At 34.2% G+C, this 272,315-nt stretch overlaps 10 protein-coding genes and 2 long non-coding RNA genes across 17 annotated transcripts; 6 read left to right on the top strand and 6 right to left on the bottom strand.

Moving 5' to 3' along the window:
* The first annotated feature begins 14,107 nt into the window (after positions 1-14,107).
* LOC126808620 (high affinity copper uptake protein 1) lies at positions 14,108-40,279 on the top strand. Its single transcript, XM_050533501.2, has 5 exons — positions 14,108-14,123; positions 34,343-34,582; positions 34,992-35,058; positions 35,625-35,799; positions 37,500-40,279. Exons 1-5 carry the CDS (start codon positions 14,121-14,123, stop codon positions 37,699-37,701), a joined length of 687 nt encoding a protein of 228 aa, XP_050389458.1. The 5' UTR covers positions 14,108-14,120; the 3' UTR covers positions 37,702-40,279.
* A 2,416-nt stretch (positions 40,280-42,695) lies between these two features.
* Positions 42,696-46,272, top strand: LOC126822850 (SNARE-associated protein Snapin). The gene is made up of 4 exons (XM_050551833.2): positions 42,696-42,868; positions 43,515-43,561; positions 44,248-44,366; positions 44,852-46,272. The coding sequence occupies exons 1-4, from the start codon at positions 42,726-42,728 to the stop codon at positions 44,936-44,938; spliced, it is 396 nt and encodes a 131-aa protein (XP_050407790.1). The 5' UTR covers positions 42,696-42,725; the 3' UTR covers positions 44,939-46,272.
* Positions 46,273-48,219: 1,947 nt separating this feature from the next.
* Positions 48,220-58,705, bottom strand: LOC126808404 (phospholipid phosphatase 1). The gene is made up of 6 exons (XM_050533094.2): positions 58,469-58,705; positions 54,519-54,670; positions 53,699-53,994; positions 53,235-53,292; positions 52,567-52,743; positions 48,220-48,697 (listed from the first exon to the last, which is right to left on the bottom strand). Exons 1-6 carry the CDS (start codon positions 58,527-58,529, stop codon positions 48,608-48,610), a joined length of 834 nt encoding a protein of 277 aa, XP_050389051.1. The 5' UTR covers positions 58,530-58,705; the 3' UTR covers positions 48,220-48,607.
* A 3,168-nt stretch (positions 58,706-61,873) lies between these two features.
* On the bottom strand, positions 61,874-63,129 carry LOC126808423 (uncharacterized). The gene is made up of 3 exons (XR_007674632.1): positions 62,835-63,129; positions 62,570-62,637; positions 61,874-61,931 (listed from the first exon to the last, which is right to left on the bottom strand). It is a non-coding gene; the product is annotated as an uncharacterized LOC126808423 (long non-coding RNA).
* On the top strand, positions 63,120-71,455 carry LOC126808414 (proteasome subunit beta type-1). Its single transcript, XM_050533115.2, has 6 exons — positions 63,120-63,315; positions 65,273-65,380; positions 66,067-66,148; positions 66,654-66,783; positions 67,430-67,536; positions 71,151-71,455. The coding sequence occupies exons 1-6, from the start codon at positions 63,236-63,238 to the stop codon at positions 71,334-71,336; spliced, it is 693 nt and encodes a 230-aa protein (XP_050389072.1). The 5' UTR covers positions 63,120-63,235; the 3' UTR covers positions 71,337-71,455.
* An 8,256-nt stretch (positions 71,456-79,711) lies between these two features.
* On the bottom strand, positions 79,712-85,612 carry LOC126828014 (endothelial differentiation-related factor 1 homolog). The gene is made up of 5 exons (XM_050557632.2): positions 85,405-85,612; positions 84,022-84,073; positions 83,372-83,532; positions 80,853-80,946; positions 79,712-80,144 (listed from the first exon to the last, which is right to left on the bottom strand). The coding sequence occupies exons 1-5, from the start codon at positions 85,474-85,476 to the stop codon at positions 80,083-80,085; spliced, it is 441 nt and encodes a 146-aa protein (XP_050413589.1). The 5' UTR covers positions 85,477-85,612; the 3' UTR covers positions 79,712-80,082.
* Positions 85,613-86,083: 471 nt separating this feature from the next.
* On the top strand, positions 86,084-112,967 carry LOC126828123 (large proline-rich protein BAG6). 2 transcript variants are annotated; one of them, XM_050557745.1, is made up of 24 exons: positions 86,084-86,223; positions 88,117-88,189; positions 89,922-89,963; positions 91,497-91,572; positions 91,773-91,945; positions 92,531-92,602; positions 92,778-92,912; positions 93,707-93,861; positions 94,217-94,334; positions 94,548-94,718; positions 95,609-95,782; positions 96,093-96,261; positions 97,112-97,321; positions 97,578-97,996; positions 98,948-99,038; positions 99,390-99,619; positions 100,048-100,291; positions 101,458-101,681; positions 102,354-102,456; positions 103,398-103,528; positions 104,375-104,632; positions 106,455-106,640; positions 107,354-107,461; positions 108,312-112,967. In XM_050557745.1, the coding sequence occupies exons 2-24, from the start codon at positions 88,130-88,132 to the stop codon at positions 108,585-108,587; spliced, it is 3,825 nt and encodes a 1,274-aa protein (XP_050413702.1). In that variant the 5' UTR covers positions 86,084-86,223; positions 88,117-88,129; the 3' UTR covers positions 108,588-112,967. The 2 variants fall into 2 exon arrangements, with proteins under 2 accessions (XP_050413702.1, XP_050413773.1); XM_050557816.2 differs by having other exon boundaries at positions 86,117-86,192.
* Positions 112,968-113,602: 635 nt separating this feature from the next.
* On the bottom strand, positions 113,603-164,130 carry LOC126811421 (neural proliferation differentiation and control protein 1). The gene is made up of 7 exons (XM_056101526.1): positions 163,965-164,130; positions 131,954-131,998; positions 130,195-130,419; positions 128,625-128,691; positions 120,248-120,412; positions 119,888-119,987; positions 113,603-118,006 (listed from the first exon to the last, which is right to left on the bottom strand). The coding sequence occupies exons 1-7, from the start codon at positions 164,050-164,052 to the stop codon at positions 117,920-117,922; spliced, it is 777 nt and encodes a 258-aa protein (XP_055957501.1). The 5' UTR covers positions 164,053-164,130; the 3' UTR covers positions 113,603-117,919.
* Positions 164,131-164,174: 44 nt separating this feature from the next.
* Positions 164,175-190,562, top strand: LOC126808816 (uncharacterized). The gene is made up of 8 exons (XM_050533791.1): positions 164,175-164,214; positions 170,728-170,881; positions 176,082-176,264; positions 182,994-183,106; positions 183,381-183,584; positions 184,042-184,195; positions 184,902-184,989; positions 185,627-190,562. Exons 1-8 carry the CDS (start codon positions 164,185-164,187, stop codon positions 186,993-186,995), a joined length of 2,295 nt encoding a protein of 764 aa, XP_050389748.1. The 5' UTR covers positions 164,175-164,184; the 3' UTR covers positions 186,996-190,562.
* Positions 190,563-197,021: 6,459 nt separating this feature from the next.
* On the bottom strand, positions 197,022-242,840 carry LOC126808821 (tyramine beta-hydroxylase). Of its 5 annotated transcripts, XM_050533803.1 has the most exons (10): positions 242,706-242,840; positions 236,372-236,458; positions 212,023-212,223; positions 211,173-211,305; positions 209,711-209,809; positions 208,278-208,460; positions 201,613-201,776; positions 200,634-200,886; positions 199,891-199,987; positions 197,022-199,125 (listed from the first exon to the last, which is right to left on the bottom strand). In XM_050533803.1, the coding sequence occupies exons 3-10, from the start codon at positions 212,215-212,217 to the stop codon at positions 198,420-198,422; spliced, it is 1,830 nt and encodes a 609-aa protein (XP_050389760.1). In that variant the 5' UTR covers positions 212,218-212,223; positions 236,372-236,458; positions 242,706-242,840; the 3' UTR covers positions 197,022-198,419. The 5 variants fall into 5 exon arrangements, with proteins under 5 accessions (XP_050389760.1, XP_050389758.1, XP_050389759.1 ...); XM_050533801.1 differs by lacking the exon at positions 236,372-236,458 and having other exon boundaries at positions 242,706-242,833; XM_050533802.2 differs by lacking the exon at positions 242,706-242,840 and having other exon boundaries at positions 236,372-236,688.
* Positions 242,841-247,262: 4,422 nt separating this feature from the next.
* On the top strand, positions 247,263-250,494 carry LOC130010564 (uncharacterized). Its single transcript, XR_008785876.1, has 2 exons — positions 247,263-247,550; positions 248,639-250,494. It is a non-coding gene; the product is annotated as an uncharacterized LOC130010564 (long non-coding RNA).
* Positions 250,495-256,805: 6,311 nt separating this feature from the next.
* Positions 256,806-270,393, bottom strand: LOC126808812 (dedicator of cytokinesis protein 1). Its single transcript, XM_050533785.2, has one exon. The coding sequence runs from the start codon at positions 270,302-270,304 to the stop codon at positions 264,794-264,796; it is 5,511 nt and encodes a 1,836-aa protein (XP_050389742.1). The 5' UTR covers positions 270,305-270,393; the 3' UTR covers positions 256,806-264,793.
* Positions 270,394-272,315: the final 1,922 nt, after the last annotated feature.

The raw sequence follows: 272,315 nt of genomic DNA, 5'->3' as shown, positions 1-272,315 counted from the left end.
ATCTGCTTAGGCCTACATCTGTTTCATTTTAAATTTGTTTATTTATCTCAATTTATCACAAACAACGTTTTATTGGGAAAAAATAAATCAGATATTTGTCTGTGAAACATATTACGGTACGGTACATTACTACATTACAAAACAGACGACAAAAATCAGACCCAGAGATGTCTTGTTGTAAATAGCCATAGGCCTAGTTCTTCTTGTTCTTAATTCTGTAGAATCGAATCACTGACTTTAAAAACAGAATTAACCAGGAGAATATTGCTAAGCGGATAGAGGAGACTATATCAAAAGGTGAGTTCCTTATAATTGCATTTAATTATTATGATGGAAGTGCAAGACGAACTTAGAAAAGGCCAAGTGGAGAGGGGGCGAAACAAACAAGAACTTGAAGAAGTTCTTCTGAGAAGAGTGTCAGGTTAAACCAATACAAATAAGAATTGTTTCTGAAACGGTCAGATATCAACTCAAGGATCCCATAACAAGGGTAAGCAATCATTGTCAAATGTATGTGGCTAGATATAAACTTCCATACTAAAATCTGTCTAACATATTGCTTGTGCGACAAAGAGAAAAATTAATAAGGATTAGAGATCACGACAATAAACATAAAACAGGGTTAAATTAAAATATTCAGTTGCTAAAGTGGGCGTGTTGAAATATGGTGGGACAGCAGATCCCCTAGCTATGACCCTCACCAATTAACCATTTCAAATTTACTCTCATGATGTATTTGCTTGTCACTTGACACAGTGGCTTTGTGAATAGGACACTGATTTGATCCTAATGTTGGGTTATGTCTAAATATTAAGGCCAAATGCAGGTTTCATCAAGGTCACGAGATGTACAGTGTTAGGGCATGTGATTGTTGATGAGATTGTGGTTTATTGGCTAGATTAACCAGTCTTTTACATTATCATAAACAAAGTCTAAGGGGCGTAACTAGTCTTAAAACAAGATGTTGGCACCCATGAAATTAATTAAAGAATGCCATTTCAGAAAATCCATTTGATTGCATTGGCAGTTCAATATCCAACACCCTTAATTTTTTGATTTTAAAATTTCTCTCTTCATGGGCCATATCTATGTTTTTGTTTTTTTTAATTAATCCTAATTCGGCGCCACGATTCATGTTTGTTTATATACTATTCAAAAAAAGTAGGGGATATTTGATTTTTAAGTGTTATTAAAGTCACCTAATGAAACTGACGTAGAAACAAATGACAAAATGAAATGAAGTTCACATTCATCGATTTATTCCAAATGATCGTTAGACTAAGTAAGGCACAGACTGACCATTATAAGGGTAAAATGATACCCGGGGTCAAACAGCAAAGTTACCACAGCATCACAACCAAGCCAGTAACAGGTAAATCCTCCTCTGTTTGCCAAACAAGCATTGATCCGACGTGGCATACTCCTAATGAGACGTCTAAGGTCATTTTGGTCCAGATTGTCCCATTCCTGTTGCAACGCAGCAGCAAGTTCTTGGACATTGGCAGGACGTTGTTGACGTTGACGTAAGCTCTGTCCAAGCATGTCCCAGACATGCTCGATGGGGGAGAGGTCGGGACTCAGTGCTGGCCAAGGTAATGTGATGATGTTCTGTTGTTGGAGGTAACCTGTAACGATCCTGGCCCTGTGACATCTTGCGTTGTCATCCTGGAAGATGAAACGGCGGCCATGACGTCGTGCGAACGGCACAACATGAACTGCCAAGATGTTGTCCCGGTAGTACTGGCCTGTAACACGCCCTGCAACAACATGTAAAGCCGTTCTTCCAGCAACAGTGATGCCTCCCCACACCATAACAGAACCACCCCCAAATCGATCATGTCTGATGACGTTAACGTCTTGGAAACGCTCGTTTCGACGACGCCACACCCTCCTACGTCTGTCCAAAAAATCAACAGTGAACCTTGAATCATCTGAAAACATCACATTGCTCCAGCGTCGATTATCCCAGTGTTGACGATCCCTACACCAACGATGTCTTGCCTGAATGTGATGATCTCTCAAACAAGGGATCACGCGAGGACGTCGGGCGCGAAGGTGACCCCTATGCAGTCGATTCCGAATCGTCTGGCCACTCACTCTCACACCAGTGTCTGTTTGAAGACGAGCGCTGATCTGATTTGCTGTGATGACACGATTTCTCAAGGCCAAGGTACGGATAAATCGATCCTGGGCTTGAGTTGTCGCCCTTGGTCGACCTAAGCGTGGTCTGTCCTGTACAGATTGTGTATCACTGTATCTGGACCATAGCCTGCTTATGACAGACTGAGAAACATTCATCGTCCGCGCCACAACCGCCTGTGTTGTGCCGATCTGTAGCATGCCAAGGGCACGTAACCTTTCATTTTGGGTAAGCCGACGCATATCAAAATTTGTTTTCTGGTCACTAAAACAATTAAACTGATGTTTCCACCCTGGAATTCAATGCCACAATGACTGTAACATTCAAAGTCAGAGTCGTGCAAATCTTGGGTTGGACCCCCATGATGATCCCAAGCATCACCTGCATTCCATGCGGTAGCTATTGGTGCGTTTGGGCGTCACATGTAACTGGAAATGTTTCTTCTGTTAGGTTCTATAGTAACTTTTTTTGTAGTCATTTGCATATTTTAGTATTATGCCCCCAAAATCAAATATCCCCTACTTTTTTTGAATAGTATATTAATGCAAGAATTGTTGGATTTATTGCATGAAGGGGTGCAACCCTTACTTGACTTGGCCAAAGATACTGGATAATCAACCACATAAAAAAACAAACTCCCAGCTACGCATGGGCAATGGAACTTTTTGTCAAATATTGCCGACAATCCCAGACCCTGTGTACGTTGAAGACTAGGGGGTTCTGGGTGACCAAGACTAATGTTGTGTTTGAAAAAGGAATGTATGTGTTCTTCATACATGTAACACCATACGACCTTCAGGGAATGTAGTTGGCCGACATATGTTCTCTAAGTATCAGAAATGAATACAGATTCTTGGAATGGATCTTCAACACCTTATTTCAGGAGCAAATAACAGCAACAATTAAACAACTTATAATTTCCTAAAAATAGGACCTCCAACTAGTATATAGGTTCCCTAAGCTGACCTCTCCAACTAATGAATCATCTGAAATACATTTTTCTTTTTATATGAATTAGTTACTATAAAAGGTAATGACATACTTGTAAACATATAACTATTGAAGGATTAAGTCTTAAGGCATTAAAAATAATAGTTAGGAGAAACTTAACAGATCAACCACTTTAGTTGCCAGCCTATAATATACTCTTAAAAAAAAAAGTAGGGGATATTCAGAAACAATACAAAACTGCGGAAATGCGCTGCTGTTTTTATTAGAGGTAACCAGTGTATGTTAATAACAGGCCAGTTATTATCTACACATGAACATAAACAGTTCATATGGGCGGCCCCATTTCACTCGCAAAGAGATACACTGTCAAAAGTGAAAATGGACGTTTTTGGTTTTAATGTTTGCCATGTGCTTGCGGGTTAATGGAGGCACAACACGCAGTCGTTGCGCATGCAAATGGGCTGCATGTAGCCGATTTCTAATCGTTTGGGGTGTAACTCGAATTCCTGTAACTTGGTACAAGTTTACAGAAAGCTGATTGGCCGTTTGTCCTCGATTTCGCAGGACTTGTGTACGAATCTATGGATCCTGGGCTTGTGTAGTGGCTCTAGGACGACCAGAACGAGGTCTATCATCAACATTGTGTGTTTGTTGGCACCAGTTCCAGGCTGCTGATCACAGACTGTGACACATTAAGCATGTTGGCTACTGCTCACTCGGGATCACGGTGGCTAAGTGGGTAAGACGTTGGCTCGCCAGCTGGAGGTCAGGTGTTTGATCCTTGCATTTGTCGAGAAAGTTCATCCAGATTTTCCGCTGTGCTTCCCCCTTGTCAGTGATGCAGGACGGAGGGCCTGACAAGAACAGCTGTCTAGTCGTTCGGATGGGATGAAAAACCGAGGTTCTGTGTACACATTGGCGTGCACGTAAAAGATCCCTCGACAGTTGGAATTTGATATAAGAGTAGGCTGCAGTGCCGCTGTCCGGGCAAAATTTCCCTCATAGCACACTGTAGGGCATATGCCCGTCTTCATTAGCCCAGTTCGTAGCAGAAAAGTTGGACGTTAAACCCCATTTCATTTCATTTCTACTGCTCGATGTGTAGAACCCATCTGAAGCATGCCAATAGCACGTAGACGTTCATCATGTTGAAGACGTCTCATTGCAAATTAAACGTAACACACCAAAGCAAAGATACGCTAAACAGTAAATCTTATGCAAGAACCGATAGGAAAGTAAACATGGATAGGATAAACCAGCACACAGCAGTTTTCATCAACCCTTTCTTGAAGTGTCAAATTTGACAATGAACCCTCCCACGTGTATGGCGCTATTGCGTGTCGCAGGTGCAGCTCAGTGGTTCTGTTGGGGCGATAAGTTCTTCATCTGTGAACATGCTCTCAAAGCATGTCAAGTGTCCATGACTATTTATCATATCACAATCTGCATAGGTATTTGCATTTCAATATCCCCTACTTTTTTTGAAGAGTATAATTTAAATTGACTGACAGGGCAAATCCACGGTAACTCTCATTACAATTTAGAATGCTTTTCTTTGAAAATGTTGCTCTCCGCTGACAGCTTTTTGTATTAGAAACCCAAATTTCTGTACATTTGCAGTCATTTGCAAGTATTTAACTGGTATGTAATAAAAAAAAAAAAAAATTCAAATTCAGAGAAGGTGAGGTGCAAAAATGTGGCGGTAACTCACATTAAATTTTTCGGACATACAATTCAGATCGTTAGCTACATTTGAAAAAAATTCCTATATGCATTATTTGAATTAAATGATTATAATGCCAGGTAAATACAGGAATAATCAAAGGTTCTTTTTTATCATTTAGATCTTTACCTCTTAAATTTGTATTTTGCACAGAATCCTTGATTTCAGAACTCACATTACACTTTGTCCACCTTAATGTTCTTCAGCAAATTTCAGCTCCAAATCATATGGTTAAGATAGAGAGAAACACAAGCAATATATCAATGAGTATTTTCTTTATTTCAAAGAAAGCAAGAAGAATTTAACAGTAAAAGTCGTAACAAAAAATAACATTCTGGTGTAAAATTAAAAAATAATAATTTGGCATTAAAACACGATAAAAGTTTAAAAATTGAATAATTTAACAAAAAATAAATGCATTTAACAAACCTAGTTGAACAGTAAAAATGCCAACCAACTGTAACTCTAAAACACATAAATTGACAGCTCTTTAGAAGCATGCTGGAAATTTAAAGTGTCCTCTACTATTAGCCACTTCTGGTTTATCAATTTTTTTTACAATATTTTCTCTTCGATAGAAGATCACATCTAGGGGCTGTGGCCATTTCCAGTTTGCATCAGCCGGTTCCATTACGGAGACTTGGTAGTCTCCCTGATCACCATAGGCAATTACTTCACCAGGGAAAAACAGACCATCATAGTTAACAACATACCAATCCCCAATTTCAATATTGTTGGAAGAACTTGTGGCTGAACTAGATGTTGATGCTGATGAAGAAGAAACTTGAAAATTATCATCTTTAGTGATTGTATAAGTACACAGGCCTAATTGTTGATCAAACTTGATGTGATGCATAGCTGCTATGCCAGAAACCACTGTTGCTTCTGCAAAAATACTTTCTAAATTGAGTCTTTTATTTCTTCTTTGTATGTCATCAGATGTCAGTTCAGTAACAGTAACATTCTGCATTCCATGGGCTGCTTTAGTGAATGTGGAAGCATTAACGACAACTGCTTTTCTTGACAATACTTGTTGCCAAACATGACGCTTAACAGCACCTCCCATGCCATCAACGGGTTCTTTCCCGTGTGATGTAGCAAAATAGTTCCAGTCAATACTAATGTGGTGTTCTTCTTGTAGCCGTTTTAATGCAGCACATATGAAACGATTTTTAAACCGTGGCCCATCAGACCATATGGAGACTGACTTTATGGTTGCTGGAAGGCTTTCAAAAATGTTGTCTAAATAAGCAATGATTGTGTCTTTTGAATTAGTCAAATTGTCCGACACAATAGCACCAGAATGAAGCTGTGCAGAGTGCCACAATGCATAAGTGAATATACTGACTTGCCCTTGGTGCCAATGGGCACTCTGGATTTCATCTTGTGATGCACATGTGTAATTTTCTGAAAAATCAACTTGTAATAATGCCTTTGTTTCATCATAATTCAGCACATCATTGTGTTGTAAATTATATGCTCTTGCTTGTTCCCTCTTGTAAAAGCAGTGTTCTAGAAATGGTGGCAGAATGTCACAAAAGTATGCTATAAACTCTGTGGTGAGACTTTCTTCAGAGACTTTTAACATCCTACCATTTTGTTCTGTCCAGTGGGTCCATTTAATCAATTCTTGATTTTCGATGTTCTCCACAAATGTTTCTTCTTGTACTCATCATATTTTCCACAGGCTTTCAATTTCTCTCTGTATCTTCTTTGTTTTTCTGCTTTAGTTAAAGGCATTTTATAAACCTGAAAAATAAAAGAAATTTTTGTCAAGTTCATTAAATTTGGTTTAAAAATGAAAGAAATGTCACCCTAGAAATACTTGTTATCAATATTAAATTTCTTCAAATATCATAGCTTTCCATAATTGCCATAAAATTATAATTATAATAATGTATACTTTAAATATTGTGAACTGAATGTTATCAAATTACCTAGTTTTAAAACACATATTATAGCCCGTTCAGACGCTTATTTTTAAACCAGTTCATAATCGCTGGGGTTTTTAAGACAGCATCGTGTTGCGTTCACACGTACTATAAGCCAAACCAGTTTAACTATTCTGACCTCTTCGATCGGAGGATAGAATTAACTGCGCATGGGTAGCTTCACATTCTTTATTCGGTTCTCGCACGCTTTTGATAACATTGGCACTGTCTGACCCCAATATTTTCACAGGAATGTAACTAACTGTGTACTGCGCATGCTCGAAGCAAGCAAGCAAGCTGGAGCTGGGGTTTTTAAGCCAACCCGTTCAGACGGCTAAGATGAACCAGTTTGAAATAAAAAGCCTTCTCGAAGACAGGTCGCAAGCAGGGGTTTTTAAACTGGTTTATTTGCCCCACATTTGCGTTCAGATGCTTAAGTTAAACTGGTTTAACGATCCCCGGGGTTTTTAAACTAGTTCAACTTAAGCGTCTGAACGGGCTATTACACTTAAATGTGTCAATAATACTACTCAATATTTCACAGTAACCCAGAAAAATAAACATTGTTGAAACTTACTCAGTAAAAACAATAATATTCTTTATAGTTTCTTGTTGATTCATCTGATTGCTGTTGGATTTAAATTGGACCCTCCATAAAACTTTTCTTGAAACAGGAAGTTTTGATGCATTCTGGGAAATTTCCTGGTAACTCACATTACACGGTAACTCGCATTACAGAGTTTAACGGCAAATAAATGATTTTTGAGAATAGTTGAAAATTTTTTAAGGGTATTCAAATATTTCTTATGTACCTGAGAGGGAATTAATAGATAATCAAGATAAAGGGTTGCTTGGTTTTAGTAATATCAAAATATTTGTCTCTGGTGGTAACTCACATTACAGTAATCACGGTACTTAACTTTGATCAGCTATGTAATACAGGGAAAATGATATAAGAGTGGATGACGCTGATTTTTGTATTTATTACATGTAGAACATTACAGTAAATTATAAATGGTTTGAAATATTACACAACTGTGTGAACAAGTTACATGTAAATATGTACATAAATTTTCCAATTTTTTTGCTGGAAAAATTGAAATAGTTCAAATCTGTAGTTTTGACGAAAATAAAATTATTTGAGAAGAAATAAAAAGTGGTGTAATAAACTTCAACTTATTATATTTGATAAAATATATTCAGTTTTACAGTAAATAACAAATTTATTTTTGAATGTCATGTCCACTTTTTGTGGAATTGCCCGACAGATTAATTGTTGTCTGCCTATAATGACTAACCAAGCATTAATGAATATTAATATATAGATCCGAAATTAAAAACAGAATTAAAAAATGATTAAATAACATATGACCTAAACATTTGTCATACATGTAACAATGTCACAATTATCGGCATAATTATATATGTTGTTAGGTTGTTTGTGCACTTTGAATTTCTTATTAAAGTATTTTGAATTATCTATTTGGTAGTGAAATACAATACAGTACAATTCAACAATTCATTCGTAAACATTTTTTCAAATTAATTAAATTCCAATTTAATTTATATCTGTTAATTAAACCAGTAATCAGTTTTTTATATGAATTTAAAGTACATGTACATGTACACTACAAGTTTTGGATTACCAGTAGACTACTGCTCCTTGGATTTAGGCTATTGAATCGTCTAATGAAATTTATTAGCCAGGGCGGTCAATACATGATCCCCCCCCCCCCCGCACTGCAAATCAATCATTAAATACATGTACATGACAAATCAATGACCAGTATCTGATTGGTTTATTTGATGGGAATTAGAAATATATGTAAAGAACATTTTGATATTTATATGCCTACATTTTCATGTGTAAATTATTATGACGTTGCGCCTGTTTGTGGGCACTCTACAGGTCACAATTTTATCCGATTTTGACAAAATTTAAAATTGGCATATGCATTATGGCCCTAATTGTTCTGAAATTTCCCATCAAACTAGCTTTCTTCTTTACGCATATAGTGTAAAAGCATTTTATACCAAGGTTGTGGACCCTCTATATACATGTAGGTCAAAATCTTTAATCGATGTTGATGAAACTTAAAATATATACATTGTATGTTAGTTATGGATAAAAAGATCTTGGATGAGTGCGCTTCAGGTCTTCGTGCTGGCGTTGTGCTAGCTACGAGAACATAGCTAAAAACGTTGAGATATACTGATGTGTTTGTTTTTAGCTACGATTGGATGCCTTTAGTTCCAAGTGGCAAACTCAATTTCTTTATTAATGCATGTATCATCTTTAAAATAGATAAGTTTATGATATTCTGATTAATTAAACTTACAGAGGCCAATGTAGTGGCACAACTGACGCCTAACTCCAAATATTCACGTTTAAATTAATGAAGCGTTGTTTTTGTCTGACATTTCACCGCCATCGAAATCCATTCATAGTTACTGTGCTTTCGATTGTCCTTTTGATTGGCTGTTATAAAAGCCTTATATTTAGCCCCGCCTTCATGATGACAGCGTATCGTTTAAAAAGATGGCGGTCTTAGTAACGGCTTAACGCCTCGATTTTTAAAACGACGATTTGTACCCGTTTCAGGTAGGATTATATGATTAATTGTAGTTGGGTGTTGTAGAAATATTATAAATAACAATAATCAATCGTTGTTTTGATTAAAACTATTGTCGATTTTGTTTAAAAATGCCGGGTGTGAATCACTCCCGCAGCTGCAATGTTATAGGTAATGGGCTCATGTCTTATCTCGAAACACGGAGGGTTGAGAGATTAAGGTTTGTTATCTAGCGTTGTGCATGCCCCATGCCTTTTTATCTAAAATGTGAAATATGTATAAAATTTGTGGACCCTCCAGGGGCAACATCTTTTGTCTGATTTAAGGGGGGCTTTTGTCAACCTTACAACTGAGAGCAACTGGCATTTTGACGACTGGGAGCAAATGGCTTTTCGACGACTGTGAGCAACTGACTTCAACTGACTGCAACTGAAAAAGGTTGACTTTGTGATAATTAGCTGGGGTTTTTTACCTTCAGCAGGTAGGGTTGGTCTGTTGTTCAGACTATATAGCAATATACTCAATAATAATATAGGCCTAGGATTCATAAATGGTAATTAGAACTAGCGTTGTTTTTTCCGTACATGTAACGAGAATGCAGAGGGTAACAACTGATCAGTCTCCTGGCCTTATTCAATTGGTTGTTTGTTTGGTAATGAGAGGACTAATTATATTTAGGATATTTCTGAGCTCATCCTCATGTAGCCTATTTTCTGTACATACAAGAGTCACTCAATTTGAGCTATTTAAGACAACTACGCCACTGACTCATCATCATTGACAAAAACAATATTAATTGAAGTATTCTCCACGCTGACAACCAAATGCATTTTGAAGTGTCACATCACAAAACATGTGACAATTTGTATATTGTGTGATTGTCAAAATCGTGTGTAGTGGGCTCACTCCACTTCATTTGCAGCGATATTTGTCATCAAACCTGTTCTTTAAAAGTTTAAGTTATTGCGTAATGTGCACCAGGCTAAAGGACACTATTTTTAAAACCGATCCTTTGTCAGCATGTGTATGACATACCGGTACTAAATTATAACAATAAATTTTTTTCAAATTTGATGTGAAGTATAGGGAGATTGAGAGTGTGAGTCCTGTTGACTTTCTCTGTTCATCTTTTGCAAAATCTTGATTGTCAAGTACCATTGCTACGATAATAAAGTCTCATTTATCCAATTTATCATTAGATTATTAAATGATGATGATGTTCTAATCCATTCAGTATCTAAGCCATCCAAGAGTTAAAGATGGGCTTGTCATATGAAGATTATATATCTCGCATAATTTCTCTTTAAGGACCCTTTTGACTTGCAAAACTTAATGAGTAGCCAAATTGAAAGATATTTTGAATTGATGTGTCTAAATGTTAAATGTACGAAGTGTCATGGTCAGAGTTTATCAGTAGCCTACCATGACTACCTAAACAAAAATACCAAGAAAACATAGTTATGACCCATTGAAGGAGGTATGTTATCATAAACTGATGTCATATATCAGTTGCAGTATATATGTACACATTTAAACATACATTATGCAAGAGCTAAATCTGTCTATTGCAGGTCTTTCTTTAAGTCTGAATTATTAATTAGACATTAATTAACCTATCCAGACCATAATCAACTCTAGATGGCATAGCTAGCCTGTGATCTTAAGTGGATTATGAGCCGATTTACTGCATAACTTTCCTTCACGATTTAACGATTAAATGGATAATTGAGACTGTGCTATTTATCGTACTGACTTTAGTAATGATGATAGAGGCTAGGCGAAAATTTCAAATGCTTAGTTCTTGGTTCATAGTGGATCAATTTGAATGAAGTTTTCCGCAAATTGCCTTTACATTATCTAGTTTTTAACTATTATAGCGAGAACTGCCAACTCGTTATCGAATATGCCTTAATGTATCTTTAAAGATACATTATGGCAGATTAGATAAAGAGTTGACTGTTCTCGCTATAATAGTTAAAAAATAGATAACGTAAATAGAATATGTTTAAAATTTCAGTCAGATTGCTCCACTCTGAACCAAGATATTAGCTTTTGAATTTTAAGCCTAGCCTCGATCATCATTACTAAAGTCGGTACGATAAAAAACATATTCTAGATTATCCATTTTTTAATTTTTTCATCTGTCAGCATTGAGCAGCAGATCGGATTCAAATCCAGTGAAAATCTGACACTTAATATGACATCGAGAGTTGATTATGGTTTGGATAAGTTAAAGAGGAAGACCAAGGATTTTCAACAAGATTTCCATAAATCTTAAATATATATTCATAAATGATACTTCTGTAACACAAGAAAAAAAAGTTTTTGTAAGCGAGAAATTAATTTTTATTGGTTCAACACACCCACTGGTCTCTATAGTGAGCATGCAGATTTGGCATAACTTTGCTGTTGTATTTTATTAACACACCACGATATTAGCGACCTATCATTTTGGTTTGCTGTCTTGTTGTCGACTTTTCGAGTTTTGCCTCTGAAGTTGTTGTAGTCTCTATATTCCAAGTCACTTTTGAATATTTGCAATTCACGTTAACAAAATCGTCTGTGTGATAAGGCTAGATAGTGGTCATTTACGAGATTGTTAATAATAATATCATATTTATACAAAAATATGACTAATTAAGCCAAAATGCAAGTTGAAAAGTAGAAGTAACAATAAAACAAGGGGCATTCCCCATTTGAGTTGATTTTGCTTATGTTCTAAAGGGGTGAAAAGTAGAAATTACAAATGGTAGGTATAGGCTTCCATACGTAAGCCTGTTCTTTTAACATTGTGGAGCTTGATGTATATTGTAATTATGTAAGAAAAGACCTGATTGAGAAAGGAATTTGAATTTTATTTTTCCTTCTTTTTTTCTTTTTTTTTTATTTGTTTGTGGGGGTGATAAAGATGCAATATGTTACTCATTGTTTGCATTGTACATCTCTATGTTAAAACATGTTTTTCCTTCATTTTCTTTGACCTTTAACCCACTGAAGTCTGAACACATACTTAGGAAGTTAAATTTTTACTCTCATCATTACCAATGAAAATGTCGCTCACCTGTAATGTTTCTATGACAGTGCGACTTCCCCAAAATTGTTTTTTAAGCCAAAAGAGATTATTTTCTGACATGTCTAATTGTATGATTTTCATTCGCCAGATTTTTGACGTGTTTCAGATAATTTGTTAAGTCAAATGTTACATGTGACAGTATAAAGAGAAATATCACATGCTGTGAGAACATTTGTCGCATGGATCAACTTATTGTATTGTAGTTGATTTTTCCCTGTCAAAAATCTGTTAGACATGTAAGCAGATACATATGCACAGGATTTTACTGACCACTGAAGTAAGTACGACTGTGATTCACTTTATGTGAATTCAAGGATTTTAGTATGTACAGTTATCTTAGACTCTTATTTTGCATAAATTTTTACAGTTACATGAATATTTGTAATCTGTTGAATAATGTGTCTTAACTCTAAACTACATGTATTGACAAAATACTGTTTATTGTCGTATTGTCATTTTGCTCGTCATTGATGTTCTGCAGAAGAGTAGCACGTTAAAGTTAAACCCCATTTCATTTCATTTGTCAGATCGCTGTTATATTCATTGGCTTCTACTTTAATCTTGTAACATTTCAATGTTTTACTGGTTTTATAAACACCTTAGAGGATTCATTACATGTTTTGGTACCTTTGGTACGAAACACGTATTGTTTTCGTAAGAGTTTTTATTTATTTAATTTTTTTTGTGGATTTTAGTCAGAAGTTGCAGCCAAAGCTGTGCATTGTGTTAACATTCTGCCAACGTAGATATTGTTGGCCTCCGTGGAACTATTTGTTAAATATAAATTGGGTCATTTTTGACAAACATGAAGTGTTTTGCGAATGGTACAAAAAATAATCTCAGATTGCCCATATCTCCGTTATTTCTCAACGGATCTTAATAGGTATTAGATGTTACTATACTCAATAGTTCATGGTGTAACTTGATTGTTGACGTGACAGGGCGTGACCTGACGTACCGAAACACGTCAGTACTGTTTTTACGCAGTTCTAGTTTTATTTTTTACTGCTCATTAGAAGCATGATGATATTTTGAGATAAAAATAAGTTGCGGTGATGAATGGGTGTTAAGTTTTATGATATAAACATTGTTACAATGTACATGTCATACATATGCTATGGTTAAAGATACATTATGGGAGATTAGATAAAGAGCTGGCAGTTCTCAATAGTTAAAAACTAGATAATGTAAATGGAATTCGCTGAAAATTTAAGTCCATTTGATCCACTCTGAACCGAGAATTTAGTGATTGAATTTTGGGCCTATCCTCTATCATCATTACTAAAGTTGTTACGATAAAAAACATAGTCTTGATTATCGATTTCTTGATTTAATCACGAATGAGCATTGAGCAGCAGGTCGGATCCTAATCCAGTAAATATCGCAGGGTAGCGATGACATCGAGAGTTGATTATGGTCTGAATAAGTTAATTAATGTCTTATTAGTAATTTAGATAACATTTCAGACCTAAAGAAAGACCTGTAATAATAGGCAGATTTAGCTCTTGCATAATGTATGTTTAAGATAAGCTGTGTGACACATAATCAGAAATAAGCTTACATCAGATAATTTATCAGGTTTGTGTTAAATTGTAGGCCTATGAAATTGATATATTTCTAACTGATTTAATGCTCAAAACATAATCATAAATATTCATTCATTAAATAAATTATTCAGTGAAATTTAATTGTGTTTAAACTTTATTTTACAAGCAGACTTTACAAGACTATGGTAAGTGAATAATTTTATTGATTGGTGTTTGTGTCATAGCATGCTGGTATATTGAGCTTGAAATGTATAAATAGTGCAGGTGGATAGTGATATCAGTGTTGTAGTTGTTTTATTTGCATGTTATTTATTGGATAAACATTTATTAAATGTTCATGTAGATCAGATTTAAAGGGAAATACTGTCATAACTGTATGACAGAATTCATTAGTCTGAAATTTGACGATGTAAAATAATTGAGTAGCCATAATTTATGTAAAGTATGTCTGTATTTAGAAGGCAAACCAAACAATCAATATTTATTTGGCATTGGGCCTTTAAGTTTAATTAACGCGTTGATTAGATTATTAATAAGGTGTAGAAATTGTAATTATTATGCATGCATGCACAAGATATGTAATGATTTTTTAAATACCCACCTTCCAGATTTATGTCCCTTTGTTACTAGAGCTTTATAGGCTGCAATTTATATTAAGCTACCTTTCTGAAATTTTTGTCCCTTTGTTACTAAGTCATTAAAGGCTGAAATTGTTAAAGATACATTCTCACAAATATATTTATCAGGTGGTTATTTCCAATAATACTTAAATACTGGATTACCCCAAAAACACCCATGGGGTAAGCACTGGGTAAAAATGTCAGAGTATCACTAATTGGCAACCCGATGGCTTATTGTCAGCCAGCTTGACAAAGGGAGCAGTTGTTATTTCTTAATCGAACATTGAGCATTTGGAACATTAAATGGTTTAAACGTACAACAGACATGGCTTCTAAAAATAGATTTTTTACAGCTTGGGGTATCTCCTCACGAATACAATATTTTGAGAGGAATCTGAAGCAAATTTTTGATAGATTAATCAGTTTGAATATGTTTTTGTCCAAATATATCATCAAATCACACAGTTTGTATGCAGGAAAGTATCTTTAAGCTATCTATTTGAAATTGTTACTTATAGACTGCAATTTTGAATTATTAAGCTACCTTTCTGAAATTTATATTGGTAGTCTATTATGAGATATTCCCCATATGAAATCTTGTTAGTACCTTAGTGGATTTAATTTAATCTGTTAAAATTTGTATATATAGATATATATGTTGTTGCCAGTTAAAAAAATTTACGCCAACATTTTTATGTGGTGGTATTAAGCTGTTGCTGCTCTCCATCCATCAGGTCCCAATTTTTATCTGATTTTGACGAAACTTGAAATATAGGTCCATTTTTTTTTCCTTTCGATATTGACATGTATCAGACCATAACTGCATAGATTATGGCTCCTAATTGTTTGAAAAATCACATTTTTAGCTTGTAGACACTCTAGAGGTCACAATTTTCATCTGATTTTGATGAAACTTGAAATGCATGTTTATAACCCAAAGATCTTGGTTCCAGTCGATATTTACTCATGTTGGATCGTAACTTTCTAAATTATGACCCTCGTTTGTACGAAAAATCACGTTTTTAGCTTGTGGTCCCCTCTAGAGTTCACATTTATTTTCCGTTTTAAGAAACGTTAGAATATATCACCGTTACACCGTAATGTCGGTTGAGTTCGAATTTCGTGAAATCGGACCAAAACTCCTTGTACACAAATAGTGTAAAAGTATGTAATACCAAGGTTGTGGACCCTCTAGAAGTCATAATTTTTATCCGATTTTGATGAAATTAAAAAAAAACCTTTATACCCCAAATATCTCAGTTCCTATCAATATTTGAGCATTTCAGACCATAAGTTCCTGGATTATGGCCCCTACTTGTAGAAAAATCGCTTTTTTCTTGCAAAATGTGGGTGTATCTTGCCTGGCAACCGCTGTTTTTTTTGTTGATTAACCAGATGTTCAGATGTTTTATTATACATGCACTAGATATTAGCTGTATATTTACATATGAATCATTATAAAGCACACACTTGAGGTAGGGCTGTCATATTATATTTACTGTATATCTGTGACTGTTTAGACTTTGTTTTGAGATTTGATATGCTCTGTCAGTATCTTATTGTAGCTTCTTGGTAAATGGTGGGGGCAGAGGGCATGAACGCTGACCTCAGGAGAGGTAGTTTTATTCTTCTAGTCATGATTGTTAAGACTTCGGTATATGCTCGAGCTTCACTATAATGAGTTCCCTGCATCATCTTCGGGGTGTCACTGAAAAACTGTTGGGTTCCATGGCAACGCTCTGTCTGAAAGTGAGGTCCCATGGTACATGTAGTATAATATATGAAACTTACCTGTCGGTCTACTATTAGCTTCACATTAGAACAGACACAAGCTGGTTGACCAACGCTTTAATTCCCATGTGGAAAATTTTAGTGAAAAACACTAAGTCTATTTCGAGAAGTTTGAGAAGTTCTGATTCCACTTCCATTTTCTTATTTAATAAAATTGAAAATGTTTATTTAGTCTTTGTGTGTATAAAAGATGTAAAACTTAGTTAACGAAATAGTACACAAATTTTTCACATTTTTTTTATCTGTCGTTCTGACCACAGAGACAGCACAGATTACATGTTGCTTTTATGGGTGTAGTAAACATTTTCCTTCATAAATGTACCGTCAGACATTTGTTGAAATAAACCATGTGCTTAAAGATAGAATATGTAAGAATTAGATAAAGAGCTGGCCGTTCTTGCTATAATAGTTCAAAAACAGATAATACAAAATGAATATATTGAAAATTACTTTATTTTGAGCCAAGTTATCACTTTAGTTTTGACAAGATGTGTTTATTAATTATGTATTATCGAAACCATGGTACTGGTATATCTGAGGCTTAGCCTTGCTTTAAATTAAATCAATAAATGACTGAACTGTTCTAATCTAGTTAAAATCTCGAGTATTGGGAGTTGATTATGGTTTTGTCATTATAATGAATATCTAATTAACAATTTATATAACATTAAAAGGCCTAAAGAAAGGCCTAAAGAAAGGCCTAAAGAAAGACCTGCAATAGGCAAATTTAGCTTTTCCATAATGTATCTTTATGGAAAGTACCGGGTAGTACAGTTGAAAAAACCATACCCACAAATGATTATAATAAGCTTTTTTAATTGACGCCATTCAGGACAGAGATCTATACTCAAAGTAGTAAGTTGTCTGTGTGCAGAATGGTATTGTCAAGTCCACACACCACACCATTTTAATTTTGAGCTCTTCAGAGTCTTGATAAATAGCCTACAGGGAACGATGGTTTGTTACTTCAATTTTCATGGTTATAAATTTGGTACCAGAAGATGGTGCGAAGAGCAATCAAATGTTTTTTGTATAACGATTCCTACTTTTTATTCCATAACCGAGCATGGTTGGAATGGCATCTGGTTTTAAACGTTTAAAACTAAGTGTAGCCCTAACAATTCACCACGCAAGTCCCACACACACTATGAAAATGATCAGAAAATGACGCTGAATTTAAATTGTCGATTTTGTGACCAGTACCAATTTAATGTTCCGCAAACAGAGAATTACTCTGTGCCTTATATCTGGATTTCTGGGTGGGATGGGGAATTTAAAAATAGGTCACTTATCGATTTTGTTGTCTTACTTTTAAACACCGAAACGCACATTCAAGTATGTCAACTATGAAGTTAATGCACTCTGACATCAGCAGTTTGTCGACGTAACTATTAATCTTAGTTATGATTGGTTGATAATTATAGATGATCCGGCACATGGCGCTGTCCATTGGTGACATTTATTAAATAAAATATGCCTTTTTGGTCTTTAAAATTAAATAGTTGATGCCAGTTGTGAGAGTGCTTATGTGGAGTTGCAGAAAGTTGCACATAGGCAAATGGCTTCAACTGACAATCGGGTCGATCCTTTTCAGTTGCATTCAGTTGAAACCAATTACTCCAAGTTTCTGAAATGCCAGTTGCTCAGCGTTATTAGGTTGGCATAAGCCTCGCTTTAGAGACAAACCTTTGGAATATTCTAGAGTAAAAAAGAACCACATTTTATATTTAATATCATTTATTATAAGATATTTATTTATTAACAGATGTTCATCAGAACAATCAATATATATATTTATTTCAGTGCTAAAAAGATGTTATTAATCAAATAAAACCTTAGTTAATACTAGTCAAAAGTATTTTAATGATATATCGTAATCAATGTGAACCAATATACATTGAAGGTGTGCAATATAATGGATAATATTGATTTTCTCACTACATATACTAATTTAATCAAGTTTTTAATGTCTTTTTACCAAAAGACCAAACTGAAGGAACAGAAATCAGATCTTGGGGGCTGCATTTTATATAATTATTGACATCCCGCATGTGTTATCCCTACAAATAACCTTATCTACTGTTTCAAGTAGACTTATGTTTTACATTGAGCATTAGCAATTTGAGCAGGTCGTCTGTCAGTAATCTAAAATCAACCAACAACATAATTTTTGACCAAATCTGGAGGCTAAAACCCACAACTGCAGAAAAGGTTAAGAGAGGAAATAACACAAAATGAAATTAAGAAAAAAAAGAATGGTATTAATAATTTGGAAGGACATATCTTTAAAAATATTTTAGTGTTAATACCAGTACCTTTAAACTTAGTTAGACGGCCAGTCAAATGCCTTGTCACTATCACTAAATACACCCAAAAAAGAAATTTTACTTCTGGAGGTGACCAGGTGGTAATTTGCCATGCAAATCATTTTACTGGATTAGAGACTGTCATGATTAATCAATAACATTTAATTAAAAATTCATATTGGAATAAATGACATTGATTTTTATACATCTACAAATGTAGATGATATTAATTTGATTGATATCTTTTTTATTGAAATATTAGTGAACATTTAAATAAGAGAAGCATTATTTCAAGTATATACCCATAAAATTCATATTAGTTTTTTTTTTCCTTTTCCATCGAGAAAGAACTAGGGTTGAAACTACTTGAAACATCCATACTTCTCACTGGGTCAATTTGGGACGAACATGTGAGTACTTGGAAAAAACCTTTGCAACCTTACTCTCCTTGTCATGGGCAAGCGTGGGATCAAACCCATGACTTGCATTAGATCTTTTGGCCACGCATTACACTAAATGTTATCGACTAACATCATCAGGAAAAAAAATGTTTGGTGCTAAACAGCTATTAAACAGAAAAGACAACGAAAGTATGACAATAAATATTAGCTATATCAACTGGCCAAATAAATGAGCACTCAGCACTACATTTATTATTATTATACATATAATACCATAGGGTGATGAATTGGACTTGGATTTCAGAAGCCAGCTAGCTGCTATATTTCATTGATATTTAACATTTAGTTTGTGTCATGAAGGTGAAAATGAGGTCAAGAATCCTACTATTTTATCCTACATTCTTTTTATAACCCGAACTAAGAAATTGAGTGAACCAGGATGTGCGGCTAACCCATATACCAGTATTTATTTATGTCCTTTATGTTACTTATCGCTTCTAATTTTCATTTTAAGAGTTGCTCTGTCTTTGTCAGTCTACCCTATCATTGAATTCTTGTCTTACATGACCTGCGTTTTATGCTCCCTCATGTAAAAAACCATGTATAGGCCTACATGTACACGTACATAATATTTCTGCCCGTCTGCTCACAATTTCTTATGAACAATCAGCAATCAAAAACTTTACAGGGATCTATGATTTGGTCTAGAAAAATGATATGAAATTATTTTAAAAGAACAATCCACACCTTTCTAAAAATGCTTGTCGGCAGAATGGGTTCTTTGAAGTTGAACTCCAAGCTATATGTTAACTAAACTTTAAAGGACAATATTGGTGTCAGTCATTATTACATATTTTTTGAATTGTCAGATATCCTCTCATCGTCTCATATAACAACTTTTCATCTTCAAGTGAAGTATCAGTGAAATGAAATTCAATCGTTTGTCTGTTATCGCTCGTTACTTCAGGCAGTTATATAGAAGGACAACTTGTGTTTGTCATGTTTGACGTCACTTCCCGTTTCTTCACGTGCTTGTTACAAATCTCCCGTAGCAATGATCTCTGTGTTAAAATTATATTTGGGATGTATTTAACTAGTTCTATCACATATGTAATAATGACTGACACCAATATTGTCCTTTAAAGTTTAGTTAACATATAGCTTGGAGTTCAACTTCAAAGAACCCATTCTGCCGACAAGCTCTATCACATATTTTATAATGACTGACACAATATTGTCCTTCAATCATTTCATTTAGTAGGTAATTTGCCTAATACCAGGCATTTTTTTTATGGCCCCAGCTCAACAAACTATTAGTCATCATATTTTATAGGATTAAATATTACCTACGCAATCTTTATCCTTCACATACATTTCCCCTTGTGAGAGGATATTTTAACTTTAAACCACAGATTTTAAATAAAACCCTGACATTGTTTTGTTAAGATGGGTTGTTTTGTTTTTTTTAAAGTCTGGAGTTTCTAATGGGCACATAGGTAAATTGTCGTTTCTTGAAAGATTTTTAGCCAGTGTTATAATACAAAACATGAAATATAAATATGAAGTCTAAAGCCCACCACAGACCGACCAACATTTGTTGGCATCTAACAAAACAAATGTTTTATACCGTTTTTAAACTTTCCACAAACAAAGGATTTATAACCCAAACATTACATGGTCACAAAATGGTGACTACAGCCAATTCTGCACCACATGATTCCAACAAATGTTAGTCGGTCTGCGATGGGCTTAAGCTTATACATTTTAATTAGCTTTAAAATGTTGTAAAATTAAGGTTAGCTTTTACTGTGTAAAGTTTTTAGTGGGCTCTCATTACATCATTAAAACTAAACTAAAACATTTATATTGACTGAAATACAAACAGTTAAACATGTATGGCTTAATCAGCTTATAAATCCTGTTGTCCTTTTCTGTTATTTTGTATTATAAAGTTACCAGGTATCTTGATTTGTTAAGTTAAATGACATGAAATTGACAGCTCTTGTTTACAGTGTGAATGAAAATGTCAAATATGCTTTTAAAATAGGACTTCCATGCTAGGTATTATCACCATCATGTTCTTTCCTGTTTCTAGTCCCAAATTTTCCTCATTTCACCATTTCTTTCCTGTTCCATGTTAGTTACAATTACCATGGCAAATGTGGTATTAGGGGTGCTGTCAGGGATTGCAGCAAATCTGTCAAGTCTACAATACTTGCCATTTAAGTTATGCATTTTGTTAAGCTGTTTCCTGTGAGTTAAGGGGAGGCCTATTATTAAGTTTACATAAAGTAAAATTTCAAGGAATAGTTAATTTTTGAAAGATGCACTACCATGAAGATCATTTCATATATCAATTTTATATGCTTTCCTTTTGTAAAACGACAAGCACATTTATATATATATCAATTTAAATGATGGTTTGGTGAACCAGTGTACCACGATTTTTTCCATAAGAAAATCGATAACCAGAATTTTTTTTTCAATTTGCGGTTCACTGTATTATATTTTATACTGTATCGCAATATTTATTCAATTAATTAGACGGTAGGACATATAGAAATTACCTATCGGTTCAGTGTAAAGAAAAATCCCACTAGAATAATATCAGGGCCATCCAGGCTTAATTCATATCATTACAAAAACTGACCTACTAATTTTGTGGGGGCGGAGTTGGATGGCCGAATGGTTAGCACGCACACGCAGTATCATAAGGCCTGTCATTGAGTCAACTGGCGTGGTTTCGAATCCCTGGTTGTACGTGACAAGAAGTAGGCTCTCCTGTCCAACCTCGTGGGTTTTCTCTGGGTCCTCCAGTTTCCTCCCACTGCTAAAGACCCCTACGCGCAAGCGAATTATTGAAATAAAATTAAACCATGTGTTAGTCCCAAAATGACCTAGTTTGTGTCAAGTGTACGTTAAACCCCATTTCTCTCTCTCTCTCTCTCACTAATTTTGTGAAAAAACTGACCTACTAATCTTGTGCAAAATACGACCCAGAAATTTGATAGTACAATATTTTCCATTGGACAAAATACCAGAAGCTATCAAATTTACACCAATTAAATCACATTAAATGGCCCTTACAAAAAGTGTTAAAATTTACCTTTTGGCGGTATTTTTCTTTTGACTATTATTATGTCAACGTACAGTAGTAATTACAGTGTGTGAAGCTGAGATCAAAAAACTACCTGCATCTTACCGATCAAAAGTGTGGAACCATTTGGGTTTTTCTGTTACCTGCTACGTAACAGCAACAGGAAAGTCAATAAAAAAATTTCAGTCTGCAAAATATATCATACCCAGTTACGGTATACAAGATTGTATTCATGTATGTGTACCTGACTTTTGTTTGACTTGACTTGTTTGCCTATGTGACCGTATGATTGAATACTTAATTTTGTATCAGAGATTGTGTATTTTGATTCAATTTGAGTAAAAAAAAGTGCCAAAAATATGGGCTAGATATTCATTTTATTTTATCTATTAATGAACAATATAACTATGAATCAATTTGGTCAATTTACATAGTAAAAGCGTGTATCGTTGTGCTAGTAAAATTGACGCCTGGTCAAAGCCGCAGATCACGGGGGGGGGGGGGGGGGGGGGGGGGGGCGCGTCCCCCCCTGGATTTTCACTGGGGGGGGATTTCATATGCCTCGTCCCCCCCCCCAGAAAAATGCATCGATAAAATTTCAAAAGTCTTATTTTCAGCCCGGGAAATGTAGCCTATATTTCCGAACATGCCGATGTACAATGCCCAGAAATGGTCTCAGATAGCATTTTGAGGCATCCTAATTTTAAAAAATCTTCCGGGGGAGGCACCAAGACCCCCGCTAAATGCGCGCCTGTAGCGCACGTGGCGTATGCCTTTGCCTGCCGTACTCTGTCATCGTCTCCCAAAACTTGAGTCCTATTTTCAGGGTGAGGATATTTCCCCTTGGTTCAAAAATGCCCGGTCTTTGATGTAACCCAGATCTAAGAATGATCTCTTCATGACCTCAGCATAAATTGAAACGAACGATTATAGAAATTTAATATTTTTAGAATTACACTCAACGAGTTTAAACTAAATATTTTATTGATAATTATATTATAATATGTTGGTATTTGATGACGGCCTGTCGGCGGAAATTATTCATTATGATGAAATAAAGAATATTCCTCATCCCTTATTTGTGTAGTTATTGATTATTCTAGCTCAAAAACGACAATTTATTCTCGGTACTTTCATCTCTGCAGAATGCTCAGAAATGGTCTCAGATAGCGTTTTCAGGCATCCTGCTTTCAAAATTTTCTGGGGGAGGACCCCCAAACCCCTCGCAGAACGGTTCGAGCCTGCGGCGCGTGATGTTTGTCAGGCTCCGCCCGCCACCTCCGTTCCCCCCCTAAAATTTAATAAGATCTGTGGCCATGCACGGGGCTGAAATTCGACAAGGTTTCAGTAGGGCGGTTCCTGAGCGTACAGGGCAAGTTAGTGTAACGAGACCTACGTTCAGAGCTGAACTAATAGACAAGTATCATTTAATCTCTATTAATATTACTTATTTCTGGCTAATTGTCTCTTTAAGTCTGTTGTATATGATGACCTACATGTAATGTATGGATTGTATATTGTATGTACATGTATGTATATGTTTGCTCTATAATTATTGTAGTAATATTTAAACAACATTTAACTTACTTACTTATATTATGACTACCATGTCTTTATTAAAGAGATTACTTTTTAAGTGTACCTGACATATTATGTACCTAACAGTATTATCCTATTTCTTTTTTACTACCAGTAAATATCATTCATAATATACTATTACTTATAAATATCTATTGATGATGACACACTATTGTCATATGACATGTACCAAGGATGACAATGTTTATTTGACCCTAAAGGAAAGGTCAGTTTGTTTATCTCTTTTTATGAGCTCTGTAAGCTCACTTTTTAATGTTTCCTTTTTGTTGTAATATTTTTCTATTATTCATTAATTTGGTGATAATTAGTTTTAACTGGTATTTTTGTATAGATCTGTTAAATACTTTTTAGGATTTGATATTTGACCTGATTGCAAGAGGGAAAAAACCCTTTAACCTGAGTACGCTTAAAGTTAAAGAGACATTATCAGTTATCACACTTCCCAAGGATTATTGATGATGTTTTCACATTTCATGAGTATTGTGTTGTGTTATATAATGGGATTAAATAGTCTTTGGTCAACACAACTTAGGTCATTTTAAGATTAAAGAGCCTAGTAATGCAAATTTTGAATAGTGATTAACCATATGTTAGTCCCATAATGACTTACTTTGAGTGGATGTCAAACCCTGGTTTAGCCAACACTAGAGCTTGAATCTGGGATATATAGTTAACTGTCTCTTTGTAATATTTACATTTTAATTGTATGTTTGTGTATACGATGTGGTCAGTTTATAGTGTCATTATAAATAAGTAGATTGTAAAATACATTGTTTACAGGCCGGAGATAAAATTGTAACTTTTTGATTTACATGTACTTAACCAACCTACATTGATAGAAATGATTACACTAATGACTTGTTGCCTCACGTCTCAAGATGAACACTGTTTCAACTTGAGCAGATCCAAAATTTCATATTAATGGGTGTTAAAGGCATCCTTCAATTCAAGGACTAAATCTTCATTAGAACAAGAGGAGGCCCTGTCATCTTTCAGAGTGTGTGGAGTCAGAGGATATTTCGAAGGTGGTTTATAGCTCATTTTTCTTCTTTTGTAATTTTCATGGGTTAATGTTTTTCAGGTAATGTTTTTATAATTTCACCCCTCAATTCCCTCTTAATCTGTTCAGAATTCAAGATAGAAGGTCCATCGGCCTTTTGAATATTAATAGCTACATATATTTAAAGAAAACCGGTAATTGACTCTATTTAAGGTTTGGTCTGTGTTTAAAGATTTTTATTTGGTTATTTTCTTGAGGTATGTGGTACTTTTTTCAATGAATTTTTAAGTGTTGTATTTATTTTTAACTATAATTCACATTTTGGGTGTGATTTTTTGGAACAAACCTTAAAATTGTTTAGCAATCACAAGAGATAGTTACAAAAAAATTTCAGTCCGATATTTTATTTATATGAGATTAAATAAGTAGGCCTACATTCTTTTTGGGTGGGGAAAGTCACAATGGTTTCTAGCCAAGGCAGAAGATTGAAATTATTCAACTACTACGATGTCTGTTTGGGATTAAAGAAAGGATATTCTTTTCTATTTTGTAAAGTCACAATGGTTTTTATATGCCCACATTTTCATGTGGACGTACATTGTCGTCGCCCCTGTCCATCCATGTGTCCGTCCGTTCACATTTTGTTTGTGGACACTCTCTACAGGTCACAATTTTTATCCAATTTTAACAAAACTTGAAATATAGGTATATCTCCCAAAGCTCTCGGTTTCTTTCGAAATAGGCATGTATCGGACTGTAACTTAATGGATTTTGACCCCTGTTTGTATTAAAAATCACATTTTTAGCTCCTGGACACTCTAGAGGTCACAATTGTTATCAGATTTTGATGAAACTTGAAAAGAGTAGTCTGTAGCACCGCTGTTCGGACAAAATTTACCTCATAGCACACTGTATGGCATATGCCTATCTTCATTAGCAGGGTCGGCGCAGAACAGTAGGACGTTAAACCCCATTTCATTTCATTTCAGTTCATTTCTGTTTTAAAGGTAAACAACTTTCAAATCGTTATTTTGTTCAAGATAAGAATTTCAGATCCGCGGAAAATAAATTGAATTTGTTCAGAGTTAAACCTTAAAATTTACTTAGTGTTGTTCAGGAATGTTGTTAGTAGGTTAACTATATTTGATTTCTAGTTCATATACCGGTAAGCTTGTCTAAATAGCACACACCTCTTCCCTTTTCGCTGTTCACTGTCAAGGCTTATTGTATGTAATGTTATCTGTTATAGAATTCTTGTTCATACTAGTCAGTGACTGATGTAATTTTTTAAAACAGACAATGTTCACATACTTGTGTGCAACGTCACTGAAGTAAGGGTCTGTAGAGAATGTTCACATTGTGAATTTGATCGCTGTACGTGTACCCTCATGTATGAACATTTTATTCAGTGAGATTGAGTTAAACTGTTATGATTATTTAAATAGTGGCCGATGATTTAAACTATACATTTTGTGTAAACTTGTGTAAAGTTTCATAATGGTGTATGCTCATGTATGAACAATTTATTCAGTGAGAGTCAAACTGTTATGATTATTTGAACAGTGACTGATGATTTAAACTGCATATATTTTGTGTCAACTTGAAGTTGTCAAGTCTCCAGAAAGTGTAGGGTGTCTTGCTGTATGATATTGAGTTAAAGATTAACTGTCTTGAAACAAGAAGAAACATGGTAATATGTTATTTGTTTATGTGGCTTGGGTATTTTTGACTCATTTGGGAATAATGTTGTTTTGAGACAGGACAAATGTTGTTTAATGTTCCCTTACACACTTAATTTTGGCTCTTTTGAAACTGTATTTCAATCCATAATTCTACCAAAATTGAAAATTAGGATAATATATGTACATGTACTTCTTTTATTTTCAGAAGTTAAGAATTAACTTTGGCAAATTTGAAACTCGAGAGTAGTCTAGAGTGTTTCAATTCATCATTCCTACAAACATGAAACATTTGGGATAATATGTAGCCTAATTTTTATACGCCCACATTTTCATGTGGACGTATATTGTCATCGCCCCTGTCCATCCGTATGTTTGTCCATTCACATTGTGTTTGTGGACATTAAACATTTTATCCGATTTTGATTAAACTTGAGATATAGGTTTATATCCCAAAGATCTCGGTCCTTTCAATATTGGCGTGTAACTTAATGGATTATGGCCCCGGATTGTACGAAAAGTCACATTTTTAGCTTGTGAACACTATTGATGTCACAATTTTTAACCGATTTTGATGAAATTTGCAATGTATGTTTATAACCCAAAGATCATATCATTATGATATCAATGCAAAGTAATACTATATGCCTCATTTTAAATGAGTTGAGTATTCATCAACATTTTATGCCAGCTGTTGACTCTAGTTGTATTGTCTTCCTTTAATATAAAGTTATAGTTATCTATAATTTTTTGGTTGAATAACTGAACTTAATAAATCTTATCTTCAAAAATACTAACATTTGGTTTTACACTAGTTGAATTCTTAATCTTAATTATTATTCCTCAAAACTGGGTTACTTCACATGACACATAAATAAATCATGAGTGTTAGCACAGGTTTTGTTGAATATTCATGATTTGGGGGAGGAGGGATCAGGGAGTAAACAGTAATTTCGGGCATACAAAAAAATCGACATGATTAAACCCCTTCAATTCTTACTGATGATTGTGACATGTAGTACTCTTATATGGTTATAAAAATTAAGGAAATCAGAATTTTCAAAAAAATGTTACAGGCGAAGGGATGCATGGCATAGATTATATTATTGGATTCAATAGCGAGATAGGATTACTATGTCTAACACTTTATCAACAGGATTTTGCATGAATTAAAAAAAACGATCTCCCATTATGACCACACATTGGTTCAATGTAGTATGTACATATATATCTTTAACATGCTTGAGTGAACAAATTTTGCTTGGAGCAAAATTTTATTGGTAGTCAACAAAGGGACGGGGATTTTATATCTTGATGATTGTCACAATAAATCTCGAAATTTATGAACACAAATCATTTATTTTCTAACTTTTGGATGTGTTAACCCTCAAGTAAGTATAATTAGGATTTGGTCAGAATTGTTTTGATGTGTAAACCCTCAATTAAGTATTAGAATTAGATCTGAATTTTCTTTTATTTCTTGTTGAATTTAAGATATCATATGTCATTTATTTCATACCTTTAACTTAAGCCTACTAGTATAGTGTAAGTAGGTTACTCTCTGACTTCAGTCCTATTTTGAATTTAGATTTCATGTAAATTGTGAACAAAAACACTGAAAGACACAGACAATCTAAAATGTCTCTAACTCGATATCATCCAAAGTTTTTGACATTGAAAACACAAATTATTTGTCAATTTACATCAACATTGATGTTGTGATCTTACCAAGAAAAGATGGGCTTCTGATATCCAATATTTAAGACAAAAAAAACATTTTACCATTGGTACACAAATCATGCACCATAAGCGCTATTTGTAACAAGGGACTCGAAGAACAAGACTAGACATATTCCACAAATTGTGTCAAACAGTGACTTCATATTCTTATCTTGACAGTATGTGCAATAAATATTATCGGTGTAGACTGGAATAACCAGACGCTATAGATTGCCATTTGATTGAGTCCTCTGGCATATTTCGCCGAACATAAATGATACGAAATTTCTAGGTCCCAAATATGAAAGATTTAGCTCCTTTAAAGTGAGTTTCAAAGCCCTTCATGATGACTTAAACATACAGTTTACAAAGTACCAGAATAAAACATTTTCCTGGTTTAAAGGCTCAATACCACTCTTGTTGTAACTGAATAATATATCCCAATCTTTATTCTGGTCAACAAATTGTACTATTTTACAATATTCCAATTAATTGATGATACAAATTTCATTTTAACACACCTTATTTAAAAATTTTGAAAAATTCAACATAATGGTTTGAAACGTCTAACGTAAACCTTTTCAAATGAAACTTCGATTTAAAAATATTTTCGAACCCTCTGGACAAGTAAAATAGGATGTAATGGATAATTTACACAACAGGTAGGACACTTAAACATCTAGTACTTAGATAGAGATATCATTTATTTTCTGGAGCTTTCAAGCCAGCAAGAGTGTTATTGTCCCTTTAAGTTCTTGTAGGATATCCATAAAAATAAAAAATATAGATTCTGATTTAAAAGTAGTAGTTTTTCTTTTACTTTGTGCAGGAGAACCACACCACAGAAAGCAACCATACAATAAACCTAAAGACACATGATGCGCATAGCAAATATGGCCGGCTGACTGTTTACAAAAAATGTCAATATTAGAACATTAAAGAAATTAATTTAGATCTCTTCAATTTGTAGAAATGAGGTAATCCATAATGCAAAGCCAAGAAACCTAGGGAAATAATCAATGGGGTTAGAAATATACAAGAAAAATTTTTACGACAAAATGAATCAATTACAATTCTATAATAGAGGGAAAACACACACAAAGTTAAAGATGTGTTCCATTATCTAAGAACAATCATGGGACCACTGAATAGGGTAATACAGCACTGAAAAATGATATGTTTTATAAAATCTGACTACCATTATTAATTATTAGGTAAAGTGTTTCATAACCCTGAATTGAATTGGACAAAATTATGAATAAGCTAATAATAATAATACAGGTGTATATGGTATGATCAACTTGATATGTGTTTTTATAGATGTTTTGTATTTGTTCATCTTGCTATGATAGTTCAAAAATAGATAATAAAAATGGAATATATTGAAAAGTTCATTAAAATTCCTTCATTCTGAGCGAAGTTATGAATATTTGGAGAAAAGCGCACCGGTAGTCTCAATTTTCATTGCTATAGTTATGATGATGAACAAAGTCTTGATTATCCATTTTTAAAATGAATTATTAAATGGCATTCATGTTTCAATCTGTTCAAAATCACCACCATCCAATGATCTAAAGAGTTGACGAAAGGTTTGTCATGTGAATAGATGTTTAATTAATAATTTATATAACATTTAATACTAAAAGAAAGATCTGCAATTAGCAGATTTAGCTCTTACATAATGGATCTTTAGTTAAAGGACTTCCTTTTTCATAATTTTTATTCAGTAAAGCACATTTCAGTATAAAAAAACCTTCTGATCTGGAAGGATCCGTTTCTTTTTCTTGGGAAGGCTAATGGCATGACAATGCCTGGCCTGGTGAATGTTTGCTCTATACGGCAAGAGTCTAAGTCAGGCACTCTGTAGAGTGGTTACAAGTACTATAAAGTATGTTTATCAACAACCGGATCATTCTGTAGAGTGATTGCAAGTACCGTAGAGTATGTTTATCAACAACCATATTGGTCTATAGTAATTACATGTACTGTAGTGTAAGTTTATCAACAATTGTATTAGATAGAGGCCTCAGCAAGCATCTTTACCCCAATGCTACCTTTTCCTGAAAATAAAAATCGAACAAGAATTAAACATTGTAGAGTGAGTGCAAGTACTGTAACACACATTTATCAGTCAGGGGCAAAAACTCTGTTACCACTTTTGTGAAAACACTCAAAGTCGAAGTCAAAAGGGACAATCTTTACAATCTATTAACTGTTCCTTAAAAAATTCATCGAAATAAGTTGAGTACTAAGTGTGGACCAATAACAGGGGCGATGACAATATACAACCACATTAATACGTGGGTCTATAAAAACAAGTGAAATAGGATTTTCCTGCTTCTTGACAGGATCATGCATTTCTTAAACTTGTTGTACCTGGTACTGTCATAGTTTCATGTAAAGGAATAAAAATCATTAGATATGAACATATTTTTCTTTTGTATTCGTGACATATTTTTATGCGTCCCACTTAAAGTGCTATTATTAAATTCTACATCAAATTGGAGTAGCAAATTGTCATAATTTGTCAGATTGCTATCCATTTTTAGCTATCGTGATTTGTCCTGTTGGGATCTTGTTATTAGTCACGATTAACAACATCTAGACAAGACAGCATTTATGCAACATCATATCAACAATATTTATTATCAGTGTTTTTAATCTATATTTTGACAGCACACAAAGTAAAGAATGAGGAAGATATATGATATGTACTCTTGGTTCTTTTTTGTTTCATTATTTGTTTGTCGGACATTTATTAGTTAAATGGACAATAAATTCATAAAATATAATATATTTTGTAATAAATCTGCCAAGTGTATATCTGTCTTACAAGACCCAACTACCAAAGGGGTCTGTATTTATGTAAAGGTAAAAACAAATAATTTAGTTATATTTTCATCAGGATTGAATTGAAAGTTGTTCCCTGACCCTTAGAGAAAAATGTTATTCTGTAATAATATATTGTGAAATATAAGTGCCATATACTAGTTATTATATGCGCACATTTTCATGTGGACATTCATGTTGACGTATATTGTCATCGCCCCTGAGGTCACAATTTTTGTCCAATTTTAATGAAATTTAAAATGTATGTTTATATTCCAAAGATCTGAGTTCCTTTCAATATTCGCGCACTTTTTGTACCCCGCCTTTTGAAGAAAGTAGCGGATTATCAAAATGGATCTTCTGTCTCTCCGTCCTTCTGTCGCTGTCTGTCGATCCGTCACACTCTTTGGGACACAATAATTGAGCTAGAATGTTCAAACTTGGTGTAGGTGTTTTTTAGGTGAAGACCTTGATTGAGTTCGAAGATGAGCATTTTCTGCTAAAGGTAAGCAGAGATAAGCAATAACTTTAGTTCTAATTAAGTGAGAGTGATGAAACTTGGTGTATAGTTTCATTACATCAATACCTTGAATAAGTTTGATAATGAGCAATTTTTGCTCAGGGTAAGCAGAGCGTTAAGAAATTTGATTGGTCAAGACTTTGGAACACAATAACTCTCCCTCAAATTGAGGTAAAATGTTCAAACTTGTTGTAGGCGTTCATTAGGTGAATGCCTTGATGGAGTTTGAAGATGAGCATTTTCTGCTTAGGCTAAGCAGAGATATGCAATTTGATTGGTTGATGCTTTGGGACACGATAACCTTTGTCATAATTTTAAGTGAGAGTGATGAAACTTGGTGTATAGTTTCATCACATCTATACCTTGACTAAGTTTGATAATGAGCATTTTCGGCTCAGGGTAAGCAAAGCGATAAGTAATTTGATTGGTAGAGACTTCGAAGCTTGACAACTTTAATTGAGTGATAGTGGTGAAACTTCGCGTATAGTTTCATTACATCAATACCTTAACAAAGTTTGATGCTGAGCATTTTCTGCTTAGACAAAGTAGAGACTTTATTCTGATTGGTCAAGACATCGGAACACAATTACTCTCCATATAATTGTGGTAGAATGTTCAATTTAGTGTAGGTATCTCACTGTCTATTATGTGAATGCCTTGACAGAGTTCAATCATGTGCATTTTCCACTAAAACGAAGCTGAAATAAGCAATTTGATTAGTTGAGACTTTGGAACACGATAACGTTGGAACTAATTCAGTAATTGGGTGAGAGCGATGAAACTCTTGAGTATAGATTCATTATATCAATACATTGACAAAGTAGCGATAAGCAATTTGATTGGTCAAGACTTTGATTACTCAATACTTTTGAAAATGATAAATGTGCAATTAATTAATATTTGTCATCTGTTTATTTTGGGATTTCGGCGGGGACATCAGCCTCACTGTTGGCTTTTGTAGCTTGTTCTGAAAACCTTGATTCTGCTTAGACTAAGTAAAGACAATCAGTTTGATTACTCAATACTTTTAAAACTGATACATGTGCAATTAATTAAAATTTGTCATCTGTTTATTTTGGGATTTCGGTGGGGGGACATCAGCCTCACTGTTAGCTTGTTTAACTTGTTCTCTTTCCATTTCTTGAAAAATTTGGGCATATCTTGCATGGCAACCACTGGATATTTTGGAATTGAGGCAGGAATATCAACCTCACCATTGGATTTTTTTTTTATTAGGCATTAGGATTTGCATAAGCAGTTTTAATTTGCATCCAACTTATGCAAATTAAATTTTATTTTCCATATATTTATGATATCTTATATAGAATTACTTTAAAAGTTTTTTATCTACGTATAGTAGAGGTCAAATGTGTATAAACCTATAAACTTTTATGGTTTCTATCTAGACTTTGAAAATGAAATAAAAAGGGGTTTAACGTTAATGTCCTACTTTTCTGCACCGACAAAGTTAGTGAACAAAGAATACTATTGAATTTCAGCAATTTCTGTCAATTACTTCTAGAATTATGATTCTTGTTTTACTTTGTTTAACCTTGTAAATGTGCGAACGACAAAAATTATCATCCGATCTGTTTGAATTTTATATGCATTATTTAAATTAGTAAAACGAAAAAGCCTACCAATTTCTGTAAATTACTTCAGAATTAAGGCCATTGTTTCAGTTTGTAGAACCTTGTAAACCTTTAAATTTCAAAAATTGTAATCTGATCAGTATGAAATTGTCTTAATGCCCCTCATTACCTACAAAAAAATAAATGTGCGACAACCCTTGTCGACTGCTCAAACGATTTAGGTGCTGTGGGCGTATGTTTTGTTGTCTGGCAACCTGTTTTGTTGTCTGGCAACCTATCTTTAAAATATTGCCGTTCTCTCTCCCATATTTTTTAACATTTTGGTAATCAAATTTTTTGCCTGTGAATAAGTGTATGTACATCTTCATCTATGCAAGTTTTGTTGTCTGGCAACCTATCTTTAAAATATTGCCGTTCTCTCTCCCATATTTTTTAACATTTTGGTAATCAAATTTTTTGCCTGTGAATAAGTGTATGTACATCTTCATCTATGCAAGTTTCAAATTAATTTAGTGTTGATATGCCATCATAAAAATATTAGCTTTGAACTTTTTGGTTATTAAATTTTTGTCTGTGAATAAGTTTATCTTATATGTATACTTTACTTCTGTCTGTATCTATCTCAGTTTCAGTTTAATAGTGTGTTTAATTGATTTGTATATATGTGACAGATGATTACCCATGATATATTATATAGGTATATTATATCTCCTCTGTCAGTCACGGGATATTGTTGTCGCATGTCAACCCACAGGTAGTTAGTAATAGATCAATGGGTCACACAGTTAAATAGGCAAGGATATATTCTTTACACACATAGGTGAATGCTCGCTCTCACTATACTAAAATATGAAGTGATAATAAGTATAAATTATAAAAGCCCTAGTATTTATAATAGATAACATCAACCAAATTGATCACACATATAAAGGTCGTGGTTTATAGCTATCTGCTATGGAAACTGAGATTACAAGTATCATGTTTTGCAAGCCTGATTCCCAGTTTTTAGGAGTAGCACCTGCAGGACCAACAGTGGAATTTGATGAAGAGTAGACAGAAACACTGCTATACCAGCAAAATTCTCCTCCCTATCACATTTGACCATATAAAAAATAAGTTTACTAAAATAAGTTTACTAGTAGTAGTATCAAAATGACAGAAATATTGTGGTGATCAAATGTTAATGCCAATCGTTTGATATTCTATCCCCAGTATCATCTAATAGACTTTTATCCTTTTGTATATTTTCAGGATCATCATCACCACCATCATTCTGTACCAGCAGTAATACCAGCTATGAACATGTCTAATATGAGCATGACCACAATGGCCAATATGGTGATGAATCATTCTGGTCATATGAATATGAACACAAGTATGAGTGACATGGGTGGTATGGATATGGGTCATGGTGGTATGGATATGGGTCATGGTGACCATGGTGACCATGGTATGCAACATGGCAATGTTTCCTGTAGTGGAGGAATGATGGTAAGTTGTCTCCTTTGTTTTGAGTTTTTAAAAATCTTAATTTGACAAGCTGGACTGTAATTATTTTTTTAAAGACTATATCAAGTTATCATTTCAAGCTGCATTGCCAGCATACCATCATAACAGAAAAAATTAGCCCACAGTTTGAGATATTGCATAAGATCTCAAACCAATAAGTTGTCTTTAGCAGTGGGATGAAACTGAAGGACACGTGACCCTACTCATTGTCATGTACAAGCAGGGAATCAAAACCACGCCACTTGACTGAATAATAGACCTTCTAATGCAAGGCGCACGTTACCCATTTGCCCCCCCCTCTAAAGGTTCATATGAGAAAAAGTAGTACTCATAAAATGGATTTGTACACAAGATGCGACGGAACTGTATATAACTTTATATTTCATTTCAGATGTTCTTTCATACAGGGAAATGTGAATATATCCTGTTTGAATCGTTGTACACACAAACAACTGGTCGTAAGTACAAAAATTATTTCTTTGGATCTTAATATCTTATTACATATTATCTTTTACATGCACACCATTGTGTACATGGGACCTCTCCTTTTTTGTACCATCCAAAAGACTTGACACTGTCCTTGTCAGGCCCTCCGTCCTGCACCAAATAGGAACAGCGCAGAAAATCCTGAGTAACTTTCTCTGCAAACATGGAGAGCAAACCCGGGACCTCCTGGTTAAACCCCATTTCCCTGTCTCACTGTGGATGAGGAAAATAATAAAATGTTGATGTTGTATACAGTATATTAGTCTCAAAAATATATACACATATATCACATAATCATACAATCTTCCCATGAATTGTATAAAAAATACATAATGTTACAACAAGCTTCAGGGAATTACCGGAATGCTAATTAAAATTTAAGACAGACGTAAGAGGGTTTCCTATCTAAATATATCGATAATGGAATGACTGATTTAGGAGTTTTAGCATTTCCTATTCAATAAATTTAATTTAAGGAAAAAATTCTCGTCTCAGTTTTATCTTCAATATTAACCTTTCCTTTTTTTTTTCTTAACAGATATCGTAGGTGCTGCCATTGCTGTGTTTTTTCTTGCAATTATATACGAAGGTTTAAAGTACGGTCGTGAAGTGTTAGTCCAGAGAACCACTTCCAAGAATAAATACATTACAACCACACTACCTAATGGTACCTCACAGGAAAATATTATTGTTGGTGGAACACAGACAGTTTCGTAAGTCTTTTATTTCCCCAGATTTCAACACACCAGAAATACAGTCTCTTATCTTTGTGAACTCATCAAATGAGAACTGGTATAAGGTGTTCTAGAAATGAAAACATGGGATTGGTCCCAAAAGAATACGAAAAAGCTTTTGTTGAAAAGATGCCATTTTTTTCAAATGAGCTCATAGGGAGTTCTCTCCCCTCTCACTAGCGACTGGTTTGGACCTGGCCCCTTGCTCATTCCAATCAGTCATATGTGGTTGATACCAAAGATCCATATTAGGCCGAATTCTCATCTTTGCTTGGGCTAAAACGGTCTATAAAATCAGACAATTGATAATCCTGCAATTAACATGTCAACAAAGTCTCCAATAAAATTTTTTAATTTTATAGTTCAGGCTCGAAACAGGCCAGAAACTGATAACTTATTTCTTTATGGTGCGGACTGCGAAGCCATATTTGCATATGTGTGAGTTGGATCCTGCACTGCGCAGCACAGCTATTTAAAATTTGGCCAATCAGCAGTCGCGCTTGCAGGGTTGCGATCAAGTGCTGTTTTTGTTTCGCACTGGACTAAATTGTCCCTCTTTTGTGTGGCCCCATCTCGAACATACTTGGATTTTTTCTTGAAAATTATACAGATCTCTGATAAAACTGACTTCCTTAACTCTTTTGAACTTTTGAAGTAGTAACAAGTAATGCACCATGATGTGATTTCTTTGGTGAGATCAATGAAGGACTAGGTGGTGAATGAGACAGAATAAGTACTAGGCTTAGTAGTAGGGGTTATGGACATAAAAGCCCTAAACCAAAACGGCTAAAGTATTTGGTCATTACGGTCAAACATTTTGGTCATAACTACATAACGGCCAAAAAATTTTAGTCATAATGGCCAAAAACAACATTTGTTATATTATATAGCATAATGTAAATATCCACATTTCGTAATAGATAATATTTACATACATTTATTTAACACATAAATTTAAATACACTGTAGACATTTATACTTAATACATTGTATAACATACATAATTTACATAGACATCTATTTAATATGGAGAACGGGGGAGTCCTCCAGTTTCCTCCCTCTGCTAAAGACCCTTACGCACAAGCGCATTCTTTAAATAGAAATGAACCATATGTTAGTCCCAAAATTACCTACTTTGTGTCAAGTGGTGTGAAGTACTTAATTAGGGATTATCCAATCGGTTGATTAATTAGTACTCCCCTCTTTCCTTTGAATGACAGCATGTAATTTTCTGGGTTGCAATGTGTTCCGTGGAGCTCGCCATTTTGTTTATCAACAATACAAGTGTATGTAGACAATAGTGTGATTGGTCGATAGTTGAAAAAACGATTGTGTGGCGCTGCGAACAACTTTGAATTCTGTCCAGTGACCTCATGTACTATGAATTTTACTATCAATAAATATCATCGCAGAACTATTAGATTTTTTGTTGAACATCACAGAAAATGATTATCACTATATTAACTAAACACTGATAAAATTTCTTCTAGACTTGAAGGAACGTAAAAAATTTTGCAACAAGAATTTGTGCACATGGAAAGCGGCCTGTATGTATTTTAGTTCTGTTGCGCAGCCATGTCAAAATTCCCCAGTGCATTCTGTAAATCTCTAAATAAATGATGTATTGTGTTTTTGAGAACTAGTTTTTGATTAATAATAACTTTCCTTTTTGATTTCAGAGCTCGGATGTTAAGTTGCAGTCATTTTGTCCAGACGCTTCTACACATGTTACAAGTATTCATAAGTTACTGCTTAATGTTGATTTTTATGACATATAATGCCTGGTTGTGCATAGCTATTATTTTAGGGGCTGGAGCAGGTTATTTCATATTTGGATGGAGAAGAGCTGTCATTGTTGACGTCAATGAACATTGTCACTGATCTGTACAAAATTATAAAATGTTAATTAATACCAGAAAAATCTTCATATTAATGAATATAATTTCCAAATTTATTATATTTACGTAATACAAATAGTACACAAATTAATTTATAATGCAAATACATATTTATACAGTGTTCAAACTTGAGTTAAATTTGTATATACTGCAAATACTTACTTATTGTTAAATATTTTGATACTAAAATATTTACAAACAATAATTAAACCGGTAAATTAAGAAAATTAGTGCTTCGAACTGATTTTTTAGTATTTATTATTCAGTGTCAATTTAGACTTATTTTTTGTACTGGTATACATTATTCGATGTCATGTAAACATAATGGTCCTTTATTAGTTTTCAGTGATATTGACCAATACATTGATTATTTAAACATTTGAATAGTAATTTGAATAGTAAAATCAGCGATGTTTCCACTGTAAATTAAGACTACTACAAAGTAGTACATACACCTAAGGCCTCAACAAGTACCTGTGAAAATGTAACTAGCATTAAAGCAATTCATGGTATATAGTTATATACGATTCAAGTGTATTTGATGGTCTGTGATATCACCTCGGTGAAAGCGGACCTTAAATAAACTAATTTCACACATAATGGTCCCACTCATTGATCCGATCCACTTAGATTCCATTTTCATCACCATTTTATCCACGGCACCAGCATGTGTATATATCTCTATTGGATAGTTCTTTATTAAAATGTTCAGCACAAAAACTTATATATCAGTGTCCATTGAAAAATATGAATATCAATCTGTGATTTATAAGTAGAAAGATATAGATATAAAAATAGTGTGTATATATATATATGTCACAGGCCTAGGAGATATTGCACAATATTGCCCCCAAGGCAATCGGTGAAAGATGAAGGCTTCTACAGTTGTTCTCCTTTCTGCTTATTCTATATGTCACAGTGTGATTTTAAGAGTTGCCTCTCAAATTTCTTACCAGCATTGTTATTGTACATAATTATATACTCATAATAAAAAGCCTTATGCTTACTACGTATGCATCATATAATTCATAAGATACTGTAAGACAAGAAATGTATTTGTTATGACATTAATGCACCCTGGGATTCAACATAATGCAGAAATTAATATGTCCAGCTGCGCTTTCCCTACTCATGTCTAAAATGGATGGCTTCTTGTAGTTTTAACATATAAATTATATTCCATTTAGAATTACCCGATCACTTTTGAGGAATGTTATGGTTGATGTAGTTATATATTTACATGATAACTACTCAGTATTTTATGTTTGAAAACAGAAATTAATGCAACTAGCACTAGGTTGCCTTTTAACGCTTTCATTTCTGGCTTACATAAATTTCTTGTTTTACAGTACATGTATTTAGATATATTTTAATAATAGTGTACAAACAATGGGAATTAAATAATATTGTAACAGGAATCATTTGGTTGTAATTTCTTTCTTTAAATGTACATAATTAAATACTCCATTGCTGTACACTGACATAATTATGCACCAATTGGACATATTATAAAGTGAGAACTATTTGTTGAATGATACTATTCTAATGATCTTTGATGGCTAAAAAGTGTTAATGTTTACTTGGTATATATATATTTAAACCAGGGCTTCTGACCAAAATTACCATGAAATAAATGAGTCGAAATGTCATTATCATTTTAATTTTTTGTTTTATCTTTATTTAAATTACTGTATATTATTAATGTAATTAGTAGATACATCTTGTTAGTTACAAGGAGTTGAAATGATATATAAGCATCATATAAAACTGTTGTTAATGTTTATTTAAGAAATTATATTTTAAAATCAAAACTATATTTATATCATTTTACTGATGAGTAAAAACATAATGATTTAATTTAGATATTGTATATATTCAGGTTTTAAAATTATCTGCTATTTGCTTCTATGAAGGACTATACTGGAATATTAATTATGACTGTCATGGGATATTTATGAATGACTGCCATGGATTTGATGACAGTCACTGATAATTTTTTAATGGCCATTGTTGGATATTCATTGAGGAAATGTCAATCAATTATGAAAATGCATGCCATAAGATAATAGATAGTGCCCCCACTAAATATCCATCAAACTATAAAGTATAATTATATCTTAAAACTTATCTGTAATTTTATTTACAAGAAAAGATAATAATGGTTCATCAATTGAAATTGTGATCAGGTTACTCATATTTGCAACTGAAAACAAAGTGGCCAATCTGTGATACAAATAAAAACACTGCAAAGACATATCTTCCAGGATTAGTACTATGTCCTTTAAAAATGTATGTCACTAGTTTATGAATGAGGGTGTAGATATTATTATTAATCGTAATAATGGTTCATGTTATTCATTTGTTATCAACTATTTTGTTTTAATTCAAATACCAGAACAGTAATCTTTCATCAACAAATAAAATTGTTTTAATTATCGGCAAATTGGTGAAAATACTGTTCAACTTTTTTGTGATAATTTCAAACTGATGATGTTGTATAGTGTAAAAGTCAGAAGGAAAAAAAAAATATGAAATGAAATTGTAATCTAATTTAGTTAGAATATTAGAATTGGTGTAGAGGGGTACAGATGTAACTACTCCCATTATTCTCCTAGATTTTGATTAAGATTTTTGACACAAATAAGCATCTATTAATCCAAGTGGAAAAAAGCCTAATACTTTAAATAAAACCTGGAATTATTGCATATTTGAAATTCATTTCCAACAACTTTCCTCATGCATTAAGATGTAGCTCAATCAATAGATTTGAGCATTTTAAAACAGCTGCTATGTCTTGAATGGATTTGCAATAATTTCATGTTTTGTTTTATAAGTGAATTACTGTACACCATTGTGGATAGTAAAATACTATAGAGAATGACAACGAGCAAAAGGAATATTACAACGATTAGTTAGTTACTGGAAATACATTGAATACCTTCTGCAAATATTCTCAACAAACACAACTCTGAATTTATTCTTACTAAAAAAGGCTATATGTATCATATCAATTAATGCATATTATAGATAAGCTTACTGTACATGTATAATAGAATATATGCATTATTGTAATAACCAAAAATAAATGTAATACATATTTTACTCATGTATAAAAACCTAATGAATATAATTATTTTCAGTATAAAATAGACAAAAAGTTTGTTTTTCATTTACTGTTATAAGTTCGAACCATCGATAAATCTTTGACTCTTGAAAGTAGCTGATTTAGTGTTGATGATAAATGCCCCCTGAAGCACTCTACACTTAAGGTCAAAAAGACTTGATGATCATGAAACAAGGATATGGATCAATCAAGTCCCAAGTTCCCACCCCTTTGAATACCGTAACCATTTTACCATGACAATAATTCTCCTTAGTAGTCCTTAGTTTGAGCCAGTGTCCGATATGTCTGACTCTTTCCCTATTATACATCATGGCTGTTTTGAATATTGATTGAGTGTGTGAGGGGGAAGGGATTGGAAAATTAGAACAGGTAGTTGTTTTTGTGTTATTTGTGAATGTGTATATTTCATTCACTACCCAAACGCCTATGATACATGACTGGCAGATAAATCTTTGGAAATGTAAATAATACAGATTATTTAATACATCAGAGTGTATTATTTAAGGTATTTCTGGCAAAAATTTCTCAAAAATACCGTACTTACTTTAGTACATGTGCATGTGTATTAATAGTTAATCAAAAAGGCACCACTTTTAATAGTAAGTGCAGCGGGGCTGCATACACATAATTTACACAAAAACAAATCCACGGACAAGACACAATACAGAAATCACAAACAAACAAACATATCAAATTAAGTAAATGGATCGGGGGGCTAGCCATAAGCATCCACTGCACCGAACAGTCCCGGGCCTGTAGTGATACAGACTTCACTCAAATTTGAAAACAATCAGGAATATAACCCAGAGAAACCATTAAGTAATGCCAGCATGAGTCATGATCTGCTATATGTTACAAGAAATATGAATGTAAGCATATTGAAGTAAAAATTACCTATACAAGTAACCACATCGGGGAAATGTATAAAAAAAAACAAGTTGTCGAAAACTAAATGTTCTAATTAAGTCAAGTGAGAAACATTTTTAGTATTCAATCGAATTTAGGTAAATTGAATATAGTTAGTGCATATGTTCCATTTACCACAAAAACAGAGTAAAAAAAAATGGATCGGGGGGCTAGCCATAAGCATCCACTGCACCGAACAGTCCCGGGCCTGTAGTGATACAGACTTCACTCAAATTTGAAAACAATCAGGAATATAACCCAGAGAAACCATTAAGTAATGCCAGCATGAGTCATGATCTGCTATATGTTACAAGAAATATGAATGTAAGCATATTGAAGTAAAAATTACCTATACAAGTAACCACATCGGGGAAATGTATAAAAAAAACCAAGTTGTCGAAAACTAAATGTTCTAATTAAGTCAAGTGAGAAACATTTTTAGTATTCAATCGAATTTAGGTAAATTGAATATAGTTAGTGCATATGTTCCATTTACCACAAAAACAGAGTAAAAAAAAAAAAAAACTGAATACAAAGAAGCAAATGAGAAAATGTAAACCGTCTGCTGACTGAACGACCTGACGTAAAAGGTAGGTTGCCAATGACGTCACAGTTTGAAAATGCAATAAAAACCACAATAAAAAGGGGCAATAATCCAGATAAGATAACCCCAAAAGGTTAATAAAACATTGTTTAAGGAGTCGAAGAAGCAATTTTGCTTAAAATAAAAGAAGGCAGCAGTTGCAGTTAAGGTTAAGTATATTGGCTTGCGAAAAGATCAGAAAATCTCAGACTACACACGCAAGTAAATTATGACATTTTTGGGGGGTGGGAATTATTGTTATAAGTGTACATTTTAAGAAAGTACATTAAAACTATTGAACTATTTCACATGCATTTAAAAACTAAATCGTTTTGGTGAAAAGGCCCCTTGTCCTTTTGTACATTTGAGTTATCCCCCTTCGATCAACTGCAAAATGGCTGACCAAAGTAAAGTGTACAATTCTCCCCTTGATGAAGGGCCTTTAGACGACGGAACCAGAGATGCTTTGACAGAAGGTTTAGTAGATTTATTACGACCAGCAGTGGAAGAGATAGATGACAGAGTAAAATGTGTTCGGTAAGATGCTTAATAGATAAAATACACCATGTAAACAATGCCACGCCCCTTTAATTCACAATTGACATTGTCAAAATTAATTGGTACAGGGGTAATTGTATTTGTTTGATGGGGTGCCAGTTAACACGTCCACAAGCAAAGTCGTCCACAGTTATTCTATATTCTGTTTTTCAAATACCAGACTGGTTTTATTACCAATGTTTAGACAAGTGTCATCTGTTGTTGAATGAAGTTCCCAATGTATAGATTTTTAATTTTCACTGCCATGGAGTGTATCCGTAGTAGGGCCTATTCAAGAAGTCACGGCACTGACTGAACTGACTGACCACTCTCGTGAAGAGTACGGTAGTCAGAAATGCTACTATCCAGTGAAAATTCACCAACTCTGTATCTCACATTACACACAATCAATCTCGAGGCAGATAATGTCCTGAATTTCATTTAAAATCAATTATGAATCCTAGTTAATCATTAGCACAGAAAATAATGGAAGCAATATTTTAAAAACATATGATATTAGATACGAGGAGCGATTTTAAATTGATGATGTCCTGCATAGCGTTTAAATCATTATTTCTGTGGTATTGAGCACATTAATATACAAAATACAAGAATTATACACAATATTTTGTTTCATATGTTACAGAGAAAGTCAAATGGAATTAAGACAACAAATTGATAGTGTCGCAGATGGTTAGTATTGATACATATATATATACATGTATATATTATATGTATTTAAAAGTCGTTTGCAATCTCTGAGTTTTGAATAAAATATGGGATACAATGATTACAATGTAAACTTTTGAGCGAAGCACAATTCATATCATGCCTATCTGTACTTGCATTAAGATATAATTGTGAAAGTATAGCAATGTTTCCTCGCTTGATTGCATGGGATTGAGCTGTTACTGTAAGTGTAACAATGAACTGAGACTTTAAAATGGATGTCAGAAGAATCTAGAATAAAAGTAGTAGGTTGATTGATCAGTAAGTGTGGTTTAATAGTCTCAAGTAAGACATTGCGTAATGTATTGATACAGCACTCAAGCAAGCAACTTAAAATACAGACACTATCCCACGTGCGCATTCCAACGGAATCGTCACACAAGTCCTACAATTCATTTAGTATAAATGTAATGTGCATATGGCATGTTGCATACATTATTTGAAATAATAGTACGCCAACATCAAATGATGATATGACATTTGTATTTTAATAATGGTGATATAAAGCTAATTAACAGAAACAGTCTGGTGTGCTGTGTGATTGGTTTTAGTAAAATAAAAACATTTTACACATAACCCAATAATTTGTTTATAACTTTTCAAGTACAAGTAACTAAATGTACACTTATATTATTATTTTTTTTATTAAGATTTGAAAAAGGTCAATGAGATTGAAGCAGTACCTGTAGATTTAGAACCATATGTCAAGAAATTAAATAATTCACGTAGAAGAGTTATGCTAGTTAATAATATACTACAAAATGTTCAGGTAAAGTTTGTTTATTGTAAATGGAATTGAATGGGGTTTAGAGGCTTGTCAACAAAACACTTCGGTTGTTTTTGAGATTGAGATGCAAATTTTTATTCAGTGGTTTTGTGTGCAATGCAAGGAAGGAGAGTTTTACCCAGACAGCAGTGTTTACACCTGATATTTTTCAATTTAAAACAGTCAGTTGTTCTTTCACATGCACAATGAGCTTTAAATCAGCATTGATTAAAGGAGCTGGCCCAGATATATTTTAGTGAATCAAAAAGGTTAGTTCTGTGTGGAAGACTTTTCGAAACCTGTATCCTATCTGAAACTCTGTGGTATTTTTTTCAAAATATTCCTACAAAATACAGATATCCAATTACACATTACTCTTAAAGCACGACAAATGTTGTATGAAATTATACTAAATTGGTGCATTTTGATACCAAATGCTTTCTTTGTATTATTGTTATCAATTTAACATCTTTCTGTTTCTCTTTCAGGACCGATTAAATAAACTACATACAAATGTATCCAAAGAAACAGCCAGAAAGAAGACATTGTTAGATCCAGGTGCAAGTTTTAAATAATGTGTGATTTTAGAAACAGTCTTTTTAAGTGACATTTGTGAACTATTGTGAAATACAAATCAAATTTTGTTATTATTGATTGGGGATTCCAGTTTGAAAAAAAATACTACATTACCAAAAATATATATGTAAATTAAAGAAATGTACATCTTCTCCATATAGCCAGGATTTTAATATTCATATGGTAGTACTTGCAGTTGTATGATGAGAGAGAGAGGGGGAGAGAGTGAGTGAGCGATAGACCCTTTTCCCTGTCATGTACAAGCGGGGAATTGAAACTACACCATTTGACTCCATGACAGACCTTGTGATCTAATGAGCACTCATTATGTCATTAGGTCATCCAACCACCCTGTAAGATGAGTAACCTTAGGACTGGATGATGATCAATTCATAAAACAAGGGAACAACATAATACATCACTCGACAAACCTCGGCAGACTCCCGTACCCTACATCTAGCCTTGGCTGTATGATGGTAAGTGATATGTCCCTATACCTATACAATTTCGATGCAACTACCGGTTTACTTAAAAGGAAAACTTGGCGCTTTTAGAAAGAAGTTCTCAAAATTGTGTTGTTCGAAGAGTGTGTAGAGTTTTCATTGCAAAGTTGTCCAATATTTAAAGAAAATCGGATAAACTTGAAAGAAAAACAGCTTCAGATATAGAAAGCTTTGTATGATAAAACACTCTTCACAGGCATCTTCATGGGTGAGGCCATTTTGTAATCCGGGAACTTGTAAGTAGTTCTAATGGTGGAATTTGTCATACAGCTGAGGCTAGATGTAGGATATTGGAGTCTGCTGAGGTTGGCAGAGTGCATAATACATATCTTGCCTGTGATCTTGTGATAAATAATAGTCTTGATTGCTCCAGTTCAAATTGTCTCCAATATTCGTTAAAAGTCAAAGTGGAGTCAATTTGGCTAGAGTATACAAGACTAATAAAATATTCCTTCAATGTAATGCTTTTAGCAATTCCCAATGTAGTACTTCATATTTTTTAAAGGCCAGCATATATTTCAAGCAATTGCAATAGAAGTCTCAAACATAGGCACATTTGAAAGATATAAATCTCAGTTCAGTCACAATAATTCATGTATGATCATGGGATGTGGTTGATTTGCTTATGACTAGCCGTATAAGGTGCATGTTCCTCAGACTAATGCTTGTTTATATGCTATTGTGTTTTTTTCTAAAATATGTTTTATTCACCATATATAAATGGGAGATCTACAGACAGGTAAAATACCTGTCAGACCCCTTTGGCTATTCTGTTATGCTGAGGTAATATATACGTAATTTTATTAATGACAATAAATATTATTATGTTATTTGTGTCTTTTTTTCATTCTTACTTGCAAATTTTGTCTTGTCAATCGGAAGGGATGAAAAAATCGAGGTCCTGTGTGCATGTAAAAGAACCCATGACAGTTGGAATTCAATTGCTGCCTGGGAAAAATTTCCCTTGTAACGCACTGTATGCCTGTCTACATTAGCCGGGTTAGTGTAGACGGATGCGGGTCAGTTCATCCCACAACCGTTTCACCCCGGGCTATTTCATCCCAACTTAATATTTTATGGGGCTGTTTCATCCCGGACTGTTTCATCCCCCTTGTTATTATAATAGCAGTCAATTAACTGAGTTGTACTTTTTGTTGATTACCGATCGCGACCGATTAGGTCAGTTCACCGATGTTTTTTGTAATAAAGTATACTCGTATTGTTTGTTAGTTTATGATGTCTAACATCATTTATCTTCTTTATAAAGGTGTGCCTTTTAAATAAGACAAATTAGATTGATATTATTTCGAAACCATAATTAATTTTAAAACTGATCGTTGATTTAATTTCCGTACACGAAATGGAACTAAACAACTCCAAATTAAGAATTCCGAATAAGAATCAATTTAGAATATCAGTGGGATGAAACGACCCGTGTAAATTTGGGATGAAACAGCCCGGGATGAAGCGGTCGTGGGATGAAACGACCTGCTCCCAGTGTAGACAAGTAGAACGTTAATCAGGGTTAAACCTGATTTCATTCATTTATAACCTGCAAATTCCCAACATAATTTTATTGTGTGCAATAATCCAGACATGCAGGGATGAGGGAATTTTATCAACCAGAGAGTATCAGGCAGTCTATTTTCATGACATAAAGGTATGTATTTGATAGTATTTAACCTTAAAGCACAAGAAATACAGTTAAATTTATAGTATTTATTAATTGAGATAATGCCAAATTTGGTATAAATTTCTTGGCAAATCTGATAATAAATAAAATATGCAAAAAAGTGAGTGGCTTGGTGCCAGGGCATTATTCATTTGGAGAATTAAGACTTTGTCATTGTTTGTAGTCATCTACGTACAGTTAGACCCTGGGTTGAAGCAGATTATGTTAAGCTCGACTTTAAGTCAAGGTGATAGTTGGAGGACAATTGTATTTGGCTACAACTGATTGATTAGTTGTTAGAAATGCAATATGTAAGAGCTAATTCTGCCTGTTGCTGGTCTTCTTTTTTTTTTGTGGGTGTGGGGGGGGCGCTTAAAATGTTATATAAATTATTATTCAGGCATTTATTCACATGACCATTGAATTGCTGAGATATTGAGACCTTTAGATCTTCTTAAATGTTTAAATGGAAAATAAATACTTCTTTGATTATTGTAGCAAAGGTACAATCAACACTATTGACCCATAGGCTAGGAATATTTGCTTATGTTTTGAAGAGAAATCTCTGTAAAATAAGATTTATTACAAAAATACCATTGAACAATGTCTTTATATCAGTTTATGAAAATCTATTGTGTATTATAGAAATACATTATGGATGGGTTTCTGAAACCAAACTGGGTGATTTTACACTTTATTTAGAAGATATAATAGTAATTAGTATTGTCAAAAAGTAATGTATTTGTACAAACAAATTTATTATACATTAAATATTAAATATATTAAAAATATTATACAATTATTATGGCACATAAATAGATCAATTCTGCTGTCACAATATAGATATTGTGAACTATATAGTTAGATATGTTAAAATATATATATATGTGTAGTATACAAAACTGAAAAGATCAGTTATACTGGGAAATACATCTTACCAGCACCAAAAATTTGATGGTCATCGCTTTCAATTTACATCATTTAAATTTTAATATACATGTAGGTATATTATAAACAGTATAAAATCGATTTTAAATATGTAACAAAATAAATGTAGGTCTTTTGAACAACATTTTGAAATTTTTAAGAACAGTTGGTATTTGTATTTCATATCAATGTTGTTATGGTAAGAGTAAAATCCTTTTTTTTGCTTATCCAATCATGTTTGAAAACTGCAAATGAAAAACAGACGGTTCAGTTATCCATTTAATAGAAACGATATAGCTAACAAATGTATGTTCTACTTTGGTATTTTCAATGAAAAATATAATCCTCATGTAACAGAAAGTGTATTAATTATGAAGGGGATGTTTAATATGGAAAAAACACAAGATTCTATAATACGTCAAGTAAGTAAATGCAGGGTTGTACGACACTGGTGAGAAATCCCATGCAAATTAGATCAAGATGCTCCACAGTTGATAGCCAAGAAAATCTAGTCCTTAATTTGATTTTGTGATTTCCCCCTGTTTAAACGGGAGGCATGCCCATGGTTATATAATTTTCACAGACGATGCTCTTCTCTCCCTATCTGATGCTGGTAATATTTCTTGGACAGCAAAGAAATTATTTACTTTTGCTACCTGAAATACAGAAATGTATACATATTATATTTATATTGGTTTATTCATAAAAGATCAAATGCATGAAATGAGGTTTAATGTCCTACTTTTCAAGACCAACTGGACACTTGCCATACACTTTGCTATGAGGGAAATTTTTCTCCGACCGCTATTGAATTTCAACTGTCAAGGTTTCTTTTACGTGGCATGCACACCATGTTGTACTCGCGTCCTCAATGTTCGTCCCATCCGAACGACTAGATGCTGTGCCTTGCTAGGTCCTCTGTCCTGCACAACTGACAAGCGGAAGCGCACGCATTTGAGGACAAAAACAAGACATAGAATGTGGTACAGGATATGAACAGAGAATGATATTTTCACAATTATTTTTAATAATTTTTCGGGGTAGCACAATTTACCAAAAGCTGTCCAAATCAAACAATAATACAACCTCGATTAATCGATTTTCATCAAATGTCTTTATTTGGGCACTTCAGATCTCAAATATGTTATTTGGGTGTAAACATGCAAGGTTTTGAATATTCTTCATTCACTTTATGTCTGTATTATACTGGCACATAAATGGTGGACCTGTTTGAAACGAAGAACTGGATTGGAATCAATGATTTGTGGATTTGAATAGATTTAACCATTTGGTGCATAATGGAGGGAGTCGGGGTATGCGTACTTGTGTCGAAACATCTGATACAACCATGCAGTGACCTGGAGAGGGGGAGGGCTGGTCCTGGGTATCTAGGCTATTACTGTCGCCTCCTGTCCGTCCGTAGTCCACATTTTCTTGTGAACACTCTACAGACTACATTTATCATCTGATTGTTCTGAAGCTGATATATGTGGTTCACATCAGTGAGATGAAGAAGTGTATTTAATGTCAATAATTTATGTTATTTTCTTCTGGAGTTGTGACCTTTGTTTCACTTTGTTAAACCTTGTGGACGCCTCAACGACAAAAGATATTATCCGATCAGTATGAAATTTAAAGATACATTATGGGAGATTAGATAACGAGTTGGTAATTCTCACTATAATAGTTAAAAACTAGATAATGTAAAGGCAATTTGCTGAAAATTTCAGTCAAATTGATCCACTATAAACCGAGAATTTCCGCCTTGCCTCGATCATCATTACTAAAGTCGGTACGACAAAAATCATAGTCACGATTATCCATTTAATCATTAAATCGTGAAGGAAAGTTATGCAGTAAATCGGATCATAATCCACTAAAGATCGCAGGCTAGCGATGCCATCGAGAGTTGTGATTATGGTCTGGATAAGTTAATTAATGTCTAATTAATAATTTAGATGACATTTCAGGCTCTTGCAAAATGTATGTTTAAGTGCATCATTTAAATTAGTGAAACGAAGAAGCCTATTGAATTTCAGCAATTTCCGTTAATTAAGTCTCGAGTTATTACCCTTGTTTCACTATGTTGAACCTTGTGAACACTCGAATGACGAAAGTTATCATCCGATCTGTATGAAACTTATATGCACCATTTAAATTATTGAAACGAAGAAGCCCATTGAATTTCAGCAATTTATAATAATTACTTTTAGAGTTATGGCTCTTGTTTAACTTTGTGTAACCTTGTGAACACTCGAGTGACGTAAGTTATCATCCGATCTGTATAAAACTTATATGCATCATTTGAATTAGTGAAATTGAATTTCAGCAATTTCCAATAATTACATTTAGAGTTATCACCCTTGTTTAACTTTATTGAACCTTGTGAACGCTCGAATGATGAAATTTATCATCAGATCTGTCTGAAATTTATGTGCATCCTTTAAATTAAGAAACGAAGAAGCCTTTTGAATTCCAACAATTTCCAGTAATTACTTCTAAGTTATGACCCTAGTTTCACTTTCTTGAACCTTGTAAATGCTCGAATGACGAATGTTATCGTCCGATATATATGAAATTTACATGCATCAATTGAATTAGTGAAATAAAGAAGCTTGTTGAATTGGAGTAATTTCCATCAATTATAGAGTTATGGCTCTTGTTTTACTTTGTTGACCCTTGTGAACGTTCGAATGACACAAACGTTTTCATCCGATCTGTATGAAATTTATATGCATTATTTAAATTAGTAAAATCATGGACCTTATAATACATGGTCCATGGTAAAATGAAAAAGTTTGTTGAATTTCAACAGTTTCTGTAAATTACTTCCAGAGTTATGGCCCTTGTTTTAGTTTATAGAACCTTGTAAAACCTTAAACGACGAAAATTATAATCTGATCTGTATGAAATTGTCTTGTAAATGCCCCCAATTACCTACAAAAGAATATATATGCTAACCCTTGTTTACCACTCGGCCCAATTAGCTACTGTTAGACCGGGAGCCCAGGGGGTCAACCTAGCTGAAAAGTGTACCAATTTTCTCCTATATGGTATCAATGTATGTATATCTGGTATCATCAGAATGTAAGTCTGCCGGGTTTCTGGTGGTGGGTGTGGTATTCCACGCCCTAAATGCCATGATCCCCAACTAGGCTAGATTAGCTCAAAAGTGTACCACACGAAAATCTTACTGCAGTGTACCGTACATCTTCAGGTATTACAAAAACACTCTGACAGACATTTCTAGTGGTGGGGTACCCCAGACAGAGCTATGTAATTGCCAGACATTTGTAGTGGTGGAGTATCCCTGACAAGAGTTATCTAATATTTAGACCAAAGCTAGGCTAGATTAGCTGAAATCTGTACCACCTAAAACAGCTTTGGAGTTGTTGAGTACCACCACAGGAGTCATGAATGGCCACTGCCAAACAGTTTGTGCGGGGGGCTACCCCTAACAGACACGCCCCAAAATGCCACGCCTCCAACTAGGCTAGCTTCATAGGCACTGTTCCTGTGTTCTAAAAAATTTGATTTTTAGCCAGGATGCGTAGGATACTAATACCTAGCACGTATGGAAAAGGGGATTAACTGCGATTGCAAGAAATTGATTTTGGGGCAAAAAACATTTTATGGGGCTAAAAATGCGTTTTTGAAAAATAAAATTGTTCCTACAACCGCAGTTTACTGCCCCTTCCATATGTGCTAGGTATTAGTGTTCTACGCATCCTGGCATAATTTTTAATTTATTGGACCACAGGAACAGTGCCGACTTATCTATCCTAGTTGGGGGTCGTGCTATTTTGGGCGTGTCTGTTAGGGGCAACCCACCGCACAAACTGTCTGGCAGTAGTCATTCATGATTCCTGTGGTGGTACTGAAAAACTCCAAAGCTGTTTTAGGTGGTACAGATTTCAGCACCACTAGAAATGTCTGCCAGAGTGTTTTTGTAATACCTGAAGATGTACGGTACATTGCTGTGCGATTTTCATGTGGTACACTTTTGAGCTAATCTAGACTAGTTGGGGGGCATGGCATTTTGGGCGTGGAATACCACACCCACCACCAGAAACCCGGCAGACTTACATTCTGATGATACCAGATATACATACATTGATACCATATAGGAGAAAATTGGTCCACTTTTCAGCTAGGTTAACCCCCTGGGCTCCTGCTCTATGTGGGCGTATGTTTCGTTGATTGGCAAACAATATTTGTAATTTTTAAATTATCGCTGTTTACTTTGTTGTGCAAGCTGTCCTATTTAATTTTAATAGTGATATAACAATCATGGAGTTGGTACTGGGCATTGCTAAACGTCCCTCTACATGCCACTAGATACTACTTTGTTCGCTTACAATTGCATGCCTTTGTATTTACAAACTTTGAGTTGGAATACCTCTTAGGATCGATTGGCCTATATTTATTGCGTAGATATGGGTTTACCTTGCTACTGCTTTTGAGCAACCGTGTTGTTTTTTCACACATAAATACAACGCGCTTTTGCTTGTACCAAAAACCTTACCATTATAAATGCCACCAAGAATCCTAATATAAAACCAGTTAGAACATCTGCAGGATGATGCCAATAGTCAAAGATTCTGGTTAATCCACAGTATAATGTAAGATATAAACACAGAATCTGTAAAAATGGTTTAATTAACCAAACGGTGGGTACATGTAATCTCTGCTGTAAATATAACTGTAAAATAACATTATATACAATTAATGAATAAATAATTAACATTTCAATCCTGTTATTTTGTTTAAATTAAAATGTAAATATATACATTTAATATATTTAGACATTTTCGACAGTCGAGATCCTAACGACATGCCAATTGATTGGAAAATATATTCAAACCACCGGGAAAAATAACGCTGTTTTAGCCTATACCACACCAAGCTAATTAATATTCACATGGCCAAATGGTTGTTGACAGTTTGCAATACATAACATTATTAATTTATTAATTTAATTGTGTCTATATATGTATTTTCATTATTATACTCATTCTCAGATAAAAAATAAGTCTTACCAGTCGAAGTAATGACATAGTCAGACTTAAAGCAATTGCAACTTAATTAGAAATAAATATGGCATCCTATAAAATCACCAAATAAGAATAAAATTACTCTATACTATTTAACACACTTTGCTGTTACTTTGAAATATTATGAATAAATACTCACCACAAGATATGCCATACCATACATAGACATTGCAGCGTGACCAGATGGGAAGGATAATCTGTAAATGTCATATATTATTTTATTACTGATCTAATTTGTAAATATATTGGCAGTTGAGATATTCTTATGATTAACAAAGATATATGTCAGTAAAATGAGACAATGATGTAGACTCTGATAATTTCAGTACAAACCCGACTTACTTCCACGACACAATTCAATAGATGTAATCCGTATGCAGGTGTAAGATATCTATTTAAACCGAAAAACCCTTTAAATCAAAGGAAATTGTATGAGAATTTGGAAAAAGTTTCTGACATCAAGAAAATCTAGTTTCTCTAATGATGACGGTGATTTAGAATGGAGCTGAAGAAACCCACACTGAATGGAATGGAGCCCACATTAGCTAAATGCGTAATATTTAGAAATATATCTTTGTGGTATACAGATATAAGCATGCCTACCTTGATTGTTTAATACCAGAATCTGTACCTGCGCCACATTTAAACACATCAACATAATTTCCAGTACAATTATAATCCATAGGCTTACAAACGTCTAGGAAATGTGGTCGTAATCGTCCGATAGAATATTTCGTTATGTCTGATGTAAACTGTGTTACGGCCAAACCAAATAAGAAGGTAACGCATAGGTGAGAGATCTGTTCGCAGATCAATCTAGATCTTGACAATTTCATGCTACCCACAGCTTCTCTTTCATTTATTATAGACAGGGTATGGATTATTTCTCCTATACACATCTGTGAATGTAAAAGTACATCATAAATAAATGAAAGTAAAATTAGATGTTTAGAAAAGCCCGTCATGCCTCGGACACGATTTATTTTACTTCAAGTTCTGCATAGAAAAAAATCCTTCCAACTGTACGACTATTTCAAAACTGGTGAAATAAAACCTAAGTGATGGTTGGAATAGCGGCTACGATGTAAACTAAAGCGATGAAATGAAATTTAACGTCCTACTTTTCTGTACCGACTGGGCTAAGACTGGCATACAGTGTGCAATGAGGGAAATTTTGCCCGGACAGCGGGGCTACAGCCAGCAGTGATATTTGAAATAGTGGCTATGGTGTGAATTGTTGGAATAAGCGGCTATGACGGGGGCTGACAGCAGCGATAGCTAGAATAGCAACTATGGCATAACATATATTTAAGAGATTATAGCGTAAATTAACAGAAGTGATATATATGAGATATAGTATAAAGTTAGTATAAGGGGTAAAATATCAATAATGCATGTATAGCTAGTATAAACTATAACTTACAGCTATAATAGGTAGAATAGCGGCGATGGTGTACAGGACCGGTGTACTGATAGTGGATATTTTAAACGGATATTTAATGGAGTCGTCATTACAGAAAAATCCTCGTTGGTGTGGATCCACAAACAAGTATAATACACCAGATCCCATAAAAACTGAAACAAACAAAACAAAAAATCCTTGTGCGAACAAATTGCTCACGAATGGCGTATATGTAACAATTTCGAAAGAGGTGGGCTAATATACCTTCGACATATATTATGATATAACAGTAAGCAAGTTGGGGTTTAATCCCTGTGGTATAAACAGTTCTTGAGCCCAAACTTCGTCGTAAAAATAGTCGGCTGAATAGTATATGCTTTTATAGAATAAAAAGAATGATATAGATTTCGTGATATAGAAACCATGAAAGCAGAAAAGTACACCTTATAATTTCGCCCCGTGCCATTAACCAGAGTCGGATTAAACTTGCAGGGGGCACCTGGCTGAAAATGTCACTATGGGGCCATCGCATCAACAGTAAAAATTGGCCATATTCTGGTGATTGTATGTCAGTATGGTGTATAGATAGGTATGTTTGGCACGAGAGAGAGAGAGAGAGAGAGAGAGTGTGTGTGGTTTTTTTGTCATTATTTCGTAGTTCCTGATTCAGTTGAATCATTTGGAGTTAGACCATGGTAAAATCCGACACTGAATAAACCTTTGTGGTGTCCATGCTTATTTCGCCTAATAGTTAAACCAGGACGACGGTAACTATTACATTTTGTGTAAGCTACCCTATCTTTACCCAAAGAATATTTCATAAAACCATGTTTGTGTTAAAATCGGTAAACTATACATGATTTTCTATTAGCCAAATACCAAGACACATTTAACGTTAGTACGCTATTTAATCACATACAGAAAACAAACATCCCGCATTGAAAGGGGTATTTTTTTTATAAAAGGACATTCATATTAATGGATTCACAATATGCAATCGTCTTCGAAAGTATAGTCAGTATACCTTGTATGTATACGATTTTACTCGCGTGTGGTCTCCCCAAAGTTGCGTGGCATACTTTCTTGACTTAATACCCAGTAACAGATTAAAACTCAATGAAACCACATGGAAGGCATGGAAGGGGGGGGGGGGGGCTGTGCTTGCCGTCTCTAACAACCTCCGAACTAAACACTATAGGTCAATGAATTTTATTCGATTCTGATGAAACTTACAACGCATGTTTATAACCCAAAGATCTCGGTTCCTGTGAATATTCCTGTATTATGGCCCCTGATTGTACGAAAAATCACATTTGAACTTCTGGACTCCCTAGAGGTCTCAGTATTCATTTGATTTCAAAAACTGTTTAAATATTCCCGTTAGATCATAATAATGATTGAGTTTAAATTTCGTGAAAATCGGACCGAAACTACCCGGGGGGGGGGGGGATGGCTGAATGGTTAGCATCATTAGCACCGGTTTCCTCCCTCTGCTAAAGACCTCTACGCACAAACGAATTATGGAAATAAAATTAAAGCATATGTTAGTCCGGAAATGACCTAGTGTCGAGTGGACGTTACCTCCCCCCCCTCTCTCTCTCTCTCTCTCTCTCCGAAACTACCCGACAAAATGGCATGTAATACCAAGGTTATGGACCATCTAGAGGTCAGAATTTTCATCCGATTTTGATGAAACTTAAAAAATATGTTTATATCCCAAATATTCAAATATATCACCGTTACAACATAATTATGGGTGAGTCCGAATTTCCTGAAAATCGGACCGAAATTTTCCGTCAAATGGCCGATCCACTTTACGCAAATTTGTAAAAGCATGTAGGCCTAATACCAAGATTGTGGACCGTCTAGAGAGGCAACAATTTTCATCCCTATCCCGTTGTTTTTTAATTACCTAATCTATAGATACAACGGAAGTGAGATGGGCTTGAAATAATGATCGACTGTTCACCTAACTAACTAATCCCGACTCTCGCAGCTGGGGGATCAGTATAGAGTATAGCAGGGTTTTTTTTCTGAAAGTCTACATTCTAGAAGTTTCACTTCTATGTTAAAATGGGGCCCCTTCCAGTTACGTCATTGTATCTCCGAATAGTTACTTGCGTGCAATAACATACAGAATGGATTATGTATACTTGCGCCACCCTCCCCACCCCACCCCACCCCACCCCAACTCCACCGGACCTGCTTTCTGGGTGAGAGTGATATACCATGTAACTTTAAAACAAATAATTTTAACCTATCAAATGGTGAATTATGAAAATCTGTAAATAGAAGCGCCCAAAGCTCTAGGGTAATATAATACAGAGGCTACTAATAGAAACAATTAAAAAAACACATAGAACATTTGAAAATACAGGTTGGAGGATTTTCGCCTGAGGGATTGAATTCACCTTGAGGTTTTATATTTAAAACAATAATATTTATGGCTGTTGGTACATCCTGTTAGAATACATAAAACGGAGTTTTATGTCATAATTATTTCAGGTCGTAACATATGTTTCAAAATCCAATAAACATTTACTTGTTCTGATAAATATTTTTTTTCTAAACTTGTATCAACAGGAAGAAGTTTAGACCAATAGGTAATGAACAGATGCTACTCGTGGTTGTAATTTAAAGAGGACGCCATTTTCTGTTTAATAAAACGTTTTTCAACACACAAGCATTTTGCTCCTAAATCCCCCTTTGTCAGCATTTCCAGCAACATTCTTCTCCACACCATTTCCTTCTTTATAATCTAAATCACCCCAAAATCATTGATTCCCTGAACATGTTATCTTGGGGCCAAAATGAGAAATTTACCCAGCTACCTATAAATTTCTCATCGAAAGATCCTATCAGATCTAAAATGTCTTCAGAGTTTTTAATCAATTCAGCCAAATTTGGTGAGTTTGTTTTTCTACAATTAAAGTAAAAACATACCAAAACAACTGTTCAAATAAGTAGAGTGTACAATTTTCTATGTGAATGTGTTTTGTTAGATTTGTTTGTCTTTATTTAGAGCTACATAAGAAGCTAAGAAAACATTTGAAATTCTGATTATCGTGAGAGCTGTAGTACAATAATGTTGCTTAATGATTTTATACGCTTCTTCTTAAATTGAGTTGTTATCTGGTCCCCTGCCCAATTGTTGGGTGGTAAAATGGAGGAAGTAAATCTTTAAAAAATCTCTTGTTCTCCTTTAGCAAGCTTTTTCATCCCAATTTTGACCATGTGTTTCAAGCACACCTGGACAATACTTACAATATTTATGTTTTCACAGAGCTAATAAAATGTTGATAAGACTGGATACAAATAGATCTTTGAAAGGTAATAAATAATCCGTTAATCTGGGGTGTTAATTCATTGGATTAAAATTCATTTCTGTGGATACAGTGAGAGCATACACATCTCAAAATTGGGTCTTTCTGTAGACCTATGGACAGATCTCCACTTTCAAAAACAAATCAACACATAAAACTTAAGGAACTAAACTTCTTTGATTATTGGTCAAAATAAAGTTTGGATCAGGTGTGTTATTTTGATTCAGTTTGTTTCAGATGAGTAAGCGGGGTCTGCTTGTTGACTAATTTTAGGTTTTCTGTGTCGAGATTGGAACACACAATCTGTTAAATCTCAACACTGAGATAGACGTAAAATTTTACACGAAGACAGACTTGTCATCCCATAAAATAAATCAGCATAACAAATCAAATACAATTAACAAATAAATTCGTTTTGGCCAGAAACAAAATGGTGTAGCCATTTTAATTAAATCCATATTTTAACTGTAAAAATAACAATATACAGTCGAAAGCACATAGATAGGCCTATACAATCAGGGCTAAAACACACAATTATTGTAGATTAAACTAGGTTACAATGTAGCTTCCTCGTGTATTACATATTATAATTAGATTATGAATACGTTCATTTTAAAAATTTTAAAGAATTATACAGTAGCAACTTACCTATTATAAATAAGACATAATTAGAGAAATTCTGTAATAGACAGAGTTTCGTGCTGTTCATCTTGGGGGAGAATAGATAGATTGCGTTCTTGTATTAACTGTAGCTTAAAAACTGAAGACACTGGCGAAGTCGTAACTATTAAAAGCCGTGTAACCTATATTACCAACTAAACAAAATATACACAGTGTTATCTATTATATGTAATCTCATATCCTAGGTTCTCAGGTGAGAGTGACATTTACAATATTTTAATTAAAACTTCCGTTCTATTTATATAAGCCTACGTATATTAACACATTTTAATTTAATACATTTGTGTTGGGGTTTTTTAACAGCCGTTTAAAGATTTCTTACAGTCGTATACTTTTAATGGGGAAAGAATTTCTGTTTTTGAGAAAATAAAATATATTTTGAACATAACTGGGCGATTATGTTTGATCCGACTCCCTTTTTTCGTCAACTATATTTCAACAGATGATTTTGTGACATGAACATCTGTATCGTTCACGTTGATATTTGTATCGTTCACGTTGATAACTTTAATCCTAACCCATGAATACTTTCGGGGGTATGAGTTAAAATGGGAGTTCAGTATTTGGGGGGATAAAAGCAAGTCGAATTAAGCATAACCGCCCATTGCTGTAATATTGTGCAGTTTTGTAAAACGTTTTTTTTTAAAACACCCATTTGGTAGGGTCCTTAAAATTTTTAAGATTTATCCACGGATATTACCCAAAAATCCGATTGGCTTGTCGAGAATACTAGTGGTCGCTCTTACCATAAAATTTTCGCCATGACTATTATCTCCATTGTCTCATGATTATTCTAGTTGTTTGGCTATTCGGTCTTCGCGAATAGATAAATGAAATATTGCTTAATTGAACTAATCAAATAAGAAAATTGTGCATGCATCAAATCCCGAAATCCAAACCAGAGTTGCAAGAAAAATAAGAAACTGTTAGGTTAAGTATGAAAATTAATGTCGGCAGCTGGTCAAATTCTGGTAATGTTCTTTAAGACAATAATAGGTTATTGTATTATTAGCCGAAATGAAAAATAAAATGAAAAATATCCTTAAAATCATCAATATCTTTCAGATATCTGTATTATTTCTAAACGTATTACGTCGCATGCGGATGTCAATCGCGGTTTTAATTCCAACCATGTTGTAGTGCGCTGTCGGCAGTATTTTCAATGTAATTCAATATTTGGGTATTAAGAAATTTTATTTGAAAGTCAGCGATAATGATGTCTATTGGCCACAACATTACAGAAAGTTCCATATAAAAACACGACATACCCGTGGGCGCCCACATCGTGGAAAGTCTACACATATTTTCATTGGGATTTTTTGTTATGGTCAGAATTGTGCAATGGCTAAACCACATATTTGTCTTGTAGTTTTTGTCAAAATGGCCTATCTGTAAGGCTGGTCTTTGTTTACTGAACGTTTGTCACAATGATTTGGGTTTGTTAGACTTTTTCTCTAGGTGGCTTTTAGTCAGTGAATTTTGGCATGGATGGCATTTTTGATCCGGTGTATTTCCCATGCATACGTAACTATCGCTCGGAAACATTATCTTTCTCTGCAGGTATCGTGTCTCTTATGTTCAGAATGTTTCCCATGGTGACATCCTGAAGTTATTTTATCATGTCTCTTTAGTATTTCGTCAGAATGACTTTCATCTAAAAGGTGTAGTACTTCCATTATCAATATGAACAAGGGCAAATAAAGTAAAATAAGTTTATTGTATACATATATGTATGTAACTGAGGATCTATCAGTAATAAATTATAATACATGGACAAAGAATTACTTATGGAATTCCATAAACCCATTTCAAGATTCCTCCAAGAAATAAAACAATTTTAGAAACACATTTCTTGAAAACTTAAATTGTCGAAAAAAAGAAGATTTTATTTTTGATGATTAAATGATGTCATTATGAATTAATGGCCTTCTTAAAAGTAATCCTAACTATGATTAAAGGAGGAGTCTTAGTAAATTGGTTAATTATGTGTGAAAGACCATTAGACACTTGTATTCTAATTTCTAGTCCTATGCAACAATCTCAAGCTCTGGAATACTTTTCCAAAGAATACAAATTCTGCAATATATATGCCTGGCTAACAATATTTGTACCCTTGCACTTATTGTAGTTGCAAACGATCATTGCTACTATCAAGTCTTTGTGAAATTCCTTAAATGAGTTACATACCCATGTTAAACAAATCTATAAAACATTGCATACTTAACCCACTTATATTTACCGTGTCCTGTGAAATCTAGGACTGCTCCTTTAACATTGATTTGAATTAAGTTTTCAAGAACTTGACCGCTTTTCTATGATTTCGGGTATAAAGAATTTATGATGCTGACAATTTAATGAAATGAAAATTGCCTGAACACAGCTCTCTGAAGACCAATTACATGTAGGCTAAAACACACACTGGGATCTCACAGTAACATGATTCATAATAAGGCAGATTTCTGTCCAATGCTGGGCATGGGGTTCAGCATGGCACATAGTAAAATTGTTTTAACAATTTTATGGTAGTCATCGGATTCCAACATGACAGTGAAGCCCCAATGTATGTAGAAAGCAAAACATGCAAGGAAGCCTTCTCTTTTTCAACTATTAGTATTAGAGCCATATTCCCAAAATGCTGACTAAGTTTAAGCAATAGTCTTTATTTTCCATAATCCATTCAGAGTTAAATTCTAGTCAGCTTCAGAAATATGATGTTTAATAAAAGTTCATATTCGACAAAAACAATATTATCGGTTTTTATTCTGGGCAGATTCTTTACGAGCTGCATCTTGTAATAGTTGTGTGTCACATTCATCAGCTGGTAACTGGACATACCGCACTACAGATCCCCTAATAAAACAATTCTTTACTGATAACTGCAAAACAAATAAATTAATAATTGAATGAAAGCAATATGAATAAAGCAGCCATTTCAGAATATATATTCACCATGGAACAGCAACTCCAATAAATATACCATTACCTCTTTTTTTAAAACCCATATATCAAAAGTTAATCATACATTATGCAAGATCTAAATATGCCTCTTGCAGGTCTTTGTTTAGGCCTTAAATGTTATCTAAACTATTAATTAGACATTAATTAACTTATCCAGACCATAATCAACTCTCGATGTCATCGCTAGCCTGCAATATTTAGCAGATTGGAATATATTTTTGGAAAAATAATTAAATGTGAAAATGGATAGTAATGATGATCGAGGCCTAAAATTCAAAGCTAATATCTCGTTTCAAAGTGGAGCAATTTGATTGAAATTTTCAGCTTTATCTAATCTTCCATAATGTCCCTTTATATATAGTCGTTATTTGCTTGACTTACCATGTGTGGATACTTATCTGGATCTGTAACATTAATATCTGTTAATTTGATATTCAAAAACTGATCCACAGAATGCAAGGTTCCACATATACTGAAAACATTAAAACAATATTTAATAAATTTATAAAATCAGATTACATGCAAAATTTTAGACAAATCTGCAAATCAATGCACAAGATACATAGGCTTAGTGTAGGCAGTTGAAATTTATTTAGCTATGGTAGGCTTAATCCATAATGGTATAGCATAACAAAATGTGACAGGATGCTCCTGCATTCCCAGACATTACACCAACTGTTTAGTGAGCCAATGGCAATCACCCAAGTCAGTAGGATATATTTAAATTCCCGGAGTGTACAATCTTGGCATACTAATAATATGTCGAAAGTCTGATAAAAAAAAAATGCTTGATTAACCAACAATTTTTGCAGTATGGGACGGGAAGGCGTACCGGTACATGTACATATATATATATATATATATATATATATCATTATTTTATTTTAAAGACGTTACAGGCATTAATAAACAAAATGAATTTGCACGGGGAAATTATTAATATCAAATTGTTGCTAAAAACGAAAGAAACATATCAGATTTGTCTAAACGTTTTTATCTACTTTCTCATGCGGTATGTAGCTATCCCCAGGCAGAGCCAGATACAAAACAACAAAGTCACAGAGCAGTGACAGCACAGCACATATTTACATCCCTGCTACAAGAACAAACCTCAAATCATTCTTCAACTCCACGACAACTTCTTTCCCAACCAAAGACTTGAAAAAGGAATAAAATAACTGAAAAATAACCAGAAAATAAACGTTTTTTACACACGCACTTGGGTTCAGTCTCTTCAGGTGATTAAGGGGAGGTAACTCCATTTAGAAATCACGTTAAAACAAATATCAGTGGTGAGAGAAAAATATGATTAAACCCCCTAGATATATCTCCCAACTCATCAATTTAGTCATTTTTATTGAAAAATGGTATTTACTTTTAGTAAATGTTCAATTTAAAATATGTGTCACTGATAATAAATCCATAAAAACCACAAAATTGACGACAAACATTACCATTTTCGACTTGATGCTCCCGCAAAATGCAACTCGCGTGTTTCACGAGATTCCAACTTTCAATAACCGATTTTTTTGCGTCTCAGGGATTGACAATCCATAATACAAATCCGGATCATTAAAAAATTAGTCCCCATCATCAATAAGTGGCGTTTCTTTGTCTGGTAATTAGGCAATTAACATTTTCAATGATTGGTCACGTGATTTACAGCGAGATTTCATCCTCCATTACAGAAAACGGCAATCTCATCGTGGTTTTGTTTATCTTCTGAAAATTCGCAGGAACCGTAGACACAAAACTGATTGGCTTTGAAACAGAGAAATGGATTCACATATGAATGAACTTTATGGAAATAATGGACCGAAACAAGTTCACTTCAGTCCCTATGCTTTCAATGGAGGGTAAACACCTTTGAAATAGGCCTTATAATATAAATTATTATTAGACAAGAGTTCTATCTTGGTCTGAGTGGTCTTCTGTTATTACTACTGGTCATGGTCCGAACGGTCTTTGGTCCGAGTTGTCTGTTTACCGTCTATAAAACTATAAGTTATAAATAAGACGGTAGATCTACTTGATCAGATCTACAATGTTTTCGGATATAGGTCTTATTAATTTATAGCCTATTATAGAGTCTTATGACTTATATCTATCAAAATTGCAGGTATTGTCCAATATTTTAAAAGTTTAAAGTTAAAAAAGGGTTAACTATCCATTAAAATGTGATCAGGTTCAACCTGTGCGAAACAGACGTAAAGTTACGAACACACACAGGCTCTCTTACATTCGTATCCTGGACCTGGAACAGGACCCAACCAATAGGGCGACCTTCGGTTATAATTTTTTCACGACTAGTGGTCGGAACTTGAAACCGAACGTGAATGGTCCGGGCCATCGTCTGTTCAAAGATGGCTGTCCCCAGAGACATGGTGATGTCATTTTACTCTGCTTTAGACCTTAACCATAACCCTGAAAAAAAACCCCTTAACCTCAAGGAAGGTCTATACATCTCTCCATGGACGATAATTAATCGCTGTGTTATATAGTTTAATAAACAAATAATACTTTCATGAAGTTAAATTTGCGCGACTCAAATTAATTTTAGAGACGACAAAATTCCTTGTAACTTGACTTTACTTTTTGCATAGCGCAAATATTGAAATAATGCGTAATTTTTAGACTTGCATAGATTCAGACATAACATACGAGACAAAAAATATCTGCTCATAGAAGTAGCAACCATTTAAAATTCATTCAAGCTTTCTTGAAAACATATACATAACAAAAATAGATTCTTTCTACATATTTTACGCTTTCGTTTCATAGACACCGCGGGGGGTTGGATGGCTGAATGGTTAGCGTGCGCGCGTTGTATCATAAAGTCTGTCATTGAGTCGACTGGCGTGGTTTCGAATCCCCGGTTGTACGTGGCAAGGAGTAGGGTCGCTTGTCCAACCTCATGGGTTTTTTCCGGGTCCTCCGGTTTCCTCCCACTGCTAAAGACCCCTACCCTACGCGCAAGCGAATTATTGAAATAAAATTAAACCATATGTTAGTCCCGAAATGACCTAGGTTGTGTCGAGCGGACGTTAAACCCCATTTCTCTCTCTCTCTCTCATTCATCGACACTGCCATCTTGGAACTACTCCGACCATGCCACAATACCATGGTTCAGTATTTCCGGACTATGGTCCAGACTAAATGAAATTCGGATTCAGTTAGTTCGACCATAGTCAAGAAATCACGATAACTGAAGGTCGCCTAGGAGGTAGTATAAGTTAGGTCCCCTAACTAGTAGTAGTAGGCTACCCACTAAGGTAACCTAATGTCAATCAAATAAATTTTAATATTCCTGGTACCCTCTTTTTGTAGCTTAAAGCTTGTTATCAGAGGTAGAGGTGCCGTACACTAATATGCAGTCAATATCACAAGATTTATATCATTTCGCATAAATCTTTTTTCTCACAAAGAGCCAAGCACATTCATTGTCCGCATGTCACTGCAGGTCACAAGCGTAAAATTGCATGTGTTTTAATGTCATTTATTTATCTTAATCTACAACTAGAAATACATGATGTACTGTACCGGACACTGGTAAATAACATATGCGGTACTCATATTTCATATACATGTATTAAAAAAGTGGACAGAAACTTGTGTTTTAGGTGAATAAAGTTACTCCAAGCCCAATAAAAACATCAGTGATATGACTGACAAATTGACAATACTGCTACCTGTAGTTGTACATGTAGTATCTACAGACTACTTTTGTCTGCATTTTTGTTTTTCACTATCGCTTTAATTATTATTAAGCTTATGAATATCCTATTGTATGCACATCTATATTTTTATTTGTAGGACTGTATTAGCTGTAGCTGGTGAAGATTTCGCTGTTGTTGCTTCTGATACCCGACTAAGTGAAGGCTTCTCAATCCATTCTCGGGACACACCAAAAACATATAAATTGTAAGTTTTTAAAGAGGCATTATTCAAGAGCTAGATCTGCCTATTGCAGGTTTTTTTTAGGCCATAAATGTTATATGAGTTATTAAATTAGACATTTATTAACATGACTAGACCATAATCAACTCTCAATGCCATCGGATGGCTCTGATTTTAAGTAGATTAGAACTGTTAAATTAAATAAGGAGAAGCGAGGCTAAGACTCAAATATCCAGCACCGTGGTTACAATAATAAACAATCAATGCACACATCTTTTCAAAACTACGTTGTATAAACATTGATAACTTCGCTCAGAATAAAGTAATTTGAATGAAATTTTCAATATATTCATTTCGCATTATCTATTTTGACGGTTAGTTCCTTATCTGAATCTTACATAATGTATCTTTAAATACCAGGGGTCTGTTTCACAAAATTTTAACTAAGATAAAAATCCAAATTTTAGTAATTTGATTGGATAATATTAGATTGATTTTAGTGCTTAGCCAATCAAAATTGAAGTATCTACTAAAATTTGGATTTGTCTTTAGTTAAGATTTCGAGAAACAGGGTCCAGGTAGCAATAATATTGTTAATTAATTTATAATAATAGTCTTTGCATGGAGTAAAACATGGTTTTGGGTTAATGAATCCATCATGATTATAGACAGTCGTTTATTGATATTTGATATTATTTTTTATATTACAGAAGTGACAAGACTGTTTTAGGTAGTTGTGGTTTCCATGGAGATGTCTTAACATTAACAAAAGTAATTGGAGCTAGACTAAAAGTATGTACTACAGGCTTATAAATACACCATGTACTATTAGTAGATATTCCAAAATATATGTTTCTCTCCACAGGCAACACACAATATCTAGTGCATCAGACCACATACTTGTACCACTATGAATCTTACTTTATTTTTTAGAAAGTAGGCCATCATCATCCATGTCAACATCAATGATGTGTTAATTACTGACTGTTATGCATGCATATGAATATTCATTGGTGAAACATTTTTTGTTGATTGGCTATTTCTGTCGTTAGAGATATATATAACAGTCTCCTCAAGACAGCTGTATGAGTTTTGTGCATGCTATTATCTCCAGAAAACTAAGAGAAGATATGTTAACAAAGTGATTCCAAAGTTTTGTGGATTAATAACCTCAACATACAGTATGTTGTTGCTATACGTTCACAAAGGTCAATTGGTCTTTTAACAAAACATGCAGTTTTAATCTAATAAATTGGTCATTATTATTTAAAAATTTCTTTGAATTTCTTTTCTTCAGATGTTTGAACATAGCCATAATAAGAAGATGAGTACATCATCAATAGCTGCCATGTTATCTACTATGTTATATTATAAAAGATTTTTTCCTTATTATGTTTATAATATTATTGGTGGTATAGACGATGAAGGTAAGTAATTGGCCAAGGCCCATAATATCATTGTTGTTAAGTTTTACCCTAGATGGTGAATAGGATTCTGAAATAGGGGCCACGGTGGCTGAGTGGGTAAGACGCTGGCTCGCTAGCCTGAAGGTCACATGTTCGATCCCTGCATTGGGATTTTCCTGCATTGGATTCCCCTTGTTAGCTGTTTAGTCATTTGGATGAGACGGAAAACCGAAGTCCTGTGTACACATTGGCGTGCCCGTAAAAGATCACTTGGCAGTTGGAATTCGATATAAGAGTAGGCCATAGTGCCGCTGGCCGGGCAAAATTTCACTCATAGCACACTGTATGGCATATGCCCGTCTTCATTAGCTCAGGCAGAGCAGAACATTAGGACATTAAACCCCATTTCGTTTCATTTCTGATTCTGCAATGTTGTGGCTATTTTTACTGACCTGAACCGTTTACTATTTTTATGTGTCATAAAGTTTCTATAAATCCTTTGCCTTTGGAAAGGGTTATCCCCCAAAAATTAAAACAAGAAGAATTCAAATGGTTTTGAATAAAGGGAAACAACTCGGTTTAGTGAACCACTGGGGGCATTTTGATTTTCACTGTAACAATATTATGTTAAAAAGACAACAGGATTAATAAGTATTGATTTTTACAGGTAAAGGATGTGTTTATAGCTTTGATCCTGTAGGATCGTATGAAAGAGAAGCTTACAGAGCTGGTGGTTCAGCTAGTTCAATGTTACAGCCTTTACTGGATAATCAGGTACAGCTCAGTTATTTGTATCAGTTGGGTATGGCCTTACAAGAGTCTCAAAATGTATGTCAAAGGTTTAAATCAAAGTAACTCTCTAAGTGATGGGTTGCCCAAATAAGAGAGCAGAAGATTCTGATTGTATTGGCAGAATTGTAATAGAGTGGCATGTATGGAATCAGGGCTCGACACTGCCGGCGGCCTCGCCCTTCGAATTTAAGAATTTGGCCGCAGATTCGTGGCCGATTTTTAACTATCCACGGCCATGTATGGTTGCCGATTAGTGCTGGGTATCGAGAGTTATTTTTACTATCGATAATCGGTATCGAAACAATCTTATTTTCACGATCGTAATGAAGAATGGATTACGTGTTTTAAAGTCAAACCATACGATGTTTTTGTTCGTCTAATTAATAATAAACTGTCTCATATTACGTATAAATTGTTTAAATAATGTAGCCTTGGTTCCGAATGACGAAATACCATTGATAGGCCTATGTATGTGCAGGAACCAAAATAAAATGAGCACGAGTCGATTCAAAACATTGCGTACGTGAGCGCGACAAATACCAACATGGTGGACAAATCCAAGTTGAAATCGTTGTCGATTCGTGTGCAAAAACTAAAGAAAATGTAATAGCCTAAAGAGCTTGTTATCTCGAATTCGTAAATTGTTTATTATTATTAAAAAAATACAGCTTTGATTCCGAAAGAAGAAATACAAATGTTTTTGTCATCCATCATTGCTATGTCATTTATAAATAATGAGCAGACGAATTCTGAAAGGGGAAAAACTCTGAATTATTTACACATCCGGGTATCTCCAATTTAGTGAATTCTATGATATGGCGATAATTGTTTCAAACTAAAGTATTGTTTAAATGTGGGTGAATTTATTTTAACATTTTTTTTAAAAAGCTAAATTGAGATTGAGACTTTGAAGTAAATATAAAGTGACCGATGTAGGCTATGGTATTATTATATATATACAATGGATTAAGTCACAGAAAACATCGAGTCGACTCCTACGCATGCACGAAAAATAGACGAAGAGAACGATACCGGTACTCGATAGTGCTTTTTGGCATATCTTATCGATACTATCGATATTTTACCCAGCTCTGCCGATGATATAGCAATACTTTCAACTCTCAATATGGCTACATGCCGATTTTTTAAATATTTTTTTAGAATAAAAAAATTGTACTAAAAACGGTACGATAAGAATTTTCTGCATTATTTTTGTAAAAGTAATACAAATATTGAACGTGATGTGATAGGCAGGCCTGTAACAACATTTTGACTGAGAAACAAGATCTACAATAAACAGATTTACATATGATCGACCTATTAAAACCTTCTAAATAAGCTGATAATATAATTCATGACATAAAAATTGGCCTTGGATTTTCAATTTTTGGCCTTGGATCAAGGTTGCACTTTGGCCTATCGTAAGCCAAAGTTGGCCTTCGATCGAAAAAACGAATTTCGAGCCCTGTATGGAATATAGACCGACCAAAGTTCTATAAGCCTTGATAACTGCAGTGTGGTGATGTAATTTAGGGCGACGTGAAGTTAGCTTGTTGTTTGTTGTTCGGTATTCGCGAATAACGAACAATGAGCTGGTTTGTTGTTCGTTATTTACCAGATATGGCATTAGTAATATAATAAAGGCACTTTTAGAGAGAATACGCCGGAAGTGGGTTTTTATTAGCCTAATTGGTGCATAAATCTTCAAAGTCTTGGGAATAAATATTCTAACAAACTGGCTCGTTGTTCGTTATTCGCCAATATGATACAGCTCGTTGTTCGGGTAGAAAGAGAGGTTGTTAGAATCTTTTTCCCAAGACTTAGAATATTTATGAACCAATTAGGCTAATAAAAACCCACTCCCGACGTATTCTCTATAAAAGTCCCTTTATTATATTACTAATTCCATATCTGGTGAATACCGAACAACAAACCAGCTCGTTGTTCGTTATTCACCAATATGAAACTACTTGGTGTTCGAGTAGAACGACAGCTTGTTAGAATCTTTTTCCCAAGACTTTGAAGATTTATGAACCAATTAGGCTAAAAAAATCCCCACTCTCGGCTCAATCTCTCTAAAAGTGTCTTTATTATATTACTAATTCCATATCTGGTGAATACCGAACAACAAACCAGTTCGTTATTCGTGAATACCCAACAACAAACCAGCTCGTTGTTCGTTATTCACCAATATGAAACAACTCGTTGTTCGGGTATAAAGAGAGGTTGTTAGAATATTTTTCCCAAGACTTAGAATATTTATGAACCAATTAGGCTAATAAAAACCCACTCTCGGCATAATCTCTCTAAATGTGTCTTTATTATATAACTAATTCTATATCTGGTGAATAACGAACAACAAACTGCTCGTTGTTCGGGTAGAAAGATGGGTTGTTAGATCTATTTCCCAAGACTTTGAAGTTCTATAATCCAATTAGGCTAATAAAAACCCACTCGCGGCATAATCTCTCTAAAAGTGCCTTTATAATATTACTAATTCTATATCTGGTGAATAACGAACAACAAACCAGCTCGTTGTTCGTTATTCGCGAATACCCAACAACAAACCAGCTCGTTGTTCGTTATTCGCCAATATGAAACGACTTGTTGTTCAGGTATAAAGAGAGGTTTTTAGAATCTTTTTCACAAGACTTTGAAGATTTATGAACCAATTAGGCTAATAAAACCTCAATCTCGGCGTATTCTCTATAAAAGCCCCTTTATTATATTACTAATTCCATTTCTGGTGAATACCGAACAACAAACCAGCTCGTTGTTCGTTATTCACCAATATGAAACTGCTCGTTGTTCGAGTAGACGGACAGGTTGTTAGAAACTATTTCCCAAGACTTTGAAGATTTATGAACCAATTAGGCTAATAAAAACCCACTCTCGGCATAATCTCTCTAAAAGTGTCTTTATTATATTACTAATTCCATATCTGGTGAATAACGAACAACAAACCAGCTCGGTGTTCGTTATTCGCGAATACTGAACAACAAACCAGCTCGTGTCTTTATTATATTGCTAATTCCATATCTGGTAAATAACGAACAACAAACAAGCTCGGTGTTCGTTATTCGCGAATACCGAACAACGAACAGCGAACAACAAGCTAACTTCACGTCGCCGTAATTTAGCTGCTATTATTATATCAAATTTCTGTGTTTACCTGACCGGTATAGTGGGATTGAACAAGTTCAATTCCAAGATGTTTAGTTGGGTGAGAGAGAAATGGGGTTTAACGTCCACTCGACACGAACTAGGTCATTTCTGGACTAACATATGGTTCAATTTTATTTCAACAATTCGCTTGCGCGTATGGGTCTTTAGCAGTGGGAGGACCGAATCCCTGGTTGTACGTGACAAGGAGTAGGGTCGCCTGTCCAACCTCGTGGGTTTTCTCTGGGTCCTCCGGTTTCCTCCCACTGCTAAAGACCCCTACGCGCAAGCGAATTATTGAAATAAAATTAAACCATATGTTAGTCCCAAAATGACCTTGTAAGTTTGTGTCGACTGGGCGTTAAACCCCATTTCTCTCTCTCTCCCTGTATATTATCCTGCCGTATATATATATCTGAATTATTACTTTGTAGATTGGTTTTAAAAATCAAGAAGGTGCCACGGTTGTCCCCCTTAGCAAAGAAAAAGCTGTAGCCTTGGTTAAAGATGTGTTTATCTCAGCAGCTGAAAGAGACATATACACAGGGGATGCCATTATAGTCCAGGTTGTCACAAAAGATGGTGTAAAAACAGAACAATTTCCATTGCGTAAAGATTAAAATTCAAATCATCCAGTCATCTTGGTCATTAAACATTGGTGCAGATATTCAAACCATTAGCTATATATGTATTTGTTAAGACATTTCACTGTATATAATAAATATTATTAATATCAAAATCTGTTTATAAATCTAGGCCTTTGTCTGTAAAATCTAATTTTCAATTTAGAAACAACTTATATGCAGAATTTGAGACGGTTGTTTACTCTCTACTTGTGGAGGTTGCAGTGACAAATCTCCTTTGTCTGTAAAATCTAATTTTCAATTTAGAAACAACTTATATGCAGAATTTGAGACGGTTGTTTACTCTCTACTTGTGGAGGTTGCAGTGACAAATCTGTTTCTAAGATGACGTAATCGTATTGCTTGATCTTCCTGGAGTGACGTCACACGTGGCGCCCCCGCCCTTGGGCGGTCGGCAATAGTTCCAGTTTGAAGCACTCTCATTCTAAGATTAATTATTGTCTGGCGTGAACAATTAAAGGCTCTTGCAACAGTGACCACAGACTGACCAGCATAGAGCCTACCTATAGCACGTAGACGTTCTACATTTGAAAAGCGCGGCATTTTCTAACAAAGATGAAAATAACAATTTTAATTTGTTTTTCCAGTTCAAGTTACGTGTGCGTGTTCAGTTTAAGCAAACTTGCATCGATTGACCTCACAAGTTTGTGTTTGCACGTGTTGTTTCAGGTTTTTCATCTTTATATGCTCAAAAGTCACGTGATCCAAGTGACTTTACAATTTTATGAAATTAAAGGCTTCTTACTACTTACTATCGTTAGAAATTCACCAGTGTCAAGTTTTTAATTTGGCTGAGTATATAACCCATATTGGTATTCAAGGAGTTCATCTGCATGTCAAATACTTTAACTAGACCAATGCTTGGAGTTTTATAATTGTCTTGTTGAACATGGTAATACATCTTTAAAGTGAGTGCTTTTAGCTTGTGATCAAGTTTTAAGAGATTTGTTTTCTTGAATACCGGTAATTCCCCTGTATTTATGCTGGTAAAAATGTAAATTTAAAAGGTTAATAACAATGGAACAGTAAGAAGACTATTACAGTAATCAAGGAAGGATAAAATCAATGATCTGGAAGAGTTGTATGAGAGTCAGAAGATGGCAGGTGGAACCAGGGCCTTCCTATCACATGTGTACACCAGGCAATTTGAAAAATAAAAGATTCGTATTATTAAATAGCAGCAACCTTAATTAAAGTGAAATTTAGGCCTCCTTGAATGCAGAACGAATGTAGGATTTGGGCCATCTGGCATTTAATTGATCTTTGGACCAAACTCACTATATACAGTAAACCTCGCATAAGTCGGATCTTCACTCAACTCGGATAAAATCGTTTGGACCCTTTGATCCTGCGCGCAAGACAGGTCTTTGCTCAACACGGATCAAAATGTTCGGTCTTTTTTGATCTTATTCCAGCTTTTTTCCTTCGCCTGAGTTGGATCAACAGTATGTTCACAACATGTGGTTAAAAATGCCATTGAAATCCAAATACAGGGCAGCGCACAAATTTGTGCAACTCGGCCATATAAGACGAAATGAAATTGGAATTTTTGAAAAAATTCGATTGTAATTGGGCTAGGCAAAGCAATAATTGATTGAAGTTTCTCAGCTTTTCAACGATTCTAATTTTTCCCCACCCCAGCTTACCTTAATTGCGTTTCGTCTTGTATGGCCAAGCCACGTAAATCCGTACGCCACCCCTCATCCAGACCTTAGAATAATAATAATATATGCATTTATATCGCGCTGACATTCACTACTGATAGTGCTCTGTGCGCTGGTTGTTCAATACTAATAGCAGATTTGAAAAAGAAAAGTTTTCAATTTAGTTTTGAATATGTTGAGACTCGAAGATGATTTATTGTCAATAGGTAACTCATTCCATTTGGTGGCTGCAGCATATTGGAAGGATCGCATCCCATATGTCTTGGAGTAAAATTGTGGAACTGTAAAAAGCATCAAATTTTGTGCTCGAAGTTGGCGTTTTGGGTTGTAGAGCGTGAATAGTTCCTGAAGAAATATTGGAGAAGTTCCATGAAAACACTTGTATGCAGTAGTCAAAATTTTGAAATTTATTCGGGCAGATACTGGTAGCCAGTGTAGCTCTCTTAATATCGGTGTAATATGATCAAACTTGTCCTGGTGACAATTCTTGCTGCCGTATTCTGAATATTTTGAAGCCGTTTAAGTTGTTCCTGATTTGAATTTGCCAGAAGTCCATTGCAGTAATCTAGTTATGATAAGACAAGAGCACTTGTTAGCTTTTTGGTTGCGTCGGTGGTTAAACATTCACGTAGTTTACTGATGTTGCAGAGCTGGTAGTATGTAGTTTTACAGATGTTTGATACTTGTTCGTTAAGTTTCAGATGTTTGTCAATGTATACACCAAGATTTTTCACTTTTTTACGTGGGCTGGATGGTGCTAGTGCCGATCGCGATGGTTTGGTTTGGTTTGACAAATTAAGCTTCTGTAATTTACTCTTGGATCCGATCAACATAAACTCTGTTTTGGGTCATCCATAATTTTATTTCCTCACAGCAATGTTCCATTTGATCAAGACAGTCTCTAGTATCCTCGACTGCACATGACAAGTACAGCTGGTTGTCATCAGCATATTGGTGCTGATTGACACCATGTTTGGCAGTAATTTCGCAGAGGTTTGGTGTAGAGTGTGAATAACACAGGACCAAGGACGGATCCTTGAGGCACTCCTTGGTTTAGTATAGATGGTTCCGACAGCAGACCAGAGATGATGACTTGTGTCCTGTTTTTCAAATAGGATTCGAACCACTCAAGAGCATGTTCTTGTATGCCGATATATGATTTCAGACGTAGAAGCTGCTTTTGTTGGTTGATGGTATCAAAGGCTGCTGATAAGTCTAGCAGGACCAATGATGATATCTGTCCACTGTCACAGCTTATTAGTAGGTCATTTATTACTTTGGTGAGAGCTGTTTCTGTACTATGGCTCTTGCGATATGCCGACTGGTGTTTATCCTGCAGACTGTTGACCTCTAGATGTTCAAAAAGTCGTACTCCAACAGATTTTTCTAGCACCTTAGACAAAAAATGGTAGATTCGATACGGGTCGATAATTACTATGCTGATTTTTGTCCAAGTTTGACTTCTTTAATAAAGGTCGAACAAGAGCTGCTTTGAAACTCTTTGGCACAGTGGCGGATTTAATAGACATGTTGATGATATTTGTAATTGGGATGATGAGGCAATCTAGAAATCAATTAGAAGATGAGTTGGGATCGGGTCTAGTTCACAACTTTTAGCAGGAAGTAGAGATATAATTTGACGAACCTCTTCGGTTGTGAATGGATTAAATGAAATTACAGGTGATTTGGAAAACGGTGTGTTGTAGGTTAGTAGGGAGTCAGTATTTTGATCGATTGAAGACTGAAGTTTCTCATATATCGTTGATATTTTATTTTGGAAAAATGACGCGAAATCGTTTGCAGTTTCTTCAGATGTTTTTCCCTCAGGTAGTAATTCTTCGTTTGTTTTATTGCATAATTTAGATGTTAAAGAGAACAGCGTTTTAGAGTCTGACTCGCAGTTTTCTATTTTAGAGTTAATATATTCCCGTTTGGCACTGCGAATCATCGAATTGACCTTTCGTCTTTGACATACGTACATTTGTCGATGGACTTCCAAGCCGAATCTTCTCCATTGTTTCCGGATCTTCTCCATTGTTTCCATTGTTTTCTACGAATCGTTTTTTCCTGTTTAATGTCGTCATTATACCAAGGTGACTGTTTATCAGTAAAAAGTTGCCCAGTAAAATTGACTGGGAATCGATTTTATTTTGACAGAGATTCAATAGGATGGTTCCTGAACGTACAGGGCAATAATGAGACCATCTTTCAGAGCTGAACTAGGTCTTCGGCTAACTCGGATAGAATTCGTCAGTCCATTTAGACCCAACTTAAGCAAAGTTTACTGTATAAGCGATTACTCCTTCCCCAACAGAATTTTAATGTGTTTTGAAGGGTGGTATTGGAGGGATCTAGTATATTGCTTTGCCCAGGGGCCTCTAACATTGTTAACTAGGCCTGGATGGAAATGAAATGGGGGTTTAACGTCCTGCTGGGCTTATGAAGATGGGCATACGCCATGAGGGTTTTTCATCCCATCTGAACAAACAAGGCGGTACCCCGCCACAAAATCCTATTGAACTTTCTCGGTCAGCACAGGAATCGAACACTGGAACTCCAGGTTAGCGAGCCGACGTCTTACTCGGCCACCGGAACTAATATTTCTCAGATGACAAAAGCATTTTTTTTACACAGATCATCACTAGGTGTGGAAAAGGGGTCTATTTACTCCATTATATATCAAATTAATGATGAATTATGTTTGATCTGCATGTTCACACTGACAGGTCATACATCCACAATCACCATGAAATAGATGTTTACGAACACTTTCAGTGGCAGATGATTAAAACATTTCAAATATAAATTCAAAATTTAAAGGACAGTATTGGTGTTGGTCATTATCACATGTGATAGAACTGGTTAAACACGTTCCAAATATAAATTTAACATAGAGATCAGGGGAGAATTTCTGCTCACTAATAATTCCTTGAAGACCAAAAGTTGTTATACGAGACTGGGGGGATATCTGACAATTCAAAAAAAATAATTGACTGTCACTAGATAAGAGAAAGTGAGAAAAAAAAATAGAAAAAGTCCGTGCATTACCATGTATTTATTAAGTATAGAATGAATCGTGGCGCCCACGCCCAACCAATGTCACTAGGCTTTATCGATATGGGCACGTTGGTCGTTGGCTTCGTATTGCGTCCTGACCCCCCCTCCTAGAATATAGAGAGATGGTGTAATTACCTTGTCTCAAAATTTCAGCTCTATTGAGGCAAAACCGCTTATCCGCACACGTGACCATTTTAAGATTTCTGGTCAATTTTCTTCTTTTAGGTGACCTGATAATCTATTACCGTTCGCTTAGAGTTCTATATACAGTGCATGACCCTCGTGCTGTACTTGATAACGAAACGTAAATTTCACCCTAACGTTACAGCTTGGGATACCTGGTCTCCATTTCCAAATGAAGACTGACGGGTTTAAGTTGTTTGAAAACGTATCACGTATATTGTGTTAGTCGCTCGGTCCTAACATGGAGGATTTTAAGGACTTTTAATACAAAATTAAGCAGTTTTATCCGCCAAAATATAATCGATATAACGCAGTCACGTGTGTAAAAATAGATATTTGAGTAACTTCCTTGGTGAATAAGTGTGCCAATAATATGATAATATGAAGAAGACGGTTTGTGAAATTGTATACGTATGTAGAACATCAACGATAAATATGGTCGGTGTTATACATTTGGATCATGACGTGACTTTTAAATTTTTTAATAACCAGATGCAGAAGCCTTTTATGAAGGGTGTTTCACCGGTGTGCTCTTACCAAGATAAATCTAGAAATATCAGATATAATTATTTATACACAAAATGGCGTACGGGCTCGATCAATGCTGGGGGCAGGGACAGAACCTGAAATTCCCGATCGCGGTGGCGGTCGTCTGCGAGAGCAAAGGACCCAAGCTTACCGTGTTGCCCCTCCCTTTCAAAGAAAATTTGACGGCCGCAAACGCGTTTTCATGCTATTCCATCCCGTGAATACAGCAACTTCAACGTGGTACAATATAGCCTACCTTGTGTAATTCACCGGAATCCCAAACAATTAATCAATCATTGTGGGATATTTCTGCTATTCTCTAACCCGTGAATTCCAACCATCCAAGCAGCTGCATTAATTGATGCACAAAAAATGTCGCACAAAGTAGGTATTCAATTAAAAAGAAAAATTAGTGTTCTATTAGATTTCGGGCACTTTATTTTGCCAACTAGATGAAATAATAACCCTTTTTTTTACTTTACTCGTCTGCCCGAAAGTTTGGGGGGGGGGGGGGGATACATAGGTGAACATCAGTTTTGTGTCCCTTCCGAAAGAATATTGTAAGCGTGAAATGTAGCAATGTCATAGGAATGAATATTGTAAACATGAAATGTGGCAATGTCATTGGAATGAATGTTGTAAACATGTAATTTAGCAAAACTGATCCATGATAAAAATGAAATTAAATTAGATACCAGGACAAGTCTTGTCTGCGATGTCACAACCAATTTCACACACACAAAACCCAAATCTAGGTTTTTATAAAGCTATTGATGTTAGGGAGTGAAGAGATTGGGCAAATCGTAGTGTGCAATTTCCTGAAAATACATGGTTTTTATTTCGACAGGTCGGATGCAGATCTTTGTAAAAATAATTATCCAGGTGACACCAAAGCTAAAGAAAACACCTCAATTAACATCACTGAATTTCGGAACATTTAAAAAAAAAAAGCTAAAGAAAACACCTCAATTAACATCACTGAATTTCGGAACATTTAAAAAAAAAAAATCCCTATCAAAATCAACGAATTTTGGAACGTTTACAAAAATGTTGGCACAAATCATTCTGGCTATATTATTATTTACTTTTGTAAATGGACAAAATTCCTGAACATCAAAATTATGCAGATGCCCTGGATTATTTACAGCCACGTGTCCAGACTTAAAATACATTCCTAAATTTCCTAGAAAAATAAACAGTATTCATATGAAGAATTATAACTTGGTGCATATTAATGAAACTGCATTTTGCAATTTTTATTTTTTCGATACAGTCCAAGTGAAACCATAGATAATACAGCCTTTCAAAATACACGAATGCTGCAAACATTGGACTGATCTTGGAACAATATTCAAGTAATTAACTTTTCTATATTTACACAAATTAAGATATTGCGAAAACTCATTTTACTTGGAAACAAAATTTTATTCGTTATATTAGATTCCAACCTGTGAACTTTCAGACACTTGTCTTCGGCTTTAACAATCTAAGAGTTACCAAACTTTTGTGGTGATCAAATATTTTTCCCAAATGAGTTTAAACTTACACTAAATAATAATAGTATTAACAACTATATTCCCGAACATTTGAATTGTATGAAAAAATTGCTTTATTTGGACCTATCACATAATGCTCTACAATTCATTACAACCGATGATTTTCACGATTTTCCACCTCTGAAAATGCTGACATTGACGCAACAATGAACGCCAAAATCATCGTTTAGTTAGAACTCAGAATTTGCTCACACTTCAAAACTTGAACCCACAAGCTTTTGAAGGTTGTGGGAAACTTTTCAAGCTCGTATTGACAGGTAACTTCTTAATGATAAAAATATTGAGAAATTGAGTAAGCACAGTCTCCCTTGGTGGCAGGTAACTTCTTAATGATAAAAATATTGAGAAATTGAGTAAGCACAGTCTCCCTTGGTGGCCGTTTGGACATTAATACTACCAGACACAAGGCTAGTTGCTGTTTCCAAATTCTTTGAAGAAAAACTTCATAAACTAAAAAATCTACAATTACTGTGGAACAAAATCCAATCCTGGCCAGAAAACTTCTTCATAGATAGTACAGAATTAATTCATTTGAATTTGGGATACAATCTTACCCAAAGAGTGAAAAAAGGAATGTTTCCAGAGATGTTGCAAAGAAAACTCCAAACCATTTACATGAATAAAAATCTGTTTATATGTGATTGTGATTTGGTTTGTTGATTCAATGGATTCATGGAGAAAAGCATCAATTTCTTGTAGATGACTAAATATTACAGGGAGGATTTGTCTAAATAACACTAGTGCCTTTATCTCGGTGACAACAGTAACGTGTATAATAGTTCTTGTTGCTATATTGGTATCGTTTATATATAGATATCTATAAATATCATATTTACAGGCCCAACCAATTATTGACTTTAACCCCAAAACACTTCATTTACGACGTTTTTATGTCTTACTGCATTCAGGATAGCGACAGGGTGTTAGATGCGCTTCTTCTGATCTTGGAAGATGGCGAAAAACTAAAACTTTGAAAGTTTGAAATCTGGTAATTTCAGAATGTACCTGTATTGGTAGCTTAAGAGGTATTCCTACTAATTAGAATTCCCTTCTTTGACGGTTTATTTATTTCGCTATTTATTAGTCATACAAACTGCTATTTTTTCCAGGATATTATAAGGATGTCTGGGCTTTGTAATGGTACCATATTCAAACAGAAAACCCCAAGATAGTTTGTCAGTATAAACAAATTACATTTCCTGGATCATTTTATTTTACTAACCATTGATTTCAGGAAAATTGATCATCTTCTATCTTCATTCATCCAGACAGTGACAATTAGTGAATTGCTGGACAGTGTTTCATAACTTTGTCAAAATAGATATATCTGCAACCATGGTAACACGCAATAAATGTAATAATATAATTTTTAAAAGCATTAGATTTTATTATCAAATAATGCAAACATTCATTCATAGACAGAACCGTTGGAAACAAGATATTCTCTTGTCCAAACAAAGTTACCTCTCCAATATGGAAAAGATAGCACATGTTGTTGTAGAGTATCCAATAAGATTGCATTTCACTGTTTATCTTGAGAGAAAAAAATGAAAAAACCAACATCCCATATTATAGCACAATGAACCTGGAAGCCGAACTTGAGTACACATATTCTGATAATCCATGCTTAATTAATTAATTTGTAGAATTACATTAAAAATATCTCTCCAACTGTAAATTATGAAAAGTTTTAATCTAGATACAAGTATGTACGATTTCAATGGTCACGTTTCTTCACTTCTTGGCTGCTTTTGGTTCCAGCGGTCTTCCTTTGTCTTTTCCACGCAGCTTAATTTCTGAAAAAAGATTTCAAAAGTTTTAAAATTAACTAGCAAATAATTAAGTCGAAGATTCACCTATTTTCATTTCCTAACAATACACAGATAACAATGACAGCTACTAAAATCAACTTTTAAAAACTTTCTAGACATTAAGTTCAAGATAACAATTATGAAACTGGGGGAACCAAACTAGATTTCAGCTATTGGAAAGGGTAAAAACAGTTGATATTTCTAAAAAAGTTGATCTAAGTCGCTAACATGTAGAGGATTGAAAGTATGAAATGGGGTTTACGGTCTACTGTTCTGCTCCGACTGGGTTAATGAAGATAGGCATACACCATTCAGTGATCTATGGCCTACTCTTATATCGAATTCCAACTGTCAAGGGATCTTTTGTGTGCACACCAATGTGTACAAGGGACCTCGGTTTTTCGTACCATCCGAATGACTAGACAGCTGTCCTTGTCAGGCCCTCCGTCCTGCACCACTGACAAGGAGAAACCCCGCCAGAAAGGATTGAAAGTAACGATGGTGTCGATTGGATACAACCACATAAATAATGTAGCTATTTGTTGTGGTTGTACATCTGCTCAATAGGAAAAACCTTAATTTGCAAAGTGAATCTACCCAAGTCAAGGCGATGATAATATTCACTATAATAATTAATGCACAAAGCCATTTGTAAATTTTAAAAGAAATTTAGATACATATAAAAACACCTACCAAGTACTTTCTCCATCTTGGCCAGAATACCTTGTGAGGGAATAGCTTTACCAGACTCATAATCATTCACAACTTGCTGTTTTTCATTGATTCTCTATAAAAATCAAAAAGTAAAAAATAAAAACATTTATTTATTGATACATAATAATAATTAATTCTGTCAATGTTTCAATATTTGGGCACCCAACGCTTTGGGGAAAATAATGGTATTAGATGAACTGTGGATATGATTACTGGGTCAATCCATGTCAAGTGGACCAAATTTCGGAAAGTTGGGAACCAAACACCCTCCAAAAACATTATAAAAAAATATATGTTATAGTATATGTCCTTAAGCTAACAAATCCAAAATTATACCTATCTAGGTCGAAAACTCGCTAAGATATGGCAATTTGAAATTAAGTTTAATGACTAACAATTCCCGCTAAAGCTAAGCAGCACTAAGCAATTTCAAGGGTCGATGCTTTGGGATAAGATAACTTTGAATCTAAGTGTCGATGAAGATGATGAAACTTAAGAGTATAGTTTCACTACCAGGTAGTTCAAAACCTTGACTAAGTTTGATCATGAACATTTTATGCTTAGACTAAGAATAGATAATAAGTTTGATTTCTCGATACTTTTGAAAAAGATAAATGTGCAATTAATTAATATGTGTCATTTATTTATTTCGGTCTCAGTGTTGGTTTTTTTTTATATAAAGTGTGAAAATTGATTGAGAAGGATTTTGCCAGGTTAGCAGACTGTCCATCTACACTTATCAATTGTCTACAAAACTTTGTGCTGGGGCGTAAATGTGGGGGGCTGTCTGGGAGTGGTACACCCCCCCCCCCCCCCGGAAGAAAAATAGTCGGTCGCAAAATCAGTGCAGTCGGTCGCAAAATAAGAGCAGTCAGTATCAAAATAAGTCGTCACGCTACTCACGCAAAACTTTAGTATAAAATAACCTTGTCAACTTATCATGTTTGAAAAAATGTTGTGTTTCACTCTTATTCTGTTGTGAGTATGTTTGTCTATGAACAAAATTGGGAGAAAAATAGTCGGTCTCAAAATAAGTGCAGTCACTGCAGTCGGTCTCAAAATTATGCATCGGCGACTCAATGAATTAATGAGGTAAACAAACAATGCCAGAATAGATCCCAAATACTATGTATTTGTGTGAATAGATGAGCCTAAATTGCCTACATCACACAAAACTATAGTACAAAATAATCATGTCTGCTTGTCATGTTTGAAAAAATGTTTGTCACTCTTATTCTGTTGTGAGTATGTTGTTCTATGAAATGTTTTCCCTCATGGCAAAAAAATAGTCGGTCTCAAAAAAAGTACTCACCGCAGTCGGTCTCTGACTAAATGAATTAATGAGACAAACAAACAATTACAAAACAGGCGAATTTGACAAATAGGCCACAAGATTCTGTCTCATTTCTTATCCTCTTGTTAGTGAGAATTTGGTTCCATTTGCCATGACTATGACTAAAATTTTCAGGCCCAGTTCCGAAAAATTAAAAGCTCAGTTACATTTTTGATTTTTTTCGCGCCTGCGGATCTCGATTCCGTTATAACATTATTCTTCTATTCCTCTGTTTCTTATGCTGTACAAGCACTATCATATTCACGATTATACTGATCTCCCCGTTATACTGGTGTGTGGGTCATGGGTCGTCAGACTATACAAATGTTATGTCAACTCTTGCGAAACTGGCGGAATTGACAGGGGCAGATCTCAAGATTCTGTCCCATTCATTGGCATACATTTTTGGTCCTCTCGTCCTCAAGACTTTCTCCCAGCAATGACCTCAAATGCTAGGATATTGACTCAATTTTTCAAAATTTTCTCAGGTTGCTCAGTGTTATAGGCACAATCATCATGTATGACACAAACTTTATGTCAACTTAAATAAAACTGCTTTCCTGCGAGACAACGATCGGCGAACAACTATATAATTATACAATACTGTCTATGTTCTAATGGGACGCTTAATGCTATAGCCAGTATTTTGTTGACATTCATTGTGGGGTGGGATTGTGGATGGCGCCCTAGATTTGGAACCACCCCCACCCCACCCCCTATTCCCAGATTCTAGATCCGCTCTGCACATGGCCCCTAGAAAACTCGCACCTGTGGTGCGCGGTTCCTGACTGCGTCACTCTTACTGGGGGTATGTGCATCAGTCGGTCGCATTTTGGCTAAACACCCCCCCAAACTCTTACTGGGGGTATGTGCATCAGTCGGTCGCATTTTGGCTAAACACCCCCTCAAACAAAATCGTTATGTACGCCCCTGACTTTGTGGGAAATGCACTGAATTTGGCTAAACTTTACATTATGTATCATCTTGTCAGTGAAGTCAAATATGTTTGCAAGAATTTTTAATGGTTGATGTCTGCAATAAAACTGTGTGGCGATCAGATTTTGGTGTTCTCTTGCACTTTTTGCCAATGATAAACATCTACTTGTAGAATGGACAAAGCTAATCTTTGCTGAAATAAGTCATTAAAAAGACATTAAATGCTTACTGTAGCCAAATCTTTTTGGTTAATTCCTTTTGATTGACGACCTTGCTGAATCAACTGAGCCACACTTCTATCAATATGATCATGATGAAGTTCTTCTGTTTCCCGATCAAGCTTGGCTGTGTTTTTGTCAGTGACCACATGTTTGTTGGTAGCTGCCGCAACTGAATAAACAATTTCACAAGAAAAACAGGTTATAATTTACCCCTTTGGTGGAGGATAATTAATTTTTTAAAATGAAATGCAATATCAATTAGACGGAGATCTTAAACAATGCCATGTAACAAAAAATAACCAAGAACCAGAAGAGAACAAGGGAAACAACTCTATTCTACATTTTGTTCTAATGTACTAAGCTTTATACAGCGAAGTCAGCGATCAACGTTCAATTTCAAAATGATTCATACAAGAATCCTCATAGTGAACCATTGAGTGTAAGAGAAACCGGAGCAGAGCTGAACATCCAGCATTTAACCAGAGGTGCAGGAAATGTGAAGCGCATTTCCGATTTGGATCTTCTCAATTCCTGCATTCTGATTATTGATCAGGGCAAAAAGACTTTGTCAGACTATGGTAAGGGTAATGGACAAAGACAATAAGGTATATTTTAATTCAGGAATCTTTTGTTTTATTTTAATAAATTAAAAACTTACATTTCTTCTTGGTATCCACTGTTCCACCAGATTGTAAGGCTCGATTCACAGCCTGAAATATTAATTTATTGTTAAGAAAATAAAGGTTAATTTTAAAAACGAGACCTATCAACTCTTGCCAAAATTACAAGGACATTGAACTTTACAAAGTTTTCTCAATAGTTTAGAATTACATGTAACAACATAATGGCAGTACAGAGTTTTATAAAGCTCTGACACATTGATAGTTCTTCCAGTTTGATGCAAAAGTTGATCTACATGTACATGCTATTTTTTGTAGGTACAATTTTGTGCTTGGTACTTTTATTTTTTTTTACATTAAATCCTTTTCAGAAATGATATCACAATTTTCAAGCTATTAAAGTGGTCATTATCCACTGCCTTCAATGTTAAATGTACAGAAATTAAGGACCTACATGTATGATAGCTTTAATTGGCTTGTAATAAATAAAAGTTTTGCCAAGTAATAGGAAGTGGCACTCGATGGAAAATTGGGGGATTTCAGTTCAGTACTGAAATTCTTTAGATCCAAGAACAATAACTGAGTAATATTGTGTGACAAAGCCAGCACCAAGGTAATAAATCAAAAATTTCCATCAATCAACAATGCATAAATATGTTCAATGAGATTGAATTATTTCACATTCTACTCAAAAATCTGCAATCAAAACTGTGGCAGAAGTTTAATCTGTTTCACATTATAAGTTGATTGTGATTGCCAATTCTATCAATTCAGTCCATTGATTTAATTAAATCCGACGTGTTAGTCGTTTAAGATTTTGTCCTGTATATGTATGTGTACAGATTCTTATCAGTATAACAAACTACTTCCACTTTCCAATCAATGGAGTTACATAATGTATGTAGCCTCCTATCAGGGAGATTTAAACTATATATTGTCCTTTTGCTGTGGTCATTGATCAGAATATGTTTTGAGTTTTGACTTTAAATAGGTATTTTTTAATTATTGCGAATGTCTTGGTTTGAAAGTGGGACTTAGTGGTTTATAAATATAATTACCCTCAACCACAACAATTGTTTTGCAAAGTGGGTATGTTTACAATTACAGATAATGTCAACGCACATTCCACTGAAACCGAAATCAAAAATCGTAACCATTTTGTGCCATCAAGAAGGGACTAAGGCTGACTATGTCAGTGAATGAAATAGCACACAACTGACTGACAGCAGATCAATCAACTCAATTCCGAACTTGTTTGCTATTTAAAACGGAAATTAACTCATTAACTGTTACTTTAATTTACTGTCTGTGGATGTGTGTTGCAAAGTCATGTCATCCCTTATCGATATAAAGTTGTGCATTTCATTTCTTTCGCTTTAGTTTAGATATTCGGATTTCCACGTTTTATTTTCTCATCTTACCCCAGTAGCTCTACGCTCCTGGCCCTTAGGTTGTGGTTTCCTCAAGTAAGTGACTTCGTTCCAATCAGCCATTTTGTGTTTTCAAATTTAAAAACCTAATGTTATTTTCGCTACGTTAAAAAGCTTCGCATTAAATATGTGTTCAAAAACTAGGATGTATTGCGTGTGATTATGAAATATGGCGGAGCAAGTGAAATAAACAGGGGCTTTTTGCCCGTTGTCGTAACTTTGTTTACGATTTATTTATTTACGCAATTTTAAATAGGTACAATCTAGTAACAAATTCTAATAACATTTTGTAAGAATTTGGTATTTCATGAACAGTGTCTTCTCAATCGTTACGATAACTGCGAGTATTAAGTTGCACAGTAATGTTAGCTACAATGTAATGTCGTAATTGTTTTCCGTACTTGATTCACAATCACACTATGAATATGGGCACTGCTTCAAATCTGAACAGATCTATTTTTATGATTATTATTTATTTATTTTTTTTTTTGGGGGGGGGGGGGGTCAGTATTTTATTGAAGTGTGATATGAAAATGATTTCGGTTTAAAACATATGTATTTAATGACGCATAATTATGAAAAATACATCACAAAACAAGATAGTAATTTTATCAGATTGTGTTGCGGCCGTAGTTTATAGGCACGTGTCCAATCATAACTAATCAAGTTAGCCAACCGGAAGTAGGGCCTATCAGTTTTATTTATGGAAGAAGAAAACAGGAGCAATTGAAAAGAAGTTATTGTCATCCTCAATAATAAATCAAGCATATTTAGGAAGTGTAAATGTTTATTTCATTTGGGATACACTATGTAAGATACCTTGGCTCAAGTTTTTATAGAATTCATAGGAACACTATTGAGGATTTTCGAATTTTGTCCATGTAAAACTCAGTGAAATTTCACTTCAGAGTACGGTTTCAGTTTCATTGAGCAGTCTTTCTCATCAAGAAGTACATTACTATAGACTAAAACTTTATTGTATATGAATTTAATTCAAGACCAGTCCTGTTTACCATGATTAAAAGCTTAATACAGTTGTCGATGACCAGTTATAATAAAAATGTAACCTTGTCTCGACTTTGTCTTCAAGTTCAATACTACTGTAGCCTACGTAGGCCTAACCGTAACGTACCCATCCTCAGCATGATCCTGCACCCAACTTTGGCACTGTCTATAGGCACTATAGATTTGAAAAAGCTGTTCTAATAAAACAACTGGACCTATTACAGATTCAGTCCACTAAATCTTTTCAACAGTATGCCTTACCTGATCTGTAACCTGGATCTTCACAGCATTTTAAGTGTATACATTCATCTCTATTACCGGTACCCTTGTTTGCCCACACTAAAACTGGGCAAAACTGGCAATGCGCATGTCAACTAACCAATTCGGCGAGATTACGCTTCATAGAAATATATCTATGACGTGTCTAATCAATGATGTCACATATTTTTGACGTCAATGAAAACAATTCTCACACTTTTATGTTCTTTTTTTTTTAAACAAAATTAATCATACAATTTAGATCTAGATTAAAAATCAATTTCTATGTATCACTTGAGAAACCTAATTATGAAGGTTTTATATTTAAGAACAATCACATCAGCTTCGCACTACTCAGGCAATGCCTGTTACATTAGAATTGTGCTACTGATGAATGAAATAGATGGAAAGCAGATATTCACATCCAACTTGCAGTCTTGATCTAAGACTTTATTTATATGAAGTAGACTTATTCAAATTTATTGTGCAGCATAAATTTTTTATTCAGTTTATTTTATGGATCACTTTTTTCTTAGTGCTTATTTTGTTGTTTATGCCTGTCGTCAACTGAATTGCTTTAATAATGCCGTGTTGAATTGATTCCTTGTTTCTTCTGCCACCAGTGTGGCAAACATGTGTGGTAGTGCAGTAAGCACAACACAAAGCGGATTTCAAAACACGCAATGTTTTATCATGCTATAATACTACATGTATCTAGTCTGAGGGTGGTGTACTTTTTACTTATAATCTTAATGGTCCTTTACTGTGAGGGGGATCACGTGGCTAAGTGGGTAAGACGCTGGCTCGCTAGCCTGGAGGTCGGGTGTTCGATCAAGTTCATCCAGATTTTCCGGCGTGGTTCCCCCTTGTCAGTGATGCAGGACAGAGGGACTCACAAGGACAGCTGTCTAGTCCTTTGGATGAGACAAAAAACTGAGGTCCTGTGTATACATTGGAATGTACGTAAAAGATCCCTTGGCAGTTGGAATTCGATATAAGAGTAGGCGATAGTGTCGCTGCCCGGGCAAAATTTCCCTCATAGCACACTGTATGGCAGATGCCCGTCTTCATTAGCACAGCATAGGAGCAGAACAGTTTGACGTTAAACCCCATTTCATTTCATTTCCTTTACTGTGACAATATTTTACTTCAATAAATTTAATAACAACTCAAATTGATACCAATTATTAGTGAGCAGAAATTCGGCCGTGTATCTATTATCACTCGTCACATCAGTCAGTTATATAGATAGATGACTCATGTTTTCCTTTGGCATTGTTCACTTCCGATTCAGGAAACCTGTATTACTCAGCTATCGTAGCAATGATCTCTGTGTTAAAATAATATTTGGAATGTGTTTAACCAGCTCTATCACATATGTGATAATGACTGGCACCAATATTGTCCTTTAAATGAAGTATTTTTGTTGTTTTTTTACAGCAAAGATAACAAAATGGATGTAACGGTAAAAACATTGGATGGACAGAATAAAAACTATAATGTTGCAGAAGATGTAAGAAAAATTCATTTTTTGTCTGATTGTCTTGAGATTTATACGCAGTGTTTTTGTTCATATCCAATACTGACTGCCCTTGACAACTTAAAAAAAAATCTTATGTTAGAGGCTACTGTTATCAAGTGATTGAGAACTATACAGTGTTAAGAAGTAGCATCCTGTTGATTTTCAATATTTGTCCCCCGCCTTTCAAGAAAGCAGGGGACTATTAAAATGGGTCCGTCCGTCTGTATGTCTGTCCGTCTCACTTTTTGGGACACAATAACTCTCTTTCTAATTGAACTAGAATGTTCAAACATGGTGTAGGTGTTTATTAGGCCAATGCCTTGATGGAGTTCGAAGATGAGCATTTTGGGCTTAGAGTAAGCAGAGATAAGCAATTTGATTGGATGATGCTTTGGGACACGATAACTTTAGTTCTAATTAAGTGAGAGTGATGAAACTGGGTGTATAGTTTCAATACATCAATACCTTGACTAAGTTTGATAACGAGCATTTTCTGCTCAGGGTAAGCAGAGCGATAAGCAATTTGAATAGTCGAGACTTTGGAACACAATAACTCTCATTCTAATTGAGTTAGAATTTCACACTTGGCATAGGTGTCTATTAGGCGAATGCCTTGATGGAGTTCGAAGATGAGAATTTTCGGCTTAGGGTAAGCAGAGATAAGCAATTTGATTGGTTGATATACATGAGACACAATAACTTTAGTTTTAATTAAGTGAGAGTGAATTCACTTGGTGTATAGCTTTATTACATCAATACCTTGACTAAGTTCGATTATGAATATTTTCTGCTGAGGGTAAGCAGTTTGAGCGATAAGCAATTTGATTAGTCGAGACTTTGGAACACAATAACTCTCCTTCTAATTGAGGTAGAATGTTTAAACTTGGTGTAGGCGTTCATTAGGTGAATGCCTTGATGGAGTTCTATGATGAACATTGTCTGCTCAAGGTAAGCAGAACAAGGTAATGATATAATGAATCTATATTTGGAGTTCCATCTCTCTCACTTCATTATAACCAAAGTTATCGTACCTCAAAGCATCAACCAATCAGATTGCGCATTACCTTGACTAATTTCGATGGCGAGAATTTTCTGCTTAGGCTAATGAGCCATAAGCAATTTGATTGGTCAAGACTTTGGAACATAACAACTCTGCTTTTAATTGAGGTAGAATGTTTAGACTTGATGTAGATGTTCATTAGGTGAATGTCTTGACTGAGTTCAATGATTAACATTTCGAGCTGAAGCTAAGCAGAGCTAATCAATTTCATTGGTCAATGCTTTGGGACAAGATAATCTTGATTCTATCTGATAGAGAGTGATGAAACTTAGTGTATAGTTTGATTGCTTGATACTTTTGAAAAAAAAATAAATGTGCTATTAATAAATGTGTATCATCTATTTATTTAGGAATTTCGGCGGGGGACATCAGCCTCACTGTTGGCTTGTTTTCTCTAAAATTTGTTAACGAGTTATGGCCTTTTATTACTTAAATCTTGAGGATGCTCTAGCAGCTAAATTTATCATCCAGTTGATTTGAAATTTATACACCATGTTTTCACCTTGAGACAAAAAAAATCTTTTGATTGTTGAAAATTTTCATAAATTTTTTTTTGAGTTGTGGCCTTCTGTCACTTTATAAAATGTTGTCTGTGACGAAATTATATCAGTGATTTGATATTCATACATGTATATTAATTAATTTTTACACTTTTTTTTCTAGATGACAGTTCGACAGTTTAAAGAAAAGATAGCAGATTCTATTGTAAGCAAAAAAAATTTATCTTAAATAAAATTGTATAAGAAATAATGTTGTATAATATTAGAATGGGGTTGGCACCTACTCTTCCATGAGTTCCACTGTCAAGAAGGGTTCATATCATGGCTTCCACTCTAAAATTTTCGCTGTCGGTCATTTTTAATTAAATTAAATTCAGATGTCATCTCTTTTTTATTTATGGTAGGGTATTGTGAATTTATGTGTCTATACCACTTTTTCACCATTTTGTACAAGAAAAATATATACTTTAACTAAGAAATAAAATATTAGTAGAGCCTATAATAATTATTAATGAAATATTCTCTTTTGGTTATTTAAATAACTTTTATACATATTTCTCACATTTATTGGTTTGAGACCATCTGTTACGGCATTACGGACTGCAGAATTGTGACGTAAATTCTAATATTGTATAACTAATTTGAAGGACAGACTAACTTCACAGCTAGCGAAACTAGTGCCCTCTATGGTTAGTCGTGCATAATAAGAGTAAACATATACTTGACATGTGGATTATCAATATTGCTATTTTTTGCACTGGAATGCGTAATTTTCTAAATTTTTCAGTAAGCATATTTACTAATCTATAGCTTTTATTTCTACAATTCCCACAAGACCGTTATACTGCTGTATACATTTTGTAATACATTTTTGCTCCTGACATGTTGGGGTTTACCTAATTTCTATGCTGTTTTTATTTAATATGACGTTTGGAATCTCATTTACACTGTGTGTGTGACAATAATAAAATTCTTGTGACACATGGACAATACATTGGTGTTCAAATAGAGCATGGCTAACAATGGGCCGCTTCGTTTCTCGTCATTGATAGATTTCCGTCTAACAATTAACTTTTATTGTTTTACTACCAGACATTCATCATTAATTATCAACACAACACTCTGTATAATCTGTTGATAACTATTTATACAACTCTATAACACCAATCAAGAGATTATGTGGCTTCTATATGTGTGCATTATTCTGCACAGTCTGTAGAGTTTTACAGTTATATAGCAGAGTTTGATCGTAGCCATGTTTGAAAATTTGGTTTTGAAAAATATGCTATTATTTTAGTGTGTAAAATTCCTGATGGGTCAGATCCTGTTTCGGTCATTGTCCATAGCCTGGCTTCAGTCATGATCGGCATACCGCCGACATAGTACCCATGGTTCATATACATACATGTCATTGTATAAGCTTAGTTTTTTTGTTTCTTTCACCCCTGACAAGTTAAGACTGGGCTATAAAATTACTGAAAATTCTTCTTGGCCCAGGCCAGGACACTCTGGTCAAGAGTACAGTACCCTGACAAGTTGATTATTGTTGTCCCCCATTTACGCAATGACAAATCTTCTAATAATATGTGAAAGAGTCACTTACCTGTATTGTGTTGGGTTTGTTTTCTTCCACTTAAAATGCAGAAGATTACGAATATTACCACTTGCTGCCTTCTGCATAAGATGTTCAAATAAACTTGTTTAGGTAAAGTTTGAGATTGTCAATTTTTATTTTCAGAATATTGAAGCAGATACCCAAAGGTTGATTTTCCATGGACGGGTATTACAAGATGATAAACCATTGAAAGAATACGGTAAAGTAATATGAAAATATACAGAATTGAACATTCACAATCGGAAATATTCATATTGCACTCAGAATTATGTCTATTTCACATGCCTTGCTCATAGTTTTTCTGTATTTACCTTTTTATCTGGAATATAAGTCCTATAAATTGCTTTAATTTTTTTTATAAAATACTTAATATTAATTTTTATGTTCATTTCTTGTCAGATGTGAAGGGTAAAGTTATCCATGTTGTACAGAGAGCACCCCCATCATCCAGATCCGAATCGGCAACTAATAATACAACTACCACTACATCTAGTAGTGGTGGAACTCCACGTAGTGTAGTCGTTGGATCATTTACATTACCTACAGATATCCTTGATCCTAATCAAGTTCAGGTTTGTACTATCAACTACCGTATTCAATCAAATGAACTGAAAAATTTCTAACTGAACATACTACCATCATTCCTGTTACAATGAGGGTATTGCAACTAGCGATGACCAAATAGATCTTTATGATACGATTTTAGTTAAGTACCTCGTAAGATGAGTGTTAGTACCAGTGAAACATTATGATTAGGTAAGGGAGCCTGGGACGAGTCTGGGGTACAGTAGTTAAATAGTCCCCGAAAAATGAATTCACTCAAAACTTGTTCTCATGTGGCCTTGACTGATTGTTCTATTTTCCAAATCCTTGAATTATGATTAGACAAAGCAGGAAATTATATTATAACCAAGTTGAGATTATACTAGTTTAACACTTGTCTTAAAGGGAACATGTCTATAGTGTCAATAGTAACAAGCCATAACAATAAAATACGCTACTATCAATCCTAAAGAGTTATTTCAAGAAGTTATTTATTCTGGGTAAATTGTATATAATATATTTGGATAAATAGTATTAATTATTGATAAAAAAAAACTTTTTTTGAGAAATGTTTATTGGATATTATACCATATTTTTTTTATTGATTCTAACAGAATATAGTACAGAATGCTGTAGCAGGAATGGGAGATCAGTGGAGAAATGCACGAGTTTCAACCAGTGCCTCTGTAAGTTTACCAATATTTAATTCAAATGTTTTAACTGTAATTTTAAGTGTTCAAATTGGTCAAAGAAATATATTCATTGCACAAAGCAAATCAACATATCAAATTGACTATTTTATTTTTCATTCAAATTGAAGAACTTGTGTCCTTTCTATCATATGTTGTGTATTTTTCCAAGGCTGATGGGTCACCCATAGATGTAAGAATAAACTTAGGTCAGATTCCACCACAGGCAATGGATCAGGGTCAGATACAGGTGAATAGTATCAGAAGAATTATCAGACAAGTTCGTCGTCTCATAGATTTATTACAGGTAGGTTTGGTTTTACTATTTAAAAGACCTTTTCACACAACGCAAAGATGACGTGACTAAAGGTCGTTGATCGTCATTTGAGGGATCTTGATTGCACTCAAATTTACTCTTAAAGCAGCTAAATCGCTAATATTTGGGACCTAGAAATTGATACAAATGGGTCGCAACGCATATAATAATGTAATATGGATGTATATAAACATACTTATGTTCAATCGCTTCTGTTTTTACTCTAATTACAAATTAGTTATGTTCGGCGAAGTATGCCAGAAGTCTCAATCGAATGGCAATTACTAGTGTCTGGTTATTTCAGTCTACACCGATAGTATTTATTGCACATTCTCTACAGATAAGACTGTGACATCGAGGTTTGACATGACTTGTGGGATATGTCTAGCCTCGTTCTTCAAGTCCCTTGTTACAAATGGCGCTGAAACGCATTATTTTAAACGATTCGTGTACCAATGGTAAAATGTTTATTTTGTCTTAAATATTGGATATCAGAAGCCCATCTTTCCCCGGTAAGATCTCAACATCAATGTTGATTTAAATTTATAAATAATTCGTGTTTTCAATGTCGAAGACTTTGGATGATAATGAGTTAGAGATTTAGCTAATTTAAGGGCTAAATTTCTGTGAGCGCAAGTAAGAATAGTTAAAAGGTTCTTTATTGTTACGGCATGCAAAGTTATGCTAGGAATTTAGAGATGTTCATTTTGATGTTTGATGCCTTCACACTGGTGCAATGTTAAAAAGTAAGAAAATGTAAAATGATTATTAATTTATTTTTTAAGAATCCTCCTTCAGAAACAGCCACTGGGGGAGCTTCTAATTCTGAAGAAGCAAGCATGAGTTCATCACCAGATGAATCATCAACACCTACTGACCCAAACCTAGAATCAACAAGACAAAATACTACTGATGGTGCCAGTAATTCAACTCAAACTGGGTAAATTGCTGTCATCCTTTTCTACACATCTGTTGTCCATAATTTCTTGTGTACACCCTAGAGGCAATCAAAATCATTTAGCCTTATCTCTTAGAAACGAAATTGCAGTTATGCAATGCCCTTTGATGCTTTTGCCACAGAGTTTATGGAGCTAAAGAATCTTTCTGTACAGTTATATGGTTAAGTATGGACAATTAATTAAACAGTTCCGTTTTATTGCAAACCATGAAATTGCAATAATGTTGTATTCAAGGCCAAAGCTGTTGACAACTTACCTAACATTCTTTTGCGCATAAAGTGGTATTTTTAACATTATGGCTCTAATTTGATTCTGCTTTCATTTTGTTTTTTTTAGACGACCAGGTATAAATGTATTAGCAGACTTATTGAAAGAAGTACAATTACTAAATGCTGATTTACAGCCATTCCTAGATCGATATAGACAGGTTTTACAGGACGACGCTCCAGTAGAGGTAAGTCTGTTTAATTTAGATCAATATAGACAGGTTTTACAGAAGATTGTTTTTCTGTATATTGTTGACCAGGGTTGGGCTCACTTTCAGAGTATGCGTGATCATTAATACATAGATAGGTTCACACTTTAATAAGGTTAGACTTTGTCATTGAGATGTTTTATCTAGCTTATTCAAAAGACATTTTGAAGCTTTCTCAATTTATAATTCCAGGAAACCCAATCAACCCAGAGAATGTGTAATGTGGTATCAGAGGCTATGCATGCGATGAGTCATGTTTATCATGGTATCAGTGACTTTATGGTAGATATATCAGCAGCACCTCCACGTCACCTTTACAGTCCCCCATCTACTATGATGGGAATGTTCCCAAGAGTACAAAGGGTAAGTTAAAAATTAAAAACCAGGGGTCACACTATACGTTTTGAAGCTGCCATCAATAATACAAGATATTTTTGAATGTAACATTTTCTTGTTACTTAAAAAACGTAAAAGATATCGCAGACAAAATGACTGTCCATTGATTTAGGGTGTTATATACTCTTATGACTAGTTTATACATGCTGTCGGTTGATGATGCATGATGTGATTAAAATGTCCGACAATGGAGAAACCACGAGGTAAACACGTAGATTAAAATAATAACCACTCTTATTTGTTTGATGAATAGTCTGACAAAGGGGAAGCAGTGACTTCTGTTTAAGATTAGATTGATGAATTGTCCGATAAAGGATTAAGTCAGTCAATTAATACAGATTAAGTAGTTAATCAAGGTATAACACGATAAATATGTTGATCACTTAAATTACCTGATCAATCCAGCCTATTATCATCGATAATCGGGTTAAGTGGTAGTTATTCACTCAGTACACTATATCAATTTTGGAATTTGGAAAATAGCGTCGGACATGTCCAGTTTATACGGGCAAAATTCCATCACTGATTTGAAACCTAATATGAACCCTTTTTTATGAACAATAATTTTTTTTTTTTTTTAAAACAATAATTTATTCAGAAATTGAAAGGGATTGACGAGCAAGCATAGCCTATTTGACCTCTCTCCTAGTGTTTATTATGTCGTGTGGGAATTTTGATACGTTTGATGGCTTGCATATTTTTTTTGTCATATGTTGTTAGTCAGTACTAACATTTAATTTAACTGTTACACTAGATGTACCAAAACACCAAACTTGTAATAATTTAAACTTCTTATGGAGGACAAAGCAAGCAGACCGTGTTCCTGTGTTATTATTATGTATATTTTATATTTTTAGACACAAATTAATGTTGGCAATGGAAGAACAGGCCGACCCAGTACCCAGAATTCATCATCTAACAGAACTACTAATAGCCAATCATCAAGTACTACTACAACCACACCAAGTTCTATAGCCACGCCCAGTAGTTCTACAGCCACACCAATGTCAACATCTACAACTCCAACAGTAGTATGTATATTTCAATAAAACTGATGATTGCTTTGTATCTCTTATTTTGTTAATTACTGTGCAAAACATTTTTACCCTAATATTCCTGGGATGAATGGATTGAAACAAAATTTTAGCTTTTCTGATATTTAGCTGATTTGAATATTTATCAGTCTTAAATTAATTAATAATGTTGCATTAAAGGCAAAAATTCATGTTAGTTTTCATTATATCCCCACTAAATCCATTACTTTTTCCTTTTGAAACTTGTGAGGGATTTATGGCTTTATTGTTTAATCTGCTGTACATTATTCTTGATTTATATTTATAGACATCTGCTTTAAATGGAACAGGAAGTAACTTACCACCAGGTGTCTCTGTAGCTGGTAGTAGTGATCCATATGTGTATGTTGAAGTTGGTCCTGACTCTGTGACCTTAAACAGCATATCGGCCCATGTTATAACATCAACACATGATCCTTCAACCCCTATAGCTTCAGGTAGGTTATGGTCATGTGGCTAGGACCTTGGACTCGAAAGTAATGTTATGTGTAATGCAAGTCAGCACATCAGTTGTTTAAAGTCTGACTTCTGGTGTTACATAATAAGTGCTAAAAGACTGTAATGAAATATATAGGTTTTAAATAGACCAATAAATCATTTACATATATAGGTTTGAAATAGACCAAAAAATCATTTGCATGTTTTACTGTTAGAGGCAGTGTGGGTCTCAATCATAGAAAATAAGATTATATTGTGATAAAAAAAACTGTAGTGCTTATTCATCATATAAATGATCCTTGGAAGTTGGAATTTGAAAGAGAGGAAGCAGAAATTCTATTTCAAATAGCAAGTTGCATGTGTAACCGTAGTTAGTAAAATTAACTTTATGTTAGTTTCAAAGTGGCTTATTTAAAGTGTTTATGACACTAGATTCATCTGTAAGTTGGATGATATCTTGTGATGGTTGTCACGTGATCGTTATTCACTTTGATGTCTTTCATTGTTTGATCTGTATACATAGACTGTTTGTTAATCCAAAATGTTCAGAAGTGGTGAAATTGGAATCAAGTACCAAAGAGTTGAGTCCTGTCACAGTTCTACCCGTCCCCAAAATAAATGTGGTAAAAACAGAATCGTGACTTATAAACATTGCAGCTATATTGATCAGTCGGGATAGAATAATATTCAGATGGCACCTTGTTGGCCAAAATGCAAGTGTTTACACGATTGACACCTTTCATGGGGTTAAGCGAATTCATTTCTGAAATGTTCAATTGAGTATGCCTGATTTCCTGTTTTCTATGTTTTGTTGCATTCTATTTTAAACTACATTTATTTTATTTGTAGCTGCCTCTTCAACTACTATGGACTCAAATCAAACTGGACCACAAACAACTCCTGCTACCCCTAACCCTGGTCCAACACCTACATCCACACCACAAGCTAGTGAGAACATGCCCGATATAAATGTAGCAGGTGTACAACTACCCGCTGGTGCCCAGCTACCCCCAGGATTTATACAGGGTCTAGTAAACTCTGTTCTACAATCACAGGGTGGTAAGCAATTAAACTCTATTTTTCCAAAAACTCTATCTTTTTAAAGTTGTTTTTTTTCCTTTATTATTACATTTACCTCTACCTTACCTTATGATTTCTCTCCAGGTACACAGGTTTCCTCTCTTGTTTAAATACCCAAATGCACAAGTGAAATATTGAAATGAAAATATGCCCTGTGTCAGGACAATAATGAATGCATACCCATTTCTGTTACTCTCTGATAATATCTCATCTTGTCTCCCTATTTTCCTCTTAGGGGCTAGACCTCGTCATCCAGTACAGATTAATTTCATACCATTAAACAGAGCTGAAGGTCAGATGCGTGTGGTAGGAATGAGACCTCCATCTGTTGATATCAGAATGTCCAGTACTACTAGAGCTCCTGCACCATCATCCAGTAGTAATCAGACATTAACAACTAGTACGACTACATCTACACCCAGTGCTTCAACTTCCAGTACCACCACAACTAGTACCAATACTTCGACATCTAGCAGTTCTGCGACAACTACTAATAGTCAGACTAGGTCACCCAGACAGATGGATATAGCCGATGATTTGAATGCTATGTTCGGAGGAGGTATGCCTGGACGTCCAGTAGACCCATACCTACCCTGTTCTTCTAGACATTACTTGACACAACAAGCTCGGAATACTGCAGGCACAAGAGCGCAGGTAAGCAAATGTATATTTTCTAGCATTAGATACTGTTTTCCTTTACTCATTATCCAAATACCATTAGAATATTTGGTTCAATACAAATTCAAATTTTAGATTGTTTTGGTGTATTTTAAGATTTCTAAAACAATTTTGAATCCTTCAGATGATTTCATGTTTCTTGTAGGAGATATGAGTTTTGATTATTTTTTCTTAGCATCGAAGAATGAAATGCAAAACATCTATTTGTGGTATTACTGGACTCTGTCACATCCGGCTTCTGAATAGTACAGCATTCTGTGAAATCTGAAATCAGTTTCAAGTCCTGATATATTTCCTTATTACTTCAGCCAAAAAAGTTTTGAGTAATCTGTATTCTGAATATTAACTGTATAATCTGGCCCCTAATCCATTGGTGTTCACTTACAAAAGATTGACAAGCAAACACCAATCAATTATCAGTAAGATTAATATTTGTGTCGGTCTTTGTTGATTACTTTGATATCGATATACCGTATCAACATAATGACGCACAAGTGATTTCAACATCAAAACCTTTAAACATTAGGCACACCTCTGCCAATTCTACAAATCTAGTGTACCAGAATCTGCTGAGGATAGTTGAATGAGCCCTTAAAGTTACTGGCGAAAGTGTGACTTTTGATCTTGGTACCGTTAAAGAATTCTGCATTTGCATTTCGTCTATTATTGAAGGGTATTCTCCTGAAAACATGTTTGATTGTGATGAAACCGTTTTCATTTTTAGAGCATTACCCCACCGATTATTTTGAGATTAAAATTCGAGCGCTATAGCAAGGTAAATATTTCCGGTATTTGAAGGTACAATAATACTTCCAGTATTGAGTATTCCATCATGCTCTATAATCCAACATTCTGAACAATCCCGTTCAATGCCGGATGTGTGTGAGTCCACTGTATTGATTTTAAAGGTAACGATTTTATTTGTAGCCAAATCCTGAAGCCGGTTTGGCTGATATGGTGTCTGGGTTAATGTCAGGATTGTTAGGTGGTGAAGGAGGAGCTCAACCTCACATACATAGTAAGTATCAATATCACTAAGGTAACCTTTACATACGATACGTATATGTATCTCAAAGTGGTGCTCTTTAAGCTTAACATGTTTATAAGTGAAATCCATCAATTATCAAATTACTCATAAATTATTCAGTGAAATACTAGGAATGCCTGCCTAACCTTGTGAGTTTTCTCTGGGTCCTTCGGTTTCCTCCCTCTGCTAAAAGACCCATACGTGCAACCGAATTATTGAAATATGTTAGTCTCTTAATATGTTAGTACCGAAATGACCTAGTTTGTTTTGAGTGGACGTTAAACCCAATTTCTCTCTCTCTCATCTTTTTTTAACAATAACCATGTTTTCTCTATTTTTCAGTTCATCGAGGACCACCACCTACAGCAGCATCTACAGCTTCTACCACTGCTAGAAGTAACACAGTATCACCACCATCTGGTGGTCCACGAGTCCCAGGTCCTGATCCATCACACCCATTTGCTTCATTGTTTTCACCTTTAGGAACCCCTGGAGGACCGATACCCTATACTGACAATACACAACAAACAAACGCCTTTAGAAATATCTTAACTAATGTTTTTGAAACAGCGGTGAGTATATCCTCTTTCATAAACTCAGTACACTGTCAAATCTGAAACCTTTTCAGGCCAACATTGTCAGATTTAAGGGCAATGAATGACTTTGGTGATCTTGAGATATTGATCTCTTATCTTTTGGAGCTGTAGGGTTGGGAGACAGAGGTACAAAATGCAAGAATGGAAGATAGATGATATAAAGTCTATGCTCAATTATACAACAACCTCTTTTTGCCTCTTTCATCTTGTAAACAAACTATATTTGATCCACTAACATCAAGGCGAGGATATTATCTAACCTACAATTTTTGTGCTTTAATATTGTAAATTAACAGTTTTCATCCCTTATTTATGTTAAATTAGAAAACAATAAAAACTTTGTTATTTGCCTTCTAGCATGTTGCAATTTGATAAGCGTTTCATTTTATTTTATTTTTTTTTAGCTTCACTCAAATACGCCACCATCAGCTACAAACAGTACTGGTACTTCCAATACAACTTCATCATCCACACCAGCACCTCCTCCTCCTCCTACAGGTGCCACAAATCCCAACGCCATGTTTTTCGATTTATTTGGTGGAATTGGTCAACAGTTATCTGCTGCGGCTGGAAGCAGAGAATCTAGCACTACAATATCAGACTTTGTTAGCAACATGTCTGCCACTCATAATCTTAATCCAGAAGAAGGTTTGTTCGTTTATATTATATGAAATAGTATCAAATCAAATCTTCAGTATTGTGTAAACTATTTGACCTCACATGAGAAAATAATTTTTTCAAAGTATTTATCCTCAAAACAATAATAAGGCATTTGAAGGATAGTATTGCATTTCTAGGTTAGTAATGTATTAATAGTAAAATGTCACACTAGAATGATGTTAGTCTCAAGATGACCAGATTATTTTGTTACGTGTCATTCCTTCTTTTTCGTACAGTTAGCAGTATCTGATGTTTTTTATTATACGCCCACATGGAAATGTGGATATATATTGCCATCGCCCCCGTCTGTCGGTCTGTTGGTCGTTCACAATTTCTTGTGAACGCTCAAACACCAAAAGTTATCATCCAGTTGTTTTAAAATTGATATATGTTTTTTGCATTAGTGTGATGAAGAAGCCTAGTTAATTTCAATAATTTCCGTTTATTACGTCTAGAGTTAGGGTCTTTGTTTCACTTGTTGAACATTGTGAACGCTCTAACGTCAAAAATTATCATCTGATCATTGTGAAATTTATATGCATTATATGCATTATTGAATCTCAGCATTTTCCGTTAATTAACTCTAGAGTTATGGCCCTTGTTTCACTCTGCTGAACCTTGTGAACACTTGAATGCCAAAAGTTACCAGCCGATCTGTATGAAATTTATATGCATCATTTCGATTAGAGAAACCACGAAGCCTATTAAATTTCAGCAATTTACAATAGTTACTTATGGAGTTATGGCCCTTGTTTCATTTTGTTCAACCTTGTTAATGCTCGAGCGATGAAAGTTATCATCAGATTATTATATATGAAATTTATATGCATCATTTAAATTGTGAAATGGAGGTCTATGAACGTTCGAATGACAAAAGTTATCATCCAATCTGTATGAAATTTATATCAAATTTCAAAATATTCTGTAAATTACTTCCAGAGTTAATGCCCTTGTTTCAGTTTGTAGAACATTGTGGACCCTCATATGACAAAAATTGTAATCTGATCTGTATGAAATTGTATTGTAAATGCCCTACAAAATTACCTACAAAAGAATAAATATGCAAAAACTCTTGTCAACCGCTCGGACGATTTAGCTGCTGTGGGCGTATGTTTCGTTGCCTGGCAACCTATCTTTATTTATTTATTTCCTAGGTTTTGTCAGTGACATGTTTCAAGTTATATCTCGTCACCTGACCTTCACAGATTTATTTGGAGTTTTCTCCGGACAATCTGAAAGACTCGGACAACTACAGGGACCATTAAAAGAGTTTTGCCGTGAGCGTGTATTGAAAGGACGAGAGTATAATGAAGACAATCTAAGAACAGCTATTGAAGAAGTTATTGAAGAAATGGAACCTGAATTACAGTCTTCTATTGTAAGCTCATATACCATCAACTTATTCTGAGTCTTGGGCATTTGGTGGTCTAAAGTGATTAATCCCCAGGATTGTATGTGAACAGGATTGGCATCTTGGTCCACCTCAATAAAAGAAAATATCGCAATATCTTCTAAAAATCTCAAGTTAGTCAATTAGTAGCAAGATCCAACGTCTATTTCTAATGAGGCTAAAATCTAAGAGCATTACATTACAAATGAAGAAGGATTATTAAATTTAATTTTTTGTTACACAATAAGAATTGAGTATATGATGTTAAGTGAATATAAGTCAATCTGTGTGTCACTTACATTTCATAAGTTATTTGGGACATATATATTTTACCATGAACTATCCCCAAGACAGCGTCATAAATCTAGCTGTTTCTTTCCTGTATTATAAACACGAATGCCTATATGGTTCTTTAAATGACATCTAGAAGCACGGTTTAACTATTCATAACAAAACACAACACAAGGTACATATGGATATAACTACTTTTCTATTATTTTATAACTTGAGTGACCTGTATGTGTTACGAAACGTCGTTATTAAATAATAGAGAAGTAGTTATATCCATATATACCTTGTGTTGTGTTTTGTTATGAATGCCTATATGGTTGTTGTAATGCTTTCATTCATTGTAGTATTTGAACTTTATTTTCCTCTCAGGATATAGTAGAAGTTAAAGAAGGAATTGATTTAATGGCTACAATGAAAAACTTTCTACGTCAACAACTTAGAGCCACCATAAGATTGATACTCAATTCTGAAGGTATGAAGGGATTACAATTGGAAAACGTTTTACTTTTCTCTGATTTGAAAATTACTATTTTTAAAACCTTCCTGTTAAGGTCATTCTCAAGTGAAACTCTGAAAATGTTGGATATATAATGCAAACAAATTAAGATTTTAGTTTAAATACAGTTATTGTTATATGATAACTACTAATCAACTGTTATTCTATAACAATATGAGAGCTAGTATATAGAATGTTATTGTTTGAACTGTTAGTCTAGAGTGGTATTGCTAATATTGAAATTGTTAGTCTGGGGAGTTATTGGTAAAAAAAGGGACTAATTGTCAGGAGTTTTATTGGTAATATGAGAACTATTAATCTAGACCAGAGATTTCTGGTTGTAGTCATCAGAGGGCAGAGTTGGGTTACTAGTAGTAGTATCCTGGTGTTTTAACGTCTGTTTCCACATAAGTGATATCGCAGACAAGAGTTAGGTTACTAGTAGTGTTGAGTGTTATAGGTAATATCAAAACTATTTGTAATATCAGACCTATTAGTCTAGAGTGTTATTGGGAATATCAGAAATACATTGCATTAGTCTAGAGTGTTATTGGTAATATCAGAACTATTAGTCTAGAGTGTTATTGGTAATATCAGAACTATTAGTCTAGAGTGTTATTGGGAATATCAGAAATACATTGTATTAGTCTAGAGTGTTATTGGTAATATCAGAACTATTAGTCTAAAGTAGGCTTGTAGTTTAAGCATTACCATAGATAAAGGTAGTGATGGTTTTTTCCTCTCACGAGAAAGATAATATATACTATCTAATATAGATCAACTCTTGAGCTCAAGTCGCATCACACAATTGAACTTTTCAAATTTTTAATGCAAGATAACTAAAGTTTATTCATATTAATTTAACTTACCGAGAACCAAAATATCTATATGGCCTTATTTTGTTGTCTTTTTTTCAGATGGGGATAGTAATTTTGGAAAAAACATTTACGAGAGAGTGCGTCGTCTTCTAGGAGAGTTTATTACTTTGACACCAATTTGTTTGGTGGAAGGTAATACAGCTTTCCAACGAATGTTACAGCACAGACTGGTAAGTTTTTATGGGAAGTTGTGACATAGAATCATTGTCAAGAACATTGGCTTTACTCAAAAACCTTGCCAAGTAGATATTTTTTTGTGTGTTCAAATTAAGACGTATGATAATTGACTGATAGCGAGATTTTGCAATTGGAGATTTTCATTATGAATTAGACATAGACTGGTTGGTGATAATTACCAAAATATATTAATGGTTGAAATATCGTCCGGCTTCCATAGGTGGATCACCTACTCATATGAGATTGAAGGCTGAAATTAGTTTTGAAATAAAAGTTATTTGTGTATTGACAAATGTTGCACTGATTTGTGAATTAAACATGAAACAAACTAATTTAAAACTGAATAACAACAAAGAAATAAAATAATGGTTGTTGTCTCTTACTTTTCTAAAAATATTATTTTCATATGAATTTGAAAACAGGTAAAGTTTATGCAAGTTCCTATCCCTTTACAGGCTAGTAAAATTAGCTCAAATAAAGCCATAACCCAAAACAAATTGCACCGCAAAAGTTAGCTTTTCATTATCATTTAGTAGAGTATTCTGCATGCATAAATCCAAGATGGCCATAATACATTTTTATGGTCTAAAGTAACAGTTTAGCCATTATTTGGATGGTGGCCATCTTGGATTTATGCTAATAAGACCCTTTCCAGGTGTCCAATTTTTGAAGACTTTTGTTCATATATGCAGAATACCATTCTGAATGATAATCAAAAGCCGACTTTTGCAGTGCAATTTGTTTGGGGTGCTTTTCTATATTTACCAGCCTGTTAATGTAATTTCTTTATTTTATTTATGATAGATAATATAATTTTATCATGCACGTAATATTTTTAGCATGGTATAACATCTTCCATGAACCCCATGATACAACAGTGGATGATAAACATGACATCACAGCACATTCAGACGTTCCGACAGTCCTACGTTATAACGGAGGCTGAAGTTCAACATTATGTCGTCAAAACAGGGGCAACAACTCCTGCTGGCGCAGCTGCTATTTTGCGTGCTGAGAGAACAGAGGTTCCTATGGATGTGAGTTCACCACCTGCAGCAACATTGATGCCCAGAACATCACCAGCAAAAACTGAACAGGTATGTGGTTATATTTCTTTGATTTGGGCGTATAGATATCTAACATATTGCAAAACTAAATTTTGTTCGATGAGCTGTGTTTCCTCTCTAAGACTATCTGGAATTAGTCTCGATGATGAAAGCAAAGGTTAAAATTGGATGTAAAACATCATCTATTAATTTCATTTAATGTTTTGTGTATCAATTTGCCCTAAAAATTTGATGTCCTAATCAAGTGCTGAAATAAGCGGCCGGACACGGCCAAATTGCCTTTCGTCCGGACATAATTGTCAGACCGTGTTTTTGTAAAACATTAAGCCAAAAATATTTGAGTCGATCGCTAATTATTATTAGACTCGAAAATCCAGGCCCAAAAATATCAATGACCCGAGTCATAGTGAAAATGTTACTTTTTATATCTCCGCCGCGTGCAGATAAAATCTTCAATAATTTTTAGAATCGGCTCTTTTTCGCTGGTTATATCAACGACCCGAGTCATAGTAAAAATATTACTATTTATACATGTATCTCTCTCGGCCGCGTAAAGACAAAATAATGAATAATATTGAGAATCGGCTCTTTTACACTGGTTATTCGAGTCTCGTATCTAGCTTTGCGTTACTTTCGTACTTTCGTATATGATTAGCTCTAAATCACACCTAACATGACATGTAATTATATAAATTATTAGTAATAAAAGTAATAATATTTTAAAATTAGTTTACAAGAAAATGTTCAAGTTGCCTATGGATGTTATTAGGGACAGACTTTTTATACAAAAATATCTCACTTTGTTGGACACTTACGATGTGAATGTAAATAGAAGAGCCGTGAAAACATGTCGAATAAAATAACTTCTTACTTTTCCCAACCCTCGGACACGGATATCCCGGCTAGTGGGACCGTTCCAGAAAATTCAAAGACTGGTACTGTGTCTAATGTCTATCATAAAGACACTTCTAAACGGGGGCCATCGCCGTCACCAGTTCGAAAATTACAAACAAGAACCGTAGAAAAGAGGATCAAAAATGACTTGGTAGATTCTGAACCATTTACGACAACTCAAGATGTCTATTCTTTATTTAAATTTGAATCTTAATCAGAGTTTTTAGGATTAAGTCCCCAGCCCCACCAAAGAGATTGACATTATTATATGAACTATTAAGTTGTATTGCATATACATATAAAAACTTAAAACTCCAGGTTGTGAGTCATCAATTTATTTTATTAATAAATGTACAGTATGTATAATTATATATATTAACATAGTAAATTTCAACAGTTTTTTGGTTTAATATACTTTATAAAGTATTTGTCAGGCTGAAAATCTGAAATGTCCGGCCGAAAATCAGTTCAGCTTGACATGATGTCAGGCTGAAGCTTAGCAGTTATTTCAAGGCTTGGTCCTAATAGTCAATAATCATCAAGGATTGTAGGTCTACATTCACAAAAGTGTGATCCAACAATCAGGAATTTGGTTAGTCCGGACAGTTTTTATAGGAGGTCAAATGTGTGCAGAAACACAAGGTTTGACTGTGTAGTAAAAATGTGTTTTGGAAGTTAATAAATAGTCTGCAGTCAAAACTGTAACTAAATGTAAAAGAATGCAATTTGCGTTTTCATTACAGTAAAAAAAAAAAAAAGATGAAATACGTCTTAAATATTTCTTTATGAAAAATCCATTATTCATCATAGATACATAAGTGAATGAAATGATTTTTCTTTCTTTCTTTTTTTTTTGCCAAAACTAAGCCAATGTTCATGCAAAATTGAATATTTTTGTGCTTTCCTCACCACGTAATTTTGTAACCATAATTTCATTTTTCATATTTTATTATTTCAGCCCAAAAAAGCCACAGCAGTAGAAAGTAAACCAAAGCCTTCAGAAGTTCAACATACAGCAACAAGAAGTAGTGCTGCAATGAATGGAACCAGTAGTTCAGGAGTACCCTCTCCTACTCCTGGTGCCACACCCAAATCAGTTAACATAGCATCCAATGGGGAAGACTGGAGAGCTGTTGTACCTGAGGTATATATTATATGATATCTAAGGGTTATCGACTGAGACAGAGGGGTTCAAGTTAGATGAGCACAAGTTGTTCAGTAGATGGGCGCATGTGTTTATCTAACTTGACCCCGAGGTCAGGGTCGATGACTGACTTACAAACTGGATTCTTTGTTTGTGTAAGAAGTTGATTGAGAGAATGAAATTGGACGGAAACGAAAGAGACGCAAGTTTATCACAGGCCCTTTATCACACAAAATTGTTTTACCAATTCGTCTATAACTGGTTTCAATACATTATTTTGAACGTCATTTATTGTTGTTTACTCAGCAGATTGGGTGCAGGGTGAGGTCAATAACCTAAATATAGCCAGTTTATACCTGTTTATTTACGATACATACAAATCAGATTATTCCAATGTCAGTTTTTTTAAATACGATTTTAAGAAATTTGGATTGGTATACGAATAAATGTATTTTAAGCCTATTTGCTGATTTCAGGTTTCTGACACTTTTTTTATGCACCCACATGTTGTATATTGTCATCGTCCGCCCATCTGGTGTCCACTCTCTGGTTTTGGCATTTATACGAGAAAGTGGTCGCTGAACAAATTTTTGTGACCAAATGATTCACAAAAGATAACACATCAAACCGATCCCTTTTCCTCTTTCTGCTGCCATTTCTGTACCATCAAAATGGATGTGTATGCCTCTTAAATGTATCTTTGTATTTTGCAGGAGTGGGTTCCAATTATTAGTCAAGATATTCAACGTCAGAAGCAGAATCGCCCACAGCCTCCATTAAGTGATGCATATTTACAGGGTTTACCAGCTAAACGCAGAAAGGTATAAACAATTCCAGAATGTATTTTGTTAGTCTCTCAGTTATAGAAATTATTCCATGTATTCTGTCCTGTTGATTAGCTGATGAATATTAATACAAAGGAAACTTTCTTACCATTGGTAATTGTCTGGTGAATCACTCCAATTAAAACTTAATACAGCAGTGATAATAACTCTAGATGCATTATGTAAAAGCTAAATCTGCCTAATACAGATCTTTCTTTTGACCTCAAATGTTGCATAAATCATTAATTAGACATTTATTCACATGCCAAGCCCATAATCAACTCATGATTTTCAACAGATTTAAACACGATTGACAGTTAATAATTTAATTTAAAAACCGGATAGTTGAGACTTTGTTTATTATTACAGCTCATTTTCTAAACATATTGTGAACACTCTATATTAACTTTCAGTCTTTTTAGTATTGATATATGTTGATATCATTAGTACTTACATTTGCTCTGCTTGAATTTTATATGTATTTTCCACATTAGTGAAACAAAGGATCCTATTGAATTTTAACAATTTCTGATAATTACACATATTTTATGTCTTAAAAGCTTGTCAATGCAGCTTTCATATTATACAGTATAAAGAATTGGCTTTTCATTTACCTAGATATTTACAATGTACCAACCTTTGTTGATACTGTATATCTTGAAAGTCATGAAAAATGGGCCAAAGTTTACAATAAAAATAAAATTATGGGAGTGTGAAATCAATAGAATCCCATTGATTGATTTGAATAATGTTTGGGCCAAAATGCTTTAAAATAAAAACAAAAAAAATCTGTTTTTTGGCTTGTTGGCATTTTAACCTTATTTTTGTTTAACTGTATTATTTTCAGGTCATGACCTCTGATCGACCATCAAACAGTTTATCAAATATGGCTGAATATATCCCAGAATCCATAAGACAGGCAGCAGCAGCTCTTGGAGTGGAACCAATCAGTAGTTTTGAGAATTTAACGCAAGAAGCTTCCACAAATAGTGACTTACAAAATGCTTTGAATGGTGAAATAGATCGCACAATTGTGAGAAGACTAGAGAAGGATTCAGATTATATATCAGAGAGATTTCCAAATGCTGAGCAGTGTTATAAGCCAAAGAAATCTGAGCGATAAACCTAGTACTTGAATGTAGGCTACAGACCTATTTGATATATATATATATATATATATATATATATATTAAAATGTAATTAAGAACAGTGAACTGGATCCCAAAAACAGACCATGAATGAGAAAGTCACGCTCTGAACTTTACCTGTTCCAGATGAGAAAGGCTTATCCTGGGTTCAAGTTGTTCCTTTGTGTAGATATGCTTGTACAAAAATTGTGACATTTCATCTCCGATAAATTTTAATATTTTTTTTTTAGTAAAACCCTTCTTGATTTTATTTCGTTTATTTTTTTGTAGTGTCTCAATGATTCAGGCTATTCTGTGGAGAAACAAAAACAATTTTCATATGATATATGATTTTTTGAAAATATTTTGCTTGCTTAAGTGATTTTTGTTATCCTATAAATATAAGATTGTTATTTTTACTTGTCTTCTGGTTTTTATTCTTTAGCCAAACTATAGGACTTACCTACATGTGTATATGTATTCCTTTTTTTACATTGGGTGTGAGGCTATCATAGTCTAGCGGTCAGGACACTTCACTAGAATGTCCAAGGTTCGATTTTCAGTGTGAGCTCAGAAAAACCTTCTGGATTTATGAAGTCCGACTTGCACTAAGTGTTGGCACTTTCAGGGCAAAAAATAAAGTATGCCCAGTGGTTTGGAATGATGGAACAAAAATAAAGGGTCCACCTGTGCACACACTGACCAGCACGTAAAAGAATGACAGTTCCAAATCAAAAAAGAGTAGGCAGAAATTCCTCACATAGAATTTAAAATTTCCATATGTTTATCTCAAAATGATTGAAGTACTGTGTTAATGAGGCATTAAACTCCATTCCATTCTTTTTTTTTTTTTTTTTTTACAAAACTCAAAGCTCTTGGGGATTTTACTTTTCCACCAGAGGAGTTATATGTACAATTATTTAATTGCTTTAAAGATGTTTTTCCTGGAGATTAATTGGATAATATCATGTAACTTGAAACTAATATTTTAACAAAAGGTAAAACATTTGTTATGATTTAGAAAAATAAAATTATAAACCAGAGTAGAAACAAAATCAGAAGAAAATCCAAATTTTTTTGCAATCTTTGGTGTTGTTAGTAGATGATGTAATGTAAGCATATAGTTATATGCTACACATGCCCACTTCGCCAATTGTTACGCTAAGGCTGTAGTAGTAATGGCAGTATTTTTAAAATGAAATCGGATCAGGTTTCCCATTCAGAGCTTATTAGATATTGCTTTAAGTTCCAATCAGTTGTTATGCATTTAGGCTCTTGATTGTAAAGGAGATATAGCTGTAAATATTTTAGTGTATTTACAAGTACTCAGTTTATTCCTATAATCACACATAGTATCACTATGCAATAAAATAGCTTTTAACAGTGTAATATATTAAATCTATTATCTATTTGTCATAAGCATATTATTCTCTCTTGTAAATATAGCAGATCCCATCATTTTCCCAAAATTGCTATAAGAAAAATCCCATTACTTATTAGTTTTTAATTGCTAAAATTAATAGCTACTCCAATAATTAGAAATTATTTTATTTTTAATAAATCTCATTTGTTGAGTGCTAGTGACTCCCCTAAAGTTCTTGTTTTGTATTTTTTTCCCTTTCATATAATGTTTGAGAATTCGACTTTCTGATTTCATTAGATCTATATTTTAATAAGATTATAAATGAATCCTATGCAGTTGTAAAATTTTGTTTGAAAGTTGTAGGGTGTGGTGATTGTAAAGGTAGTTAATAGAATTTTGGGAAAATTATATTTCGTAATTGCAGTAATTAAGGATTTTTTTTTTTGGGGGGGGGGGTCTTATTAAAGGCTTTACTGACATCTATGTAAAGAAAGCAGCTTGGGGTTAGTCAGAACAAGAGTCATAGATCATGTCATCTTTTCACCTTTTGTTGAAAGACCTTTATTTACCTTAGAATTTACATCATGTCATCTTTTCACCTTTTGTTGAAAGACCTTTATTTACCTTAGAATTTACAGACTAAAATCGGAAGAAAGCGAATAAACAATATCCTTATTAAAATTGATCAAAAATAAAGGGCAGATATATGTTCTTTAGATAATAAACTAAAAAATGCAGATTATATCTATACTCCCACAGTTATTGTTTATAAAGGAGTCTAAACACAGACAATTTGAAATTTAAATAGCTGTAGCTTCCGTTAATATTGATAAATTTTACACCAACATGTTATTTGGTACATTTTATTCTGTAAAGTGTGAGAGTCTATATTTATCCTGCTGTTTATGTGGAATATTGGATCTAAAAGGTACATTGTTAAACTAAACCAATTAATTTGGACCCATATACAATGTGTTCTTGTTCCTTGGAGCTACTAATGTATATGTTAATAATGGCAACACTAATATACATGTGAAAATAACTTTATATATGCCCACATGGAAATGTGGTCGTGAGTTATGTCCCTTGTTTCACTTTGTTGTACCTTGTGAATGCTCTAACGACAAAAGTTATTATCTGATCTGTATGAAATTTATATGCATCATTTAAATTAGTAAAACAAAGAAGCCTACTGAATTTCAGCAATTTCCATTTATTACATGTAGAGTTATGGCCTTTGTTTCACTTTGTTGAATCTTGTGAACGCTCTAATGACAACAGTTATCATCCGATCTGTTTGAAATTGATATGCATCATTTAAATTAGTTCAATGAAGAATTCTATTGAATTTCAGCAATTTCCGTTAATTATGCCGTAAGTTATGGCCCTTGTTTCACTTGTTGTATCTTGTGAATGCTCTAACGACAAAAGTTATTATCCGATCTGTATGAAATTTATATGTATGATTTAAATTAGTAAAACGAACAAGCCTATTGAGTTTCAGCAAATTTCCGTTAATTACATCTAGAGTTATGGCCCTTGTTTCACTTTGTTGAATCTTGTGAATGCTTCAACGATAAAAGTTATCACCTAATCTGTATGAAATTCATATGCATCATTTAAATTAGTCAAATAAAGAAGCCTATTGAATGTCAGCAATATCCTTGAATTACTTCTAGAGTTATGGCACATTGTTTTACTTTGTTGAACCTTGTGAATGTTCGAGCAACAAAAGTTATCATCCGATCTGTATGAAATTTTTATGCATTATTTGAATTAGTAAAATGAAAAAGCCTGTTGAATTTCAACAATTTCTGTAGATTACTTCCAGAGTTACAACCCTTGTTTTAGTTTTTATAACCTTGTGAACCCTCAAACGACGAAAATTATAATGTCATCTGTATGAAATTGTCTATTAAATTCCCCTAATTACCTACAAAAGAATAAATAAATATGTGACAACCCTTGTCGAAGGCTGCTGTGGGCGTATGTTTGGTTGCCTGGCAACCTATCTTTGTATTGGTCAAGAATATATGTAGGAATTTTTTTATTGAACATTATATGAATATATGTTAATAATGTCAACAATAATATGCATGTGAAAATTCCAAATATTTTTTTTTATTGATCAAGAATGGATGTAGGAATTTTTAACTGAACATGATTTCTTTAAATATTTGATTGAAGGTATTCTATGTAAACCGACTTTTCATATTGATAACTTATTATTTTTAAGTTCTGGCGCACTGGTAGAAAATATATTTGATTGAAGGTATTCTATGTAAACCGACTTTTCATATTGATAACTTATTATTTTTAAGTTCTGGCGCACTGGTAGAAAATATGAGTACATTGGCATGAAATTATTGCAAAAGGCAAGATATGAAAAAACACAAAGACCTCAAATCCCAGAACATGTACAACCTTATGTTATACATTGTTCAGCATCAGTGAATCTATTCTTAACAACTTCTAAAGTGAAAATAGGAAATAAAGTGAAAGATCAAAAAACAGTTGCCATAGTTTGTTGCACTGTCAGTAAAGTGTGCTCTTTTTTGGGCCAGTAACTTCTGGGACAGCACATGGAGAATAGAACAGCATTACAAGAGCAGACATTAGATTTTTTTTTTGTTTTTATCAAAACAGACAGTGACATATATACTTATAACACTCCACAATTTTAACACTAATTTTGTTGTGCTCTACTAGTCCAAACATTCATCTTTAGTTTATGTCTCTCTGTGACCAGATGACATTTGCTGCTTTTGTAATAATTTCATACATGCATTGCAAAAAATTCATGTAATATAGATAAGAAGTCTATATTAATATGACAAGTTTAGATATTAAGCCAGAAGTTAATGATTTTACAATGCAGATGGTTGACACATAAGTTTGATTAACATATAAAATATGTAATCTAGTGTGTGTATATAAAAAAATATTGTTTTTATTATTATTATTTATCTTTAATTCAAGTTTATTATGAGTAAAATAAATGGATTATTGTTGATTGTTTTTTTTGGGTTTTTTTTTCAAGCAATACCCATTTTATCAATTTTGACCAATTGGTTACTGAGCTAGAGTCATTTGCATACCTTTGTCCACACATGCAGGCATCTTTAAGACTGTGGGAAGCCACGTTGGCTCAGTGAGGTTGGCTTTGGCTCGCTAACCTAGAGGTCCTGTGTTTGATCCTTGTATTGGTCGTAAAATATCATAAGGACAGAGGTTGGAAAGGGACAATAGATATAATATATTTGTTTGGATGGGAAAAAAACGTGCACATAAAGAACCCTTGGCAGATGGAATTCCAAATAAGAGTTGGCAATAGTGCATAATATCCTGCATAGTACACTGTAGAACGTTAAATTTCATTTAAGACAGTGCTAAAATGTCAAATTCTTAGTTGTAGCAGTGTCAAGGGTAGTAGTGAGTGACCTGTGATGCCAAGATGCTTTTTCGTGCACTAACAAGATGTCCCAAGGAAGTCACTTCAGGGTCAGGTGCCACCTCTGACAAGTGAACATTGTGATTGAAAAATACTGATGGTCTGTCTTGGAATACTAACTAGCAACATTCTAATTAACAATTCTTATCCCTAATACCATTCTCCTGAAGGCTACTGAAATTTAATAACAAAAGAAATATTTGGGGATAAAGTTTTATTTCAGATTGCCACAGAAAACACAGAGAAATCAAAATAAGATTCAAATAATTTTACAATAGAGATTCAAATATTGTCATGTTTTCATTGGGCAGTGATATACAACTTATATATTACTAATTATAAATAAGCATAAACACAGGTATAGAAATAATGTAAATAAAACATCTCTTTTTTGACAAATGAACTATTCCATTTCCTTCAAGAATTTGTTGAATCAAGCAAAATTCCATTTATCAAAAGGGGATATTTTATCATATATTTTATTTCTACTCCTCAAATTTATTTTCAAATGCAGTAAACCATCACATCAACACCCACATAATCATAATCATTCTGCCATAGTTATAAAGTAACTTCCACCGAAAATCATGATTCTAATATTATCGTAATAACAATTAGCCATATCACAAGCTTATTAACTACACATTTTAACCCAAAACCTTGTAGTATGTCAAAGTTCAAATTGTGACCTTTTTAACTCACTGAGAATATGCAAAACAAATAAGAAAAAAATAACCATGACAATAGGAAAAACAGATAATTATTTCTTTTCTTTCCAAATATTAAATTCAAAAGGTTCGATAGAATAGCAGAGTACAAGAGTTCATTTATTTTTTTTTTGTGTAATTTTTTTTAAAGATGATATCCAATTGTTTAAGTTAAAATGTAAAAGTAAAAATTATGGAAAAACAGACCATTTCTAACAGCTTAGATTAGTTAAGGAGATCAAACCTATTAATCCCAATGTAGAGAAAATATTAACATTTGACAAAAATATTGAAAGGTAAAGCTAGCAATATGAAACAAAACTTATAAACACACAACCAGATTTAACTACATGATTAAGTACTATATATACCTATATATATTATATATAATAACTATGACAACAGTAACTAATAGTAACCAATAACCATGGTGATTTCAGCCAAACAATAATAATATATGGAATGATTAATATGGATACATCAAAACATTTTTAATAATATGTTTTTACTTCAGGAATGTGATTGTTAACTGTTTCAAAATTTTCAAATTTAATATTTTATGAAAATAAAACTGTTCCCATGACAACCCATTACATCTTTAACAACAACCTTTCATAGGCCATATAGTATATTACCCATTGGATAATTAACAGGAAAACTGCTCTTGCCATTTTATTGTTTAAATGCAATCCAGTAATCAAACAATTTGATATCTGTTTTATCATATGATGATTACCAGGCTTTCTAATAATACAGAATTTGCATTTTGACTCAAACCCTAGCTTATGTCCAATTTTAAAACTGGGCAACTTTGGAATTTATCATACAAAAGAATAAAGCTTAGAATTAATAAGGAAGAGATAATTAAAAAAATTTGGAATTTATAAAAGATATTATTGGGGAATTTAAAAAAGATAAATTTTTGAAATTCATAGAGTAAATGTCTTAAAATAAAGACTGATTGGAATTTATTATACAACAGATTCAAGCTTAGACCTGAAAACAAGTAAAATTTATAAGAATATGAATTTTACAAAAAAAAGATTTGTGGAATTTATGAACAATATTTTTTTTTAGAATTGTATAATTTATCCAACAGGTAATACTATACATATATATAACTATATACATTTATTTCCATCATACCTTAAACTTGGCATGGTCCGTTCATTATTGCACTTTACAACAAATTAAAATACATGAACAGGGTAATTTACACATAAAATAATCCTGTCGCAATAAAATTATTCTTTTTCCTTATCCATATATATCACAAATAAAGAAAGTTCAAAGAGCAAACAGGGGGAGATTTGTGGTTTCTAGTAAACATAACTTTCACAGCCAAGTTGGTTTGGTAATTAATTAAGAAAATAAACTTTATACAGAAATCTAATAATCAATTTAACAATATTCAGGGATATATATTTTAAAAGTTAGATTTTTATTTCAAGAAATGACTTTGAAATCTAGGATCTAACTGATATCAAAGATACTGCCTTTTTAATGGCTATGAACAATAATCTGTGATTGGATGCAAATTCAAAGATGTTTCAAGATCTTAAATAATTCAGAGAAAATTTTCAAGAAAGATAATTTAATAAATTACTAATACTGTATATTTTTTAAATGATCCCTGAATATCATCAATTGATTAATAGCAACAAGGAAAAAACAAAATTTAATTTTTGATTAATTTTTTCTGTAACTATTTTCAACCTCTAGATTCATGTCATCTTCTTTCAATAATTTATGTCAATTTTTCAGGATGTCTGTTCTAGAAAAATGTTTATCATTTAAGGAATTCTTTCAACATAAACAAAAGAAACTTTTGATAGTAATCGATTTAGGAAAAAAATGATTACTAGTTTTCATGATTTGAAGACATAACTTCCAAGACAGACTCCCCTCTTCAAAGACATTTAATATGAATATATGTATATATTGTTAGTTAATAATTGTTAAGAATACATAAACAGAACTTATCTCCTGTTGAAAAGTTAAATATTAGATGAAATAATTATGCTTCAACAGATTGATATGAACACTAATCTTTTAATCTGGTTATTGTAAAAACAACCATAAAGGAGATCCAATTAATAATCTAAATAGTATATGAACACAGTTAATCCATAATCCATCCCAGTGATATTTAAATAAATATACCGGATACCTTCATGTTGATTAATACTTTATTTTAGTTAATTATTTATTAGTTTGTGCATGAGAATTGCACAATATTAAGAAAAATTATTATTATTATGATAATAAATGTTCAGAGAAACCCATGCACTATCTCGTATCAGGGTACATTCAAGTAATACCATCTAAACAATAATCACAAATAGACTGGATTTATGCTGATTAAATACGAATCCCAATATCACAATAATGTCTGTCAAATATCTAGAAGTTATGAGAGAGCATACATATTTACTATTCAAATTTATTGGGACACACTGTATATTATGAACAAAATATTATGAACTAAAGCCCTGATTTTATAACTTATTATTACTTAACCATAAAACATATATCTATTATATTCAACAAAAACTTTACATAATAAAACCCTTTATATATTACTTACAAATAATTAAAATTTAACAAAGTGGAGAGAGAACATTATTCAAACAAAGCTGCAGCATGGTCTTTAAGAGGTAAACATCTGAGAATATATTTTGGCATTAAATTCTATTAATTTATATTGCAATGTCAGTGTCAAAATATGAATTTCAGCAAATAGGAATTTATTTATTCAATAATTTTGAAAAGGATGAATTAGATTGAGCAATTTAAACAACCGGGAGCAAAAGTGATTAGTCAAAAAAAAATATTGTGTTTCTTATTCCTGCAGAGAATAGATTTGGGAAAAAGATTTAGTTAGGGTATGTACACGACTTAAAGGGTAATGAATTCAGATAAAAGATACAGACTTTATTAATGTCTGTTTTATCTATTTCTAAATTAAGAAATCAGATTGAAAAATTTAACTACACATTTATAGAAATATTTATTTATTTACATGTTTGTACCGATAACAGTATGGAATAAGAAACACAAAGATTTTTTTGCCTTACGAACCAAACAGGTGATCCTAGTCCTAACATGCAGTAACAAAAATGTGCTTAGATTTGTTTTCCTAAAATTCTAAATGATCAAGAACCTAATTAATCGAACAATAACTTATATACAAAGCAATGGTGGTTTGTTTTTTGCATTGTTATATTTCTTTAATCAAAATATATTCAATAAATATCATTTATATCTTTTCTTTTAAAAATAAGATTAAACATCTATAATTTATTTTAATATCAATTTTGAACCTCCACAAATTACTATTTCAAAAACTATATTTCATGTTCAGTATAACCATCCGAAATAATATTGAGCTGAAATATCTAAATTTATTTCAATATCTATTTTCAACCTACACAAATTCCTTTTTAAAAAACTACATTTTATATTCAGGTTAAGAATCAGAATTAATATATTGTCTACTGATTGAAAAATTACTTATATAATGTTTATCTTGTAAGGTCCTAAATAAATAATATATTCGATATCTCATATCAAAGAGAATCAAGGTGATTAGTTTCAGTTGTTAAAGTCTGCTATAAAACAGCAATTGTTAATAATTACACACTATTTTTTTTTTTCATGATTTTTTTCCTTTTTTTAATATATTACTTTTTATACGTATGTTAAAATCACAGTAAAGGGAGACAACACACTAGCACTAGACAAGGGAAATGTTAAAATATGACAAGATTGACTAGAAACATAGATTAGACGAGATCGCACATGTTATTAATCTTGATCTTTGTGATCATCTGGTCCTGGGGCAACGGGTGTGTCCTCACTGAACAATGGATTTTTCACCTCCATTTCTCCAGTCTGAAAGTAAAAATAAAATACAGAATGACACTAAGTTTTCTTGTAAGAAAATAACTTTCAGTTTAAAACTACAAAGTACATGGAATATCAATTAAAATGAAGGCCATTATCTGTACAATTGAAAATTACACATCTAATTACACTCACAATTATTAACAAGAGCAGCGCTAACGCAGCAATATACGTCCACATTCCTGTTTTGTTTGATATGGTCCAGTTTGCTTTGAGGGTCTGTGAAATAAAACTGGGTTGTAGGACTGCTATCAGTTTAACACTTCGTTCACATTAACAGAACACAATTTTTATTTTAAAACAATCGATGTCTTTATTCTAAAAGCATGACGTTTCGAATAGGTATGCAAAGTTTCAAAAGGATCTGTTAAGAATTGCGGTCTGTAGGCAAAACACAAGACACACAAACATTAGGCGTGGCTCTGTCCCAAGGGGTCGAGCATGCACCAAAAATAATAATAGAGGTCGGCCTTAGGATTAAGGAATAAGTATAAAAAGTAGCCTTAGGCTATAAGGAATAAGTATAAAAAAGTTTTCAAGATGATCGATTAAGAAATGCGGTCTGCAAGTGACACACAGACATAAAAAAAGAAAATGGGCGTAGCTCTGCCCCAGGGGGTTGGGTATTCACCACAAATAATAGGGATGTTCCTTAGGATAGAAGGAATATGTATGCTAGGTTTCAAGGTGATACGATAAGAAATGCGATCTGTAGATGACAAACAAATAAATAAATATAAGGGATGGCCGTGGCTCTGCCCCTGGCGGTCGGGCATGCACCAAAAACAATAGGGATCATCGTTAGGGTATAAGCAATTCATATGAAATTTTTTCAAGACGATTGATTAAGAATTGTGCCCTGTAGGTGACACACAGACATAAAAAGAAAATGGGCGTGGCTCTGCCCCTGGGGGTAAAAAAACAATAGGGATCATCGTTAGGGTATAAGCAATTCATATGAAAAAATTTCAAGACGATTGATTAAGAATTGCGCCCTGTAGGCGACACAAAGACACACGAAAAGAAAATGGGCGTGGCTCTGCCCCTGGGGGTTGGGCATGCACCCCAAACGATAGGGATGTTCCTTAGGGTACAAAGAATGTGTATGCAAAGTTTCAAGATTATTAGTTAAGAAATGTGGCCTGTAGACGACAAACAAACAAATACTAGAAATGGGCGTGGCTCTGCCCCGGGGGGTCGGGCATGCACCAAAAACAATAGGGATCTTCCTTGGGGTATAAGGAATAAGTATACCAAGTTTGAAGAAAATCCATGAAGAATTGCGCCCTGTAGGCGAACCACAGACACACACACACACACACACACACACACACACATACATACATACACACACACACACACACAGACAGGGGCGACGGCATAATACGTTCACATTATGAATGTGGACGTATAATAAAAGTGTAGATGTTAAATCAGACTATCAAAGGAAGTACTCGAAAGGGTTGAAAACCTCAATGATTAGGACAAGCGGATATTAAGCTCATTTTTCCTAGGATAGCGATAAATCTAAAGGTAGGCATGACTATTAATACAGGATCGAAAAAACTAGTCAGGTAGTAGAATAACTGACAGAAATGAGTGATAACAGGCCAAAATCTTTAGTAATGTAATGTAAGTGATTAATGCATGTGCTTTACATATTACAAATGCTAACAACATGCTGATGTTTTATTTGACATTATCCAAAAAGCCTTCAATTTTATTTTTATTTCTTTTCGATCATACTCGACTATTTACAAACATAGACACAGGGCTAGATTATCTCTGGTATAACAGAGTGTCCTGCCGACTAATTTTGCTACAACAATTTCTTATGTCTATTATTTATAAATATTAGATGTGACTTACTGGGGCGAGTCCGGGACATTCATAAACTGTGTAATCTCCTTCTTCATTCTCTTCTTCTGATTCATCTTCAGATGCATCGTGTTTCATTTCACCATTTGCCCTACAAAAATAACATTCATCCATTAATACGCTGGCATTCAAATTCAATATAACAAAATTCAAAGTCTTCCTTCACCTTGTACCAAGACATTGATGCATAACTCAATCTTTTGCAGAAATCGTTGAGCCAAAAGAAAACGCCTTCTAAGTTCTGTGTGTATATCAAGGTTTTTGTTATTTTCAAATCCAATCTATTTATTGACAGGGAATCATCATGATAAATAAAAATAGACATTATACAATAGAAGACAGAAAACTTACTTTTCCATGGCAATCATTTGTTGTTTCTGATGTTGATAATGATACATCTGAGCACTCTGAGCTAATTTGCGATCTCCAGGAGATGGAACACGGTCTTTGTTTGGTCCAGAAACACCGTAGGCTGGATATTCTACATCACTGGTAGCTTTTGCGTTTCGATTCAGCCTGAAAATACAGAGACATTCAGCTTATTATTAATAGTATATAAAACTCTGTAACTTTGCGATCTTTGTCTCAGCCAATAATGACATTACCATAATCATACCTAGAATGACAAAATTCATAAATAACAGACAGATGTCCCCCACCTTAACCTCAAATAAGAGGACACTCATTGGGGATGCTCAATTGAATTCCCGGGTTGAATTCTGTCAAACCCAAAAATAGTGACAATCGAATGAAAATTGGATTTGGGGCTAGAAGGCATGCGCTGAGTGCATGAGAAAATATCTTAACCAATCATGACAGCTGAAACATATTCATTAGGTTTAATTACATCACTATTCTACACACACCACCTCCATTGTCAGGACTTTCAGAACTGTGACAGGACAGAATTTCGCGTCACTCGATTGCAATTTCATCAATTCAGAACGTTCTAGTCTGACAATTAAGCATCTCCATTAATTACTTCCACATTTACCTTTTTATAAGACTTGAACCAATAAAATTGCTGATCACTCTCCTCAACCTGATCAGAATATGCTCATTATCAAATTTAATCATGTTATAGATGTAATGAAAAAATATCCCTAGTTTCATCACTCTCACTTATTTAGAATCAAATGTGTTATGTTCCAAAGCATTGAAAAATCAAATGCTTATTCTATAATCTTTGTAGCATACAAGAGCATGAGTAAATGTGTAGCAAAACTTGAACAGAAGCATAAATTTGTAGCAAAACTTGAGAATGAATGTTTGTGGACAAAGGGCTGATTCAGTCATTAATCTTTTGATATTTGATACTTTCAAAATAAAATGCAAAGAGCAAGTGGTTGTAATGTTTTAATGTAAGTAAACTCTATTATTTTACTGGAAAATTAAACAAAATATTGAATAAGTGACATATTTAATGCAGTTATTAAAGTCCCAACTTACAGCAAATCAGACAGATTAATTGCAAATCTACATCTTAGGTTACTTAGATCCTTTGTTGGTAGAATGTTTAATAGATTTATACAACACTACACCATACAAATTACTTTATGTTCCCTTTAAAGTTTCATTTCCAAGTTGTACTAATTACAAATATTTCACTGAATGATACTATCTAAGCAATTACCTATTGAAAGATAAATAGTATTTAACAGTATCCCTATCCCCTCAAGTTTGGTGTAATTGAGTATAAGAATTTTATTTTTCAAAAATAATGTAATAAATAGTATTGCCAATTGCATGAGAAAACATATTGTTTACAAATACCATGGTAGTGAAAATATATGCCATTTTAATGTAAATAAAGTTGTTATTATGTAATTAAGCACACCTGTTTTACAAAAACCTTTATGAAGAAAAGACTGACATATAGTAAAAGATAGAATTATTACTTTACTAATTTAAAAGTCGCAATATGAAATCAATAGAAACCAATGTGAACTTCAAATGGACATAACTTACACTACGAATGATTGATTGAAATACATTTGGACCAAAATATTTTTTAATAGCAGCAATTATAATTTTTAGGTTGGGACTTTAATACTGTTAGATCAGTTGACTGAGGCATTGCAATCATTATCAAGTTTTGTCCAATATTTTAATACACTTTAATTATGATTCTCCAAAAAGTTCAAAAGACTACAACTTTGACTTAGTTTTTGAAATACAAAATGATTAATTTAATTTCAATTGAATGATAGATCGTGTTCAGTACAGTGTGCTGAATTTCAGCTGCACTGTAAATACATTATTATTACTATCATTATTAAGTAACAGCGGATATGATCTACAATTGACTGTTCTGACAGAACTATTTTGGGTGTTATAGTTTATCCCCTGTATGACCATATCCCCAAAAATTGACAGGGTGGACTGATTTATGTCTAAGTATGTGATTCAAAAGCAAAGAGTGAGAGAGAAATGGAGTTTAGCGTCAACGACACAAACTTGGTCATTTCGAACTAACACACGGTTCAATTTTATTTCAGTAATTCGCTAGCTCGTGGAAGGTCTTTAGCTGTGTGAGGAAACTGGAGAACACAGAGAAAACCAATGAGGTTGGACAGGCAACCCTACTTCTTGTAACGTACTAGCGGGGAATCGAAGCCATGCCACACGACTCAAAAACGACCTTGTGATTTTACGCGTAACTACTAGACCACCCAATCAAGTCTGGGAGTATAGCTCATTCATCATCCTTTAAATTAATCAAATTATCTTCCCCTATGGAGACAGCTTCATCTTCTTGTTCGAGTCTATAAATCATGAATCTTCAAGAAAATATTCATTATCATGAAGACATTTGTAGAATGGTACTAATCCAGATAACAGGACCAGTTATGTCAGATAATGATGATCAACATGCTATTAAAATGGTTTTAATATTTTAAACGCCTTATACTTATAATTAAGAAGAAAACTGGCTAGTTTATGCTTAATCAGATTCAGAGCTTGATTATACTCACAGAGTAGGCCTACTTCTAATTTGTCATAACCAAAAGAACTAAAAGGTCAAAACAGGACAAAGACAAGTACCTACCAAGCATTTATATAATTATGTATATAGGTGGATCTATTTGATTCCATTATGGTAGATCAATTTCTTACAATCAAGCTGACAACACAATTTGCTGGCTGAATAACCCTGAGAAAGACTCTCTCTAACAAAGATATTTCACTTAAATCAACTGACCCCTTTCTGACCCTGAATGCAAATAAATGCACATCCTCAAATATTTAAGGGCTTTGAGTGACTAGATGCAGTGGACAGTATATTATAATATGTCAGTTACTATGTATATTTGACTGTAGGGGGTATAAACATCAGACAGCTGAGTATTAATGTCTAAATGTCGATACATGACACCCATCAATATACCTAAACATGTAGATTGCACAATGTGACAGTCACATGTAAACTACAGAAAGGTGGTTTTAATTCTACCCAAAAGCCCAAGTTAATGTTTGTAATTTCTAAAATTAAATAATATCAATGTTTAAAATACTGTTAATGTTTAAAACAGGTAATAAGGCACAATTATTCAATTTTAAAATGTTAATATCTTCAGAATTCCCTTATATTATGTATCAAAAGTAGGCTATATCTATCCTAAGAATAAGTATCTAACTGTAGCTTTTCTGTTGGGTTGTTTGTATTGTCCTTGCAGGTAGCTTACATTGTATATTTAAGAAAGAAGCACTAGCACTTCGGAAATTCTTTTATTATTGTCCACAGTTCGACTACATTGACGGCATCATGCCTAATGCTTTTATCTCAAAGCCAGAGCTTAGATTTTTCATAATTAAGTGTATAATGAAATAATAGGACATTTTCTTTTTTGTTGAATCGAGCATGATTTGGGTGACTACTATATGGTAAACACTTGCAAACTACAACATTGTAAAAGTTGAATCTCTGATAGGAATATCAGTCCAAAAATGGTTCAATTCCTTTCAATATTTACAAAGATACGATGAACTGAAATTCCAATGATCTATGCTGCTCCCTGTGTAAACAAACATACTGTTTCGGGGGGTTGGGTTGGGTTGGGTTGGTTGTCCGAATGGTTAGTGCGTGCTGTGTCATGTTTCATAAGGTCTGTCATTGAGTCAACTGGCGTGGTTTCGATTCCCCTGTTGTATGTGACAAGGAATGGGTCGCCTGTCCAACCTCGTGGGTTTTCTCTGGATCCTCCGGTTTCCTCCCACTGCTAAAGGCCCCTAGACGCAAGCGAATTATTGAAATAAAATTGAACCATGTGTTAGTCTCAAAATGACATAGTTTGTGTCGAGTGGACGTTAAACCCCATCTCTCTTTCTCTCTTTATGTTTCGCGAAATCTAATTTATGGACCTGCTTCAATTCGACTGAATCCAAGCTGGGAGATTATCTAGCCTTGATCTAATTTATGGACCTGCTTCAATTCGACTGAATCCAAGCTGGGAGATTATCTAGCCTTGATCTAATTTATGGACCTGCTTCAATTCGACTGAATCCAAGCTGGGAGATTATCTAGCCTTGATCACACACAGCTACTTTAATCTATAATAATATGCATGTTAATTGTTATTTGTATTTCTAACAACAGATATTGAACAATCTATTATTATTTCTTACTAGAAAAAAAATACACAAACCGGTACTTGATTTAATTCACTATTATCTAACATGAGATTTTTAAGAAATAGTTCTTACCATGTCCGAATATCTGTTAAATTCTTAATAAATTTTCCTCTATTTTTCCGTAAAGATTCAAAATAAACAGCCATAGTGATGTAAGGAGTCAATGAGAGTGAATAATGACAAAGAAGTTATGACAACTAGCAGCGTAATAACATCTCTAGGGGTATAAACAGATTTTATAGGCCAATATTTTAGGTGTAAACAACAGTAACAGTTATCTAACAGATGGCTCATGTTTAGGGTATATGATTATTACTCATTATAATCAGAAGGCCAATACAAATAATATATTGCTGTGCATTCAAGATTTTGAAATTTATGAACCAATCATTATTTTTGTATAATAGAACTGCTACCAACAGAGTAAATTGATGGTTATAGAATAGAATTTTATTGCATCGAAAAACGGTTTGATCCAAGTTTATATATTAAAATATATAAAGTGGGCTCAAACTCAACCTCAATCGAACCATGGACCTTATAATAAGGTATTATAAGGTCCATTATCGAACTGAAACCAGATGTTAACTCTGTTTCGTTTTTTTTGGGTGTTTTTTATCTTGTACTTCATTAATATCTGTCATTTCATTAATTAAAATGTCTGTATTGTAGCATACTGGGCTGCCTTTTTTGGCGAATTATGTAAATTAGTAACATTAAATTTATTGCATGGATAACCAATAAGATAAACAAATATTATTATCCTTGTGGCCTTGATTTTCGAGTACTGTATATAGTTATCAATTATGATTATCACTATATTTAAATGTAAATGAACTAATTATAGGTTTAGAATTAATTAATACCATATCATTTCATACCAGCTGTCAAATCATTGTTCACTCAAACAGGTGGACCTCTATCATAAAAAAATATGACTCTTGTGAAATATTCAGTGCCTGTATTATATTTATCAAATTTCATTACATTCTTTCCTGCTAAGAAAATACATAGAATCAATAAAAGTAGACTAACTCTTTAGTTCTGGAATTAGCACATAATGCCAATAAAATCCTTTTCAATACTGGTTTTAAAATATCCTACATGTGAATGGAAAATATTTGTCTGCTTTCAAAAGTTCATGAAGGATAAATAATAATATAGAGCTATATTTTTTAAACTAATAGATTAAATATAAAGCAGTGTAATGGATGGACCATGTGAGTATTCATTAATAGAGAAAACACTTTGTCAAATTGTGACACACCCCACACCCATTCTCCATAAGATGTGTTCATTTACCTGTTTCCCATGCTGAATATTAATTATATAATCTTTCACCCTATCACGTAATCCAATCAACAGTTTCTTTACAAATCAACTTGATGGATTAATCATAAATCCTCAGTTTATTTACAAATGAAGCCAATCCAAAAAAATTGCATCACAGAACAACTTCCTTGATACCATACATATTCCTGTTATGTAACATATAAGCTAAAAATAAAAATACTCTTGTATTTCCTTGTTTGAAATACTATATAAATAATCCTAGATCAAGATAACTACATAAGAAATTCAAAAATGTATTTAGTCTCATCAATTCCCTATCTCTCTCTTTATCTTCCTTTAGTTTAAACAACAAAATTCACACATGTAAATATTTAATATGTTAACTTGTAGGTAATAATGTATTCTGTAGTTTTGGTCCTTTTTCTGTTTTTATAAATGATGTTTCAAATAAGAAAATCAAATGTTCTTCAATACCAAGATACGCTATTATTATAGTTTTATCCAATGTACATATATATTCCTTGATTTTCCTTGCAACAGAAGATGTGGTCTCTGTTAATGACACATGTTGTGCAGTTCTTTATTTGTAAAAAAAATAAAAACTATAATGAATTCACAATCTCCCTTTTATCTTACTGGGTAATATCCTTTGTTTAAAACATCTGCTATATATCACTTTAATGCACAATCACATCCCTGATTCCACCGAATCTAAGACTTTTGAATTAAGATTTTCAGTAATTAACAGAATCTGGAGAAACATCACTGCTGATCATTTGTCACAATCATTTAGTCTTTCTAACTCTACATCTAAGTCAGATAAAAAAAAAAAATCATACAAGCCAAATTTAAAATAAAACAGGTTTTATAAAGTTTAAGAAAACCTAAACGGATAATTAAGTCTTGTGAATCAGAAGCGTATAAAGAAAGTGAAATTTAACTAGATTTAAATCTGTATTTGATTCTTTTGAAATCTTGAAAAATATATCTAGTTTCCAAAATCCAAAAACAACTCCAAGTATCCGATTTTAAAAACATCCATAGAAATGTTCAATGTAGGAATCAAATAATTTACAAATACATGTACGAAATGAACATAAGTAATATCTATACAATAATCTTCTATCAATGCATTCATCTGAATATTTGATTTCATTATATATGTGATTAAAATGGGCGTGGACTGAACTGAAACAGATGACTAACTCTCATAATAATAAGAATAATACACAAGTAGTGATTGTCATTTCAATTAAATTATACTCATCAAATTTACTCTTGTGGAAAATTTACTTTAGATTTGTGTTTATGTATGCAGTAGATAATTAGAGGGTTATGCAGGAAATCACATATTATGTACAGTATAACAAGCAAATGGACCACCATGCTAGCCAATCAGATTCACATAATCTCACACCACAGTCTGCTTAAAGATACATTATGTAAGATTTAGATAAAGAACTAGCCATTCTTGCTATAATAGTTCGAAAGTAGATGATGTAAAATGAATAATTTGAAAATTTCATTCAAATTACTCTATTGCAAGCGAAGATATTAGCCTTTGAAGGTTTGACAGACGTGTGCAATAATTTCAACCACCATACTGGTTGATCAGAGCTAAGTCTCGGTCCTCCATATTTGATTAAATCAAAGTATCGCTGAACCATTCTAATCTATTTAATATCGGAGAAATCTGATGCCATCAAGAGTTGATTAAGGCCTGGATCAGTTAATAAATGTCTAATTAATACTTTAGAAAACATTTCAGGCCTAAAGAAAGACCTGCAATAGGCAGATTTAGTTAACGATGCCATTCTCTAGATCAACATAGATAAATAATCACTAGTTGCTGAATTTAATTTTTTGGTGATAGGGTATTAAGATTATGGTACTTGCAACTCGAAAATTGCAGATTAAATTATTAATTCATGTGAATATCTTTTAAATTGTAGAATAAAACCCTAATATAAAGGCCACCATCATTATGAATGATTAGGTGTGGTCCTTCTCACTGAATTTCAAACAAATCATCATTACTGCCTATCATAGAGACAACATCTTAGTTTACACTCACTCATATCATGACCCTTCAAATTATGAGATGGTTAACCGAGTATGATGCTTGCTCACTAACCAGATGTAGAAATGTAAGATGTTAAACTCCATTTCATTTAAACGCACGTGTCCTATTTTAACCCGAAGATCAGCCGATTAAATATCTAACACTATAGGCTCCTTCACTATCATTTTTTTTTACATTCTACTAGAAAATGTACAGTGGAACCTCTTGATGATAGACACAAGCCAACAGTGGGCACGATGTCCCCTGCTGAAATCCGAAAATAAATAGATTTTGCATATTAATTAATTGAACATTTGTCTTTTTATCAAACTGCTTATCTATCCTCTTAGTCTAAGCAGAAAATATTGACGATCGAACTCAGTCAAGGCTTTAAAATGCCTGGTAGTGAAACTCTACACCAACTTTCATTACTCTTCAGAAATTAGAATAAAATATTAATCATTAACTCAGTCAAGACATTCACCTAATGAACATCTACACCAAGTTTAAGCATTCTACCTCAATTAAAAATAGAGTTGTTGTGTTCTAAAGTCTTGACCAATCAAATTGCTTATAACTACTTAGCCTAAGCAGAAAATTCTCATCATCGAACTTAGTCAAGGTATTGATATAATGAATCTATATTCTGAATTTCACCACTCCCAACCAATTAGAACCAAAGTTATCTTCAACAGGCGGGGGACAATTAAACATATTTAAATTTACATATATTGTACTTACTTGAACCAACAGACACCTGCCATTATTAATCCAACTAAACCTGCTACACTACACGCAGCAACAATAACTGAAAAGTATCAATTATAATTACACATATTAAACAATCTACTATCTATTGTTATTAATACTATATATTAGTTCAATTTCTCATATCTTGTAGTTTTTTATTTTTAACCAGCCAGGCAGGATACGCCCACATTTTGCAAGAGATGGATAGAGAACACGCTAAAAACAAAAACGATTTTTTGTACAATCAGGGGCAATAATCCATTGGTTTGCAATGTGCTAATATCAAAAAGAGAGAAAGAGAGAAATGGGGTTTAACATCCATTCGACACAAACTAGGTCATTTCAGGACTAACATATGGTTTAATTTTATTTCAATAATTCGTTTGCGCATAGTGGTCTTTAGCAATGGGAGGAAACCGGAGGACCCAGAGAAAACCCACGAGGTTGGACAGGCAACCCTACTCCTTGTCACTTACAACCGGGGAATCGAAACCACGTCAGTTGACTCAATGACAGACTTTATGATACAGTGTGCGCACGCTAACCATTCAGGCATCCACCCCCCCTTTTTGAAATATAAAGATATGTTTTAAGTTTCATCATAATTGGATAAAAATTGTGACCTCTAGAGGGTCCATAACCTTTGAATTACATACTTATATACAATTTGCATATAAAGAGCGGCCATTTTGTTGGGCAGTTTCATTTCGATTTTCCCGAAATTCCAATTCAACCTTCATTATGGTGGAATGGTGATATATCTAAACGGTTGTTAAAATCGGAAAAAAAATTGTGACCTCTAGAGAATCCACAATCTAAAAATGCGATTATTTGACATATCAGGGTTTACGTTCGGATATGTGTGATTATCAAAAGGAACCAAGATCTTTATGATAAAAAGATATATTTAAAGTTTTATCCAAATCGGATAAAAACTGTTTCCTCTAGAGGGTCCACAACCTTGATATACATATATTTACACTATTTGCATACAAGGGGTGGCCATTATGTCCGTCACTTTTTGTCCGATTTTCACGAAATTCAGACTCAACCACCATTAGTGTATAATTGATATATTCACACGTTTTGTTTTTAAATCGGATAAAAATTGTGAACCTCTGGAGGGACCACAAGCCAAAAACATGATTTTTCGTACAATCAGGGGCCATAATTCAGGAAGTTACGGTCCGATATGCGCGAATATTGAAAAGGAACCAAAATCTTTGGATTATAAACATGCATTTCGAGTTTCATCAAAATCGGATGAAAATTGTGACCTCAAGAGTGTCCACATGCTAAAAACGTGATCGTACAATCAGGGGCATTAATCCATGAAGTTATGGTCCGATACATGCCAATATCGAAAGGAACCAAGATCTTTGGGAGATAGACCTATATTTCAAGTTTCGTCAAAATCGGATAAAAATTGTGACCTGTAGAGTGTCCACAAACAAATTGTGGACGGACATGGGCGACGGCAATATACATCCACATGAAAATGTGGGCGTATAAAAATCTGTCATAAAGGAGTGTAAAATTTATAACTTAGGACAATACTGACCTATAAATAGAACTCCACTAGTTGGTGTTCCATGACTACCGAGTCCGGTATTTCCGTCTCCCGGATGCTGTACTTGTGGTTGTGCCTGACCAGGAACAGGAGGCTTGTCAGTCTGATTAACTTTAGGACTGTCTGTTTGTTTCACCGGGTCCGCGTCTGTATCACTAGTTCCGGGTTCGAGGACATCTTTCTTTATTTCTTGTATGCTTGTACGACTTGCACCAGCTGTAAAAATAAAAGTTGAACTAGGTTACCAGGCTAAGTCATACAAGTGGTCCTTTAATTTTGTCACATTGTGAATCTTTAAGTTTAACGAGAGTATTTATAAGAATAGATTAGAAAGTGATCAAGGGCCAGAACTCAAGATAACAGAAATTTAAAAAAATTTGTTAAGATTCTTCCTTTCGCTAGAGTGTTGACATTCTTTTACAGGATGGACATGGGCCATAATTCCAGAAAAAAATAAATGGGTAAAATTCAAAAGGATTCTGTGTTTAACTTATCTAAACAATGCATACAAGGGCCATAACTTGAGAAGTACAGTACTAAACAATATTTTTTTAGGCTTCTGTGCTGTGTATCACTTCTTCATATCATTAACTTCAGGGATACGGTAACTGCTTTGCTTAAAGAGCATGTGACTTATTGGCATTTCCAGATGATTCTAATTGGATGACATTGAAAGGGGTGACGGTACATTGACTGTAGGCCTCTGCTGTAACTTGTACTGTAAATGTAGTAGTATCTTAGTACATCTAGTCAGGTTATATCAGCTGTTACTCCTCTCAATTTTGGGAAAGGTACAGAAAGCAGACTGCTTCAGAAATGATTCCCTAGTTGCTGGAAACAGTGCGGCCTATGATTATTTATGAACTTTTGTCAATAGCATAACTGGAAACCTGCCTAAACGATTACATATGCACTTATGCAGTGTTTCAGCATAATACCCTTTTCTTTCAAGTGACAGAATCTGTGCAAAAGTTTCTGGTATTACTATCAGCACACATGTAGTTTGAATGTATATTTTCCAGAATTACAAATTGTAAAACATAGTCTGAACTGAAGCTAGATTAGTTAAGGGGAAATAACTCCATTTATCTCTTGCTTTCATGGTAGTTTATGCAGGTGGAATCCACAGGCACTTGAAGGAATTAAAATAAAACTTCTTACTACTGCTTGACAAGTATTACTAATAACACAAGGTGAATCACCCACCATATTTACATTGGAAGGTGTATAATGATCAAATAAAGTCTCATTGGCAATAAAATGACAGAAAGTGTTAGAACTAATGAGTATTGTGATATGATAGCAGACGAAATATCTTCAACAATCCAAAACAATATGGTGAGTGATTCACTTTGTATTATTAGTAATACTAGTCAAGCAGTAGTAAGAAGTTTTATTTTAATCCCTTCAAGTGCCTGTGGTGGGATATTAATATCACACAGTTACTGGACTATATGAAAAAATAAAAAAGGTTAGCCTATAGATAAAGCTGTGACCATGGACATTATTGGGTCCATGCTGTATAAATTCAAACACACCGGAAATGTCCCAAATTGATCAAGGTATGAAGTTTGGATTTGAAGCTCTGTGGGAATTATATGCCTCACATTAAACCAGCTCACAAAATTAAATTGAGAATCTTTTTATCATACATCATATGTTTTATATTTTTAATTAATGACAAACATAAAATCATTGTCCCTTTTCCAAGTTAAAAAGAAACTGGGTATAATAATAATAATATATTTACCTTTATCTATGAGTTGTTGTAAAGTTAAATACTCTGGAACCTCTTCTGAAAGCACAAATCAAAAACAAATTAAAATTCTGCCAAAATATCTGCAACTAATTACATATGGAAACTGCAAGTTAGTATTTCAAGTGAAAAAGTACCACAGAGATTCAGCTAGTTTTGCAGAAATAGGATAAAGGTTTCTAATAAGGGTCTTATACAGAAAATTAACACCATTGATTCATTGAAATATATCTAGTCTGGAGTCTGGGATGGCTACTTCATCTTTATAACTGATGTAAAAGATAGTCATGATTAAATGGGATTTTGGTCTATAAAGATAATATTCACTCTTCTATAGTTGTCTATCATACCATCATTTACCAAATATAAAGATGCTATTCACCAGATTTGCAAGACTTTAAGAAGACACCATATGCCATTACATGAGGTCAATGATCATTTGAGTGATTTTGAATTCTTTATAAACTATTAAATGTTTTATAAGTTGGATCTCCAAAAGGAATATCAGTCCAAAAATAGTGCAATGCTGCTGATTTTTTTTTACAAAGATATGATGCATGTACATTCAGCATCCTCTGAAGACGATACAAACAAGCCAATGTTACCTACATGTTTAAGTGTTGGGTAAAAACTTCTGATAGGCCTCTTTTAAATATTATTAAATCCATGTTATCTATTTTTAATATTTTGATTTTGTTTTATTTGAGTATGTATTTCAATGAGGATTAAGCTGTTAAAATTAGATTGTGTCCAAAAAATGCATAATGGTTATCAGAGACTATAAATTTAATACTGTTTATTCGAGCGTTAGACAGGTGAGTTATATTCGTGATGGAACTACTAAGCCTAAGATAAGAACTAGTAATTACAGTGTTATTTCAGAAATTATTAGACCCCAACTGTCAATCCATCATTGTAGCTACATGATCAATACGTTTACGCGTTATAAGCTAAGACCACTGGCAGCCGTATCAACCTGTGTCCAAGATCTAATGTAGATATTGATCAACTACGAGAATCTATTATCATTGGATTATCATCCTCACCATTCCCAACCAGTACCGATTACCAATTACTAGTAGTCATTGACGTCAGTACATTCATATAGTGTATATATTTACAGTATTTGGTCACTATGGCAACTTATTGACACATTGTAAAGATGTCCTCCAGTGGACAATCTGACCCAGTGAAGTGATTATTTCGGTCACATATTGAATAATGAGAAAATGGTTTTATGATCAACCTTTATAAAGTGACCTATAGGAGTCGGCACTAACATGTACACGCTAAATTGCTTATCAATTTCTTTTATGTTTAATGAATAAAATGGGAACTACGGTACAGGGATGGTTTTAGCAGACGGTAACATTGATCAAAATTTTCAGATAATTTAAGTTTTTTTTTCTCAAAATGTCCTCCTAGTTTGATGCCATTTTATGTAGGATTTAGTCATTTTGAATAAAATGTCATATATATCAGAAAACATTAAATAATACCTCTATAAAATAGCAAGCTCTCTTATATTTGGGTCAAAAATAATTATAAAATTGTTAATTTGACTGTTTTTATTTGTTGATTTGATTTGTACGATTACAATCTGTCTTGGTTCTAGTTTCACGGCCGTAAATAAAACCAATGTTAATATAACTGAGCAGTGGGAGGAAATTGGAAAAGCCACAAGGTTTAGTTCGTTCCTACTCCCTGTCGTGTACAATCTTGATCCTAATGATCTGCAGCACACATTGAGATGACTTTGACCCCCCTTCCCCCCAACCCAATTAAGTAATATTAATATTTTAACTACTTAGATAGTATCATTACTTATTACTATCAATTATTTTTCTCAACTCTATATATAGGAGATAAAAAGCTTTGTTATTGTTATGTCTTCTCGTTGTTTCTTCCAGGCATATTGATGTCTTATAGATAAGACATGGTGAAAAACATCAACAGACCCATAGGCATACATATATTCAATTAAGCTTACGCTGTAACTATAATAACTCAGAAAGATTTGCATTAATTTTGAGCAATTTTATGTAGAAACTTGTGGTTAATACACCCATGTGCCATGATCATTCAGTGTTTGACGTCAAACAAAATAATTTATGCATGACCTTTCACTCATACTAGAGTGATCAAGCAATTTCATGGTATTTGATGCAAATACTTATTACTTATAAATACATGACACAAATAATTAATCATATATCAAACATTGATATAAATTTAGCAAACAGAAAATACCAACATGTAAAATACCAGTATGGTATTTTGGGTATAACTGATTAGATTAAAGGAGATAAATCTCTATTCTTTGGCACCTAGAATTTCACACTAATGGGTCGCTACGCATATAATAATGTTTATTATGAATATATATAAACTGATTTACATTCAATCGTTTCTGTTTTTACTGTAATTTCTAATCAGTTATGTTCAGCGGAACGCATATAATAATGTTTGTTATGAATGTATATAAACTAATTTACATTCAATCGTTTCTGTTTTTACTGTAATTTCTAATCATTTATGTTCAGCAGCATATGCGAAGAGTCCAAATTGATTGGCAGTCTTTGGAGTCTGGTTATTCCAGTCTATATCTGTAGTATAATCTTGTGGGATATGTTCAGCCTCATTTATTGAGTCGCTTCATTACAAATGATGCCAGAAAGCATTCCGGTACGCGACTCGCGTACCAATTTTACAATGTTCATTTTGTCAAAAATATTGGATATCAGAAGCCCATTATTTCAGGGTAAGATAACAACATCAATGTTGATTTAAATTCATGACGAAGACTGTGGAGGATATTGAGTTAGCGACTTGCCTCCTTTAAAAAATGCATGTAATGCTCCCAGTCACTTCAGGAAAAGTTGTCCTTTTGTTGTTAAATCTTTAATTTTAGTATTAAGTTTAGGAGCATATGGAATGTCATAAATTGGGTAGACTATTTTTAATTAACCATTGTATTGTTCTCTACTGCTTTATAGGTGTATCCCAGAATTCCAAGTACACCAGAATTATAAAGCTTGACTAAACAGACCATTTTACTGGCTTACCCCAAACACCAACAGAACACCTTCTTCCATATACATGTAGTGTAGTGAAGACAACTAAAAGAACTTTGAATTATATAATTCATGCAAATGATTTATCAAATTTTAACATTTTTCTACAAATGCTTGTACATTGTAGATATATCATGGTGGCATTTTATTTATCAAAACTATACATATTCACCTCGACATATCAAAATTCTCTCTCCACTTGCCCATAGAGATACACTTTAGCATCTATTTTGGGCGGACTCTTTTGTTGCAAATTCCCAAGAGGTATTTTTCTCTTTGTATAGACAATAATATGATTATAGTTTCTGATAAATAACGCCCACCAGACTGATGAATTATAAGCCAAATAGAATTCTTCCTACAAATATCATGGTCCAGACATTACACACTTACAAAATAGTCAGATGTGTGTAACAGCTACAAATGTTGTTTTTTTAATTCGTTCTAAAGCTTGATCTAATTTGTGCTGAAATGTTCACTCAAGATCAACATGTCATTCATTCCTCATGTAATTTTAAATTATCAGTTAATCCAATAAAATATTTATAAAAAAATTCCTAATGGAAGCAATAATGTGAGTATGTACAATAATTATGCAGTTTCTTCTATCAAGTGGGAGTAAAAAAAAATCATAACATTTTTCTGTATATTTTATTCGCCCACCTGGACTTTACTTTCTGTCGACTTGGATTTTATAACACATAAATATCTCCGATAGGCCACAATAATAAAATTATCCAAGTTCTGATTGATCAAAGGAACAGTCTAATATCATATATGTTCCTCTAAAGCTTTCTTATTTGAACAACAGCTGTGTCATAATACCTTTCAGACACAAATGATCATCAACAATCATTTCGAGTTTTAATCCACACCAGTCAGATGAGAACAGTAGGAGGTTAAACCCCCATTTCATTTTGAACATTTAATCAACACAAAAGATAAACATATTAGACTCACCAGATTATTTTACAAAACTTGTAAATTACTAGAAATGACAACATACATATATTCTGCAAATCCTTTAAAAACAGAGAGAGAGAGAGAGAGAAATGGGGTTTAACGTCCACTCGACACAAACTAGGTCATTTCGGGACTAACATATGGTTTATTTTATTTCTATAATTCGCTTGCGCGTAGGGGTCTTTAGCAGTGGGAGGAAACCGGAGGACCCGGAGAAAACCCACGAGGTTGGACAGGTGACCCTACTCCTTGTCGCGTACAGCCGGGATTCGAAACCACGCCAGTCGGCTCAATGACAGACTTTATGATATAGCGCACGCACGCTAACCATTAAGCCATCCACCCCCACCTTTAAAAACAATAGAAACACACATTTCTGAGACCCATTCAAGCACATGCTATGTGTTCAAAATAAATCATTGTTTTATATAGGAGGGCATAGTTCTGCCATTTTCACTTGAACTTTATTCATTCTAATATATATCAGAAGGCACCAAATAATTAGATTAATAGTATCAACTATAAAATATTTAGATTGACAGTATCCATTATAAAATCAAGGCAAAACAACTTGGTGTTAGCTGATTAATAAGTGAATTTGTTCAAGGAGAAAGATTAATAAGTGAGCTTGTTTTAGGACAGAGATTTTGACTCTAGTGGATTTACCTTACGGTTTTATATCTATAGGAAAAATCTGTTTCAAAATTAACAAATATCGAAAGGAACCCAGATCTTTGGGATATAAACATATTTCATCAAAATCAGTTAAATATTTATTGTGACCTCTAGGAGTCCACAACCTTGGCATTGCATACTTTTACACTATTTGCGTACGTGGAGCGGTCATTTTGTTGGGCAGTTTCGATTCGTACTTCACAAAATTCGGACTCGACCGTCATTATGGTGATCATGGGAACATTTTTTTTAAAAAATCGGATAAAAATGTGACCTCTAGAGGGTCCACAAGCTAAAAACAAGATTTTTTTTGCGCACAATCAGGGGCCATAATTTAGAAAGTTATGGTCCGATAAGCGTGAATATCGAAAGAAACCGGGATCTTTCTGTACTTAACCTACATTTTAAGTTTCATTTAAATCAGATAAAAGTTGTGACCTCTAGCGTACCCACAAGCTGAACACATGATTTTTCATAAAATCAGGGGTCATAATCCATGGTGTAACGAAGATATATTAGAGCTCTAGAGTGTCCATTAGCTAAAAACATGATTTTTCGTACAATCAGCGGAAATAATCCATTTAGTTACGGTCCGATACATGCCAATATCGAAAGGAGCTGAGATCTTTGGCACATAAACCTATATTTCAAGTTTTGTCAAAATCGGATAGAAATTGTGACCTGTAGAGTGATACCCATGACCTTGTTTTTAACCATATGAAAATGTGGGTGTATAAAAAAAAAAATATTTCTTACACTTGGCCTAAGAACCATATTGATTGGAACTTCATGATAATGCCAGACAACTTAAAGTAAATACCATGGCCTTCTGGCACAATGATGGTTTTATAAAATAACAATCAAAACAGTCCATTAAGTTCTTTATGAAGTCCGGGAATGTCAACAATATATCAATTAAATAAATAACACACCATCCCACATTAAAAAGATCTTTTTACAATTTATTTCATCTATTTCATGAGTTTGATGTTGACACTGAGCTTTTCCAAAACAATCAGTTTTTATCCTTTAATGATGACCATGGCCATGATAATTCTTAGACGGCTTTTGAAATCAATAACATTTTGTAAATTGAAATGGCATGCAATGAATTAAAATATTTCCACTGAGGAAAAAACCAAGCATTTTTACTGAGAAGATTGATGAAAATGATGGTTCGGGAATCGTAAAACATCAATGCAAATAAAAAAGTTGGACTAGTTTCATGTGCTGAGAATAAACTATGGCCCAAGCTATCTTCAGAATTATGAGGGAAAATGTTCTGATTAGAAAATTTAATTTGCTTAGACTTCGCTCACTAATTAATTAGTCTTAATTACTACGACAAATAGTTCATTGAATGTTTTATTTATGGAAGACTAGGTTTGGCTTAGGAGGGAGATATTTTTAAGTGTACTGTATGCAACTTGTTTTCTCAAGCCCTTTCTCCGATATTTTAGTAGAAACAGCATACTAAGCATATTTAACCCTGCACTTCGAAATAGCAATATAGACTTATCTCTCGCAATCCTTTCTCCATTTTCAGTACATACTGGGATGCTTAGCTAATATTTTTTAGTCGTGGACAAAATTGTATTGATCTGTTATATAAGCTCCTGTGTCTAAATGTCTGATGTATTTACAATAAGACAGATCAATTTATTACTAGAAACAATAAAACCCCAGAGGACATATTTTATCTACAAACTGTATCAAGAGAATAACAAATAATTACAGTTCACAAAATATTTTGTTTATACATTCAGTGAGTAAATTAGGAAGCCTGGTCTGTTACATATTCCAGATGTGAGGCTGTTCAAATTTCTGCCACTGTATTTCATGGTAATCTAGTTCCATTCAGCAAACGAAAAGCTTTCTGCTTAATGTTTTATGCACAGTACTGTTTTCAGAATAATATATTAAAAATCAAATGCAATTGGTCATTAATTTTTATTAATGCACATTTTTATAGTTCACAACTTTCACAACCAAGTGGCTACATTTGTTTTACAAAATAAAATACACATAAATTACAATTAACTAAAATAAATAGTTTAGAGGAAGCATTAGTACCTTCACCAGTTCAAAAAAATGATATGTGATCTGATGATCACATCAGATATGTTCCATGCAGATTCTGTGCAAATCTGAGACATATCTGTCAAGTCCAGATGTTTTAATTTTCAACTTAAAGTAGCTAAGTCTCTAACTCAATATCATCCAAAATCTTCTACATTGAAAACACGATTTATTAGTCGGTTTAAATCAACATTGATGTTGTTATATAACCGGGAAAAGATGGTCTTCTGATATCCAATATTTAAGACAAAATAAACATTTTACAATTGGTACATGAATCGTGTACCATAATGCGTTTCAGCGTTATGTGTAATAATGGACTCGAAAAACGAGGCTAGGCATATTCCACAAGTCATGTCAAACGGTGACGCTATATTCTTATCTGGAGAGTATGCCCAATAAATACTATCGGCATAGACTGGAATAACCAGAAGCTAAAGATTGAAATTCGATTGAGAATACTGGCGTATGTCGCCAAACCTAACTGATTAGAAATTACAGTAAAAACAGAAACGATTGAATGTAAATCAATTTATATACATTCATATTACATTATTGTATGCGTTGCGACCCATTTGTGTCAATTTCTAGGTCCCAAATATTAGCGACTTAGCTCCTTTAAATATTGTACACATTTTACCATAGAATAAAACAAAATATATTTTTAACCCTAGCTGTGTATGAATAACATTTTTAAAATCCTCAGAAGCTGAGAGATAGAGGGGAGGATATTTATTATATATGTATGTTAAACCGTTTAGGTTGCTCAATAGTGCTTTCTTTGGATGATGTCACATATTTTGATGCAATGTGAATGGGATTGTAAATCAGATCAACCAACAAGCATGTAGTATTTTGGCCTTCTTTCAACGATAAAATGGACGCTCCTATTTCGTCCCATTTTGGTGTTTGATTAATATACTTAACTTTCTTTTATTTGCAATGAAATCTGCTACTGCTATTTGAATTTCTTCAAACGATAATTTCCTGCACTACAAAGAGTTGATACTGGGAATAAGTTTTTAGCATGCAAATGTCTTGTCTATAATTATTGATCTCTCATTTCAAAAGTGTGCATGCCATGCGAGCATTTAATATTTTGGAGAGTTTCATCATAGTAAAGGATTATCTACTATCTTAGAATATTTTCAGATGTACATTTGTAATGAGGTAGAAGACCAACAATAATTTTCCTTAATTAATAATTAATTTTAATAAAAATAAGGGCTGAATGAAAAGTGTTCTTTTGCTTGCAATAAATACAATTCAGACATTGTATGCTACAAATCCTTGATAATCATATCTAATTTTTAGCATGCAACAATATGGTTCCTGGAATTGAGAACTATTAATCATTAACCAGTCACACAAGAAGAGAGCGTGGGCGGTAGATAATGTTGGCATGAGGCTAACAATAGTAACATTGGTAACACTGTTATTAGCAACAGGCTGGAAGCTGGTAGAAGTGCTAGATTGCATCTGGTCCTGACAGTCAATAAATAAACCATTAGATGGTTTCAATGGACATACATGTAATAAGCATTGCAAAGTCCATACACATATGAATGAAACAGAATCTGATCAACTTTAATAGGGATTATTTGGTGCCATAGGAGGGAATAAATTTTGTCTTGATAGTTAATAATCCCTATCAAATTCAGTTCTTCCTTTCAAAATTTTTATGATTTATGTTTACTGTCCATACAATACATGTATATGTTGGTTATTGTTATGAAAAACATAACAAATGTTGCATAAACAACATTATAATCAATATTGCAATATACTGACTTTCAGAAATTAGTATCACAATATAGGGCATACAGTTTAGGCAAAACATATTGCAATCTATCGATAACTACCATAATTGACTTTAAAACCCATTTCATTTCCATCTGTAATATATTCAGTACAGTGTTTGACAAATGAACTGTAAGATTAAATGTTTGTCTTTTCTTCCCAGTTAAAACTAACTTCATTTACTGGGTACATCAAGTTGTTAAATATTTATGAGAGAGTACTTTTAGATATTTCCCCTGGATGACTATTAAGTCTGTAATAAATGGAATAATGAAATAATTAGTCCTCACTTCTGTCAACTATTAAAATGGCAACCATTTGTACACAGATCGAGAACAGACGTAACAAAACTGAAGGGGGTAGAGTATGGTTGGGCGATATACCGGTTTTTCGGTATATCGTGATAAAATCATCCACGATTTTATCATATCGAAAAACCAAAATTATCATGTCCCAATATTGATGATAATATGCTATATCATAAGAAGTCGAAATTGCAATGTGAGAGGTCATGATTGATGCAAGGGCTCGTAATCAAGGAACAGTTGTTTGGCATGGTCAAGGTTGGACAGTAACGTATTTCTCGGGGTATAAGTCGATACTTTTCTCCGCGAAAGTCAGAAATTCGTCTTATAGTCTGCATCGACTTATATATCGATGAAGGTACAAAAAAAATGAGACCAAAAATTTATTTTCTCTGTAACTGTCGCCCTACGAAGTACGATATTGAGTGACATCATTTGCTATATAAATATCAAAATAATAGCACTCTCACGACAAAGTCAACGCAAATTGTTCCGACTTTTGCTATTGTTATTCCAATACAAATACTTGTAGGAGTTTCTTAATATATATAGATTGTTTAATTTTTTGTAAAAATATAACCAACATTCAATAACGGCCAGAAAATGTCATTAAGATAGAACACTTCTGCCGACAAGAAACATATCTCTATCTCTCGTAATTTCTCGCAAGAATTCTACTTTGGTTTTCAACTAAAACAATTCTACTTTGAAAGCCCGTAATTATTTTTTATTGTCCAATCAATAGACGCCTTCTATTTTATTTTATTCTAATATTAGTAACACTGTCTGATCGCCAGTCATGTGCGAAGAGAAACCATGTATTGTCTTTGTATTTATCAGAGATATTGGAATAAAAAAAAAGTTCAAATGAATCAAGAACAAAACTTAGAATAATACTTAAGTTAGTCCTACATTTAGCAACTAATTATTTTACATTAATTGATTTTTTTTAAGTACATAGGCATAGTATTAGACTAAGATAACACTACCGTAACTCGATGAAAGATTACTACCCGAAATGAATGGAAAACCATTCCTCTTACACTACACCGCTTCGACTTATCTATGGACGGAGGTAGGAAAAACAGTAAATATGTGAATTCAATTTATACCCCTCATTGACTTGTACCCCGTAAAATACGGTATTTACCTCAGTCGCATCTGTCACTGTATCAAAAAGTAGATTTTAGAACCCTTCTAGTTATGTTTACATATTATCATTATTAATATTTTACTTTGACTAACTTGTACGACATTCTATTGGTAAGAATTAAATTCATCCGCAAAACAAGCATTATTAAGTACCTGCTGGTCTAAGGTAAATCTCCATCACCCACGTTAGTAACTAAAATGTGGCATCAAGTGACGACTTAAGACACACGTATAAATTATCACGATAATATCGTTTATCGTGATATTTGATAAATTATTATCATGATTTTTTTTTCATTATCGCCCAACCCTAGGATAGTGCAGTAGGGGTATTCCCCTGTCATTTTTTTTAAAATTTGTTTTACTACATGTACATCACATTTGGTGAGTTCTTGTGCGTTTTAATATTTGATCCAAAATTTATGTCAAGGAGTTTCGGTTACATCTAAAATAATTTCTCGTCAGTGTTACATCCAAATCTAATATCAAAAATCTCAAGTTGAGATGTTTAGATAAGTACAAATTATACATTTGTGTAAATATAGCCCATCCAAATTTTTCAAACAACTTTTATTTCTTTTGCAACAAATTTGGAACAAAAATTAGTTTGAGATGTACATGTAACCAAAATTCCTTGACATCAAATTTTGATCATTTTTCAAAGGAGTTTAGGCGAACTCAGAATTTTTTTTTTTTTCTACATCACATTTTGGTGGATTCTGGTGTATTTAGTGATGGATTTTCTTCACGAAAAGTGAACAAGAGCAAATGTTTTAAACAGTTTGTATCCAATATTCAAACTTTAACAGTTTATCGCCAATACCTGTCAGCAATTGACTTCATGACAAAAATTATTTTCTTGGTAGTCCCAACAGACACAGTACATGTGGTTTAATGGCAGCCATGAATTCTCAAAGCAATATATATAGTTAAATTATCGTAAAAGAGATTTTAAATGGTGTTGGTTTTGGTTTCGAAAAATATGTTTGAATATCAATGTGTCAGAGAAATACCGGAAAATTGCATGAGGCATGCACAAATATATATTTAAATAAAACTCAATATCATGCTATTTATCAAGACAGTCTGACTGTGCTATAATTATCTGTAATATAACTCAATAACAGTTATTTAAATTGTCGGTAATTTTTTACATTAAAAAAAAAAACCAAACCAATCATTCACTTCAGAAATTAGAAGTGAATTCAATAACGTGACATTTCATTCCAGTAAAAATTGAAGTGTCTTATCAAATATTAACATGAATATTTAGGAAAGATATATTTGTTCAACAGTAGCCATCTTAAAGGAGCTAAATCGTTAATATTTTGGACCTACAAATGGCGCTGAAACGCATTATGGTACACGATTCATGTACCAATGGTAAAATGTTTATTTTGTCTTAAATATTGGATATCAGAAGCCCATCTTTTCCAGGTAAGATCACAACACCAATGCTGATTTAAATTGCTTAAAAATTCATGTTTTCAATGTCGAAGATTTTGGATGATATTGAGTTACAAAAACTTTGACTTCAAAACATACCCATACTACCAAAACTATGCATAAAATAAATGGATGTGTAGAGCACTATTTCGTAACCCTCATGAAAAAACCTTTGTGCCTCTCTGAATATGGATTGGATTCCTCCTTAGAACTATATGGAGTGTTTATAGAGTTTGTAACTCTGTCCCCTTATTTTTCATGCAGAATAACAAGACTAGAATTACATGGATCTATCTATATCACAGATACTTGATCGTATGGCTTGAATGATTATTTTCTCCCAAGGGATCTGCCATTAAACTGTCTCGTCTAATTTTATCAAGCAATTTAAGTCCAATAGCCTACCATCTCTCAATCAATATTTCACAATTAGTTTTTCAAGTATCTGATGGAAATTCTACAGATGCCCATATTGTGGCATTTACCTTGGAAGCCATTTCTATACAAATTTCAATTCGAATGACCGACTTAACCTATCCAGACCATAATCAACTCTAGATGGCATCGCCAGCCTGCGATCTTTAGTGGATTATGAGCAGATTTACTGCATAACTTTACTTCACGATTTAACGATTAAATGGATAATCAAGACTATGCTGTTTATCGTACTGACTTTAGTAATGATGATTGAGGCTAGACAGAAATTTCAATCGCTTAGTTCTCAGTTCATTGTGGATCAATTTGAATGAAATTTTCAGCAAATTGTCTGTATTTTTATTTTTTTTATCTAGTTTTTAACTATTATAGTAAGAACTGCCAACTAGTTATCGAATCTCCCATAATGTATCTTTAAGTAATATGAATGAACAAGGCATTTCGACAATACCACAGTTTGGCCATTCTGAAAATAATTAGTATATTTTCCCATGATAGATGACTGGAGCCACAAATACCACAAGTCAATCTTTAAAACTGTCCTAATAAGATGAAGCTACCCAGAATATGTACAGTTAAGATAAACATTTCTTCATTTACAATCTTTAAATTCCAAACAAATATCTAGAAAATGAGATAGAAGACATTTGAACGTCCCTTTTATCAAAATAAATTTTATATTTCAAACAAATATCTCACATAAAGGCCATCTGAAACTCCCTTTTATCAAAAGAACTTTTATATTCCAACCAAATATCTCATATAAAAACCATCTGAATCTCCATTTTATCAAAACAATTTTTAAATTCCAAACAAAAATCTCACATAGAAAATGATATAAAAGCCATCTGAACCTCCATTATATCAAAATATTACATCCGAACAAATATCTCACACAGAAAACGCGATAAAAGCCATCTGAATTTTTCTCCTTTTTATCAAAACAATTTTTATATTCAGCCCACACAGAAAACATATTATTTTGATTAGTGATGGACAAAATCCTTCATTTCATTAACCTTCATTTTGTTTGCTAATTTTGTCTCATTTTTTGGGGCATTAAACCGTCAACAACATAAGACAAAATCAGCTACATCTCAATCTCTGTGCACGTTCAACTTTTAAATGTAGACAGATATCCACATCACAAAGTAAATCACCACATCAAATTTAATTACATCAACACTTTAGTTGTTAACCAAATCAAAGAGGTCTAGTCATTTTGACTTCAGCAAAGGGGACTACAGGACAAAATGCAGGGAGGACTGTAGGATTGAGTTCCCCCCACCCACACTAAAAATACTGCAAGAGCTTTCTTTAATGGTCCTTTTTTATGGTCTCTGGGGCATAGCTAAGAATATAAACTGACATCTCTCAGCTAGGCACCAATTAAATGCACCCTTGCGCAATTAGTGCAGGCTATAATTATATCAGTTTCCCATTCAACTTGAGTATGGAGAATCCAGGGCCATTTGTTTACAAATCATGCTGGTAATAACTGCTGTACCCTTTTCTGCTGTACGTTAAATTGGAAGTTTATATTTAATGTTCCATGTATATGTATGCATATAATAATATGTATAATTTAGATAGAAAAATCCTAGTCTGTTGTTATTTATTAACATTGTTTATGGCAATATGCCAGTTACAGATATCAAACATTCAATGAACCATCTACAGTATTCAAACAATAAAGTTCATAATAACTACATGTACCATTGGTGACTACCGGAACACAACTAGCATAAATAATAAACCTACAATCTGCTTTAATTTCATACACACACAAATCTTGAAGATCTCAAAGGGAATAGAAATACTAGTTTTAAAGGGCATATGGCTCTATTTTTTTTTTTAACCTTGAAATAGATGAAAATGGTTCTAAAGGCACATATTAATTGTTAATGTAAAATAAATGTATGTAAAGTGATTAATATTAAATTTTTGAAAAAAATATTATAATTTCTGAACATTTATATTCGGTGAAATACATAAATAGCTGAAATTGAACAGCAGTCATTTATATCTGCTTAGTCCATTTTACACATTTTTTTAAAATTAATATTTGTTTTTAGTGAATCATGTAATTACTTCCAAATTGTCTTGTAGGATATGATTTTATTTGTTCATTACAAAATGGCACCTGAAATCATAGAATACGCAAATCTTGTACTAATTATAAAATGTTAATTGTGTCTTAAATATTATAGATATTCACTCAGCAAACCTCAGCAGATTCCAGTACCCTACATGGCTACATCTAGCCTCTGCTGTATGACGAAGTCCGCCATTGGAACTATTTTCAAGTTCCCAGATTACTAAGATGTTGCCCATGACGACGCCTTTGAAGAATGTTTTATCATACAAATATTTCAATTGTATAGGCGTAGGAACATATCACTTACTGTCACACAGCCGAGGCTAGATTTATAGTAACGGAATTTGCCGAGTGATAGATATTAGGAGCCTATATTTTCATGGCAAGATATACAACATCAATATTGATTGAAATTGACCAATATCAAATTCTCATTCATGTTTTTAATTTCTAATATTATGGAAAATATTGAGTTAGAGACTTAGTTATAACAGTTAGTTATATCGGGATTAATGGTATATTTTTATTTCATTCTTCCACTGCAGTGGGAGAAAAACATAGGATCAAAGTCACTACAAATAACGACAGACCTTATTATCTCGCTCTACCCCAAAAAGTATAAATTTGACAAATCACAGATAACCTTTTAATGTAAACTGACACTTTTATGAAATTCAAATAAAACAATTAATGCTGGTTTCGTGGTCTCATGATATTTGATTTTAGCTTCAAATTCATTTATAGAATACTTTAGTCCCAAGGCTTCATAGCCAACTTTATCTAACAGGAAGTAATCAAATGTCATGGTTCTTTTTTCACTTTACTTACTTTAATTTGTGTGGTGTGTGAAAAAAGAAATTACTAAAATAAAATGTTGGAAAGAGATTTTATGTGAAGAATGCAAATGTATGGCTATATTCCATTCAAAAATGAAACAATATCATGACTGGAAAACAAGGCACATAGGTTTTTATTTAATAATAAACCATAGATTGACAAGTGCCATTGAACAGACAAATAAAAACATAATTCTCAATGGACATTTTGAAGAAAAAATATCTGTTTCCATGAAATTCCATTTCTAAATGCAAATCAATTTCTGGAGGCCAATATTGTGATTTTTGTGTATTTTTCACAATCATGGAAAAACAACTTCACTATCTACAGTGATTAACATCCTTTCCTTAAGTTTCCAGCTCAGTGGTAAAACAATAATATAGAAAATGGTTAACTACTTTTCTGATTTAAAATACTACTGTAAGAACAAATATAAACACTGAGAGAACAACATTATTGAAGCTGATCCTTTTTGTTTAACAGTTCTATTGATTATTTTGTCTTAAGTCAAAGTAAGACCGAAGTTAATGGCCCTCAAGAAGAAAATACTTTAAAACCCAACAATCTGTGTTCAGCTCCCAGACAAAGAGTATCTGTGCTTAAAGGTTGCCACAGTCCTTCGTCATTTATCGATTGGGATCAGTATCAGATTCAATGTTGTAGTAGTGTAGCAAAATTTTGGCTTAGATTTTACACAAAATCAGCAAAAGTTTGGCTTAGATTTTACACAAAATCATTATAAATTTAACTTTGTATAAAGAAAAGAAAATATCAATATGTATACTACCCAATTAATTTTACATACAGGCAAGTGTAATCTACTGTTCACCCTACCTGTAGGTAACTTTTAAATTAACATAACATAGTTTGTGCACAGTTCATCTGTTTGACTTTCTCAGACATATTTCTGACCACTCCAAGTGTGGTTCTGGTTATTCATTCCTTTAATCAACAAATCAAGTAATAATTAAATCTTTGTAAATAATTCAAAACTACGGTAGGTTGATTTATGAGACCATAGTGGCCAGTTTATTGTTTTAGCAACATCTATTTTCAAATGTTAAAAGGGTGTAGTAGGTTACAATCACCTGGTTAAAAGCCCTAAACATATTAACAACAAAAGTTGACCCACATGTAGTGCTTTTAATAGAATAATATTCAATAAGATAATTTGTATTTAAAAAATCAATCTAAAATAGTAATACTGTACATATTTCAAATGTCAATTAATAAATTCCTTTCTATTTTTTTAGTCCAATTGTCCAGATGACAACAAAGAGTCATTAATTCGACATGAGCCATATTACTTTCATCCTACACAATCATATGTAGGCGTCAAAAAAATTTGATAAAATATGCAAACATTTCCTGGTACAGTTGTTTTTAAAGACAATCAACAAAACACAGCATTTTGATATCATCCAAAGCAATGACAATGACAGGTAAAGCTGTAGGGACCAGATAAACTATAATCATCTAAATACATGTACATTTCATTTTGTAGATAAATATATGTAATAATAATGTCAATTGGATTTCTGAATTTCTATCACACAAAATGTTTCCAATTACGTACATTATTTCAGGAAAATATTTTTTTTTTTTTTTTTTTTTTTTTATTAATTAAAGTTTAAAGATCCATTATGTAACATTTAGATAAAGTTAGTACAGTTCTCCCTATAATACATGTAGTTTAACCAGTGGTTACCATGCAAAATACGCCCACAAAATACAAGAGATGGATAGAGAAAAAGCTAATAATAAATTTTTTTTGTATAATCAGGGGCCGTAATCTAGGAAGTTACGATCCGATATGTGCGAATATCGAAAGGAACCAAGATCTTTGGGACATACACACAGCTTTTAAGTTTTATCAAAATTTGCGTACAGGGAGTGGCCATTTTGTCCGGCAGTTTTGCTCTGATTTTCACGAAATTCGAACTCACAATCATTATGGTGTAACGGTGTCATAAAATCATAGTCTAACGTTTTTTTTTTAAATCGGATAAAAATTGTGACCTCTAGAGAGACCACAAGCAAAAAACCACATGGGTAAAACCATGTTTTTTTTTATGTTGTGTTCTATTAATTATTCAATATCAAATGCATCATTTTGACTCAATCAAAATTGATCCCATCAAACCGTCTGTAATTGGTTTGTACTACCTGTTTCTATTGATTGGAAGTTTCTCACATGAAAATGTGGGCGTATAAAAATAGATAATGAAAACGGAATATAATGAAAATGCACCTTTATTTACGCTGCCATCAATATCAAACAAGTTAAAACACAAATTTTCTAATCCAACACATCCATCAGAGACAAACAAGCACAATGACTCTCTTTTTAAGAAATTGATTGTGACAAGTTCCCAGTTCAGTTTCTGCAAAACTCCATGGAAACAAGAAAATGTAATAAAAGGGAAGAAAGAAGCAATTCAGAGGAATGTTTAGACATAACAAACACAATTTGTAATTTGCAATATTGATTTGACTTGGTCACACAAGTTCTAAAACTTTCTAGGTACAGAAAATTTGTACTGAAAAATTTACTTAAAATAATATGAATAAATCAACGTTCAATTCCGATTCAAAATAATCTGTTCAAATATTTTCAATATGAAAGGACATACATGTATATGCTTACATATTACCTGTTTCTATACTTTTTTTACGGATCCAGGTGTATAAAATAGAGTACATGTATTGTATTACAACACATCGAAGATATATCTTTAGTTTGTGGTTGAACACTGTGAAATAATAGGATTAAGTAACAGTATAACCGTCTGCATAACAATGACGATAATTAGATTTAACGCTACTCCAGAAGCTATAAATGTTAAACTGTCTTACACAGAGTAATTATTACTAAACATTTGACTTTTGTGGAGACTTGGTATTAAGCTATGTTTAAAAACGAAAAGGAATTGATGTATCGTTGACACTTTACTTAGGTTATTTTGAGATTAACATACAGTAATTTTCTATTTCTATGATTCAATGTGACAAGGAGAAATTTGTATAGTTAGCAGCATTTCTTCCATCTCTTCCCAAGTTCAAACTGCTATGGAATCTTTCCAGTGTACACTCAATTTCTGAGAGCTTCCATCTTCCATACCATCTGAATAACTATACAAATTTTAATTGTTGTAAGTCACACAGGCGCCATTCCAGACAAGTTTTCTTTTGAAGCTAGGACACTAGGTTCTTCTAGTTGTTCATTGTTCTAACCATATTTCAACTGTAGCCCCTGTCTTTAATTATGTAATTTATGGATAATTATACAACCAATAAGTTAATTTTTCATGAAAGATGAGTGAGACCACAGTCACCTCAAACTTGGATTCAACACACAACAGGTCTCACATGGAATTTATTTCATGATTAAAATCAAGCTAAAAAAGCAATATCAGGAATCAGAGAACCTTTGGAATTGAAAGAATTGAAAGATAAACTCTATTTAAGATACAGCATTGGCGACTAACTGCCATGAGATTCTCTAGACTTCAATTACCGTACATGAAAACGTGTGAATTAAAGAATTCAACCAATTCTGTCTGTAACTCCCCCACAATTTCTTCCTGTAGAACTGATAAAAATCAATATATCATGATCCATTTTTATGATTTTTTTGTGTCGACAAAGTCGAATTTAATAAAGATGAGTAGCTTTAACTACAATCACGATGGGAAATATCATCTGATGACATTTCATGTTTCAGTAAGTCAGGTTCCCCTGAGACACATGTCTAGCTGTGTGAAACAGAGTATTTTTACATAACACAAGTGCCTACATTCTTAATCTTCATGAAATTCTGGAATCCTTACAGAACAGATACAAATACAAATTTGCTTACTAGGCCAGGAAAAAAATTCATTGTCAGTCAAAAATTCAAGATTTGTAAGACACAATCTTTCTGGTGTCTGTTATTTTGTCAGGCAAATTTAGATTTATCTTATTTCAGTGTTTATACATGGCACAAATATTCAAACTTTCAGGTACTTGATCACCAGGGCCTAATATTTTGTCTGGTGCAACTAAAATCAGCCTAAACAAAATGATTATATCAATGATTTTTCATTGTTTTGGTATTTTCATGTTGTTTCATAATATAAAGAAAATAGTTATCCGTGTATATTTAGTTTTTTTTTATAATTTGCTAACACTACTTGAAGATCTAACTACTTTTTTATCAATTCTCCATTCTCTTTGAGTCACTGATTTTAGCCCAAAGTCAGATGGGGTCTATTGAACACAAAACTCACCTACATTGAGATAATCGTAGTTACCTTGCACTGACAACAAATTGTCAATAAAGAGTTTAAACGAAAAAAAACCCAGTATCCATATTATTGTCATTTTGCGTAAAACATATATTATCTAAACATGAAAATGATGCCATACATGTATGACAGTTCACTATCCTTTCAAAATTTATTGTTTATTACATGTCTGCATTTTAGTAAATTCTGTCCTGGCAGTGGCAGAGCTTGACCTACTTCTTCTACTTTAATAAATGTCTATTTATTCTTGCAATCCACCTACCCTTTCAAGCAATTATCTAATGTTAGCCCATAATGATTTATGAAGTTGTCAACTATTTTCAACCATGACTCAATTTATTTGCTAATAATTCTTACTCCACCCATTACAATACTATCTATATATGTATACATTACAGCACCTGAACTGTCCACCAATCAATAAATCAATCAATCATGTGATAAACTTGCTGTATCTAGGCCAATCAATAATTGCTATGTGTTAGCCTGGAGTAGGTACATGTAGGTATTCATTAACCCACTTGTTGCAGAAATGTAAGATGTTAATTTATGCCAGGTTCCCAATGTCGTGTGATGCATTACGATAAGACAATAAGATGGTCCCTATTGAGTCAACGATCTGCCATGTGCTGATATGGATACAGGGCTCATGCTATGAAAGTAGCGATTCAAATTTGATTTTGGCGATAACATTTTACGATATTGGCGATTCCTTTTGGGAACTTACATAAAAAAAATCTCCTAATGGTTAATCTAATCGCTTATTATTTGATGATTCGTTTCATCTAAAAAAAAAAAATATTCAAAATGGCCGTCAATTCTTTTCGAAAAAATGGCAGCTGAACTGTGGCTTCATACGGCATGTAATATACAAGCATGCCTAGTCGGATATTATTACGTATATCTTCTATATGAAACTTGGGTTTAGTTTATATGACTTGGTTGTTAAGACACTAATCTTCAATAGTTTTTAAGGTAAATAAAATGTCGCCACTAGAGACTAATGCTAAATAAAAATATGTTAATTATAAGACAATACATAAAGGTGTAGAAGGAGCTTAATTAAATAGTAAATCCTTTAAACAACTATGCAATAAAACTTCTGTTTGTAAAAGATTAAAACAATGAATACATTTAATTATATTGAAATAAGTGTAAAAGATTAGTGTCTGACTATAGGTATTACTGGTCTCAAATTACAATGTATAATATTCTGTTATATATAATAAAATGAGAAGAACTATTTATTTATGAATATACATAATACAGGAAAAATATGTTGTCCAAGCATTATGTTGAAATGCTTGGTTATACTATTATGGTATTACTGACGCCAAAATGCTCTAAAGTGATCAATGAGTATAATATATTATTCTATCAGGGATTCAGATTCGCATACCTTTATGGTATTTGAAAATAACAATATTAGGCCTAGTGTGCACGCAGAACAGAAATTTATAGAAAATTGGTAATTCTTGATTTGACGTGTAAATACTGAAAATATATTGTGCAATACAGTGTGCAAATAGACTAAAGTCACCAAAAATAAAATCTGACCTTAGTAAATCATCTCAAAACTGGGCTAATTTATTATCTAAAGATGAGGTTTTTAAGTAATTTAAGTAATTGTTTTATTGTACCGGTAGGCCTATCTGAGAAATAAAATTGTTACATGTCTTTTTTATCACACATTTTTGGCAGATAAAATATTCCAGTTGGCGGACAAAAAATATGAACATTTTTTTATATAAAAATATCATCCATTTTGGCGGAAAAACAACTGAAAGCCAGTGTGAACCCTGTTTGAATACGTTTTGATACGGTCAACATGATTGCTACGACTGACCTCAATATATAATAAGACCTGATGGGATTACCATGATTACTCCATGATTAAAACCATGATTTTCAATCGTAGCTCAAATCGTGATAGTGGGAACCTAGTATAATCTCCATTTTATTTAATTCATTAAAAGACAGTACAGTACATCATTAACAGGTTTGCAAATCTCTTCCCGTCTCAGATCTTCCCTAATGACATTTACTTTAAAAGTATGATGGAGACATCTGAGGAAAGGATTTTAGAAACTTTTAGTGCAGATACATGTATATTTCTGCTTTAATCTGATTTGATTATAGCTAAAATTGACTTATTATAGTGTACACCCTTTCAAAAACACCTAAAAATAATACCATCTTTTATTGTTGTTCTCGGTATCAAATGAATATATGTTTTGCTTCCTTTATGATGTGTTCTGAAATAACCTGTTTGTTTTATTATCTATTTATAAACCAACATTGTCACACATAACATAATAAAAAAATTAAACTATGGGTAATGGGTATAGTATTATTCTAGATAACTGGGAATAGATTTATTGATATAATTTCTGGAAGAATTAATTTAACTTGTACATGCCAGACATTCATTATGAATATCTTGTTTTAAAACAATTAACTTTTTTCTGTCTTCATTACTGTTTATACCTTAGAGAATCTTATTCAAAACATATTTATATAAAAATCAATCGATATACATTTATAGACAACAGTTGTTTTCTGTCCAAAAAAAAACAATAAAAAAACAAAACAAAAAACATTACATAAAAGATTAAAAGCATGGATATTATAAGGTCCATGATAAAAGTAACAGTTCGTGTTTGTGGCAACTTTGAAAATGCAATTGCAGAATAGTGAACTCATCAGAACATTTTTCTAGAAGACACCAATACATGATGGAAATGTTCAGCTCCTTTGCTTATTATTCCTTAATGACACATAGACTTTTTAAATACATGTATATTGTGAAAAAAACTGAATAAAATACCAATTATTGTTACTAAAAAAATAAGAATAACAGACATTCTTTTTTTAACAGACATTATTTCATTAACTTCATGATTGGGAGATGTCTTAAGAGATTTTGATGAAAAAATAAGTTTAGTAAGTATTTTGCCAAAACATCTTGACTTGATGACATTTATTCCTAATAATACCTCAATAACAGGTTTTGGGTAGATAGTTTTATATGAATTCACGGTTTTTGGCAGCAAGGAGAAAGCAGAGAAACCTGTGACTGATGTGTGTTTTGTTATTTTGTAACATTTAATTGTATTCCTAGTTATCCTAAGTGAACCCCCCTCCTGTTTTATTTTTTAAATTCCTGCACTGGTACTTTGAACTATGATCATCATGTTAGTACAGCAGATGGTAAAATTAAAGCATTTATGTGGATCAATTTGGTTTAACACATAAAATTATTTCATAAAACAGCTTTCGAATCACGTCAAGAGCAGTATTAATGTTTCGAATGAAAACATTAAGAAATATTTAGACTTTGTGAATGAATGGTATTGATTTGTATGGATTTTTTATACCAGGCGTTGAGAGAGTAGACAGCTGATAAAAGTGATGACGACTATGTGCTCTGTTTGCCCCAAATACCAGCAGTAGTCTACAGTAGATGGATTATTTATATCCCTGGGACTAACCTAGATAATAATCAGCTGTCACATAAAATATCTACTGTTTATAATCTAAGCTTTATATTATTCCCAACCAACTGGGCATAATTTTGAAGACAACATGAGCTTCTACAGTCGTGTAAACTGTCATGAGAAGAGGCTTAATAACTCTTTGAGGCAAACCAATACCTATGCCAGAATGCACTCTCCCTTGTGACCTCCCAGAAACTTTTGGATGTGCGAGATCTGTCTTAAAACAGTTTTGGTATGAATTCATGGTTCATGGCAAAAAACCAAATGTTCATGATGACGCCAAATTACGTGTAAAGATATTTAGTTTCTGTGTCTAAGAAGAAATTTTTAGATCCAGAAAACCATTTTTATGCTGCTTAACAAGATGTGTTCCTTCAAAGCAAATTGGGTCAACAATTGCTGCTTCCAAAACCATTTTTATTTGTAGCAATGAATAATAAAAGTATTGCAGATCGAAAGTAATTAATCCTCTCAACAGCAAATTTGCCTGATGAATATTTGTGCTGGTCAATGGTCACAGCTAATGTAGGTCCATCATTTCACTTACAAAATATCAAGGTTTTTCCTGACTACAGCCTACTGGGTAAACCGGGTACAGAGATTGAGCTAGTTCATGAGACTATTGATCTGTATACCAATGGTTGGTTGTTTAATTTGTATTCGTATATCTACAGATTAAAACAATGTACACAAGCCCTTTCTTTTGTTCTACAAAAACAATTGATTACATACAATCTGATGTCAACTATTCTGATAATGTTTACGAGACATATCAATATATTCAATCATGATCGATAATTATTTCGGGCTGGATGAGATTTCTATCAATTAATCTATCATTTACATCACATAACCAATTTCAAAATTCCTTAATTAGTACATAACTGGTAACTGCAATTGTGTTGGAAGTTCATGAAACAGAACTCTGGACGAGAATAACACTTTTTCCACTGAAATGCTTGAATGAAACCAGCCGTAACACTGATTTTCTAGGCTTCATGATCGAATGACTTATGTTTCCAGTTTTCCACTAAAATACATCCCTTAGCCAAATATTAGTCTTGATAAGCATGACATCTACATGTACATGACAAACTATTAAAATTAATTTAATCAGATCATGGTTTGGCAATCGAAGTCAGTGGTCATGCTGGGATTCTGCTTGGAAATGCTAACCATTATCCCAAGTTGGACAGCTGAAGTGATTTGAAAAGAAACTTTACAGAAAGGATTATTTCAATTCTGATTATTTCCTTTCATTGAAGGGATGCTTGATAATAATACTATTTTCATTATCATAATGATTTTCAACTCTAAAGGGAATATTGAAATCCCTAGGATCAAGGAGACCAGTGTTTCTGTTGATTTTGATTACTTTCTAACTGATTTACATTTAAGTGGGAAGTGTACATTTTAGTATTGTACAGTATGCTAATTCTGGAATATGATTTACAAATGATAAATTTGATGACATAAATAGATGACACTCATTAAAATTTACATTTTTACAAAGCATCAAGCAATCAAATTACTTATCATTCTGCTTAACCTTGGCAGAAAAGACTCTTTATTCTAACTTAGTTCAGGTATCGATTTAATGAAACTATCAGCTTATAACAAATCAAATTGCTTTTCTATGCTTAGCAGAAAATACTCATTAGAAAACTTGTCAAGGTACATGTACTAACATCAAGAAACTATACAAATTTCATCACTCTCATTCAATTAGAATCAAAGTAATCCTGCCGCAAAGCATGGACATCAAAACCCAGCACTATCGATTATATAAATAATATACACTTATCACTCAGATTTAATACAAAACAGTAACTAGATAACTAGATATTCTGACATTTTACATTTAAAAAAAACATGGGTAGCCCTACATGTAGTCACCAGATATATTTCTTTCATAGTGCATGAAAAGCCGGGATGTTATTTCAACCGCAAAGTGGGGAACATATTGATTGAAAAACATGTTCCAATTACGCCAATGTACTAGTACTATGCAAATAGGAATTCAATTGTTAGCTACATTGTACATGTTCTAGAAAGAATATCACCAATTCAATGCTTTTCTTCAACATAGTATTCTAGGCTTTTAAGGTCTCTGTGCATCATTTTCAATTTTTAGAAAATGTTAAAATTTCCATTGCTTAATTTACACTAATAATACTAAATATGTACTCATATTGATTATATTTAACATTTAATTTAGAAAATAAAAAAATAAAATATCAACAGTAGATAAACTCCCAGCTTTCATTCAACAGGGCTACCTGTTTGGTCAAAACCGACATAACTTTAAATAAAAATTTAACTACATGTACATATGTACTATAGATTGGTTATAACAGTTATAAATATCTGTTATTTAATAAGAATTCAGGGATAAATTTTGACCACATTTTGATTGTGTGTATTTTGTCTGAGGCATATTGACCTTTTTGACCATATCAAGATCTTATTATCTTAGTAAACGGAACTGAATCATTTTCGGACAGATCATATTCCTTTTAGAGATTCACAATAAACAACAGTGTATTTCATTCAAAATCCCTCAAATGACCATCAGAGACTTTAACTACATGTACATGTTTAGCAACTAATATTGTTTACAGCACTGAGGGAATTATATAGGCCTACAGAGATTAATAGATTTCTGTTAATACATGTAATTGAACAATGGCAGTATATCCTCACTAATCATGAATCTCTTATCAGAGGTAAAAGAGGGGTCAAGACAGAAATAGAAGATAAATGTATTTTTGTGCTATTTGTATAGCTCATCCTAATTCCATGATCAAACTCTGCCTTTCTTATGTGTACATTGTAAATAAAACAACTTTTCAACACATTAACAATTAATCCTTTCAAATGAAGCTCTTGACCTAAAGTTTTTTGAGAAATGTTTGTAAACTTTATTCTGTCAGATGTAACAATATGATAAAAAGATGCATAATGGGCACATACATGTACATGTGTACTGGTAAACTGATTCTAATACAGTTTTAGTCTAAAATGGAAATCATTACTAGCAGTACAACGTACGTACGTAACTAACGTACGAAAATTAAATGGTATAGCTGGCTTTTTTTTTCGCACGTATACAGTGAATGGCCATTTTGCTCAGTAATCCCAGCCAGAATTTGGCTATTTTTTTAAAATTGCCTTAAAGTTTTAAATTTTTGTTTAGGACTGAAATAAATTAACTTTTAGTCAATACCCACGCTAAAAACATTAACAGAATTGATTGTGTATATCTGAAATAGACACGACCGAAGCAGAAAATAGTGCCAATATGCCGACGTCAAATATAGCTGGCTTTTTTTTTCGCACGTATACAGTGAATGGCCATTTTGCTCAGTAATCCCAGCCAGAATTTGGCTATTTTTTTAAAATTGCCTTAAAGTTTTAAATTTTTGTTTAGGACTGAAATAAATTAACTTTTAGTCAATACCCACGCTAAAAACATTAACAGAATTGATTGTGTATATCTGAAATAGACACGACCGAAGCAGAAAATAGTGCCAATATGCCGACGTCAAATCTAGAGTTGTAGATGATGTTATTTTTGTGAAAAATCATTGGAAGAAGCGATAAGACGTTCTGTACGGACTATACAGTCCTAAAGGCTGCAAGAAGGCTATTGTTTACAATGTAACATTGTGTCTTGTAATGTTGATAATGATCAATATGATGGTGTTTACATTTGTTTGTTGATGTGACCTCATGACCTGTGACGTTTAGATAACGTCATGTGGATATCATGGCTATTCACTGTGTCAGAGTCACTTCTCTGCAGGTAGGGTGAGTCTGTGGTTCAGATTGTACGATGTACATACCCTCAAGGTACATGTACAAAACCTGTATAAAATCAATGAATTTATCAAATCATTTAATAACATCGAATTTCTGTGTTTGCATTCAAATAAATATCCCAAAATTCACGTAACCAAAGTAGAAATTTAACAAATACTAAGTTCTATGTTAGGATGGATGTAAACCATAATTTAGGCAGCAGTGAATCATTTGGTCGAATCTTTCGGTGCTGAATTGCAGCCAAATTCATTCAGCCGTATGAGTGGACACACCAGACAAATCCTTCGCCCGATTCACCAGTCGATTGCATCTCCATTCATGTCACATGTTTAAACATGGTCTCGACCATGTCTTCAATTGTGTGACTTCTCGATATCAGTGGTGATTGGCTAATAATTCTACAATCAGGCGAATGCCTCGTCAAAGCAGATGCAATAGGCGAATATATCATGTTTGATTTGGGAGAATGACACATGAATTTTGATGCCGCTTGCTGCTTGATGCGGCCGAAATCAGGTCTTCAATTGTGTGACTTCTCGATATCAGTGGTGACTGGCTAATAAATTCTACAATCGGGCGAATGCCTCGTCAAAGCAGATGCAATAGGCAAATATATCAAACATGTTTGATTTGGGCGAATGACACACTAATTTCGATGCCGCTTGATGCGGCCAAAATCATTTGGCTTGTGTGTCCACCGCTTTACCAAAGACCTACATGTATTGGTTACCCAACAATGTCAGAAAAGGAAGGCAGACCAAATGGCCCCTCTTTCTAGGAAACCTAATACCACTTCCCATTCAACTGCTTAGTCAACAAAACTTTATAAAACCAAAAAAGAATAATTACTAATTTATAGCAATTTCTTATTTATTTATAATCAACAAGTGAATATTTTTTAAAATTAAGCAAATACTAATTCATTGTATCATATGGCAAGTCAATTAAATATACTTTTCTCTCCCACATAAATAATTTATGGAGCCTCTGGGAAGTTAATGTAATTCTTGATTGTAAGCTTTGACATTTAGTAATTATTAATATTTCGATACTCCGCTGATCCAGCTTCATGAACTCATTAGCAAGCACAATTTAGCTTGCATACATAGTAGTATAAAGACAGAATAACCCTGCTGGTAATTTACCGTGAGTTGAGAAAAAGAGTTAGGATTTTGCTTAAAGCTAACAGACAGTGCAGCCCTAACCACCCAACATAAAAAAAAGTTCATTTGTCTGCCAAAGTCTTTTGACAAGCAGCCCAAGGGACCTTAGCTGCCCATCTGTTATGATTACATGTACATGTATATGTGCATTAATGATTTTGCTTGGTTCTGAGAACATATATAGCGCTGCCTATTTACAGTGCCCTTGACTCCTTGCCCCTTTCATATTAGGTTGTACGATATTATTTGAACAAATCTAAATTAGCACAGTTGTAATCTATTGAGTGGGCTAAAAAATAAAAATCTACTGGTGCCAAAGTAAACCTGAATGTCAAGACAAGATAACAACAAAACGGTCAGCTACATGAACATGTCACATATGACCCTAGTGACATGTAGTATCAAGTGTTCTGAAAGAATAAGGATACCATACCTTGTGCACAATACCCATCGACACCCAGAACAACCAGCAAGCTTTATATTTGATGGCTTTTTTAATCTATCTTACCTATCTAAACAAAACATATAAGTTGCAAAATTTAAAAAATAATCTGGTCATGAGAAGTATAGTAGAATCATTATTATTTGAGGAAAAAATGAAAACCTAGATGTAAAAGAAACAGTTTAATCTTACTGTTATTCACAAAATGGTATTTGAACCTAACAAATGTAACAAACATTCCCTATTCAATGAAAAGTATTCAGATGTTATTAGAGAATCAAACCCTACATCTATATCCCCCCTTTCCCTGTCTTCGAATCAGTTATGTCATAGATACAGACAAATTCATGGAAGTATGATAAAATAATTCAATCTCCAAATCTCTAGGTTTTTGGCTTATTCTAAAACTGAACTGAGCAACTCGCTTCTAAACAAAAAGTGATCTTTTCATGTTGGCTCTTAACACCAAGGATCGTGATAAATTGACACTCTCTTGTGAGAAATCAATATTTCTATATAAATCTCTATATTTAGGCTTTTCTTTCACGCTTGTAGTCATGCTAAAAAGACCTCCATTATATCATATTGGTCCAAACAATAAATATATTAATGTATGGTTTAATAGTTTGTATAATCAGGTAAAAGCTTCTTTGTTAAGACTAGTACAGTAATTAAAAAATGTATAGAAATAAACAACATTCATATAAACAGTATTTATGGTAATTAAATGGTATCCATGACAGCCTTAAATTAAAACTTAAAAATTAACTTAAATTTATTCTTTCTTCAATATCTAAAAGTGGGGATGGCTCGAGGGACCGATACAAGTTCTGAGAACATTATTAATAATATTAACATTTAAGAACATTTTAAACTTCAATAATTACTTTTTACTCTCTATTTGAACTGAATATAATGAAAATTGATCAGTTTTGAAGCTTGACCTTTTGAAGTTAGGAGCACACATATAACAGGGACGAACTTCTTTAACCACTTGTATCAGTACTGAACATATATTATAAAGATAGGTTGCCAGGCAACTCAAAAACAGTTGTTTTGTTGCATATTTTTACTTGTGTCGTTAATGAAAAATTTATAATACACTAAAATCTGATTAAGAGTAACAACTCATTAAGTAATTATCAGAAAATCATTAGAATTTGTTTGGCCCATGCTAACGTTTAGTGTACAAAACATTTAATATCATGGATTTAACTGTTCAAGTTATCAAAAATCATTGAAAATCAATATACTTGTTCGTCTCCAAACCTTTTAAGACCTCTGTGTATCAATCTCAAGTCAATTAAAACGATTATATATAGGCGTAAACACAGTATATACATGTAAATATAAAATCAATCGGATGTCAACTTTGACTTTAGCCTCTAAACCATCCACAAGATTTATCAAAGTGATCAAGGGCCATAACTACGGCAGTAATTATCGGAAATTGGTGAAAATCAATACGATTCTTTGTCTCGTGACCTTAAACACTGTGTACAAATTTAAAATCAATTGGATATTAACTTTGGCCTCTAAAGCATCCACAAGTAATTATTGGAAATCATTGAAAATCAATAGGCTTCTTCGTCTCATGACCTTAAATACTGTGTATAAATCTAAAGTCAATCGGATATTAACTTTAGCCTCTAGAGCATCCACAAGATTTTTCAAAGTGATCTAGGACCATGACTCAGGCAGTAATTATCAGAAATCGTTGAAAATCAATAGGATTTTTCATTTCATGACCTTAAAAACTGTGAATAAATTTAAAGTCAATCGGATATTAACTTTAGTCTCTAGAGCATCCACAACAACAAATCGTGTACAATGATCACCTCAATGACAAGTTGACAACAACCAATAAATCAAATCACATATTAACCCCAATCACTTTTCTCATGTGACATAAACACACAATACATATTTGTAAGCCTACATGTACGGTAGGCCTAGTGCCAGTGGACTGTTCCATCTATATAGCAATATACCCAATAGTATTAGTAATATAGGCCAAGGATTAATAGACGGTAATCAGAATGAGGGTTGCTTTTCGACGAACCTGTAGTGAGAAAACGAAGGGTAACAGCCAATTACTCTACAGGTCTTATTGGTTCTCTCACCTTGGTTGTTTAATTGGTAAAGAGTTTGTTAATTATACTTAAGATATTCCTGGGCTCATCCTCAATGTATTTTCTATAAATACATGTACAAAAGTTGCCAAACATAAGCTTGTTAATTAGATTACTATATATAATGAGTGCATCTTCAAAGTACAATCTCTTGTCCAGATAGTTCACGTCACAGTACTAAAACGACTATATCGCTGCCTAATCGTCATGTAAAAAAAATAATATTAATTGAAGTTTTGACGCGCTGGCGGCATGTGAAAGTTTGTATTTTGTGTGATCGCCAAAGCCGTTGTGTAGTGGACTCACTCCACTTCAATCTTGGCGATATTTGTTGCCACACTCACCACCTACATGTAGTTAAGTTGTTGCTTAGTGTGCCAGGCTTAAGCTGACTATGATTCGGATTCCTTCAACCATAAAACTTGGAAAAAAAAACAATTTTGGTTATCTACATGTATTGTCTTGTTAATCCCCCTATTCTAGAGTTGTTCCAATGGATGATCTAGAAATCTACAAAACTGTTCAAAAAAAGACTTTGCTTGAAAAATCACTCTTCAAAAACAATATAGATCAAAATAATAATATGTCAACTAATGATTAGTAATTTAAAATCATTTTCATATGAATAAAAATATGAATATTGTTGAAATTTCTTTAATATTATTATTAATAATAATTAGAATCTAATTTCATGACAAAATAAATGATAAACTTCATCATTCAGTCATACAATCTCTCATTATAATCGAAACAAAACAACTGCACATCTCAATGGTTTGATATATTAATTACATGTATTTGTGTATTGGAGGATAATTTTATAGGAGTCTGATTTAATTGGTGTTTTTTTCATCATTCCATGGAGAAGGGGATTACTATTGTACAGTTAATTAAACACCACTAATTAAGGATTATTTGATGTGTATTGCCTTAAGCTGACAGCAGTAAGACTTTAATATATAATACCCTATTGTGTCTTACAATGGTTTATGATTAATATATGATACATAAAATTTTGCAAACAACTCAAGAGACTGGAATAAATGTATAGTCTATATCTAATATTTGTGACTGTCGTATTAGGGTAGCTCGGGCCAGGGAGTAACATGGGCTACTGCTTCCGGTTTCAGAGTTATACTACTTTCAACCCATGCAGCGCCGGGTCATCAGCTAGTCTTGATTAGTTTTAAACCGAAATAAAAAATAGATCAATAATTATCACTGTATACAGGCTGTATTGTTAATTGATATTTGTTACGGTCATTGACCATAAATACAAATATAACTTACATACATGTATGCATAATTAAATAAGTATGTAAGCTTATGTTTGTTTTGTTTTATTTTTTAAATAAGCTTAAACATTGCTTTATTTCCTTTCTCTCTTCATTCCAAATTATGTAAGTTTACAAATAAAACAAAGTAGGCCTAATATTGAGATAAGCAGGCAGCAGAGGATAGTTAAACCTTGGTAATATATGAATCATACTTCTCTGTTTTAAAAAACACTTATCTTTTTTCTTTAATAATTATTGTGTTTTTAGAAACCATTATTAGAATGTTCTTCCAGGCAAATGTGGGAGTGTAGGTGGTTACTTTGATGACTGTACAACAAGTACCAGGAATTCCGTGCCAAGACTACCAGGCACTGATTAAAGGTGTATTATTAGCACATTGGGCACAACAGTATTAACACTGTTACCGTTATGAACAACATAGTGGCCACACAAATCATGGCATATTGATATTCGTCGTCCAAAACAAGAAATTTAACAGTCAAATAACGAATTATAACTTACTTGACCGGGAATGAAAACTTGCCCCTATACCCGTCAAACAATTGGGTATCGTCAGCAACAGGCCGGCCAAAATTAGCTGCCAAGACATCGTAAATAAATCCAAAATTCCTTAGATATTTTCCTCTGCCATACCGTCATCAATCTAGTGACATATTGCTCCTACCACGCGAAGTCTCGCTGTGTACGAGATTATGACGTCAATCTCACAATAATAACAAGCATGGAGGCTGAAGAGGACGTAGTTTTTGAGGTGAGTTGTTAATTTTATTTAAACTCGTGATAATTTCCGACTCAGTGAATTTATACTACCAACAAGGCATTAAATTGTTTATTATACGTTCACCCAATTTCCAAAACGACTGTCTAGATCATTGTTCATTACATGGAACATCTATAAGTGAGTGTAACTGTCAAACTAAAAAAAAAAAATCTATTACTATTAAGTTCATAGTAAGAGGGATGGAATACATTGGAATGTCAGAAAATGTTGTTTTGTTGATATTTTTTAGGGTGTGTTTTTCCCCGTATGTATTATTCCGTGATTTTCTATACAAAAATCATTATCAAAAAAAATCTCAAGGACATAAAAACAAACTTATATTTCTACTGCCACTGATTAGTGATATAGTAGATAGATCTTTTTAAAACTTAATTTTAGGCTACACATACAGGTCTATAATTTAAATTACAAGTTTAGTCAGACTACTGGCAGTGACCATTCAAATATTACTATAGTCTCAGTCTGGTGCTGACTATAATATGAAAATATCAACATCAGTCATCTATCTGCTTGTATTTTTGAATACCTGAAAACTCATCCCAAAGACAACTCATCCCAAGACAACATTCTGTGGGGAGATTCTAATCCAAAATTTGTTCTCTCACATTTTCAACACACACACATATTTGTGACATATCCATATAAAATAGGTACCAGTATTTTATAGTCTACAAATGACCAGAGTATTCACCTTTTGTCACCTTCCAATAAGTGCTTGTCATTTGATTCAATCATCAGATGTTCAGTCCAATTATCAGTCCTTGACTCCTTTAATTTAGTGCTAGTTGTCAGTGATTAGTGGTTATTATGTTCAATATTTTAAGAATGTATTGAGTGGGATGAAGATGAAATACAGAATAAATTTGGAAAATGTGACAGGTGAGCTAATATCTTGTCAGGATTCAAAAATGGAAGACGTACATTCTGAAGAAATATCCTTGTAGTTGTATGGTACTGAACTTGTACATGGTAGAGAATACAAACAAATATTGCTTACTGGTTTCATAAAATTAGATTTTGGCCTTCTCCGAAAATTAACATGTAGTTGAAGGTAGTTAGTTTAAATTGAACAAGACCCCACGTTTACAATCCTGATAAAACTGTGATGAATACATGTAGTATAAAATTTAGTTATTTAGTTTATAATATATTCTAAGTGACAATCTGATTAATAATCCATATGTTTATTTCATATCAATTTATAAATTTACTTTTACTGTTCTCTGCATAATGTACTGAAATCTAACAGGAAAGGCCCAAAGAAAGAAAAGAATGTGCTAAATGTAAACCTAGATAAATTCTTCAATGTAATAAAATTGGATCACAAATTATGTCTTACTTTAAAATTGAAATATCCAATTATTTGCAAATTTTGCTAATTGTCTAGGCTATGAAAATTTACGATGGTAATGCAGTGATAATTAGCTAAGTTACACTGATTTTTCAGTGATTAGTAAGATCAATAGGTACACATGTTAGCCAGTTAATGTTATAGTGTTATTACACCATTATCACCTTATTTTTCACCCTAAGTTACTCTAGATAACCAGATCTTGCATGATTTAGCTTTGAGCAAAATCTATTTTAGACCATTTTTGATACTTTTAGGTGATGTTCAACATCAGTGAACTCAGTGTAAGCTTACCTAGTAAATGTTTGACAAAATAAATCTAGTTCTTCTGCACTTATATTGCTGAAAAATGGTAAAATCTTGATTCAGACACATCCACTGTCATCCAGATAGGTCGTTCATCTCACAATTTAAAAATTGTTAATGTAATTATTCAGTTCAACTTTTTGAGTGCCCCGATATTAATAAAAAATATCACAAAGAATAGGCAGGCATGCACGACAAATATTGTAGAAAACACAGCCAAAATGGTGACCATAACTTGCATGAGAATTAATCAGTTTGAATAATTTTTGGATCAAAATATTTAAAATAAAAATAACTTTGGTGTAGTGTCTTAAGCTTACCTATGTCGGTGATTTAAAGAATGAGTATAAAGAATTGAAAATTTTATAGCATTCTGCATTTTATAAATCTTACTGTAGAGAAAATACTAGAGTTGTTACAATACATTGTTACATCATGTATCACAATATTTTTGTCCATGGTACAGGGGTGGTGGTATGGGGGTGCAAATGGGGTTTAACACTTTTGCGTTAAATCACAAGATCTGTCATTGAGTTAAGTGGTGTGGTTTCGATTCCCAGCTTGTATGTGACAATGATTAGGGTTGACTGTCCAACCAGGCTTGCTCCAGGTCCTCCAGTTTCCTCCAACAGCTAAACACCCGTACACATAAGCAGATTATTGAAATAAAGTTGAACAATGGCCAACTCCATTTCTCTCTGTCCATGATACAAGGGGGTTGGATGGCTGAATGGTTAGCGTGCGCGCGCTGTGTCATAAAGTGTCATTGAGTCGACTGGCGTGGTTTCAAATCCCCCGTTGTACGTGACAAGGAGTAGGGTCCCCTGTCCAACCTCGTGGGTTTTCTCCGGGTCTTCCGGTTTCCTCCCACTGCTAAAAACCCCTATGCGCAAGCGAATTATTGAAATAAAATTAAACCATATGTTAGTCCCAAAATGACCTAGTTGTGTCGAGTGGACGTTAAACCCCATTTCTCTCTCTCTCTCTCCATGTTACAAGATGCACAAAGTTGACAATGATCAATTATAAAATTACTTTTCGTCGAAAGTAATCATATTATCAAATTTGATGTCAAGTTTTCCAAGAAATGTTTATTATGTATGTGCTATATCTGTCTAAAGTCCCATAAAACATGTTGCCCTAATAGTAATGATAAGAGATTTATCTTTAGAGTTATTTTCTATTGGAGATGCAGAAAAGATGAGGACTGATAATACCAAAACATATTGGGGTTGAATCATATTGTGAGCATACTTCAGATATTTATTGTATTGTGAAGTTGAGGTATCCAAACACCCCTAGATAATACCCACTGTTTGCTCTGAATTATTAGTACTACTTTAATGCTGTATAGTAGTAACCTGTAGAAATTGAAAGTAGACATCCTGTAAAGTACATAAACAGGATATAAAAAAATCCTTTCACAACCATTTTTAGCATATTATGAAGAGTAAATTGACATAAAACTTCTTTCTCAAGTAAATGATATATTACATGTACATTACCATAGCAGGAAGTAATACATGTATTTCTTGTAAGAAGAATATGTTATGTATTTACTTGAACTTATATTGCATCTATTCTGTTCATATATAAGCTAAAGAATAAATTCTAAATATATTTGTGCATCCTGCACACAGAGATTCATCTACTTCATACTTCGAGAATAAATCTCTGCCCTGAATGGCTGCCATATGCAAGAATTAGTATATTGTTTTGTAAATCATTTTTAACGTTTCTACTCCGTTTCACACAAAGACTTAATAAACCTATTCAATTCCATGCCTGTTCTTCAATTTCATTTAATGAAAATAGAATAGATACTTCTCAAAATTCTCGAAGTAAGCTATATTGTTTTCGACTAAGCTCGTCGATTTAGGACATAAAATGTTGGTTAACTAGTTTAGTGTCTGTTTCTCAAACAAAGCTAACTGTAGACAGGCAGCCTATGTTTAGTATGAGATTCTTGCAAACCATTATATCATACAGTCCTGTGAAATTATCAGAATCTCTGAAAATACTTTTCCGGTGAAATGTAAAATTTCGTAAGTTCCTGGATAACAATTCCTATATTTACCTAAGCTATAGTGGTACATGTTAGTATTTGTAAAGATTATCAAGTCACGATCGTACAATTGAAAAAGTCTTTAGGTGTGTTACGTAACCACAATAAAGAAATACTTTTCCGGTGAAATGTAAAATTTCGTAAGTTCCTGGATAACAATTCCTATATTTATCTAAGCTATAGTGGTACATGTTAGTATTTGTAAAGATTATCAAGTCACGATCGTACAATTGAAAAAGTCTTTAGGTGTGTTACGTAACCACAATAAAGAAATCTTGCGTTCATTTCCGAATGGCTTAGCATTTTAACATTTGATTTACATACTGGCACATGTACTTTAATCGAATTTTATTTTCAGGGGTTTCTTGTGCAATATGGGATTCCCATAAGATTGATTTTGTTGTTTAAATCAGCAAAATTATACTACGCTCAATTTCAATAAAAAATTTAATTCAAATAAATGATTGAAGTGGGATTTGCGTCCTACTTTTCTGCTCTTTCTCAGGCTAATGAAAATGGCAATACTCTACGCAGTATGCTATAATATTTTCCCAGACAGCAATTGAATTCCAATTGTTGAGGTTCTTATGTCTTATACATGTTTGCCATGGTGTACACGCGACCTTGTTTTTTTTCTGTTCCATCCGAATGACTAGGCAGAAACAATTCCAATGACAGATGAAGTAGATTGCTTTATTAGTGGCCTAGAAATAAATGCATTATTATCCATTATTAAATTTCATGGATGCCTACATTTTTTTTCTATTTTAAGTGTAAAAGTTAATGTTATAAAATTTTAAGAGTTAAAACTTAGTAAAACAAAAGTCATTTACACATTAAAATTGGAAAGTGTAAAGTAGAAGAAAGAAAAACTAATCTTGTATTAAAGTATTTATTACACTTACATGTTTCAGCATACACAAATGAGTCAGGAAAAACAATGAGGATTAAAAAATATACTACGTAATCGAGGATATATCTGCATCAAAACATGTATTGTTTCTATTTTCATTTGCTTATAAAATTAGATCCTCATGGCTAGGATTTAAAAAGAATTTTTTTTTTGTTTTCCCTGATGAATCAAATAATTTACATAATATATTGCGTAACTGCTTTACTAATGATTAATGCTAAATCTTTGGTACAGTTACTGGTTATGACAAATCCATTATAAACATGAGGCTGTACTCATAGATCACTAACTTGTGCCAAATTCTGATGATGCGTAGGTACATGTATGTAGGGTCTACTCTAATTGTATTTGGTAAACACCCGAGGCTAAGTAAGGCGGTTGAAGTCTAATTTCTTTAAACTGTGTTTAATAACCCAGATGTACATTCTTCGCATACCTATATTTACCACTAACTGACGCCAATTAAGCAAACTTATATCATCATCATCTTTTAATTAGTTAACCATCAATGCTAATTACTGATTAACTTTTATACATCTAGTTGATGAATCATCACTCCTGTACACTTAATTTACATCATTGATTTAATGGGACAGTTAGAATAAATTGCCAAACCTCTTTGACTTGGGTCAAAATAAATATTGAATTTTGTTGATTTGATCTGTTTTTACTATCAGATCTAATCATTTAAATAAAGTCAGATTCTTTATTAATGTTAGCACCATTTTTGGTTGAAACTGTCAACTGTTGGAAAAAAAATCAATTTATATTTCAACATTGACTATGAACCCAGATGCTCACTTCACAAAGCAAATCAAAACTTTAAATTTAATTAAATCTACACTTTTATTTTTTACCCCAATTAAGAGGTATCTTTTGGGGTTTTTTGGCATTGTTTCTATCTGTTTTTTATACACCCACATGGAAATGTGGTCATGGTCCGTCCGTCAGTTTGTCTGTGTCCGTCCATCGTCCACAATTTCTTTTGAACACTTTATTTAACGCCAAAATTTATCATCCGATTGTTTTAAAATTGATAAGCTTATATTATGTTATTTACTTTAGTGAAATGAAGAATCCTATTTAATTTCAATAATTTCCGCTAATTACTTCTAGAGTTATGTCCCTTGTTTCACTTTGTTGCACCATGTAAACGCTCGGACATCAAAAGTTATCTGACGATCGGTTTTAAATTTATATTTTTGAGCAGTTTCCATTGATTACGTCTAGATTTATGGCCCTCGTTCTCTGTCGATCTGTATTAAATTTAAATGCATCATTTAGATTAGTGAAACGACGAAGCCTATTGAATTTCAGCAAGTTCTGTTCATTACGACTAGAGTTATGGCCCTTGTTTCACTTTGTTCGATGCTCGACTGACAAATGTTATCATTTGACCTGTATGAAATTTATATGCATCATTTAGATTAGTGAAACGAAGAAGTCTAACTAATTTCAGCAATTTCCGTCAATTACTTCTAGATTTATGGCTCTTGTTTTACTTTGTGAACTCTGTGAACATTCGAATGACAAAAGTTATCAATCGATCTGTATGAAATTTATGAGCATTATTTAAATTAGTAAAACGAAAAAGCCTGTCAAATTTCAACAGTTTCCATTAATTACTTCCAGAGTTAAGGCCCTTGTTTCAGTTGTATAACTTTGTGAACCCTCAAACGACGAAAATTATAAGCTGATCTGTATGAAATTGTCTTGTAAATTACAGTAAATGACTTCACTTTCCTACAAAAGAATAAATATGTGACAATCCTTGTTGACCGCTTGGATGATTTAGCTGCTGTGAGCGTATGTTCCGTTGTCTGGCAACCTATCTTTTTTACATTACAGGAATATTTCTACAAATACAGTAAAAGACAGAAATTATTTCTTGGTAAAAGAGATAAATGGAAACAGAAATATTTTATTTTGAGAAAATGCGGAGAAAAACCAGTATTAGAATATTTTAATAAAAAACCTAAAAATAAAAGTATTTCACCAAAAGGTAAGTCAGCTATTGTTTAATTAAAAATTAACCTTTTAAAGTAAAAGTAATTCCACATAAAGAAAGTCACAATTAGTGAAATACATATGACCATAACAAGAACAATAACTTTCCATACATCAGGGGTTGGATGGCCGAATGGTTAGCATGTGTGCGCTGTATCATAAGGTCTGTCATTGAGTCAACTGGCATAGGTTTCGATTTCCAGGTTGTATTTGACGAGTAGGGTCGCCTGTCCAACCTCATGGGTTTTCTCCGGGTACTCCAGTTTCCTCCCACTGCTAAAGACCCCTACTTGCAAGCGAATTATTGAAATAAAATTGAACCATGTGTTAGTCCCAAAATGACCTAGTTTGTGTCTAGTGGACGTTAAACCCCCTCTCTCTCTCTCTCCCTCTATTCATACATGTAATTCGAAAAAAGCAGGGGACTATTAAAATGAGTCTGTCTGTTCATCACGCTTTTTTGGAGCCACAGTGGCTCGCTAGATTAGAGGTTGCAGGTTGACCGAGAAAGTTCATCAGGATTTTCTAGTTTGGTTTCCCCTTGTCAGTGGTGCAGGATTGAGGGCCTGACAAGGACAACTGTCTAGTCATTCCGATGGGATGAAAAATCGAGGTCATAGGCATATGGGGAAATTTTTGACTGGGGGGGGCGGTGGTGGTTGGTGCCCAAAAAATGTAGTTAGGTTCTTAGTATGTTACATAATAATAATAAATTCGCTGTTAAATTGGACACATTCAAGAACACAATATTTTTTTATACAACTTTTACAAAGTACAATTGTGTGCCCAAATTTTCCCAGCATTTGGTGCCCCCCCAGCTCGTACGCCTATGATCGAGGTCCTGTGTGCACATTGGCATGCATGTAAAAGATCCGTCTTCATTAGCCCAGTAGGAGTAGGACATTAAACCCTCATTTCATTTCACATTTATGGGGAACAATAATTCCCCTAGCTGAGGTAGAATGTTTAAACTTGATGTACGTGTTTATTGTGTGAATTCCTTTATGGTGTTTGAAGATGAACATTTTCTGCTTAGTCTAAGCAGAGATAAGCAATTTGATAGACTGATGCTCTGGAAGTCAATAACTTTGCTTCTAATTAAGTCAGAGTGATGAAACTTAATTACTTGACAAAGTTTCTGTTTCTGCTCAGGTAAGCAGAGCGATAAGCGGTTTGTTTGCTTGAGACTTTGGAGCTCAATAACTTTGATTCTAACTGAGTGAGAGTGGTGAAACTTCATGTATACATCAATATATGTATCTTGACTAAGTTTGATGATGAGTATTTTCTGTTTAGGCTAAGTAGATACTTTAATCTGATTGGTCGAGACTTTTTACTTAAAGATACATTATGGGAGATTTTTATAGAGAAATGGCCATTCTTGCTATAACAGTTCAAAAGTAGATGATGAAAGAAGAATATATTGAAAATTTCAGTCAAATTACTTTATTCTGAACATAGTTATCATCGTTGTAATATTTGACTAGAAATGGTAGTGAAATGTGCCTTCACCTTGGTCGATCGTTTGATTGACAGGCGTTAACTCCACCTACATATCTCGATTATCAAGTAAAGTTTTCAATGGCATGCGGAAACGCTCTACAGCGGCCTTGCTAAGTACACTCTATCATTTAGCCTCGTATTCTCATCAGGATTCGCCATATTTGAATTAATTAATAAGTGAAATCCTATTTTAATCCGAGCTGTAGCCGAGCCATCCGTGACTTGAAATAATCAGATTTTGCTCTTGCATAATGTATGTTTAGGCTAAGTAGTGATAAGCAATTTGATGGGTCAAGACTTTTAATTGAGGTAGAATTTTAAGCTTGGTGTAGATGTTCATTAGGTGAATATCCAGACGAGTTCAATGATTAACATTTTCTGCTAAAGCTATTAAGCAATTTCATTGGTCGATGCTTTGGGACATAATAACTTTGATTCTAACTTATGGAGAGTGATGAAACTTACCAGGTACTTCAAAACCTTGACTGAGTTCAATCGTGAACATTTTCTGCTTAGACTAAGTATACATGATCAGTTTGATTGCACAATACTTTTGAAAAAGATAAATGTGCAATTAATTAATATTTGTCATCTGTTTATTTTGGGATTGCGGCGGGGGACCTCGGCCTCACTGTTGGCATGTTTGTGTCCAAATTATTGTGTTGATGAGAAATTAAACTCCATTTGTATTCTATACATTTGAATGTATGCTTGAAATCAAAATCTGTTGGTGTCCTGTATATTCAATATAAAAGACCATGTCACACAATGACCAAAAATATGCATATACCATTTGTTAGCAGAAATTTTCCAACTTGGTTTCCCCATGTCAGTGGTATAGGACAAAGGGCCTGACAAGAACAACTGTCTAGTCATTCGGATGAGAGCAAAAATCAAGGTCCAGTGTATACATTGGTGTGCATGTAAAAGATCTATTGACAGTTAGAATTCGATATAGAGCTGCTGCCCAGGCAAAATTTCCTTCATAGCACACGGTATGGCATATGACCATCTTCATTAGCCCAGTCGGAGCAGAACAGTAGGACGTTAAACCCCATTTCATTTCATTTGTTAGCAGAATAATAAATGGTAGTTTTATTGTACTAGAATAGAGATGCCAACTCTGAATCCAAACAGAAATCGCATTTGTTAAAGTGACCGATTATACATTGTAATCTTGTCAAAAGAACAATTTTAAACAAAGCTCAATACAGTACCAATAACAAATGAAATGGAATTCCTGCACCAACCGTGCTAATGAAGACAGCAGTACCAATAACAGATTAAAGATCGAGACAATGATGCAAATCAAAACGACTAGATTGAAGAAAAAACATATTTGAGTGAATCGACAGAGGTTTGATTGCCTGACATTACGAATTGTTGAAAAAAAAAACGAGCCAAAGCGAGAGCAGGTAAAATCGAGTCTTCAACAGGCATTGCATTCCTGTTCTTTTTTATTATATATTGTCTGGTTGGACATGGTGTATGCATATATATACGGATAGAAGGTCAGACTCCTGTAATACATGTAAAGATACTGGTAATGTGTGTTGATGCAGTAAGCCAAAAAGAAAAAACTAAAGTTAGTTTCGCTGAGCAAGTCCCTGAGCAAGATTTGAGCGATTAGGAATCCCTTGCAAACTACCATAAAGTTGATTAAAATGCAAAACGTGAACCATTACTTTCATCTTTTGAAATAAAAAATTAGCTTGTCCATTATTAATCATATTAAAATATCAGATAAGGCACTGGCTCGCTAGCCTGGAGGTCGGGTGTTCGATCCCTGCATTGGCCGAGAAAGTTCATCCGGCGTGGTTTCCCCTTGTCAGTGATGCAGGACGGAGGGCCTGACAAGGACAGCTGTGTAGTCATTCGGATGAGACGAAAAACCGAGGTCCCGTGTACATATTGGCGTGCACGTAAAAGATCCCTTGACAGTTGGAACTCGATATAAGAGTAGGCCGTAGTGCCGCTGAACGGGCAAAATTTCCCTCATAGCACACTGTATGGCGTATGCCCGTCTTCATTAGCCCAGTTCGGAGCAAAACAGTAGGACGTTAAACCCCATTTCATTTCATTTCATTTCATATTAAATATTTTCAACAAAATCATTAACACATATTTGACATATGTGTTCTGTTTATCAATGTGAGTAAGGCCCAATATCTGGATAATTGATAGATAATGTTACTAACTTTTTCACATACATGTATTATGTTTAAGGTTGCTTTTATGATGTAGTAAACATAATTGCAGATATTTATCCAGACAATATTATTTTCATTGAAATATCTCATGGTCACCAAATTCAACAACACGTCCCCTTTGATATGTTGGAGTTATTTATCATTTTCAAGATAAGGTTCATATTGCATAATAACTGACTCGTTTATCTTCTAAAATCTGTATTAAACAACAACTTTATCTAAAAAAGACTTCCTTTATCATACATGTAGATTAAAGAAAGATAACCATTGTTAACTATTTCATACATGTAGTTTGTTGAGTTCCTCTTGTTATTCAAATTTCATTTAATTTTAAGCACAATAAGTTTTGTATTGAAAAAATTCATTTTTTTTAAAATTTGTCATTTAGACCTCATGTGAACTGGGAAAATCTCTATTTTACGAATAGTTATAGTCTAATTATAGAACTTCTTTTTATACGCCCAAATTGAAATGTGGTTGTACATGTATATTGATGTCTGTCTGGTGGGCCGGCCAGCATCCACAATTGTTTGTGGGGGCTCTAGAGGCTAAAGTTAATATTTGATTTAAATTTATGCACAGTGTTTAAGGTCATGAGACGAAGAAGCTTATTGATTTTCAACAATTTCCGTTAATTATTGCCAGAGTTATGGCCCTTGATCACTTTGAAATATCTTGAGGATGCTCTAAAGGCTAAAGTTAATATCCAATTGACTTTAAATTTATATACAGTGTTTATGGTCATGAGACGAAGCATATTAATTTACGATTTTTGATAATTACTGCCAGAGTTATGGCCCTTGATCACTTTGAAATACATGTACACTGTATCTTGTGGATACAAGGTCTTGAGACAAACAAGTATATTGATTTTCCGTGATTTTTGATAGCTTGAACAGCTAAATCCATGATATTATATGTTTTGTATACTAAATGTTAGCATGGGATAGACCTAGAAGTCAAACATATTCTAATGATTTTCTGATGATTACTCAATGACTTGTTCCTCTTAATCAGATTTTAGTGTATCATAATTGTTTCATTACTGACAAAAGTAAAAATTTGCGACTACTCTTGTTGACTGCCTGGATGACTTAGCTGCTGTGGGCATATGTTTCGTTGCCTAGCCCCCTATCTTTTTATTTAGGGTTTTATTCTAAGGACACAGGAAAAGCGTGAACCATGAATGCTTGTGGTGTATTAGTATTGCTACATGGAGCCAAATTGTACCTCTGTTCGGTATTTTCTTATAATTTGAATTTATGGCATTCAATTTAAAAAAATATTTATATGGCAAAGCTCCTTGCTATAAATTATAAATATTCATTTATAATACATGTATCTTGATTATTTATGATTTTGATTGTCTTTTGCATGAGGGATAAACATAAATGCTTGTAGAAACTCTCTTCATTGAGCTGAATAATTATACTGTTGTATTTTTATCTTTAAGTTATGTTTTAAAAACGATTAATTTTTCAGGTCAATTGATATTATGGCCCATATTTCGAGTGGAAAAAGGCATCAACATCAAAAACCGCCAGATAAGTTTTGAAATTACCACTCCAGATGAACAGCTGTGTTTATCAGGCAACTCAAAAAAGATGGCTGATGTGTTTGTCTTCCTATTACAGATTCAATCCACACTGAAAAAGCACATACAAGGTGAGTAAAACGTCATTCAATATATTCAATTTTCAATGTAACATCAATACAACAAACGTGAATAACGTTAATTAAAGCATAGAATCAGTTCTGAAACAAGGGATTGGAAGGGATGAGACTCGGTTGATTCTTTGGAATTTGGGGCGTACTTGATTTAATGATCAGTATACAGCGGGTACATGGAATGTAAATCAAGTGACTAGAGTATTGCTTCGAACTCTTTCTCGCTTAGTCCATCACCCGACGTGGTACAGAGGGAGCAGGACTTATTTCTAAGATGGTTGACATCAAAAATATTTACTCAGTGTGAAAATTCCTGTATAATTTGTTTTCTATTGTAACATATGTGCTTGTTTGTATTTGATTATACATGTAACCTCATCCATAATTTAACTTATGTGACAGTTTTTTGAATACTGAAACGACAAAGAGAGACAATAAATAAAATTTTGAAGATTTAATTATTTTACCCATGCATTGTGTGGATTTAGTTTGATGGTACAAAACAATACTTCTTAAGAATATGTTCAAATCCATTATTTGTCTAAACAAAACCAACACTAGACCTAGATATTGTTTCTTTTATGTGCTGTAATGTATATTTCAATAAGCCTTTTGATGGAAGAAATGTTATCGCGTAACATATCAACCATTTTGATAATATCGCTTCGGTCTAATGAACTATAACTAAATCAAGTATGCCCTTAATGTATTAAAGATGCACTATAAATCCGCCTATTGCAGGTCTTTTTCAAGTGTTACTTATTTATTATTTAAGGCAGAGATATTGAATGGATTAGAACATCTGTGCCATAATCAAGACTTTGTTTATTATCATAGCAATGATACTTGACAATCAAGACTATTTAACCTATACATTATCAAAACTTCAAGCACTGATAACTTCACTCAGAATACAATCATTTCACTGAAATTTTCAATTTATTCATTTTTCATTGTCTATTTTTGAAGTACTGTTATGAAAGCAATAACAGTCAGCTCTTTATCTATATCTACATTTAATGCAAAAATGTTGAAAACCTTAAAAACCTATCTTTTATTGTCATGACACATACATGTATGCATTTGGATATACCTAATTCATTGAAAAGCTAGATAAAGTTTTTCAAAAAGATACCCTCAATCTGTCCATGATTTTTGATGAAACTGCTGTAAATACAGAGCATTTTCACATTGTTGTACTTTAGACGCTGATGAAAGTTCCCTAGGATTCCCTGAACTTGTTGAATTCTCTGAACATTGTTGTACATCTGTCAAGATTATCAAACTAGTATTCCGATTTTGCCAATCTATAGCCAGACTTTGGAAAACTGGCAGTTCTAACTGTGGTTCGTAAAATTTAATACAACATACATCTCTACAGAATCGTTTGTCACAATGCTGTATGAATAACCCAATGACTCTGTACATGCACACAAACAATTGTAAAGCTTGCCCATTTAGCATTAGACAACAGTCAATTACAATAAAATTTGTTGTTAAAGTTTCAATTAATATTTTATTTCGACAAAATTACAATTCAAGCTAGTGTTGACAATAATTTAGATACTTTTATATTTATTATTGTCAAAGAAATTAATTTAAGTTAGTTTCAGATTGCTGCAATTTTTTTTTTTTACCATATTCAGATTTAGTATGCTTCAATGGCCTTCTGCTACTAAGTTTTGAATATATTAAGATTTTTTCAAAAGATATTCAAGAGAGATTTATAAACACATTTCTCATAACCAAATGATCATTCAGTATATAAAGAGGAGTAAAAACAAGCCCCCCAAAAATGGAGTGAGATTTATTCAATTAATTCCAAATTAAGATCTGAAATTAGTGTCTCTTCAGACAAACTCAGTACAGTGTTTTAAGTATGGAATATGATGTGAATTTTGAAAACAAAATCTTTTCTGGAAAATGAAATGCATAATGAGTAATAGTAAGCAATTGACTAAATTTATCAATAAAATAACTTTCAGTTTGCTTCTGAGCTTTTGGCAGTGAAATATTTCAATTAAAGTATGATATTAGCTTATTTTAAAATCTGTCTTAAAATAATTAAATTAAGATTTGGTATTTATTATTATCTACTAAGTAGTATTCTAATTTTCAACCGTTAGAATATAAAATAAAATATCATGCCTTAAGGGTAATGAACTGTTTGAATGAAGTCTTAAAATTGACACAAAATATGATGAATGAATACTTTAAAATGTCTGAAATAGATATTATATTATGTTTTAACATTTAAACACTTATGTCGTACCATTAATAACTCACATTTTATGTATAAATCAGAACCCGAGTATTTTTCTTTTTTGACCGAATAACCTGCCTTGTATATTAAAGATTATTATCTTGAGCTTGAACATATTTTCTTTAAATTTTGGACTTTGAGTACATAATTTTATTCAGTCCCATTTCCTAATTAGTTTCTTTAATAATGATGTTGATTTCTATATTTAGAACTGTTAATTAAGAGAAACTATCTTACTTTAACCATTGATCATTGATAGGCATTATTAAATTATATTGATTTTGTTCCAATGTCTTTAATTAAACATAACATTTAATGTTGTTCATTGTGGTGGATTTCTTTCAATACAAAAAAAGTCATTGAATAGTTAGAAAAGGAGAAATAAAATTTTCCCTAGAAACAATTCAATGAGATAGAAAAAGGAGTCCACAAAAATTGTAGCATATTTATTCTTTTGTCTGTAATTTGGTAATTAAAATAAACTAAAAAATGATTAAGAAGTAATTATTAGAAATAAATAAAATTTGATTGGCTATAAGAAATTGTTGAAGATCAATATGATTCTTCATCTTATGAACATAAACACTGTATAAATTTAAAATCAATCGGATAATAACTTTAACCACAAGGGAGTTCACAAGATTTCAAAAAGTGATCAAGGTCGGTAGCTCTGTTAGTAATTATCAACTTCTTTATCGTATGAACGTAACTATGATAAAGTTTCAAGTTAATCTGATGATACCATTAGCCTCCAGAGCATCTTCAAGATTTTAAACGGTAATCAAAGCCCAAAACTTATTAAATTTGGTCAATCCTTAAATATACTTTACATGTATATGCCAGTTGCCAACTGAAGAATAACTCATTTCTGTTCATAAAAATTGAGTTAAAGATAACAATTAACCATTATGATTTGTTTCAACTATCTAAATTATTATCTTAAAAAATAATTTTCAGTTCATGTTATTGCTATATTTAATAGTAAATTGCTTATTATCTCACGCTAAACGATGTACAGAAGAGGAATATTGAAATAGGCTGTGAATGTCAAGCCTATATCAATTCAATCTTCATTCGTTCAATAACAAAGTTCAGTAACAAGGAAACAGGCTGGACATGGGCTCAATGAAAACACAAACGCAGCTTTCATAATGTTAGTAGTTCTGTTTTCAAGTAGTTTTGTTAACCAGGTGTCTCAGATTTGACCAGACATTATTTCTAAAATCATGTGAATCCGTCTGCTTGAGCCTAGACAAAACTGGGAAAAAACTATGTCATACTTTGAAGGAGTCCAAACCAAAGACATGGACTAAACCGTCTAAAATACGGCCATGGACCTAAATAAATTATCTAGTTAAACATACATTATGCAAGAGCAAAATCTGATTATTGCAAGTCTTAATTTAGGCTTCAGATGTTATAGAAATTATAAATTAGATTTTTATTTAAACAACAAGCCCAAAATGAACTCTGTAGACCCACGGATGGCTCGGCTACAGCTCGGATTTAAATAGGATTTCACTCATTGATAAATTCAAATATGGCGCACCCTGATGAGAATACGTCAGTTAGATCGAGGCTAAATGATAGAGTGTACTTAGCGAGGCTGCTGTAGAGCGTTTCTGCATGCCATTGAAAACTTTACTTGATAATCGAGATATGTAGGTGGAGTTGTTAAAACGCCTGTCAATCAAACGATCGGCAAAGGTGAAGGCACATTTCACTACCATTTCTAGTCAAATATTACAACGATGATAACTATGATCAGAATAAAGTAATTTGACTGAATTTTTCAATATATTCTTCCTTCATCATCTACTTTTGAACTGTTATAGCAAGAATAGCCAACTCTCTATAAAAATCTCCCATAATGTATCTTTAATAAATGTAGCAATATGGGCTGTTTTCCCCCTCCCCCTCCCTGTTTTTTTTACAGTGCATATTACAGGACTGAGGAGCCACTCAAGATAAAGTAACAAAACTTTGTACACACAGGAAGGTATTACAGTAGTTATGCATTTTACTGATTAGAAATTTTGCAGTTGAATAAATTTTGTGTTTCTACTCAAACAAATTTTTGTATAATATCGTGGGATGTTGATGACCAAATCATCTTTCTTTCCTTAGGCTGCATGTCAAAAAAAAAAAATGTGTCTGTGTCATATTGGGTTTTCTTTGTTCACGAAGCTTATCAATTCTATGAAATCAATATTCTTAATAAATAGTACAGTTGAAACCTTGATGAATAATTGGTGTGTCACGATTCTCAGAAAATATCAAGGACCACTTCACTTTAATACTCAATAGCCGACTTGAATGTTACCAAACCAACAATAAGGCTGATGCCCCCCCCCCCTTCGTAAATCTTAAATAAATAGATGACACTAATTAATAAATGCCATCATATCAAAAGGCTTATCTTTACTCAATCTGATTAACATACAGATCTATATTTCATTTTGTTTTTTATACTTGCGATGGCCTCCACTACATGTACATGTAGATGAAGATCTGACTGGCTGTAGTGAGAGATCCATTCAGAGGTCATAAAAGGGGCTTTTGAATTCGGAACGTTTTATTACTCTCACTCAGTTAGATTTAGAATCAAAGCATTGATCTCTGCTTAACAGAATACCCTCATCATCGATGGTTCTGATTTTCTATGCAACAAAATCTAACAGATTCAGAATGAATGCCAGATCTACATGTAGTATGCTACAGACTTCAGAGAGTTTATGCATCAGTGGACTGTGTCTACTCTTTGTTTTCAATGGCTGTTTACCATAAGGAAGCAAAAACAGGACACAGGACTAGTGAATCGTGTCAAATATAAAGTAAAATTGAGTCAAAGAAAAGTAGATAGTGAATATAAAAAGAAGAAAACGAAATAAGAGATGTCTGATTTTAATCAGACTAAATACTTGCCTATAAAGTGGAAAACATAATCATCATTGTGTTTCGTTTACATGTTCCATTTCATAGTTTTACAATGTTTTTTTTTTCCTAGTACATGGAATTAATACTGTTTTTTATTGAATTCTATTTTGTTTTAAATGTTCTTTGTCTGTGCTGTATTCATGCATTGTTTATTCCACCTAAACAAAATAATAAAATAAAGAAATGCTTTACATGTTAGTTTCTTTACAATTCATTGTTGTCTCCTTTAATCAAAAGTTATACTATTTTTATTACAACAAAGTTAATCTAAATTTTGAGTTGACTCGATGTTGAGTTAGTACTTAGTTCGTGTTGATCTATAGTGTTAGAGTGATTTTTTATTTTCATTTCCTGTGCAGAAAATTAAAACATTACTAACTTTGACCCAAACTTGAAACACTCCAATGAACTGAGACAAACATTTTGGGTTTTTGTTGTTTTTGAGAAAGGTCATCGTTTATTATATGCGCACAATACTATCCAGTTTGATGATACTTTTGATTATATCCCAAAGATTATTGTCTGATTCAGATGAAGCTTAACATATGTTTTAAGGATCAAAAGAACTTGGATGAGTTCAGTTCTGGTTCATATCAGATCTTCAGTTCTGGAGTTATGTCCCATGTCTTTTATGGACAATGTGAACTTCTGTTATGGAGTTATATCCTCTTTACAAAGGTTGTGATCCCTCTAGAGCACACAATTTTTGTCTGATTTAGATGTTAAGTATCAAAAGATCTCGGATGAGTTTATGACCTTACATGTATGTTCCAAAGACAAAGTTATGGCTCCTTTTCCGAAAACCTTGTGAACATGATAAAATGCTATATTTTTTAACAGATTTTTTTCAAATTTGGTTTGATGCATTAGGGTAACTCAGGACAAATTCTATCAAAAATCAGCCTTTTGAGACGTCACCGTTATTAACAGAGCTTTTTTAGATTTGGTATGAAGCATTGAGTTCATGAGAGGACGAACCCTATCGAAATTGAGTCAATGCAAATAAGCATAATCATGACGGCAAATTCTTGGCCGAATATCTTTGCACACTTTTCGGAATAATCGACTCCGGTGCCAAAGATCGGCCCCGGTCCATCTGTGACATCACATGTGCTCCGGTGCCCACCGACACTATATATAGAGGGCCACTGCACATCCTCATTTAAGCCTGAAGAGTTCGAATAAGAACGAAACTAGTAGCTGAGAGGCTACAGTTTTTATCGGATTAATTCAAATTTGGTGTGTAGCATTGAGGTCATGAGAGGACTAACCCTATCGATAATCTGCGATCCGTGACATTCTGTTCCGAAGTTACATCCCTTTTTTATAAAACCTTGTAAACGTGATCGGGACTGCATTGTTAAACAGTTTTTTTTCTAATTCGATGTAAAGCATAGGGACAATGAGTGGATGAGCCCTATTGATTGCCCTGTTCTCTGTCCATCTATTACATAATGTGGGCATATAATTTCATTTCATAACACTAACAAAGCAATATTATTGTAATATGTGTTTTATTGTTTCAGATGATGTATTCTGCATTCAACCTGAAGAATCAGATGCAACAACAAGTATAGGATGCAAGGGAGCTAACTGTATATTACATGTTTCACCCTGCGGTCTTACTTTAGCATTACAGGTAAGTTTTAATGGCAGGCCTAAAAATTTACTCATTTTTCTTCGCCAGTCTGTTAAAATAAACAAATTCCAGTAAGACTATTACAGAGAATTGTGCTTAAGTTGTCATGAGTCATGCATGTTTTGAGTCATTAATAGTAGTCATTAGTCATTCTTGTTAGAAGTTATTGGTCATGAGTCATTCATGTTATAATTTATCAGTCATGAGTGATTAACTGTGTTATAATTTATCAGTAATTAGTCTGAAGTCATGGATGTTATAATTTATTTTCTAGGAATCCCGTTCAGTATTAGCTCAATGGCCATTAAAAAGTATTCGATGTTTTGAGAGTTCTGGATTTGGACAGCTGACCTTAGAAGCTGGTCGAGTGGCGCCGATGGGAGAAGGAATTTATAATTTCCAGTGCAGAAATGGAGAAGATATCAAAATATATGATATATTAGATAAATATATAGTTGATACATTAGATAGAGCTAAGGTAAGTAATAGTAAAACTTGTTTTTGTCAAATACTATATGTTAGTCCCAATTGCTCTTTCTCTATCTCCTGAGAATATTAGCAACCACAAGAAATTATAAAATAGTTATTTTGCAGATACCTTACTGAACATTTGTGAGGAATATTTAATTGAAAGTTTTCCATAAACAGATTTTCATAACTTGCTGTTCACATTTAGCATTTCTGTTGTCTCTATTTACCGGTAAGCAATAAGCTCTGCGTACTTCCAATGCAACGCGAAGATTAGTTTTCCTCTTAACAAATAGTAAGACAAATGGAAATCTCCAAATGACATTTGTAACCATATACGCAATTGGTGCTAAATATAGTGTCCATACAAATGTCCTTGGTAGGCAATAAGAGCTGGTGTAATTGAGACTATATTGTAAATCTTCAATATTAACATCGGTATATGTATGTTTTATTTTCTTTTGTAGCCACACAGGAAAGGTACTACAGAAGAAATCTATGATTATTTAGAAGAATTTGAAAAACTCCATTCTTTAACTGTAGTGTCCGCAAGGCTTATGCATTCACCTGATATACTGAACATATTACAAGAAAGCTGGGATTATAACCCACCTAAAACTGGTAAGTGTGTCACATTTTTCTTATTCAATTAAACATACATTATGCCTATTGCAGGTCTTTCTTTAAGCTTGAAATGTTTTCTAAATTATTAATTAAACATTAATTAACTGATCCAGGCCATAATCAACTCTCGATGGCATCAGATTTCTCTGATATTAAATAGATAAGAACGATTCAGCCATATTTTGATTTAATTTAAAAATGGAGGAGCGAGACAGCTTCAAACAATCAGTACGGTGGTTGAAATGATTGTACATATCTCGTCAAACCTTCAAAGGCTAATATCTTCGCTCGCAATAAAGTAATTTGAATGAAATTTTCAAATTATTCATTTTACACTATCTGTTTTCGAACTATTATAGCAAGAATGGCTAGCTCCCTAAATTTCAAATAATGTATCTTTAATTAAATTGAATGCTAAATTGTGAAGAAATAGCTTGCTTACTTCGTCTGAAATTTCCCAATCAAAATATATATCGCACTATTTGTTTAACCCACTTAAAGAATTTCTTATTGCTGTTAATTCAATGAGTATATATAGGCTTATGCATATATAATAAGATATTGATATAATAATATAGCTGAATATGTAATATATTTTATATCATGTTGTGATACATTGATATTTGACATACCCACTTGATTAAACCAGCATTTGTCTTTCTATAAATTCTGTAACATGATATCAAGTTTTTGTGTTTTTCAGACAAAGATGATAATGTAGATAGTAGTGAACCTACAGTTGTCAGACGTCAAACTAAAGTTAATTCACAAGACCATACAGCATCTATTGGGTAGGTATTTCTGACACTTGTCCGGTTCAAATAGGACATTTCCTAAAGATGACCAAGATTTTTAAATGTTTATGCTAAATATCAATAAAATTGAAATTTGGTTTCATATTGCCGTTGCCTCTGTTGTTGCATCACCCTCAATTCCTTGAGAATATTCTACAGACTACATTAAATCTGATATTTGTAAAATTAATACCGTTTAGATATTATCTACATCAGTAAAATGCAGAATCCTTTTGAATTTCTATAGTTTCTGTTAATTACATCTAGATTTATAGCCCTTCGCATTATCTTATGGACACCCTAGCAACGAATCTGATTTGAATTTGTATGTATTGTTTATGTTTAATGTTTTGATTATTGCAATGATTAACAATTCCAACAATTTATGATATTACATTTAGAGGTAATGCCCTTTAATATGCTATATTAATGATGTTATTCATAGAACTGTGTTGTGTTACACAGTATAAAGATTTGGCTTGATATGATATTTAATTTAAAATGTGACAATCTTTATGCGTGTATGCATCCAAAGCATAGCGATGAACATGATGGTCTGTTTGATAGAGACTACAAGATTTGTATTTTGATAAATTATTGATCTCTCACACTTTTTTTCTTCTTAATTTTTTAGCCTTCGTCAGTCACAGTATAATCCTAAAAATGTTCCCACACCTACAGTGCCAAATCCTCCACCTGCCATGGTTACTATTAATAATACATTTCCTCAGAATAATTCGCAAATACTAACAGCCCGACCCCCAGCACCACCTCCCAGACCAGGATCACAGAGAAGTCATGGATCAAATGGTACAACTACAAGGTCTCACCGTATGCGAGGACGAAGGAGTTCCAGTTCTTCATCAGTGAATAGTCAGGACGTTCAGGGAGATCACTCTAAATCTACATCAGAATATTTGACACACACAGGTTCCTCCAGTGACTTGCCTTCTCCCCCACCAGAAGCTTATGCTCCATATCTAGACCCTGTTTCTACTTCCTCGTATTACGAAGGAACCCAGACCACTGGGCGTGTCAAATCTTCCCAGGAGAAAAGACGACGTGCAGAAAGTATTGGTAGTGAATCTCAAAAAGCCACGAGTTGTGAAGATCTTAGTTCTCATATGAAGACAGTTTTATATAAAAGTCAGGAATCTGTTGATAGCTTAGAAGACTTGGTCAGTCACCCAGATGAAAATATGAACAATGCCAAACCTCCTGTTCCATTTCCGAAACTTAAGGAATTTAGGCCATGTGATGACAAACCTGACTACGAACGAAGGCGATCGTTAGATTATCACCAAAATATTAGAAGAGATTCCAATGCACTTCGCAGTCCAAGTCCTAATGCCAGACATATTCGTAAATTACTTGCACAGAAACGCCAACCTTCAGAAGAACCTCTACGTAAATCAAATTCTAATCCAAATTTTTTAAATCTTGGCAGTAAGCAAGATCTGCATGTAACTCCAAATGGTATTGTTTCCCCACCAAATGTGTCACCAACTCTAAGTCATAAAAACAAACAAGCTAGTCGGTCATTGGTCAGTTTATTACCAGGAAACCTGCGTAAAGCTTTGAGTCGAGAAAAAATCCGCTCAGAAACACCAGATAGGGGAGATAATTCTCGTAGTCGATCAAACACTCCATCTCGTAGTCGAGCAAACAGTTTAGAAAGGTCTTTTCGTCGTCGAAGATCAAACTCAATCCGAGGACCAGACATTAAAAATATCAACTTCACAGAGAAAACGCGATCGTTCCGTAAAGTTAAATCGGCTGTGCAAAATGGCCATGTAATATCAAATCAAAATGGAGGAACTGCAATTGAACTAGAATCAAATTGTCAAGCAACTAACAAATCAAATTCAAAATCAGTATCAGCTGATGTAGCCAATAATAATGTCCATCGACCTGGTCGTAGAATCAAACATAATGAATCGTTTGGTCCGGCAGATCGTATAATTAATTTACCACGTCATGAACGAGAAGAAACAAGATGCTAGTTTCAAATTTGTTACTCATATCATCCCATCATGAACATCGTTCTCACAAATTTAAAGTATTCATATTTGCAAATAGTGAATATCCAGTAAGATTCCAGGTCCTAGTAAAGTTGAAAGTCTGTGTTGACGTATGGCCAAAATTTGTCCATAATTTGACAGTGAATTACATGTAGTTAAAATATCTGGGTCTTTGAGCAGAAATTGTAGAAAATTTGCTAATGTTTGTTGAAATCATTTCAAAAGTTATGTCAACTTGGACGTACTATGTTAGGTGAATTCATTCATAGAAAATTTTGACTTGAACATTTGTTTGTTTTGATTCTTCAAGAATAGAAAGGCTTTCTTTAAATATATTCTAGAAAATCATTTACCAATTATTATCTCTTCTCTTCTCTCATACCATAAAGAAAATGATCTTACGTCTGTTACCAGTATAATGAATAATGTAGGCTAAATTGTTAGAAAAAGCCATTTACTTACCCATTACTATTTGTTCCCTTTCTCATACCATGAAAAATAACTCAGACAATTTGTTTCTAAAGGATTATCTTGTATAATGAAATGGCTAATTGTCCTTGTTTTAGATTTTAGAAGATTACGAAAATAACATTTGTAATTTGTTACGCAACATTTATCATTATTTTGTTATGTATAGTTTTATTAGCTTTTATTAGTATTATTTAGCTATTTATTTTTGTGTCCTTGTATACTCTGTTTCTTTCCCTTTTATGGTTGTCTGTAATTATTTTAAAATGATCAGTTTATAGTTTTGTATTTATGTTGTAAATCTAATAGAAAATAATATTTTTTTACAGTTTGTAATCTGTTATATAGTATAGAAATAAGAAATGTGCATATTGAATATCCATTTATTTAATATTGAATAGCTGTGAATAAGAAAGTGAACAGATACCTACTGCCAGAAAGATCGCAATATTTCAGATCTAATTAATCAATCCTAATGTAAGCTATGACCATATTAAATTCACATTATTTTCTATTAAATTGACTTTGCCATGTTCATGGGCTTACACATGTCTATCAATGATTTAAGGAAGTCTTTTACGAACATCGAGATCAAGTTAGTACCTAACCAAGATTTTTTGTTTTAGATGTCTAATTACTATCTAAAGAAAACTTTCAACCCTTACTTTTGTTAAATGTAAATAAGGAAAATGGTCAGCTACTGCATGGCTTTTTGGCAGATTGAAATCTAAATATGTGAAACAATCTTTTTTGAAATTTTTCCTCTTTTCAACTGATGAAAAATTATGTCATGAATTAGCATCTTTCAGGCAATGATCGTATTTTTTTCAATTAACAAATAGAGTTGTGTTATATTTTATATTGCTTGTTAATCTATGTGAAAAATTGTATTCTTGTATTTATGATGGTGGACTCGCATCAGTGTATATTCTCTAAATGGCTCATAATTTGAAATATTTTAAAATTTATTTAAGCAATTATATAATTTTAGGCAGTATGCTATTGTGTAAAAAGTTTTCTCTCTAGAAAGCCTTGTCAGATTACCTTAAAGGCTGTTGTGGCCATGGGATCTATGCTTTTAATGATCTCTGTGTTCTCTGAAAGAAAACAAGTTCTTTAAAACTGGACGGACAGCTGTAAATCAAGTTAAACTTGATAATATGTTATAAATTACTGTAAAGTTGGGGTAGGGTGGGGGTAACAGTTATTTTACTTGAATCTTTTTGTATAAAGAAAATGAATGGAATATGAGAAGATTATTTTTACAACACAACTAATATGTCTTGCATTAATTAATTAACCCAGTGATTTTGTCTTTCATGGCTTATGTTCAATTTTATATTGTATATATGATGTTTTATAGTTTATATCACAGGGGCTTGTAACAATTGATAGCAATTGTGTTGTTTTATTTTCAGTCCAGTAACAATATCACTTTATGGACTTTTTTAATTGATGACCAACAGATAACAATCTTGTTTCTATGCAAATTTTGATGAAAGGTCTTATAGCATACTTAAATATAATAGTAGAGAGACACCTCAGAAATTTGATTTAGAACATTGCCTTAAGATAGAAAATATTTTGAGTTCTAGGGTACGATATGATATATGCAGAATGGTAGTTTGACTAGGGTCTTTACCTATTTATTAAAGAAACCCTGGACCTGAGATTATTTAGTAATAACATCAATTAATTTTAAAAAATTATAAGAACTTGTGCTTTATAACTTGCCAAAATTTTCATTGCCATGTACTTAGGCATGAATGATGATCATGGTTGTGAATTTTAAATGTTTTTTTAAAAATAATATTTTATATTCAGTTTATAAATGATTTAATAAATAAATTTTTGTTTAAAAATAATATTTTATATTCAGTTTATAAATGATTTAATAAATAAATTTTTTTTTAAAAATAATATTTTATATTCAGTTTATAAATGATTTAATTAATAAATGTAAATGCCTCTAAATGTTTTGGTTTTTCAATATTTTCCCTGAATATGATAGAAGAAAAAGATATATATTTAGAGATACTCAGATCAGCAATTTTCTTTAGACACATCGTTTTAAAGCATACATCACTTCTGTGTTTCATATCCCTCCAGGAATAATAAATTAAACATTGAAATTTACTGATAATTCCTAATATATATAGAAATAGGCATTTAATTATATAATGTTAGTGAATTAAATACTGGTAGTTTGCTCATTTCTACTTTTAAAGCATAATTTTTACATGAATTTACTACCCTAGCAAACCATATATATACATTGTATATTTACAGTTACAAAAAAAAGATAATAATTTAGAACATAGGAGAGACCTAAGATCATAAAAGTTAATTATATAAATTTACTGATTACACATAATTAAACTTTTGTTTTCATTATGTTTTATAATGTAAGTATAAGAGAATCATCAAATTATTATTTGTCAATCTTTAATGGATTATCTATTAATGAAATTGAGTATTTTGAGTGCCAGTAATTGTTTCTTAAAATTTGATTTTTCAATTTTTATTTACAATGCAATACAATGTATGATCACTAGTAGGTACAATTTGTTAATTTGTTATTGTTGTATTAAAAAGTCATAATGTTTTAAAAATGACTGGATGTCTTTGATATGGGTAAAAAATGAAATTGTTGTTTTAAGAGTAAATTTGATGTGTTTTACTAGTTATTGATTTTGAGAGGTGGGTATTTGTCCACAGATGTAGTCAGTGTTGAGATATAGCAGATTTCGTCTTCACCAGTCAGCAATTTAAAGGATCGAAATGTGAAATAAAACATGTAATCATATAGTTGTTTCCGTAACAATTAAGAAAACACATCAGATCAACCTCAATTCAATACTTTATTTTCAAAGAAATTTAGCTCCTTTAAGTCCTGTTTAAGTTTTTGAATATTTGATTTACTAGAATATAATGATTTATAGAAATAGAGATATATATTTACTTGTGTTACATATCAGCTTTTTAAAAATTAATACCTAGTTTATTTGCCATGTTTTCAATTTATGCAAAAGTGAAATATTTTTCAATTGTTTTATTTAAATAAATTTTTACGTAAATCTATTGCATACTGTTTATTTATCTAAAATGGTTATTACCGGTACATAATTCTTGGTACCTTAATAATTATATAGCTAATAAGCTATAGTAAAACGTGGTCATTGCATTATTCTTGGTGACATGATGATAATATAGCTTGTGCAGTGATATCATTATGGTACATACGAGGGTGGGAGGTTGGGTGGCCAAAAGGTTAGTGCATGTGCGTTGTATCATTAGGTCTGTCATTGAGTAAACTGGTGTGGTTTCGATCGGTTGTACGTAACAAGGAGTAAGGTAGCCTGTCTAACCCCATGGGTTTTCTCCGGGTTATCTGGTTCCTCCCACTGCTAAAGACCCCTACACACAAGTGAATTATTGAAATAAAATTGATTCATACTTTAAACCCCATTTCTCTCTCTCTCTCTCTCTCTCTCTCTCTCTCTCTCTCTCTCTCTCTCTCTCTCTCACACACACACACACACACACATACCAGGGCTTGCTGAAAAGTTCTAAGTCTGAAAGGGATAGATCAAATGGGTTGAAACAAACGAGTACAATCCATGTCAGTGATCCATGATTGTGGCTTCGAACTCATTGACCATCCACATTACTCACCCGATTTGGCCCAGTCAGACTTCCACCTGTTTCCAAATATAAAAAAGGAACTAGCCGGCCGTCATTTTCCCAGTAATGATGATGTCATGTCATCTGTGAACGATTTGTTTGGATGGCTGAAGAAAATTTCTTCCTGACCGACTCCCAGGCCATGTAACATCATTGGCAAAAGTGTGTACACCTCGAACATGACTATGCTGAAAAATAAATGGAAACTAGAAAGACTTAGAACTTTTCAGCTGAAATGAAATGGGGTTTAACGTCCTACTGTTCTGCTCCTAGACTAGGCTAATGAAGACGGGCATACGCCATACAGTGTGCTATGCGGGAAATTTTGCCCGAGCAGCGGCACTATCGCCTACTCTTATATCGAATTTCAACTGCCAAGGGATCTTTTACGTGCATTCCAATGTATACACGGGACCTTGGTTTTCCGTCTCATCCGAAGGACTAAACTTTTTTCAGCTAGCCCTTGTTTGTACCTCTTGGTAATGTGACTATTACAAAACTCTTTATGGTCAACAGATAAGTAGTACATAGCTCTTGATAACACGGATATTTAATATTACTGCTAATTGTGTAGCACGTGACTGATGCCATCACAACAATTGCTGACACAATCTTAATATTTTTGATGCAATCTGGGTTTTCAGAAAGTGAATAGGAGAAAAAAGCATTGATATTACAAGTGGCAGTAAACATTCGTCAGTGACTTAAAGGACCAATCCCGATAATATGTTGGAAAATAAAACTGCTTAATTTTGTGTTAAAATCCCTTAAAATCCTCTACCAAAGGGCCGAGCAACTTATAACTCAATATTTAATAACAGACAGCTTTATGGATGACATTCACTAGGTTTATTAACTGCAAAGTTTCAATGAGGACACTCTCACCGTTATCAAGCAATGATACAATCAAACGTTCGTTCGTTCGTTTCTGGTGTTTTACGTCCACTTCCACCTAAGGTGATATCGTAGACAAGAACAATCAAACAAGTTACAGAAGGTTATATACAAACAGATAACAATGAACTAATTAACAAAATAAGGCCGAAGCCATTCAAAGTCATATCTAAGTAAACTATTATTTATCAATGAGAAACCCTTAAAGGGGGGATGTAATGTACAAATCCATGCTAAAACAACAACTGATCATAATCAAACCCTTAATATCCATATTGCAAATAAAGATTACAAAATTTTAAAAAATAAAAATTAAATTATTTAAAAACAACCTATGAATGTGAAACCATGTTATTGTTGATACCATTAATCACCCTCTCAATATTTGTGATACTTTTTCAAACAACTTAAACCTATCAGTCTTCATCAGGAAATGGAGACCAGTGTCACAAACTGTATTATGTGGCTTATGGATAAACCAGATTTTTACTTATAAAAATAATGTGTAGGTGAAATTTACCTTTCGTTATCAAGTACAGCACATGGGTCATTCATTGTATAGACCTCTAAAGGAATGGGAATCGATTATCAGGCCACCCAACGAAAAAATGACCAGAAATCTTAAAAGGGTTACGTGTCCGGATAAGCATTTATGATGTTCACGTCCAAACGACTAAATATTGTGAGCTGAATTTTGAGACAAGGTAAACACACCATTCCTTTATATTTTGGCGCTTAAATTTCAAACGTACTCGGACTTTTATTTTTGAGATTCTGTTCAAATCGGGATAGTCCCTTTAAATATCAATTAGGCATGGTATTTTTTTCTTTTTGATTATTTGTTTAACGGGATTTTTTTTTTTTAATCTGAACTTATAATATTTCTAAAAACAGCACCATTCACTTAAACAGTTTTAATTGTATGTGATGTGTGTATGTAATCAACAATTAGAAAGAAAAGAAACGTGTTCCGTTTACCTGTTGATGTTTGATGGTTTTGTACTAGATTCAACTCTATGTTTCTTACATGTCAATCAATATAGATAATTAGCCTGCATACAATACAAACATGCATGCCAGTGATTGCAGAAACACTACTTCATCAAGGGTATAAACATAGTACTATTTATTACACATGTACCTCATTTCTTAATTAGGTGTTTTGTGACTGACAAAAAGGGTGGCTAGCTGGGAACATGACCGACCATCTGCAACATTTGCAATTTCCAGCTGCAAGTAAAAACAGGCTTACGAAGTAAGAACAACCTAACTACGGTAAGGGCCAAAGAAACGCTTAGTTCAGATGGCACCGAATTGAAAAAAAACAGAGCTACACCCACACAGCAGGTTTGTCTGGAAAAAAATTGTAGCCTACAAGGTGTACAAATGCTTTTCGGAATAGGGGGCATAACTTCGGTAAGAAGGGCGCGGAACATGCAAAGGATTTAAATGTAGGCTCTATCGCGTTCACAAGGTTGGATATGGAAAGGGTTCGCTCCGTCGTAACCGATATGCTTCCACACCGCATGCACTATGACATGCACTATGTTTTCTGAAACGATGGAGGTGGAAGTACGTATATCGATAGAGCTCATCCTGTCGTTACCCCAATACCTCACAAAAAATTAAAAAATAATCCGTTAAAAAATTTAACCTCAATCACGTTCACAAAGTTTTCGGGAAATGGAGGCAATTCCAAAAAGGAAGTTGGCGGAACGCTGAATATCGATAGGGTACGTCCTCTCATATGACCACAATAATTAACACCAAATCTATTAAAATATGTAGCCTCTATCAGGTTCACAGGGTTTTCAAACAAGTTTCATGAAATTCAAACAAAACTCAGATCCGAAGACCTGTATCATGCTGGGTTCTCAACTTATCATGTGTCCTGAAAGTTTCAGAAAAATCCGATAAATACTGTCCTCTATTGTCCTGACAAAAGTGTGGACAGTTCTGCATTAATATAATGCGTGGCATATACAAATGGTCTGGTTTTAATGGAAATATTCCAGAATTGTTTATATGGCTGTGTGAAATCAATAAAAAAAATTATAAAAAATTTGAGTCTTGTATATTCCCAGAAATGTTTGTAAGAACGTCTAAAACATTTGAACTGAATACATGCACAAAATGTCCTTGTTGACATGCTTTGTGAGTTTGTTTGGAACCAAGAATAAAGAATGTGCTCTGACGATGGTTATACGTCATCACCCAACGATAGCACGTTTAAGATAATATATATATCCGATGAGTGATTGACAAAGTGTAATTAAATAAGTCTGGGTTAAAATAATGAAATGATAACATGTTCTGTCAATAATTTTAGCATGTCTTTTCTTGTAGGAATCTTAAGTGAAAAGGCACATTGACTTTCTCTCAGTGTACAATAATACATTAGGTATTGCTTATTCTGCAAACTCTCTAATTCAACAACTCGTAGAGATATGCACCATGCCCCTTTCTGTCTACATGAATGAAATGAAGTTTATGTACGTCCTACTTTTCTGCACCAACCCGGATCCAATTTGCTTTGAAAGGAATTTACCTGGACAGGTCCGTTTCCGCCTATTCTTACGTACAAGGGCTGGCTGAAAGGTTCTAAGCCTATCTGTGAAAGACCAGTATAGAGTCTATGGTTTCCAATTATTTTTCTACACACATGTAGCCACTTTCGAGGTGTACACACTTTTGCCAACGATGTTTCAAGGCCTGGGAGCTGGTCAAAAATGAAATTCTCTTCGTTCACAGCTGACATGACATCATTATTACTGAGAAAATGACGATCGGCTTGTTCCTTCCTCATTTTTGGAAACGGGTGAAAGACTGACGGGGCCAAATTGGGCGATTAAGATGGATGTCGCTGACATGACAATCGCCGATTTATGAGCAGGAGCATTGTCTTGATGGAACAGGACGTCCTTAGTGAGCATTCCCCGTCGCTTAGCTTTGATAGCTTCACGCAACTGTCTAAGTAGGTCAGTATAATATATTCCGTTGATAATCTGGTTGAAGTTTAGATTCTGGTTGAAAGTGATGAGTCCAGATTTCACCCGTAGTAACAAATCTGGCCAGAGAATTATCAGGATCTGCACCAAAACGGCGGAGATTGTCGTTGGTGATAATTTTCCCAATCCTCTCCTGAAAGATGCATCCAACACTGGCAATATGTCGTGTCGGTAATCGTCGATCAGCCATTACCATGTCATGCACCCGGGTAATGTTTTCTTGAATGGTTTCTGTGGATGACCTTCCAGGACGCTGGTCACCGTCAATTCTCTCTCTGCCACACTTAAATTCTTTACCGTTGAGAATGAAGTGGCATCATTCCCTAAAGTGAAGCTGGTCACCGTCAATTCTCTCTCTGCCACACTTAAATTCTGTACCATTGAGAATGAAGTGGCATCATTCCCTAAAGTGGATACCATTTCGGCATGTATCTGTGTTGGGGTTAGTCCTTTCAGTTGCAGGTACTTGATGACTGCCCTATAACCAGTTTTGTCCATTAAAATTTATAGTGATTTTAATGGGTAAGTTCATAAGGTGTTCTGGTACGAAGCCAATAAAAACACTACAGTTGCAGTTCTTATGTCTATGATTCATTCAACAATTGTACTTGTTGGTGGCAAAAGTTTGTTTCAACCAAATTGATCTATCCTTTTCAGGTTTAGAACTTTTCAGCCAGCTGTCGTAGTTGAATTCCAACTACCAAGTGTTATTTTATGTGTACGCCAACGTGTATCTGGGACTACGGGTGATTTTCGTTCTGAACCACTGTTATGGGAGAATCAGACTGGAAAATCCAAAGGTACATTCTCCGCTAACACAGGGGTCGAACCCTGGACATCCTGGTTAGTGAGCCAGCACCTTATTGAGCCACGGTATGTGGTTCCTTGGTTCCCTGGTGTATTGAAGAATATAGTACTTTTTATTAGATTAAAGTTTCCTGGAGTTTGGATTCCATTACAATTGAGTGTCATTCATTTACAGATTTTTATTTTACCAACACTTTTGTACACACCATATCCAAAATTTAAATGATTTCATAAAAAATTCATATATTGTGGATAATTGAAATTTTGCCAAAACGGTCATACTAATCACCAACAAGAGCGTTTATTTGTCAATTTCACTTTTCCCAAAATTCTATGAAATATTTTTTCAGTAGATACTGAGTTGATTTTAAACTAAAATCGGCGGGAATTAAGTTCATGTTGATATAAATGATGATTTTTAATGCCGCTGCACATCTGTAAATGTGCATAATATTTCCATTGTGCGGGGGAGGGGTGGAGGGGAGGGGGGCAAAATGTATTTTTGGGGATAGAAAACAACTTGGTTCAAAAATTATTGACCTTAAAAGTGACTTCTTCTTAGCTGTTTCACCCGTTGAGTCAACTGGCGTGGTTTCGATTCCCCGGTTGTACTTGACAAGGAGTAGAGTCGCCTATCTAACCTGGTGGGTTTTCTCGGCTTCTCCAGTGTCCTCTCACTGCTAAAGAATCCTACGCGCAATTTATTGAAGTAAAATTAAACCATATGCTGGTCCCGAAATGACCTACTTTGTGTCGAATGGACGTTAAACCCACCTCTCTCTCCCCCCCTCTCTCTCTCTCTCTTTTGATTTAAACTGGATTTGCAACAATTTGGAATTTATATCTGGATTTTCCTGGAGATACGAGGTTTCAGACTTACAGCCGATTTGCTATTTCACGAAATATACTAAGCAGCAAAAGAAACGTCAGAGAAATGTTCTCAAAAACGCAACCTGGTTCATAGACGATCTCCAAAATCCCAAACAAGCGTATAGAAAAGCAAATAAAAGAATAAACGAATGAATGAAATGGAGTTTAACGTCCAACTGTTCTGAACCAACCGGATTAATGAAGACGAGAAGAAATATTACGCACGGAAGCCATGTGCTATATTATAGTATGGGCATATAAAAACGTACATGACAAGTTTGTGTTTTGTTTTTTTATTTTATAACTATACATGTAAGTTTTGACAAATGGGTGAACCACAAATAGACGACAATTTATTAAAAAAAGAACATCATATATACATTTAGAAAATACATGAATAACAATAAATTATAAGAAATAGATAAACAGTAACATTGAAGGGAAATGAAATTCTCCATGTGCTAGTCCACTGTATGATTCTCTTAGTTTGACGGTTTCCGCCAGACAAAATAATTGACTCAAATCGACATGCACATAGCAGATTGTGTGTATACAAAGAGGGTCATGGGCTGGTCCATTGTCTACATTGGCCACGGACGAGTATCATACGAAACTAGTTTGAAATAAGCAAGATATAGAATTAAACATTCTTAATTTATTAATTTTATGTATCATTACCCGTTAATTATAAGGGCATGTTTTTATCAAGTTTAAAATCATTAACCATCTTGTTGCACATATTGTATTTCTCATTTTTGGCGTTCACATGTCTAAAAACATTGTTTCATTTTCAGATGGATATTACTAAGGCTTCGTTCACGTACAAATACAAACTGCTTTACATTTGGTAAACCCTAAGAACACCGGATATATCTACACTCTCTTAACGTTTTTGTGGTTGTGGTTACGAGACCTTTGGCGGGAATTGCCTTGATCATTTCAAACCCGTAAGAAAGCCAACCTGGAGGTACATTATAATTCTTTCAGGCAAAGATGTTTACATGGGCGTTCCAGAATATCCAAGAAGCTATCCTACAATTTACCAAAATCATTTTTATCGAAACCTTTTTGATTACATTTAAAAATTTGACATTTTCCGAACAATTTCGCAGTTGCACACTATCTCTTTACTGTGTGATAATACGTCAATTTCTCATAGTAGTTTTATAAATCTTTACTGAATTAATGGAAATATAATACAATGTATAAGAATTTAAAAAGTTTTCTTATTCACGGGAATAAACAATAAGAAGAGTTGCATAGATCAATGTTCAAAGTTATTATAATTATTTTGATGTTAACTTTTTGGAGATGATACAGGTAAGGAATCCACATTCTAACGCATTTTTTTAGTAAGCACAAAATCGTGAACGTCGTTTTCGGTATTTATATATTTAGGCCTATCGACCGTATCTATGTAATTCCGCATGGAAGTGTCAAGGCTGAATTTCCAACCACTTCCAGTAGTCTCCATTTTTCTTTCATCTTTTGGATTAGATATCTTGGCTGTTGTCTTTTTTGTCCTAAAGATGGTGGCTCTAGTGTCAAGTAATGCAGTTTATGTCATTGGTGATAAGCCAATAAAATAAAATACCCCTGCTGAGTGCTCACACACAAAGTCATGTGACACATAGAAAAACATCATCCATTCTTAAACAATAACACATACACAAAATTATTTCAGTAAAATGCAAAAGACAACCACAAAAAACACTGTATATTGGGTATGAGTACTTTTAACGCCACTTTCTAATTCGTCCACAATAACTTGTCCCACGTTACCGCCATTTTGTCGGCTATCGTACTTCCGAGACTGACCTTCTGCAGTACAGTATTTATATTTTTGGTCTCCTATTAAAGCTCTTTCAATACGTCGATCACAATAACCCAGGTCCAACCTTTGGGAGCAGTCACAAATATCTATGGCATTGAGAAACAAACGACCAGCAGTGATCAGTCGTAGTTTCATAACGATATAACCGCCAATATCGCCATTTAAACATTTATGTTGGCGAACCATTTTCACTGCCTGTTTACAAGTATCGCTACACTCTAAGGTTGTCATATTTTCGTTGTAACATCTCTGAAGAATGTTTGGTAAAATAGTCACTTTTCCTTCGGTTAAAAATCGTTTCCAATGACAACCGTCTATTGGACCGTTCTGAAATCTGGGTAAATGCCGTTGGCATGACTCAACGGATCTGCGTGTAGTACACCATGGTCGTAAAAGGCGATGTATTGGGTAGTAGGTAATAAAACCGTAACACATCTCATTCTGTGTTCCGTCACCAAAACATACTGGATCGCCATCTGTTGGTGAACGATAGTTACATTCGGTACGTATTTCATCTCCTGGAAGGATTTCTATTGGTGGATTAAACCTTCAAGTAAAACAAAACAAAGTGCAACCAGTTATCATCACAGAAAAAACATTTAAACCAACAACAATTAACTGCAAATAGGCAATTTGAGCACTTTCAGTGTGACACCCATGCTTTAATTTACCACAGATATAGTGATAATGAGTTGCTTCAGAAAGAGTAGACTCCAATTGTCGTGAGCCACGGCATCTCGACGAGAATCGCGCTGGATCACTGACCAGCGTATCAATCCCTTGGTTGGTCGAGCAATCCGTCGGCATTGACCATCCTGATTTCTCTTTACCAGTGGTTCAGGGTGGAAGGCCTGACAATAAAAGAGGTCTAGTTGTTCGGATGGTGGTTAGAGCACGTTAAAGATCCCGTGGAAATCGGTTAGAGTAGACCGTAGCGTCACTGTCAGGGCATTCTTTTTATCATAGTGCACTGTATGAAGTTTACTTGTCTTCATTGTGACGGTTACTTTTGCTTCGTGCAACGAGTTCGCCAAACTAGCGGCTGTAGTTTAGTCCTACATTCGGTTACTTATTCTTTCATTTGAAAGTCATTATATACGTACATTTATATAGCACTGGTTAATCCTGCTTTTTATGACGTAATTCGATTAGTTACTGTAAAGTTTATTAACCACTTAATGAACAGAAAATGGCGCCCAATCAAGCAAATGCCCGCTACTTAATAAATGAAGCAATAGCTAGATTTTAGAAATCGAAATTACTGTTATCCAACGGGGATAATACAACTAATATATAAGGACAGAATACTTACGTATTGATAATAGGACTATCGTAACTATAAACTAAATCATTAGTTATATCTCTAACTTTACTACCATTTCTATATAATGATATTATCTGTGATATACCTATAAAAACACAAATATAACATTTTAACATTGATAGGAACAATTATTCCATTAACGCCAGCTTTATGAATGAGTCACTCACACTCCTCTGTATGATTAAAATTATTCCCAATCAGATAAAAATCAGATGTTGTTTCCGTTTCGTTGTTTTTTTTGTTGCCTTTTACTACGTTGTTACAAAACATGTAAACGGTCGCAAACAAGCATAGGCTGTTTTTAAACATGCTAAGAATGTTTAATTGTTTTTATGAAAATTTCACCAAGAGAGGTAGATTTTAAAGCAGTATAAACTAAAATCGTCAAAGTAAACGCTGATATAAGAATAATTTTGTATTATATTGTAGTATATACAAATATTTGTTTAGATATAAAACCACCCATCATTATGGATTGCATCTTAACTCTCCTGGACAAGTAGGCATATTAGTGTATAAATTCTGTAAAAGTCAGAACATAAACATAACTGGAGCTGTGAAGCGTTCACAATAGGTGTGGGGTGGTCAAACGGGCAGACTCACAACCTGAATCTGACGCTGTCCCCAACATCCAATTTGAATTTTTCTGAATAAAAGTAAGTGGTATAATATTATTAAACTTTAAGGCATAACCCAGGGAAATATTGATAAAATCAAAATTAATTTCTTACCATGGTAATGCATATGATTAATTGCAGCTGTTATATAGATGGGTGTTTTAAACATTTCTTTGGTACATTTAGCAGCACAGACAGACGTGACTTGAACTGGTGGTGAATGGACTGGTTGAGGGTTAAGCTGTATAAAATCCTGACCAACCACCAACATACCGGCATCGTTTGCTCTTAGGTTCGGTGTATAATACAAGCGTAGTCCCGAGGCGTCCATCAGGGTTGATAATAACAGGGGGTTATTCCAGTGAATCTGAAATAGTTGATAATGACCAGTCTGAATGGAAAAGCAATCACATTACAACAGGAGACACGTGGCCTTACTACCGCCCATGCTAAAGAGGGTGTAGGATGATTTCTACCAAATTTAAAAGAAATCCATTCAGCCAGCCTGTCCATCCCCCACGGGAAACAATAATATCATTTGAAGAAATCACAATAAACATCAACCTGGCTTTATACGCCGTGCGCCAGACTATCTTGCATCCTAGACAAGGTTAACTACACCCCATTTCCGGGCGGACGGCAGGCAGAAGTGATGGCATAAGTCCTTTAAGCGGATGTTTTGAATGTCCAACAACGGAAGCTATAAAGAGCCAAGTGTGAAGCTGGATGCTGTGGTAGTCGAACGTTGTTTTAAATTAAACTAGGTCGAAGTCTCGAATCCCAACATGAGCACAAAAGAACCTGCGGAATTTGTTCCTTCTGTGGGAGGACATGGGAAAGGACGCATTGTGCTTTGCATTTAAGTGAGAAAAACAAACGAGGTACACCATAGTTGGGGAATGATCCGTGTGGCCCGGCAAAAATCATTCCTCACGCTTAAGTCATATTAATCAATAGATCTTTTTTGGTTTTTTATATACTCTCGTGAAGACAAATACAAGAAATTTGAAGCCAACAAAACGACAAGAATTGTGATTGGATTTTCATGCAATAAGAGGTTAATAGGAAATAGGAAAACTTGATTTTGGCATACCTGCAATGCAACTTTCTTATACCCAGTTTTGCCAAGACGGAATCCAACATCAGGGTTAGCGCATTCACCGGCACTTCCTAGCGTCCATGTGGCTATTATCTCCAGACAATTGGGATGAGCTAACATGGCACACGGATAGGGAGAAGACGGAATCTGTTGGCTATCTAAAAAAAAATAAATGGGACAATGATTAGTTAACCCATATTAAATCAAATTAAATAATGTTTTCAAATTGAAATCAACAGATAGTGATACCCTTTTTTCAAATCAGTTAAAATATTATCCGGAAAACTTACTGACCAAAATCGAGCGTCTTGTTGAAAACCGGATATGACGTTAACTATGGAAATCTTGAGATATGCAAACTGGAAATAGCATTATTAACAACTGATCAGCAGTGAATATTCGCGAGAACGCTACAATCACTGAGAGGGATGACATCCGTGTTGTTTAATTAGCTCGCAATATCAACTTTTTTCCTTCTGCAAATTAAATTCTAGAACATTTTTGGAAGCATTAGAAAAATAAATAAAAAATAAATGGGTATATAAAATGGGTAAAAGGCACCATTCTGCCCGGACTAGTTTACGCTACAATACCGGGCCAATGGTCGACGATGTGTGATGTGACGTCACATGTAAAGGCATACTTGAACTTATAAAGGTCAGTCATCTTATACAGAGGGAAAAAAGGCTTTCGAAATACCCGATGTGATACAGAACTGATCAGCAGTGTATATTCGCGAGGCCGCTACAATCACTGAGAGGGATGACATCCGTGTTGTTTAATTAGCTCGCAATATCAACTTTTTTCCTTCTGCAAATTAAATTCTAGAACATTTTTTGAAGCATTAGAAAAATAAATACAAAATATTTCCCATTTAGTGTAAATGGGTATATAAAATGGGTAAAAGGCGCCATTCTGCCCGGACCAGTTTACGCTACAATACCGGGCCAATGGTCGACGATATGTGATGTGGCGTCATATGTAAAGGCATACTTGAACTTATACAGGTCAGTCATCTTATACAGAGGGAAAAAAGGCTTTCGAAATACCCCATGTGATACTGAATGGCCCTATATAACCAACCTCTTAACTCCTCTTATCTTTTCGACTCAAAAGTATATTCAAACCATTTTTTTCGAATTAAAACCCAAAAATCAACAAAGGGCAACATGCCAGAGGAGTTAAAAGGAACGAAGGACTATAAATAGAAAGAAGATAACCATTTTTGGGAAATGTTTGATGGCTGGGATGGTGGTATGTGTATATTGTATGTTGCTGTATGCTGTACTAGTAATTATACAATTATGCATGTATTTTCGTTCCTGTGCTATTTGTAATAAAGAAGAAGTGAAATTCACATTTAGGTTTATTCAATCAGTTACCAATTATGTTATAATCTGTGCCTACCGGGTGACCAGTTACTTGATAAATAATTTGATCATATTGTTGCGTTTTGCCAAGTTTGCTTGTTGGATGTGAGTTGCTGTGCTTCGTGATTTTGTTAACTGTTAAGCTGTAGTGGCGCCAGGATGGAATTGGTGGGGATTGGACCTGCTTTTGATACAAGTGTAAAGGAACATGTTAATACGCTTTATCTGAACTTAATTTTAATGGAATGGGGTTTAATGTCTCGTCGACACATTTCGAGACTAACATAAGGTCTTTTTTTTTTAACTTTGTCGGGACAGCGGTGTTTTCGCCTACAGATGAACAAGAAATAACAATTACACATGGGTTTACTTCCCGTCCAAACAACTTGACACTTTTATTGTTAGATGTGGTCGAAAAATCCAGAAGGTTGATATCGACCCACGCTGTGATTCGAACTCGGGACATTCAGGGTCCGTACTACCACACGACAACCATGGCCCACTTCATTCAAATGAATGTTCGTAAGCGATATTCTACAAGAAGTCAGTATATCAGTAGGTTACAGACGACAAACTAGCTGGTTAATTTTAACCACTGGAGGTTGTTAAACTTTATATATATATTTACATAACTCTCTCTACACATTCTTCAAACCAAACTTTGTGCATGTAACTTTATATTTCCATGTAAAATTGGAACCTGTGATTTATTTAATTTATCGGTAAAAAATTGTTCTCTTCTTTCAATGGGAATATGTTTTGTCATGCATTTTTTTATTACAAGAAACATATGTTCGTCGAATATTCAAAATTTTAATAGTTTCTTTACAAAAAAAAATAAAAAATAACAATGCATAACTTCCGGAATTTTGTTTTAAAAGAGCAGTGCCGATATATTTTTCCATGTGAAAGATTCTTTCAGAAACTGTTATCCTAGTTCTATACAGCTACATTGTATTTGGATGTCTGTGCTACTTTTTCGCAGATAACGGCGTTAACGACACAAATCAGTTCATTTCAGGACTTACATTTTGTTTAATTTTATTTCAGTGAGAGGAAAACGTCTACTAGTACTAGACACATACTAGGTCATTTCAGAACTAACATAAATTGGTCAATTTTATTTTAATTAATTCACTTGCGCTTAGGGGTCTTTAACAGTAGGAGGAAACTGGAAAACCCACGAAGTTGGACAAAAGACCTACTCCTTTCCACGTACAGGGGTGGAACCACTCCACTTGACTCAATGACAGAAATGAAATAAAATAAACTAGGATTTAACGTCCTCCTGTTCTAGACTGGACTAACGAAGACGGGCATAAACCATACAGTGCACTATGAGGGAAATTTTGCCCGGACAGCTGACTACATCCTACCTCGGTGTTTGGTACCACTCGAAGGACTAACACTGCCCGTTGCCAGGCCCTCCGTCCTGCAACACAGACAAGGTGGAACCCCGCCTAAATCCTGATGAAATTTCTCGGAAACGTGTTACTCACTGAACCACTGCGGTCCCCGACTGAATGACAGATATGATCTCAAGCTCACACGGTAGACTACTCGACCCCCTCCCCAACTCCCATCCCTTTATATCCTGGACCACTCCTTTAAACGATGATTCAAAATGAAAGTTAATAATATTATGACGTGTTAAACGTGTGAGTGGTTGTGTTATGGCATTTAGTTATTCACGTTTAATTTTCTGAGTAATTTTAAACTTTTAGATCTTTGTTAAGATAAATATAATTCGTCTGCTTTTAATTTTAAAAATATCAAAGGGTGTTTTGGTACGTTTTATTTTACCAGAAAAAGGATAATCAAAAAATAACGAAGCAATAGTCAGGTTTTGCCTATTATCATTAAATTAAGATGAAATTTTTATCAATTTAATCTTTTGTCTAATATTCCGTACCGTTGAGTTCTTTTTAATCAATTCTAATTATGCGAGAGAATATCTGATACATGCCTTTATTTTCAAATCTAAATTTATCTAATTTATTGGTAGTTGCTATTTATTTATACGGTAGGGTGTATGCAGTGATTTTGTGTTTCAAATAAATATATTTGAACTTTTTTGACGGAGGGAAACAAATCTGGTATATGTTTGTGGTTGATATTATTATGTCTGATGATTTTTCTGAACATACATCACTATAAAAATATTACACATCTTTCATATAAAATATATATCTGGGAGGTTTGTTTGGTTTAAATGTGTATGATTGGTTTCAAAAATGGTGTGATGTAATCGACGATGCAGGAGGGGTGTGGCATTTGGCGGTCGGGGTGCTTAAAAAAATATAACGAAAACTATAAACTTGCTTATAATTCAGAAACTGATATAACGGCCTGTGGGCTATTAGAGATCAAATGCGTGAACAAATATTTTACTGTTCCAGTTTCCGGGGAGTAATCCAGCGATAGCAAGACCAATGTAACACACCGAGGCAGAAATAAAATGCGAAATGGGGGTGGATATTTAAGAAGATGGTTAACACTCAATTTTCATCGGGTGTTTGAAGGTGGGCAATATACTTTAAATACTATATATTAGGTTTGCCCCTTTTATCGGCATGACATGGCTCAATATATTGTCATGTCAGATAAATATAAGATAAATCACAACCGACGAGGATGTGAAAACAATGATACAGCTTGCTTATTTTTTTAATGATATCTGATTTCTCAAACACAGCCCATAGTTTCAGTTTTATTTGTATACAATTTCAAATCAGGAAAACGTAAACGTCCTAACACATTTCAAACTTGGCGTATTTAGTAAATATCCCGCACGGCGTGCATTTGAACACCTGTAAATCTCAAAGCGATAAAAGATGAGGTCAAGATGAAATTAACAGCATGGAGAGGCGAAACAAAATAGTATTTATATGATAAAACAGTAAATTACACCCTGCCGCTTGACAACAACACGTGTGTGCTATCACCGATACAATTTTTAACATGTGATTATTATTTACTGCTTTAAAATTATAATCTTTACTGTTTCCTCGTTCAAAAACCACCCACTTTATCTTAGAAACCCAGATGGGGTTTCTAGTTTATTTTGTCGGAATAAAATCTGCATCAGTTAAGCATATTCCAACCCCAAAGATGAATTAAGCGATGTTGTACTAATAACCATTTGTTAGTGAAAAGTGAATTGAAGACTTGCAAACGCCATCTGCTTAAAGATCCCTATTCCAGATTTCACATGAAAACATGTGAAATTCGGCATACGAGCGTTCGATTAATCAGATTAACCAAAATTCAGGTTTCCTACAGCAAGATTCGTTTGTTAAATTAGACCAGTGTTAATTCTTCATTTAATATTTTTCAGCCAATTAGATAGCCCCAAGCCATCTTAAGTCTTAATGGCCGTTATTCCAAACTCGACGGAAATATATGGAAAATGTGAAATGAAATGAAATGGGGTTTAACGTCCTACTGTTCTGCTCCTATGCTGGGCTAATGAAGACGGGCATACGCCATACAGTGTGCTATGAGGGAAATTTTGCCCGGGCAGCGGCACTATCGCCTACTCTTATATCGAATTCCAACTGCCAAGGGATCTTTTACGTGCATTCCAATGTATACACGGGACCTCGGTTTTTCGTCTCATCCGAAGGACTAGACAGCTGTCCATGTCAGGCCCTCCATCCTGCATCATTGACAAGGGGGAACCCGCCGGAAAATCTGGATGAACTTTCTCGACCAATGCAGGAGGAGTAGATAGAAACAGTCCGTTGTACTGATCACTATATCAAACATAATAACTGTAACATTCTTATATAATTAATGTATGTCGGATGTATCATGACTTAATTTCTTGATAACGCCCATTCTATCGGACTCACACAGAAGACAATATCCGGTTAGTAGCAATGAGTGAAAGCCGATTTATTAGTTAAGACGAAATTTATATGATGAATTCTGTCTCCATAACGTTGACGCCAGACTTTGGGATATGGGGTTAATGATTTGCATACAACAAACACATCCATATGCTATTTGATCAAAAACCAAACCATGTCCCATTTTCAAAATGTACTCAGACCATGCTACTGTAATCTTTTTCATCTTAATTATTATGGGCGTTAATGAAATTCATTACAAACGAAATGTTGCCATTTCACTTCCAAAGAATTTAGCGAAACATGGTTTGGACAAAATGTAAAACCCAGTTTAATTTGGGTAATAAATGATCGCCATTGAAAAGCTACCGGTACATTTGAACGTAATTATATTATCAAGAGCAAATGCAGATCGACTGATAAAGAAGGTAGGTTGCCAGGCAAGTAAATCGATAAATGGTGCCGCATTCTAATACACTGGGTAAATAAAAAACAAAATTTCGAAAACCACTGATAGATTGTACAACACAATCATGAGTATTAACTCTAAAATTAATTGTCTACAACTATTATCATTTTATTAGGCTTATCCTGACAATGATCAAAGGATATACATTTCGTGTTGCTGTATGATAACTCTCGTGGTTAAAGGGTTCACATAATTCTACAAAGTGATCAAGGACAATAACCCTGGAAGATACTATCGCTGAAATTCAATAGGATTCTTCGTCTTATCAATGCAAGCAAGATTTTCACATTCTACTCAGTTGTGATAAGCACACTTGATCTAGTATTACCTAGGCGTTTATAGGGTACAAACTGAATGATCGTCAGTAATACGTGACCAAATATCAACTAGAACAAATGTCAACCGATAGATAAACAGGGCAGAAGTGGTCAGCTATCGAGACCCTCCCCCCCCAGAAAACAGTGTCTCCATAAACACCCTCCCCTAGACAACCAGGGACATTTTGATAGGTCACTTTCGGGACCAGCTGAACAATACCAATATGGTTTCGTTGACATGAACAATAATTCTTCATTGAAGAGCAACACGATAGGGTTCTCCACTAAACATACATTATGCAAGAGCTAAATCTGCCTATTTACTGGATTAGGATCCGATCTGCTGCTCTACGCTCATTCATGATTAAATCAAGAAATGGATAATCGAGACTATGTATTTTATCGTACCGACTTTAGTAATGATGATAGAGGCTAGACCGAAAATTCAACCGAGAAAGAATTCTCGGTTCAGAGTGGATCAATTTAACTGAAATTTTCAGCAAATTCCCTGGAAATTATCTAGTTTTTAACTATTATAATGAGAACTGTCAGCTCTTTATCTAATTTCCCATAATGTATCTTTAAGCAAGTCTGAAAATATATCCCATTTAAAACCTTTACCGGATTGACCCTACAATGTTAATCATCTTACCTGCAATATTGCAGCCAAAGGCTAACACGTGATGGACAACTTCTCGGTTGTCAATGACAGGTTGGGTGGCAACTAGATGGTAATCACGATCACTCGGAATATCAAATATCATACAAAAGTAATTGGTTTCTCTCGGGGGCACCAACATTCTTTGCGGGAACTTCAATGTTAAATTGCGCACATCTGTAAGAAAATTAACCGTTATCATTTAAATACATATTTTTAAAATTGAATACTCATATTCAGAACGATCATGCTGTTACGACATTGAACTCATGTACTTGGCAATATTTTCAAACCCGACTACCACATAACTAATAAAAAAGATAGGTTGCCAGACAACGAAACATACGCCCACAGCAGCTAAATTGTCCTGGCAGTCAACAAGAGTTGTTGCATATTTCTACTTTTGTCGGTAATGCAACATTTATAATACACCAAAATCTGATTAAGAGTAACAACTCATTAAGTAATTATCAAAAAATCATTAGAATTTGTTTGGCCCATGCTAACGTTTAGTATACAAAAAATTTAATAGCCTGGATTTAGCTGTGGGCGTATAACAAATTGCTTAGAAAGTTGACTAATGTATAATATAATAATATTATGTGTTTGGAATATATGTCTGTTCTTTTTTTCTTTCAAATTAGCAATGCAGACTTCTGTTTTTATCAATTACCGGATGTAAAAAAAAAACCAAAATGTAAAACTGTAAATAAATTGATTGTTTACATTTTAAAGAGCTCCCAGAAGAATGGTAGAGGCATCAATTGGTATAACTTAAAGCTGCTGTAAATGTTTACTTAAACATGGAGATAACACTTAAGTTTAACACAGTCATCATTATACTAAATATCTTAAAAATATACTCGCTGCTTGTGGCGCCTGGTTAGTTTCAGGTCAATGATATTCTTATTAATATGAACGGATAAAGATCTACACAAAAGTACTGAAAGCTAACAGCGCGTATTCTTTAATACAGTACATTCCTTTATCCATTTTTTTTCAAAGCTTGTGGCAAAATTATAATGCCTTGGTTATCCAGATAAATGAGCAAATTTTCATGTGCTTTGGCATGGTACACTAATTTAATTTTTTCCAGCTACCCATAGTGACAAATGGTCCTGATCTCGCTCCGAGGCGGTTCCGCTTGGATTTGTTACGTTCGATGACGGCTTGTTTTCATTGAAGTTTTACGTCAATAGATTAGGCCAGTGGAGAGATATAAACGATTTTGTGTTCCATTGTAAGCTTAAGATGAAACTTTCACTCAATCATTCTAAGCAAAAATAGAATGCATAGAACTTATCCCATCAGTAATCTAAATAAGACTTTAGATCGTCTAATTCAATACCTTACTTTGACCAGAATACAAGAGATTGGGTTTCTTCAAGTTTAATATTTGTTGGTTTAAAAAAATGAATACAGCTTACTTGGATCTTCTAATCCGTGACAAGTTAATTTTCTTTCTTCACATGACAACCATTTGTTCTTCTCCTGACAGAATGTACTGTTCCATGGCTCACAAATACCTAGAAAACAACCTAATAGTGTGAAATAGACTAAATCTACAAACTATGGATGTTGAATCGGCGACAATCTCTAGGACAAAACAATCAAGATACAGCCTACCGATAGCTTATCATCAACGTTTAATTACCGATGGTACGGAGGGGGGTTGGATGGCTGAATCGTTAGCGCGTGCGCGCTGTATCATAAGGTATGTCATTGAGTCAACTGGTGTGGTTTCGATTGTACGTGAAAAGGAGTAGGATCGCCTGTCCAACCTCGTGGGTTTTCCCCGGGTCTTCCAGTTTCCTCCCACTGCTAAAGAACCTAGATAACAAACCTGGGGTGGGGGCACGTTTTCAAGTTAACTGCCCTAGATGAATGTGCTATTTTCATCGACTAATCCCATAAATCGTTAAATGAAAAGGAAAACAGCAAAAGGAAGTAACTGTCATCGGGTAAAGTAAGGAAAACGCAAAGGCTCGCCTTCAAGAGACAAGGTTAGGAATTAGCCAGAAGGCAGCCTAAATGAGAGAAGTCCAAAATATACTATAACAGAATGAGACATTTCAGACAAAGAACGAATAATAATAATAACAAAAGTCGAACAAATAGATGTTATACATATTTGAAATCAGCGAAATTTACTACAGATTTTGATAATACAATTAAATATAAATAAATTAGAAATACATACATTATTTACATAAATCATTCAATAAATGGACATGAATATGGTTATCTACCCTTATAAAACGAACGCGAAACCAAGGCCGTTTCATTAGTTAGACTGGTCTGTAAACTGTTTTTTTTTATTTGTCCGTAGACTTTAGCCACAATCAAGGCCAGGGCAGGTAATTTGAAATCGTAGAAACCCTATAAATGGATTAACCCAGGGTATAGTGGAGTAGAACGGAATGAGACCACTGGAGATACTGAGGACGAACATAGTCTAGTCAAAATAGCACCGAATTTGTATATATACAGTGTCAAAGATCAAATCAAAAAATGACCTTCATCTATTGTATAATTTGTCGGCGGTGGATTGATTACCAGTAGTGCACATACAACCGACGAAAAGTCGTAATCTATTTATAGGGCCGTATAATTAAAGAGAAATAGACAGATGGTATGTGATATGTGATATGAAACAGACAATTCATGACAGAAGCCAGGCCTTGAGAAAAGAAGCTTTTATCGTGGCCTACTCATATTATTTCATTCGCCTCACTTACAGTTTAGAAAACAATAATTATCTTTTTTTTTTGGCAACATTTCGAACAAAATAATTACAACGTGTAAGGATATTTACAAATCAGAATCAGAATGAAAGATTATAATTCTGCAGTCTCTAAGCTAACTAATTGAGATTAAAAGATATTTTACCTGGGTGTGATATTGTTTTCTTTGCCTTCGGTGGAACCATTCCAGGCGCCCAAACACATCTAGGATCACCGAGTTCTTCACCATTTGTCATACCGTCACCATCAGAATCTAATTTACATAATCTTGTCCATAACTGTAATACAAGCAATAACATATTGGTCTAAATAACTTTTCTGAAACGATTTAACATTTATAATGTAGGCTAGTAAGTGGAAAACGTACCCCTTGTATTATAAGGTGCATGGTGAAACCAGTGCTCGCCGCACAAATTACCAGCCACTTCCAAAAGAAAACATTAAAAAAATGTAGTGTTGAGAAATATTGCTCATGGGACGCCTATTTTTACTTTTTATGACTAAAAAGAGGAATGAAATGAAATGAAATGGCTTTTGCTGTCCTCCATTTTTGTAATAACCGGACTAATAAAGACGGAACACAGGGAAGATAAAGCGATGATTAACAGCGTATACGCTGGTGTCATGTATGTTTGCCAACTTGGCTCAGTGATTAAGACGTTGGTTCGCTAACCTGGAGGCGTGGTCCCCTATTGTCAGTGGTGCAGGACATGGGGGGGGGGGGTCTAGCATGGAACAGCGTATAATCGTTCGGATGGGTCGAAAAATTGACATCCCGTGTACACATTGGCGTACACGTAAAAGAACCCCTGACAGTTGGAATTCGAAATAAGACCCTTGACAGTTGGAATTCCGGGCATATCTTTTTCCGCATAGCACACACTACAGCGTATCCCGGTCTTCATTCGCAGAACAGTAGGACTTTTAACTCCATTTCATTTCACCTCATGTTTTTTTGCAGAACTTGGATCCTAACCTAATTTCAAACACCTTACCTTTCCGTGTTTTTCAAAATCAACCCCAAAAGGGTTTCTGGCTCCACCACCATCTGCCCCAAGGTGGCCGACACCACGCCATATTTTACTTGGGTTACAGGGATCCGGAACTTTGTCACCATTTGGTATCCTCAATCGATAGTTTCCGTACCCGAGTACTGAGGTAAACAGCAGGAAAGTGGCGTAGAAAAACATGGCTTTCTGAAAATACAGAAGATAGAATACAGATATCTTTGAATTGGAAATTTATAACCGATGAAATAGCATTCCTCTGTATTACACAGTTTGGCAGATATGTTGATCAGCAAAGAAATGCTATAAATCCATGTCACTGTATAATCATCTATGATACATTATTCGTATAGATGTGGTTTTGTATTGGTATATATTCATTGGATACTGGCCTTCTCCAAATCATACTTTTCCTCTCTGAAATTCTACAGGAGCTACATTTTAGATGTCAAGGAGCCAGACAGTGTGTTTCGTGTAAATCAAAACACAAAAGTTGACGAGTGACGGCCATGTTTAGTTTTAATGTATTTTACGTCTCGACGTGGTTACACGTTTCCCATCACGTACTACAACCAAATGGAATCCCTTCCGTTCGCCTCATTACTTTTTGTTTAAAACTTTTGATAGAAAAATCACACACACACGTTAAAGAGTAGTTCAGATTTTTATATGTAATGGGTACCATTTGACTTCTCGGCGCCCATCGATATCACGATTTCACAGGTCTGAAGTTATGAAGAGCACGTCATAAGTTCTTCTTTGAGTGACATTTAGTAATTGAACAGTAACACAATAAAAACTATTTATGGAATAACAATTACTGGTTTATTAACATGCAACGATTCGATGATGACACTCTCGTCTTTATCAAGCATACGTTGTTGAGAACATGCTTTATATATTAATAATAAAAAGGAAACATACCCAAAGTTATAGAGAACAAACCTAACGTTTAAAGTTATTGCCAACAGTTATTGATAAAAACAGGCCAAACGCCAATGAGAGTCAGCCCAAATTCTTTATTGAGATAATGTGAATAGTCTTAAAGTTATTGAGAACGTATCTCAATATAGCATTAAAGTATAATTATAATTTACGTTGACGGGAATATTTAAAAGTTAAAATCATAATTCAAAAATCGGGAAGGAAGACAAAATTGGATTTCAAATAAGTCTAGTCTTTGCATAAAACACAAAATATATGGTTATCAACACAAGTTTTTGAAAATGACAATTTCATATTTTTCGAATATAACGTTTGAAAACTCTAATTCTTAAATTCGTCCACACTAAAATAACGTTTATTTACAGGTAGTGACGTTATGGGCATAACTGTGGGCATTCTTGAAGAATATTGAATGAATAAGTGCCTCAACCGTTACAATCCCTAAACCATTACAATGCCTAAACTGTTTAAACTCCTAAATTAATGTTTTTACGCAACATCTAGTATAATATTAGAGGCTGATTAATGACAAATTATTCTGGCTTCCATGCACGTACTGCCGCTTTAATGGGTAGTTTACGTTAAGATATATCGTAGTAACGACATATGTGTTGACATTACGTTTATATGTAATTTCTGGTAAATTAACTGAACCATATTAATATCATAATAACAATATTTATGTAGTCTAGAGACCTCCATAGCGAATAATGAATTTAACATCATATACGTTCATTCCATTAATCATTTTCTAAATTCCAAAAAGGCATTGGAATATCTGGGTGGATTGCTTGAGAAATTGTAAGTTCATTTTTAAGTTTAACTCTACATAGATTTTGAAATCTATTTTGTTACAATTGACCCAATTCATAGATTATACATCTTCCTATAATTGCGTTTTTTTTCGCAGGGAGCTTTCTGTCTAAGTCTTGTATGACGGGACTATCAAAAGGCGTCCCTATATATGATACTTTAAGCTGTTTACTTCACGTTTCATTCTTTTAACACAATTTTAAAACTAGGCCATGCTATCACTTATTTTTATTTATTGATTTTTTTGTATTATTTTGTTGTTGGTTATTTTAAACACTAGTTAATGGTTATTTGCGCATTTGGCTCATTCTCAAAAGTAATCATCGACCATGATGGAATGTCCAGAGGCAGTTTCTTATCTCCCACGACCAGCCGAGGAATTGGCCATGAAAACATTTCACCGTTTAAACTATTAAATACGAAAATAATGATTTCCCTTTTTTTTATTTTATACGAAATTCAATGATTTTCTTGTTCTTCCAATCCGTGATTCTCCTTAACCTTAGGTTGATCTCTATCTGGGTTTTTGATTTATCTCTGGGTAATATATATCACAGAAACATTTAATGTTATTACTTATTTGATAATTCTATTAATAGTGTTATTATGTAAATTTTATATTTTCTGTAAAGTACAATAATGACCAGCTATACGTGAAAAGGTGTCAATCAAAGCATAATTACCAATGAAATGTACAACTAAGAAATCGCGGGATTTGGTATATATCTCCTAAAACACATCGTTTTAGCGTCGAATAAATTACCCATGTAAACCAAGATTACAAACATACTCATAACGACCAGGCCAAAATACCCATATAATCGAAACTAATGTTATCTATTATAAACGCGGTTACTATGTCAATATAGACAGGCTACACCAATATAAACAAGGGTACTATATACTGTGCCTATATAAACGAGGCTACCATAACAAAACGGAAATCATATCCCCATATAGACGTAGCTAATATTGTGTCCCCATATAGACGAGGCTAATGTGTCCATACAGACAAGGCTAGTGTACTAATATACACAAGGCTAATGTACCAATATAGACGAGGTTAATGTCCCCATACAGATGAGGCTAGTGTACCAGTATAGACAAGGTTAATGTACCCGTATAGACGAGGCTAATGTGCCCATACAGACGAGGCTAATATACCAATCTGAACAGCAAAAAAACGTCAGTACGATTTCAAAATCAGAGAGGCACTTTAATCAAATCATTTTAGAAAACGACTTACTAAATGGATCATACCAATTTTTTGTGAACAGTATGTTAACACATTAGTGATTAATTCATCACAATTCCAAGATATTACCAGAAGGTTTAGAGTCTGTACACAGTCTATACATCAGTATCTGGTGTGTCCACCGCAAGGGTCAATAACAGCAGCGCAGCACCTGTACATGGAGTGGACCACACGATTGATGAACGCCATTGGCACCTGGAACCACACTCTCAGAAAAGCCTGGCGCAATCCATCGGTTGTGTTTGGTCTCGGTACGACGTTATTAAGTCTCCTCTGAATTTCATCTCAAAGATGTTCAATCGGGTTTAAGTCGGGACTAAGGGCTGGTCAGTGCATAACGTTGACACCGTTCTGCTGTAGAAAGTCCCGAGTAACTCTGGCGGTGTGGGCACGGGCGTTGTCATGCTGGAAAACGTTGTTGCGATGACGTGCGAAATGTGGTATGACGTGGGTGTAGCGCACTGCTGTGATGCCGCCTCCTCTCCCTGGACCAAGATTTTGGAACACCACAGGACCCACTCTCTGGTTCAGGCCGATTCCACCCCAAACCATTATGCGTGGACCTCCCCGTGTGTCTCGTTCCATGACACATTAGTCAGAATAACGCTGGTCACGTCGATGGCGAGGGGTGAGGATCAGTCCGTGGTAAGGTCTACGGCAAAGGATGTTCTCTCTGGTGAGACGTCGGCGCACTGTATCGGTACTGATGGGTCTTCCGTGTGTTCCCACTGTCTGATGGGCTGTCTCAGATGCCTGTGTGAAGGGATTCTGCACGTGCTGTCGCACAACATGGCGGTCTTGTCGCCTTGTAGTAACCCTTGGTCTACCAGTTCTGGAGCGATCATCCGTGGTGTTGGTTGTCCGAAAGCGTTGCTGAAGCCTATAGATGGTCCGCACATTGACCTAGAAGTGATTGGCAGCGGCTTGGGCTGTCTGGCCAGCGTCGAGTCTTCCAAGCGCCTGGTTCCTCTGAGCTGTCGTGAGTCGTGGCATGCTGCTGACTTTGTAGTGTGAATGATTCAACCAGGTATGGGGGTGCATTTTTTAGGGCTGGTCCCGGCGAACAGCACGTGCAGCATGAGTTACCATCTCCGAAGTCAGGTTGCGTTTTTGAGAACATTTCCTGGGTTCAATTCTGTGTTTGGGAAGGAGCTTTATTGCTCAGGTAAAGTTGGAGATGTGGTCACAAATATACAATAAAAACATTTGGCAAGTTTTATGCAATGCGTCTATTCATAGTAACATACCAACCTGACGTTTCTGTTGCTGCTTAGTAGATGAAGTTAATGTACCCGTATAGACGAGGCTAATGTCCCCATACGAGACTAATGAATCAATATAGACTAGGTAATGTTCCTATTATATAGACGAGGTTAATGTGCCCATACAGGCGAGGTTAATGTACCCATATAGGCCCGGTTAATGCGCCCAACATATACATTTTGTACACTTTCACAAGAAGTATTTATTTTAAAGGTTTAACAAACTCCCTATATTTTAGCCAGAGTCTCTCTATAATAATTGCCTCCATGGAAAATTGCGAGGCTGTATATACGCTAGCCCTGAAACCTGAACAAATCGTAGTTTAACAGATCAAGATACAGCCTTGTTTTATTTGACGATTTCATAGACATTCTTATCTGCAAACAGTTTAAATACCATGTGAATTATGTTACAGTTAATTGCTGTCTGGGGAAACATTTTCCTCTTTCAGAAAAAATATACGAGATTGAAAAATTGTTACTATTATAAACTACATTTTCTTAATAAACGATATTCAGAAAGCAACCAGCCGTAAATAAAACAACCTTTAATTGATTTAGAAATGTTTGTATCTCTATATCTACTATTATTTTTTGGGGTAAAGATAAATTTTATATTTTATCTCAAACTCAAATTAAGTATTTCATTTTCTTGTAACATATTTTTTTCTCTCAGATTAATGCTGTTTTATTGGGAGTAACACAGTTTCTAAAATTAAAATTCTCCTTTTTTTTCTTTTTTTTAATTTTATTATTGCATCCCACAAAAGCTCCACCAACCGTAATCACCTGTATCATGTTTTCCAAATTTCGATTAATTAGGATATGAATAACATACACGTACTTACATTTTATTACTGTAAATATTTTGAATAAAGTCTAAGATAAATAATCAACTAGCTACTAAAACATAATTAGATATAATAATTAAGATTTTTTTTTTTTTTTTTTTTTTTTTTTGCAGTGCCACTTTAAGACATCGGTGTGTTTTACTTTTGTTTTAATACATACAACCAAAATACTCCGTGTTTTAATATATATTATGTGTTTAGGGTATCAAGCTGTAGTTTAAACAATTTGAAAGCTTTTTCGTGTTCAACTTGTTTCTAATCTTCTGTTTTTATAGAAAACATAAATCAATTGTCGAGCGCATCTGAAGAAATCCTTTTCACAATTTATTAGTTAAAGGTACATATCTTCACGAGATAAATCTTCATTTCGTGATCAAATTAATACGGAGAAATGACCAAAAGTATATATTAATAATTGCCAGCGTGTATGCGGTGAATAGCTACTTCAAAATCAGGTAATATCCATACGTCATAACTTGGGGATACCGCTATATAAAGATAGGTTGCCAGACAACAGCTAAGTCGTCTGTGCAGTCTATAGACGTTGTCACCTGGCTCGTCTTTTGTAATGGAATCATTTACAAAACCCAGTTATAATATTATTAATGACACTTAAAAAACAAAACAAAAAACAAAAACAAGGGCCATATAAGCGCATTAAGAGTGTTCACATGATTCTATAAAGTGGAATTGGGTGAAATATAGTCTGCAGAGTATTCACAAGAATTTGTGCACACGTGTACGGGACCAACCGACAGCCGTATAGACAGGATTTCTTTAATTTTTGAACATTGATAAGAAATGATATCAGTGGGCATGTTCCACTTTTATTTATATATCCATTGCTGCAACCCTCATCAGATCGTCCCTTTAACCAAAAGTCTATAATTAATGAAGATAACTTCGAAGGTTTTTTCTTAATAGATTTATCTTAGTTTTATAGTTTGTTGAGGATGAAAAAATGTCCAAGTTGACTTCCTAGAACATCAATTTTCATGGCTGGTACATAATTAGCAAGTTGGAATCAACTGACACTTTAATCTATTTTCCAATGCCTGAAGTGAAATACTATTTAAAATGGTGATATGAGTAAGTTTTACATGTGGGGCAATAGTAGTAGTTACTAAGTCTTAGAATATGTTTAATGTAAATTGTAATAACTAGCGTCCGGGATAAAAATGGCGTAGACCAAGACAATAAGAGACGCATATAGGTTAGTATAAATGCATTCTCTAATAACAACTATTTTAATAAATGGAACAATTCCCATCTAAGTCTATTCAAGGGTACAGGCCTCAAATGGAAAGATTGTAAAATCATTTTCTATAACTGGAGCAAGTTAAGTCTGTTTTCAATTTACGCGCTTTTGCAGCTATCCCGCGAGCGTTTTCCCACTTCTTGGCGTTTTATACAGCCGTATGAAAAACGTTTATTTATCCATAAGCACAGCATTCATGACCAATCTGCTTACCTCAAACAAGTATGTTAATTCTCGACGTGTTTTAATTTATATTCGGACAGCTTGCCACAGAAAACGTTAAGCTAGAAAGTAACAGAAAGTTTTTTTGCTCATTAAGATACCATACCATGATGAATAGCTCTACGCCTTTTAGCGGACAACAGAAGTAATCACGCCCCTCCCGATTAAAGCTTTGTAAAATTCATTTATTACCTTGAAGAAGAAGAGGGTACCTCTTGGAAACGTTGGTTTAATAATATCTGACGATGAAAACAGTGTTAGTGTCGCTTTTGTGTATCTACTTTAAAATTGATTACGTATGTATTTTTTTTAGATATACTGTCGCACATATATAACAAATATTTAGAATGTTTAATAAAGTACATAAAAATTATATATAAACAATACAACCGTAGAAATTTAGAATTTGACCAATCAAATCCAACTCAACTTGAATGCGCTTGACAAAATACAATGGCATAAACAAAACCTTCTGGTTAAGTACAGATTTGCATGTAAGATTAAACATACATTATGCAAGAGCTAAATCTGTCTATTGCAGGTCTTTCTTTAGGTCTTAAATATTCTATAAATTATTAATTAGACATTAATTAACTTACTAAGAACATAATCAACTCTCGTTGCCATCGCTATATAACCTGCGATATTAAGTAGATTTAAATAAGTTTTTCGGTTGATGATTTCCGTAAAATGGATAATTGAGACCTTGTTTATTATTGCAAGAACGGTAGCAATGACAATCGAGGTTATACTGTAATTGTATCCCCGACAACCCTGTCCAGAGATAAGTAATTTGAAATTTTCAACATATTCCCTTCACATTATCTATTTTAAACGATTATAGCGAGAACTGACATCTCTTTATCTAATCACACATAATGCTCCTTTAAGATTTAATATACAAATTGTCCAAATATAAACAAGGCCAAAAGCCTCCGAATCTTTATTGGATGGCGATCAGTCTGCCACTATTGGCTATCCGATGCTCAGGAGAAGCCAAATATTCCAAACTACGCTTGCAAATGCATGCATGTATCATGCTATTTGAAAACAAAATTCCAGTTTAGCATATTATTTATTTTTACAATAAACCCGAAAGGTCAAATGGTGTTCTTGCATTACAAGATAAAGATCAACTTTAAGTTTGATTTTAAAAACATAAAGCCAAAAACCGAAAGCTTCAAGTGCATCTTAACAGGCACCTGCTTTTAAAAAGAAAATCCGCCGTATAGTAAAGAACAGGAATATTATACCTCTTTATATTGTGTCAATGCAACATAATTCAATCAACTAGAAAGCATGTGTGCTCGTTTATGAAATGGTATTGAATTAAAAAGTGTGAACATGACGATTTCGAATGTTTGTAGGCGACCGGGTTACTGAAACATAATTCTTGCTGCACAGATTGAAGAAGAAGTAGCGGAATTCAACTTTAACAGCTCATTTTAAACATGTTTTTAACTAAATGAATCCCAAAAGGTCAAACCAAGCCATTGATGTGATCAGTATGTTAATACGTGGTGTTCACATGTAAACAGTTCTTACATGTGACATGGTAAAAAAATAAATTGTCTCATCTAACAGCAGTGGCCCTTTTCCTTGGGGCGAGAGGGAGGAGATCTTGGGTGAAAAACCTGGTTGACCTGGCCAACTACCGTGATTCCAACCCACTGCCAAACACCACTGTGTGAAATACCTCAAGGTTACCGAATTCAACAATGATCCTCGTAATTATTCTGAGACGTAAGTGCTAAGTGGCGATGCGAAAGCTAATTATTACTACATTAACAGAACACTTTACACCCATACCCGCACCCCCTCCGAATGTTTAACGGGCTGGATAAGATTGCTGCGTTTTAGTTTTTTGTACGTTTTATTTATTCTTTCGGGAGACTTTAGAATAAAATATTATCTAGAGCGCTCGCGAGAGAATTTACATGAACTGCAAAACACGATTTTGAATCTCATCAGTCGGCTAGAAATGAACGAGACTATATTGTATATATCAAGTACTTGGTGCGAATTATACTTACACCAAACGTGTTGGAATACAATTTAAACTTTTATTATACCGTTTTTTTGTGGATGACCGAACACTTAATAATATAAAAAAAAAACCTTCTAATTTTCGTATTCACTTCCAATCATTTGACTTCATGTTTCAGATAGTTTTTTATACGCCCGCATTTAATTGTGGATGTGTTGTGTCGTTACCCTGTCCGTTGGTCGGCCCGTCCGTCTACAATTGGAAAGTTAACGTTATGGATGCTACAGTTTATGACAGATTTGTTTCAAATTTGGTTTGAATAGTTATCACCCTTGAGCCCGAAAACCCACAGGCACTTGAAGGGATTAGAATAAAACTTCTTACTACTGCTTGGCTATATATTATTATATACTATAATATTATAGTCAAGCAGTAGTAAGAAGTTTTATTTTAATCCCTTCAAGTGCCTGTGTGAAAACCATGTTAACGCGATATAGGTACAGTTTTTAACTGAACTTTTTCAGAGCTATGAGAGGATGAACATTTTCACAATCATGTCCACAAGCGTATGCCGGACTGTCCAAGAACTTAATTAAGATTTGTTTCGAAGATTATATGGCATTCAGGAAATAGAAACATATCATAAAGGTACACGGTGGGGTAAGATAATTTCAAGTGTTTATTTATAAAAAAGTATAAGTTTATGCCGCCTTCGCCTCTCCAGTAACGTTATAAAACGTCAGACTTAAATATTTTATGTCATTACTTCGCATATTTTCGGAGAAAAACATCAATAATTCTACTGTTCTCCCAAGAACAAAAATACAGAAGCCCGTTTAGACAAAAAACAAAAGCAGATAAGCCATATCAACATTGGGGTGTTTAAATTACATTTAAAGATAATTTTACACAAAGTTTAGGAGATTGAATCTAGCAAAGGGGTGTGGCGGTGTTACATATCTACGCGTATACACATTACCTAAACACTTTAACATAAGTATCTCTTGTAACAGTAAATTGATCTAATAGAATAAATATGATTATGGAAGTGTTAACCTAGGACTGTTTGCTGCCATACTAAGATAAAAAGGCTGTCCCCTTGGTTTGACATTTTAATAAGTTTCGTTTTCTGTAGTTAGTTTGTTAAAGTAGCAATTATTCATCATCAATGTTTGAATTCGCATTTCGTCCCTTTATACTTAAACATACATTATGCAAGAGCTAAATATGCCTATTGCAAGTCTTTCTTAAGGCCTGAAATGTTATCTAAATTATTAATTAGACACTAATTAACTTATCCAGACCATAATCAACTCTCAATGTCAACGCTAGCCTGCGATCTTTACTCGATTAGGATCCGATTTGCATTCATGATTGACTGAAATTTTCAGCAAATTCCCTTTACGTTATCTAGTTTTTGACTATTATAGTGCGAACTGCCAGCTCTTTATATGATCTCCAATAATGTATCTTTAATGTAACGACATTACATGTATACTTAACAAACATTCTTGTTACAGTTCCTATATTTAAACATTTACATTTCTTATATAATATTATGTATAACATAATATGTTCGTGTAATTCGTTCTTACTTTTTAGTTCCGGTTCTAGAGAGGGACTGATTATTCAAGCAGGAATCGTCTTTATCAAAGTTTATCTCGTAAGCTTATCATAATAAGATATTATGCACTCGATAAGGTGTAAATAAGACGCAGAACGTGTCAGAGTTTCATTTATTTTATTCCTCATTTTAATTTTCTTAATTGCATCCATTACATCTAATTGACGTTATTTTAGCGAATAAACTACATGTTTGTTATTTATGAATGTAATTTAGATAGCAGGAATCCTTCGTTTTTCGTTTCAATGGGTCTTGCATCGATTTACTTCTGGAAATGATCTGCCTAGTTCCACAGAATCTTTTGGCACTGGAACTGTCAAAGGATATTCAACCTTTGCGAAATTTGTCCCTTAATTGTTTTCGTTATATAAATTATCCTAAAATGCGCGAAATTTATGACAGTCTTGTATTAATTAAGCCGTATTTGAAAGCAGCGAATCCAAATGAATCCAAATACAGAATTGTTTTAAAGTTAAAATTCCTATATGGTTTAATTCGAAACTATAATCTCTATCAAACCCCTGATAATATGTAAGAACATTTGTCTAAATTACAATTTCCTGGTTATACTCACTTTAAGATGATGTATATTTTCGAAACTGCACCAATTTCGGATGATGTATAGTTGTCCTTTGAGCAAATAAATGAAATCAATCGGTTTTATCGACCCCAAAAGAAGATAAGAATATTATTATTACATAAATAAACATAGATAATTATTATATCACAATAAATTATATAAATCAAAACGTTTTTTTATTACCCTTCTTTTATCTAGAAATATTCCACGACCTTATGTCTGTTTCTAGAAAAATAATCAAAAGTCGTTTCTTTGACTTATAACAACATAAACATATGTTCTACATATCATGTATTAAAACATGAATTGAAAGCTAAAGTTCAACAGGCGGGTTAAGAAAAATATGAAAATACATGAAATGAAATGGGGTTTAACGTCGTACTGTTCTGCTCCGATTAGGCTAATGAAGACGGGCATATTTTGCCTGAACAGCGGCGCTACGGCCTACTCTTATATTAAATTCCAACTGTGTTTTGTTAAGAATTGGTAACGTGAAATTATTCACAGTTATGACAATGCTTGTTGATCATTGCAATCATACGTTCGCCATTTTACTAGCCATGACTCTTCGAAACTAGAAATGGTTCCACTACTGATGTCTTTCGTCTTGGCCCAACCATAGTAGTGGATCGTTCTAAGGACTTCCTTTGAGCAGGTTTTGTTACTGGCTCATAACTCCCTTAATTACGAATTAAACTGACCCCAAACTGTACTGCACATAGTTTAACATATAATAAACCAATTCCTATTGAAATAAAGGTGAAACAATACCACTTAATTATATGATTTGGTAAAATCCAACTGTTATCTCTATCCATTTCTATCCAAATTTCTATCTATTTTTAAAATGGCCGCCAAACGAGAATTAGAACACACATTTGATTTCACGTCACCTCGAAAATACAAAAAAAAAATGTTCGGTAAGATAAAATTAAGATTTCAGTGTTCCACTCTTCACTATTTGTATCATAATTACTTATTTACATTGCAAATGTAATGATGATATGTGTTGAAAATTTTGCAATTGAAACTATTTTAACTTGCGCAAAGCCTCAATAGTGTATCAATTGTAGATGCGGACACGACAGGACGCGGCTACAATATTGTAGCTATAGTCGATAACATGATCTTCCAAAATGGCGATTTCAGCATTCCGTCACATTGCAGTCCCTATTATCAAATATAAACTACTAGAGATCCAAGGGCTCATAATTAACCAATGGGAGACTTTCTGAAACCGCTTTACAATTTATTATTGACCCATCGCGTATGATAGTTCTATGGCGTCAAAATATAGGTGGGGGTCACTGGGAGCTGCAGAGTTTTGGTTTGTGGTGTGGTTTATGTGTGACGTGTCATGCATCCACTTGGAATTCGTAAATAAGAGTTAATGTTCGAAGAATCAACATCACTATTTTAGGTGGCTTGGAGAAGACGGGGTAACTATAGGCTAAATTTAGGAATAACCCAGGTATCACTAACGTATTATACAGTGTATATACATTTCAACATTTTTCGGATTCAAAGATTTTTTGTTCACTTTGTCAAATATGTATCTTAACCTTCTTTTCTAAATAGACATGATAAAAAATGTTCACAGTGACTAAACACTTCCTTTGTTTTTAATACCCGTGGCCGCCTTTCTAGTTGTTTCTGAGTGAAAAACTAAAAATGATATAAAATAATAATCATCTGAATAAGAACGTGTAGACCACCCACCATGCTATGATTACAAACACATAATATAACCGGTATTCAAGGGTAGACATGTTTAGAATTCAAAATTCTTTTTTTTAAATGAGCATTAATACATTCAATATTTCTTTCTTAATGGTTTTTGTCATCAAAATGGGAGTATGAATTACTCAAAAATTTCTATATATCTGTTATACCAAAACCATTTGCAATCAGCATAACTTGTTGATTAGAATTTTTACAAAGTAAGAAAAAGAGAAGAAGAAAAAAAGTAGTACTTCATATATATAATTACAGAAGTCTTTTTTTACAAACGCTTTACATTTGGAATGAGAGAGAAAATGTTAATCATTAGAAGCAGAATAACAGAAGAGGTAATTAGAAGAGCGGAATAATACCAATATCATTCATCTTTTCCGTGCTCCGATATAAAACAAAACACACCCAGGTGCATACCAGCGTGGTACACGAGACATTCTAATGTTAGGCCCTCACCTGACGAATCATGCCAGGAAATTAGTCCGTGTTAGTAATAGCTACACCGTAAGATGAGAACTGAAAGGTTATTCGGGAACTAATGCAGTCTGTGGCCATGTTCAATACATTTGTGTTCTTTTCTATTCCGTTGTCGAGCGGTAGTGTTTTGGCCCCTCGAGCTGAATGCCCGGGGTTCGAATCTCGTCGTAGATCGCATGTAGGGTAACTACGAGAATGTAGCTAAAAACGTTGAGATATACCGATGTGCTTATTTTTAGCTACGATTGGGTGCCTTTAGTTTCACCTGGCAAACTTAATTTCATTGTTAATGCATGTAATATCTTGAAAATAAGTTAGTTTTATACTATTAGAACTTATTAAACCTATGCACCCCACTCTAATGAAACAACTTTGGTTTATCTGCAAATATTGTCAATAAATTAAATCAAGTGTTGTTTTTATCAAAATTGATACGGACATTCATAATTAAGGTGTATTAGTACTTTGGTTGGCTGTTGTACACGACGCCCCGCCTTCATGACGTCAAAGATGTCAAATTTAAAATGCCGGAGGGTCCGACTATTATCGCTTCGATTTAAAAAGACATGTCAGGTAGGATTATATGCTTAATTGTAGTTGAATGTGGCAGAAATGTTATGAATAACAATAATCAATCCTTGTTTTGATGAAAATTGTTGTCAATTTGGGATTTGCCAGATGGAACTACATAGCATCATCTCTTATCTCAAAACACGGAGGGTTGAGGTTTCTTATCTACGTGTAGGGGTGATGCCTAGTCGGGAACACATGAATATTCTTAGGTTCTGCTCCCATCTGGTGAATCACGCCAGGTCATAAATCCCTGGTGGTAATTTTTGTATCAAATCTAAGTTCCTGAACATTACCAAGAACACTTCGCAAATATGTTTTATTTCAATATGAGCTTGTCTTATTAACGCCCCCTGCACTTACTCTTTGATAAAGTACAATGTCAGATTTATTTTAGAAATACCATCGAGTATTTCAAGTTGAAGTAGGCTTGAAGTGAGCCGCCAAATTTACAGTCTTCTTTATTTGTTATGGCGCAAAACATACTGACTTTTTATATTTTCGAGGCAAGAGTGTACATTACCTGTTCATTCAGTAAATGTTATCACCTCGAGATCTAAATAAAACTGAACAATTTTCTATATTATGCAACTCATGTGTAGCACAGGCTATCTTCAAACAACTAATCGTACCGAAAAGATTTCACATGACCTCTCCATGTGGTACGTGCTATTTGAATAAATAATACGTTATAAAATATATCATATCCGTTGCCATCGCTTACAGAAACAAACTGGAAATTATAATAGAAAAAGATCAATGTTTTTTAATCTCTAAAATTAATATGGAGTTGACCTATAATATTTGCATAATTCGGCCTTCTTTTGTCATAAACAGAGCTATTTTGATTTCTCGTTCTATGGATTTCTCATTCGCGTATTTGCGAAATGGAAAAATATTCAATTTTAAATCTCGTGTTTCGTATAATCTTTGAATGAGCTACGCAGAAAGGAAAGACTTGTTGAATGAGGGTATTGTATAGCCTCGAACCACCGCTGATAAAGACCGCCATTAGAGCGTTCAGGTCGAACTAATGTCGATTTAAATCACACGTAATAGGAAGAATCTTTGCATCGACAAACACCTGGATATACTGCGATGATCTTACAGCCCCATGATGGATCATTTCTCAGCAACATTTTCGTTACAAGAAGTTGTCGGACAGAATAAAATTTTCGTTTGGTTGTTTACTAAATTCACTTTCATTTTCTGATTAAATTGTCCACTGTGGAACACATATCATGAAGACAGATTGAGGTCTTAAAACAAATCAACATGAAACAAATGCAATCTAATCGACTTAAAGAATTTCAATAATGTGAGATTTTGAGTTGATAATAGTGTCAGAATGACATGGTCATGTATAATCTTTCATAATAAATTCAACAAAAAGATCGGATGTCGTTGTTTATAGACACCACCCCTGATTTACAGATTACCATACTGCTAACATGACTCAACTACAATATTTTGATTGTTAAAGTATAAGATCTATATTTATTTTGTCTGCCCCGGTTGTACGTGACAAGGAGTAGGGTCGCCTGTCCAACCTCGTGGGTTTTCTCCGGGTCCTCCGGTTTCCTCCCACTGCTAATGACCCCTACGCGCAAGCGAATTATGTAAATAAAATTAAACCATATATTAGTCCCAAAATGACCTAGTTTGTGTCGAGTAGACGTAAAACCCCATTTCTCTCTCTCTCTCTCTCTCTCTCTCTCTCTCTCTTTTGTCTGTTAGATATCTCCGTGAGCACGTTGTACTCTGTATTCGAAAACGAAATATTAAACAGCAGCCCGACTTCCTTTTTTGAAAACAAAACCTAATTTAAAAATCAGGATATAATTCAAAAAATTCACATTCTAATCTTTTCTGCCTTCACTTAGTCTATAACCCTGCACGTATTTCAACTTCTGACCCGATGTAAAAAGTCAACGCCAAATTAAATTAATCTAGGAAAAAGTAAAAATTCTAACATAAATTAACAAGATTTCTTTCAGTTTGTATCACACTACAGAACTTATACATATATAAAAACAAAACTGTCACATTGCATATCGTCCACATAGAAACAAAAAACATATTTGAAGAATCGGATTTCTCCAAGAATCTGTTTTTTTTTCTAAAAAGAGAAATATCTTTTATTTCAAAAATTCAAACTATTTAAAATTCAGAAGAACAACAATGAATATATAGTTGTGAAAAACAGCGGTTTACAGGCATTTCAATGTGATTTTAACGAATTTCTTAACTCGAAGCAGGTTAAGGACGATTCGGATAAATGAAAATGCATGTGCATATATCATATAACAAATTAGTCGTATTGCTGAAGTTCCAACATTCGGAATGCTTTTTTACTATGACGTGACGAAGTACAGCGCCTGATTTGTAGATAGAGACTACCGGTACTTGATTTGTGACGTATTAGGATCATTTTGTAGGACTGGACTAGTCCTCACCCTGCGGGGAAGGATTATTCAATTTATATTCATTAAAAGTCGAATTCCAGTGATTTATGGTTACACTTTACGTCGTTTGCTAAAGATATATTAGGACAAAAACCTACATATCATTCAAATCAGCAGCGAAAAATGCATGTCTGATCATTACATAAATGGATGATCGTGATATTTGGTAAATAGTTGATTATGTCATTCGATAAATAAGTTATTGAGTTATTCGATATATAAATTTAAGATACTGCTTTATGCTGATATCCGGATCATTTTGACTGAGTAAAATTAGCAGACTGCAACAAATGGAATACCTATCTAGTGGCATCGATCTTTGGGGCATTGCCTTTGTCTCCCACCTCTACCCAGGAGCCGAGAACACTGGATGCGCCATCTATACCCGTGCAAATCTGTGGGGATATCTTCGATATCTCCTTCCTACTAAAATTCGCTACACACTAGATCACGATGCGTTGAATTCAAGTCTTATTGTAAAATTAAAATATTTTAAAAGCTAAGTTCTTTGCCGAAGATTAAGGTAAATAGGTATCAACTACCGATCACACCAGCGAATTTAACCCATTTGTCATATTAAATCACACCTGTTCTTAAGAACCCTGTTTGATTAGGAAGCTTGAGTTACTATTTTATTGAAACCAGTGAAAAACGTGGTAACAATTTACCCCGACACTTTACAGATGACTTGACGTCCATATTGTTTTAATTATAACAACATTTTGAAAGGGTGTAGCTGACATTTCAATTACCGATCTTCAGGAATTTTTATATTTACCACCCAAAGACAAAACCAAAACAAAACTCGTTAGTTAACATTTAACTTGAACTATGCTTGTGTTATATCGTTGTCATCAGAAATCTTGACATCGTAATTTGTAATTTACACCGACACTGTCATGTCCTGTTTTTGTGCCAATGAGGAATAATTACGTGAACATAAAGTATTCCATAACAGATGTCTCTAAAATTTATCTAAAATAAACGTATTCCCGCGTCGCTTTATAAATATATCGCGGCAGCCCTTTCAGGGTATTTGCATAACCTACCGGTACGCAAATAATGGGCTGGAAGGTAAATCAAGGGGTAAACTAAATAATGCCAAAATTTTGAAAATAAAACTTGGACTCATGATAAGTAACCAATTACAAATTTTAAAGATGGTTGCCAGGCAGCGAACAAGCACTCCACAGTACAACGTCCGAAACGTCCAATAGGTAGTCGTGGGGACTAGAGCATTTACTCTCCCCCAGGTCTTAAATACATCACAGATAAAACCTATTTTTAGATGTTTTGACCGGAAGTAAAAATCCTGCGTGTTGAAATATGTATGTAAAACTGGTGACATGTCTACCGAACCATCTTTGCGATATAAACATTTCATATGCTATTGTACCATATTGTTTTCCATAAAAAGAACAAAATGTCACGTGAAGGACAGTATTGGTGTCAGTCATTATCACATATGTGACAAAACTGGTTTAACACGTTCCAAATATAATTTTAACACAGAGATCATTGCTACGATAGATGCGTAATAAAGGTTTCAACAAAGTGACGAACACAAAAGGAAAACACGAGTTATCCTTCTATATAACTGACTGAAGTCACGAGTGATACAGATACACGGGCGAATTTCTGCTCACTAATAATTCCTTCGAAGACCAAAAGGTGTTATATGAGACTGTGAGAGGATATCTGTGAGATGGACAATTAGGCTGTATATAAACTGATTTACATTTAATCGTTTTAATTTCAAATCAGTTATGTTCGGCGAAATACGTCAGAAGTCTCAAACGAATGTCAATCTCTTGCGTCTGGCTATTCCAGTCTATACCGATAGTATTTATTGCGCATGTTCTCCAGATAAGAATATGTGGTCACCGTTTGGCATGACTCGTGGAATATGTCTAGCCTCGTTCTTCGAGTCCCTTGTTTAAAATGGTACTGAAAAGCATTATGACACACGATTTATGTACCCATGTTAAATTGTTTATTTTGTCTTAAATATTGGATATCAGAAGCCCATCTTTTCCCGGTAAGATCACAACATCAGTGTCCTTTTAAATTGACAAATAATTCGTGTTTTCAATGTCGAAGACTTTGGATGATATTGAGTTAGAGACTTAGCTACTTTAAATCACGATAACCCATATCAAAATATATCCAGATTCATAATGTCCTTAAACACATCATTATACGAACAATATCAATAAATTATATCTTTTATTTCTTTAAACACACGGGAATCCATTTTTTATCATACATCATGATGAATGTTTTTAAGGGTAAAAGTGATGGTTTTATCGAAAAATAAAGTATAAAATGTTTTATGTAGACAAGGTTAGAACATCAGCTGGGGGTGGGTTTGGTAAAACTCTTGAATTAGATTATTTCTCAATAAATTTCTTCTACTGATAACCTCCCTCTGATTAACATTTAAACCCATTTATTGAATATGTAACTCTGCATTTACATTTGAATACAAATCAATTAAAAAGATAGGTTGCCAAGCAAAGAAACATACGCCCACGGCAGCTATGCCGCCCGTGCATTCCATAAAGGTTGTCAGTCACATTTTATGCTTTCGTTGGTAATGGCAGCATTCACAAGACATTCGCCTTCCCTTTAACTATCTCGTACGACACATGGTAAATAATTGATTATTTTGTGATCTGTTTTTCAATCCATGGTTAAAGTATATAGGGTCACAACTGTAGAGAAAATATCTTTTCAAAATCAACATTATTTAACAATGCACAAAAATAACCCAACCCAACCCCCTGTAGTCTAAAGCAATATAATGATACTAGTCTTATATTTGTCAATTCCCGGAAGGGTTGTCTAACTTTGGGTGGAACCGATCTTTTATGTATAATTTATCAATACACTTGGCCCTACTAGTTGACCCTGTCTCATACCACTTTCGATTGTATCATATCAGATACGCATCGGGGTCCAAATATGAAAGCTGGAGGGTGTCATTTTTTGGGTGGAACTATTAAATAAGTACGGATCATTTTGGTGGATATATCAAAATCGTATAATTTTTTACTAATATATGTATTCTACAAGAGGTAACCCTTCCAGATGACTCCATACATCTTGGAAAACAATGTTATATACATGTAGGTTAAACATTTGAAGTAAACATGCTGAGATCAGGCGGAACAAAATATGAAAGCTGGATGGTGTCATTTTTCGGGTGGAACTATTAAATAAGTACGGATCATTTTGGCGTATATATCAAAATCGTATAATTTTTGCTAATGTATGTGGGCTTTAAATATAACATTCTACAAGAGGTAACCCTGCCAGATGACCCCATACATCTTGGAAAAAAATGTTATATACATGTAGGTGAAACATTTGAAGTAAACATGCTGAGATCAGGCGGAACAAAATATTGTCGCATATTCACACCATATCCTACTGTAAGGGTTGTAAGATACTCCCAGAAATTACATTCAACTACATAAAATAAAATACGTTTTCTGTCATAAATAGGATTATTTATAGTGCACTAATGCAATTAATGATATCGTTTACAAATCAAAAACCAGCGGTTGCCAGGCAAAGTATTCATCTTGCGCCCACATTTTGCAAGAGATTTTTCTTACAACCAAGATACATAATCCAGGAAGTTATGCTCTGATATGCGCAAATATCAAAAGGGATCTAAATCTCTGGGATATAATCATATATTTTAAGTTTCATCAAAACTAGATAAAAATTCTGACCTCTAGAAGCCCCACAACCTTTATATTACATACTTTTACACTATTTGCGTACAAGGAGCGGCCATTTTGTCGGGCAATTTCAGTCTGATTATCAGTCAACCGTCATTAGGTTGTAACACTGATATACTTAAATGTTTTTTTTTAAATCGGATAAAAATTGTGACCTCTAGAGGGTCCACAAGCTAAGAACTGGATTTTTTTGTACAATCAGGGGTCATAATCCAAGAAGTTAAGATCCGATATGCGTGAAAATCAAAAGGAACCGAGATCTTTGGGATATAAACATATATTTTAAGTTTCATTAAAATCAGACAAAAATTGTGACCCCTAGCGGGTCCACAACCTTGGTATTACATACTTTTACACTATTTGTGTTCAACGAGTGGCCATTTTGTCGGACAGTTTCGGTCCGATTTTTACGAAATTCGACCACAATCACCATCAGGGTGTATCGGTGATATATTTAAACGATTTTTAAAATCGGATAAAAATTATGACCTATAGAGAATCCACAAGCTAAAATCGCGATTTTTCATACAATCAGGGGCCTTAATTCAGGAACTTACGGTCCGATATGCACAAGTTAAAAACGCGATTTTTCATACAGTCAGGGACCATAATCCAGGAAGTTGCGGTTCGATATGGGCGAATGTCGAAAGAAACCAAGATCTTGGGGTTATAATCAATCTGGTTAAAACACAGATCCTATTTCGTTTCGTTTTTATAGTTCAAAATCTTGTTTTTTTTGGTCTGTACTACGCTAGGATCTGGAAGGCGTGAGGGATTAGCCGTTCGTACGACCTCTTGACGAGACCTTCCAGTACAACTGGTCAAATCGTCATTGTAGGCTATCAAAAGTATATAAAAAAAGAAACGGAATATAGATCTGTATTTTAATCAGATTGGATTATAAACATACATTTCAAGTTTCATTTAAATCGAATAAAAATTGTGACATCTAAAGTGTCCAAAAGCTAAAACGTGGAATCGAAATCTTTTGGAGATTAACCAATATTTCAAGTTTCGACAAAATCGGATAAGAATTGTGACCTGTAGAGTGTCCAAAAACAAATTGTGAACGGACACGGACGGACGGACGGACGGACGGACAGGGGACGTATAACAAAGACCTCCCACCCCCCTCCCACCCCCAAAACACCCCTTCGAAAATTACACCAAATAGCGGTGAACCCTAAATACTTGCGATTTGAATTAAATGATTTAAGTGCATATAATAAACACTGACTATTTTTTAAGTATGCATACATACAGCTGTGATACATGGCCTTTTTATGTGCTCTTATAACATCTGCGAACTGCATTATGTATAAATTTAAAACTATCGTCTCTTCTCTGTACACTTGTAAAGCACACTCTAAGACTTGCAATGCACACTATCAATATATCATTCCACGTGACATTAGCTAACATTTAATGCCATTGTCTTCAATAAAGTGATAAACAGAATAAATTTATAAAATAGAGAATCTATTAACCGTAGACGTAATATTTATTTACCTAAAATATTTGCCAATACTTAGTTTATTTCCATACATAAGTAAAACCGTTTACACTCTGTTTCAATTTACACGTGCAAATGTAACCGCCGACAATTAAGATGTAAGAAAATAAACATTTCATTTTTTTATGCTAAAACAACAAATTTTCATCAAACCTACAGTGCGCGCTGACCCGGGGAACCTTTGTAATAGGTGAAAAGGCTCAATCATTCTCTATCAAATACAAACATACAATATGAGCTCTTCCAATACGAAGCGGTATGGGGCGTTCTACATGGAGTGAAAATGTCCTAAGGTGTGCACGACACCACTTATAGGTTTGAAACCAGATATGACTAGTGAGAAGTGATACAGCTACAGTGTATTTAGCAAGTGGAAAAAATAAATTAATATACGTTATAATAGTCACAACTACACAGATCACTAATCTAATCTGCTTTCCAAAATTAGATAGGACAGGACTATAATGGAACATGGGACGAAGGTATATCATTTTAGGAAATTGTACATACATACTTCGAACATACAAACCTTTATAACACTGCCTGAGTTTTTTTCAGTGGAGGCAATTTATCTACAAGATCGATGTAATTATTTTAGAAAAATTGAGCACCTCTCGAACTCTAAAGTTAAAGAACCGACTATGACTTTACAGACGACATTCGGCTACCGTTCCCTTCGGTGGTGGTTAAAGTCTCGGGATCCCGGGGGCGGATGTGTGTGTGTGTGTGGGGGGGGGGGGGCGCAGGGTTTAGATATTGTCTATTGACAGTTTGATTTTTCATTGGTGGAGTTTTTGAAAGTATTAAAATAAACTGTTTCTTCACAAGACACAGAATACCAGACCATCTTCTCTGAACAGAGACTGCAGACTGCATTAACTCTTGTCTGAAACATATTTTCCAGTTCAACCCAAAACAAACAACACACATCCTTTAATCACCAAAATCCCTCTATCATCGCCGAGTGTGTATCGAATAAAAACATACAGATTTCATTCCTGTGCATCGTTTGTTCTCCGGTACCAATTCCTGGTGGTATGTGGTTACATCTACTGAGAAAAGGTTAACAAATTTAAAGAGAGACGTACATGATCTGTGGTCGATTTTTTGTGTGACTGAAACACTATGTGTTTTAGTTGAAAACACTTGTAACTATGACGTAATTTACAATAATAAACCCACGCGTATGTGGAGGCCTACAACAAAGCAAATGATAAATGATGAAGGTGAAAAGCATATCTCGAGTATACAAAATGTTAGTTGGTACCATAATTTAGGAGATTCAAAAACCTAACTCCTCCGATGTGTTATTCAATTAAACGAAGGTTCTAGTTCGCTCTCGGAGATTTTCAGTCAAAATAAGTATATACCGAAATATAACGTTTCACCGGTCTAGACAGAAATTAAAAGATAGTTTAAAAGTAGCTAATAAAATGTTTGTCTGTTACACGGTGTTCATTTGACAGAATGTGTTAAAACGGTTCCGAATGACAATTGTGTGTACATGTAGCTTACAAAAGGTTAATTCTTGGGCATCAATCAGAGCCTAGCCTTTGGTAAAATATATTGACCTATGAACTTGACATTTTATATACACTAGTTATAATAGTGATAAAGTTGATAGTGCCGTCCACCTGGTCTATTAGCGTATATACTTGTATTCAGGTATTAAAGGTTATATTAATTTACATGCATCATCTGGCATACTTCGTTCAATTCCAATAAACGCATTACTTATGTTTGGATGACAGATAACGTGTAGTCCCATTTCGTCAATGCAGATATATAGAACTGTTTTAAACGCATTACTTACGGTTGGGTGACAGATAACGTGTAGTTCCATATCGTCTATGCAGATGTTCTATGTGAACTCCTCGGACAAATATGAAAGATTCGGAATATACTATATAGTATTTACGATTCCTTGTTTGGAGGGGGGGGGGCCTGAATGGTTAGCGTGTGCGCGCTGTATCATAAAGTCTGTCATTGAGTCAACTGGTGTGGTTTCGATTCCCAGTTTGTACGTGACAAGGAGCAGGTTCGCCTGTCCAACCTCGCGGGTTTCCTCCCACTGCTAAAGACCCATACGCGCAAGCGAATTATTGAAATAAAATTAAACCATGTTAGTCCCGAAATGACCTAGTTTGTGTCGAGTGGACGTTAAACCTCTCTCTCTCTCTCTCTCTCCTTGTTTGGAAGAAAAATCCTTTAACGTTTGGTACCAATCTCGGTTAACTCTTTGTGCAAATCTAGGGCCATAAAGGCACAAATGAAACTGAATGGAGTTTAGCGTCCTAAAGAAGACGGGCATACTCCATGCAGAGCACTATATATATAAGGGATATTTTTGAGAAGACAGCAGCGCTGCGGCCTACTTTTATTTCAAATTCCAAGTTCTTTCACGTGCACACCAAGGCAAGATTTCGGTTTTTGCGTAATAGCCGAACAACTACAGACGGTTCCTACAGCAATGACAATGAGAAACCACGCCGGAAAATCCGAGGAACTTTCTCGGCCAAGACCGGTACCTCCAGGTTAGCCAGCCAGCGCCTTACTCACTGAGAAACCCTGGCTCCCCATAAAGGACGCATTGAAAATAAACTTTTATATAGATAGTGTAAATCTTAAAGAGCGCATTCATTGTCTTTGGTATCATACATGTAACTGCAGTGATCAAGACTTCCGAACGGTTTCGATGCCCAATATCATTTCATATTTGAGCGCTTGAAATCTGTGAAATAAAATACATCTACTGTTAATACGCGTTTCGCCGTAATTGTTGCATTTCCCCTATTACAAAAACAATTCTTTTAACAGTACCCCATGAATAAGGGGGTAAAGATTCACCCCCAAGCAATAAAATACGATACAAGAGGGTTCCTTTTATTAAAGAGATTATGATAGCACAAACAGCTCACTATTATGAATAAACAACACACTGCTGAATAAAGATAAAGCTATGAATGAACAAATGATGAATGAATTCGTGAACTAGTTATTTACAATACCATAAAATATATAAAAAGTCTTACCGTTTATATTAAAGCTTCTGGTATTAACCTCATCAAGCACCGTGGTTTTTCTTCACTACACTCAAAATACTACTTCTTTAGCAACGTCTGAAGATTGCAAACACGACATTTAACATAAACACAGCTTTGAAAAGCGACCTTTAGTAAACGATCTTTCTAATTTCGTATCAACAAACTTTCTTGAGCACATATAAGTTTGTAAAACCTTTGACTATATATTCTCACTTCTTACAAACAATTTTTTATAATTCTTACGAAGACTAACAAGCACGCGCTTAAAGGCGCTCGTTCTTGACACAGCATAGACACAACTCATGTTTGTTTCTCTCAATCAGTCTTTTATAAGTTGATTGTCTGTGAAATGGACCAATCCGCTGTAAAAGGGTTCATTCCACATTTTTTGTTGTTTCAATTATCAAAGAGGTTTTTGTATCCACCCATGTCGTGTATATACAGTAAGTGATACGGTTTATATTCAATTCTATACTTGAGTGCATATTAACTCTGTACAGTTTTATGTTCCCCCCATTGGCGACATATACTTTTTTCTCGTTTTTATCAGTAAGAACTTACTTATGATCTTTAAGTATAGACTCACGCAAATTAAACACCATTAACGTTTTTTTAGCATATCGGAAATATCTGACATGAAATGCATTATGTTTCTGAAAGATGCATTATGTAAGAGCTAAATCTGGCTTCAAATGTTAAATACATTATTTTTTAGACACCTATCCAATAATCCAATAATTAGCTAGCTAGATCATCGGGTGGTTAGATTTCGAATGGATTAGACCATGTAATCGGTTAACGTTAAAATGGACGTCCCACACTAAAAAGGACTGGTAATCGAGACTTCGTGGCTTGACATTCAGCTATTTCTTGTCAAAACTTCAAAAACTCATAACATTGCTCAGAATAAAGTTTGATTGAAATTTTCAATATATTCGTTTTTATTATCTATTTTGAACTATTATAGCAGGAACGGTCAGCTCTTTGTCTAAATCTTACATAATGCATCTTGAACATTCCAATAATGTTTACTTCTCGGCGTTACATCCCCACCACCCGCCTGTTCACGTGATAGTACACTATGAATAGAGATCAGGGAACAGTCATTTATTTTCGGGCAATGAAAAATTCGACGACCTTTTTTTTTCTATTAACGTTTAGAGAAAAAAATATAACTAACTTATTTCTATGAGATCCAAACTGCCCGAAAAGTATTTTTTCGTCTTTTTCTTGTCCACTGCATGCCCGAAAATATGCCCGAAGCTCTCTTATGATATGTATGCCCGAAAAAACGGTATTGATTTCGGGCAATTTTCTCTTGTGCCCCCCTGAATTACTTTGAGCTCCTACGCCTATGGGACGGCATAGCATAATACATCTTTAACGCCCTTTCCCTAGAATATTTCATAGTATCTTATCTCATAATGTAACAGAGATATATACATGTATCAGTTCTGTGATTCATATATATCAGTAGTGGCATTACTATGGGTATGTAAGGTTTATTCACGTGGCAATAAGGTTCAAAAAATCAAATTTTAAGCTTTCTATTCTCATAGTTTTTCAGCAGATATATAGCTAACCAGATCTTTATGTTCTTGTAACAAGATTATTTTCCTTTTGATTTTCTCAGTCTTTTTCTTTTTTTACATGATTCCGCCATGTATTGAGATACTCTCTTAGATTCCAGAAACATTTAACAGGAATAATCTCTGTTTTCACAAACATAGATAACTGTCTGTTCTATGTCATACTGATGATCTTAGCTTGAAATATTTCTTGAAAAGGTTAAATATAATATCTTAGATTCTTTGATACTCTGCAAAGACTTCGTCCCCATAAATAACAAATATATTCTGTGAAATTTCTGCATTGAATTTAACAATGCGGCCGCTTCTCTCTTCATTGATGTTTTGAAATCGGGTTTGTAAAAAAATTGAGTGGAACAATACCAATATGGGTCGCTTAACATTTCTTTTCACGAAAATGACATCAATTTATTAGAAATTGGACTTTTACTACTACCACCAAATTATTCGTCCTGATATCTGAAAAAACAACATGCACGGAGGGGCGCCATTCCGTTTCAAATGAAATGAAATGGGGTTTAACGTCCTACTGTTCTGCTCCATTCAGTATCAAGACAACCGACTAAATTAATAGAGAATAATAATATAAAACATTTAGCAAAGGTTTCAGGAGAAGCTTATTTATAAGAAAATGTTCTACAACCTCAACAAAAACAGAAAAAATAAAATAAGAAGAATGCCGATCACATGAATACATATTTTGTCCGAAGTTTAGTTCTAGATAATAATATTTATTTTTTATTACACAGCTTAAATTTTGAAAATGTATTTTTCACGGCAATGTACGAAATCGGTCAAGAATCTAGGGACTGACAAAAGCATATAAACCAAATTGCAGGAGATTCGAGGGGTTACGATTTACTTTTTCCATTTGTTGGGGTGTTTAGACATCCTCTGTCCCTAAATCTGGCTCAGCTGTTGAGGCGGAAGCTGACAGTATTATTCACGTGACTTCTAATGTGGCTCAGTGAGTATGGCGATGGCTCATTAGCCAGGACGTCCCTGGTCCGATCCGGGTGTTGTCAGAGAAAGTTTCAGTCTGCTTTGTCATTAATTATCAGGACGGAGGGTGTGGCACAGAAGGGCGTCTAGTTGTTTGGATGGTACGTAGCTGTTTACGAAAAAGAATTTTCGAATCACTAGCCAGAAAAGTAGGACGTTAAACGTCATTTGATTTTACCCAGTGACTCCTGAAATCCAGGAACAAGTCATTGCATCAGTCAGTTAGCTATAAGTAGGCCCAGTGGCCAGTGTCGTAGACGGGATGAGTGAGTATAAGTATACATACTCATTCTAGCAAACTAGATATCATTTCCATTTGAGAACTTCGCACAGCTAACACTATACATTTTTGCTGTTCTTTTACATTCATAAAAAGTTGCGGATGTGTTTTCGAGTAGAGAAGCAATAGAACATTTAATATGCACACGCCCCACATGTAATGTCACATGTTCTAGTCGAAATATAAAAACTTAATTGGTTAGTTCATTATTTAGTAGCTGTTACATAAGATAAACGTTTTCAAGTGTTTCTGGTTGAAGAATTCAACAACTGGAATGAATTGACACGAGATACAAAAAAAAAAAACCCAACTTAATTACGATTCGTCTTTCTAAATTATTTTACTCTTTTAATGGAATAAATTATATGATTCCTGTTTCATTTAACGGAATAACTCGTTTATTTCCGTTTTAAAAATAATCAAGACGGTTTCTTCAAGTGTTTGGGTGATGAATGGTTTCTTTCTAACAGACATGTAATTAAAGAAAGAATGAACATTTATTTATACGTATGTAACGGCCTCGCAATCCTGCCAATTTTAAATGCTTTCTACTCGTCTTTTCATAAGCCAAATATCGTCTGATAACTTCGACAACTATGTCGAATTGGTGTACGAATAGCAAGTGTCCATTTTCATGACCATATAAATGTGGATGTTTGTGTATACGAATATATAAAATATCATTTTTCTATACGAATAACTAATGTCGATACAAATGATTATATGTCGAGTTTTGAAATACATAATCAATCTGTTTCATTAGCTGTGTGCGAAAGCCTTCTATGCAAAATGACTGATATTTAAGTTCACGTGCAGTATACTGTATAGGTCTACGTATGACGTCACATCATAACTGGTAGTAACACAAACTGGCATACTAAACTATCTGCCTATCTACAGTTAACGCCGCTTGAGAACATGCACTAAGCTAGTTGGTCGACATTTTAAGCCATAATTTGACGATTTTAGTCGAAAACACTATATATAGTTCGGGAATTTGAAATTTGAAAATTGAAAAGGTTTATTTGTTCTTTGTGTATATGACAGATGTGGAAAGGAGTAGAACCGCATTACAGAAAGGTATACGAAGTTTTGGATATGGCGGCCATTCGGGGCAGAGATCTGTTCTCGAAGTAGGAAGTAGACGGATCTCTGTCTGTGTACATAATGACAAACGGGTCCGTGGAGAATCGGTGTCAGTTATTCATTTTATGCCTTCGCACATGTACCCATTTACACTAAACTGGAAATATTTTCATCCAGATATACTTCAGACACCTTTATTTAGTTTTCAGATATTCAAAAGAATGGTTTTAGAATTTAATTTGCAAGGAAAACAAGTTAAAGGAGCTTAACCTCTAACTCAATATTTGTCTTAATATTTGAAATTAAAAACACGAATTAGAATTCAGTACGGGACCCTGATATCCAATACTTAAACATGCATTATGCAAGAGCAAAATCTGCTTATTACAAGTCTTTCTTTAGGCCTGAAATGTTATCTAAATTATCAATTAGACATTAATTAACTTATCCAGACCATAATAAACTCTCGATGTCAAGGCTAGCCATCGATGTTGGCTGGATTAGATTCCTATATGCCGCTAACGGCCGTTGATAATTAAATCGGAAAAAGTGGATAATCGAAACTATGCTGTTTATAAAATGATTTTAGTAATGATGACCGAGACTATGCAAAAATTTCACCTGCTTTTTTCTCGGCTCATAGTGGATCAATTTGACTGAAATTTTCAGCAAATTACCGTTACACCATCTAGTTTTTAACTATTATAGCGAGAACTGTCATCTCTTTATCTTATCTCCCATAATGTATCTTTAAGACACAATCACCATTTTATATTCAGTACAGGAGTTGTGTATTCTATGGCTTCGGGCACCACTGGCAATGAACAAAGAATAGCACATCCTGCAAGTATTTAGTAATGGTTGATTCACAACCGACAAAATAATAATAAAAAAAAACGTGTAAAATGAACTTAGCAGGCATAAACGACTGCCGGTCAATTTGGACGTTTCACTTATTTTATCGAACATAATTGATTAGAAATTACAATAAAAATTTAAAAATTGAACATAGATCACTTTGTATACATTAATATGTGCTTTTAGGCCCATTTTCGTCCATTTTAAGATATCAAAGAATAGAGCCATACGCCCTTTCATTTTGAGAGCTAATTAACCGATGTCAAGCGAATATTTACTGCTAATCAGTGTCTATTTTTATAATATGCAATGGTTTACAAATAACAAATGTCGAGTTTTGGTATAAATATAGCAAATGTCGAGTTTTTGGTATAGATATAGCAACTGTAGAGTTTGGGTAAGAGAAATGATGAAAAATTTAGGATTGAGTTAAATGTGCCCCAAACAATCACCGACCCACACACTAATATTGATTGGTATGCTCGTATATTTATTTGAAGTGGGTTTTAAGATTCATCCACAGAAGTGGATCTTTTCTTCATTTAATCAAATTATCACGCTTGTCACTTGACTTGGTTTTAGTGGCGTTCCATTTGTTCTTTTCCTTTGTTCATTAATCTCGTCTAAATAGTCAATGATTAGAGAAAACTTGTACCGCACTGAATTTCTTTCGGTCTTTACAATCAGTGGCCTTTATGACCACTGTGCCAAGTTAATAAGGACCTTCATTTATTTGCAAAATAAGAAATGAAATCATTTAGCAATTCGCTGATAATAAGCAGTGACGTGAAATGTAGATGTGCTTTTCTTTTAGTAGACCCGATACCACTTCTCTGGTAGCTTAATCATACAGCTAAGAAAAATATTATTACACACCCGAATTTGACCATTCAATTACGTCCGACTCACAAGGACTGCCCCTTCCAGCGCATCTTATTTTATTATTATAAACCATGTTTTAATTCAGCAGATATCTGAATTTGGAATTAATGGGGAACAGATTGTGCACGTTGTGCAGGGCTGAAAATGAGATTTAAATCTTTTTTTGTGAAAAATGAATAAATTGCTGAACTTCTTGGAAGATAAGTGCGTTCATCTAATATTTAAGTAATTATTTGTCCTAGACCCTTTGCATTAAACACTTAAGATTAATCATTAAAAAATAACCTTATCTCCGGCATTTGCCTCCTTTATAAAACTAGTTGTATATCAGTAGACGAGAATGGACTCTTCTTTAATAAATATAGGCCTAGTGACAATTTCATTCGAAGAGCTTCATAAAGGTCGTTCAAACACATCTTGGATATCTTCGCGGGAAGCATCACTCATCTTCCCGCCAAATTCTATTGTATCGTCTACTATTATTATTTCTCATGGAGTAAGAACTATGAAAGAATACCCCCGGGGAGCAGTCCTTAAATCTTATTCTCACCTTGATCCCCTCTGTCAAAACTAGATGATCAAAACAGAAGAACCCCCATTGCTAAAAAAATAAAATGATACGCACCATTTGTAACTCATGGCGTGGAATGGGATAACATATCTAGCCTTCACACTTGTGCATCGCTACGACAACACACCGCTTCTAAGACTTCTGCTAGCGGGTCTGGCACCGAACCGCCATATTGGAATTATATTGGAATTGTACTAACGCGTTGAAGTCTGCGTATTGATCGCCGCCGATTATGACTGGTCGTCCGTGGCAGCGGTAGTCAAGTACAATGAACCTGACTTTAATTATGAAGTTCCACGATCTCTCATATGGTGATGTATTAGGTCATTTTGTGAAACAGAAAATGAAAAAACATTTAAGCCATTCAGAAAAATATCAATAGTCTGGCTTCTTTTTAATTCATAAAAAACGAACATTATTCTAGTTAATTTTCTCTTTTTAGACCAAGAATAAAAATATCTGATTATTATATAGTTTTACGAAATAAAATGGAAAGTGTGGACTTAATTACTCAAAAATACGCAGAATCAAGCAATAGTTTTTACTTGGATGCAATCGCTTATTAAAACACTTGCAGGGGCGAATTTAGGACTATGAGGACATCAGCCCTACTGGTAATCAATGAATTAGAATATTAAAAACTACGTCAGATGTTTTTCTTTTCAAAATATAGGATGTTGCATTATTCTTGTACATACAAACGGTTTTCCCGCGCCCCCATAATTAATTCCATATTCCAGCTATCCGCCAATGGATCTCCGGGATCCGCCCATTAGGGTATATTATCCAAGCCTGACTAGAACAAAATCGCAAAAAAAGGAATATATCATAAGACCTGATAGGATCACCACGATTAAAAAGACGAATCATTATAGTGGGTTCCCACCAGTAATCGTGTTGACCTTATCGAAACGTACCCGAATGTATTTGCACGTAGCAGATCGTGGACTCATATAGGGACAATCCGATCATAACGCATCGCACGACAGTGGGAACCTGATATAAGGGGTTGATAGCGGCTCCAGGCTCCCTACCACTGACTCGACCTTTCTTACCTCTGGATTAACACTGTTAGCCTGACAATGACAATATACTTTTATAAAACAAAATGCCGAAAAACAGAATTGTCTGTGACGTATGTTTTCAAGGAGACATGTCTATTGAAGCTCGGCTTATTATAATGGAGTGAATACAATATATCTCAGAATTTTTCAATATTGTACTCGCTTGGTCAACAGTGTTTATTTTGCTAGAAATATACCATTAACCCGTTCGTGACAAAAAAATCGCCAGCATTAGATTTCGCGATATGATCACCACTAGAAAGTTGTGTCTTTATTATAGTCGGTCTAGCGAATGCAACCATAATTGCTATGATAATTGACACTAATACGAGACTGAACACAATACTGATGTGGTTATTTTATCTGTGTCAAATTGTAATCACAATTTTCAGAAAAATAAATCTGAACTTCATATTATAGCAGACCCACTGGATCGTAAGTCCGCATAGTGAATTTGATACAGCACTTAACAATCACAGACTGTTACAGCTGTAATGTAAAATATCGTTTTCTGGGGTGATAATTGTTTCACAGGGATTGGAGGGAGGGTGGGGTGGGGTGGGGGTACACATCATCCCTCATGTCTATTTTGATTTGATTTTTTTGAATGCCGTCAGTTGATGAGGCTAATAAAATGGAATTTACATAGTTCAACACGCCGACTTTCGTTTTAATCTTTCGATACGAAGATTTAATCGTATAGAGCCTGTCCAGTCACTGATCAATATAACGCATTATAATTTATTTTGACCTAAAGCAGGGAGGAAATTAAAGGGGTTAACTTCTTATACCTTTAAACCTTAACGCAGACGGGTAAATGCTGAAATTTTTACCGGACGGCGGCTTGTCCACCTACACTTATATTAGTTCCAACTGTCAAAATCCCCTTACGCAAAAGAGTACTAGATAATGATACTTGAAATGAATATAATTTTCGAAGCAATGGTTAAATTATAGATATATCGTGTATCTTGTATAGGATTCATATTTATATATTAAACAATCTTTTTATTAAAACAAATGACGATACAGAACCTTCTTTCAAAATAGAAAATGTGTTGAACATGTAATCATAAATATCATTGAGTGCAATAGCTCAATTGAGACATCTTAAATATCTCAATTGAAATAAAAATAGTAAAATACCAGAAAGGGCAGAAATGAAAATAATAAGAGCGGTTGGGTACGATTCGAGGTGATTATTTGGCTTTAAAACTGAAAGAAAGCATGTGGTGATGTTATGCTAACCGTGGTGGATATATTCTGGGTGTTGTCTTATTGTAAATATAACGTATAGTGTAGTACGGGTGTCCTTGCATCAATACGCCCATTTCAGTCTCTTCTTCCCCTACGGGACCATGGGACAAGACGCTGTGCCTTAACAGCCCCCCACCACCACAACCGCTATTGACATTAACGAGATACAAGTTTTAAAGAATTCACGTCTGTCTTTTTTAAATGCCTATATAAGAACTTCAATGTTCATTTCAACACAGTCTAATATCACAGACATTTGGGCAGTGGCAGATATGTAGGCTATTTGGTGGAGTGGGGTGAGACAGTCTAATCCTTGAGTGTAAGTGCCGGGGGGGGGGGCGTGAATGGGCGAATGGTTAGCACGTGTGCGCTGTATCGTACGGTCTGCCATTGAGCCAACTGGTGTGGTTTCGATTCCCCGGTTGTACGTGATAAGGAGTAGGGTCGCTTGCCCAACCTCGTGAGTTTTCTCGGGGTCCTCCGGTTTCCTCTCACTGCTAAAGACCCTAGATAACAAACCTCATCTCTCAACCCTCCGTGTTTCGAGATAAGATGTTGTGATATAGTTCCACGTAGCAAAGCCCAATACAAATCACATCGGGTATTAATTAGTACGCAAATTTGACAATATCTTTCATCAAAACAACGATAGTAAATTGTTATCTATATATATATTTGTGACTGTCGTTTGACTGTCTGTATGTCTGTTCGGGGTTGGCGGCTACACTAGGTCTGCCCCGAGTCTGAAATTTGGGGTATAGGGGTAGCTCGGACCGGGGAGTAACATAGGCCAGGTGGTGTTAGTCTACCACTTCCGGTTTCGGAGTTATGACCCCCGAGCAAAGCCGGGTATCCTGCTAGTATCCAGGATTTATCCTGGTATAAATCATCGTATTTAAAATCGAGGCGTTAAGCCGTTACTATGAACGCCGTTTTAAATGGGAGATTAAATGAAAATGAAATGAAATGGGGTTTAGCGTCCTACTGTTCTGCTCCGAACTGGGCTAATGAAGACGGGCATACGCCATACAGTGTGCTATGAGGGAAATTTTGCCCGGACAGCGGCACTACGGCCTACTCTTATATCGAATTCCAACTTCAAGGGATCTTTTACGTGCACGCCAATATGTACACGGGACCTCGGTTTTTCGTCCCACCCGAATGACTAGACAGCCCTCCGTCATGCATCACTGACAAGGGGGAACCACGCCGGAAAATCTGGATGAAGTTTCTCGGCCAATGCAGGGATCGAACACCCGACCTCCAGGCTAGCGAGTCAGCGTCTTACCCACTTAGCCACGTGATCCCCATAAATGGGAGATGTACGGCGGTGTATGTCGGATAAGACAACGCTTCATTAATTTAAACGCGAATACCTCGACGTTTTTAGCTACGTTCTCGTAGCTACTAACCACTGCGCGCAAGCGCATTATTGAAATAAAATTGAACCATGTGTTAGTCCAGAAATGACCTAGTTTGTGTCGAGTGGACGTTAAACTCTCGCTCTCTCTCTCTCTTCCTCTCTCTCTCTACCCCCCCCCCCCCCTCTCTCTCTCTCTTAAGGGTTAGTGCTAAATGATAAGGCCAGCTCAATTTTTAATGGGCCTCCGAAGCGCCCATCACCAAAACCTACCAAAAGCCCCGAATTTAAACCTTTCATAGACTAACAATAACAAGTAAATTTTTATACTGATGTAGGGGGCTATGGTCCCTGATTTTTTTTAAATGGATTTCTGGAAACTCATTATTAAGAATGTGATGTAATATGTTAAAAGGGAGACAAATTCATTCTATAACGCTAACAACAGGATTCACACCACAACTCTTTGTACAGTCCTGACCTATAATTATGTTTCAACAAATTTAATCAAGCCGATGTATTCTGCTATATATTAAAGACGCCATAGGGTTTGGTGTATAAGATTTTCTCATAAAATTCTTCTTTACATTCTACGGTAAGAACTTGTGTGTGTGTGTGTGTTGGGGGGGGGGGGTAATTAAGCTTATTAAGAGGGGATGGGGTTCGTCGTAAGCCTATAATAACGTCACTCCCTAAATCCGCCGCTGATCTGTAGGAATTCTAATCGATCTCTTTTTCTATTTCTATGAATGAGTAAAAATAGTGTGTTAATGTGATATAAATCTATTATTTATCTAATTAATTTCTATACAGCTCACAGCTGTCACTGACTTCATTTTAGAAACATTTCGAGTTGATTAATATTCAATAATTTCTTCGCATATATTTGTAAAAGTAACAATATATACTTATTATCGCATAATAGTGGCGAAGACGTGTTGAAATTTTGACGAGAGATTAAAATGAAAAGTAACCAGAGCGCATCAGATGTGTAAAATTTAATTATATGAAATGATTTAAATGACCAATCCAAACATTAATTACAGATGTATTATTAGAAAAGAATATAAACTGAACGAACTTAAGTCTTACTTTTTATTAGACAAACGGATATTTCAAGGACTAAAAACTTTCACTTTATTCAATGGAAAAGACCCTAACTGGATTAAGAAGCGGATAATTTATGAACGAGTTTGAAGGCATATGGTTTAGAAATGAGTACGGCAATTCACTTTATCTATTTCATTATTTATTAATATACAATGTCGCTTATCCTTGTATTTGTGAACTCAGTGATACCGCATCAGTTACATATCTATTTGCTTGGTGTTTTACATGGAAACTATTTTATAACAGCAGATTGATATATCGTGCTGTTTCATTTTTTTCATTGTCTCCACTAGAGAGTTTGTCACAATCCAAACTGTTTATTATTAGTATAAATAATTAATTTGGTGTTATATTTATTTACATATTTTCTTTTTGGATGCTTATTATTAGGTCTACGTTTTTGCAGCTAAACAAATAAGGCACCTAACCAAACCGCGACACTGGGCGGTAATTCGTTTCTTTTAATATGAGTTGTTTTGGTTGACATCGCAGATATTTAACAGTAAAGGAGACGGCCCTCTTTGAATTGGTTTAAAAAAATAGTGATGAATTAGTTTGGTCTAACTAAAGTGTTATTTCGATTACACTCTTCTATATAGCCCGTCTGCTATAGAAGATTAGGACGATAAACCCTTTCATTTCATTTAATTTTGATGTCGATTAGTGACAAGCTCTAAATAGTTTCATCTCGAAAAATCCAACGGAAATAGCTTTAATTACTAATTTTAGTTTCGTTTTTGCCTTCCAATTTTAATGCAGACGGGAACCCACATTTAAAAACATAATATATGAACACGTCAAATATAACAAAAACAGCAAAATCAAAGAGGTCGTATCCGGAATAGAAACTATAAAGCATTTTCATTTCGCCTGTTGTGCTCTATCCAATTTGACTTCTTTCTTCGCCAACAGAATATAATATGGTGTTCTGTCCAACTGATCATCAGAATCTGCCAATCATATTTTTCTGAATCAACTGGTACAACTTTTGTATAGTTGGGCACTTCGCCATATTCCTTGGTGTGTAATTCAATGTAATGTGAGTTACTACATCTGATGATTTAATATTTTAAGATTATGCCATGCATTTTATTTACGTAAAGAGGTGTTTAAAAGCCCGAAAAATTGTATTAAAATAGGCTTATATTCATCACAATATAAGTTGTAATCCTTGTATCTTTTCACCCATATTTCAGTTGATCAGATGATGATTATGCTTATAGCCATTCTTTTGCCTGTGGCGTTGTTTTTGCTGCTCTTGGTGTACTTTAACGATGAACTAGAACAACAACCACCATGCCAACGGGGAGCCCGACCTGGTGCCACTCTACTTGCTGTACGACAAGAGCTCCCAGCCTGTTATGGCAACACAGGGACGTCGAATACAGCATTTTCTTCGGATACGGGACAATTTCATGGCACCCGTACGTGTATTAATACTGGTGTGACACATCCACCAAACACATACAGCAACCCAAACACACCCACTGATGTGAATGGCACGAGTTCGGCTGAGCATCCAACAACTGCAAGGAAACCCGAGCCAAAGCAACCTGGAGAAACCGCGCTAAAGACGGACGGACAGCCGTCCAGAACAAACCATAGCGACGAACCATCTTCTGTGAATGGTCAAGGAACGGTAGATCAACAGAAAGACACTAATTTGTCTCCAGTACAACCTGATGCAAAGGAAATTGAACCTTCGGCACCATACCGTGAAAATTTAATCTAAAGATAACGCGATTTACGGTCATGGATAATTTATCGCTTGTTAAGTGTAAATGTTCGGACATCATTTTAAATGTCTTACATGTACTTGCCAGAAATTTATTAATAACAGTTATCCTGCATTATTCCGGTTAACGGGGTTTCTGTCAATTTATATAACTTATTTTTAAATAAGTATTTATGTGAATTCGAGTTGCGGTAATTAACGTGCAGTTATACACTTGAACCTGATAAACTTTCAATTGACACAGAATGTCATACTCAGTGTTTCGATTGATTAGAAATGAAATGAAATGAAATGGAGTTTAACGTTCTACTGTTCTGCACCTAACCTGGGCTAATGAAGACGGGCATACGCCATACAGTGTGCTATGAGGGAAATTTTGCCCGGACAGCGGCACTACGGCCTACTCTTATATCGAATTCCAACTGCCAAGGGATCTTTGACCTGCACGCCAATGTGTACACGGGACCTCGGTTTTTCGTCCCATCCGAACGACTAGACAGCTTTCCTTGTCAGCCCCTCCGTCCTGCATTACTGACAAGGGAGAACCACGCCGGAAAATCTGGATGAACTTTCTCGGCCAATGCAGGGATCGAACACCCGATCTCCAGGCTAGCGAGCTGGCGTCTTACCCACTTAGCCACGATTGATTAGACCTAATCCCACTGGAAATTTCTGGAGCTTCGGGAATATGCAGAATATACGACTATTCGAGGATTGTGTTTTCTTAAAGTTTAATATCGGTGCACAAATGAATTAATTAAAAATCTGTCGAGCGGATCGAGCAATGTCATTTTTGTGCCTATATGAGGATGTGTTAGGTGACACAGTTATCAAAAATAGTGCCTCTTTCTTTCAACATTACCGAATCCTATGTAGTTGTACTGTTATGACCGGTTGAAATTGGATACAGAGATTTCATAGAATTTCCGTGGGCCTGTTTATAATGATAATTTCTATTTAAGATTATAGGTTGTTTTAAACAAAACTGTGTAGACAAAATGAGTCATCGAGCATTTCCGAATATTAAGTGACCTGGCAAAATTCTATTAAAGTATTAAAGCTAGGGTTACACAATAATGGTGATGATGTAAAGCCTACATACATTTAATTCGACAAAAAGGCCAGAAAGTGGGCCATAACGCCATACACACTAAATTAACTGAAGTATGACACGAACAGATTCATTTTGAAATATTAGATGTGTATCGAATGAATGAAGAGCAAATATATTATTACTCTATGATGCTCTTATGTTTACTTTTCAGAACATTTGTGTGGAAAGTCATTGTTCGATATTAAAATGTATTCATAAAGGAATATTTTATGGGTTCTAGTTTGTAAGATTGCAAAGGCTTCAGCAATGCATTCGAAACAATTTAATATATTGACCTATATTTTTGTAACAGCTGCTATTTACCAATTACTATAATTGTTATAGCGTGCCCGTGCAATTTTAGGACTGGTCCTGTTGGGGGGGGGGGGGTAGTGGGTCTACTGCATGCGAATTTACCGCAGTATATTTATACATGCAGACTTAGACAAAAGGAATTTTAAAGAGCGTATGACTCTATACTTTGGAACCTTAAAATACCTGAAAATTGGTCTAAAAGCAGGAATTAATACAATATCAGTGTATACAAAGTGATTTTCTCGTTAAGATAACATCAATATTGGTGGAAATGGACCAGATATTGAAGTTTGATTCGTGTTTTTAATGGATAATATTGAATTTTGTGGATAATATCAAGTTAGAGGTTTAGTTCCTTTAACTCTATTTAAAGCCCCATTTCCACTTTGGTAACGTAAAGGGTGATTTCTAAAGTTTATCGTAAATCTGATGTCCCACATTTCAGAACATACCCGTTGATAAAAAAAATGGGTTTAAATGCATGTAGAAGTAGCCTAAATAAGTTGTTTGTAAGATTTCAGCTCAGAATATTGAGCCCTTTGCTTAACAGGGTTGTTCAGTTGTTTGCGATTGACGATTATTTACCACTATAATTTCGGCAAGTATTTAAAGCAGAAATTATCGAGCACTTGTGAATCACGTGGAATTTGGGGATATAATTATCATCAACCACGTTTGTTATACTGCAAAACAGTCCCGCGATTCAGTTCGTTGTACTGATCTAGGATAAAGGTTCGCGCACATAGAATTAACCCCCGTTTGATTCACTAAAATATATCTGGGAAGAAATCATATAAATAGTTTCTTGTAACAGGTGAAATTGGGTGTAGAAATTAAACTGTTATTATACCACAGAAGAAATATTACACTCAATACTCTATATCTACAGGAAATCACCTCTCCTATAGCAGGAAGTAACATTATATATATATAATATATGTATATATGTATATGTATGTACCGATGTCTATCCTGTACTCAGCACTTATAATATACTGTATGTAATATAGTGTCCCTGTTGTTATATATACTAACAAATACAAATCTCATTAAAACTAGTTCGTTGTTTTGTTAGCCCCTTTTATTTTGATGGTCACGGCAGTGGGGTATACAACCAAATACTAAAACATTTTTTTTTATCAAAGATGCATTATATAATGTAAGAACTAAATCTACTTACTGAAGATCTTTCTTTTGGCCTCAAATGTTATATAAATTAATTAGACATTTATTCACACGATATATGATAGTTATAATCAACTCTCTAGATCGCGATTTAATAATTTAATTTAAAAATGGATTATCTAACATAATATTGCTTCTTCAATTTACAGTGGTGGGCTGAAGAGGAGCCTTAAGTAGCCTATGATATTTTCTCGCGCCGGGGAGGTGGGGTTGGGGTGGGGTCGCGGGTGGAGGTGGAATCCCTAGAATCAGGGGGCAGGGCCCACAATCCGTCTCTGGTAACTTAACAATTGCTCCCGCAAACCCGTATTCCCATTCCTGTATCTATACTAATTTCATTTTGTTTTAAATTTCGTTTTACTTGTCTTCACAACACTAGGATCTGGAAGAGTTGTTATATAACAGGCGTTCTGCTTGATGTGAGGAATAAGCCAATGAAACGGTCTGTTACGGCGAGTTTTTGGCGTGCTGTGCACGGAACTTTGGGTAAACCACTAGAAACGTCAACGCTTGACCCCTGACGCGACCTCCCATAACATCTAGTCAGATCTTCATGTCATAGAGGCCATCGAAAGTATAAAAAAACGAAACGAAATATACATCAGTATTTAATCAGATTGTAATATTTGTGACTGTCGTTTGTCTGTTTAGGGTTGGCGGCTACACTAGGGCTGTCCCTGGGCTGAAATTTGGTGCGGGGGTAGCTTATGCAAATTCACGTCTAATAGTTAGTGCAGGAGGACCTGCATACAAGACAAACTACAGGCATTGCAAGAAATAAACAACAAAATCAAATCAAGTGAATTTAATTGATACAGGGGCCAGTAGTAAGCGCCCACTGCGTTGTACAGTCCGGGCTACTATTCTTATCGCACTTTCAGCTTATTACTGCCACTTGTAGTAAGATAATATTTAAGATCGTTAGTGACATTAATAAGCTGAATAGTCATTAAAATAAAACACGAACATGTTGACTTTTTGCATTTACGCGGCACATAGCACATACTTTCGCATTGTCATCGTCATCAAAATATATCAGAGCAATTGTATAAATTGTGACATTGGTAATTTTAATGTCAGTAAAAGACCATTAATCCAAACAATTATATTTACATTTTATTTATTTATCATAGACCCCACCCCAAACTTTTACCGGCATTTTTATTTGCAGTGGAAAGAAATCGAGGACACGGAGATAACCCTTGAGGTTGGACAGGCGACCTTACTTCTTGTCATGTACAAGAATGAAATCGAAACCTCGCCCCTTGACTCAATGATAGACCTTACGCGTTAAACCAATCGGTCACAAGGAAACCATATCCATATAAGCGAGATAAACAAATTACGGCACAATGCGCAGGCCGCGACCTTTGATCCTTTCTTTCTCTGTCATTTTGTTTTCCTTTTAAACCTGGTTTCATCTGGTACCTACAATCTAGGGTAGGGTGGTTGTATCAATGCTTGGGCAACAGACAATTTTTTCTGGAGTATACTGATTTACACAGAGTAGCCCAATTTTTAGATGTGAAAAATTAAGATCAGATTTGAAGCCATAAAAAGCGCAATAGGCAGATATAGCTCCCACATAATGCATCTGAGCAATTCTAACCTAAGTGATTTCACATCAATATTTTATGTGAGGTTGAAAAATAAAGTAATAATAATTTTACATACAAATCAGCCCAATCGTGGTGTAGCTATTTTACTAGGATGTGCAAAGTTAAATAATAACAAATTAAAATAGGCCTTATACGACATATTTTTTTTTACTTTGATATGCATGTTACCAGTCTGGCTTGGTGTGCCTTAAGTGCTTGTAGTGTAATTAGTATATCTTTATTAATATTCATTATATTCTACATCACACAAAAATAAATCTTTATATACTTACATACACTTTATATAGCTCATTAATTACAATAATTATAATATTAACACATACTGACATTTCAAGTGTCAAATTTTCTCATTGTACCCTGTTGTATGAGTATCTGATCAGTAGGCTTATAATTTAAACCTAATTACTTTAAGATAATTTTATGTTCAAAAGTGTATGGCATATATAGCAATGTATTTTTAATATGTGTAACATATTAATATATTCACAGTACCTCAGCGTGTAAGACTTGGCTCTCTGACCTGGAGGTCCTGTGTTTGATCCGAGCTCATTGTAATTTTCAGCCATGCAGGACAAAGAAGCTTGCCAATCGGAATTTGAAATAACAGTAGGCAGAAGCACCGCTGTCCTGGCAAATTTTCCCTCAAGCACACCGAATTCATATATACTATTCAAAAAAAGTAGGGGATATTTGATTTTTAAGTGTTATTAAAGTCACCTAATGAAACTGACGAAGAAACAAATGACAAAATGAAATGAAGTTCACATTCATCGATTTATTCCAAATGATCGTTAGACTAAGTAAGGCACAGACTGACCATTATAAGGGTAAAATGATACCCGGGATCAAACAGCAAAGTTATCACAGCATCACAACCAAGTCAGTAACGGGTAAATCCTCCTCTGTTTGCCAAACAAGCATTGATGCGACGTGGCATACTCCTAATGAGACGTCTAAGGTCATTTTGGTCCAGATTGTCCCATTCCTGTTGCAACGCAGCAGCAAGTTCTTGGACATTGGCAGGACGTTGTTGACGTTGACGTAACCTCTGTCCAAGCATGTCCCAGACATGCTCGATGGGGGAGAGGTCAGGACTCAGTGCTGGCCAAGGTAATGTGGTGATGTTCTGTTGTTGGAGGTAACCTGTAACGATCCTGGCCCTGTGACATCTTGCGTTGTCATCCTGGAAGATGAAACGGCGGCCATGACGTCGTGCGAACGGCACAACCTGGACTGCCAAGATGTTGTCCCGGTAGTACTGGCCTGTAACACGCCCTGCAACAACATGTAAAGCCGTTCTTCCAGCAACAGTGATGCCTCCCCACACCATAACAGAACCACCCCCAAATCGATCATGTCTGATGACGTTAACGTCTTGGAAGCGCTCGTTTCGACGACGCCACACCCTCCTACGTCTGTCCAAAAAATCAACAGTGAACCTTGACTCATCTGAAAACATCACATTGCTCCCGCGTCGATTATCCCAGTGTTGACGATCCCTACACCAACGACGTCTTGCCTGAATGTGATGATCTCTCAAACAAGGGATCACGCGAGGACGTCGGGCGCGAAGGTGACCCCTATGCAGTCGATTCCGAATCGTCTGGCCACTCACTCTCACACCAGTGTCTGTTTGAAGACGAGCGCTGATCTGATTTGCTGTGATGACACGATTTCTCAAGGCCAAGGTACGGATAAATCGATCCTGGGCTTGAGTTGTCGCCCTTGGTCGACCTGAGCGTGGTCTTTTCTGTACAGATTGTGTATCACGGTATCTGACCATAGCCTGCTTATGACAGACTGAGAAACATTCATCGTCCGCGCCACAACCGCTTGTGTTGTGCCGATCTGTAGCATGCCAAGGGCACGTAACCTTTCATTTTGGGTAAGCCGACGCATATTAAAATTTGTTTTCTGGTCACTAAAACAATTAAACTGATGTTTCCACCCTGGAATTCAATGCCACAATGACTGTAACATTCAAAGTCAGAGTCGTGCAAATCTTGGGTTGGACCCCCATGATGATCCCAAGCATCACCTGCATTCCATGCGGTAGCTATTGGTGCGTTTGGGCGTCACATGTAACTGGAAATGTTTCTTCTGTTAGGTTCTATAGTGACTTTTTTCGTAGTCATTTGCATATTTTAGTATTATGCCCCCAAAATCAAATATCCCCTACTTTTTTTGAATAGTATATGATGGGTATTTAGTTTAAAGTAATATGAAGTGGTCTTAAATGTCCGGTTAAAGCAAAAAGTGGGGAATATACATTACCGGTAACCATGTTTAGCTGCATACATCATTGAGTGGGGTCATAGTTCTATATGAGGGAAACAAGTGGTCTACAGTACGTGGTGGCCACAGAAAATGGGAAAGTCCATACGAAATGAACAGTTTTAAGGGATATGGAAACGATATTATTGTTTGCGCATTAAGTTTATTCCACCGGGCTGTTTCAGTTGATCTATTGAGTTATCATTTAATTGATGCATGCTGTCTGTTCTGACATAAAGTATTGGAAATAAGCAGTTTTAGATGCCATGGAAAAAATATTACGGTTTGCACATCAAGTTTATTCCACCTGGCTGTTTCAGTTGATCTGCTGATCTATCATTCAATTGATGCATACTGTCTGATCCGACATAAAGCATTGGGGCCTTGCAAAGGTGTTTTGGACAGACGAAGAATACCTTAAGGACAATCAATGAGGCGGGTGAAAGGTGGGGTAGGGGCAAGAGAGAGAGAAATTGGGTTTAATGTCTACTCAACACAAACTAGGTCATTTCGGGACTAACATATGGTTTAATTTTATTTCAATAATTCGCTTGCGTGTAGGGGTCTTTAGCAATGGGAGGAAACCAGAGGACCCGGACAAAACCCACGAGGTTGGACAGGCGACCCTACTCCTTGTCCTGTACAACCAGGGATTCGAAACCATGCCAGTTGACTCAATGACAGACTTTAGGATACAGCGCGCACGTGCTAACCCCGCAGCAATTGGGTCCGGAGCAAAGTAAAAAAATAATTTTCTCACATAGTATACAGTTGGATCCCACCTCTAAAAATTTCTGGGTCCGTGCATGTACCCTACCTCCTTCACCACACTCTAAATTTATAAGCACAATAGAAAAAAACCATGGTGAATTACGTATTGTTTAATGGTCGAGAGCGAGACATTAAGTAATATATTGTAACAACAAGAGGACCGTCAGGTCCGAGTGTTTTTACAATATATTACGCAATGTCTCAGCTCGAGACCATTAAACATCTTAAAATACAGACACCCCGCACGTGCGTTTACAGTGAAATACGTCACTCGAGTCTAATATTTGACAAGGTACGATTGGCAAGTTGCCCGTACGATTATTTGAAATAATGGTACGCCAACATCAAAGGGTGACGTCACATCTGTATTTTAAATATATTTATTCACATACATTCAGCTGTTCGTTGAAAATATTGTAATAAATGTATAATATTAATAACATGTTTATAGTACATATTCATGCACTTAGATATATAAATTATATAAAGGTTCACCTGTAGATTTAGTTTTGAATCAACAATTTTATTGTTAGGAACTTTTTATATACTTAGTGTATATATATATATACTAGCTTTGTAACTTATTATATGTTATATATATATCCCAAGACTTGGAAATGCGAAACAATAAAATCTGTTTATAAATTTTATCTGGCAGGGTTCTACTAATCTTGCTATCTTTTGTGCAGATTTATCAAGCAAATATGAAACTACATATACTTATAGTTTGTCAGACTAGTAAGATTTAATTTATTCTTTCAAATATAAAGTGATGGCTAATCAAAATAAGTTCTTCTATATTTTGATAATTAGAAAAAAGTTACAATCTTCATTTGATAATTATAATTGTTATGAAAATATCTTTCCAAGTCTTAAATGTTGAATAATAATTTCAGTATATTAATTAAAGTGTATATGAATAATTTGTGTTTTCTTTCAATAAAAGATAAGAAAAATATGGATTTTTATCAAAATAACTGGTATAGATAATGTTTTGATAAATATATGGAATTTAATACAACATTCTATTTGATAATACCACGATTAAGCCACTCATAATACAGATCTTTTTTTGACGCACAACAGCAGATTATTTTTCTCTTGTCCGTGGAAGATTAAAAATCAAACATTGCAGGCTACAAATTCATTTGTCAAAAATATACGCTGTTTCACTGTACAACAGCATTACAATAGTCAATATAATTCAATATTGATTAATGCATTTGCATTTGTTTCATAATTTTTTTTTAAAAGTTGTATACCATTAAGGATGGTGGTATAAATTGAATAAACTAATGTAAACTCCAAATGGCTAAGTACAGTCTTACGGTCTTAATTTTGACTTACATCTTGGCATGTTACTGTTAGTTTCTTATTGCTCACAAGATATATAAACAAATGGTCCTTATAATTTGACTCAAAATGTATTGTACAACAGAAAATTCATTAAAATATTAATCGTTATTAAACTGCTCAATCACTACTAGACAATCCTATAAAAAAAGTATGTGTTGCCCATTTAACCCACATATTCAGAATTTTATATTACAAAATAGTTATATGACTGAAATAGCAGTACTTGAATTTCTATTTTCCCTGTTTACGTCAGAGAAAGATCTGTTCACAACCATGATCAGTTTTATTCGTCGTGTACAAAATATGTTTGGTAACAATAATTCATGTCACAGGTACTTGAAATTAAATTCGTGGTGGTATATCTTTCACTATAAATAAAGCTATACTACTAAGATCATAAATTCGAGTCTCTGTAATTCAGATTCCCTGGGATTCATCTACAAAGGAAATTAATTAACTGCTCAACAAAGAATTGTGGGGAAATTAAATTAAAACTCTGACATAATGAATAAAACCAATATAACGAATTGAAAGAGGAAATAATTTAATTTTGTTTTCAGGTTGTTAATAGTTTCCATGAATAAACAAATTAAAGGCTTTGCTAGTGAATACAGTTGGTATTTTATTTAATTGACCTTAAAGCTTATCCATTTCTAACAGAAAGGAACTAATCCTTAACAGGCTTAGCATATTCATGCTATACTTTTTAAAACCTGCAATAGTGACTATCTTCTGAGAAACATATACTTCTCTGGTGTAATTAGGACCATCAAGATCGATGTCAGCCCACAATCAAGAACATTTTACAGTTTTCTTCCTTTCTATCTAATGATTTGAAATTCAGCAAGTATATCATATAATATATAAATCTGTGACATGTCCATAGTGAAAACCTTTGTTTTATTAGATATATATAAAATCCTAAAAAAATACAGAAAAAACTGATTTAACCCAAATATTCATCTTATCAGATTCTCCCTGTGAATAACATATTCTGTGACTAACGCATTCTGTTAATAACATATTCTGTGAAAGCAATTTCATATAAAGTATTAATAAAACTTGTACTAAAACCAATAAAATATTACTATAATCTTTCATAATTTGAAACTATTATACATGATTAGATAATAAATAGAGTTAATTATAATTTTCTAAAACATTCCTCAATAATACCTTGGAATTCAAGTTCTATCAATATTAATAATTTCTCAAACTACATATGTCATAATGTTCAAATCTAGATAATGCAAAAATCTCTACACAGTAAATTTATTTGAACAAATTTTTAAAAATATCTCTGAAAACTATACCCACAAATTTTGGATTCAAATCCATGTCAGTTTTGCAAAAGCAGAAAATGTAAAAAAAAATTTACAGATGGTCATTGGGTAAGACATAAGCCGATTTGCCCGTGACAAAAATTGTTTCCATAACAAGACAACAAAATGTTTCTTCCTTAAATCTAATATACTACACATAATAATAAATATTAAACTACATATTATTGTATATCATTGAACAACTACATTTAATCTAATCTACACATAAAATAATTGGTTCGTAAAACTAAAATAACACAATTTCAAACAACTACAATGCTTTCATTGACCATTTTTGCTATTAAAAAAACTATATAGATCAGCCATATTACCTTAAATAAGGTAACAAACAAACTTGCACACTATCTGATATTTTAGCTAATTTTAGTCAGTATAGCATATGTTTTGACCAAAATAAGGTCTTGTTGATTCAACTAAAAACTGATAAAATATTCCTTCATTTCTAAGAAACTGATACTAACAAGCCAACAGTGGGGCTGATGTCCCCCGCCGAAATCCCAAAATAAATAGATGACACATATTAATTAATAGCACAAATGAAATCGATTAGCTCTGCTTAGCTTCAGCTCGAAATGTTAATCATTGAACTCAGTCAAGACATTCACCTAATGAACATCTACATCAAGTTTAAACATTCTACCTCAATTAAAAGCAGAGTTGTTATTTTGCAAAGTCTTGACCAATCAAATTGCTTATCGCTGCTTAGCCTAAGCAGAAAATTCTCACCATTGAACTTAGTCAAGGTAATGATATAATGAATCTATATTCAGAGTTTCATCGCTCTCACTTCATTATAACCAAAGTTATCGTGCCCCAAAGCATCAACCAATCAGATTGCTTATCTCTGCTTACTGTAAGCATACAATGTTCATCATCTAACACCATCAAGCCTACACCAAGTTTGAACATTCTTATTGTGTTCCAAAGTCTCGGCCAATCAAATTGCTTATCGCTCTGCTTACCCTGAGCAGAAAATGCTCATTATCGAACTTAGTCAAGGTATTGATGTAATGAAACTATACACCAAGTTTCATCACTCTCACTTACTTAGAACTAAAGTTATCGTGTCCCAAAGCATCAACCAATCAAATTGCTTATCTCTGCTTACCCTAAGCAGAAAATGCTCATCTTCGAACTCCATCAAGGCATTGACCTAATAAACACCTACACCAAGTTTGAACATTCTAGCTCAATTAGAAAGAGAGTTATTGTGTCCCAAAAAGTGTGACGGACAGACAGACGGACGGGCAAACCCATTTTAATAGTGCCCTGCTTTCTTCGAAAGGTGGGGGACAATAAATATCAAGTAGGCAATGGATTATCATTTAATAAGCAATAAGACAAAGATAATCCTGGCAGTATTATGCAGTAGAACTGATCTGATACAGTTAATGCACTGATCTGATACAGTTAATGCACTGATCAGATACAGTTAATGCACTGATCAGATACATTAAACATAAAATGTACAAATGACACCCTCACTCCATTTATTCAAACAAAGAATTTCTAAATGTACAGGCTATCAAAAATACCTCTACTGTTTAAGAAATTAAAATGTTTCAAATGTATTTTGTGAAAAACAAGGGTATTTTAAACAACTTAAATTTTTTATCTGAGAAAGAATGTAACGTATCATTACTATACGAATAGTTCACCAGCCAAATTAAACCAGCAGTTGCCGTGCAAGATACGCCCATTTTGCAAGAGATTTTTCATACCATCAGGGGTTAGAATCCAGGAATTTATGGTCTGAAATGCATGAATATCGAAAGGAAATGAGATCTTTAATGAAAATCGGACAAAAATTGTGACCTCTAGTAGCTCCACAACCAGCGTATTACATAATTTTACACTATAATTTTAGCGTACAAGAAACTGGCAGTTTTATTTTGGTTTTTCCGAAATTTGAACCCACACATCATTAGGGTGTAACAATAATATATTTAAACGATTTTTACAATTGGATAGAAATTGTGACCTCTGAAGGGTCCAAAAGCTAATATCACGATTGTTTCATACAATCAAAGGCCATAATCCAGGAAGTTACAGTCCAATATGCGCGAATATCGAAAGGAACCAAGATCTTTGGAATATAAACACAAATTTTAAGTTTCATCAAAATTGGATAAAAATTGTCACCTCTAGAGGGTCCACAACTTAGTATTACATAACGTTACACTATCTGCATACAAGGGTCGGCATACAAAATGTCAGGCAGTTTCGGTCCAATTTTCAAGAAATTTGAACTCAAACGTCGTTAGGTTATAACAGTGATATATTAAATGATTTTTACATTTGGATAGATATTGTGACCTCTGAAGGCCCCACAAGCTAAATCCTGATTTTTTTCGTACAATCTGGGGCTATACACATGAAAATGTGGGCGTATAAAAGACCAGGTAACTGGATGTTAATAATGTTCTGTTTGTATACTATTAATGATATGTTATGGTCTATGGTTAAGCAAAGATGATAAACCAGCGGTTGCCGGGCAAGATACTCCCACATTTTGTAAGAGATGGATAGAGAACAAGCTAAACACAAAAGCGATTTTTAGTCCAATTAGGGGCCTTAATCCAGAAAGATATGGTCTGACATGCGTAAATATCGAAAGTGACTGAGATCTTTGCGATATAAAGATATATTTTCAGTTCCATCAAAATTGAAAATAAATTGTGACAACCTTCATATTACATACTTTTACACAATTTGCATACAAAGAGCGGCCATTTTATCGAGTAGTTTCATTTCGATTTTCCCAAAATTCGAATTCAACCTTCATTATGGTGGAATGGTGATATATTTAAACGTTTTTAAAATTGAATAAAAAATTGCGACCTCTAGAGAATTGTACAATCATGGGCTGTAATCCTGGAAGTTACGCTCTGATATGCGCAAATAGCAAAAGGAACCAAGATCTTTGGGACATAAACATACATTTTAAGTTTCATCACAATCTGATAACAATTGTGACTTCCAGAGAGTCGAAAAACCTTGGTATGACATACTTTTACAGTATTTGTGTACACAAGGAGCCGCCATTTTGGTCCGATTTTCATGAAATTAGAACCCACCCGTCATTAGGATGTAACGGTAATAAATTTAAATTTTTTTTGAAATTGGATAAAAATTGTGACTTCTAGGGGTCCACAAGCTAAAGATAGGTTGCCAGGCAACGAAACATACGCCCACAGCAGCTAAATTGTCAGGGCAGTCAACAAGAGTTGTCACATATTTTTACTTTTTTCGGTAATGAAACATTTATAATACACTAAAATCTGATTAAAAGTAACAACTCATTAAGTAATTCAGAAAATCCGTAGTATGCTAACATTTAGTACACGAAACATTTAATATCATGGATTTAGCTGTTCAAGTTATCAAATTTCATTGAAACGCGATATACTTGTTCGTCTCAAGACCTTAACTCTGTGAATCAATCTGAAGTCAATCGGATGATAACTTTAGCCTCCAGAGCATCACAAGATTTTTCAAAGTGATCAAGGGCCATAACTTTGGCAGTAATTATCGGAAATCTGAAAATCAACAGAATTCTTCGTCTCATGACCTCAAACACTGCGTATAAATTTAAAGTCAATTGGATATTAACTTTAGCCTCTAGAGCATCCACAAGAGATTTTGAAGTGATCAAGGGCTTTAACTCTGGCTAAATTATCGGAAATAGCTGAAAATCAATAGGCTTCTTCATCTCATGACCTTAAACACTGTGTATAAATTTAAAGTCAATCGGATATTAACTTTAGCCTCTAGAGCATCCACAATTGCTGGTGGAAGCCGGAAGGACGGACGGGGGCGACGACAATTGAAATGTGGTCGTATAAAAATGCAATTTTTCGAACAATTAGGGACAATAATCCAGGAAGTTATGCTCGGATATGCGTGACTATCCAAAGGAATCAAGATCTTTGTGATATAAACATAAATTTAAATTTTCATCAAAATCAGACAAAAATTGTGGCTTCCAGTGGTTCCACAACCTTGACATACCAATATTTTTACACTATTTGTGTACGAGGGTTGGCCATTTTGTCTTGCAGTTTTGGTCAGATTTTCACGAAATTTGAACTCAACCATCATCAGGGTGTAACAGTGATATAGTCACAGGTTTTTTCAAATCAGATAAAAATTGTGACCTCTAGGGTCATAATTCAAGAAGTTACGATCCGATATGTGCAAATTTTAAAAGTAACCAAGATCTTTGGGTTATAAACATGTATTTCAAGTTTTATCAAAATCGGATCGAAATTGTGACATCTAGAGGGTCGACAACCTTGATATACCATATGTTTACACTATTTGCATACGAGGGGCGTCCATTTTGTCCGGCAGTTTTTGTCTGATAATTGCAAAATTTCAACTCAACCAACATTGCAGCGTTACGGTGAAATATTCAAACGTTTTTTTTAAATTGTATAATAATTGTGACCTCAAGGGTCATAATTCAGAAAGTTACGATCTGATATGCACTAATATCGAAAGAATCCTGGATCTTTGGGTTATAAACATGCATTTCCAGTTTCATCAAAATCAGATGAAAATTGTGAAGCTAAACATTTCACTTTTCGTACAATCCATGAAGTTATGGTCGGATACATGCCACTATCGAAAGCGACCAAGATCTTTGGTAGATTGACCTATACAGTATGTCAAGTTTTGTCAAAATCGGATAAAAATTGTGACCTGTAGAGTGTTCACAAAATTTTTTCAGACAGACGGACATCCTGACAGACAAGGGCGACGACAATATACGTCCACATGAAAATGTGGGCGTATAAAAAGCACTTCCATAAACTATTCAAGATAAAATACATCTGATATTTAACTCACTTAAAAAATTAAAATAAAATTGCTTTAAGAAATGAACCAAGAACATTTTGGCAATATGTACAATTTGGTAGGGTTTAATTTATAATTAAATACATATTTTTAAGATCAAATTTCATATTCTTTTCTCTTATAGTTTCTTGTTTGATTTAAACTCAAGACTAGCACATCAAACTTGTACTTTGTTTAATTGATTTAGGAAAGTAATTTGAGGTCCAACTTTTATGCAGTCTGATCAAAATAATCATTCTTTTTTCACTAGTTGATACAGCACATTACAGTTAAGGTTCCCTATTCAATGCCACATTTTCTGCTTGAAACACAAATAATAGCACCTGTTTCAGCAAAGTTATTTCTAATTATTCAGCAATATATGTGTATCCAATTAAATTTGTTACCCATATATAAAAAACACTACTATTCTCAACTACTAGTACTAAAATAATTTCAGTGTCCACAATAATACTAAATTCGTGTGTTCTGACTGTTGACTAAAGCACAATACACTTTCTTTTAAAAACTGGTAAAACAATGTCCTAAGTGTCTTTAAAAAAACAAAACAACACAAACAAATTGATCAATAAAAACCCAAAGTCTTTCCAGTTGCCGAGAACTTTCGTTGTTGCTTTATCTTGTGAAAGCTAGTTCTGGTTGATGCTGAACCGATCTTAATTCTTAAAATACTAAATTAAGTGGAATATTATTCAGATCTCTTTCACTGGTTATTCTAGTCATACACATATATTCAGCATTTAATCGTTATAGCAGCATAAAATGTCATGATTCAAAACAATAAAAGATCATTTGGCCTATCAATGAGGCTTCTTTGGCACTGGGGGAGGCCTGTCGGCCTCAGGTAAGGGTGGTTGGGGTTTATTTTTGATAGATGGTGTTGCTGAAGGTCTGCGTGGCAAAGTTTGAGGATCCACATCAACAGTATTAGTATAATCTGCATAAGCCGACTTTTCAGGAAGTGGTGGAGGTTCATCTGATGAGAATGCATCACTAGTATCTGATGTAGCTGTTGTGTTTGAGGCAAGACTTAAAGAACTTGTACTCAAATTATCACTCCTGAATTGATTACTTACAGGACGACTATTTTTATCTGATTCTGGTCTAGGTGGTCTTCTTGTCACAAGTTGTTCGCTCAGTTCTATAGGTTGTTCCAGTGAGGTGCGATTATCTGTAATAGAGTCTGCCACTGCAGAAGCTCTCTTGATAATGTTACCCATTTTGGATTGCAGACTTGTTTTTCCTGGTGACACAGACGTTTTGTCTGGTCGTACCCAAACAGATTGTGTCCTGTGACCTGAAGGGTATTTGTTTGGGGTTAAGGAGTTGATGTCAGAAGATGAGGAAGATGATGTGCTTGGATAATAACCGCTAGTCCTGCCTATAGCTGTGTTAGGAAGGGATTGGTTTCTTCTTAATGATGCACTAGCAAATCCTTTGTCAGCGACCTTAATGCCATATTCTTTTTCAATTATATTGCACATTTCAGCAAATCTTTGTTCCATGTGGGTGTGAAATGGTTTCAAGTTTTCAGGAGCCTTCCTTCGATGAATCATTAAAGCATCCCTTAGTAATGTTACTTGCTGAAGAGTGAGCTGTTTTAACTTCTCTATCAGTTCACTGTCATGCTGGCATTCACTGTGTAACAGATATTCTCCATTATAAAAAACTTTGTACATAGAGATTCCACCATTTACTGCTGGATCAACAACACCATTCAGCAACATCCCTAATGGATCGACACGAAGATTTGGATCAAGGCGATGCTGTTCTATCATTGATAAAATCTTCTTGTTTTTGTTTTCTAGTGTCTCAATGGCACTTTCTAGAGGGCTGACTGCAAATGTGCTCATTGAAACAACTGGGTACCATCCAACAATACCAGGTAGAGGATAAGACGTCACCAGGTTGGTTCTCTCTAGCCACATCTTGGTGACATCATTTGGGCTTTCGTCAGATTTTCTAGAATAGGTGAATTTTTGGACTTCATTGACCATGTAATATTTCAGGATTTGTTCCCCAACTTGTTTATTTTTGAAAGGTTCCTTTAACTCCATGATTGGACTGACAGCATTTATCTGCAGATGCTGTCTGGGAGATTCTTTAATTTCATCAGTAGGAGGATCAAGAGTCTTCATCAGCTCAGCATTAGGAAAGAGAATTTGCATTCTGGCATTGAAGTCCACCAGCCTTTCATACTCTTTACCTCTGTATATAAAGGCCTTATTTTGTAAAAATGAGGGAAAACCCCAACCGTAGTAACCAACCCTAAAATATTCTGGCTCTGGTCGCATCTGTCTCATGATATTGTCAAAGAGTTCAGCAAGACGTTTATGAGTTTTGCTCAGACTCATATAATCGAAGAGTTCTTTTTCATATAGCTGAGTCAGTTCCTTACAAAGTTCAATGCCCTTTTCCCACATTTTACCTTTATCAAAACAGGATATGATGTCATAATACAGGTATTCCTTTAGCTCTCGGTGTGTTATGGCTTCTGGGTATTTGTTATTGTGCAACATGGGTGGCAGTTGTTCTTCGGACCAGTTCAACAGTTTGGCATACAGGATGAGTGTGTAACCAGCTTCTGTGAAGTTGTCGCATTCCATGTGTAAATCGTGTAACTTGTGAAGGTAGCGGATATACATTTCTTGTCTGTTGATGGCATGATAGAAATCCAACAGGTTGACAATGCAGCTCATACGATGTTCCTTAACTTCATCCTTCATAATGAGCCTGTATTCTAACAGTCGTTGCAATAGCTTTTGAATCATTTCCACAAAAGATAAGCCTTGCTCTCTCATGGTTGAGTGTCCATCACACTTATTGTAAAGGATTTCATACATTAGTTCTTGATACTCTGGATCTCCCCGTCCTTCTTCCACTAAAACATCCAGCTGTGTGATCATTTCATTTTCAACAAAGTTAAAATTCCCCTGGATTCGATTTGATTTGGGGATTGGTTGCCCAAATTCACACTGCATCATGTCAAAGAAGATTGGTATAGTCGCTTTCCTGAGCTCTGTTTCTGGAATGAGCGTGACTTCTAGAATTGGTCCAACTAAATCAGGAATGAAGTGAATTTTGTTGGGACCAAGATTAAACCACATGGATCGAATCTCAAACCCTGCTTCTCTTCTCATATCTTTGTATTTTGTGACTATTTTGTTTCTTTTTGTTTGGGTGAATCGCTCCAGTTGCAGGGCATCTTGAGTCAAGAAGTCTTTGGCACAGTGGAAGAAATTATTCCACAACTGTTGTTCGAAAGGATTTGAAAATTTATCATGGATTGTATTGGCAAAGAATCGCAATGCTCGTAAGATGATGCTATTCTGAATCATTACCATTTCAACCCAATCTCTGGGAAAGACATTGTGGCCAAACAAGTCCTGAAACACCATCAAAATTTCCATCAGAAAGTCTAGGAGGTCAAAGGTTGTTGGGAAGCTTTCAATATAACTCAGGTAGTGATTTTCACTCATCTGGCGTAAAATACTTAACATAACTGACACACATTTTCCAACAGCCGTTGACTTTCTATCCATTCCAATAACTGTCTGTATGACTGTCCTTAAGATGGATTTTGTGACAATAGTAAGATCACTATCATGGATCCCTGTTTCTGGTAGATAAAGGCAATGCATGATATCACTTAGAACATCAACACATGCTTCTATCTCAACATTCTTTTCCATCATTTCTTTTGTGTGTTGAAAGATGGCTTTGATCAACACCTGGCGACATTCAGCTCTTTTAAACAAATCTGTGTGGATAAGATCATCGATACATTTCATCTTTTGTCTGGCAAGACGATCTTTAGGAACATTAGCGATAAACTGGACCATAATTGTTGCAAGTTCTACTGGATCGAAAACTGTGATGACATCTGCCACTATAGAACTGATGTACTTCAAAGCAGCACCTTGGACTAGGAGAGTTTGGTCACTAGTGTACATCATCATACCATTTATGGACAACAGAAGCTGCTTAAGTGTCATCTCAAACTGTTGCTTTCCTCGGCCTTCATTAATCATGGCGAAGAGTAGTCTTGATTTAATCACAAACTTCAAAATGTACTCCAAGGATTTCATGGCTCGAAGAAGAGGTTGTTCATGATCTGATTTTTCATTAGCATTGTCTACATAATACTTGAGAATGGCCATAAGTTTGTTGTAGGCCATTGCAAAACTGAAGTTGGAATCAATGTAAGCATCCAAAACTGGTCTAAACTGATGATATTTTCTGTCTGATATTAGAGCAATGATGTAAACAAGTGCATCAAATACCAGATTGTCACAAAGTTCGGAATTTGTGTTCTGCATTAGGATGTTAAAAAGAGAGTCCAATAAATCTTGTAAAAATTTAACAATTTCTTCTCCTTCTTCTTTCATTAGATGTTCTAAATGTCTTTGGAGAGATTTTGTGTCAGATAAGACTTCCTGCCACTTCAATAAACCGAGCAGATCCAGGTTATTTGTCAACTTTGTCGAGCAAACATACGTTTCCATTGTAAAACTATCTTTACTGTTGTATACAATGCTTCCTGATTTTGACTGTACATGAATCTTACCCGAGGGATGATTGGCATAACGATGCTCCAGCTCTTTTTTATTTGTGGGTAAATTCAAATATCCACGATCTTCATGCTTCTTACACTCTAATTTGTACACAAGAAGCTCATGAACACAATCCTCCATAGTTGTTCCATTTTCATTCATCAATCTGATGTAAGACATCGCAAAAGGTTTTTCAGATCTGTCCTTTGCTTCAGCTGATGATCTATGCTTGAATAGGAATTTAAGGTGAAGCCCGCGAAACTCTTCTTCAGTAGAACTGATGGTGACTTTGAGTGTTTCATGCCATTTTGGTTTGTCTTCATGATAGTAGACCATGGACTTGTATTCACCGCACATCTCGTCACCACAACCATGGCTAATGACCTGTTGTAGAGCATCTCCTCGGCTATTACAAACCAAGACAGTAACTTCTACATTACGATCAGTCGTCTTTGTTGCACTCTTGTAAAATTCTCCACTCATGATTGTTATGTAGATATCATTACGTACATCCCCTGGCATGATAACTTCTGGGAAACCAATCTTGCGTGCAAATGTACATCCTTGACTAATGACATGGGGATAGTCCTCCTGCACCTGCTTGAGGTCCCCAGATAACACTTTCATCGAAACCCAGATTCCCTGACCCTTATGATTAATATCCTTTGCCACAATTACTTTTTTAGTCACCGTTTCCATAAATTCTTCCCCACATTGTTGAAATGGAATAAAATGCTGTTGATCTTCGTTGTATTCCTTTGTCCCCTGAATTAGTTCAGATATATCCATTGCTGCTACTCCAAATGGTCTTCTTATTCGCTGTGTATTTTTAGGATTTTGGGCTTTAGTGTCCATTACCCCAATACGAATGATTTGAAAAACTAAAAATACTTTTTCACGAAGTCTGTCTTTTGTTCCCAGATCAGTGAAGACAACTTTAAAATTATTCAACATATCAATGTCTTTTGGTACTCCTTCCTTTGTCCATTTTACAATATAATTTTCACTAATGAATTTTCCTTCCTTAGAGTCATATAAATTCATTAAAATATCAGCATCTTCTCCGATCTTAACAACAAAGTTTCGTAACATCACAAAGAGATTAAAAGTACTTGGCCAGGCAAATTTTGATTCGCTTTCAACTTCAATACCTGAAGATTCTAATTTGATATTTTTAATAGTTTCTGCAGCAGTCACATGTCGACGATACACTTCAATAATACTTGTATGATCTAAATTAAGCATATTTCCGAAATTGTCCCTTACTACCAAATCACGGTTTAATAAAGCATTTCCATAGTCTATTTTCATTGTTACCTGTTGTTGTAAGGCTCCAAGTTCATCTATTGTTAGTTTACGTGAGAGGGCTTTCTGTCGCCATGCGAACAGATCTGTCAGCATGTCTTTTACACGGTCAAAGTCTTTACCTCGTATGACATACAACATTTTCCAAATGTCATTCCATTCCTTTAAAACCGATGAGATTTCTTGAGCCACCAATGGTTCTTTAGGCGTGATAATTTCCATGCCTCCATGCATCTCTGACACACATTCCTTGACACAGACATAAGATTTTGGGAAAATTCCATGTAATCGCTTGTTTTTAATCGCAAAACCTCTGTACCATTCTTCACATTCTTCAATAATTTGGACGGCATCTCCGACATCCAACTGAAGTTTGTGATCTCCGGCGCCATTATAATTATAAATGGCGACACAAAGTTTGGTCTTTGCGTCTGTTTTTCTCCAGACCGTCATTTTACAAGTCTAACATTCCAGTGTCAATACTATATGGTGACTAATTGTAGTTATCACATCAAAAACCCTGCCCTTCTCTTCGGAAGGAAACCATTACAAAGTCACGTGATAGCTGTCAAGTATTAGCGTACTGGTAATCTAAACTCTCGACCCGGAACAAACCATTAACTACAAAATTTGAATGCATACGTTTGATTGATTGGGTGTTAAAAGTGGGTACCCGTTTAAAGTTGCTTTTTATTCTTTAAAAAATATCTGTAATGTTTTGACACATAAGCCTACGATTTACGGTAGCACGATTTACCCAAATCCATCTAATATCCATATCCACCATAATTATTTCAACTCATTATACTCATATAATACGAGGTAATAATTTATATCTGTATTTGATAATGTCATGGACCTTATAATAAGGTCCATGATAATATACAGTTCTTTATGCAAAATTGTCATTTTAATTTAAAATCGTAACGTTTTTGTTTCAAAAAATGTCTCTGACAACTCCAAACAAAGACCACTCGGACCAATTATTATTTGATAGACCACTCGGACCAATAAAAAAGACCAATTCGGACCAACAAAAAAGACCACTCGGACCAAACAAAAAGATTGCTCGGATTTCGGACCAATAATAAAGTGTTGCTTTAATAAATTGATAATTGTGTTTGTTTTAATATACATCTATTTTCTTTGAAATAATAAAGTGTTGCGTACTCACCCGTGTTATTTCTCATCATGAACAAGCACATCAAAGAAAATCAATTAAAGATACATTATTGGAGATTCGATAACGAGTTGGCAGTTCTCACTATAATTGTTAAAAACTAGATAATGTAAAGGCAATTTGCTGAAAATTTCATTCAAATTGATCCACTATGAACCGAGAGCTAAGCGGTTGAAATTTCCGCCTAGCCTCGAGCATCATTACTAAAGTCAGTGCGATAAACATCATAGTCTCGATTATCCACTTAATCGTTAAATCTTGAAGGAAAGTTATGCAGTAAATCGGCTCATAATCTACTAAAGATCGCAGGCTAGCATAACCATCTAGGGTTGATTATGGTCTGGATAGGTTAATTAATGTCTAATTAATAATTTAGATAACATTGCAGGCCTAAAGAAAGACCTGCAATAGACAGATTTGGCTCTTGCATAATGTATGTTTAACAAAACATCGTCAATTGAGTAGTGTTTAATTCCTATGTACATGAATACTCACTCGTGTTACAAGCTAATCAAATTGATGAAGCACATCAAAGAAAAACAATCCAATTTTAATTGGAGTGATTGGAATAATGTCAAAGCGCTGATATTGTATATAGACACTTAAATGTATACTATTGTCACTTGTCTACGATATCACCTTAGGAACGCACGCACGCACGTACTATTGTCATCATTCACCATTCAAGAGAGAAAGAGAGAGAGAAATGGGGTTTAGCAGTGGGAGGAAACCGGAGGACCCGGAGAAAACGCGCGCGCGTGCTAACCATTCGGCCATCCAACCCCCCGCCACCATTCAAAGAGCAGTCATGTGTCAGACTCCCTTCATGAATTGAACAGCATTGTTAAAACCAAGATTAAATCAGAATGGAAGACTGAGTTGGCAAGGGCAAATACTTTTAGATTCAAATTAAAGATACATTATGGGGGACTTTAATAGAGATTTGGCCATTCTTGCTATAACAGTTCAAAAATAGATGATGAAAGAAGAAAATATTCAAAATTACAGTCAAATTACTTTATTCTGAACAAAGTTATCACCATTGTAATTTTTGACTAAAAATATGAGTCAACTCTCTCTCTTCACCGACTCCGTCTTCTTGTTAGCTGCGTGTACTCTTGTACTGTAACTGGTAGGCCTACGTAACTCCCGAAGCAGACAGATAGGTAACAGTGATCCAATGGGGCTAAGATTCAACTGGGGTGATGTTAGCTTCGATGTTTATCAATTTCCATTATTTTTCTGTAAACGTAAGTGACAAAAGAGCGTATAATACCAACACCC

Source organism: Patella vulgata, chromosome 1 (genome assembly GCF_932274485.2).
Source record: "Patella vulgata chromosome 1, xgPatVulg1.2, whole genome shotgun sequence".
Taxonomy (NCBI): domain Eukaryota; kingdom Metazoa; phylum Mollusca; class Gastropoda; family Patellidae; genus Patella; species Patella vulgata.
This window is presented reverse-complemented; position numbering and strand designations above follow the sequence as displayed.

Coding starts and splice junctions, on each gene's coding strand:
- LOC126808414 (XM_050533115.2), top strand. CDS start 63,236: ATGGATTCACATATGAATGAACTTTATGGAAATAATGGACCGAAACAA. Junction 66,784..67,429: donor TGGTGGTATAGACGATGAAG/GTAAGTAATTGG, acceptor TGATTTTTACAG/GTAAAGGATGTGTTTATAGC. Junction 67,537..71,150: donor AGCCTTTACTGGATAATCAG/GTACAGCTCAGT, acceptor ATTACTTTGTAG/ATTGGTTTTAAAAATCAAGA.
- LOC126808812 (XM_050533785.2), bottom strand. CDS start 270,304: ATGACGGTCTGGAGAAAAACAGACGCAAAGACCAAACTTTGTGTCGCC.
- LOC126828123 (XM_050557745.1), top strand. CDS start 88,130: ATGGATGTAACGGTAAAAACATTGGATGGACAGAATAAAAACTATAAT. Junction 92,913..93,706: donor GTCTCATAGATTTATTACAG/GTAGGTTTGGTT, acceptor TTATTTTTTAAG/AATCCTCCTTCAGAAACAGC. Junction 106,641..107,353: donor GGAGAGCTGTTGTACCTGAG/GTATATATTATA, acceptor TGTATTTTGCAG/GAGTGGGTTCCAATTATTAG.
- LOC126828014 (XM_050557632.2), bottom strand. CDS start 85,476: ATGGCTGATTGGAACGAAGTCACTTACTTGAGGAAACCACAACCTAAG. Junction 84,074..85,404: donor AGGAGCGTAGAGCTACTGGG/GTAAGATGAGAA, acceptor TTAATATTTCAG/GCTGTGAATCGAGCCTTACA. Junction 80,145..80,852: donor CAAGATGGAGAAAGTACTTG/GTAGGTGTTTTT, acceptor ATCTTTTTTCAG/AAATTAAGCTGCGTGGAAAA.
- LOC126808404 (XM_050533094.2), bottom strand. CDS start 58,529: ATGAACAGCACGAAACTCTGTCTATTACAGAATTTCTCTAATTATGTC. Junction 53,995..54,518: donor CTATTCTACCTATTATAGCT/GTAAGTTATAGT, acceptor TTACATTCACAG/ATGTGTATAGGAGAAATAAT. Junction 53,293..53,698: donor TCTGGTATTAAACAATCAAG/GTAGGCATGCTT, acceptor TGACATTTACAG/ATTATCCTTCCCATCTGGTC.
- LOC126822850 (XM_050551833.2), top strand. CDS start 42,726: ATGGCTGACCAAAGTAAAGTGTACAATTCTCCCCTTGATGAAGGGCCT. Junction 42,869..43,514: donor GACAGAGTAAAATGTGTTCG/GTAAGATGCTTA, acceptor CATATGTTACAG/AGAAAGTCAAATGGAATTAA. Junction 43,562..44,247: donor AATTGATAGTGTCGCAGATG/GTTAGTATTGAT, acceptor TTTTTTATTAAG/ATTTGAAAAAGGTCAATGAG.
- LOC126808821 (XM_050533801.1), bottom strand. Junction 211,306..212,022: donor ATTTTGAAAAACACGGAAAG/GTAAGGTGTTTG, acceptor CTTGTATTACAG/TTATGGACAAGATTATGTAA. Junction 209,810..211,172: donor GAAAACAATATCACACCCAG/GTAAAATATCTT, acceptor GTTGTTTTCTAG/GTATTTGTGAGCCATGGAAC.
- LOC126808620 (XM_050533501.2), top strand. Junction 35,059..35,624: donor GTACACACAAACAACTGGTC/GTAAGTACAAAA, acceptor TTTTCTTAACAG/ATATCGTAGGTGCTGCCATT. Junction 35,800..37,499: donor GGTGGAACACAGACAGTTTC/GTAAGTCTTTTA, acceptor TTTTGATTTCAG/AGCTCGGATGTTAAGTTGCA.
- LOC126808816 (XM_050533791.1), top strand. CDS start 164,185: ATGGAGGCTGAAGAGGACGTAGTTTTTGAG. Junction 183,107..183,380: donor GTCTTACTTTAGCATTACAG/GTAAGTTTTAAT, acceptor TTTATTTTCTAG/GAATCCCGTTCAGTATTAGC. Junction 184,990..185,626: donor GACCATACAGCATCTATTGG/GTAGGTATTTCT, acceptor TTAATTTTTTAG/CCTTCGTCAGTCACAGTATA.
- LOC126811421 (XM_056101526.1), bottom strand. CDS start 164,052: ATGTCTTGGCAGCTAATTTTGGCCGGCCTGTTGCTGACGATACCCAAT. Junction 131,999..163,964: donor AAGTTTTCATTCCCGGTCAA/GTAAGTTATAAT, acceptor TTGTGCTTTCAG/AAGAGGTTCCAGAGTATTTA. Junction 119,988..120,247: donor CAAATGATTGCCATGGAAAA/GTAAGTTTTCTG, acceptor TTATTTTTGTAG/GGCAAATGGTGAAATGAAAC.